Below are 288,358 nucleotides of genomic sequence, written 5' to 3' on the forward strand. Positions count from 1 at the left end.
ATCTGCCGCATGTATTTTGTGGTTCCCAGAGTGTTAAAAAGTAGGTTGGGGGCTAGAGCTTTCAGTTATCGGGCTCCTCTTTTGTGGAATCAGCTTCCACTTTCAGTTTGGGGGGTAGGCACGGTCACCTCATTTAAGAGTAGACTTAAGACTTTCCTCTTTGATGGCGCTTATAATTAGGGCTGTTTCAGGCTTATAGTTAGGGCTGGCTCAGGTTTGCCCTGGTACAGCCCCTAGATATGCTGCTATAGGCCTAGACTGCTGGGGGACATCTTAGGATACACTGAGCTCCTCCTTTCCTTCTCTTCCTCTTTCGCTCCTCCTCTCCTCCTTTCCTCTTCACCTCTTCTTTCTCTCCTAAATGATTGTCTCTTCAATGCATATTACTAACTCTACTTTCTTTTTCCATGGATTCGTGGCTGCCTGGATGCTCTGCTGATACAACCATGGCCCTGCTGATGCAACTGGCCTGGAGCCGGTCCTGCCAGCTGACATGGCCCTGCTTTCTCCTCCCACTGCCCCTGGGATGCCCCTCCTCTCTACCTCCTTCTGCTTAATGGATCGTGGCTATCTGGATCATGGACCATGCATACTACTCATTATGTGAATAATTTCTGTCACATTCATTGAATGTGCTGTAACTCCGTTACGTTATTCATTCTGGCCACATGACATATATTGCTTCTGTCCATCCGGGGAGAGGGATCCTCCTCTGTTGCTCTCCCTCAGGTTTCTTCTCCTTTTTTTTCCTGTGAAAGGATTTTTACTATCTTTATTTGGGGAGTTTTTCCTGATCCGATGTGAGGTCCCGGGATAGGGATGTCATGTGTACAGATTGTAAAGCCCTCCGAGGCAAACTTGTATTTGTGATGTTGGGCTATATAAAATAAACTGAATGTATTTATTTTTGTAACTTAGGAGAAACCTGCATGCTATTGCATGTGGTTGTGGTTGTCCGTATAACTTACAGGAGGAACCTGCATGCCTTGCAAGGCTGCATCTACTGCATGTGGTTCTCTTTGTAACTTACAGGAGGAACCTGCATGCCAAGGCTGCATCTACTGCATGTGGTTGACCACATGGGGGAGCTGTCGTGATGCCATGCAGTCAGAGTCTCTGAGAAATCCTGCCAGAGACCAACTACTGAAGCTGGAGTAGAAGACCAAGCTAACAGCCTGATTCATCTGAAAACACACCCTTGTAAAAGATGATCCACTGACTCATTCTGCAATTGTTTGTTTTACTAAAAGCAGACAGTTTAGTCTGGCTGCAGTGAAAGGTCTTCTTGTGCTGCCTATGCGTTTTTACACGTTTACCTGGCTTTTGTTTTGTTTTAGTGAGTCAGTATTCTTTACTGGGTACTTCTAAAGAAATGTTTCAGACAAACATTAATTACCATAAGGTTAAAAATAAATGTTGAGTGACTTTTATAATAAAAAAATAGATCCGATCTGCAGTCAATTTGATTAAACTGCTCTCCATGTTGCTCAATGTCCATGAGGTGATAGATAGGCTTTGAATTCTTTTTCGATCATCTCCAAAACCTTCAGAAGGCAATGGCAAATATTGCAGCTGCTATGTGATCAAACTCACAAATGTATTTAGTTATGTGATCACATTCTTGGAGAGAATAATAAAGAGGAGTGAAGCCTTTACCGTATAGTATATCTGTCCGTATGGACACACACTGCACAATCCACTGTTTGTTTGTTAAACACAACAAATGGATCACTCACTACGACAGGTGAGTCCCCCAGCTTTCAGTGTTTCTCGCTGCTTGCCATCCTCTCTGGACTGACCTTTTCCACCCACGGGTCAGCTGCAGCAGTGGAACAAGTAAAGATTTCACAGTCCTAGTCCTGCTGTAAGCTGATATGAATAGACTCTTGGGCTTGATAATATAAATCGTTATATTCTGTAGATATTCTGCATTTCATTATTCTTATGAGTTCAGGTTGTGCGAGGTCAGTTTAACAAATCCTTTCTGTGAGAAGTTTCTGTGAGAACAGTCCGGTTGTCTGTTCCTCACGGTTCCACGCTTTGCACCACAACACTCACACCTGTTTATCAGTGTGTTGACATTAGAGAAGCAGACTGGTTGTTGCACGTTCCAGCCTTGTGAGAAAAGATGAGAACACGATTCTCCTCCTCTTAGACAAGTTAGAGCCAATAGAAATGTTAGATGTTCATGACGGAAAACGGTGTATTAAAGAGCCGAACTTCCGGCTGTTCGGGGTGTTTTTGGACGGTCAACCTGCGTGTTGACTGGACGACTCCCTGCTATCGCGATTGCAGCACTTGTTACTTCACTTGTGATCAAGGAAAATAAATTCCGAGAACCAGAGAAGTTGTTTGACTAAGTTCTTCCGGACGCTACACCAGGCATCCAATAATTTGTACGCATTAACAGGCTGCAGACTGGTCTCAAAGCAGAGAGAGAAACATATTTCATTGTACATAAGCTCACCTCCAAAGGCACCTGTGGGGGAAAAACAAACCAATACTTTCAACCAGAAACATACATGGTCCAGTCAGACAGGTCCAAATCAGAAGACAGTGTTGCTCTTCTTCAGCTCAAAATGTAGCTCTGTATGGGTAACAAATACATATTAGTATATATAATAATATAAGTGCAGTGTGATAATCAACGCCATCAACCTACTGTTCATTGGAGATCTGCTTTGAACACAGTCAGCCTTTGAAACCAATAAAACACAATTTAAAAAAACGGTTAATTATGTGGCTTTGTGAGTGATAATTATGTTGCTATGCTATAAATATGTAACCCTCATAAACACAACTGACTTTCAAAGCAGTATACTGCATATTGTGTTGTCCATCATACTGATGCCTGAACTAATGGCTGAAGCAGCCCAGCTGTTCTCCCACAGGACACATTCTCACACCCCCATGGGCATAGTCAGTACTTACAGGGACCAATCACAGTGCGCCTCTAACAGAGATGCGCCATGCAGTCCAAGCGCACTGATCTCAGCTCTGACTGGACAACTGTGCAGCTGCGATGCAACCACGCGCAAGTCCAAATGCGACACACAACTCGCACTTGGAGTCGGACTGGAACTGACTGGTGATCAGATGCAGATCAACTTTTTGGGATGAATGTTTTGGAAATCTGCGTCATCTAGAGATCAATGTAGCCTTGTAACTGGGATTCCGGGAAAAATAAATGGGACAACAAAAATCGTGAGAATTTGAATCGCTCCAGTTGCGCGCACGGTTCAGTTTAGCCAACTTTGTGCAGTAGCCCGTCCGATCTTCCTCAGTCCGCGCGGGCGCAGCAGCAGCAGCAGAGGAGGAGAAGGCTGGATGTGGCAGGAGACGGGTCACTGAGCTGCAGCCAGACGTCCCAACAGAGTCCCCAACTCTCCAATGTCACCGGACAGGATGATGATCATTGGACTCCTGCTCAATGTCTTCTCTTGTGGTAAGCAGCACATCTCTCATTTCTACCTCTGTTGGAGATGTATAATTAATCAGCCACCTTTGAGATTGTATCATCCATAGTCTGATAAATGTATAGTGTGGGTTCCCTTTGTCTTGTCTTCCAGTATCCAAAACTTGAACACTCATTAATTCCATTTCCCCAAATGCAAATGGTTGATGAATTTAGCAACAATTACGCTACAGCTACAGATTGTGCATCCAGCCCGGATGCACTAGGAAACCGGATTTCTGTTTGTATTGCTAATGATAATGTGATATTATTATTCAGATAATCCACACAGTAACTTAATCATGAAAATGGTAACTTTTGTAATTTTGTAAAAATATTTTATGTGAATATTTGCACATAGTTAGCTCATTACATCTTACAAAGGGCAGCTTGGCTCATTATTTAAAGATGAAAAGGGACGGAGTAGAGAAAGAGTTTGTCTTTAAGCATAATATTTACTATTCCATGTTTGATGGAACTTTTGAGAAGCCCCTCCAAAAAACATTAAGAAATAAATATAATCTGTTTCATTGTATAGCAATAGCCTTACATGTTTACATCTGGATGACATCATGGGTTCAGCAGGTCTGTTATTTCTGCCTTGGACTCTTTCCAAAAAGAGCCGTTCATCTTCCCAAATATTGATTAGACTGTCTCGGGTCATATAAATATCATGCATGAATTGTTAAACTAAATGATGTCCTCCTTTCCATGAAAGCATTGGGCTGCCACGTCTGTAAATCATTGACATTTTACATAAGTTGTGCATTAGAAGTTGAAAGGATGTAAGTTTCAATGTGGAAGAAAAAAATGCATTACTACATGGCAGCATCATAATGTATCAGTTTCAAGTGTCATGGCTTTATAAGTCTTTGTCTGGTGATCGAATAAATGGAAGAAGGGGATATTTGACATTACAGAGCTGCTTCTGAATTCCTCTGCTACCACACACGCACAAGCTCCAGCACAATTACTTATAATCATTAAAGTCAATAACGTGACTGTGGCTGGATAAGACATCTCCCAGTGGAGCATAAAGCATGTTGATCTGTGGTTATTGTTATTGATTTGTGTCATTTTGGATCATACGTTTTCCAGTGCTCAAGGAGGAGCAGGAGTTTTTTTTCATTATTTGAATGCGGCTGTCTATAATTCATGTATCCTGATCCATTGGTAACAAACTCCATATGAAACATAGCTCCCCCTCACCTTTGTGCTCCGAACTGCAGAATACAATACAAATACTGATATTAGAATTATTTCAGTAGAGGAGGTGCAGGCTCCACTGCAGGAGATTTCCGATGCTGCTCATTAGACATTAATCGTAAGATGATGAATGCTATCTTGTGAATGTCAAACCTCTCAGGCACCCAGTTTATCATCCAATGTGTCAAACCCACCTGCCAGGCACTTAAGTGGAATCCCACCAAGAAAAACAGTTACTTTCAACCGTTATTTAATTGAGATCGGAGTAATTTCAGATACAAATTAGACGTCACCATGTTGATTTCTATCATTATATGTAATTGCAACATAAATTATTGGATTTACATTTTTTTAATTGATATCATTAAAGAATGGTGCAATCCGGACAGACCTCCCGAGACTTTATAAATCTTGTAGAGCTGCTTTGTTGCTACATGGCAGTTTTGGTCAAACAAATGGACTGTCTCTGTCTATGTATAAATAGCCCCTCTGAACGGTATTCCATTTCATATTTTGCTATTTGTACTTTGTAATATATCTGGCCTTGTGCAGCCTAAACAATGGCAGTGGGAACTTTAGAGCTGGACAACAGCCTTTCCAAAATGTCTGTCACTACTGATGCTCCGCAGAGTTCAGGGCTAACCAACGCCATTATTAATGTATCTTCACAAGACTGAAACATCCAAAATGAAAGAGGAGAATTGCACCTGTTTTTGTAGAGATTACAGTTTTCATTTTCTGAGTCCCACATCGGCTTTATGACTTCATACTTTGCAACTAAGAAAACACTAGACGAATCCTGTGTGTCAAAAATAGATTTAATAACTGTTGTTTTCTCCGTTATGTGTCACTGATTTCACCTAATCCTCAAATGGCTCTCTCTATGGTAATTGTTTGCATGCATTGTTGCATTCATCCGTGTCTTTTTCCAAATGAATAACATTGGAACATGGCAAGGCATCTGACAAATAATGCATGAGATCACTTTGAATGAGGCCATACAGTACCTTTGTCAGATAAATCAATGGAAAGTTGCCTATTGTTGAATGACATTAAACCCGACTTTGACCCTTTGCTGCCAGTCCTCTGTGGATTATTGCTTAAATCCCAGTACAGACTGCAACTGATGATTGAGTGCTGCTATTTTTGTACTTCATTTGGTGGACGCAATTGAGCCGTAACACGGTTGTCATACATTTGTTAGAGCTCATTTTCCGGCTGTGTAAAGTTACACAGTTCTTAGGTGGACTAATATCCACATGCTTGAGTTGTGTCTGTTCAGGGTTTGACTATTTGATGTACAGACTGTGGAGGGGGTTGAGCGACCTCATGCACACAGGTTTATCCAAACCTCGGCTTCTTTATCTTTCCCACTGTAGCGTAGACTCTTCTTTTTTCTTTTTTTCTCTCTTTCTGCTGAGGCATTGTCTTTATGCACTCTGTGCCTGTAATTCAGTTTCGTTTAGGACGACAGCGCACAGAGATTAAATTGGCTACGTGCCCAGTGGATAGATAAAAAACATAAAATACACTTTCTGATTATGTAATTATTGAACTTTTATTATTATTTTACTTTAAAGAATAATAAAAATTAATGATAACTTAAACATTAAAATGTGGTTTTCTGAGTGACACCTGATTTCTACTGAACTCTCACAATCATGAACATGAATTTGTATAATTCCTGTGTCATTGCCTGCTATACTTAATTTATTTGCATGTGCTTGAGTGTCACATGCACACACTGCATGGCACCAACAAAAACCCACAGCCCACTTGTCGATATGCGGGTCACTCTCTGGATATCTTTTGGTACTTGGTAATGTAGGACTGCACCAGATAGCGAGAGGCAGAAGCCTGAAATATTCACACAGCCTGACTGGCTGACGCAAGTATGTATTTTACCTGGAGTACAGAGAAGGGATGTTGCCTGCGTGATGTGGTTGCACAATCCAGCTGTGCAGCTCGTTAAGCGAGGCCTCGTCCGTGTACTGGGCACACTGGGAGACAGTTGATTCAGAACATAGAACAAAGTACGCACTAGTGGCGTTGTCACCTTCGGATGCTCGGACCTCATGCTGTCAGAACACCTAGATTATGCTAAATTCATTTTATCATCTTTTTTTTTAGCTATCATTCCTTGCAACCTACTTTGCTATAACAAAAAAAACATGTGTGTTGTGTTTTTAGAATGATTCTTATTTTATTGAACTGTCCCTATCTCTGCTTTACGCCATAATAATGAGTCACACAGTCGGCGAGCACAGAAGTACGGATGGGACCCAAATTCTGCCAGATGAGGAGGCAGCAGGACGTATTCCGTGGTTTATTGTTCCAGAGTTCAGATGAAGCTGTGGGTCCAGTCGGCAGTGAACGAGCAACAGAACACAGCATTGTGTTGGTAATGATGAACTGACAGAGGAACAAAGGATCATGGGCCAACAGGAGCTAGATTGAATCAGAAGTGGTGATTTGGTGGTGCAAGTGAGGAGGTATAGGTGACGAAGGCCAGGTCAAGCAGACGATGGAAGTGGGAATAGGTATGTACTGTAGATAGGTGTGGCAAAAAAGAGGCCTTGGTGGTAGTCTCTAAGGAAGTGGGAATGTGGCTGAAAAGGGAACAGAGGCAGAATGTGACAGGGAAAAGTCTCATCTTGAGTGCCTTATTTCTCACTGCAAGTGTGCCTCTTGTGGCTATACACATATTTGATGTATTATTCTTTTAGATATGGAAGTGCATAACATGGTGCACTTTGCATGTAATGGGATGGGTTAACGTTGGCGAAGTGATATGATGATGTAGTGTTTTATCAATATTGTTGTCAGTGTTCAGATAAACATCAAAGTAGACCAAGACATCCTGGAGACGCCGTCTATGTGCGTTTATTTCTCCTAACCGTGGCCTGCTAAAGGCTAAAGGCTAAACTAGTGATTCAGTCAGTGTACTGGTGAAATGAATCTGACTCTGTTGGTCATTTAATCACCAAGATATACAAAGGACAGCATATGTGAGTAACAGAGACGGGCAAAGCGGACATATAGTGGACAATAACGTTACCAACTTTACCGCTAAGCGAACCTTTCTAACTCAACAAAGTTAAGACATCTAAGTTTTGGAAGCTCATTTTAAACTTTCAATGTACTTTTAAATGTACCTTCCTCGTGCTTTCATGGGAGATGGAAAATTTGACTAATGGTGCTTAGTGGGCCTAACACGATAATGACTTTTGTTAGACGATATATCTTCCCAAATATAATTGCAATAAAAAATATTATTGTCATTTTAGGACCATTTTATACCACTAACATAATTATAATACAAAAGCATAATAAGGCAAGTACACACGACAATAAACTTTAAATTCATAATAATATTTCAGACGTTGGAATGTGAAAAATATAATAAAATATCCTCGATAAATACAACATAAAAAAAAACCACACCAAAATAATACATAAAACAGACTTGAGTGAAACTGTAGCCAGTTTTATGTATTCTATATATATATATATATATATATATATATATATATATATATATATATATATATATATATATATATATAAGTTATGTCAATGCGCACATTTGCCTGCCTGCCGAGGCCCTCCCTGTTTTTGCTGATGATATTGAAGAAACCTTCTACAGCATATGGACACAATTCTAAATCTGGAGACAAATTCAGATGCTTCATTGCTGGAATTGAGCCATATTTGCAGCCATGTTTCTCTCAGACACCCGCCTCTCCTGCTGTCCCTCCCTTGGTACCCTCCCACCTTCCTGCATCTTCCACTTCTCCCTGTGTCCACTCTGCCGATCAGATGATCTCCGAAAAATGCAAAGAACACGGGAGACACTTTCAAAAAGGGTTGAGCAGTATCAGCTAGAGGCGCAGTGGAGAGACACACAACGTGGCTCATCGTCGCTCTACTTACCTCTAAGAGGACAGACATCCCTGATGCACAGATCCATTCTACTGACACCAGCTCTAACAAGGTCAACTAAAACTCCTACGTAGTTGACTCAGACTTAACAACTGTTTCATTCTACCTTATAAGTTTTATTATTAATGAACTATTTTTTATATGTGAGTGAACTTGCATCACTTCATCAACTCACTCTGGTCCACCCTGGAAGTTCTGATAGTTCTTGTGATGCTGCTTGTGAAGTATGTTTAAATATGAGTGCTATAAATTCCTCATCATCATCATCATCATCATCATCATCATCATCATCATCATCGTCATCATCATCCCTCTGATATTTAATAATGATGCCTGTGGTTATAGTATAAAGAATCTATGAACTACAAGTGTCGCTTGAGTTTCTTTTAACTTTTTCCCTTTTCTCCACTGACAGTAGAGATGTTTTATCTGAGGTGGATGTGACAAAAAATATATGTTTCAGTTGTGATTGAGGACACTGTTGTGCATGCTTTGGTGGCACCGGAGTAGACATTTCAGTTATTAGTGAGCATTTCACAATGACAGAGTTTCACACACCTTAATCCCAAAAAGCCAAATGTAAAACAGTTTGTCCCACTCATGGTGTCACAGGTGGGACTCTGGAGGCAGTTGGCTCAATCTCAGTCAATTAAGGGATTACCCACAAGTCAATGTCACATACTCTTCAAGTTGTCAGAAACTGTACAACACTACTGATTTTGGGCTTGCGTTTTCTGCTTGCTATCAGCTTTTCTGAGAAATCTGAGTTAGTTTGTGCTTGTCATTTGTACTACTGTCTAATCGTGTATCACAATATCTCAATATATGATTCCATCACGATATGATTCCATTGAAAGAAAATACATGACATTGAATTATTGCCCAGCCCTATGTCGCACTCAGATAGGTCCCTTTCATGCGACGCCTAAGCAGAAAAGACAAGTACACTGCAATTGAAAGCTTTATCTATATTGTCAACATTCAGAAGCCTGTGATGTTCAAGCCAACTGTGTTCACAGGACAGACCTGGTCACTAGCTGTGACTCCCTCTCTTTCTATGAAAAGAGAAATCCACATACAATCTGATTGAAGATGGTATAAGCCCCAGGCCCAGCCCAGTGGTCATGGTGCAATAGAAAGATGGTACATACAGATTTTGTTTATTTCCGGAAACTGAACTCAGTCACCATCACTCCCACGTCCTCTCCTGTGGCTCCATGATAGTTTGGATGCACTGCCTGGCTGTCAGTTTTTCTCCACCGTGTCCATGTCAAGCGAACACTGACAGGTTGACATGGATTCCCCAGACAGACTCAAAACAGCATTCACAACAGGTCACAGTCTCTACAAAGTGATGTCAACGGTTAACCGCTAATCTGTTACCACATGCCGGTCTATAGGTATATTTACAATGAATCTATATATGCTAATAACTAGGTGGTTACGACGGGTGTGTGCTGTCTGAACAGCTTAACTGCTTTAGTAACCAGTTAAGCTGTTCAGACAGCACACACCCGTCGTTGCAGAGCGGTTGTGTCTGTGTGTGTGTATGTGTGTGTGTGTGTGTGTGTGTGAGAGAGAGTGTGTGTGTGAGAGTATGTGTGCGTGTGTCCAGCAGTGTCATTCTAAGTGAGAATTAAGCAGCAGAGCACGTGACAAATAACAAATTACCAATCCAACTATTTAACACGGAAATTGATATATATATATATATAGTATAAAGGCAAATACATTTACAAACAAAAACCTTAAAATTGGAAAGATATAGTGCTATGAAATGTTTTGCCAAAGATCATTGAGTCAATGGAGTGCCAGAGTAAAAGGAAAGTGCTACTGGATACTCACCTTATTTTCCCGCTTATGGTAGAGCCTGGATAGGCTCTGGGCCTCTTCTGCCTCAACCTTCTGGACGGGTCTCACGAGTGGAGCCTCAACAGAACCAACGGATTGCTCACTGCTCCTGCAGCGCCTGTTTGTACACCTTCTGCAGGCCCACCACAAACTTGTATGGAAACCACATCACGTTTGTTATTAGTGTTCAGTTGTCCGAGTGTGGACATAAGCATTAGTTAACCAAGCTTCTCCTGTGCTCTTGCTTTACCCACATCCCAAAAGTAGTTTTAACTGAGTAACAACATGTTCAGAGGCAAATTTAAGTGTGAGCAGTGTTACTTTAGCTTGCACAAATTGAGGAGCATTTTGGGATTAGGGTGTGTGAAACTCTGTTACATTTACAGCCTTTGGATGGAAAGCAGCTTGGCATCTTTCTCAGCCGGTGTTGCACAATTAAATTAAATTGCACCTTTATGGGAAGACATGGTATGAAGTTGTTCTTTGAAGTGGACTTCGTGCAGAAGGTGTATCTTTATTGTGCTTGACCTGGTTATTGAGCGAGACTGTGCAGTCGGTGTGCTCTTCACTTAGGCGTGACATGTTATTGCTGCCATCAGTGCGGCCCTAATGTGAAGAAGGCTGTGGGAATCGCTAGTGGAAAGATGTGGAATAGACGCATGAAGTGTGAAGAGACTGGATGATTTGGGGAAAAATTGGAATCAGAGAATCATGAAATCCGGGAGGTGCAGCAGAACAGAGTGGTTGGGGAGGAAGGAAATTTGCTAAAAATGAGATTAAAATAGGCTCCTCCCTTGGTAATCCTTGGTATGCGGAAGTAGGCATGGAAATTGAGGGTTCAGTCAAAATACACGTTGGGTTAAAAAATTAGCTCAGGGGTAATTACACCCAGAAAAACATTTAAGTACAATTAAAGTTTTTATGACAAGAGAAAGAAGGTACATTTGGTTAATAACAATGTGCAATATATATGACATTGACTGTTGAGGTAATTGGAGGTTGTTTTGTACAATAAATAGCTGCTGTAACAATCTATTAACTATACAATGCTGAACAGGTCTGAAGAGAATGTAATTTGCCTTGAAACAACATGTAAAGAAGAGGGAACTCACGGGTATTCAGAAAATAAGTTCGTTGTTATAAATTAAACAGAACCAGATTCTGTTTTTTTTTTTTTCAAGAGCTGCCTAGGGCAGTGCCTGCAATTTTCCATAACAAAGAGAATATGTGCAAACTGTTAAGCATATGTTTGATATTAATAGAAAGTTTAATGTGAGAAGACGACGAGCCAATTGGTGCAAAGTGACAAATCTAGAGCTCAGCAGAAATGACTGTCAGTAAGGCCCCACACAAGCTTTAATCTTCACAGCCGTGTCTGTCCTGAGGAAAACCCTCCGTCCAGCTCGGTCCAATACACATTACGATTCAATCAACACCAGGAAACTGAAATCGCTTTACAAATACTGAATCAGTGCAGAGATCCTCTCAACACTAATGGCACAAGATGGTGCAGTGTTTTTAATTAAACTGTGAGAAATGAAGGCATTTAAATGTTTAAAACGATATGGGTGTCAATCACTTTTTGAGTTTTGTGTTTTGTTTATTTTTGGACTTGGACCTAATCTACTACTTGCTGTTGCAAATGTTTAAATAGACCCCCCTTTCATTTGCCATCTGCTCTCTCCAATTTTTTATAAATATTTATTGAATGTAGTAGCTTAAATAAAAAAAGGCAATTCTGCAGGACAATCATTGTTTTGACTTACAAACATGTGCTCTATTGTCCTGCCTCTTACTTGTTCCCATTGTTTTTGTCCAATGCTTTCCAGTGTAGCCTTGTAAGGTGCATTAGCTTTCACTTTAGCACTCCTTTAACTGCACAGTTTGGGATAGTCATAGACATGCATTTACACCAACCAGGATAAGACTATATATATTAGAGCTCAAATATACTGAATTTAGGTCAATTTTTTGGTATGCAAACGCTGTATCTCATGATCATGTTATTGCATCATCAAAATAATCTGCCACGGAGGAATTCAACCCAGGGTTCAAATAAATTCAAAGTTTGTTATTCCAGCCATAAAAATACATTTAAATGTAAGGCTTCATCTTCATCAATCAATATGCTGAATATTTTCTTGATTCATTGATTGATAGTTTGGTCCGTAAATTGTCTGAAAATCGCAATTTCTCAAAATCAAGTTGACGCCTGGAAACTCCTTCTGATTCAGAAGCTGATTCATTTTCTGCCTTATCAATTTTAGCCCCTGATTGTCACCATATTCCACTTGAGACCGTTGCCGGCCTTTATGTAGAACATCAATGTGCACAGTATTTTTTATGCAGTCCACTTAGGAATCCCACCGGTTTGACTGCAGGGCAGATGAATAAATGCAAATAACAAGTGGCGGCAGCCATGGGCATGTTTCTCCAGTCTCACTTTTTTTGTTGCCTTGCTGCTGTTTCCTCCCTTGAGCCTACGACTTCCTTCCAAGATGTCTCTTCTGTCACAGTCCCCGTGAACACATTTCACATCAGAGTCTCCCATCGCGTAAAATTTCTGCCCAACAATGTGGATGCTCTGCTACCTATCTCATATGTACGGAAGGATGGGAGAGAAATTTTGTCAAATCAGTTCATTTCCTGTGAATGTTGACCGTGGCGCAGTGGTGAGCAGGGTCGCCCTCCAATCAGAGGATCGGCGGTTCGATCCCCAGCTCTGCTAGCCTGTGTCTATGTGTCCTTGAGCAAGACACTTAACCCTAAGTTGTGCCTATGGTGTATGAATGTTAGATAGTCCTGATGTGGTGATCTTCTTATCAGTGGTTGAATGATTCCTATGTAAAGCATCTTTGAGTATTCAGAAAAAAGCTATATAAAATCAAAGAATTATTATTGTATGGCGGTAACCTTCATCAGTTTTGCCTCACAAATTCTATTAATCACCCCAGTGAGAAATCAATAGGGTGTACTATGGCGTACACATCACAGTAAATCATCTTGCTTCTCTCTACTTTTCTTTTCTCTTTGAAACACACAGTCCATGCTCGGACCAACAATTCCCTGAACCCAGTTTTTTACTCTTTTTCTTAAGACTGGGTTAACCCAGTCTCTTACTTTAGGGACCAAGACAGAGAAGGCTCATTTGGTTAATAACAATCTGTAATATATATGACATTTTTTCACTTAATGTGTTGCATCTCCAACATTATAATGTGAGCACTCTGCCACTTAATCATCATGGCGTTAAATAATGTTCAAGTTATTAAAATAATTCTGACCTGTCTACTAGATTTAACAGAGCTCCTCTGTACTCTATAAAGGTTTTGGTTATCAGATTGTGCGTGTGTGTGTGTGTGTGTGTGTGTGTGTGTGTGTGTGTGTGTGTGTGTGTGTGTGTGTGTGTGTGTGTGTGTGTGTGTCGCTTACAAAAACAAGCTCTTGGATTATTGCTGATAGACTCTCTTTCTCGATGGTAAACCAGGGGGAGCAAACATTGAGAAGGAATAATGAATACACCATTTACTATCTAAACCGATTACATGAAGCTTGCTTAAATTAATCTAAACATGCCAGAAGTTAATATTATACTATAATTATCAAGGTACCATGATACATCGTAGGCAGGTAATCACACCTTTACACACCTTGGGGATCTGTGACTGTGAATATGACTCATTGCCTTGTGGTGTTAGTGGTATTTTTACTTCCCCACCTCTCCCTGTGGAGTCACTGCTGTAGCCTTGGCAGGTTTCCTGCAGTGGTGATGAGGCGTAGCCTCTGTTTATGATATGTCCCATGCCAAAGTGAGACATGGACCTCATGTGGCGTCTGAGATTACAAAACATGCAGCAGCGGAATTGGATTGCAGCCACACTTTCTGCCGCCAGTCAGCAGGAGTTTAATCGAAGTGTGTGACCGATCTCACACAATGTGTCTGTGTGTGTGTGATGTATATGTTAATGTACTGAAGCATTCGTCCATGGGAGGGTAAAAATTGGTGCAGATATTTGTTCACAAAGTTAAAACATACCTCTATTTATTTCTAGTTGGACAACATATTAAATGTATTCTTTTTTGCAGAAGTGACAGTATATAGCAAATTAGCAAAATACAGCTAAGAAATGTGTCCATATTGCTTCCATTTCTAGAATCGCTGTGTATAAAGTGTAATTTGCGTGGACAAGTATGTCACAATTGAGAAATTAATTTCCTGAATTTCTCCATCAGAATGCATTTTTATGAAGAGGGCTTTCTTTTTTTCCTCTCGTCTCTCTCGGGCTGCCGCTGGCCTTCCGGCATTGTGCTTCTCTTGCAGCAACAATCACTATTATGAATTGATTCATAATTTTTCACTTTCAGTCATTCGAGACAGAACATTGCCAATCATAACACTCCTAATGCTTAATCACTGCGGGTTAACATGGTTGTTATTCTACTGAATGACATATTTGTTTTAGAGGAAATGTGGTTGGTGATATGCAACACATTTGTACTTAACGGCACTTGTATAACTTAATGCTATGAACCCTTAAAATACATATACTAGTACAACCATACGAACTTCAGGGGGGAAACATCCTCATCATGGACATTTTTAGTTAAGTCACTGACTTAATGTGATATCCAGATGGTGTCTTCATTGTAAGCAGAATCTAAAACAAAAGTATCAGTTTGGTGGGAAATATATGAACTGTGTTGGAGAAGCCGTCTCACACTGGTGAAACGCGTGTTCCAAGTGAAGTGGCACCCTGCTGCAGAAGGTTTGGTCCCCAGCTGTTCATGTGTCCTCTTAATAACAGCAGTGCTTTTCTACAAGCTCTGAAGATACCAAATATGTCACATGTAAAATGCCCAAGCACCACCAATGCTGATTTAGATACATTTTATGACGAGAGGAGAGCATTTATCTTAGTTTCATATCATTAAAATGAAAAGTTAGGCTTTGCTAACGCTTCAATTCAAAAGTTTTTGGGGATTCTTTCACTGCGGTTACATTCTAAGCACAAATACATAACGATCAAGCGCTCGTGCATCAATAAATATTATAAAGTAGTATACTGAACTGCAGCTCTCGTCCCATGTCATGTCGTTTTTAGATATGTCAGTGGACTAATTTGCCTAATCTTAGCAGGTCTTGTTTACCTCTACGGAAATGCAGACAAAAATGACTAACATTGTAGTTCCTTGTAAAGTAGTCCCAGGACTAAAATGATCAAGAACTTATTTGTGGAAACATGGCATATCAATGGGGATATTTTGGAAATTAACCCGTTTTGGTGGTCCGAGTACTTTGAGGTAGATCCAAAAAGCACTCAAGACTTGAGAAATCCACTGTTTACAACATCCCCGTTGGGTCGTTTAGTTTTCTGAATAGCTTTTAAATGTAATGCTGTTTGGCAGCTCACCCTCAAATTTTGGATGCACAAGCTTTTCGGAAGCACTTGAACAGACCAAACTATAGATTGCCAAATTCCTCATCTGAGCTCATTTGTTACATTGTTATCAAACAATCGTTTACGAGAGTTTTAGGAGATGGCATGGAATGAATGAAAGAAAGGAAGGAGAATAGATAGAGCAGGTTTGAAACTTGACAGGGGAGCACCATAGACTTATAAAATCTCTCAAAATGTATGGTTGCATGTGTTAGCTCACTGATCCAGGAGCATTGGGACATAAGCTAAGAAAGATGAGGCTGACACACAGCACCACAATGTGAGGAGACCAGCATTTGGAGAATATCCAGAAGCTTTATTGGCATATGACTCTCATCAGTACTAGTATCGAGACACTGTGCTGAAAAACACATTGCATTAATATAAAGGCAAAGGTGTACTGTAAGAATGTACATAAACACATTCGAAGAAAAATTAAAGTCCCAATGAGAAGATGAAGAAACAATTATGAAACAATTACAACCATACCATAACCCTATAGTGTTAAAATATCCAAGAGAGTCCTATTTTATTTTATGAGAAAAACTAAGCTTAACTAAACTTTTGCCCAAGTTGCTACTCTTGTTACACTTGTGTGCTTTCAATTTAATCCTCTTCCTCAGATATTATTGTAAGCTGTACTGCAGTGAAGGGACTATGGAGTGCACTCACCTTGCTCTGTTGTCTTAATTACAGCCTATTTAGCGTAAGGACTATGGATAATGTGACTATAAACCCAGCCACTTTGCACAATACAGCAGAGCACATATTGATGGTAACTCTGGGGACCGGCACTGACGATATCAACCTCTCCTACAGGTAGTGTGCCAGTATCTGCATCCTTCGACTGTCTGGTGGCGGAGCAGGGATGCATCCAGGAGCAGTCCTGCCTGGTGCTCTACCGGCTGCTGGAGTACTGTGCGGCTGAGGAGGCCGTGTCGCCCCTCGGCCGAGATGCCCGCTTGGAGTGCCTTGAGGCCCAAAACTCTTTGCAGCATCACCGCCCTCTTCAAGTCTGCAAATGTCAGCGTGGCTCTCGCAGAGAGGAACACTGTCTCAGGGTCTACTGGACTGTAAGATTTGCAGGTGGGTTTAAGCACTGGCATCTGCATGCTTGAATTCTCAGCTGCATAATCCATGTGATAATACTCTTCACTGTTGTTTCAGCATATGATGAGTATGAAGTTTCTCCATATGAAGAACTGGAGTTAAATCTGGTGAGAAATATTGAGATGTCACGTATGGCCTCCATCATGTCAGGTACTGTTCTTATCACAAATTATTAAATTAGTGACACTCAAATCAGTGTAGGTCAAGATTTGTATTTCCTGTTATATGTTTAATTGTTCTCCTATTGTTGACCTCCAGCTTCCTCTCTTTCTGTGGATGGTCAAAACCAGTGTCTGAAGGCAGCGCAGGACTGTGGCCTGTATGAGAAATGTGGCTCCCTGCGGTCAGAATACGTTGTAGCCTGCACCAAGCGGTCAACAGCGTCTGACAACGCTTGTAACCGCCAGAAATGCCACAAAGCCCTGCGGCGCTTCCTGGAGCGTGTGCCAGAGGAGTACAGCTTCGCTCTGCTCTTCTGTCCTTGCTCTGACACACTGTGTGGGGAGCGCCGGAGGAAAACCATCGTCCCGTCATGTTCCTATGAGGAGAACGGGAGAGGGGAGGAGAGAGTGGGAAAGCCAAACTGCCTGAGCCTGCAGAACTACTGCTCCAGAGACGAGCTGTGTAGGTAAGACAGTTGTTTGAGTCTGACAATACAGTACATTAAGTGCCCTCAATAAGGTTTTAGCATGAAACCACACAGATCAGAAGAAAGGAAGGTTTCACAATGTGTACTACAAAGCACTAAGATACAAAGGATCAGAAAATATACCACAAACGGGTGTCACAACAAATTCATGTCTTGCGGTTTGTGTGCGCTTGCAAAGGGGGCCCTGCCCGGAGTTTATAAACAATGTGAGCACATAGCCTCTTAACCTGCTCATAATTTACCATATTGACCTTGATTATGAGATTGAGATGATATTTTTCATTTTCCAGGCACCTTTTAAATTTTTTTTTTATTGAGGATCATATCTTGTTTTTATAAAGAAAGTAATTAAATTTGACTACGATGTAACAGTAACACATTCAAAATTCTTCATATCCTTCAAATTTGGAACAAACATCTTACCTGGAATCAATGTTTTGGAGATCAGACGTCAGTGTGACCTTACAAAACACGTTTTTGACCATAATTCAAGAATTCATACTCTGATTATGACAATTTTCACACAAATGTCCAATAAATAATTAGGTGATGACATAAGGAAAGACAAGGATGTAAAATGCTGCTTGACTGGTTTGTGGGGAAGTACAAGCACAAGGCAGTAGTGGGTGGTGTTACTGGGCGACTGAAAGTTTTTACTAAAACCATTTTGCACTCTTACACTATGTTGTTGTTTGTGTTGATTTTCTTAGCTTGACTCCGAATCCAAAAATGTAATTGACAAATTGTTGTATTTGTGTGTGGGTGTTTCAGATCCCGATTCGCTGATTTCCAACACAACTGCCAGCCCTCCCCTCCGTCTGCCTCTGGCTGTATGCGAGACAGCAGAGCCATGTGCCTGAAGGCTTACGCTGGACTCATTGGTGAGATAGAAAAAATAACTCACAAAGGTAGAAGAGGCTGAAAGAGGGAATAGTTTGTAAAAAATATACCAAAAGCTGCTTAAAGGACTTGTTACTGGAAATCCTCAGTAGGTGTCTAACAGTGATATTTGGCTTATATTATATAAATGTTGTTGCACAAAATAACTCTACAGAGGTTCATAAAGGGTCAACTGCAAAGAGCTGCTGCTCTGGTGATCCATCAGCATGCTTTTGAAAAACTTGTTTTAAAAATTGCATTTCCAGCAGCTCTACACAATTATCCAGGCAATATTATTTCCTTCTGTTTCTCACTATTTATCAAAAAGTAATTTTGTTGACCTGCAATTACCAATATCAAGAGCTGGAAAACTAGCGACACCGGGTCCCCAGGGCACTAATAGTGTTGTTAGACTGCACCTTACCTCCATGGAGGCGTGTGCTGAAAAATGAAAATCCTGAAAATTCCTGTTTCTTCAACCAGGCACCATCATGACTCCCAACTATGTGAGCAACAGCAGCACAGAAGTTTCTCAGTGGTGCACATGTGACGGCAGCGGGAACGAATGGCAGGGCTGTCAGCGCATCCTGCACTTGTTCAGCAGCAATACATGTCTGCGTGAGTAAAATGTGACAATGCTTACGGCATGCAGTACAATATACCTGCAGGGCTGCATGTCCATAGTGAGACAAAAAGACTTACGTAATAATACGAAATAAATTAAAGCTCTGAGGGTTTCTTACATAAGATACGTGCAGCCTCCAGGATAGAAACTGTATGTGACCATGTAGATGCACAGGTGTGTTTCAAGCTAAAATGAATACCTTTCTCTTTGAACTACAGCAAATATGATCGCATCTTTCACGCTCCAATCTTCAGACCGTCTACAAAAATAATACATTAAAAAAGAAATGTATTTTGTGCTGCTGGAGAAGTTAAAATAATGATGTAAAAAACCTAGTAAAAAAAAATCTTATTTCTCACATGAATTTTGGTCAGTTCAGTAATATGACTTGATTCTTTAAGTTATCTTTAGTTAAAGAACCAATCTTGGCACATATGCGTTTTGAGTAGAAGCAGCAACATATGATTATTATTTCAACTTAATCCCAGTAATTTAAAGTCAAATGTTTCCAAACTGAACTCTATAATAACTGTAAGTTATTTCTGTGCCAAGACAATGACAGAGGGAATGTTACCTAATAGCTGTCAAATCTGAGTATAAAATAAATTAATCTTGAGATGCTGCTCAAATTGAGTGTTGTATGATGTGCTTACACATAAAAAAAAAACATCATAGGAGCCTACTCAAGAAACTCTGTTTAAGTATAAAAGTAACTGTTTCTGTAAAATATGCTCACAGTAACAAGAATAGGCATGTAAAGACTAAGGGTCAGAGGAAAGTCTGGACAATGGATTGGCTGTAAAACCCACCAAAATTACTTATTATTATTATCAGAATTTGATTTATTGAGTCCAGTAACATTTGAAAGGTCTAGAAAAGCCGTATGATTACATGTATTTCGCCCAATCGTGCACAGTATTTACTGATTTGGTGTGGTGATGCTTCAGGGAGGAATAACAATGTGAACTTAATGAAGATGGCCCCTGCTGATTGTGTTACAGGCAGTGGTATCAGCTCCATGGGAATCTCTGCTCCTCCTGTGGAAAACACTCCTGTGCCAGCTTCTCAGCCCTCCCCACGCGTCTACCAGGAGAGGGTCCACGCTAACACTCTCCCTGAATTTAACAGTGTAAGCACTGTACTTATTTGCTGTCTCAACATATGCGAGTGAATTGAAATAGTTGATGGTGTATCAGGTGGTAACACCTAAGTATCAACAGCAGACTGTTGGGCCCAGCAGCTCCCTCCTCCCTCATTCACCCTTCTCATTGTGGCGGAGGATTAGCTGTAGGTGTTTGCAGTATTAGACTCAATCCTTACTGTTGATATTCATGTATGCACACCCATCTGTTCCATATTTTCCATTTCCTCACCATTTTAATCCTCCTCAATCCGCATTTCCTCTTCCTCCTCCCCTGTCTTCCTCCCCCCTTGCACCAACACCCTCCATATTATCCAGATATACAGTTTATTTAAAGATGATGTATATGAGTTTCCTAATTTTTATGTAGCACTGAAGTTGAGATGATGCAACGAAGGGAATGTATCTTGTAATATATTAGTTATTTGAGCTATGACCTTATGAAGAATATAATTTGATTTAAGAAAAAACTAACTTCACAGAAATGTGAAACAACAAGTGCACTCCTCACGTTTTGATGCCAGTTGAATAAAGTTGTAAAAACTAAATTTGAAAGTTGAGAAAAAGATTCAGTCGGTTTTCACCATCCTCTCTGTCTGTGTTGAGGCCTATCTCAAAGCAGTTAGTAGGACGAATATGTGGACTATCACTGAATTGTGATACCTAAGTCAAAGTGCAGACACCAAGGAAAGAAAGAAAGAAAGACACAGACACATACCAGAGAGCATGAACTTAAGGGTTTATATTTCTATACTTTCTAACCTAACCACAAAACCTCTCCGCCCCGTTGCCCAAAGATACGTGCGCGCGCACACAGGTGAGCACTGAGCACACAGCAGCGGACAGAGAGCGTAGAAAAATATGTTGCGTGAAAAGCAGACCGCTATATCTGCGTTTTAAACGCTCCCAGGGTGAAGATGGCAACAGCAGCTCTCCTGTGAGGAGCAACCAGAGTTCTCCTTGCACCGGAGCAGCTCTCTGAACCCGGAGCAGGAGGTGAAACGAGCCAAAGTGCTCGTGTCTTCTACCAACAATGAGCTGCTGGCTTCACATATTACAAAAGTACAAATTACACGGATATAAAACTAAGTCATTAATAAATACATGGACAAATGCCTGTACTTTCGGGTAAATGGTTACGGTACGCCGTTAACAGGTTACGCTTGCGCATGCGCGATTTGACGCGACGCCGTGAGCTCCGTGAGTTCGTCTTTTCCTGCTGTTGCGTTTCTCAAAATAAAAAAACAGATCTAAGCTCAATATTGAGCATGAATTGAGAGAGGCCGTATCAAATCTACAACCCCGTTTATAACATATGTGTCGAGCAAAGCAGCTCACTGCAGCCACTAATACTGATACAACGTGATGGCTCACATATCTGCACTCATTCTATTTTGTTTGGCAAAAAAAATTAAAAGCTTATTGTTTTCCACAATGAGCTATTCAGTAGTAACTAAATACGAGTAATTTTTTGCACAGATAGAACTTACACAAAACATTGTCTGATGGGGCAATCTGATTTACTTGAAAGTGATTGCAATTTTCTTTATTCTGTTATTTATAAAAGCACAAATGAGTCACACAATTATGTTATTTACAGAAAAAGTTTGAGAACCACAGCTTTAAGTGTTTGTGTCGGAGTCGCCGCCACCGCCGCCTATTTTGCACTATTACAATACTTATAGGCAACTAGTTGTCATGTCTTCCGCTCCATGAAACGCATGTTTCTACATGGTACTTTAATGTATTTGCATTGTAATACAATGTGATCATTTTAAATGGGCATATATGCAGCTGAAATGGGTAGCCTAGTGCATCCCACATTTTTCAACATAACATTTTAAAACATTATAGTCATTATGGCCTTTATAAAAATGATTGTTTTGGGGGGAGGTGGGGTAGTGCACTATAGGCCTCTGAGACGCGGCTTAAGAGTTTGTCCTTAATGGAAAAAAAACATTCCCCTTACATTACTTTTACTTTTATACTTTTAAGTAGTTTTCAAACCAGTACTTTTACACTTTTACTTAAGTAAAAAGCTTGAGTTGATACTTCAACTTTTACAGAAGTATTTTTAAACCCTATTATCTATACTTCTACTTGGGTAATGCATGTGAATACCTCTGGTTGTAACAACAATCTGGCCTAGAGTGGATGAAGGACCAAGGTAGATATACTGTTGAGTGATGAGTTGGGTTGCCTGAGGGGAATCATAATCAGGAGGAAGCCGGGAGGAGACCAATTTGTGGGCCACACACACACGCACACACACACACACACACACACACACACACACACACACACACACACACACACACACACACACACACACACACACACACACAGCCTAGCTGTGACAGTGAGAGTTGAGGAGCAACTGCTCTAAGTGTATCCTGAGGACAAATTCTACAATTATTGAAATGTCTTACAGAAATTGGCGATAAGCTTGCTACAAGTGTGTTTGTTTCTAATGTTAATATGTTTTGCATTTGCATTGTTCAAACCCTATTTTGTCAATGTAGACTACACCAAATCAGATGGCAAAGGCCAGTCCTGTTAGATGCACACGGAAAATGTTTTTATATTGTGTTCTGCCAGGTGCCAAACCTCAGACACTTATTTTGCTGGACAGATTGGATTTGAGCCAAGTAATCATCAGATATACTTTGGTGTTGATGTAGATCTGGGATTTCTGCCAATAGAGGATTATTGTTTTCTTAGCCACTATGATACATGATTGCCTTTATAGAGGCCTCCAAATCAGGCTTACTGTATGATACACAAAAAGAAATGTAAGTAAGGCATCATCTTGCTGCACTTGCACATATATTAGCAACTCTTACTGTTATAAACAGGTGGCCCATTGTGAGTGTGTTAACGAGTGTCTTGTTGTCTCTGTTTACATCGTTAAAATAATGCTGTGGTTTTGGACAGCAAAGCCCAATCATTACTGGATACATGATTCTATTCTATCATGATTCTATTATCACACAGAGAAAACGCAGAGGGTGGACACAATAAAAACAACACCTGAAAAACATATTTCAAAACAAACATAGTTATCAAAGTGCTGAATCAGCACTTCTCTTACAGTGAAAAAATGTAAAACAAGTGGGATATGTTTCCTTTGTCAATTGGTCTGCTTGTTCAAACTCTCAACATAATAGCTTCCTGGTTGTTTTGGCTGCAGCTGAAGTATATTTTTCTATAGAGTTTAAAATTCTGCGTTGATGTGGACTTCCCCTTCCCTCCACGCTCCACCACTTCTGTTAATTGGAAGAATCACTCTTCCCCCCCCCCCCCCCCCCCTTTTTTTTTTTTACAGATGGAGGACAGTGAGGAGGAGGAGGAAAACGGCGAGAAATTCAACATCATCCCACCGTTTTCTGAGAAGGACTCTAACACTGAATCAGGGACTAGGGGGAGTAGAAGTGGAGCAGCCAGCCGAGCAGTACCGGTGATAATATTACTGCTGCTGCCGACGCTCATCCTGGACCGAGAGTGTTGGAGCTACTGAGGCCTCCATCTCATTCCCCGCTCAAATTCTACACTCACTACCACTTTCAAATCCATCACAGCACTCCAAATGAGCCGCAAAGGACATTTGTGAGGAGGAAATGCTACATTTTTTATTTTATTTTTTCATTTTCTAAATACCCTGACTTTTTGTTATAATTCTGTTTCTGATATCACTGCCTCCCCAAGAGTTAAACGATATCAGCAGTCCTGCAGTAACTGCCACGTCTTTGCTCAAGTCCTCTCCTATTAAATGCAGGGAACAACGTGAGCAGATGTATGAGTGCATGGGTGAATTTAGAAATGCTGTCTGGGCAAATACTATCTAGAGCCTGCTTCACACTCAAAGTACATCCCCTCTTTTAACAAGAAGCACATCGCCCAAGGCCACCTCCACTATACAAAACCATAACCAGTCTACTCCACTGCAACCAGGCTGCAGCACGGCTTTTGATTTCTATTTCATGACTCGTGTCACATCCGTTTCTCTGTCAGCCCCTTTGGCTCTTCCTCTCAGCTTCCTACTATGGTTGAGTAAGATAATCCACTTTATAACAAGCTAATCAGAAACTGCACCACACTTAAACTGCTTTGTACCACTGAAGAAGAAAGAAAACTTAAAAAAAAAAATGCAGCACTCAAAAAAAGATGAGACACGAACCAAATGTGTTGTCACATTATGTATGACACATCTTATGCCGCCTTCTCACTTTGTGCGCCAAAAAGCAGAGTGCAACAGTCGTTCTGCTCTGCTTCTTTTGTTAACATGCCACTTAGTATTATTCCTGCCAGGGTGAGTGACTGAGAATTCAACCATGGACAAAAGTAATGAGATCAAATTCTATTGTAGAAATGACGAGCATGAGAAAAGCAACATGAACAATTACAGCACAATTCAAATTGCTCAGCATGCAGGGAAAGTCTGGAGTAAGGCTCAGGGGAGGAAATAGCCAATTTACCGCTGTCATACCCTCTCGCTTTTTTCTTATCCTTAGGAAGTGTGTTTTAGTGCCCCTCGCCCATCATGTGCTTTAGATGTTGTGAGAGCAAGACGCGGGGAAAGGGATGGACACAGGAGGCTGTAAAGCCTGCTGGCTGCTCCGATCATTGAGCAGCACATTGAGCCATTCTCTCTGCCTGAAATAGCTTTTGCTGATGTTAATGATTTTCTTTCTCTTTATGGCTCATTTTCTTGTGAAATTATGCAGCTGCAGGATGTAGGTGAAGAGAAGTATAGTGAAGTTTTTGTAGAGGAATAAACTCATTTAATTTGAGGATGAGCTTCAAGAAATAATCCGAGTGCTGCAAGGGAAGTTTCTTATATCGCCATATCTGCTCATGACACAAAGTACTAAAACCATGAGATCGTCGTGTGTGAGGGCGTCTGAGTGACTGTCCAGCAGCTAATTTCACAAACTGCTTCACCAAACTGCACAATATTTTGGGTGCTCATTTATAGCTGTATGCTCAAGAACTTGTCCTGGTTGCAGTGACTCACATAATGAAAACACCTGTTATTGCCTGTTTGATACCGCCATGGATTGACTTCCCACTCTTTCACTGTTCTTAACTGCCCCCCTAGCTGGTGGTAGGGGCCACAAGTGATCACACAGTTGAGTGTATCGACATGGCTCTGCAGTGAGAGTCATCGTGGGTGAAGACTTCGCTCAGTAGACTTGAAGCCTAAATAAATGTGCTCTTACGCCCGTCAGACGGAGCGGAGACGTGCGTCTACACAGAGCCGGTGCAGGCATGAATTCAAATGACAGCGTATTTTTTGTGTGATGCACTTGCAGTATAGATGGGAATTTGCCACTTTTTGCCCCTACTACTGGACATGTTTATACGAGGGCTTTTAATAAAAATAGACAGTATACAGGCAGAAATGCACATGAAGCGCATGAGCTATGCTTTTGTCAATTCTGGTCCATGACAACTTCAAACTTGGGTTTGATGTTGAAAAGTCAAAGTAGGACTTACATTTATGTTGTAAGGTTAGCAGACCTGTAGTGGTGTTACCCATCTCCGGAGAAAATGACATCATGCAGGTTTTGTGGAGAGGCTACAGGGAGCTAAAAAGTGGATGAGGAAAAGGCCAGTTAACAAAGCTCTTAAGTGTGACTGCAAGCCTAGTGGGTAAATTTGTTTTACATATTTGGACAGAATATTTGAAAAAAAGAAAAGTCTGGTTGGACAACTAGCTGGTATCCACATATATGAAGCGGAAGCAGACCATAGAAGAGACGTGTTAGGAGATGAACATGCTAGATAAACATATCACTGTCAACTGCATCCAGAGCGCTCTGGCCTTAATGACAAAATATGAGTTTACATGTAATTCCACATTTCAATTGGTTTGTTTATATTTGTAAAGTATGTAAAGTAAACATTTTCATTAAACATGGCTCGCACTTTTTAAGAGTTGAGTTTCAAAGTTAAAAAGAGCTTATTCTCATCCATAAATTGTTTAATTCTTCATAATTCTTTTGAAAAAATATGTGAATATTCCACCAATTAGACCATTTTTAGATTGTATCAGTTGAGAGACTATGTACAGCGCTATGTTTCACATGCTAATCTTCTTTTAAAGACATATCAAACATGCCAAATAATTCTGACTGTCAAGTGTAATAACTGTGATTTTTGTGACATAGCAGAACAGTGTGGCAATTTGGTAAAAGAAGATAAAAAGTCACATTGGAAATGTCCACGTCTGACAAAAAAAATTGCCTTTCAATGACCAAGAAATGACTGTTGTGTATGAACATCTATCGTTTGAGCATTTTCTTCTTCTGAACACTTTTTTTTACAAGTGATACAGGACAAAACTGATGCTATCTAATGGAATAGTGTTGCTGCTAATGTAATGTTAATTACAGTGCAAATTGGTGAGTCAATAACCTTTGTCATGTTTTTAAATACATGCTGAAATATACAGCTGGACTTTAATTTGCTTTAATTAAAAGCTGAATGGTGTAAAAACTGTAAATAAATGATAAGTCAGTGGTTTTCTCTCACCCACAGCTACTTTGGACAAACTGAGCCAATGACTCACATGTTTATACTTGACCTCCGACTGATGGAGGTGATTACAGGGTCTTGGGGCTTCTACATCCATAATCATACTATTGTGGCAGGAACAAGAACAAGCTAGAGTTGAATGATTTTGAGAAAAAAAAGAAGCTGTAATGGAAACTGGCATCAGACTTAATTTTAATTATTCAAAGAAATACAGCATGAAGGCACTGGGCCTTTTTCATGTCCAAATTTAGCCAACTGTCTACAAAGCTAAGTTCAATTATCTTAGGCATTTATTCATACTAACTATTCAGGAGCAGTGGGACGAAGTTCTGAGAGCAGAGGAACTATATCAGTTGTCTTTTGGATCGATGATGACTGATGTCTCCAATCTGACTGCTTGTGAGTCGCCACAGGGACTCACTCACGGGACCTCAGTAATCGAACACTCACAGAACAGAGAGTTTGGATCAAAGTGTAATTCACGTAGATTTATTTGTAACAAACAGTTTCACAAATAAATCTGAGTTAGGTCCGGTATCAAAGACAATAACCTCCTTCCACATCTGTCTTTCCCAACTCCCGAACAAACAAACAGACACATTATTTATACCATAGCACTCAGCTCAGGTACAGCCCCCGTCCACGCCCTAATTCCATATTCCTTGTCACTCACTCTTCTCATGTACACCAGTTCAAGCCTTACTTTAAGGAATGTGGCTGGAGTCTTCACAACCTGGTTCCTAATCGTTGTTTTGTCTGGGCCCTCCCGGTCCTGGTTTATTTGGCACCTATACAGCTCGCTTTCTATCGGTTAATACTGGAACAGAACAAGGTCACTGCGGCTATCTACGCCTGATGTTCCCTTTTAATCAGTGAACTCTCACATTAACCATATCTTCTGCTGACTACCCACTTTGTATTACGGGCCTGCTCTCCTGTCCATATGAACATGTCTCACAACGACATGTAATGTTAAATGTGCTCTTATGGGATTTTTGCAGTTGTACTTTACGTATAATATAAAACTAAACACAATACTTAATATTACGCATTATTATAAAACATTTTCCTCCCACACAGTGGTTTCCATTTCCTACTAATTATATACAGGCTATTTTAAATGCCATCTTAACATTCAGCAAACAAAAGGGCTACTATCAGAAATAGCTTGTATCTATACCTTCATGTATCTTTGGTTTCTATTCTCTGTGTGGAAATCATGGGCAGGACCCTGAAACTGAAGCAGCTAAATGTAATTCAAAATGTCAAAATGTCCTCAGAGAAAAACACCTATTGACTTATTCATTGCAGAACTCAAGCAAGTTTCCAAAGCTAAATGATATCCCTGATTACGCGGTGTGGTTTTAGGGCAGTGATGCCAAACGGCATAAAGCTTCAGGTATTTGTTTGCTTTGTCTCGAGATCTGTTGTGAAACTATTGAGCACCATTGCTGCACTGACAGTGTTTCCAGCAATTGATGCATTCAGGTGTGAGACAGATATATATATATATATATATATATATATATATATATATATATATATATTTTTCCATGAATCCAAATGGTTTTTGGCATTTAGTCTAATTTTAGACCGTGTGGTGACTCTGGGTTGAGGCCAAGCTTTTTGAGCTTTGTTTACAGTAACACATCTTTCCATCGCTTCTGGGACAGTCATTAGTTCTGGCTGCTGATTTTTTGTCAAAATCAAATTATTGTAATTAATGCGGTTTCAAGACTAATTGAATTTCAAACTACTGACTGAAATGAATGGAAATCACCAGCTGTCTGGAACAGCAAATGCTTAAATATATACAATATATACATTTCATGAATTTGAAATCAGCAAAAATATAAAGTACAGACGATTCATTTTTTGGATGGGATAAAACTTGCAAACACACTGATATGATCCCCTAACGGCAATAGCAGCAGAAGTCTACAACTGCCTGACCATTTTAAATTTTTGGGGAGAAGAAAAAATGAGCAAACGCAGGAGAAAAACTGCTGCACTCAAGTACAACTCTGTTTGGGTTCAAACTCAGGACCTTCTTTCCGTGAGGCGACAGTAATCACAACTGAGCCACTGTGCCGCCCCAGGAGGCTCTTGAGCTGCCTAATATCCCTGCACCATCCTCATATTATATATAAAAGATAAGCAGTTATGTTAATGTAGTTATTAATTAAGTAAATCAGTGCATTCATTTGCAGATAATCCCATGTCAACATACAGTACTTGTCTTCACATATAACATGGACAGCATTAATGAACTCAGCCATGAACTCAGAATCTTAAGCACTGAGGTAAATTAGGTTTTCTTATTAATATGATAATTTGTGCAGCAGGAAACTCCACAGTCTATTCAGATCACCCTCCTTAGTTTCTCTTCAGTTTCTAATGTTGTGTGCTGTTGTTTTTGTGTTTTCCCAAGAATTTCTCCCCACACAGACATGCAGGTGTGTGTGTGTGTGTGTGTGTCACTGAATAAACATAAAACAGATTTATATAAAAAGTTAACAAAAGCACACATTTTAAAGACATCTGTTGATGATATTATAACAAATAATTGTAATCCTGCTCACTAAAATGATGCTGTGAAAACAGGAAGACACACAAGCAGCTCAACAGTGAATTGCTGATGATGATAATAATCTCAAAGCATCTGATGGGGACGTCCCAAAACATAAGGTAAACCAAAAAATATAAGGGTGATACATTAACTGTGATTGTGCTGCCTCATTGATTCTGTTATAGAGTTCACACCTAGGTAAAACAAGACTCAAGTTCCCAGATGGTAACATTGTGAAGCTGTTATGATGTCCTTTAGGCATGTTGGAATTCTCTAAACATTTTTACTAATGTTATGTTTTGGTCTTTGGGACAGTGCTGTGTACAGTTAGAGACATGTCTGTCCTGTGGCCATGCCAGGGTGGTCTACATTCTGAAAATTTCAAATTGTGTGTAATGTGTTTTGAGAAATACTTGTCAAAGTATGAATACCTACTGTGGCAACGACCAACGTTGTGATCTGTGTTCTGTCTTTGTTTGTTTTATTGTGGCGTACGGTACAATTTGGAGCTCAGTGGTAAAACAGAAAGTCGCTGTGTGGCAGACTCGCATTACGGACAGCAATCACACGGCCATTGGAAATCTCTTGTAGCGGAAAATGTTTCCAATGCTGAAGTGAGTATAATCAGAGAAAAATCAATTTTACAGTGAGAGATCACAACTTTTTAAGTACTACATATAAAATGTAGTATTGTGGTTAACTGACCATGTCCTTCCCCTTACAAGATGTCCTGAATTGTCTGAGAAAGAAAGGTTGTCAGACGTTGTGTCTCAGTTTCTTGATGCAGGCTGGAGGCAAGAGGCATTGCGTTGCTTGGACTAAGAAGAGGCGCAAACACTCATCTTGTTTCTCGGGTATAGTTGAAGCTTGAAAGTTTGTTTCTTGAAGCAAACTCCATGCAACCTCTGTTTCCTGGTACCAATACATTCATTAATTGCAAGCTAGCGGAGACAAAAGAGAGGGTTTTTTACTCACCAAAATAGAGAATGACCTGAAAGAACCATTTTCATTCATCACTTGGAATAAGAAATATTTCTCAACTAACTGGACAAATTTCAAACATGGTCTTTAGTATAAAATAAAAATGACTGATGCATATAGATAAAGCAGGGTCGACACCAATGTGCCCTGTGCTGATCGTCTACTGGCTTTCATCATCATAAAACACAACAGAGGATGATTTCACTGATTAGAACACCTCGAACCAGAAAGGGTAAACTAATCATCAACATGTTTAAAACTGAATTTGTTGGAAAAAAAAAACAACTCATCTCAGCTCAGCTTTTGTTGCAATCGTATTGCTGGATGTTTTAGCTGTGATAGAACAGACTGCACTTTAAACGTTGTGGATGTTCCTTTGTGTGCATGATGGACATTTTCTGTTTCCATGATGTGCTGCAAATGGACTTCAGAGTGGGGTTTTCCACAGGGGTATTGCATTGCTTTTACATTGAGGTGCATATCGTGATGGTGGTCTGAGGGCAACCACTGAATTCAGTTTTTTCTTTCCCTTTTGAAAGTGCCTCCAAGGTTATGTAAAACCTCTTGAACCGGCCTAGGCCTCTGCAGGTCTTTGCATGCCATGCAAATAAGAAAAGAAAGCTGGAATTGTTAAACATTTGGGAAAATATGCTTTCTGGCTCTCTTGAGCAGCTGCTTAGCTTAGCATGGTTTTTGTTGGTCCATCATTATTTTATCTTCTAGATTCCCACTAGTTCACATATCAACAAAGCTGCTGATACAATACAATGGAATTCAACTCCTCTTTGGTGATTCAGGAAAATTAAATATGTGAGGAAAACTTGTTAACATTACTAGGATTAGCATACATTATGATGATTGATTTGTCTAATTATTCACGATTGCATCCTCAAAACTTTCTGCAGAAATAACAACAGTCTTGACATCTGTAGGCTACATACAATACCTGTGAAGTCAGACAAATAAAGAAAGACGGCGTGCAATTACTTTCATCCGTGGGAGACCTTGATGTGCTCTGACATTGTTCAGAGGAAGTAGGCCTATAATACTTTATGGGGACTGTATGTGAAAGAGGGAATGTTCTGCTGATGAAAATCTGTAGCTAGATAAAAAACATACATAACTGTTATGTGAGAAATAAGCATTACTAATCAATAAAAGTGTTCATTTAAAGAACCTGCAGGTTTCTGATCCCTGTAGTTATCTAAATGCTTTGAGCTTTAAATACTGTATTGTTTGATTCTCTGTGGTCTATCTATAAAAACAATAGACTGTACAGTGTTGCATAATAAGAACTTAATGTTTCAGTTTGATGTTTAATTACGGTTATTTTAACTCTCACATGGAAAAGCGTGCGCTTATGAGTGGTTCAACTGCTGAGTTATCCCTTATTTTAGTGAATTATGTTCTATCAGAGTTAAATATACAATCTAAATGTAGCTGCTGAAACAAACTAAAAAAGTACCACACAAAGTATGAAGTCTCGTATCTTAGTCACTGAGTAAATAAATGATGCTTTCAAAATAATTTTAAGTATTTATGGTAAGTCAAATTGTTTTGGAATAAGAACCTCCCATTCAACCAAAACATATTTTTACTGTCCTTGACTGCCTGCTATAAAATATATCTTAAAAATATACCAATTTTAATTATCTGCAATTTTTTGTTTCTTTTGAAGGCTTCTCTTCAGACATATGCCAAGGATTTATACTGCCATGGTTCTGTTAAATACATTATTCAATAAAGCATTTTAAAAACTGCAGTAAAATGAAAAGCAATTATGTAGAGGAAACAAAGCAAACCAACTTTGTATTGTTACGTGTTTTGAAAAGAGCTTAATTTGTTTCTTACTACAAGTCCAGATCTAATTTTTCATCAGATGTAACAACTAGAAAAATATATTCTTCTACCTATCTTAATGTTTCAGCTGCACACAGTCCACACAGTCTCTGTCAACAAAATGTGGTTATCTCATCGTTTCTTTTCATTATCCAGGCGTCTACCAAGTCTCACTGGCTGAATTGCTACGGAGAATTTTATCTTATTACACCAGGGAATGAAGCTGCAGAAACAGCGGTGGAACAGGGCCGTTATGGCAGCCTTGTAATGTTAAATCATGAATCTAAGGCTTTTGTTGTATGATGATTTTAGGCTGATGAGCTCAATAAAATATTGTTTGTTGTTTGACATTAACAGTTCACTCCTTCGTTCATAGTGTCTTGATACGATAACGTCTGGTGCTAGTCTGGTGAAGGAACAAAAGTCTTACATGTCACGGTTTCCTTTTTGAGTTGTGCATAAGTCTCTCTGTGGGTGTGGTGTTTGATAAAGCAGAAATGTCCTCCAAACTATTATGTTGGGGCTCAGACTTCGTTTTAGGTTACAATGATGATCAGGTGAAGGGTTGGGGTCAGGGATGAAATAATGAGGATTCGGGGTAAAACAGTAAGCGTCGCAAGATTGAATATAAGTCAATAGAATCTCAACATCTGTGTGTGTTTTCAGAGGTCAAAGCTTGTATTTCCCCTGGGTTTTCAGAACGGGTCCAATGCCTGGCCTGCGGTGGTGTTGCTTGCCGCTTTCTCAAGAAAAAACAACTTCACACTTGACACTGTGCACCCCTGAGCCATACGCCTGCCATGACATCGTTACATCCCCTGAGCAATGCTAAAGTAAACGAGAGGATGGAGAGCGAGCTGTACCCAGCATGTCCTTAGTAGAGGCTCCCTCTCAATACACAACACGGTGTACATAACGCACTACTAATAAATACGTAGATCTCAAGAGCTTGCACTCAACACTGTACTTCATTGGGTTCTCAGCAACGCACCCGCCATGAGTGAAGTCAATTGAATGAGCAGTTGTCGACAAAATCGAATGACAGACATACAGACAGAGAATCCTTCCATTTAAGTTGGATGGATGAATAGCATTATCACATATGTAACTTGTTTTTAGCTTAATTTAGTAAAACAACAAGTTTTTCTTTTTACATTTTGTTGTGAACAAAAATAATATTGGGAAAACATTTCATCCAAGTGTGTCTTTGCAGTTCATTTTATGGAAAATGTAATTAGCGACTATAGCTGACTATAGAGCTGTTATTTGTGCCTGGACCGATATTCATTTGACAAACAAAGCCTCACCAATTGCCACTGTTGGCAAAGATGAACATAATTCTCTGCAAACACAAACATAAAACTCACAATGGCTCATGGAATGCACCTCAGACTGCTGATTGCCAGAATCTTTGAAAAGGTAACAATTTGCACAATTTCCTCCATATGGACAACTGTAGCCCTCACTGTAGTGGCTATGCATATAAACACTGCCCTACAGTGCTAAATATCCAGTAAAGCTATTCTGCAGCTCTAGGCTTGCCATGCTGCATGTACACTGCTGCTAAAGTCAACACATTTTGTAATATTAGTTTTCCTGAGAACTCTGAAAAGCACATCTTGTTTTGTTCACACAAATTTATGTGAACATTATGTTCAGCGACCATGGAAGGATTATGTGACGATGTCATAAATCGGACGTTGTGATAATAGTACGTTTATAAGCTGAGCGCCAATCTAATTTTATTAACCATATAGCCTATAGCTGCAATGACACGGGTCATTGAATCTGTGCTGTACCGGATAGGTTTCAGTGATGTCAGCATGAAATTGGCTGCTGTGAGTGGAAGGATTTGGCAAGGGATCCAGGATTTTTTGATATCTCTCTATGGGAAATAACAGGGTGACTATTAGGTCTTAAGAGCAGATTTAAAGAGCTGATCATGAACACATGTGTTGAATTAAGTGCTTTCAGGAAGATGTTGTTGCAAATTCTAAAAGGGACGACCTGAGAAGAGGTTTAGTTTCATCCAGATGCATCATTCTCCACAGCTCTATCCAGCTGAGTTTCTTTGTGTCCTCACAGTTCAGCCTCTAACCCTGCTTTGCTTAGGAGTTTTCCTTGATAAGCCTCGCTGCCTCCTCCTGTATTTGTTCCATAACCATTTATTTTCCCCCGATAGCCCTGTGGTCCATGTTGCACCTGCCCGACAATGCCCCATCATGTCTGAGCTCTGACTCTGGCTGTTGGCTGTGTCTCTTCGGTTACATTTGCATCCTGCTGAAACAGTCCTGCAGCTTTTAAATCTCAAGACTCACAAATCTTTACATTTTACCTTCGTACATTAAAATGTTTTAATAAGTTTGGATTGGTTTATCTCCCCTGTCCTTACAAAGCTACTAGGAAGGCTCTAACTTCTGAATCTGCTGTTTGGCGTTTTAACTTTAGAATCTCCCTAAACTCTTGCTGGGCTTCAGAAGAGAAGTGATGCCAGATAGTGACAATCTAAATCTATTTAGGACTCCTAGGATAGACACTTCATTTATATACTGAGTGAGCATGCAGTAAAACCTCCATTTGATTGCATTATTGATTTTGAATTTACAATTAGTTCCCTCTGTGCTGAGTAGGACTGCTATCAGAAAACCGGACTATAATGATCATACCCGGTATTGAACAACTTTGCAGACAGCGTTCCCAAGTTTCGGAGCTATACGGTAATTGTGCGTCACTCCAATGCACTGGCTGGCTAGATTAGAAATTACAAAAATAAAATGTCATATCTGACCCTATTAGGATCAAATCTGTCACATCTATCAAACCTGATATATCAGGTGACAATTCAGACGCCACTTCTTTTGATGAGGGATGACGCTTGATTTTATTCTGTTGCGTCCTTGTCAGCCCACTATAATTAAGGGAACTGGCCTTCTACCCTACGATACACTCAGACGGACAGACACACACACACACACACACACACACTCACACATGGAGCACACACTCACACACCTACACACACGCACACACTCAACCCTGAATAACCAGTTCGTTCTGATCGCGCCCCTTATTCTCTTTTGTTGTTTTTAAGTGAGAAGCTTTTCACTGAATTCTGCTGCAATAATGAACATAAATGCTCTACAACAACAAAATTACATTATTATCAAATTTTCTTTGAAAATGTGGAGGTCTTGCTCCTACAAAAGTGGTTTTGAATAATGCAGTAGAACAGAATCTTGATCTAAAAATACAAAGGAGAAAAAAAAATCAAATTATCTGAAGGTTGGTCAAATGTTTTTGGGAGCCTGAAGAAAACTAAATGATGTTGAAATGAAAGAGTTTTTGCAACGTTATAACATTTTCAATGAGGTATACGTTTGAAACCATTTAAATTGTCAAAGCAGGAATGTTACAAATCTATTGTAATACTGATTATACTATTACACATTTCAAAACTCAATATGCATTATATACTTTGTATTGTTCATTTATACTTCCATACATTACATACTGTGTGGAAGTATAGGTTGAAAAAACAATTTGTCATAGTATAAAAACAAAATAACTTAAACAACATTAAAAACAGCCAAGAATGATAAGACGTTAAAAGTATAGCTAGTCTGCATGCTTTGAAAGAAGTTTGCATGTTTGAATGGTTGTCAAAAGTTGAAAACATGTTTAAGAATAACTTGATGGAAAAACAGAAGAATTATTTGTTTGTTTTGTTTTCTATATTTTTTCAATTTGTCAAATACTATTACTATTCAAATGCACTTTTTCCATATTGCAATATTGACACAGAAGTTTCAGGTTGTTTATCATTACATTATACAGTCGAAACAATTCCAAGTTAGAACCTATATTTTCTTATTCTGAAATATATTCTCATTTTATTAGTATAGGGAATCACAAAATGTTCTCAGAAAAGACTTGTGAAGCACATATTATCGCTCAATTATGTTTTGCACGTTACAAAACTAGTGCAAATAATTGGTCGAAGAAAGTAAACTAAGCTTTGAATATTGATCCAGCTGCATTGACCACATACAAATGTTTGGATGCAGATATAACAGAAAGTAGCATGAAGCTCAGGAAAAAACACAGTCAGAGAGAGAAAGGCAGCGAGGGGGAGATGAGCCTCAGCCAAAACACAGCTGCTGGCTGAATAAGTAAAGCCACCTAGAGGAAGAGCATAATCATGAGAGGAAGCAATTCCCAGACACATGAAAAACAGAAGCATGGGAGAATGTGTGAAAGCCGCAGACACTTTTTTTTTGCATAAGTGAGAAGCAATTGCATGCACACAAATCTGTAAGGAACTGTGTGTACAGTGAGAGTAAAAATGACTAATGCCTTTGTTTATTTTCTACAAATGCAGGTCAGAAATCTGGATTTTGTAGCAGGCAAAAAGGCAGGAAGGAGAGGCCTTTCGGAGGGGGTGGTGGTGGAGTAATTGTTTTCGTGAGAGAGCACATAGTGAGAGACACGAGGAAACAGATGGAGAGAAGAGGTCCAGAGAGAGAAGGCGGAGGGGGGTGAAGTCCTGCATCCACTGAATAACTGAATATCAGAACCTTATTGATAATTAATAATGGGCTTCAATATGTGCCCTGAGACAATGTATTGATGTGTAGAAATACTATATTAAGCTTGAGGTGGTGATTTTGCATGTGTGCTGATAAAAAGAAATGCCAATTTAGGTTTCATAATTAAACAGTAATGGTTATTCTTTACCTGTGAATTCATGTGCATGTAGTGCTGAACAACTCTATGCCATTATGCCTTATAATGTGTGCCAAATTGCACACTCCACAACAATTTACAGCCGTAATGTGTCCACTTGAAAAGAGGGGAGATGGAAAGGGGGAGGGTGGGGGAGGAGGAAAATGAAGACGGAGTGTTTGATATATGTCTTGAGAACAAGAATGGCCTTAATGATAAAACACTGCCAATGAATAAGAATGCCAGTGGACAGGGCAGGCCTGTCAGCGTAAGCATAAAAGGTGATGAGTGAAAGCTTTGCACTGTTAAACCTTCATGCTCCAGGATGCACAGTGTTGAAGCCACAGAGGAGGCAAGGGGATATAAAACACGCCATAATTAAGTGCTGGCATAAAAGTGGCAGCAGCCACTCTGTTTAGCGAGAAGAAGAAAAAACGTGAATTGGTCATGAATCAGAAAACTCAATTTCAGTGAAGTATTTGCAGCAGGCAGAATGTGATCAGAATTAAAGCTTTGTTTACAATTTCATCCAATGACGCGTGTTTAATCTCCTGTTCATTATTTCACCAAATGTATGAAATAACAATTATTTTTGTCTCAAGTCTAACAAAAATAATAAAGTTGTAAATGAGCCACTTAGCTGTATGAAAACTGCTGGTTTATTCAGCGTACATGTCGGGTCTTCAACTTTATATAACAGGCCTTAATAAATCAAAAGCAGAGGTGGCTGATGTGAAGTGGTTTGTGTGTGTGTGTATGTGTGTATGTGTGTGTGTGTGTGTGTGTGTGTGTGTGTGTGTGTGTGTGTGTGTGTGTGTGTGTTTTATGCATTAACTACATTATGGGGACAAAAGCCTCTTCACACTAGAATCCCCGCTGAGGATTGCTTTCTGTTCCATTATACAAACCGCTTATCCTATTCAGGGTCCCGGGGCGCTGGCACCGATCCAAACTGACATTGGGCAAAGGCAGGGTTCGCCCTGCACAGATTGGCAGTTTATCGCAGTGCACACAGAGACAGACAACCACTCACGCTCACGTTCACAACTATGGGCAATTTAAAGTCTCCAATTAACCCGATTAACAGTCTTTGGACTGTGGGAGGACGCCGGAGAACCCGTAGGGAACCCATGCCGCCACGGAGAGAACGCATGTGTACAGATTGTAAAGACAAGGAACAAAAGTGCACGGTAAAGACAAGACAAGGTTTCGCTGGATCTATTTTAGATCAGTGATTCTCAACTGGTGGTTCGCGACCCGTTTTCAGTGGGTCCACTGAACTTTTGTATGCAGTGGAGTGTCGTTTTTTTGCCGGCTATGGTTTCAACTTATTTTGCACTTGTCCCTCCATGTTGTAAGCAGCGTGTGTCAGGTTGGGTCAAACCATCCTGATATGGGGGAGACTCTGGGTTTTTAGGATAATTAAATTAAACAGCCTACTGAATATAAAATCTACAACTGATGGCGCTGCCTGCATGACAGGAAAAAACTCGGGGGTCTGAGGAGAATTGAGCTTCATTTTCTGTAAAGCACAATGCTTTTCAGTATTTACTGATGAGGTTATCACAAGATAAGTTCATTTTGTATATATGAATCCTTTTGAATTTACTTTTTGTTTAATTTATTTTGAATTTGTGGAAAAGCTGCTCCTCAAGACAGTGACTTTTTCCATAGTAAAGTGTTAGTCATAGATTCAGTGAGTGTGTATTCTCAGTTAAAGGTAGGTCATTTGAAACTTTTTGAAACTACTTCTTAGTTGTTGAACTTTGTTTGTGCATGAAAGCTGTTGAGTCTGTTTAAAAATGGTTAAAGATTCTGAATTATTATGTATGTTGTAATACCTTGTGTCCTGAAGATGCACTTTTTGTTTTTTAATTAAAATGCAGCTAATTGAGAGTAAAAGGAAATAGTTCCCTCTCTAGCATCGCCACCAGCTGGTCCTTTTGGTTTATCATTAAACTTGTTTTTGTGTTGGCATACATGTTCTGTACTCTCTCAGGTTCAAACTGTACCATCTTTTCATTAAATACATTTGAGAAGTTGAGAATGTTCCTCGATTTGGGTCACGGCTTGTCATTCAGGGGTGATGGATGGGTCCCGGAGCCACACCAGTTGAGAACCACTGTTTTAGATCCTTTTTTTAAACTGTCCATCATGAGTCGAACAATGCGATAGGAATGTAGTTCTAAATGGTCGTAATCTTAACTAAACATGAATTAGGTAAGATTAGCTGTTAGCAGCCAGATGGCAGCTTTTCTAAATAACAAATGTTTAAATATAAATACAATCATTTATTTCCTAATGATTTGAATTGTGTTCTCATGAAAATATCCACAATATATGAAAATAAATAAGTAAAACCATTTAGAATTTTCCAAATTGCCGTTGATTTTACTTTATTATTAAAATACAATACAGGTTCGGGTAGGCCTTCAGGGAATTATTTTGGCTGGTATGATCAGTAATCTACAATTTAAATCTACGATTGACACTTGTCATTGAAACTACTACAATTTTCATATTCATTTTCACTACCACAGTCCAATCAACATCAGCCACTGTGAATATTGCTTCAAACTACAATGTCATAAACTCTTAAAATCAGGAGCTGAACTACTAACGGTGAATAAGAAGCTCTGTCCAGTACATTTGTAGGCCAACAGAATTGTATTCTGCACCACTGTTGCGATATCTGCAAGTTAAATAAGCAAGTCCCAGCTTTAGCCAACAGCTACTCTTATCAGATAGAACACCTGCTCTGAATAGATAAGCATGCAAGATGAAGTAGTTGTTTAAAATCCTTGTTTAGCATTTGGTCTTGAATTTATTTTCACTGCCTCGTAAACACCTCTTTGCTAAGAAACTCGAGAAAAAAAAAAACGAGGAAATTATATATTTTTCATATATTGCTCATGTGTACTTTCAAATGTAACGACCAATGAGCTTTTTGAAGGGTTTTTTTTGTAAACGTATTAAAAAACTTGTGTTTTTAGCTATGCTAGCTTCGTGGCATCCTCAACGTTGAACACTGCTGTTTTAGTGATCCTCTGACTTTTCCTCTCCCACCACCATGAGGTTTACATTTGTAGTTTTGAGTGAAATGACAACAATTGGCCGGATCGCCATGAATTTGTCACATTCATGCTCGGCCAGTATTAACTGAAATCACTTTGGTAATCTCTGACCAGGCGCTGGTTGCAGAGGGTAGATTGGGGAAAATGATACAATGAATACAATGATGCCAGATGGCAGCTTGTCTAAATAACAAATGTTTAAATCTAAATACAATAATTTATAATGATTTGAATTGTGTTTTCATGAAAATATCCATATATGAAAAGAAATAAGTAAAACCATTTAGAATTTTTGAGGTTTATTTTTTCTCCAATTTTCCAAATCGCCGTTGATTTTATTTTTAAAATAAGGCCTACATTTACAATTTTTGTAGTTTTGCTTTCGGAGAAGTAAAATATCAAGTATAGCTGAAAAAGCTTAACAAACCCTGATGGAACAGCATGATGAGAGAGTGCCAGATCACTGATAAGTCTGTTTGCTCCTGAGATCCAAATGAACAGAGCCAGCATCTTGCTGGTCTGAGGATGGCCTAAAGCCAGAGAGAGTGAAGAAAGCAAGAACTAAGGACGATGAAAAAAGTTAAACAAATCAAAAAGAATTTAACAAATATGAGAAAGTGAGAATAAATTACAAATGTATATATGAATAGATAAATAAACTCTGTCCTGAGCCAGCTGTGCTGACCCATCCAGGTCCCATCCCTCCTCTTCCTCAGGGCCCCGACAGAGATACCTCCTTGAAGCTCCTTTTCTTCTCTCTCTCTCTCTTGCCGTCTATCCTTACGCACACAAAGCCCAAAGACACACAGTACAATAAGAAAGTCAAAAGGTATCTATTACATTTTCGTCAGGTACCTTTTTGTTAATAACTTAAGCTTATCTGTGTATGTGTTTCTATGTATTTGTTGTTGTTTGTCTCTCTTGCCTTGGTATGTCTCATGTGTCACCCTGTTAATCACTTGTCTCACACTATTAATTATAAAATAAAATAAAAGGAAATATCTCTTCCAGAGATTCCCCCTGTCAACGCTCTCTCTGTCAAACAAAAGTGAAAATGCACCAAAAAAGAATCACAAAAAATAAATGACAAATCTCTGACATTTAGCGCCAGCATAATGACCAAATACAAAACTATGTCACTGTTAGGCTTAGGTGACAGACATTTGTACTTACAAACAGTACTTAAAAACATATTGACACACACACACACACACCGAGAGATTCACAGTATTATACCGTAAATAACCAGAATCAAGACACTTACCTACACACCCAAAATAAACTCTTACCAGGAAGGTATATTGTGAAGCTTGGATGCATTTTCATGTGTAGCTGGCAAAAGTAATCTCAGAGCAGATTCTTAACTGGCATTTTAGCCCTTTTGAGTACACCAGGACCAGTGGTCAGACCTTAAAAGCCTAAAGTCTGGTAGGGTGAGGTTTACATAAAAGCTCTTCCTCTCCATTGAAACACGCACAATGGACGAGGCTTTTGGTTTGCGGGTAAATTATGCAACTTAATGGATTCATCTCTGCTCCTCTCTGCTCGGATAGATAGGCTGGAGAGAACACAGTGAAATGTCTGGAAATGTGGAGAATTACGGAGGATGAAGGGATATAAGAATGGGAGTGATGGAGAAGGCGAGATGAGATATCTCAGAGGTAAAGATACCGCCAAGGGCTTTAAAGCTGTAAATCCTCCTTTCTTGAAGAGAAAGGTTTTTTTCCCTTGTCTTGCTCTCCTCCCTCTCCCCTCCCGATTACAGAAATGCACAAACACTCTAAAGACGTTCTGCTGCCCTATCCATAACATGCAGCCATCTATAAGTAATAGCCTGACGTATAAGAAGATAAGTAAATATGCTTCCATGCTGACAAGTGAACGGTGTATAGGGAACTCAGCTTTAATACCAAGACATTATCATTGGAATTACCTGTATACATTAATGCCTTTCAGCTTCATTTAATTCAACTTTGATCTCCTACAAGAAAACACATTAGTCTCCTATAACTTGCACACTCTTCTGTACCAATGTAGCTCAGATATTCTTTTTAATCTCACTTGAAAAATAAAATGTTCATAGTTTGACTGCTGAAACAACCCTGTGTAGTGTCAAGATGTGTGAGGCATTTGAACTTTATAAATATGTTTTATTATTGTAATTTGTTAATATTTAGGAGTCCTGGTTTGTAGACTTTTCAGTTGCTTGTGTCTCAGTTTATACAGACGAAAAAGTTGTTTTGAAGTCATATTATCATCTTGAGTCTGAAACCAAAAAAATACCACCTAGGGAGTTTTGACATCATGCCATATGTAAAATTCATGTGAAAGCGTAGTTCAAGTAGTCAGAAGAATCGTGCACAGAATTTGGGGTGTTTTACATAAAAAAGCGAATAATAAAGTGATAAATCAAGAAGCAATATGATAAAGCGTCACAAAAACAAAAGCATTCTTTCCTGTACGGTAAAGTTCCCTCTCTCTTAAATGTGATAATGTGTGGTTGGCAGCCAATAGCTTACTGATGATGACAGCTGACAACTCTGTATATAATAGTCGTCTCGACAGTCGAGATGAACATACAAATCTCTTGGCAGAGGCGATAACTTGTATAGAAATAAAACGGTTAATTAAGACGAGACAGGGAATCGAATTTAATGGCGGTGGTCGACTAATTGATGTGGAGTTTGGTTTATGTATCTGTACTATCAACATTTATTATGAGCACTTCTAGTGTGTAAAGAATATGTTGGTGGCAATGTGGGAGGTTCCAGATATATTTACTAGTTGTATCACAGGAAAACATTTCAAGGTAAAAATGACCAGAAAGTCACAGCAAAAGTGAGACTGATGTAAAAATATAGTGGTGTAATGGCGTCATGAGCAGAGAATAATGCTGAGTGGTCATCTTCTGTTTTATTAAATGAAACTGGCATTGAATCAAGAAACGAAGAATAGTTAGTGAGAGCAGATTTGGAGAGGAGTGTGTGCAAATTAAAGCCTGATTCATTCTTGACGCATACGAGAGGGTCGTGAGTGTCCAAGCGGCTACTGTGACATCACATCACCGGACGCAGTGTTTTGCAGGGTTTCCATGTGGCAGGTTTTTGCCTGTGCATGCACATTCAACATTTTTTAACTACATGGACGCATCGGCGACCGTCCTTGCAGAAAGTATAACCGAGGCTTAAGAGTGGTATTAATTCTGACCCGTAATCTCTCTGCCTCTGTAATTGAGGTCGCACACCAGGGGAGGCTGAGTTTGAAGAGAGACTGGCTTTCTGCTCTTTAAGCTCTAAGGAGCATGCAAACAGACACAGAAATGAACTGAGGGGATGCAATCCTCCCCGGACCTTCTGTCTGTAGAGTTTGTGTTTAGAGACAAAGTGAAGGCAGACCGTCGGGGACACACAGAGGACGACCTCATTAAAGTTCTACAGACATAATGTCTAGTTACAAATAAACACGAGACTAAAGGGAGGTTTGGTCAGAGTGAACTGTTCTGAAAACGTGATGGTCATGGAACATTTTCAAAATCAAGAACAGAAAGATCAATAGTCAAATTGCTATTTTGAGTAGCCTAACGTGAGATGAACACAACACTGTGTGTGAGCTGCCAGTGTCTCAACAGGTTTCAGTAATGAATTAAAAGTAGGCTACATCTAGTGGGAATCAGTGCTAACGTTGGCGGACTAGCTTCACTAGCTTCCACTTACTTTCTGAGTGGAGGACAACCATCATAGCATTGAATGTTGTAACTGGACTGAAGCTTCATAACCAATGCTATGTGTGTTTGTTGAAAGTGTGTGACTCTTTAGGTCGGTGACATGGTTGTAGTGCACCACAAAAGTTGACGGCTCAAATGTCAGTCAACCGCCCCCATTAAAAAAACGCCAACCGAGAGGGCTGAAACCTGAATGCTGTTTCCTCAAATATGTGGGGGAAAAAGGTGTTATCCTATTTTGAAAATTGAAAAATGTGGACAATAGGAGCAGTACTGACAGTCCCTGGACCAAAAAGAACAGTAGATTTCAGTTTGACTTTATCAAAGACCAAAATGTATAAACATCAACGTAAAAATCAAATTCAGCAGCAAAAACATTTCAGTCCAGGAGCTCTTGCTTGTCTTGTGAAAATATCTGAGACCCAGAGGCTACAAACTTAAAAATGCACTTCTCTTGAGACTTTGCAGTAACTCTTCTTTGTGTGTCATCTCCCATAATAAAGACTTCACCCCCCATCACATCTCAGGATACATAAACTGTCCACCTCTCTTACAGCAATACCAAACTCAGCTTAGTGTGCCTACACGGGGTCCCATTCCATCGATTCTCCTCACTTCCTCTGCTCTTAGTTTCTCAGCCGCTGAAACTTCACTCCTCTACTCACTCAGTTCTTCTGCATCTGTCTGAGATCAATATTGTAATAACTAGAGAGGAGAAAGCCTCATCATAATCAATAAGGGCAACGTATAGCTAGGCAGAGGTAGATGGAGAGAAATCATTCTGCCCAACAGCAGAGCTGAATGTTTCTGACGCCTCATTCATTACACTATTGAATAATCCATCGGCTCTGTCACAGCCACAGAAGAACAGAATAAGCTCCAGTGCGAGCTCATCTGCTGGCGCTCGCAGCGGGAGGAAGACCTAGAGAGCGTCATATTTCCTTTGATTACACAGATGATTCACATGAGTTTAAGAACATATTAATATATCCACAGGAGTCAAGTCTCGAGACTGTCAGACCAAAGTCACAAGTCTAAACTGTTTTTCACGTTGCATTGCTCTGCTAACGTTAATTGGCCTTCCACCGCTGTTTATAATGTTTATATACATAAATTAAACAGATTACATCTGTCTGAGGTCAACACAATATAACAATGATATTTTCAGTACAGCACTCCAGCTGACACATCTTTGAGGTATCTGATTCTAATGAAAACAAGATGGTGCATCTTATGGGGTTTATCCTTAAATTGAACATTTTAAAGTAAGCAATATGCTTCTACAAAAATATCCCACAACATCTCTGGAGATATTTGCTGTAGTTCATAATTTCCGTCACCTCTCAAAGCTTGCGATGGCGACAACATGCATGAGTTTAAACTTTTGTGGGTTTATATTCTTTACGAGTTAATCCATTGACAACAATCTCGGTTTACTACACCCTGAGGGATGAAAAATAAATCAATGATCTTTAGTGTCTTATAACTGAAAAAACCTGAAATCTGGTTCATGTTTCTGGGGACACGTACTGATGATGAAATGCTATCAAAGTGACATTTTACTTGATCTTAACATTGGCTTTGCTTGCATCAAATCTTTTGCAGCTGCTATACACGCAGCTGACTCCCACCTGCGTTGAAATCATCACACCCTGAACGCAGCCGCCGAGGTGGGAGGAGAAAGACTCAGACATGAGATGCAAAATCAGCTCAGATCCACATGTGTCTGACAGACAGAATGAAACACTTCTTTAGAATTGCTCTTGCAGGGTCTGGAGGGCCTGTCAGTTGACTTTGGTGCGTTTTAGACTCAGGGCTAATAAGGATGTGCTTTTGGGAATTTGTGTGCATGACAGCGAAGCAGAAAGAGAGGCTTTCATTAGCTACGGGACCCGTGCAACGGGAAGCAGAGCACAGAGACCAGTTGTGAACTTGAACCAAAAAAGGTTAAAATACTGCAGAGTTTCGCAACGGTTAAGGGAAATTAAAGCAAATAAGCACCATCTTCTCTGACTAGATGCAGTACATTAGAAGATCAAATGGGCAAACAGTCTCAAGGTCGAATACATCCTGCCACTGACAAAAACAACAGAAATGTTTTGGTTGACCATCAATCATTCTGAGATAATACAGACATTACTCATGCGTGGCTAACGCAGCAAACGCGTCAGAAGTGCGATCATATCAAACTGCTCTTGGCCTTTGTGGCGTTTCAGCCAATCACAACGTGTGAAATTGAAGATCATCATGCAAAACAAAGAGCAAGGGTAACGAAGTCCCAATCCCAATGTCCTCAAAGTGGCCTGGCATCTTACATGTAGACAGAAACATTAACATTAAGGATGAAAGACGGTAATGTAAAATAATTTTGACAAAAATTAGGAAATAGATTATTTTACAATTACCTCTCATCTCATAAGGCAAGATCCTGAAGGATGTTCAAAGCAAGGTATACAAAATATATAATACACAAGATAAATACTATATCGGGCCATAGAGTCAGCTTGTACCTCCGATGTAACCGAGCTTTGACTGTACAGAGAACGTCCTCTCTTAGAAACGACTATAACACATGGATTGTGACAGAGAATGATTCAAAAACATCAGGAGTCTCGTTAAGTGCCCCGGTCTTGTTTGGGGAGATGTTGTTTTCAGTCTATTTTGCACTATGAGAGACTCATTAAGTGGTTCAGAATCATTTAAATTGAGGGTTTGGAAAAATTATACTGTGACCACTTTGGGAAATAAGAAGAAAATGTCAAAACAGTAGCAATAACAGCTTCTACCAGTAATCCATTCAGGCCTGCACCCCATTGGTTTGAGACACAACATTGATACATTGACAACATACATCTTTCAGCCTATAGCCTATCAGCTTATTATTGATCAGTTGATGTCATTGTAATCTATTTTATGCTAATAGGACAACACTCATAATTCAGAGTGATATAAACACACAGGAGAAACCAAACGTTTTTTTAAATGGGTCTATATATAGTGTTAGAGAAACATGGTTATACCTGAGACTGAAGTCACGTGACTCTGTTGTCATCCAGCTGAACTTCCTCTTCAACAGGGTCAACAGGATTGACCTCAAGGGAGACTGGCCTTACACTCACAGCAGAGAAGCAGAGGATGGTCTCCATCGTATCACACTCACTGGCCCGGGGTCTCGGGGAATGTAAGTGTTGACTCAGCCCCTCCAGCTGTTTTGAGACCATACTTCATAGTGACACAGGGATCCTGAAAAGCCTTTTTTCTTCAAACAGCTTCTTATGAACGACGGCGTCCGACTTGAACATGAAAACATATTTTGCCAACTTTTACAAAGTCTAATATTTCTCCATGGCATTAGTGAATAAATTAGCAACGATCAAACTTAAAGTAACTTCTTCAAAATGACAGAATAGGATGTTGAACAAGCAACATCATAACATTCAGCTTCTAATGCAGAAGCCAATGCCAAATCCTACACAGGAACTTCACGTCTTGTTTTCTGGATTCTGAATTTCCAGACACCAAAAACATATATTAATGAATAGCTATAGTTGTTAGAATTTTATGTTAATATGTATATAGCCTCCTAAATGTACATATATATATATATATATATATATATATATATATATATATATATATATATATATATATATATATATATATATATATATATATATATATATATATATGACTTGCATTGAATCCTACAGCAAAATAAGATGCAGCTCCAAAATGAGGATGCAGCTTGTATGCCTTATTAGAGTAGGGAGGAAAGAGTGAAGACATGTGGGAGAGAATCGGGTAGGATGTGCTGCAAAGGTCATGTTTTGGATCTAAATTAATAGTTTACACCTGGTTGATTTCTTCTTCTTCTTCTTCTTCTTCTTCTTCTTCTTCTTCTTCTTCTTCTTCTTCTTCTTCTTCTTCCACACATCTGTGTCAATTACTCTTACTCAAAAAAAAGGTCATTTCTTTTTCCATGCTTCCATGCTAGCGTGACTTAAAAGCTCCTGACAGAGCCAGTGACAAAATGACAGCGTGTGGAAAGAGTGGAAAAGCAGTGAGAGATTCTTGTGGACAGCTTCATGTTACTTGTTATTCGTTTTAATGCATAATTATTCCGAAGCTGTTTACTCCCTGAAGTTTAATTGGCACAGCTCATGTAGATGTGCAATGATTTACAATAAGCATCAAGAATGCAAATAAAGTCAAATGGGGCATGTTTGCCAGAGCCAATGTGTTCCCCTGACTCCCCGTCACAGCACAACGCTGAAATTTCATTACTACTAAAAGCCTAGCATGCAATTTTCAGTTTCATAACACTGCTTTTCTCACATAGCTGTAATGCATAACTGTCTCTATTGACATGGGAGAAATAATATTTTCAAGCAGCAGTCAATCTAAACTTCTTTCAGGTATTTAGAGACGCCGTGCTGGCGCAAGTCTGTTAACTTAAAAAAAACTGTTGAAAAACCTCAACGTCCTACAGAAACTAAAATAAGTCTGAGGAAAGAGAAAATTACAGAGAGCAGCTGTGATTTAACCCAACAAAATGGGAAGAAGACGTTAAAGAAGATGTGCAAATAATACAGCAGTCAGGCCAGCAAGTGCAGACAGATGGCAACATCTCAAGGCAAAGCCAAATGAGAGGAGGAAATATGAGTGCAAGTACACCAAAAATAGATGATGCAATAACGCTCTGACACTACAGAGAAAGATGGAAGCTGAAGAAAGAGACGAATGGACGGAGGGTAAAATATACTAGAAATCCATGGAAACATTTTTTTTGAAAAATAATGCTGGATGGCAAACAGCCGTTCACATTTACAGAAGATAGAGACATGGAGCAATAGAAGAAGAGAGGTTGAAGCAGAGAAGTGGGCGGGTGGCCGTTCAGTGCACAAGCCTGAAGGAATGAAACATTACGCCCGGATAATGAAGATGGTTCTGCTCGGTCACACTCCACATTAGCCCGGAGTCAGGCCGACCCCAAAGTCTCAGCAAGTTAATAGACTGGGTATCAGTGACTCTTTCACACTGCTGCTCTCGCACCAAAAACAGCAATATTTAGTGGAATTTTTTAGATAAATACACACAGACACCTCCACATGGAAATTAATAACAGGGCCACAGCTTGATGTACAGCCAAGAGTGAGATCATTTAATGAGTGTGTAGATTGTATGGCCACCGGCATGACGAGCATGTTAGTGTTTAATGGTGTTTTTGTGTAGGTGAAAGACGTGTCAGCTGCGGATTTTAGTGCTTCTTTGTCAGAGGTCCTTTGTTTTCTATGGACAGGAAATCCAACTTTTTCCGGTATGACGCATCAAATAAAAAAATGAAATAGCACGTTGTTATCTTGCTCAATACCTTTTTGTCATTGTCTTTTGATAGAGTATGTTGTAGCAGGGAATAATGTGGAGAGTGTTTATTCAAAAATGAATATCAGTGGTGTGTCATGTTGTGGCGGGATAGAGAAGTAATGAAACTGTCTGATAGAGATTAGATGTTAAAAGAAGCAGGTACGATGGTGGCTAACTTGTAAAATTGCTAAATACTACATCTTCTATAAAGCAACTAGGTGGATAATAAATAACTATCTCTGTCTCAGTCTACGGCCATCAGTGCTTTGAGTTTAATGCTAAGCAAGTAATGTGCACAGTCTTAGTTTAGCATGCTGGTATGTTAACCATTTCTAACGTAAAGTAAACCTGAGGCTGATGGGAATGTAATTCATTTGTGAGGTATTTGGTCATAAACCAAAGTATTGGACAAAGTGAAATTCTGATCTGGGCTGAATGAAAAGTCAGTAAATCAAACGTCTTTAAAATGTGCTAATTTGAATAGCTGGAGCAATTTTCTTGCCAATTAATTCAATCACTGTCAAGACATTTTACTTCAAACCATAACTGCATGTTCTCATTCCCAAAGTCAGGAGGATTTCTCTTCTGGCAACCTTGAATGACCTTATAAAATGTCACAGAAAACAATCTACTGGTTGCTGAGATACACAAAACATCAAGTATGCATTCTGAATCCCAGTATTAAGGTGTTCACAATGTCCTCCGTTAGAAGTCTTTATGCTTTTTGCCACTGACAAATCTCCCAAGATTTGAGTGTGATACATTTTAATAACATTATGAAGACTAGCAGCTCTGTTCTCTATGGCATATTCAACCCAAAGCCCTGATTTTTAATTCAAATCACTGATGAAATACCATTATTTTGGCCTGAACACTTTAGACGCCACTCAACAAACACATGAACGATTTGGGATCTTGTATAGAGTTGAGAACTGTGCAACAGCCACATGGCACGTAAATCCCAAATTGATCCTTATGTTGGTTCAGAAAGTGTTTCTTCAATATTTAAGTTGCGTTTGCCAATTGTGAAATAAGGTCTGTCAGCTTATGATATCAAGATCAAATCCTTCTTAAACTGCAAGTGCAAGATGTACAAGTGACTATAAATCTCTTCGTTTATTTTGATTCTACTGCAGTAAACATTTGAAGGAGGCAGCCATAAACAAAACAAGCATCTCCAAGTTTTATTTGAACAAAATTGAATCGAGGGGGAGCTCTTTTAGACAATTTGCAACCCTTCATCTCAAGCAATTAGGTGAAGATGGGATTGACAGCAGCAGGGATCAGATGCAGAGATGTGACAGGCAGCCAGACGCTCTCCTGTGTGCTACACCCAGTGCTCTTAATGCTTTGGCTTGTAGATGATACTTTACAGATCAGCTATGATTATGTTTGCTTTTTAATTCAATCAGTCAGCTTCGGCTGGCTGATCTTTTATTAGTGCAGTCTTTAACTAATTCACTCCACAAAGGCAGATCTGAGTGATGCAAGCAAAGAGAGAGCAAAAGAGGGAGACACACTGGGAGAGAAGACAGAGAAGACCTTTGGCAAACTCTGCAGTAATTGCCTCGAGTCTTTAAAATAGGGGTTTGAGGATGAAAAATTGATCCATAGATCTATTTAATCAAAAGCTGACTCAAGAGTTGTCCTTTAGTACCTTTGACTGCAGACAAGACTGAAATGAAAATGGTAGACTACGTCTTATAGTTTACTTTTTTGACATTCATGCTGGTGTCACATTAATTGAGCACAGAGGCCTCGACAGCTATATAAAGATTCAACATCACTGTGTCATGAACAGACCAACCATGTCCTCTGAAAGCCATCTGAGGCTATCGGAGTATTCTTTTTCTTTCGGTATACGAGAATGTGGTAAGAATCTGCCTCAATGATTTACAATATTGCACTTAAAGGTGCTTAATACAAAATTCAAAGCATATCTAGTGCCTCCACACAGCTCTCAACAAGGTGACGGCTGATCAGATGGCGTGCAGCTAACTAGCTAGCCCATATGGTGTATGCTCACATGCGCTAACATGCACTAAAAGCATGCTTGGCCGGCCCGGCTAAGTTGACAAAGAACAAAAAAGGGAAAGTAACGTAATTATTTACTCAGTCAATAGTTTTTTGATGCAATTAATGTTCAGAGTGCCACATAGAGAACATGTAAAGTCATGCTAGGCTTAAACACATAATTAAATCATAATTATATCACATGATTAGGTTTCATGTTATATTGAGTGTGGTTCAAGGCTTTTAAGAAGATCAATGTAGAGGGTTGTATATTTATTTTTCTTTTGACACATCAGAAAGACACTTGATGTCAAGATGTAAGTGTGTGTGTGTGTGTGTGTGTGTGTGTGTGTGTGTGTGTGTGTGTGTGTGTGTGTGTGTGTGTGCGTGTGTGTGTGTGTGTGTGTGTGTGTGTGTGTGTGTGTGTGTGTGTGTGTATCCATTTGTAATGTAAGGCACTGCTGTGCAAATTTATTTGTGTTTTCATTTTGCAATTGTAAAACCAAATCATGAAATTTGCAATCACTTCCCAGTGTTGACACAAGACTGTCTGTCTCTCTGTCTGTCTGTCTGTCTCTCTGTCTGTCTGTCTGTCTGTCTCTCTCTCTCTCTCTCTCTCTCTCTCTCTCTCTCTCTCTCTCTCTCTCTCTCTCTCTCTCTCTCTCTTTTTCTCTCTTTCTCTGCGTGTGTGCACATGTAAAGCCCTGGATCGTATTCAAGAATACATCATATCAACTAAAGCATAATGGCTTATGATGTTCTGATGTAAGAGTCAAGACATAAAATGCACTCACACTTAAAGAATATATGAGGCCAAAAGACTTTGGATCATTTGGACATTTTCTCACACGTTTACGTTTTATATCAATTCATATGACTTCCATTAAATATTGGGAAGAAGCTTTTTGTTTTTGCTCAAGTGAGTACATTTGTAATCAGTTCTATACATTGTGCTGCTAGACTGGAGGAAATTCAGATATGCTGCTCCATACTCATGAAACAATTTACAACAGATACTGAAGCTCAAAACTCTGGTGTCTCCAAATAGTTTCAGAGACCTCATTAAACTGGGCTCCACACTAACAAAACCTCAAACAACATCATTTTCTTCGCCATTGTCTCTGTTCTTTTTAGATTCATTTATTTAACAGTTAGTCTTCCAGAATAGTCCCACTGAGATGTCAAATCTCTTTTCTGAGGGAGTCCTGGCCAGGACGGCAGCAAAACGTGAAAAGCAACATTTCCACAACACAAGACATTTCACATAAACAAGACAAGTTACAACAAAAGCTAATTGGGTCAACCAATGAATTAACAGTGACATTCAGTTACTGGACATTTACGTTTAATACTCCAGTCCTTAATTCTGTTTTTAAAATGCAGATGCATCTACAGTCCTGCAGAGTTGTCATGCGCAGTGTTGCCTGGTTTTGGTTCTGACTGTACCATTAATATATATATATATATATATATATATATTATGCTTATATATGCTTATATATATGTATATATATATATATACATTATTTTTTAATTATTATTTAATTTGGGGTGCACATTTGCTCTTTTTTAGTCGCTCACTTATTTGAATGACAGCTGCTATAAAAAACTAAACTAACAATTGTATTTGACACGTCTCTCTCTGCACACCAGGATCTGTAATTAATGTAAAATAATTAAATCAGAGTTTAAAACAAAAGCTCAGTCACATGCTATCAATTGTGCTTATTTAACAAAACCATATCACAACCATAGAAAATATGTAAAACCCCATAATTATTAGAAAATTAGCTAGAGTTAGATATGTCTAATATATATTTATAAACGTCACTCAAAATAAAAAATTTGACTTGATATGCAGGAGATCAAACTCTTTCTGCAAATAAAAGAACACAAAGTACAGATTTTTTCAAATCAGGTGTCAAGACATTTGAAAGATTCTTTTGTCCTTAATCAAATCAGTTGTTAATTGTTATGCTCAGTTTTTAATTAATTTAATTTCAAGGCCACTGTATGTATTTAAGAGTAAGAAATGAAGAGTAAGACAGAAAGAGAGAGAGAGAGAGGAAGGAAGGAAGGATTTTTTTTTTGCTTTCCAAATTGACTGAGCTTCCTCAGCTTTTAAAAGCTCAAAGTGTTTCCACAATGTACGCCCATGAATACCACAAAAAGATGAATCGGAGGGATAAAATAGTGGCATAATGGGAACTCAGTGATGTTTCGGCTTTCTTCGAGCCTTGATGAGGTCTATCTGACATGCTGCTTCTTCTGGGCCTTGATCTAAAAAAAAGAGCAGCTCCCTGTCAGCGGTTGCAATTGTGCACAGATCTTCACCAATAGCGATGCTCTGTGTGATGTCCTCATGTCTGCAAGTTCATCAAAAGTGTCCCAAGCTGCAGTGAACATAACCCAGTTTGTACACTTGAAACACTCCCTGAGAGGAGCAGCGTGACATGGTCAGACAGCAGGGCCCGTAGGAGCAGACGGTAAGCATCAGTGTTTGACATGTAACTCAAGTGTTGTGTTGTGTCCACAGGGGCATGTCTTCTGTTGCTTATCGTTAGGCAGCTCAAAAGTCAGCTCGGTGCGGTTAATCTTACCAAACGTGATAACAGCTCTTAGCGTGGGAACCTTCCATTGAGGAGAGGAGCTGAGTCCGCTCACAAAAGAAGACAAGGGCTTCCAGCGGGATGTAAACATTGGTTACAACAATGGAAATGAAGCGTTCACGGAGGGAGAATGGGCTGTGTGAGTTTCCAGGGAGGTGAACACAACTGTTAATGGTTGTTACAGTGTGTGGAGATGTGGCACCAGCAGTGCATAACCTCAAAGCAAATAACCTCACCTTTAAATGTAAAGGGTATTTCTGTCATCATGAAAAAATAGTGTGGCCTGAAAGGATTATTTCATGCTCTGGTACAGATTAGAGTTTTTGGGTTAAATAGTTTTTAAGAGTTAATTTTATACCTGAATAGTTGGACTGCTTTGCTGTTTTTGGTTCACTCTCGCTGAAATGTAAAAGCCAACTGTTCAGTAACTGCTGTCAGCACCAAACAGCAGACAGACACAGTTAGTGACAGGCTGGTAAACTTAGTGGAGCACTTAGCAGCTAAAGAGCCAAACATTTCCCTCAGGAGTTGGTAGAAATCAAAAACACAGCTAACAGAAAGTGAATATTGCACTATTGAAAATTAATGATAATGTTGTTACATCATTTCTGAAAGTGTGCAGTTTGCTTTAACAACTTATAAAGTGATGCTAAGTTAACTTGTTTTAGCTGTATCTAACTGGCCAAATGCTGAAGGTTATTAGTATTTCATATGTGTGTGTGTGTGTGTGTGTGTGTGTGTGTGTGTGTGTGTGTGTGTGTGCGTGTGTGTGTGTGTGTGTGTGTGTGTGTGTGTATATATATATATATATATATATATATATATATATATATATATATATATATATATATATATATATATATATATATACATTATTAGGTTCATCCATTTTCTATGATGTTTACACACAAACTGGCTGTGTGAAGCTTTTTTGCATAGAATATATATATTCTAAATATCTTGTGCATCAACTTTGGGATCTCCACTAGAATGTAAAATACAGTTGTGTGAGTTTAAACAAAGTTTGGCTACACGGCGTGGGTTTGTAACGACGGGTCTACTGGGAGGTCAGCCAGGTTTAAGGGTCAAAGTTGCCATTTGCAGAAGCCAGAAAGGTCAAATGTTTAACCTCGGTGTTGATTTCTAGAGTTCCAGGCATCTTGGAGGATAGTCTAAAAATTGGTTGTTACATGACATCAACCTTGATCTTGGATGCCATCATCATCATATGTTTCTGTTCCAGCAGTGGCCAAAAAACACTTTGTCTTCTAATCCTGATAAAATGTTTTTCACTTTACATTTTTTGGGACCACCCCGTGAAAAATGAGCTATCTTACAACAGAAGACAAGCTGGTAAAAGTGTAACAGCAATAGACATTGTATTAATTACCTGAGAGTATTGCACCATTTGATAAAGAGAACATGTGTAGTTCTGCTATGAATATGTCTCTTCTGGGTTTTATGGAAGAAAGAGAATAGATATCAGAATTCATGTAAAAAGTCTTGAATCATAAAACATTTAATCACGTATTTACATAGCTTTGTGTGCAGCAACCCATCGTGCCCATCCCCGCTCTGTGCTGCCTTTCTGACCTGAATTACGTCTGTTGATAATTAGGTCTGACTGGCTTATTACCAACGTTGAGTCTTAGTGTGTGTCGTCATGCAAGATGTGGTCCTGGAGACACTTACTGGAATCAGAACTGCCACAGAAGCAGTTTTGAGTACTTTTCCAGGTGTTTACTAAATTTGTAGACAGATTCTGTCAAGAGACACAGTCACAAAACTTTGAAGATGGCTGTGCGCAGGAGGAACCGGTACTCTTGTTTTTGTGTCCTTTCTTTCAGTTAAAATCTGACACAATGGCTGGTATAAATCAAGGGTAACTCGGATTGACTTGGTATCAGTTGTTTGTCACCAACTGGCTAAATGAGTGCAACCAACCAAAATCCATATTGTTCAAAGAAGACCAAGAGTAAAAGGGGTAGTATCGCATTACAGGAACAAATAGCTCTGCTGTAAAAGCATATCGCTGACAGATATTTTCCATATGAATTAGTCGGTTACATGTTCCCAATGTCCTGTGAAGTTGGATGGGGAGGGGCATGTAACATTAGATTTATTGTGTCTGCACCCGCTCAACTCAGCACCTGTCCCTAAAGGCAAATTAATCCCATACCCCAAACATATCCTTCTCTCCCCCCCTCTGTGCACAGACATGACACATCTGTCTCAGCCATTATCCGCGGCCTGACATGTTTCTGGGACATGTCTCACGCCACCTTGATATGAAGGTTACTGCAGCACTCTGCCTTTCTGACAGAGACAACAACGGAGTTTTTGTTTTTTTCTTTTTGAAGATTCTGTCTTCCACTCTTCTCTCCTCATATAACCTCAATCTAAACACTTCATTCATGGTAAAGAATAGACAACAGACATGAGCTCCAAAGGGAAGCGACTTAAGATCTTACAATTGCTTCACGATCATGTATTGAACAGCTTTCCTGCCTTTTAGGTGGGATTTATGTATTTTTGATTGCTGGAAAGCAAGTTTACTCAAGTACTGTACCCAACTAAAATAATAACTATGCCTCAATGTAGTACTTATTTGAATGAATGACTTTGACTTGAAATGGATTATTTTTACATTGTAAAATTAGTACTTTTACTTATAACACATATGTTTACTTCATCATAAACCCCACTAAGGCCATGAATCTGATCTGGTGCAGACCAGTGTGTGACTGTGTCCCTGTGAAGGCTGAGTAGTGCAGTGCCCTGATGAGACATGGCTGTTGGCTGTTCTCAGTCCAACTACACAACATCATCAACGGCCAATCACAGGGCCCTGAACTAAGCCCTGAAGATCAAAACCACAGGGACGGGGCATGTGTGTATAGCCGCTTTTTCACGCTTACTTACACAAATGTAACAGATGTACATAAATATATTTTGCTTTAAGAGGGAAATATTGCTGTTTTAGTTTTTAGCTTCGAAATATATTTTCTTTTGCCTTGACACTTTGCGGATATTATTTTTAAGTATCTTGTGACTTTCTCCGCCTAGTCACATCAGTGGAAGCAATATACTTCATCTATATCTTTGACTTATAGCTGCAAAGAGAAATAAGAGAAGAAAACAACACAACTTAGCAGTATCCTGGCTTCTTTTAATGAGGATAAGTACACACCTTTTGGGTTTGGAACAGATAAAAAAAAACATTGATTTGAACTCATCTGAACATTTGATCTCTGCCTTTGAAGAGCAGTATTTGCTTTTATTATCTCCACACGTTAAGGATTAAAAAAAAAGTGGTCTTAAAAGTAACCCAGCAAATTAAAACAACATATACTAGGTTAAATAATTATACATTGTATAGATTTTTCAAACAGCTTTGGGGTCCCAAGGTGAAAGTGTACCAACACAAACAAACACACACACACACACACACACACACACACACACACACACACACACACACACACACACACACACACACAAAACAATCAAGCACATTGTTGGCATATTTTCCCTTTCAATTACACGGCTGTCTCAAAATTCTGTCTCAGCAGCTCTGTCATGCACTCCACTGCCTCATACCTGAAGGATATGTGTGTGTGCAGGATGTTTAAGTGAACAAAAAAAATTAGAAATGTGTGTGTGCGTGAGAGGGAGAGATGAAAACAAAGAAGTGAGGAAGGGCTGAGTGAAAGGCGGGGACTATATATGGCCCGTCTCTGCCCCTCTTTCGACCTGCTCAGTGAGCCATGTGCTCGGCCTTGTAAACTGCAGTGCTACTTGATTACTTTGTCAGTCTTCTAAAGTGGCTTTTTCTCTGTTGAGAAATAGGGAGACTTGTCTGACAGAGGATGTCCAACAGAGAGAAGGAAGTGCAGGGAGCCGAGAGGAGACACTGCATCCAAATGAAGGGAAATTATATTTTTGCTGTCTTGTGAGAGAATAATTTATCATTAGAATCATCAGATAGGTCACATTTTTTCAAACCAAACAAGCAGAACCTCAGTATCATGCAGCTTTTCTGTGTAGTACCAACTCTACTTCTGCTGTGTATATATTAAAAAAAATATGATGTTATTCTGATGTATCCTTAAGGAGACCTGAGGGAGGAGACACAACCATGATGTATTATTCAAAATACCAATTTCAGTTTTTTGGATAATAATTTATTTAATTATTAATTAAAAATATTTAATGTTTTACATTTCATTTATTAAAATAAAGTTCAGGAATTAATGAAGACATTCTAAACTCACTTCTCCCTGGGTACCTTTTAAGGAGAGCATAAGAAGGATGTGGATGTTCAACTTTGCTGTCAGGTTTGGAGACAAATGATGAGGATACTGCCACATTATTTTAGCCCAGCACTTTAAAGGAATACACATTATAAATGACACATTTAAAAGTTCATAGAAATTATAGATTTTATGGTTATACACAATGGGTGTTTTATTCCTCCAGTTAGACAGTGCCATCCCTTGGCAATATTAGGTACTCAATACTTCAATCACCCCATGTGCCAAATGTCTGCTCACTGCATATTCCTTCTTCTCACTAGAATGTTAACACATAACCAATGCCCATTGGCACAACACAGTTGCAAAGTATGTGTTCAACAGATAACTTCTGCCACCTGCTGTGGAAAAATACAATAAATAACTATTAACTTAAGTTATACTATTTATACCTGAGTGAAGCATTGTACTTACATAGAGTTTTGCACCACTGAAACAAATGTGATAGGAGGTATATTCTTAATAACAATGCAACTTTGTAAGGTTACATTCGACACTTCTACATGAAGGAGTGCGTCCATAATTATTGGAACTAATAGGACAGTATACCAATTTGTTTAATCCTATTACTGTATCCAAAGCGTGTTTCCTCTCCAGTGCATTGCATGTTTTTTCTCCTCAAATGGTACGAAGCTCATGTTTCAAAGCTTTATGCTACATTACTTTCACTGAATAGCCAAACTCAAATAATTTGCCTATTCACGCGTTATGTTGCAGAGGAGAGAATGAGAGTTTAACGATCCTGCGTCGCCCACTTGAATTTATTTTGCTCTTCGCCATTACTGGATAAGGCAACTGTGGAGATCAACCTGTATGAGGTCTGTGATAAAAAAAATAAAACAATTAGTCACTGTGTGCATGAAAGAGATGGATGTTTCTCGTCCAAACTTTACAAGAGAAAAATGCCTTCGACAAACAATACTTGGAGAACAAGCCTTCTCTATGATCAAAGTGCTGTTAGCAGTTGTCATGTGGGTTTTAGTGGCAGCTCAGTGGGTGAACACCTGTTGTTCTACTGTTTCAAGGGAGCATGCTGTGCCTTTGAGCCTTTGAAAGGGTTGGATTTAGAATTTCTCTCACTTACAACTTTTGAACTTTTGCATCAGCTGCAGATCTTAGTGGTCAGATCTGCCTTTGTGTCATTGAGCTTAAGGTTGAAAACTACACTGGTTAATGTTACTTAATTTAATATGTGATATAAATCATTATATTATACCAAGGCAAAAAGTGACATTTTTAACATTATATATAAGGATGCTTGTACTTGTGGAAATCCTGAAGCCGGCGATTCTGCTGATTTTGACGGACAAGAACATGATGAGCTATGTCAGCTCTGCACCAGTGAAGCGTGGCCGAGCTTAGGGGCCAGTGATGAGGGCTGGGCAGGCAATCAAATAAGACACATTATTGGCAAAAGAAAGAGTGATAATATTGCTGTTCTTTCAAAACTCACTACTGAGTTAGATATTGATTAAATTAGTAGCTGTTTCTATGAGAGCAGATTGTACTGATGGAATAGAAGCGGGGTTCAGCGGAGCATAAGAGTCTCTCTAAAGACGGAAATAAAGATTGAACCCTTTGACAGCAGTTAATGTATTGCAGGCTCACATTATCAGCAAGTTTTTTATTACATTCAGAAGGTTGGATAGTTATGGAATACTTGAACCAGCATGGGTATTGGTTGGGGTGGCTGCGGCTCTGCCTTTAATCACTCCCCAGCTCCCTACTGTCTGCATGTCAAAGTGTCCTTGAGCGAGACACATATACAGAGGTAAAATGTGACGTATGTACCTCTATGTGATGGTTGAAATAAAGTATATTCTGTTATATTTCCTGGTTAAAAAGTATAATCGATGTATATTTGAATGTCAGTGGATGTCTAAATGACATGTGGTATAGCAGAAATGTTATATTTTCATATTAAAGTTATTCTATGTAATGTGTTATACCTCAATTCCTCACCCCCAGCCTTTCCTTTAAAGAACCATGGAGGTACATTTGTTGTATAAACTATTCAGCAGCACAAGATTGACAGAGAGACATGCAGAGAGGAAATTGCAGGTTAGGATTTTTGTGACTGTAAATAGTTACATTATAGGGATCATTAGCAAGCATGTGCAAACTGTAAGTCATACATAATGAATATACCTGCAAATCCACAGTCCATATCTTCAGAATACTTTAAAGCTCTCAATTTGGCGAATGGTTACTGTTGTGTGTGTGCTTGATTGTGTTGATGTTTTTGTGTGTACTACTGTATTCTTATCTTTATGTTGAGTATGCTGATATGTTCTTATTCTTGTATCTATATTCTTATATCTTGTCCTTGAATGTACCGGTAAAGCACTTTGAGTTTTACTGTATAAAATGTGCTATATGAATACAATTGCCATTGGTTTGTAGTCAAATCATAATAATTTGATTGGACAATTAAAATCATCTTGCTTTGATCGAACTTTTGTTCAAATCAGTTATTTTAAACCTGATCCTTTGTGTTCCTCAGAAAGTCAGGGATCACCCTGCTCTGAAGCAGGGTTGAGCCCTGGGCTCAGAGTAAGGATATCCCACAATTGAAGTTTTGAGTGTGAAATTACTATAAGCTCAGGGCAAACAGAGCTGTAAGCCATGAGCTAAAGAAGGTCGCAGCCTAAGGCTAAATATAGAGTAAAAAGTCCTTATGATGTTGTGATGTCTTTATCCAGTTTGTAATTGCAGGTGAAGTAAACAAAGCAGAACTCTTTGTCTAAATTTATATCATTTATTAGAGTCAAATACATAAATGCCTTCTCATATAGTTTAATAAGCTCTCGAGTCCATAGAGAAAAAGAAGTGTAATGGGATTGGATGAGCGTTGTTAAACAGCGGCCTCGCCGTGCCATGCAGCAGGCTGAAGGCTGAAGGCCGAAGGCAAGGCAACAGAGGAGTTGTGCAATGAGAAAATAAGCTAATAGGGAAAAATAATTATAATACATGTAGTGCATTTGTGAAAAACAATTCAACTATAAAATAGCTATAACCTTTAATTATAAAAAAAAAAATATATAAACAATATAAACAATGTAAATTAAACTTTGTGATTCTGTTTAGGCCAGCAAAAAAGGCTTAGCAGGCCCTGACGGCCCACCACTGGTGTGCATATACTTACTGTATTGAACAAAAGATGTTCAAAACAAACTTGTTGTTGGACCCCTTTTAACTTCAGTACATTACTTGTGATATTGCAGCATGTGTCCCAGTGACATTAAACTGTCAGGGAGAGAAATCACTGAAGAGACATTAACGTTTAAGAACCAAAACTGAAGCAAAACAATGAAATTAAAGCACTCATCACTACATCTGCAACATAGGTGCAAAGCTTTGTATAAGAGGTGGTAGATGTTATCAGAGGCTATACTGACAGTGCTGATATATCTACTCCTATAAAAAAATACATCATGCTTACTTGTAGACTGGATTTTATTGTCGTGTTCACCTCGTGTGTGATTCATCCTATCGTCAAACCTCTTTAGTGTCGAGGAGAAACCACTATGATTCCATGCACATGTTGGTAACCTTCACATTCATTGTATGTTATAAAATGTTATTTATTAAGCGGCTGAAGAGATGTAAACTGGTGCATGCCTTAAGGACTTAATGACGCACAACATCTGACTAGAATAGTATATTCTAGTCAGTTACTTTTGTTGTTTTTAGGTGTCATTGTTTATGTACAAATCTGCATAACTATGCTGCCCTTAATCTTGTACTTAATTCTAGCCTTTGCTTGCTAATGTTTAATGGTTAGATATATATGAAAATTATACAACTTGTGTTGAGTATTATCAGTGCAGTATTAGAAGGTTTGCATTTGCAGGAAAGCAGAAAAACAGTGATACAAAAAAAGATAAATGGCTGAAAAGATGTGGTCAGAATTGCAAATGCTTTTATTTTGAAAGCGACGGGAGAGCGGAAGTGACGCCATTCTTGATGGGCGGGAGTACCTCTTGTAACTTCCACCAATAGCATACTTGCTTGGTAAAATATGAAAATGGCGGCTCTCTGTAGTGAGTTTGGGGACCTGGTACAAATCAAGAAACAGCTAATATCGGTGATATCGCTTTGTAAAGAAAGAGGACTTTTACACAGCGCCAAGTGGTGAGACGGACTGTGGCCAGTCTGCTATTAACTGCCTGTCTTTCTACTCTGGTGCTATAATAACTGACTGTTAACGCTTGTTACCAATCAGTTAACGTGAGCTAACGTTGTGTTAGCAGAGCTGTTGACAAGTCTCATTATATCAGTTTAACTGATCAATACAGCAGCTAATCATACGCTACTATTAATGCCACATGAGTTAAGAGCGTCGTTAAACGATGCTGTTAATGTTATTTATGAATCATTGCTGGCCTTATTTTGTAGATGTTGTTAATCGCTGCCGATTAGCAAATATGTAACGTGAACGCTGCTGCACACAGTTTGATTATATAGAAAGTGACGTGGTGTTTTTGTTTGCTTGCTTACTTTCTGTGTTCTCATTTCAGGGCATCCGAATTGGCCTTTGCATTGGACCGTCTTCCCAAGGATGAATTACCGCCTTCGCATCCTTTTACTGAGGTGTGTGCACCGCCAGGGCTGAGGGTTTGTTTGGGGATTAGTTAGTTTTCATTATATCATTTTAACTACATACCGTCCAGTTTCCCCGTGAAGAAGCTTTGGGGTTTAAGAATCATTATATGTCGTGCTGTCTGTCAGTATCACAGATGTACAATCTATGATGATTCCACTTGTTCCAGCTCTTTATTCAAGCTGTATGATATTGATACTGAGTGAAATATTAAAACCAAAGTATCAGTATTGAGTGACTTATGTTATCATTCCATCAAATAGAAATACACTAGATTTTTTTGTGCACAATATTATACACATTACGTCAAAATTCAGCCTAACACCCACCAATGATCCCCATATTTCCTGAACAGCTGTTGGCTGTAGTTTTTAGTAGAGGTCACTAAAACAGGAGTAAATAGTGCCTTTTTTTGTAGTCTATGTGGGATATAATCAAAATGAACTCCTGTGTACATGTTCATCGTAAGGTGTGATCTGATTATTTATGTTTTTCTAGTACCAATGATGGTCTGCGGTGCAAAAGAATACGCTAAATCAGGTTTCGATCTTTTCAGGTGATTTGTATACAACAAGAAAAATAAAGAAACAAACAAGCAAAGACACACTATTGAAGCATTAAAAAGTTAGTCAACTGTATTACACAGGTAGGAAATAAATGATCTGTGGCGGAAAGCTGCAGCTCTTCATTCTTAGGTTTGGTTAGGCCAGGGGCCCGCAACCTTTCGTTTCCAAAGAGCCATTTTGACCTTTTTCCACCAAAAATAAATTGTCTGTAGCCGCAAAAATTATTTGATATCACAGCTTCTGAAGTTTTAAATATAGTCATATTATATATACAAAAAACTATAGTTTGTTGTATTTCTGAAATTATGGAACAAGAATAAAGACATTTTTTTACATTGTATTGCTTTTTTACCTGTTTATAACTATCAAACAAAATGTTTATTTAAAAAAAAAAAAAAAGGTCTTTCTTTTTTTCTTTTCTTTTTTTGTCGCAACAGACGGGCTAAAGAGCAACATGCGGCTCTGGAGCCGCAGGTTGCCGACCCCTGGGTTAGGCATTTAATGTTATGGTAATTGCTTGAGTCATCTCTCTGCTAGGGAAAAGTTATACTGCCCCCTGGTGACAGTTTGTTTTATGTAAAAAGCTAAATTGTTAATCATGTGTTCAGAAGTGGCCCCTACAATTACTACTATATGAAATAACTTTTGTTTTTCACTGAGATCCTTTTATTTAATTAATGAAATTGACTTTATAAAGATGATTAGAATTACTTTTATCATTGTCTTTCACAAATACAGGAAGATGCACAGGACCTGGATGCACTTACACTGGCCAAATCCTACTTTGACCTGAAAGAGTATGACCGTGCTGCGTTCTTTCTGAAGGGCTGCTGCAGTCAGAAGGCTTACTTCCTCTATATGTATTCTCGCTATCTGGTAAGATTCTGAAGATATTTGGCATGCTCACATCCTTTGAGTCTTGATTTCATGTCATGACAAGACTGCTTGTGAAACATTTTGAACGTGTCCTTCTCTGTCTTAAGTCAGGCGAGAAAAAGAAGGATGATGAGACCGTGGACAGTTTGGGTGAGGACTTGTCTGTTTGAACATTTCAACAGAACTGGAAGTATTTTTGTTACCCTTCACACTAACTTTTTTGTGTTTTTCCTCTTGTTACTAGGTCCTTTGGAGAAGGGTCAGGTGCGCAATGAGGCGCTGCGAGAACTGAGGGTTGAGCTCAGTAAGAAACACAATGCAGGAGAGTTGGATGGGTTCACCTTGTACCTGTAAGAACTTGCCCTCCAGTGTGTCCACACTTTCCTCAGATTATGCAGAGCAATCCAATGGACTGTTAATAAACTGCATATGTGTGTGTTTGTGGGAATGCAGGTATGGGGTGGTGCTACGAAAGCTTGATCTGCTGAAGGAGTCGGTGGAGGTGTTTGTTGAGGCAATTCACGCACTTCCTCTTCACTGGGGAGCATGGCTGGAGCTCAGTAACCTTGTCACCAACATTGAAATGGTAACTTAGTGTTTACATGTACACATCACAGCCTCATGACCATTAAACTATACATTACAATGTCACTTAAAAAAGCCATCTCAGGTAATTATATGGACAGAAATGATTTCATCGACCTCAATCTCTTGGTCTTTCCCCCCCAGCTGAAGTCACTGTCTCTCCCAGACTGCTGGATTAAAGACTTCTTCATGGCCCACATGTACACAGAGCTGCAGATGATCAAAGAAGCGCTGCAGAAATACCAGAAGCTCATTGAAGCCGGCTTTTCTAAGAGCACCTACATCATCTCACAGATTGCCGTCGCCTACCACAACATCAGAGGTAATTCTACTTTTTCAACAAGACTTTTGTCTCTCAGAAGAATATGATGGGGACAGGTTAATTTGAACAGCCTCCATTCATTTCAGATATTGACCAAGCTTTGGCTCTCTTTAACGAGTTAAGGGAGCAGGATCCGTATCGCATCGACAACATGGACACATTCTCCAACCTACTCTATGTCAAAGTGAGTTCACCTCACTATTGTATCTTCTTGTTTTTTATTTGACCCATGTAAGTCAACTTTTGAAAAAACAAGTGGGACCAGAACATATTTGTGTTCTTGCAAAGACCAATAATGAAACCAAAATATGTGTGATTTTTGTATTTATTATTTTCTGTTGCTTCCACAGACCATGAAGCCAGAGTTGAGTTACTTGGCCCACAACCTGGTGGAGATCGACAAGTACAGAGTGGAGACGTGCTGTGTTATTGGTAAGAAGAGACAATCTGATTAACACAAATGGTGCTGTTTAATTTGTCCACTGATGGGACAATTGGTTGAAGGATACATAAAATACATTTAGCTGTCATATATTGTTTTATATTTTTGACTGGTTACAACTTCACAGGTGTATTGGCTCGACCATTTTCATTTATAGTCTAGATTTGTCTGCTTGTTAAATTTTAAAGTTATTGTCCCAAATTACAGTATTGTGAGTAATAAGTTATGTGTCTCATCCACAGGTAACTATTATAGTTTGCGCTCTCAGCATGAGAAGGCAGCGCTGTACTTCCAGCGAGCCCTCAAACTGAACCCTCGATGCCTCGGTGCCTGGACCCTCATGGGCCATGAGTACATGGAAATGAAGAACACTTCAGCTGCCATCCAGGCCTACAGGTCAGACTGAAGATGCCGTAGAATAGAGTAGATCATTATTTTCATTGTGATCAGAACAGTGAAAGTCTGTTTGGTGGTTATTCAGCAGTGTGTGACTTTAAAAGTAAAGCTGAATCTCGTGGTTTAGGCTTTTTCATAATTGTTCATTATTCGTCCTACTATGGTGGTGTTCTTGCCCGACCTTCCACAGCAGTGTGGATGATTCATAACAGCTGTATTGCGGCTGTGGGTTGTTTCCTTGTTTTTATGTGTATTCTATCCATCAGGCATGCCATTGAAGTGAACAAGCGGGACTACCGTGCCTGGTATGGCCTCGGTCAGACGTACGAGATCCTCAAGATGCCCTTTTACTGTTTGTACTATTATCGAAAGGCTCACCAGCTCAGGTAGGGATTTTGACAGCAAAAAAAATATTTTTTAGGTGTTACTAAGAATTAAAATATTTGAAAGAAAAAGTTTTAAAATATTCATGCTCATAAACCAAATGCTCAATAGTCATTTTTTCATACAATGATTCTTGTAGGCCCAATGACTCGCGTATGTTGGTCGCACTGGGCGAAAGCTACGAAAAACTGTCGCAGCAAGTGGAAGCCAAGAAGGTACACGTTGGTGTGATTCCTAGTTTGTGTAATGCAGTCATTCAGCATTCTGGCTTGTTTTTTATGTATGTTTTTTTTGTCTAGTGTTACTGGAGAGCATACTCTGTTGGCGATGTAGAGAAAATGGCTCTCCTGAAGTTGGCAAAGTAAGTGTCTATTACTGTATCCTGAGGAAATACAAGTGAAGAAAATCAATAACAGATATTGGGGTCTAAAAACTAATTTAGTTACTAGTAAAAAGTAGTTTATGTCACATTTACTTTAACATTAAAGCATAAGTTGAAGATTCGATCAGCAGTTTTTCCCCCATTGTCATATGTCACCATGTTGATTATATCACCCAGAAATGGTGGCTAAATGTGAACGTGCTCATTCCCTTTACAGGCTCCATGAACAGCTGACTGAGTCGGACGATGCTGCCCAGTCTTACATGCTTTACATCCAAGACATTTTCTCTTGTGGGGTAAGCATTTTGAAGTATCAGAATACATATGCAGATTTCTGTCCATACACTTATGTGTAGTTTTAATGTGGGGACTCTTAGTAACTATAATTACATTTTGAATGGCATATATGGTAGCCCTTTCTATTATCAACATGACAATTCCCTCTTGCAGAAAGCAACGGTTTTGCTTTGTGTGGAAGAACTCGACTGGCCTGAATGGAGCCCTGACCTCAACTCCATCTCAGACCTTTAGGTCAAACTGGAAAGACCCAAGATCATCCTCGTGTTGTCTTAGGGTCAAAATGACCCATCAACACACATACATATACACCCCTACACGGGTCATTTTGACCCCAAGACAACACAAGGGTCTTCCCAGAGCTGGAGACTGTTATAGCAGCATAGTAATGCCTGTGGTTTGGAAATGAGATGTTCAACAAGCAAAAAATAATATATTATTCATGTGTCCACATGCTTGTATTGTATTTGTTTGGGAAAATCCATATCTGATCAAAACTTGATATCACAGGAACAACTGGAGCATGCAGAGGTGAGCACAGCCCTGCGGTACCTGGGTCAGTACTATTTCAAGAACAAGCTCTATGATGAGGCGTCCCTCTGCGCTCAGCGCTGTTGCGACCACAATGACGTAAGTGTGGCTGCGTAATGTTAGCACTGTGTTCTAGTTCCTGTAGTAGAGCGTAAGTAGAAGTAACACACTAACTGGTGTCTGTGGTCACTCTGCTCGTAGGCTCGCGAAGAGGGAAAGGCTCTATTGAGGCAGATTTCACAGGTCAGAGATCAGACTGAGACGCCATCGGCAGATCTGTTCGCTCCGCTCTCAAACAACAACACGCCCGTCAGGAGGGTGTCTCCACTCAACCTCATCTCCTTTACACCCTGACACTCGCCCTCCTATTCGCTGGCTTTGAAATGGACAATTTGTGTATCCAACTATTTGAGGGGAGACTGTGTTGGGAGGATTTTCTTGTTGATGCATAGATTTGTTAATGACATTAAAATATAATTTGTTTGTAAAAATGTTCAATCCTGATCATTTTTGTCCAGGATAAAACGGGTTCTATGTTGCCTGAGGTAAAACTGCCCAGTGAACCTAATAAGGTTTTTGAGTATATGTTTTAATACACGTGACGCTTTTGTATAATCCAAAACTAGCTCAGCAATGTAAAAAATCCTTCAGAGCACAGACACGAAAAAGCAGCTTCTTTGCAGTGTATATACACACACACAACATGTAGACCAAAGACAGCATCATATTTTGACTTGCAGTCATGCGTTATCATTACTGTACATGTAAATAGTTTAAATAAAGCATATCGACTAGGCCAGTCTGTTTTTCTCTATAATTGATGTCCTGAAAATATAGCTAATATCGTTTTAGCTACCCAAAACAATGCTTTTATAGAGGTTATTGTAAAAAATATTAAAAAAATACTTGCAGCAAAGTCAGATTAATTACTCATGTACTATTCTTAACATAGTCCATCTATTAGCCACTGAACAGCTCTACTGATCATGAGCACATCCCCTTAGTAGTGTACTGAAACCCTATTTAAAGCATGTTTGAACTGTTCTTCTACGATGAACATAACGGTATTTGGTATGATATTTAATTAAAATTCAACGAGGTACAGTTAGAATTTCCTCATGCAATAATGTCTAATTTAGTCCTACATGTGTTGAAGTATTTTAACATGTCATTTCAAATTTAGAAGGTTCAATGAAGCAATATCTCCACAATATTTAGTGTCAGATTTCCAATTTAACTGGATGAACTATAAATAATACTTACTCTAATAATAAAATTACGATAATGATCCCTCCTTTCAAGTAAAATATGGACTGGATTAAAAAATAAAATATATAACAAAAAGCTTTTTATTTAATGTACATCTTAAAATAAGTTAAAAAAAAATAACTGAATAGTCCTGCAGCTTTAAATTCTCTTTATTCAGGTGTAAAGTGATGTTACCCAAAAAAAGCCACAATATTATATTTTCAACCTCTAAAAAGAGAAATTTGTGGTGATGTAAACCAATTGTTTCAGCTCTCTTCTCTCAGTTTACATCATTCTTGGACGGTGAATTACTTAATTAGGACTGATTATATTTTTCTGAGCCTACATTCCAGATGCGAGTCAGTACGTTTGATCTAAAGGTGTGCTTTGTCTCGTAGTGGCGCTTCACATCGCCGCTTTTAAAAATCCACGATCACGTTCCTTTTATTAGTGAGCTCCGGTATAATATGTCATAAAAACATACATAAAAATGTAGTGGGACAAAAAGTCATAGTGTACTATGACTTTTTGTCATAGGTCAGTGTATTATATCATGTTAGTGTTGCCATAAAAAATAAACTCAGTTTAGTTTAAAAACATAGTAATGTATGCCATGAGAAAATAAAAATAGGTGAAGTCTATCAATTTAAAAAAAGGTATCAAAAACTATTTGCCCACTGTTGACTACATACATATTCTTTTACGAAATAAGGACCCATTCATAGTAAGTCATAATCGTAGACATGTCAAGAATATAACAAAAGTTATAGTTTAGTAAGTCAACAAAACATTTCAAAAAGTCATGATAGAAAAGTAATATAGTATGTCATAGTATAATACAGTTATACTACAACATTTTATGATTATAAGCTATTAAGGCTCTTTTACACTACTTTTTATTCAAAGAAATATTGAAACTAAACTACACTGGCTAATTTTAGGAATATGGCACCTTTTCATTTATTGTACAGTATTGGAATAAAATGCTTTAGTGTTGACGTCACCGAAGACCACATCTCCATAGATTTTATTTCTATGAAAACAGAAACGTAGTCACAGCAAAGGGGAGAAGGCTGATTACACACACATGCACTATTCTCAACATACAGTCTCTTACATATACAACCATTAGCCAGTGTGATCAAAAGCACCTCCATTACTACTTTGTAGTGTCCTGAAACCCTTTTTAAAGCATGTTGCAACCGTTTTACTGGCATGAACAGTGAGTTAACTGCAATGCAAAAAGTGAATATATAAAATACAATATAAAATACTAAAAAGTTGCAAGCAAATGAAAACTTAAACCTATTTTTTTGCATAACATCAAAGAGGACGAACGCCAACTGACGCTCCAAAGCCAAAGAGCTCAGTACTTCCCCCTGAGACTACGAGGGGTTGGGGCAGGGCTGCGAGGAGGCGACTGCTGGCGAGAGCGCAGGATCCGCGAGTAAGGGGTAACGTTTGCTTCCTCAACAGCACGAGTGTTGTATTTACGGGTCGGGGTACGCGTCGGGAAGAGAGACTGGAAAAAGGGCCTTTTTTCTGGCAGCCGGTTCTCAGTGTCTTTTGCTGCGGCGACCGCACAGCCTCTCTTCTTGCAGGAAGCTGGCGTGGTGGAGGCAGCGTAGCCCGAGGAGAGCAGCGGGGGCAGGACGGCCTGCGTCTGGGCCAGGCTCTCTGCTTTCCGCCTCAAGTCAGCCTTTACAAGCATCATGCCATTCTGGAGGTCCAAAAGGATCTGGTCCTAAGAAGAAGTCAGTCATCAGGGTTAGACAAGACCACAGAGGGGGAAGTGAAGGATAAGGTGGGCAGTTAAGAGAGATGGTAAAGTAAGCCAAAACGAAACTCGTGAACATGCTTTCGCACAGTAATCACTTGGTGCAGAAGTTAGACACCTAGATTTAGTTTAAAAGCTGGTTGTGCATCAAGATTGTTAAAGAAGAGAGTAGGGGGAGAGAAAAACAAAGTGTTTTAAATTGAGGATTGCACTTATACAGATCCTGCTGAGAGACACAGATAATGAGTGTCTCCAGTTAGAGCAGCCTCAAAGTGAGAGAAGACGTAATTACTGTCAAAGCTCTACTGGAACTGACATTGTACATGAAGAGATAGCAGTATTTTGGAGTCTTTATATGGTTAAATACTTTACTTTCAGCTCCTTTTACTTTACGTCCACAGCACAAATTTTTTTTTCAGTTAGAAAATTGTCCAATTAAAAATCATAAATGAAAACGTTGATACATCTGGTTGAAGTCGGCAATAACTACACAAAATAACTTCAGAGCTGCAGTATTTAAGTGAGCTTTCTATAGCCCACCATGACATTTGTTTTTGCACACTTTCCCACGATTAACAGAAAAGCTCAGTTTATAGAAAACCATACGAAATACATAACATTGTACATATCTGGGGTTCTACCTGTTTGGCCAGTGTCTCATCTGCAGCTGTTAGTGCCTGTCGCAGCTTCTCCCCTCCTGTGTTGCGACAGCAGGCTCGTTCACCTGACTGTAAATCCAGCCCGAGCCTCTGCAGATCCAGGCGCAACTGATGCAGGTTCTGTTGGAAATACCTGAATGTTAGTCTTTCTGAGGGTTAAGAGACTCACATACGGCAAAAAGCAATGTACGGTAACTGACCCGTTGACCGTCCTCCAGCTTGCGGTCAGCAGCATTGGTGAGGGTGCCTGTTGAACCTGGGACTTCCAGCTGCACCTTCAGCTTTGTCAGCTCTGCACCGGCAAGCAGAACAAGACGGTCAAAACCATGTAAAACATCCCGACATTAACACATCGTCAGGCCAGTGTTTCACTCACCTTGCGTCTTCGTGAGCAGCTCCGCGCGACACTGGTCGAGTTCAACGTGCAGTCTGCCGTTTTCTGTCTGACTAGTGAGGCGCTGAGAGCGTCGAGGCCCCTCAGAGTCTCCATGCGGGTCAGCCGCCTTGTTTTTATCCAGAGCTGCAGACAGAGCTTCAATCTCCTGATCACGCTCCTAAAAGAAAACAATTTGTGAAATATATCTCAGCATGGGCACAACAACAGAATTACACATATAACTACAGTGTGGATACACATTGCATTTGGGGAAAAATATAATTTGACTGAAGAGCAGATTTTAACAGATTATGAGAGTAGTAACTGCCTGAAATGATGACAATTTACGGCTGATGATTTTGCGCTCACCGTCAACTCCTGACTGTAGAATTTCTTCAAATGTTTTTGGACGTTAGTTATCTTGTCCTCGTACCTCTCTTCGATTAGAGTCCTCTCTGCCTCCAAGGTCTCACTGTAGGGCAAGAAGACAACTGCATTCATTTCAAATACCGACATTTATCATAGTTTTAATGTTTCAGCTGTTATGGGGTATCTTTTTGAGGAAAAATAAAAAAGGAATGGAAATGATTTATGTTTCTAGAATTACAAGCAAATTTGGTTCTAAGAGGATTAGATTGTAGATTGCATCCAAAGTCAATGCACAGACACAAATTTCAGCCGAGCAGCGCGAATGGAACGTTGCAAATAATTCACGTGACGCTGAGTTGTGAAAACCAATCAACGTTAAGATGCTCCGCCCGTCATCGCCGCCGTCGCTGAATCCAACTGCTGCTGGTCCGCCTGAAGTAGCGTCAAACTTTTTGTCACACCCCACTTTGGAAGAAAAATGTTCATGCCCCACCACAAAAAACGTGCCTATTGTGGCAGCAATTAACCGGTTTTGGACGGAATATCTTTTTAAGATAATAAAAATAACATGCAACCTGTGCAAAACAAAATGAGTGCAGATATGTGAGCCATCGCGTTGTATCAGTATTAGTGGCTGCAGTGAGCTGCTTTCCTCTACAAATCTTTTTAAAACCGGGTTGTAGATTGGATATGGCCACTCAATTCATGCTGTATTCAACTGTATTCTGTTTTGAGAGACGCAACAGCAGAAAAGCCGATCTCACGAAGACCGGCTTTTGGAAAAACGGCAAGAATCGGCGGATCGCGCAAGCGTAACCCGTTAAAGGCGTAACAACGTTTTATGTCTGCGTACTTCGTAAAGTTCTCGTGTAGCGGTCGTCCTGAAACCACAAGGTAGCCGGTTCGATCCCTGCTCTCCATAGTTTGCATGTCGAAGTGTCCTTGAGCAAGACACTGAAGCCCCAGTGCTTCACAGCAGCACACTGCTCCTTAATTACAAAGGATGGGTAAAATGCAGAGAATAATTTCTCCACTGTGGGATTAATAAAGGGTTATTTACAGTGACCTTGACCACCAAAATATAATCAGTCCATCCTTGAGTCCAAGTGGATGTGTGTGCTCAATTTTAAAAAATTAAAATAAATCATATAGTATGGTCTAAAAAGTAGCAGTATGCCATAAATGTCACAAAAAAAGTCCATGCATAGTATGCCATAAACAAAGTCTTTGTAACGTTTGCAATAACATGTCAATGTCATGCTATAGTATGTCATAAATAGATTTATTTAAAAATGTAAGCATAGCAGGTCATGAATGCTGCCTCGTTAGTATTAAATAGACCACTTAAACAAAGCAAACACACACCTGAAGCCATCTTGCATCCCAGAAATGACCTCCATCATCTCAGAGACCACCTGCTCTCTCACATTTGCCTCAAGAACATCTTTCTCGTCCCGCTGGCGCTGCACTTCTCTCTTCAGCACATCGATGGCCTGCAGCAAAGCCTTAATAAAGCACAGTCAGCTATTAGGAACATTGGACAAGTGGCTGTTAAAATTTTTTACTGGTTTTAGTTGATCTTTAAGATATAATCTAGACAAAACACAACCGTTGAAAGCCTTGATGGCAACATTTTATGACTACAAAACTATAATTATAAATATATTAAGCAAGGTAAAGAAAACTGGGTATGAGAGTAGAATAAATATCTAACCATCACATATGTGTCAGAGGCGCTTACCTCAGTATTTAACATGGTGATATCTCCGTCTTCAACGTCACTCTCATCTCCTTCCTCCTCCATCACTGAGCTGTCATTACCATTTGCTGTTGGCTCACGCAGAAGGGACAGGATGTAGGCCACTCTGGTCTTTGTGGACGGGCCATGCACCAGCTGAAATGATACAAGGGATCCCTTATTTCTCCTTTTTCTTTGGTCTCACATGGAAGACTTATATCAGTCACGAAGTTGTACGAAACAAGATGTTTTTGTTTTTTACTTGAGTAGCAATAGCAGAGAATTTGAGGGCTTGGAGAGTCTCGTCGTAGATGGAGGCACATGGGTTGATGTTGACCACCATGCTGGACGTTCCTCTGCCACAGAAGAAACCCTGCAGGACTCGGGTCATTTTACTGTCCCTGAAGGGCACCACTTGAGGGGGTCGCGATCTGGCGAGGTCATATAAAGTTTTTAAAATAAAGCTCTGTCTCAAACAGATCGTTCCAATATCTTATGAGAAAATACATGTGTTGTATATGAAGCACTTGGCAATACTGCCTCACATGATATTAAACAATATTATCATTGGATTGTGAATTGCAGAAATTAATATTAGAAAAGCTGAGTACTTTTTTTTTTTTAACTTGGGAACAGAACAAAATTATAGGAAAAAAAAAGAGTTATGTACATTTTCATTATTTACTACTACTAACGCATCAAGAGAGTTCACCGGTGGTGTACGGTCTCTCCAAGTTATGGTTAAACACGTACTTGTTGTTCTGGTTGTGCCTCAGAGCAGCAATACAGCGTCCCAGTGTTAAAAGGGAGGTGTTGATATTGTTGGCCTCTTTCATCCGCTCACCATTACGCTGCTCTTTACAGCGTTCAGACCCAGCCAGATCACAAACCGTCAATCTGAAGAGGAGAGAGTGCAAGATGATGTTTTATTGCAAACTCAATATACCAAAATCAACCGAAGTTCAAATTTAAAGTCGGTAACTAAAGGTTAACTCACTCGCTGATGTGCGTGGCCTGGGCTGAATCCGTCTCTGGACGGACGTGCAGGACACGAATGGAGAAAACGCTGTGGCTGAGTAGGCGATACATTTATTATAAGAGATGAAACAAGTGTGCACCAAACAGATTTTTTTTAAATATGGCAAAAGTTGAATGTGCTCTTACCTACCTACGGCTGGAGTTTTGGTTGAGGTGAGTGCTGGCAAAGCTCTGGTTACGACGTCCAGCCTTCAGAATCCTCCAAGCTTCCTCAGCACTGCGGACCTGGATCCAGGCAAGGTCTGGTATAACAAGTGGAAAAAGCAAAAGAAATGTACACTGGAAAATCGGCAGCAGCAACAATAAAACACGTTTGATGTGCTACTATACAGATAGCAATAGTAAAAAAGCAAACACACCGTTTAAAGTATTTTATCATCTATAGGGGTGCTTTTATCTAGTGTTTCACTTTCACCCAAAGAAGCAGTCTACAGTTTATAATGTAATTTCCAGCTTAATTAACTTTAACATGCATCAGATGTGAGAAGCTGCATACTGGGATTGAGCTTCAGGAAGGTTCCACACATACACACCATACTAATTAAACAGATTTAGAGAAACATCCTTTCTGTGAATGAGTAAGTGTTACCTTTCACATAAGGGTTGCCCTGCTTGTCGTCACTGAGTCGCAGCGTGATCCTTTTTCTGGGCTGCAGGGAGGGTGAAGCGTCCAGTAGGTCGTACAGGAACTCATTGTAGATCTCGTAGAAGGCCACCCAGATAGAAAACTGCACCCCTTCCGCCAGATCATCTGCTCCACTGTGTGAAAGGCTGTCAGGCTCCAGACAAACACTGTCAGTGTCTGTAAAAGCAATGTATGATGTTCTTTTAAAAGAAAAGGCTTTTACAAAAGGCAACAATGATTTGAATTAGAGATGTCAACAGTTAACCACCACGAGCATTTGTCAGTCAACAGGTTGATTAACGGTCAATATATAAATTGAACATGTTGACTATTTGAGCTATACAGTCAAGACGCACCACGCCAAGCTGTGTGGCACAGAGTCTGGCGTGTGTACCAAACATCTGGACACACACCAGATGTGTGTATCAGTCTGTTTCGCTCACAGGACAAATTAAAGAGCAGGTGAGAAAGCAGAAACATTTGTATTTAAATGTTTCAATTCAGAATCAATACGTAATCTGATGAGTCTTTATAAAGACTGCCGATCAGACAATTTAGAACAAATATTGGCTGATAATGATCGTTGACCAATCGACCAGAGCACCTGATCAAAATGCGGCAATAAACTTAAAAAAAGAAAATACAAGACATTTACAACAGAAAACATTCAAATTGGATGAATATAGCTTTTTCAAATGCAGCCCCAAAGCTCACTCAGTCAATGGCGCACCAGAGTAAGAAAAGCAACTTTTGTATGTCTCATCATTTCGCGTTTTATTTCTTAAAGATTAACTCGTTACTGCTACTGACTAATGGAGGCAGGGTTCTCTTTATTAAGTCTGAACTGGATGTATACTACAAATGAAATGCATTAGGCACGAGTAATATAGCAATCTTGTTGCCATAATTGCGTTGTCTCGTACTATCTGTAGCTGGTCAGCAATACCATATAAAGTTGTCCTACACTATCCACCCATCAGAAGTGCAACTGGTATTCAACTAAACAATATGTGTTGTGTATGCCGTTTAACATACTTCAACTCTCAGTAAAAGTACTTGCATTTGCTCAAGAGCATATTGGAAAAATGTGTGACAGACTTTAAAATGTCTCAAATGTGTCTCCATTTGTAATTTACTGGTGCCCTCCTCACCTTCAAGCTGGGTGGCAATGTTACTTGTAGAGGAGAGTCCTCCAACGCCGCTGTCCCAGATTGAAGTGTTACCACCTCGACGAGAAGTCAGATTCTCATTCTGCAACAACAACAAAAGGACGTCAGCTCATATCTGTGTGCAAGAAGACGTTCTAATATTTATAATTCTTTAGATGTAAACCAAGACTGCACAATAGACAAAACAGTTAAAAAAATAAAAGTAAGTTAACTAGTCATCTCAGCTCACTTGTCTCCTAAATCACAATTACCTAGAGAGACACATGACCGTCTTTTCCATTAATAAGACATAAACAAACTATTTTGTACACTACTTCCTTGGTTGTTAGTGTCATTTGCTTTCCATAGAGAGGTACACAGACATATTTGGAGATCGAAAGCATTTTATATCTGGAGCACACTGATGGTGAGTCATGTAAATTTAGCTGGACATTTTTCGGTCTTAAAATGTTTACCTCTTTAAGCAGAGAGTTTCTGCGGATTTCCTCTACCCTGATCTCTCCGGAGTTGAGCTGTCTCACATCCTGATTCATGACAGGCTTCAGGTCCATGGCACCATAGAGGCGACCTTGCAGTTTCCTGAACAGAGATACCAAAGCCCGGGGCAGGAGGCCGGCCTCTAGACCGCTGCCTGCAGGTCAAAGTTTGAGAATTTACATTTGCATTCTAGGCATTTAACTGGCCACACAAGCATTGAGAATGTTATATCTGTATCTCCAATCATTCCACAGAGCTTAAACACAACATCACAACCAAACCAGAGCTGTATACTGATGTGTTCAAGGTGTTTTACCTTGTATAGTGTAAGTCTTTCCAGAATTGGTGACACCATAAGTGTAGAGGAGCCGGTTTTCTCCTTGAAGCACATCTTTCACCATCTTCTTCATTGTGCACTCATAAAACTGTTGCTGTGTAGTCTCTGGCCCAAAAATCTATGAAAGATGGGTGATAATAAAAGCATGAGTATTTGGCTTTATTTACTTCAGGATACTCCTTGTTGTTGTTGTTGTTGTTGTTGTTTATTACTGACATTGGTTGTATGTCCTTGACTAGCAATACTTTAGTATTTAACTAAATGCACAAGCGTGACTCTACCTTTGAGAAACTAAACTTGTGCATGCTCTGGGTGATGCCCCTCTCTGCAGTCCTCATGTTCTGAGATTCTTTCGGAGCTTTGAGCAAGAGTGTCTCTTCATCTTGGACAGTCACACAACCCTAAAAGAGTGAACCGTGAGTACAAATGTGTACTAAAAACAATAAATGCATGTAATCAACCCACAGAATCAAAGTCTTACCTGTTCTTCTTCCCTCTGACTCTCGGTCTCAGTAAGCGGCCGGATGCGCAGAAAGACCTTAACCCTCTCTCTGTCCCCTTCGTCACAACTACCTTGTCTCACCACTGCAGGTTTCACTGCTAGTTTCTAGAGACACAAATTTAAAAACATCTTTATGTTTCGTTGCCTATATTGAATAATCTAAAACCGTAAGAAGAAGTCAGCAAGTCAATGTTACAAATATAAGTTTCAAAACATTTAATAAAAGGCTTTGTATGCATTTTTGTTACACCTTACTCACTGGGTCTGTAATGGAAGGACGGGTGTCCAGGCCAGGGGAAATGACAGAGAGCTCAGATAGACATAGTCTCGACAGGCCTCCATGCTCTGCTGCCGTTGACTGAAACACAGCCATTTCCTCGTCCTCATCAAAGGTGTATCCACACGGGGAGGACAAAGTCAGCGCCATGCTTACCTGTTGCAAGAGGAAAACTTGTAATGAATGGGAAGTTGGAATGAAGAAATTACAACTCGGCTTAAAACCTGACATGTAATGTCCATCTGCATATATTCTCAGGATCTGACTGTATCAGGATACAATATATATATATATATATATATATATATATATATATATATATATATATATATATATATATAAATAAATAGATTATAATACTCAATAAGACTTGTCTCAATTCCTCTCACACACACACACAAATGTGAGTGTGCCCCACACCTCTTATTAATTAAAATAAGGGTGTGTCATGAAACAACACGAGTAAACACACAGAAACTGGTTGAATCCACTTTGCCAAACAGTCAAAATGTAAGACTAGTCAAACAAGAAAATTATTTCACAGGCAATAACCTGTCTTGACAAGTTTAGTACGGGTGCAGAAGAATGACATAATTTGTATCAATAAAAAAAAGCAAAGAAGCACTGGGCTTCTTTGCGGTTTAATTAGCCTTCGTATAAACCCCAAACCAGATGTTCAACAGTGACAGTAAACACAACGAAAGGCTTTTTACTGTGCTCTATTCAGAGTTAACGTAAACAAGACATAGGGTCTAACAACAGTATGAATGGCTACGTCTATGTCCTGGCTGTCCCTCGCAGAAACGAACACCAGAGAGCACGATAAATATAACGCTATCTATTTATTTTAGAAAAAGAAACAAAGAATTATATTTCGATGAATGGCATGTAACGTAATATTTTGTATATATTATGTAAGACAATGCAACATTTTGGGATTAACGTTCACTGGTATGCGTACGAGTAACATACTAACGCTAAATACAGAGAATACTTAGAGTTAACAGCTAGCTTAACCTAACGTTGCATTAATTTAACTTACCTCGAAAGTGCGACGAGCGGCTGGATTCGAGTAAGGTATATTATTATAACGTTAAATGTTCTTCCGTTTCTGAGTATATCACCAAAAGTCAAGTTAGTTACTTGACAAAGAACCGGGGATACATTTGTATCAAAAACACGTGAAATAGCCTATTGCTTCTTCTCGCTATCGAAACACTCAGAGCCTCAGCTGACTTATTTTTACCCGAATGCGTTTGGTTTTTGAACAATGCGCTTCCCCTCCGGAGCGAGTCGCTGATTGGCTAAAGCCGGCGACGTCGCGCTCAACGCATCTGACGCAACGCACCGTCAACCGTGACGTCGACAAAGCGGAAGTATCGCGTTAAGATGGTTCTACTCACTCCCTTCAACAAAACGTTACGTGATCATTCGTTTTTAGACAAGTTCTCGATGGTTCTGAAAACGGGACGTTGTTGTCAGTCTGCCTTTTACTGCTTTTATGATATGAAAGCAGTAAAAGGCAGACTGAAAACCACGTGTATTCTGACTAATTATGACTTTCATCATAGTCTCAGATTCAATCCAGCCATACAAATGCAACACCAAGAGTTTGGCCAGCAGATGTCGCTTTCAAATCAAAAACACCCTTTGAAATTTAAATGAATCCAAATTGTGAACAATCAGTGCTTCAGGAGGCTATGCTTACCAAAGTATAAGCTAAGCGCCCCACTGAAACTGTAATTTATTTAACTAATACCTCCTTCAGGAGCTCCTATTACCCGTTTAAAATAAATGTGGCATGAGGGAGGGAGGAGAAAGTCATTGTATGTATAGAAAGTAGAAGTAAAGACGAGGACGACAGAGAAGTGAAGACCCCAAAATTAAAATGTCATATTTATTTCACATGCACACCACACAAATTGCTAGCCTACATTTTACATGATAATCTAATTGATACAAATTTGTTAAACACTGGATGGGGAACACAGGCTACATTAGGAATCCTGCAGTTGACAAACAGTTGAGGTGCTCAACAATATAAATCCGTGCCACTAGCAATATAATATGGCACACATGAAACAGCAAAAGGCATATATGTGAAGTAATTCTAAGTAATATGACCATGTTACCTCTAAAGAAACTGCAGGGAAGTGAAACACTGGATTTTCTCTGAACAAACGTGGTTTATTGATAACAAAATAATGAATTACACATGGCAAGAGCCGTATTTAATAACATCATCTACCTCGGAGGTATGAGCTGCATGTTGTGATTTGACACTTAGACAAAGTACTTCAATAGTTGCTCTTAAACCTCGAACATTGCTCTGTTCTTTGCAAAATTGAACAGCCTGTAATGTATCAATATCAATAACTGAAACAGTTCAATGAAAACACAATATTGCATGGAGCCTCATTCAGGGATACGGTCAGTGTGAATTATACACAAGTGTGTGACTGCAATTTTTATTAGCTATAAAAGTAAAAATAAACAAAATAAAACGAACGAACAAACTTTTTAACATATTTAACTTTCTGAATCCATGAACAAACACCATTCGGACATTACTGGCCATTTTTAAAATATATGAATGAAAGCATTTAGCTTTTCTTGATGATTCGCCCACCTGTATCAGTAAACCTGCATTTCACATTGTTTAGCCATTAAAGTCTTCTCCTGGTTCAAAGTGTTGCTCCATAGTGGTGGCGATGCTGTGAATACTAACGTGGTTGTGTGAATTTTGGAGCCTTTGTTTCTGCACACTGTGCTGAACACCATAACAGAAGTAGATGATTAAACCTGTTTGAAGACAAATGACATCTCCTTTGATCATGTTTGTTATTTTGATGCCTGTACACATTTTGCTTCAATGAAAATGTGTATTTTATAGTGATGTTGATTCAGTTACCTATTGCCATCCACACGGCATAGCGGATCCATGTGTCCGATCCAAGTTGAACCATAAGATAGACATTGACAAAGGTGCTGAAAACAGGAAGCAATGGCACAAAAGGAACCTGGCCATATGAAAGAGCAGAATTATCATGACAATAATATCAAAGCAATGAAAAGAAGTACACAGTTTCAAGAAATCTGTGAAATGTTACTGGTTGGGTATTTTTTTCTGTTGGGACTGATTTCCTACATTTAGTAATTATGATTTCAGTCATGTTCAATGTATATCTTTAAATGTGCACTTTAAGATAGATGAGGCATACCATGAAAGCAGCTTTGGTTGTGTTCTGTGGTTGTCTCCAGATGATTAAAGTAATGAGGACCAGCATCAGCGCGATGATAGAGACACAGAGTAAACTCCACCACTCCAGGGCCTGCAGGGAGTCCACACCCTGAGATATGACGAGGCTTAAGATGATCGCTAAAAAGACTGAGGAGAACAATGTAAGTCCCAATGATTGTTAACAATTGTCTATGCTGTATAATATTCAAGGATGGGGCTGAGATCACTTACTAATACAAACAGTCAAAAGAGACACATTCTTTGATGTCCGTGAGGTGACTTGTGAAGGAGGAAATACGACTCCATTAACTGTAAAGGGTTCTGGTTTGCTGAAGCTTGAATCCTCGCTGAGGTCTCCTTGGTACCTGTGAAAGTGAGGAAATATGAATAAATACACCCAAACATAATGTATTTCCATATTTTGATTTAGCTGTGACTTAAACGTGGAATCCGTGGGTTTTATTCCTGTTTCTTTGTTTTTCCTGGTTCACAACAATGAATTGCATCCATATGTATAATACAGACAATGCCATCTTATTTAATGATCTTTTGTCATCACCAGTAAAGGCAGTTAAATGGAAGAAAAATGCATTCTTAATTAAGGTAGAAGCTCCAAAGTATCTGCCAGCTGTTATAAAGGAACAAAGTCTACTATTCGCTCATGAACCATTTTCCACCAACGACACCAACATCACTCATAAACATCACAAACAAACATGGTAGCTATTAAGATTAGAGTAATAATACCACACATATGTTCATGATCATGAATCTTACCTTAATATGAGGATACATATGGCAACAAGTGTGTAGGCAAAAAGGGTCCCAATCGACATCATGTCAACGAGCGCTTTCAGGTCAAACAATAACGCCATGATAGCTGAAAAGACATGAATAATAATGATAATAGTAATCCACATGAATTTAAATAGTTTATCTTGTGTTAATTTCAGGTCATCATATTTCAACTCCAGCGCTCTGTTCGATACTGCTTTAAAAGGAAAACATTATCTTCTCACCAAATACAGTATTTCCCCTCAAATAAAAAAAGACATTTAGATGTTTAGAATAAGTGTAGTTTACATAAACCTTTGAACTCCTGAGGTCAAAACAGGAAGGTGTTTTAAAACAAAGCTTTAAAACGATCATAGCGTGTGTTGGCAGTCTTACCTGCTACAACCCCTGAAGCCAGGGTCGCTATAACAGGACTTTGTCTTTCACTCAATTTACTGAGAGGTCTGAAGAGAAGTCCGTCCCTGGCCATGGCAAAAAGCACACGGGGCATTGGAAACATCGATCCTAGTAGGCTGTGGGAAAAGTTATTCATGTTATTTGCTTTTGTTTTAATTCACAATAGGGATTACAGTTAATTTACAGGATGTATGTTAGCCAAGGACAAGGATAATTAAATAATCTAATTGAAATAGAAATAGAAAATAAGGTAAATCCAAGGAATGATTGGTTTGCAAAGTTTAATTGCTTTTCATACCTTGTTGACAGTGCACAAAGGGATCCCACAGACACTAGATACTTTGCAGGGCCCCAACCGATGTATGTAAAGGCCACGGGCAACGGGCTGTGAACATTGAGCAAATAGTACGGCATCATAAGAGTCAGGGCGGCAGACACACCAAAGTAAGCCAGAAAGCAGATGAGGAGGGATGCCACGATGCCGAGTGGGATCGACTTCTGAGGGTTTTGAACCTCCTCTCCTGAAGAAAATAACAGATCATTACTATATAGTGTAGTAACTTATTGTTCTAACTCACACAGGCTCCGCAAAATTTCCTGATTTGCTGGCTACGCTTATGAACATTTCAAGTGGGCGAATACCTGCTTGTGATTGGAGAAGATTATTACCCATAGATGCCAGAGGACTCTGCCTGTGCTTATAGACCGAGGGTCATCTTACAACATTGTAACCATTTATATCATGCTATGCCCCTGTATCCTCTCTCAGTCTTGCATTGTACTGCATCCATGTTAGTTTACCTGTTGTGGCAATGCAGTCAAATCCAACAAATGCATAAAAGCATGTGGCAGCTCCTGCTAATGTTCCCTCAAAGCCAAATGGGAAAAATCCGCCACTGCCATATATGCTTGTGTCATTCAGTGACGTGTAATTTCTGCAAAGAGAAGACATGTTGATGCTTGGTGCAACAATCATTCATGCAACAATAATCGACCAACTGAATGATACATATTACAAGCTTACACTGAGCAAGAAAGGTCAACAATAGAACCCTGAATATTACTGTACAAAAAGTGAGACGTTACATGTGGATGTGGCACAGTAGGGGGTGGAAACACTTTTATTTTTCTTCATTGTATAAAAAATAAAAGAACCCATACTCAAATCCATCTAGGAGAGATTCTTCCCCGATGTACCAGTTGTTGATGTCCCCCTTAATGACTCCAGAGAGGATAACAAACAGCAACACCAGAACATTAACTGCTGTAAAAACCTTATTTACAATAGCAGACTCTTTAACACCAAATGCAAGAATCCCTAGAAAGGAAACAGACAGAAAATATAACGTTGGTCATGAATACAATGGAACCTTGTTCATAAAAAAGATACTCAACATGCGTTAAAAATATATTATAAAATGTTATTATAATCTACTATAATTTCCTCCAGAGTCCACACATACATCACAATACAAAATGCTTACACTTGGTTACAAGTCACAGGGGTTTGGATTATGAAACTTGCCTGCCAGGAGCATTATGAGGCCAGCTGCAAAGAAGTCTGGGTAGGGAGCCAATCCAGGTAAGTTCATCGCAGCTTGTTTTCCCAGAGAGTTGGCAATGACATTTCCAATGAGATCGTCAAAGGTCCCACTCCATGCTCTGGCAACACTTGACGTCCCTTAAAAACAATTTGTTTTAGATTTGAGGCTCATTTGAAAGTGTAAGAGGACAGAAGTATTTACAAGATACTTTCCCAAGATGACTATTAAACATCCACCACATGGATTAAATATATTTCAGAGTGTGCCACTATCTTTACCAATGACATAAGACAGCAACAAGTTCCAGCCAGTGATAAAAGCCCATATCTCTCCCACAGTCACGTAGCTGTAGAGGTATGCAGAGCCGGTCTTGGGAACACGAGCTCCAAATTCAGCATAGCAAAGTCCAGCAAAGACAGAGGCCACCGCTGCAATCAGGAAGGCGATTATGATACTGGGCCCGGCCACGGCTCTGGCCACTTCTCCCGACAACACGTACACACCGGCCCCCAGCGTGCTGCCGACCCCCAGGGCCACCAGGTCGAGGGTCGTCAGGCATCGCTTGAAGTTGGACACCTCTCCTTCAGGCTCCAGAGGTTTCGTCCGTGACAGGCTCTGCAGAAATAGCAGTATCTTTGCACCAGACATCCTATTAATCAAGACATCGTGTTTCATTGATCGCTCGAGATAAAGCCACACAAAAATGGCTAGGCAATTGCTTGAAAATAGCACAGATTGGGATTTTACATAAACATTTAGTTTACAGCTATTCAACATAGCACACAAAACAGACTCAATTACATTTTCTCAAGAAAATGTTAAATGTACCGGTAAGCACTTTTCCAAATCAAACGTTAGACACAAATGAAACCATGTGTAACTTAAATATTATACTAATCCTCCGCATTACAGTCAATTTTATCAGAATACAAGTTCAGCTATTGATTAAAACAAATATTGCAATTGGATCAAAGTGATGCCATTTACATGATTACATTTTCACAATGTCATCACATGATTTTACCTGTTTGTGCTGTAAAATTGCTGTAATGTCTTTCAGCCAAGAAATTGCTATGAGATCACATTCAGTAAGCTGCAAGCACAAACACACACTAGCACCCACAATAAGCAATTAACGGTCCTTGTTTATGAAAAAGGAAGACATTAAAGTAGGTAGTCATTAGTGTACATTTTATAATTTACTATTTACATGATGTATCCATTATTCATCACTAACTACATGTAGAGTCATTTGATAACATTTAATTAGATGTTTAGAGCAAAACAAATTGATTATATTATATAAAAAAAGCTGAGATCATTGCCAAAAGATTGTATGCCGATTCTTATCAGAAAGACATTCTTACCTTTCCAGCTGAATACCGCAGTAGTGTGACCACACACTACCTGTGAGGATAAATCCATTCACTGTGAACTCTTTGCTGCTCAACATTTTTGACACATTATGTTACATTTCAGACATACGTGCCATTTCTGAAAAATACAGGGTACGAATGATTTTTTTTAGGCCACGTCTGCAATGTCAAACAATAACACACATTTCAGAAACCATGGAGGCCTTTACGACAAATTTTACTTGAATTGTTTTAATGAAAAAATTAAACAGACTCATTTTGTATTCATATTTGTACAATAAAACACAATAATAATAATAATAATAATAATAATAATAATAAAACCATGATTGGCATTAAAACATGAATTATACATGTCTTGATTGACACAACAAAATTGACACTGTTGAGAACTAAGTGATGCTGTGACTTTGCTTTTATGAATTAAACTAATTCAAACATTACAAACATTACACAACAAAAGGGTAACCCTTAGCATATTAATGTATTACTCATTATAATTCATTTAAACTCAAAGTTTAAATGATTTATACATTTTCAGATGACTGATTTTATTTTATTTTATTCTAGACAAAGAACAACAACAATGCTGGGTGAAAACATCACACAGTTGAACAAATGGTTGATTTTCCTTTTCAACAGTGTTTCAGTGAATTTAACTTTCTGATTCAAGATCCTGAAACCTGTTGAGTCTATAAGTCCTCAGTCCTCTTTCACCATGTCCAACGACACCTTTTGTTGCTATTTTTGGACGAAACAACTCTTTACTATACTTAGAGACTTAAATCATTATCTTTAGAAGGTGATTAGTTTCAGTTTGAATCATAGTAACTTTACAAATAATGGTGATATGACAGCTACAAATTCTGGGTATCCCTTAGCTTAGTACTTTTTAACACCCAACTAATACTTTGACTGAATCTTTATAATTGTGTTTGTATTAGATCATCCACATGAGGACAGTGTTTCCAGCTCTGCTAATGCATGTTCCGGAAACATTTGAGTATTTCTGAATCTCCTGCTGTTGTTCAAACACCTCTCACATGTTGTGGTCCAACTGTGCTTTTCTTTATCCAGTTAAACTCTATCACTGATGGAGAGGTGGATGACTTTCTTCCGGCTGTGACAAATAAGAAACTTTGATTAACGTTAGAGTGCATACTTTGTATCACATATGCCCGATGTCTCGAGGACACACAGCTTTGGGTCGTGCCAGAGATAAGTCAACATGTTGTAAAGTAAAATTGTTTTCACAGGAGACATCTGCTCAGCAACAAATTGAAGACCCGTTCATCAGAGCATAAGGAGGCAGCAAATTGTTTGAGGAACATAATGGTGCGATCCACTGCTTCCAGGGCTTCCTGGCATCATGCTGCAGCTCTTCTGGCAAAATGCAATACAAGTTTAAACCTGCCTGGAAAAAAAAGACTGTCATGAGGATCAAATCTAAATGTGTAGGTGACAAGAATACTGAGAAATGTGTTATTCATTCATACAAACATAAATAAAAATAGCACTGAGGCAATTTTTACTTAATTTGAGTAATGCAAACATAAACATCCAGTTAGGCCTACACAACTTAAAATACACATCTATGAAAGCCATAGACAAAGATAACTTTTACCTTTAGTCTCTTTTTTTCTCATATTCTAAGCTAGCATGCATGATTGTGTTCGTTGTAATTATGTGGTAATAGTTGACCATTTCTAAAACCTCTCCCACTTTAGATTGCGATGACTTTAGTTCAGGCGGAGTGAACTGGGTAGACTTCATTAGCTGAAGGAAATTGACTATCCCTCTCCCTGTTAATGATTCATCTGCAGAAAGAGGTTCAGAGGCTCACACTATTGTTCAGTGAATTCATTCAACACCCTGGATATTTTAGGAAAAAGACCTTAAAATCGGCGTATGCCTGCAGATGAACTTTTTCATTTAAATCAGGTGGTAAGTTTGATTCTGTACTATTTTACATGCTTGATGTTTTATTGTTTTTATTTTGGAGTTAAAAAGCACTGAATAACTGTTAAAGAGTTAGAATTCAGCCATCGTCAGCTTACTTTTTGATTAAGGTTTGACTAAGAATGAATCTGTTATTTAAAACAGATGGTAATATTACGGTCAATTACTATGCGGATTTAGCTTTTTAAACATTTGTATGTTTGTATCTATTTTTTATAATTTCAGAACAGGTAAAAAGTGTTTGAGTGGTAATTTGGGTGTTTTAATCATTGTAATTTATGAAGAATACATGGGGGAAATTGGATACTAAATTTGATACTGGATGATTATTTGATTATACTCTATAATTTTTTTTTTTTTTTTAATGCAAAATATGCTTTCCATCCAAAATGATGTCATGAAGAAAATGAAATATATTTTATAAGGCTGTACATAGACCTCAATAATGTTTAATATGGCAAACAGTGGCTCTTTCAGCCGTTAGTCACTTCATTATCACAGCTCTGCCCCAGCATTTTTCCAGCAGTATTAGCCAGATGCAGCAGGCTTCTCTCCATGGTGACTGGCTTCACTGGCCACAGCATGAGACCGAGCACTTAAAAGAAGGAGGGTCATTAGAATGTGACTTCACTCATGTATGTCCACAATCTATTTCAGTTCAGATGGATATTTCAAGCAGCATGACTGCAGCGTTACTGAGGTGTGAAAAGCTAAAATGAATCTTCTTCGAAACATTACCAGGTCAGCCAGCTCTTAAAACACTTTTCCAAACTCTTAAAAAAAAACATGTGTAACTGCGTAGCCCTGTTCGAGAATAATAGCCTCGGGTCATGTTGGTTTATAACACCATTTTGCCCTCTCTCCATGTTTATATGGGAAAGTGAGCTCAGTGCTTGGGGTTTATTGGGTGGCGTCCACAGAGATTGCATAATTAAGAAAAAGAAAAGCATCTCAAGCTAAAATATAGTTTTCTTTTCTCCATGTATTTTTATTTTTTATTGGAATATATTGAATATCCCATTTAGAGCCCATTTGACGACAAAAGTATGATATGTTTTTCCTGTTTTCTCTACAGTCAGACAATCTCATCAGTGCAAACATGAACAACACAAAACAGTGCAGCAAGCAGATTGATGGGAGAAGATAATACTGAGAATACACCTTCACTCAGGGGAGTTGTAGAGAATAATCCTACGCAATAGAAAGAAAACAAAGATGAGACTGGTTCTGTATTACCTGATAGTGTTGGGGTCCAGTTATGTGATTTCAACCTATGGGCCCCATCAGAGAGCACAGATGACTGGTGATATTTTGCTCGGGGGTCTTTTCCCCATACACTTTGGAGTTGCATCCAAAGACCAAGACCTCGCAGCTCGGCCCGAGTCCACACAGTGTGTCAGGTAACATTTTGAGACCCGTTTACATGATTTGACTGAATGAGTTTGCTCAACTTGTTTAAATCCAATGGCTTTTTTTTTTGCTCTTACAGGTTCAATTTCCGTGGTTTCCGTTGGCTCCAGGCCATGATTTTTGCAATTGATGAGATAAACAACAGCAGTACTCTCTTGCCCAACATCACCCTCGGCTACAGGATCTTTGACACGTGCAACACAGTGTCAAAAGCCCTGGAAGCTACGCTTAGTTTTGTGGCTCAAAATAAGATTGACTCCCTGAATTTAGACGAATTTTGCAACTGCACTGATCACATCCCAGCAACCATTGCAGTAGTCGGAGCAGCTGGATCTGCAGTCTCCACAGCAGTCGCAAACCTACTGGGTCTATTTTATATTCCTCAGGTGAGTAACCGATCCATAACGGTACCACATCAATGGAAATGTCACAAGGCAACACTGTCCTAAAAACTATGCAAACATAGTTTACTTGCAGTGGATAATACATTCTACAGGAATGTAATGCCTCCTAGATGATGTGTTGTATCAACAATTTGACAAAACCTTTATATTAAACAATGATAATAAAGGAGATTACCTGAAATCTTTACCGTTTCAGATCAGCTATGGCTCTTCTAGTCGCCTACTGAGCAACAAGAATCAGTACAAGTCCTTCATGAGAACCATTCCTACCGATGAGTACCAGGCCACAGCCATGGCAGACGTCATTGAATACTTTGAGTGGAACTGGGTCATTGCTGTGGCCTCTGATGACGACTATGGACGCCCAGGGATTGAAAAGTTTGAGAAGGAGATGGAGGAGCGAGACATCTGCATTCACCTTAATGAACTTATTTCTCAGTATTTCGAGGATCATGAAATCCAAGCGCTGGCTGACAGGATTGAGAACTCCACAGCTAAAGTCATCGTAGTGTTTGCCAGCGGCCCAGATACCGAGCCTTTAATCAAAGAGATGGTGAAGAGAAACATCACAGATCGTATCTGGTTAGCTAGTGAAGCGTGGGCTAGCTCCTCTCTTATAGCTAAACCAGAGTATCTGGATGTTGTGGCTGGGACTATCGGCTTTGCTCTCAAGGCAGGGCATATTCCTGGCTTAAGAGAGTTCTTACAGAAAGTGCAACCAAAGAGAGACAGTCATAATGAATTTGTCAGGGAGTTTTGGGAAGAAACCTTCAACTGTTATCTGGAAGACAGCAAGAGACAGCAGGAAAGTGAGAATGACAGCACAAGTTTCAGGCCTTTGTGTACTGGTGAGGAAGACATCACAAGTGTTGAGACGCCGTACCTGGACTACACACACTTTCGTATCTCCTATAACGTGTATGTTGCAGTTTATTCCATTGCACAGGCCCTGCAGGACATACTCACCTGCACACCTGGACATGGACTCTTTGCCAACAATTCCTGTGCCGATATAAAGACAATGGAAGCATGGCAGGTAAAATGCAAATCAAAGCCATTAATTACAAAATCATATTATTTTAGCCAGTTTGAAGCATCTAAATGTGTGGTTCTGCCCCGCAGGCCCTGAAGCAGCTTAGACATTTGAACTACACCAACAGCATGGGGGAAAAGATGCACTTTGATGAGAACGCAGACATGGCTGCAAACTACACTATTATAAACTGGCACAGGTCTGCTGAGGATGGCTCTGTGGTGTTTGAGGAGGTGGGATACTACAACATGCACGTCAAGAGAGGAGCCAAACTGTTCATTGACAAGACAAAGATTTTGTGGAATGGATACAGTTCTGAGGTCAGTGTTAAACAGTGTCATTGTTTTGTCGAGGATGTGCACATTAATGTATGTTTTGGTGTGTTTTCCTTTTCCTGGCATGATCTACTTTGATCTACTCTAAATTTGCATTGTTACAATTGTTGCAGGGTCACTTAAAGCTACAGCAACTGGATTTGTTTGTCCACATGTGGGCAGCATAAATCACTATAAATACAACATTGACACCTCATGAAATTGTTACGGCAAACATGTTGACAAATACTTTCTCATTGGCTCGTCGCAAACATTGGCCGTCTGGGCAAGAAGCATTCAGTGGCTTTACAAGTGCTGGAGACAAGTTGATAAGAGCAGTGAGAGTGAACTAAACAGTAAGCGTGAGGTATATAAAACCAAAACAATGAAATTAGAAATATTAAAACATTACTACATTACTGCTTAAACATTACACATGGTCATTTGATCTATTGTTCATAAAAACATATTAGTGCAGCTTTAAGTTACTATTGGGAATTGGGGACCTGGTTTATTCCTTTAAAAAAAAATATATAATAATAATTCTTAATCCTCTTGAAATCCGTTGGATTCTTCTTCTTACTATTTTGATTATCATTATGTAATAACAACAAAAATAATAATAATGATACTAATGCATTCATTAATACATTTAGAGGTTATGATTTACGGTCATGTCCTTGTAGGTAAAAAAAGTGTCAAAAATCACCAGGTCATTCAAGACTTTTATAATTTTTTTAAAAGTTGTATAATAAATTCACTCTAAACGAATACTACCAACATTTATTCACAGATTATTTAGTTTCTGGAGATGAAATGGACTTGTATTTATAATTTAGCCTGCAAAACAAAAGACTATCTGAAGGGATTTCTTTGAATATAACTACCCATATTGCTCCTGATTTCTTGTTTTACAGTTTCTCTCGTGTTGACTTGATGAAATGATGAAACTTGATGAAATGTTCTGCTTTTTTTTTCATGCAATTTTTCTGTCCATTTACATCCTGTAGGTGCCATTCTCTAATTGCAGTGAGGACTGTGAACCTGGTACAAGGAAGGGGATCATTGACAGTATGCCCACATGTTGCTTTGAGTGCACTGAGTGCTCAGATGGAGAGTACAGTAATCATAAAGGTATTGAGATGCCGAACATTCACAATCTCATATCCACGAACGTTACACCTGGCTAGTGTTGCACTTATAACACAGATGATTTTTTGTATCTCTGCAGATGCTAGTGTTTGCACCAAGTGTCCATATAACTCTTGGTCCAATGGGAATCACACATTCTGCTTCCTGAAGGAAATCGAGTTTCTCTCCTGGATAGAACCATTCGGGATAGCTCTGGCCATATGTGCAGTACTGGGTGTGCTCTTGACAGCCTTTGTGATGGGAGTCTTTGTCAGATACCGCAACACCCCAATAGTGAAAGCCACAAACCGAGAACTGTCCTACGTTCTCCTGTTCTCACTCATCTGTTGCTTCTCAAGCTCCCTCATCTTCATCGGAGAGCCAGAGGATTGGACATGCCGTTTACGGCAACCCGCCTTTGGGATCAGTTTTGTTCTCTGTATATCTTGCATCCTTGTGAAAACTAACAGAGTACTTCTAGTATTTGAAGCCAAGATCCCGACAAGTCTCCATCGTAAATGGTGGGGATTAAACCTGCAGTTTCTTTTGGTGTTTCTGTGCACATTTGTTCAAGTCATGATATGTGTGGTATGGCTTTACAATGCCCCTCCCTCCAGCTACAGGAATCACGACATTGATGAGATCATTTTTATCACCTGCAATGAGGGATCTGTGATGGCTCTTGGATTTCTTATTGGCTACACATGTCTCCTGGCAGCTATATGCTTCTTTTTTGCATTCAAGTCACGGAAACTTCCAGAAAACTTTACAGAGGCGAAGTTTATCACTTTCAGCATGCTCATATTCTTTATTGTTTGGATCTCTTTTATCCCTGCATACTTTAGTACTTATGGCAAGTTTGTTTCAGCTGTGGAGGTCATTGCTATACTGGCATCCAGTTTTGGGATGCTGGCCTGTATCTTCTTCAACAAGGTCTACATCATCCTCTTCAAACCCTCCAGGAACACCATCGAAGAAGTCCGATGCAGCACTGCAGCTCACGCTTTTAAAGTGGCTGCAAAAGCTACACTGAAACATAATACAGCTGCGAGAAAAAAGTCAGGCAGCATCGGCGGATCTTCTGCCTCGTCTCCGTCCTCATCCATCAGCCTCAAGACCAATGGCAATGACTGCGACGCGACTTCAGTAAAGCATAAGCCAAGGGTGAGCTTTGGCAGTGGAACAGTTACTCTGTCCTTGAGCTATGAGGAGTCGAGGAGGAGCTCTCTGATTTGATAGCATTGGGTGGAAACATCAGCATCATCTAACCCATTAATGGGGTGGGACTTTATTTGGAAATGCATTTACATGTAGACCTTTTTATCTTCCCATTTCCTTAACAATTTGTCTGAAAGATGGCCAGTCCAAATGATATACTGTACTTTACCTGAATCCTGTGACTCTTATTATTTTCAGCATTACCCTGATGTACACAAAGCTAATAGCAACCATTTTGTACAATTAAAAAAACATGCAATTAAATCTTGAAGTCGTTTTTTTCAATAATAGTCGACTTTCAATAATATTTAATGTAAACTTTGTGTCTGTCTATATCTATCTATCTATCTATCGTTACACACATATTGTAAACATTAAGACTAAGAGTAAACATATAGTCAGAACAAGTTTAAGTTAACTGACAAAATAATCCTCCATGCATTGGCAGCACAAAGACATGCCTATTGTGCCAATATTTGACCAGAGGACAACCCAAGCTCTTTAAAGCGGGGCAGGGGGATGTATGACTCACATTGTAAATACACAATTGCAGGATGTCGACTCAACGTGTCATACTTCGTAGGTTCTATTGTGATCAATCATAACTTAACAAAAGAAACGGATGAAGTCTGTCAACATGACATTGCCAAATCCATTCCGCCTTATTTCGGGTGTATTTGGGTAGAACAGCGTGTGAAACAAATTCGAAATATTTGTTTGGCTTAATATAAGAAGCATCACCGCTGTCATCAGTCAGACTAAACCACAACATCAAAAGATTCCCCTTTCCAATTTAGACTCTTTTGTAATAAATCATTTGGGATTTCTTTGGGATATTCTGTACTTCTCCGTTTCCCTCCAGACAAAGTCTCCTTTTTGCATTATGTCTAATGTAGAAAAATTACAAATGTTGTCTTCCAGCTAACACAACTGTAATAACTTGAATTACTTTGAAGTACAACCACAATCTAATATGCTTGTATAAATAACTCAAATTCTCTCAGAAATATAGATCTGAATAAAAGAAAAAAACTGATCAAAACAATGAACATGCTGATGGGACATTTTGGTGTAGATCTCTCAAAGAACTTTCTCTGCTTCAAGCTATCACAAGTCTCTGACAACTGCAAACAGTACAGGCCTATCTCACATGCTAATGCCATTCTCACAATAGGACTACACATGACCTAACAGTTTGGAGGAGGTACAGAGAAGAGGGAGGAGCGGCTCGGCTCTGATCCACTCAGAACTCAGTTACTAAGCTGTAACTATTTCCTGAGTAGAAAAGACTATAGATTATAATATAACTATTTTTACAACAATATGAAATGGGCCATTATACATACATTAAGTGTATTTTGATGTATACTGAAATTAAGTTCTAATTTTAAACACAACTTTTACTTGTTATGTCTATTTTTTACTTGTATTTATTGTAAGAAAAGGATTTGAGTACTTATTTTTTCACATATTTAACTAGTGAAGGCTCCTGCAATGTGTGTTGAGAAGAGAAATACATTGTGTTTATCCGTGCTCAAAATAAATATTCCCTAAGGTCTCTGGGGACGTGTATGTTGAATCCTGAAGCAGCTGGACACAACCACCATGGTCCTCTGGCCAGAGGACAAGACCTTTATCCTCAAATCCAGTGTAGAGAGACCAGCTGTTGTATGTTTGATCTGCAGGATGGGTCTTGCCAGATGGGAATGCTTGTCAGTCGTAGTCCTGGGCTCAAGAGGAGTTTGTATAATGTATCCAAATAATTTACAATCATCAGTTATCAGTTAATGAAACAAAAGTAAGTCAAAGTTAGAACAATTGTCACCAACGACGAGCTTTACTTTGAAAATTCCTTAACGGAAGTGTCTATACGAAACATATGCATCAAGCAAACCACCTAAAAGACTATAATGACTTCCTCTTTGTTGATGCAAACTTAAAAATGCAGAATAAAATACATAGATATTTTGAGGTATCTGCTGAATACGGAGCACATTTTCGCATAGTATTAGAGGATGTTACCCTTCAGAGTATCACCAATCATAGTAGTCAGCTAAAATGAGGCTACAAATCTAAACCCTCTATATATAAACGGGGAAACATGTATGAACTCATGGGAAGAAATTGCTTTACCCCCCAATATGTGTCTGTATTTTTTTATTTTTTTTACAAGCTTTTAGTATGAAATACACCCACCAGAAGTATTGTGTACTTATATCGACTTGACACTGGGTGGTAACATGGAATAACACTTGTGTCACAGGTGAGATGCACCAACCAAACGATAACGGTTTCAACCGTTAACCCAGATGTCGTGCTTGATTGCGTAAGACGTGTTCGGGTTCCACGAGCTGCGACAGTTAGCTCAGAGCTTCGTGCTAACGGGTAACTTTATCAGTGCGTTACGTTAACATCCGCATTCGTCAGCTAGCAAAAAGCTCCGTTATCTGAGCTCACCTGGGCACAGCTGCTGCCAGGTCGCTCTGTGATAAAAACATGGACAGTAGACGTTAATCGGGAAAAGACGGAGCTGCCGACCGATGTAAAAAGGTAGAGTCCTGGTGAGGGTGTTTATATATTATATAACTTTAAATTTAGCTTTATATAACGGTGTATTAGGGTCGTTCGGAGCTAGTCAACGTTAGCTTGTCACTGTTTGGTCCCCAACTGAGAGGTTGTGTGAGAAAACTAGCTAGAAATAACAGAGAAGACTTGGCAGTAAACGGAAATAACGTGTATTATTGTGTCAGGTATTCATGGGGACAGTGTGTGTTTGCTTGGCAGCGTAACATCCGCATTCACGTCTCTCTCATTTTGTTGTGTTATAGTAGTTATATTTGTTGTTTTTGACGTAACGCTAGTGTTGAAATTAATGAAATACAATTTCCAATTTAGTTTTATCACTGTTAACTGAACATACTGCGTTTGAGCTAGATACGAGTTAAAACAAGTCATTTGGTAAGGTCGCAATTTTGCTAGACATTTTATCTGGCATTTTTAGAAGAATGATTAATTGGTCCGTCGATGACTTAATTGACAGATTAATCATTAACTAGGTCAAGTGAAAAGAAAGATGAGACTCTGCAATGTAAGCTAATAGTACACTTTGTCTAGGGTAATAGAAAAAGACAGGTGTATAGCTACTGGGTGTTAAATTACCCTTCTGAGAGCGTTTTCACTGATGTGTAGCACAATAAATGGCTCTGAATACAAAGGTAAAGGAACAATGAGGAACCTCAACACTTGTTTTTAATTGTTTTCAAAGATAACATTGCGGGTGTTTTGGTTGTTGTATGAAAGGTAATGGGGATATCTCCTTAAAACTAGCACCTGCCTTGTCAGGGTGCAGTTTTACATGATGCTGTGTGGCAACAGAGGACCATGCATGTCACTAACTTCATTTCTCTCACAATCAATCAACAGTTTTTGGAGATCTGGAGTCCTCCCTCACCTCCTGAAACTGGATTTTGAAGGTTCAGCGATGGATTTTCACCAATAGCTTTTCCTTAATTCCCAGTGACCATATATTTGATACACTGTTAAGGTCGGCATCATGTTTCATCGCCATGAGATGACCGGTTATTGAAACTGTGGCTGTCGTTATATTTGCTTCAATGTCCTGCGGAGAGGAAACATCCTAAACTAGAACCAGCATCTACAGTTGACACTTTTACTGTTTCACATCAGTGCAGTCACACAGCTATGGGCTTCTGTTTGCCTGTGTGCAAGACTTTGCGGAGGGGGAAATATTTTCTGCTACTCTTTATCTCTCTGTCAGTGCTGGCATGGATCACAACTTTTTCAGGCGAAACTGTGAAATACGCTCTGGTTTTCTCCGCCTCACCACAAACTCTTGTCCAAGCCGACAGTCTGAGGGATCCACCTAACACTGAGACAGCAGCACCCAAACGATTAGAAACTCCACCACCAAAGGTCGAATGCCCTCAGGAGTCTCCATTGCTCCGTAAGTATTATTTTAGATTTAGCTGCTGTGTTTTTCCACAAGTAATTTAAATCTATCAGCTTCTGGTGCCCTCTTAATAATAGGAATGGTATTGTGCTCCGTTTTACATTTCTTTCTGTAAGTTCTCCACCTTTTTAAAGTGACAACATGACAGTGTAGATAACTTACTATAATAAACTATATAAGGGTCTGTGCCAATCATTCATCTGTGATGTCACCTTGAACATAACGACTACAGCAGAGTGTGTAGTTTATCAAACCAAAATGAATGGTTGATAATAATAATTAATGTGCATGATAGATGATTTTATATTTTGGTTTGTACGTACATGTTTGCCAATATTGTTGTCAGCGTTGTCAACACAAAACACTTGTAAATTGCATTTGTAAATGCTACATGTTGTTTGTCCAGTACAGGTTCGAAAAGGGAGCAAAAATAAATAGATTAAATTTGATATTTACTGCACTATAAAGCATCTATAACAGTATAGTCACCAATGTTTCTGGTTGAATTTGCTAACTTCCACAGAGGGAGCCGTGAAGCTGTCCTTTGAATCCTCTCTGACACTAAAGGACGTGGAGAGTAAAAACAAAGGAGTGACTGAAGGCGAGTACGAGCCCTCGGACTGCACGGCGAGGCAGAGCGTGGCGGTCCTCATCCCTCATCGCAGCAGAGAGAGACACCTCCTCTACCTCTTGAACCACCTGCACCCCTTTCTGCAGAGGCAGCAGCTACACTACGCCATTTACGTCATCCAGCAGGTATACAGGCTCCACGTCACGTTCTCTATCACATAGGTTTCACATAAAACCAATTCATTTTTAGGTTTCGTGCTTATAGATCTGAGAGTATTGATTTATGATATCAGAGAACTTATGTTGTAAGAATACTTTATTATTAGTATTAGCAATAATTACTTAGTTGAAGTTGTTTTTATTCAAGCTCACCACTGTTACAATTGTACTTGTTTTACTAATATCCATCTGATTTTCTCAACCAAAAATGTTAAACTTGGCATAATTGTATATCAGTTCATATAGCTCAGTCAATCAGTTTGCTTTCTTGCAATCAAAAAGAAAAAATATATACTGTTATTTTGACAAATATGTTGTGACTGCACCCAACTTTAGAGGAAGAAATGTGAAGAAATATGTTCGTAAAATGTATTGCATCACTATATCTATATATATATATATATATATATATATATATATATATATATATATATATATATATATATATATATATATATATATATATATATATATATATATATATATATTTGTTTTATTACAAAATGTCCTGCAGGTAAAACATAGAACTTGCCAGAAAAACCTAACAACTGGCAAGTTGAATTATTTTTCTCAAAATAAGTGAAAAATCTGTTTCGGCCAGTAGTTTTTGTCAGTGCATTCATGCAAAAACTTGTAGACTTAAAGACTTCATGAAAGCAACAACTCATGTCCAGCCATGCACAAAAGCACGCTGCTGAAAACAAAGAAACTAGTGAAGCTAAACATTCTCTAAAGCCAAAGGCAAATCATCTGCAACCAAACAATGTTCCTTGTACTTGTACTTGTTCCTTGTATTTGTAACTAGAAGGTTATAAATAGAGACATGCAAATGAACAGTTTGTCAGCACTGGTTATATTATTACTTTGAATGCATTTTTTAGCTATGATGGTCTAGCAAATAATTAAACAGCCAGAACAGTCTGGTATCTTCAGATAATTACATCACTTTACTGTAATGCACCCTTTAAAACAGGGGTGCCCAATACGTTGATCGCGATCTACCAGTCGATCGCGGAGGTAGTGCGGGTAGATCGCATGCCATTTAAAAAATAACAATAATTAAAAAAATTAAAAAAAACTTTAGAGACAAAACCCAGCTCCCAGTGTGCAAATTAATGTCAATCACTACGGAAGCTGCGCCCGCAATGGTTGGGCGCTTGAATGGATGTTTTGCCAAGTACAGGGAGATGTTTTCCCCGACTTCCTTAATTACCACTGCATAATACACCAACAAGCATTATGCGCTGCAACGCTAAACATGAAAGAGAACAAAGATCGTCTAATCGAGCGAGAGCTCATCAAAGACGGATGTTCTGTGCGCATCTGGAGAAGGACTGCAGCCACTCTGACTTCCTGCTGCACACTGATGTGAGATGGCTTATAGAGCTCTGTCCGGAGATACAGGAGTTTCTCCATGTTGTTAAACATGCAGAATACAACCAACTAAGAGTATGTCAATATGCTCACGTTTCTGAATTACAATTTAAAACGTGTGTCAATTGTGTGTTCCCCTGAAGGAGGGAGCAGCAAGACGTGGGACTGTAATGAGTCATTTTGATTTACTTTTAAACCCTTGCGCTTTAATTATCGGGTAGGATGGACAATTTTTTTTAACTTTTGGACTTTGAATGGCATTTGCAGCCCAGTGATTCTTTAGTTATTTTGCACTTTCAGAGGCTTGATTGCTATGTTGAGTTACCTTTAAAGCTTTATTTGTACTTTTTCTTTACTTTTAAAGCATATTTGCACTTTAATTTGTATTACTATTTAATTTATTTGTTATGATGATGTTCTGATGTTCAGATCTTGTTACTCAAATACATTTGAAGTTCAAATTCCAACATTTTGAGTTACTATTCTTAATTTGCTATAGTAAATTAATAGTCGATAGATTAGTCGTTTATGAAAATAATCGTTAGTTGCAGCCCTAGAGTCAGCCTTTTCCCACATGAAAAAGATTAAGTCCAAACGCCGTTCCACCATGACTGATGACCATTTGGTCTGCCTGACGCTGACTACCAGCAGCTACTGTCCGGACTATGCAACCCTGCTGGTTCCATGCAGTGAAGTCATCAGAGCAAAATGTAATGACCAAAAATGTACAGAATTGTATTGTGTCATAAGGGTTCATGCAGCTATGCAAGGTGCGCCAATATTGTAAATATAAAGTATACTCTGTATATTTATACATTAATAATGCCTTTATTTATTTATATATATATATATATATATATATATATATATATATATTATTAATGTAGGTAGATCTTTTTGACTTGGTCATTTTAAAAGTAGCTCGTGAGCCAAAAAAGTGTGGGCACCCCTGCTTTAAAACAAGGAAAAGACAACACAAAGTCTAAGCCAATATCTAGTCTCATATCACATCGATATATTGCACAGCCCTAGTACAGCCACATTTATCCAGAGTAGTTTATTTTATGCCTTGTATGAATTGCTTCATAATATTTTGGTTCCATGTGGTTCCATCCTGAAGCTGTCACCGGCTTTCATGGTGATTACTTGTAAAAATCAACCACCAAAAAGTACATTAAATGCCTTCATATTCACTTGTTATGCAGTTTATTCTCCTACAATAGTCTGAATGAGATTCAATAACTGGCCCACACAAGTAGCATTAAATCACTTTCTGAGCTGCGGCTGTTCTGTAGATGACCCTATACTCCGATCCTCCTACCTGTTAATAATCTTCTTTTTTTATTGATCAAGCATAATGACACATCAGATACAACAAAAGAACACAGGCATCTACTCTAAACTTTGAACTGTACAACAGCAGATCGTGAATTTGTATTGTGTCTTCTGTTGTTTTAAAGGCTGGTGATGCAACTTTTAACCGTGCCAAGTTACTCAATGTCGGGTATTTGGAGGCACTGAAGGACTACAGTTGGGAGTGCTTCGTCTTCCATGATGTGGACCTGGTTCCTGAAAATGATCACAATTTATACATCTGTGACAATCAGCCCAAACATCTGGTGGTTGGCAGGAACGCCACAGGATACAAGTAAGTATGTGATTAAAAGTAATTTACTGCAAGCCATGAGTCAGCAGTCACAATTTATATTACCCATATGAATAAACAACACAATGTTAATCGATGACAATCTCCTCTGGCCTGATATTATCTTGAATGCTCTGAGATCAAATATGAACAAAGAACTGTGCTTTTTCTTCATATTCTTCCTCTCAGGCTGCGTTACAAAGGCTACTTTGGAGGAGTCACAGCTATGACCAAAGACCAGTTTCATCAAGTGAATGGATTCTCAAACACTTACTGGGGTTGGGGAGGAGAAGATGATGACCTTCGCATCAGGTGAGACGGAAACAAGGGAAAACAGGATTAATTTTTTCTTTTGATCACATCTAGAACAGATGTCGTACTGTCCTTCAATAATTGGTCTGCTTTCTCAAACAGGGTGGAGCTCCAGAAAATGAAGATTGTGCGGCCGCCCGCTGATGTCGCTCGCTACACCATGGTGTTTCACAAACGGGACAGTGGCAATGAAATAAACAAAGACAGGTCAGTAAATGTAGAGATGGGGATAATGTGTTCTGCCTGTCTCGGCACATTATTATTTGTCAATTAAATGGGCTTTTGGGCTGCAAATGGAATCTCTTTATTGATTATTTTATTTTGCTTCCTAGGATGAGGTTGTTGGGACAAACACCTCTGGTGTGGAAAAAGGACGGACTGAACAGCTGCTCATATGAGACTATGTTGCTCGAGAGGCAGCCTCTTTATGTCAACGTTACTGTGGACATTGGTAAGCCATAGAATTGAGATAACAAATGGGAAGCTCTACTGTGACCAAAAAATATGTTATGGTACATGTCTTTCAAGACTGAGCAATATTACTAACTATAGTGACACATTTGGTAACCATTTTACTTGAACCACTCCTCTTCATATAAGCTTCATTATATCTACATGTTGCTCTAAATTTCACTGTTGATGAACTGAATAACTGTTCATAAGTCGACAGAATGCTGCAGCCATTAGGGAGATCTTGAATAAGAGTTACATTGGTTTTAGATATACATTTCAAAAGCCAAGGCACAGGTTTTCTTGGTTGTTGGTGGACGGTCTTTCATGTTCACAACTCATACATATATGATTGTTTTAGGGTGGATCTTCGTCTGAGAATGGACAACTTTTACATGTAAACATATTGTTAAACTACAAATTCTCAAAAACATTTTGTAAAATTATCACAACCAAGAAAATTGTGGTAATATTGCGGCATCAAGTGTTTGACTGACTTTTTTTGTTTAAATGTGGACTTAATATGAATCAATGTATGCAATTCCAAGTGATGCCATATTAACTCTTTGAGAATGTTATTTGTTGGATTCATTTTTAAATGTTTGCAGATTGATTTGGGATGATTTGTCATGTTTTGTTTGTGTTGATGGGATAGTCCAGATCAGCACCTCCTAATAGGATGTTTTTCTCTTTAGAACACATATATAATAAATAGTATTTTCTTATGAACTGTCTTCTGGTATTTATGCAGGGTCAAGAATCTACAGTTTTGGCACTACAATGTTGGTTTATTTGATAAAATATGCACTTAAATATATCTAAAAATGTATATATTTCTGACTGGATGGTTTTAGGATAAAACAAACCAACTCTAAAAAGCTTCTCCCTATATTGGAATACCATAAATAATTGTATTTCTACTATTTTATGGAATTAATGTTACTGTGTGACTAGTAGTTTGCATATAACGGGCACAGAGATGGTAACAACCTGCAGTACATTGATCTGACCAGTAGGGGCCCTGAGAGCACAACATCTACCATTGGGAAAACCCTCTTGAGTGAGGCCTCTGCCCCTTGTTAACTATGAAAAGAGTGCTTTTATTGCCTGACAATTTGCACAGTAGTAGCCTTAATTCACCGTGGTAACAATAACAACCTATTCAAGTCTTATTTGGTTGAAATGTGCGAAAACGTCACACAGCACAAGCGTGGACCAAATTGTAAGCTAAAAATCACAGGTTATGTATATTTTTGTTTTCATAAATGACAAATCAGAAGAAAACTGAGTTACTAAAATATTGTACGCCACGATTTTTAATATGCACAAATATGGACGGTCTAGATTAAGTGGAACTGGGTCAATCAAATCAGCTACTCGCATTCCCATAGAAAGAAGTGTAGTCCCTTATTGTTAATGAGAGGAGAGATACATTTTTAATATCGATCATGGCATCCACAACATCAACTTTCTACCACCATATCCAGACTAGCTGAGGGCAACTGGAATCAGTTTTACAATTATATTTCTTCACATCAACAAAAGTGTTGTAATTTCTTCTCTCTGGCATTTAGCCGAAGCTAAACTATGCTGCAGATATAGCACTGCATCCCTCTGAGGACATAAAGGACATGTAGTAAAAGTGAGAACAAGAATAAGCCCTTATTAGTAATTCAGATACAATGAACTGACCTCTTATCACAGACAGCATAGCTTTTCTTTTTTTTTTTTAACCAGTGCAAAGAAAGAGCGGGGTGTCTGACGCTTTGTATGGACAGAATGATGTCATCTCCTCTTCCTATAGTGCAGAAAGAAAGCTTTGTCTTGTTTGGGCCGAGCCTGGTCATCTAGATCACATGTGACATTCACAAAATACTTCTAGCACACAAAATATCAACTCTGCAAGTCAACACTACAAACTAGTCCATTCCGATATGTTCAGTGGTGCCTGTAATGTGTACTTTTTCGTTCCTGCTTGCAAATATAGGAACACTTGTACTAGTAGAGCATGTGTAAGTAGGATGTTCTTATTTGTATTTGGAATAACAAGGAGAGCAATACTTTATGGAAACCCAAGGCATCTGTGCTTTAGATAGAATAGAAATATCTTGGTTTAGTTCACGCTTTCTCAAAAGATGATTATTGGATGGAAACTAAGCTGTTCAATTATTTCATTACAGTATTTGTGCAGATTTCTGCTGAGTGCTCCACTTTTCTCCCAGAGCTCAAAGTCATCCAGAAAACATGCGAACAAACTACTTGAGCATACTTAAAGCTGCGATGTATTTTTAGATGAACAAAGGAAAGAATAACTACTTGTGTGTGAAATAGGTCACTTTTAGGGAAGAATCTATAAAAATCTCACCAGAGACTGTAGTTTTTCTCAGCTCTCCTGAGAGTTTTTGTTCTGTTAGCACGTTGTTTTTGTTTTCTGGCCTGCAACTTTACCAATTTGGCTCAGCGCTTTTCATCTGTGTCGTTTTTGGCCTCAGCAGGCAGCTAATTTTTGCAAAATATCTCTGATAAACACCCTTACACTACCTTGGTGGCATTAAATGTCAGACAGACCATTTTAGCGACTAGCTGGTGAACATAGTCGAGCATTTAGCAGCTAAAGAGACAGATATTTCCCTCAGGAATGGTGGAAACCAAAACCAGAGCTAAAAAAGTGTGAATATTAGACTTACATTCATCAGGTGGCAAGAAACATGATTTAAAATAAAGTTACGTGTCTGCTGGATGTCTACATGGGCAAATGTAGCAAAGAAGTTTGTTAGATCAACTTAAAAGGTGATCATTTGTCGGGGTTGTTTCACCGCTTGTTTAGCCACCAGGTTATTGCAGTATGCTAAGCTTTCATATATTTTTAAGGGAGAACATTTACTTGTAAAACATAATTGTGGTGCAGTTATGAGGCTAGTAAGACTAGACTCTGTGTATGCCAATAAACCAAACCAAGTTTCCAAACATAGAATAGCTTTACGGTCTCCAGTGTCAAAACTGAATTAGTGATTAGGTTTTAAAATATCACCCCAGGGAAAGTTACAGCAAAAAAAATTCATACCTCAATTTATGGAATTTGGGTTTTAGGATCTGTAACAAACTGTGAAACTGTTAAAAGGCTACAAATATGAGGAACATGCCATCACTACAGGGGAATGTTTCATGATCTTTCTCAGTTTAGGTCGGGAATGTAACTGAATTACATTTAGTAAAGACAGGAAGTAATAAAGACATTGTAGTACATGGATAACATGTAAAAGCTATACATTTAATGCAATCATTGATTACGACTTTGTGATAACGTTGCAGTCTGCTTTGAAAAAGAAAAACATGACATGCGTAGCAGTTAGTAACGAGAACCATGTGTCGTCCATCGCCTCACCCTCACCCCTCCAACCCTCTTCCCCCCACCCCACCCCACCCCCCATTTCCCATCTGTGCCCTTCAGGCCCTCACTTCAGTCACCTCCCACTTCCCTCTTCCTTCTGAACCCGTCTGTTTTTGTTTTCGAGCCCGGGCTCTTTGCACAGGAAATTGTATACATTGGGAGCATTCAGGAAGGCAGAGAGCAGCTTTCCCGTCAGCTCCAAGTTTGGACACATGAAAAAAAAATGGGTAAAAGAGGTCAGTAATTCCTAAACCAGGAGAGGAACAGAAGTCAGCTGTTCTCCTCCCCTCACTTGACTTCCCTCCTCTTTACACAGTCTCAACATTTCAAAAAGCTCTGCCACGAGTTCATCTCTAAATATAGAATATTCTAAAAATCACAACGTGGAAATGTGATTAAAAATAAAGACTAATGTTCCAGAGGGGATTTGCCTATGTTCATTTGCTTCCTCGGGTACAGAGGAGCTAGTGAACAGGGGAGACTGTGGAATGAAGGAAAAGAGGAGGAGATAAAAAAAAGGAGCAGAGGGAGACTGGCTGGGGGTAACAAAAAACAACAGGAAACCGACCGATTCTAACGCTGTTTCTGCAAATCCTTCAGAGATAAAGCAACAGACTGCCACGTCCCGGCCAAGCAACAGTCACACCAGGAATTTTTATTGATCATCACTTCAATTTATGACAATCTAAAGGACTTGAAGTTCAAAATGTGACGTCACTTCTGCTCTCAGCCTCCAACAATGTGGTTAATCAGAATGTGAGCGGATGCAGAGTTTTCGGGGCTGTTCGCTGGGATTTCTCTGTGGCTGCTTTTCTGACCTACAAACTCAACCTCTGTCGAGGTCATATGGATCGATCGCTGTGCTTCAAAGGATCTGTTTGTTTCAATCATCGGGACTACTAACTGGAGCCACATGAAGAATAAAGGGACGAAGCAGAAATCCAAAAAGAAAGGAAGTGAAAATGCGTTCGGCTGTGACCTGATAGAACATCTCCAGAGCTCAGGACAAGATGGTAAACTATTTATTTGACTTTATTTTACAACTAACACTCCTTTACAAGCAGCTTTCATCACACTGTACGTGATTCTTTTCATTAGTTACTTGACTCATATGTAGAAGATCATATTTATACTGAATATTAAGGTTTATTAGTATTTCTGTGGATTATTATAGCTATGATAACCTTTTACATCCATACAATGTGGCTAAATTAGGACAAATAAGACAAACAGTATGTTTATGTAACACATAGGCTTTGTTGAAAGGTTACATATATGAATAGTAGGTCTAGATGTGTTCTACATTTACTGTAGTAAGGCCATTCATTCACACATTGGCTGTTAAATGGTCAGTTGTGACTTTGGGTGTGGCTCTTACATTTTTTGTGTCAATTTGGTAAAGTGACTAGAGTTCCTATGACTGGTTTTATAACTGACAAAAGACTGGGCGGTGCTGCTGCTTATGGATGAGAGAAAATCACGAGTTACGATAAACACAGAAGAAAAACTAAATGTACCATCACATATTAAAAGATCAGGTTTGTTTGGGAGAATATGTCATCTGATCTGTTTCCTGTCTTCTGAGCTTGTGTTCCTTTGTTACAACCATCCTCTGTGATTTTTTTTTGGGAGGGGAGAACCATGATATTTCCAAAAAAGAGATGTATCCCACGTGTAAAGGCATATGAATAGCTGTGTTGAGGATAACTTTAAGGAAGACCAGTAAGAGTGGACACTGTGAGGCGGTGCATTTAGTGCAGGAAGTGAGGGAGGACCTCTGCGTCATAGATGTCCAGCAGACATATTCTGTATATAGAGTGGTTAGTGCATTCATTTGTAACTGCTGTTGGATATTACTGCAAGCTAACAGACACAAAGTAGATGCTTAGTTCAGAAGACCATCAAAAACCTGTTTACGTTACGATACATCTGTAAGCAATTAAAGTCCACCTGATGCCCAGGTGTACCGTGCATAGCTCTACTTTTGTGTGTAAAGTTAAGTGTTGAAATAGAGTATGCATCACGACTGCACAAAAAAGTGTAATGATAATTTATCTTTTTATACCCCACTTGCACAAATGACAATGCGTGAGGGAAGTCTTTTAAAGAGAGAAAATAGTATTGACCGTTGACGTTTTTATGATTAAACATTGAAACATCTCAAATAATAATGAGCAATAGAAAGTGAGCAATAAAAGTGTATGGTCCTAACACTCCTGTCTCACACAGACAAAATGAATCATGATTCATGATCATTATAAAACTACAATATGTTCAGACAAAACTAACTTCAAATCATCAGATATACAAACATGAATCATTGAGAGGAGGAAATACACACATTTAATTATTTCACTTCACCAATTTTATGACAAGGTTTTGTTATTCTAGCCTCGCACCTTTAAAGTCCAACAACATACCATAAAATAAGTTTAATAAACCTGACCAAAAGAAAGACTACAGGGGCTGTTAGGAGTTTTTTCTAAAGCCAGCCACTGAGCGGCATCTGCAGTTTCAACGTTTAATGGAACATTTATGATTTTTATTTTTTAACAAACAAGGAACAAAAACATCTATAGACTCTGTTTTGAGATTGACTCCAATTGTATCTTAAAATGTCCCTCTCAACACATCATTAAATGATTTGACGTGTCATCATAAAGTATCTTTAGAAATCTGTCCAAACTGTATTTTTGTTGCCAGTCTACAAGAAGCAGAGATCTTAGACTGAGAGGCGCTAAATGAAGGCTCCAGAGTTAAATTTGACCACAGGCATGTCGCTGAAAGTCCAATTAAGGCAAAGAGATGAGAATGTAAATGACAGATTGTTGGTGTCTCCGGCAATTTCTGAGAAATGAACCATTGCCGAAACTATTCTTTCATTTTGTGGATGATATATTTTGTTTGTTTTTTATTCAACAACAAGAGACATGGAAGTAAGAGTGTAGTTCAAATGGAAACATCTACAAAAGTAACTACTGTAAAAAGCATAACTACGAGGACATAATGGAATAAAATAGCATTCCTTCATATAGACAAAATTATTAGAAATGTAAGGCAGTTTATGGAACTAAAACTCTCAAAAGACTTGAACATTTCTGTTTTAATATACAATGTTTTTCTGTGAAAGAAAGTTATGCCATATTAACTATTGATGTTCAAATGTAAATATAAATTATCTTCTTTAAACCTGCACCGACACATTACTCAATACTACTTAAAATCATACTGTTTGAGGTAAATACACAAAAAAGACTTTGAAAATGCTATGAAAAGCAAAGCAAAACCAAATTGAAAGTTAGTCTTTATATCTAAGAAGAGTTGCACTTAATATGGAGTCAGGACCCTCATCTCTACATGTCTGTTCCTTCAGCCACACTTTACACAGAACTGTAGGTAAAATACAGCTGGCCTTAAATGTCTTTGTTTTAAAAAGAAATCCAAATGCAATCCAAACTCAAAATCAATCAAGTATGCTGATTTGCATTCAATTACTTTCAGTATTAGCTAACGTTGTGGTCAGACTGAAGCAGAGCTTGTGAATTAGCTGTCAATTTGTTTTTGTCAAACTGCAGGCAAGCACACACTTGTGTACAGAAGGTGATGTAGTGTACTTCAGAAATCTGTGTAGGTCAGTGGTAACATTTCAAAAGTCGTTTTCTATTAGAGGAAATGTCGTAAGTAATACTAGCTACAAGGACTGGGTGTGTCAACCTTCCTCTGAAACAAACAAACCATTTTTAACTTCCTGTCAAAGTCCACCTACAATCAGCGGCCCTAAGGAATAGAAAACAGACCTAGTGGAACAAACTCCTATATAGCATGAAGTGTGCATTGTTACTGCCGAAACATTAGATTCACAGTTCCGTCTCCTGCTTTTAAGATTTGTGTGTGACCATCAAGTCCAGTATATGACTAAAAGTATATGGCTAACACAGTTTCTTAACTTCAGTTCCTCAGGTTCTTAAGAAATGTGCAGAGTTTATCGAGGAGCATGGGATTGTGGACGGGATCTACAGACTGTCGGGGGTCACCTCAAATATCCAGCGTCTCAGGTAGTCATGCAACATGTACAGTAATGTCATACAAGAATTATGATTTCATTATAAAGGAGCAGTGTTTTAACCTTACATTCTTGATAATTACTTGTGTATACATGGTAAGAAAATGATTCTATCTTAAATCAAATAGTCCAGCTCCTTTTTTGTATTCATATGGGCTGTATAAAGTCATGATTATCTTTCATTTACATAATATTCTTTTCTCAGATTAGTATTGAGCTTGTTTAGCATTACTTGTTTTTTCCCCACAACAATGTTAGTCGACTGCATAGAACTCACTCTATTATGCCACGTACTGCAACAGTTCGCAGGGGCAGTAACAATCAAAGCATTCAGCTAACTGTGTTTGTTTGTGTGTGTGTGTGTGTGTGTGTGTGTGTGTGTGTGTGTGTGTGTGTGTGTGTGTGTGTGTGTGTGTGTGTGTGTGTGTGTGTGTGTGTGTGTATGCGTGTGTGCGTGCGTGTGCGTGCGTGCAGGCAGGAATTCAGCTCCGAGGCGTGCCCTGACCTTACAAAGGAAGTGTACCTCCAGGACATCCACTGTGTGGGTTCCTTATGTAAGCTGTTCTTCAGGGAGCTACCCAATCCTCTGCTCACATATGAGCTATACAGCAAATTCACTGTGAGTACATTCACATTTACACTTTTGCTGTGAAAAAAAATCCTGTGTGGCCTAGGCGTGGTTTTACGCCAGATTCACGCTTCACAAACAGTAATTAGTAACAGATATTCCCGGAGTATATTTGTTGCAGCACTATAAAGACCTTATTTATTACAATCTACATGAATGTGGCCTCATCTCTTTGGCCCACTATTGATCATCTGTTTTCATCTCTTTAATTGGAGGATACAGAATCATTAGCAAATTTCAAAGTGCAAAGAACATACAATATGAAGTAATTAAACTAAACTATGATTTAATATCATTCGTCATCTTTGTGATTAAGAGTAGGTTTGCTGCCTATAATCACAAAAATATGTCCCTGCATATACTGTATGAAAAAGTAAGAGACTGACTTATTATCTGTTTTATCTTTTATGTGTGTGTGTGTGTGTTTTGTGGGCTAAACTGTTGCCAAGCAGTTCTGGCAAGTAACAATGTATTAATAATGCAATATTTAAAGATTAAAACGTTTTGTTGCTGTCCCTTTAGGATCACAGGGGGTTTAAGGTTTGTAAGGAAGCGAGAGCAAAAACATTCAAATTTACATTTCCAAACTCATCTGGTAACCTGTGGGGCCTAAGTTGGTGTGACAGTATCTACATTTAGCATTTTCTGGATGAACTGCAGATGTGAAAGAGACTTTAGAGAGGAGCAGGAGAGAAGGAATCCCAAACTGTGTGACCAGTTCATGCTTTCTGTGAAGCTGTCTGTGTACCCTGACGGCTATTAGCATACCTTGGCATTAATGCATCTGGTGCTGCTTGTGCCTGAAAGACTGCAGCACTGCAGTGCTTTAGGAAAAGGCAGTTCCTCACATGGCATAGTAAAGAAAACACACCCAAACCCAGTTTAGTCTTTCCAGCCAAGTTGCCTTGGAAGGAATGAACTCTTAACAACATAGTCATTGAGCAGGATGTGTGCATTAGTGTAGTATTGATTTAAACTCCTATTTGACCTGGCATTGTGTTTACTAATGCTTAATGTCATTTAGAAGTTCATCTTCGGCTTTAACTATGAGACAGGCTGCGCAGGAGCATGTTTTAACAACTACTAATCCTGACGACCTCACACGTGACGAACAAATGCAGCTAGCATGCTCAGCTGTTCGAGCCTCAATCAGATTAGTTTGACTGCACGCACTCCAGCAGGTCTGTTTACCTTAGTTGAGCAAGGGAAACTGTTGGGAGGCTTGATGGAAGGACATGGCATGCATTGGGATCACAGCTTTACCCTTTTAAACACGGACAAGAATATGTATGCAGACAAATTAGTAAGTCTGAATCAGTTTATGGTTTTCTACACCATAATGAACTGAAAATAAAGAATGACTGCCATGCTGGTTAATCTCCGGGATCAAGCATCCAAATCTTTAATTTTTACCGACATTTAAAGTGAATTATTTTGACATGGACATCTTTCTGTTTTGCGTGCAGGAAGTGGTCTCGGTCCAGGGGGATCATGAGAGACTTTTACACATTCAGGGGGTCATCAAAGAACTGCCGACGCCTCACTACAGGTGAACTTCGGCCCTTTACACTCATTTCACAGCAGTAAAGACAACTGACGGTCCAGATGTTATGAATAATATTGTAAAATATGTGACAAGAAGTGTTTGTCAACTCTCCACAGGACTCTGGAGTACCTTACTAAACACTTGGCCCGCCTTGCCACCTTAAGCACCCAGACAAACATGCATACCCGTAACCTGGCCCTGGTTTGGGCTCCAAATCTATTACGGTGAGTTTAGCTTCAGGTACCTGCTTCACTTGACCCATGAAAAAAAAAAATCAATAAAGTAGGTAATGTAGAGATACTTTACAGTCTAACAAATTTGTTATTTTTTTGCTCCTCCTAACTTTGTATTCATACTATAAAGGTTTGGAAAGTATGCATACATAACACATTTCTTTATTTTATTCAAAGGATTCTAATATTTCATATTTGACCTTTCATTTTCTTAGATCTAAAGATATCGAGGCGTCATGTAATAATGGAGACATGGCTTTCCAGGAGGTGCGGATACAACAGTCAGTGGTTGAGTATATTCTAAACCACACAGAGGAGATCTTCAGTGATTCTGTGCAAATCAAACCCAAAGAAGGTATTCAAAAAATGCATACAAACTCTTTTGTGGGAGAAATATTTGGGCCTAAGGATTTGCTAATTGACAATGAAAAACAACAACAACGATGTATTATATTCCTCCAGGACCGAGTTTGATGTGTGGGGAGAAGTACGCCACACTCCCGATCAGTGGCCAGTGTGAACCCATGAAACTGATGAGCCTGGAAGAAGCCCAGGCCCGTTCCTTAAGTCCAAATCATCCTGTGCATAAAGAACGTCAGCGAGAGAACAGTCTGCCCAATACCAGCACTGCCACGCTCTACCACACTGTCATAGACATATCAGACAGCAAGTACGACAGATTTGGATTCAGTCCATTGAAAATGTTTGATTCATGCACAATGACTGCATTTATGTAGGCTACTACTGTCAGGACGCTGTTTGACAGCACTGGACTTAATATTCTCTGTTGGTCTTTTAGGAGAAAGTTTTCTGGGAAATCAAAGAAGTGGAAGTCTATCTTCAATCTGGGACGGTCTGTGGACTCGAAGGGAAAACTGAGCCGGAACGGCAGTGTGTTCATAAGAGCACAGGGGCCAGGTAAAGAGTTAACAATGGCCTAACCATGTCAACAAATAATTAATTTTCCCACTGTTTTTTTAAACATGTTTACAGCTTCCTGACACTTAAAATATGTTGTCAAAGTGTGATAATGTTTTTCAAACAGAAAAGACAGCTCTTCGTCCATCCAGAAGCATGGAGTCGTTGTGCTCCTTACCAACAGGTGGGGATAAAACCTAGATACTTTCATTTAAACCCAGGGCAATATTAATATGATGGTGAAACACTTATTTTTACCACGCAGATGATGACAGAACAGGAAACAAAAGTCCAGCCAGTGGATCCGGCAGCATTTTTGTTCCGGACGTAAAGTCCAGAACGCTGGACTCACTCTTTGATCAGAGCGAACACGATGCAAACTGGGAGTATAAAGGGACAAAAGCTGGAGGGGCAACATGTGGCTGGAGCTCTAGCATGGACCAGAAGTGTTCAGCAGGTGCTTCTGCAGCCCAACAAAAAACTCTGCCAGAGCAACTGAAGGTGTTCAAAGGTGATGACCTCAGCGGCTACAAGCCCACCTCTCCGAAAAGCAGGAGGATGTTGTACTCAGGCTCCTCCAACAACAGCTCCTCTCGGCCCTCTTTCCCAGGAAGCTTCTTCCCGCTGGAATCCTCACCGAGGCATCAGCGCAGGGCTGTCAACATATCGGAGCCTTTTGCTGTGTCCGTACCCCTGCGTGTGTCAGCCGTTATTAGCTCCAACAGCACACCATGCAGGGTGCACATCAAGGACAAAGCTGCTGCTCTGAAACCTTGCAAAGAGAGCTCGGAGCAGAGCGGCAACAGTGGAAAGAGCAACACTTTCCCCCAACTGCAACCCAAGAAGCAGGAAGGAACGGAGAAGAAAAACACAGAGGAGCCGACCTCGAGAGTCCTGCCAGAGGGTGAGGACATATCATCACATGCTAAAGTGGCTGTTTACGTTTCTTATTAAAGTCATACATGTGTTATAGGATGACATGAAAAAACATTTTTTTATTTAGATCAAGGTCAAGGAGGGGTGAGTACTTCTGAACTGGAACCAGCGTGCCATGCAAATGCTAGAGAAGGCAGAGATGCAGCGCCATCTCCTGGGAAAGAACTGCACAACCAGCAGATAACTATGCAACTGGTAAGTCATGGAGCAAAGGCTTCCACTTGAGCAGAATTACAGATGCTATCTTCGATTAGGGCTTTAGTTTTCTGTTTATTTTATCGTCAAATTAAGTTTTTCAATATAAAAGGATAAAAATATTTAAATAAAAAGTATTAGTCAGTAAATCAAACACCATGGTATCAGTATTATTAGTTCTTAGTGCCCTCAGATTCTCTGGCCCATCCAATTAAAATAAAGTCAGATACTTGGGATTTACAGGTAAAAAACAGTAGCACTGTAATCTGAATCCCAATATAACTGCAGAGAGCAAACATTTGTTTGCACTGAGTTACAGCTTTCTTTTTTCCAACTCTCCTATGATGATGAGGAGTGGTGAGCGGTGATTAAGAATAATTATGTTTGCCTGGTTTATAAATGAGTGGTGGAATCATGGGTTGTATTTCATCCTTCCATTTATTTTTTTATTGTTTCTCATTTATACTTTCTCAGGATAAGGGATCTTCTACTGGGAGAGAACTGTGGTCTGACCTCCACCAAGAGCTGAAGATAACTGAACCTGAAATCGACTTGCTGGATGAGACTTTCAACCCCTTATTCAGCACCAAGGGCACCTGTGAGGGCATGAAGTTAACGATGGACATCAAGTCAAAATGGAGCCGCAGCTCTCCGTCTCTGTCGTTGCTATTCAGGGATCAGCCTTCGTCCTCGTCTCTGAGTGATCATGTGATCCCCACTGGATCAGACTCTGCAAAGAAACAGCCCTCAGAGTCCGACATCTTATTTTCTCTGCACAATAAAACAGAAAGCGTTCACGCTGTTACGGTGGGGGAAAAACAGAAGAAGCTGCATCTAAAACTCAAACCCTTCAACAAAGATGACACAAAACAGTGCCAACTTCCTTTAAAAGAACGATGTTTAGATAAAGTTATGAATACTTTGACGATAGAGGACACTCCAAAGGTTGTAGGCTTCTCAGGAGCAGGTGATATCGACAAAACAATGGAGAAGCTTGAAATTCCCCAAGGAGACAAAAATGACTCTGGTGATGCCGCAAAGAAGAATGTGATTTCTGCGGTGGAGGTTATCCAGAGGCTGTCAGTGTGTTTGGAGGAGAGACGTCGCACCTTGGAGCTGCCAAACCTCGACAACTATGAAAGCTGTGGAGGAAACCCAGAGGAGCAGGACTTGGTGGAGCCCTGGGAGGACTTTTGCTCCACCACCAAGCAGTGGGTTACCAGTCCGCTCCATTCACCTGACGTAGAGGAGTTGTTCAAGCAGCTGTCACCCTTCGGCTCTTGCGGGGAAACTCTGATTTCATCTCCTTCAGTTGATAATAACAAACAGTGTCACATTAAGAGCACTGAACACGTTCCTCAGACTACCGGGAGCAAACCAGAGACTAAATGGACGTGTTTGCCGTCAGGGATCAGTGTGAACAGCAGTAGCACAACACAACCTTACACAGGGAAATGCAGCACAACAAAACAGAAGAATACAGCATCATCTCAGAGGTTTTACAGACAGATGTCTTATGAGGTAGAGAAAAGAGAGGAAAATGGCTTTTCTAAACACAGACCATATTCACTTAATTTGGACCTGGGGCATCGATGCATCAGAGACATTTCAAATCAGCAAAACCGTAATTCCTCCGAGTTTTCCTCTTGTCAGAGAGGATTGCTAACCTCCTCCGAGTCTGTAAGTAACCGTCTTCCCTCAGAGTTGGAGTTGTTTCTGAGTGATCGGCAGGCGCCTCTACGCCGAAATTCAGCCCCGGTCAGCGTGTCATCGGTGCGAACAGCCTTCATGATCAAAACATGCCAGGCCAAAGCCGTGCCAGTCGTCCCTCCGAAGGTGCAGTACAGCCAGATACCTCCCTCCAGACGCGACAAGGATTTAGATGCAGCGAAGGGACCAGAAAAGGAACATCCTAAAATGACTGCAGAGAAAAGCAATGCTGCACCTCCTCCAGGGATGTCCAATCTAAAGGAGGAGCTGGAGAATAAAGAGCCTGAACCCAAACACCAAAAACACCCACATGGTGCCGAGTCTGCGAAGACCACATCTATTCCAGAGCTGCCAGTCATCCCGAGAAGACACGCACCCAGCCTGGAAGTGTTTGTGGACTGTCCCAGACCCACTAGAGTCTTACAAAGACCGTCCTTTAGGAACAGGCAGAGACCTCAAAGTCTCATCCTGCTCAGCCCTCCTTTTCCCATCATGGACTATCCTCCGTCAGGAGACGACGGCAAGCTCCTTTCATCCATCAAGAGCCTGAACGACACCTCGGCAGTGAATGTCTTTTCGAAAGAGATGGCGGAGAATTTAAGGACGCCGGAACAAAACAAAATGACAATTCCAAAAAGTGGACAGAGACTGGAAACGTCAACCAGCTGCTTCTACCAGCCGCAGAGGAGGTCGATGATATTTGACAGCAGGAGCCACAGACAGATTGAGTGACTGCTGCCACTGACTATGAGACTGGCCGTGTGTTTAACGATAGTATACGAGGAAAGTGAAAGGAGAATGATATGATAAACTGATGTGAATCATAGCAATGTGTTTGATATGATTCACACATTTCTTGAGGGAGGAAGCTTTGTACAATTTCAGATTTTGAAGTATTTGAGAAAGTGGTGAGGACGCCACGATGTAAGTGAAAGCCATTTAAGCTTGACTGAGATCTATGGCTGCAACTAATGATTTTTTATTTTTATTAAAATTTTAAAGGACATATAAAGGTCACCAGGTGAGCACCAAATAGTTTGTGGGGGTCAAATGTGGACCACAACTTGGTCATGACAATTCAGGGTCTTCATTTTTGTTATGTCTTTTTACTACAGAAGCCACAGTTTTAGAATAATCTGAATTAAAACCAACATGTTATGACATATAGTTGGATTATTTTAATGAACTGACTGATGAACAGCCAGAGTTCAATCTGAATTAGATTGTGAACTTTTCACATACATATTCTGAACTAAATGTACCTTTGAACATTCTGATCTGATCTATCCCATAACCCCGGAGGGTCGTTGGGGCACCACAGACGATCTGTTGACCAGCTCTCTCCATCCCTCTCTGTCCTCGGCAGCTCTCAATGCCTCACTGAGTTTCAAGTGAGTTCATTCTCCGATGTTATCTTCCCATCTTTTCTTTTGTCTCCCTCGTCTCCTTCCACCTTGTACGGTTCCTTGTAAGATGGTCTTTGCAAGGCCTGAGGATCTGGTGATGTGTCCGTACCACCTCAGTTTCCGCTTTATAACAGTGGTAAGCAGGTCATCATGTGGGCCAATGGCTTGGCTGATCTTTTGCCGGACATCCTCGTTTGTGACATGTTGGGTATAGGAGATACCCATGAGTCTTCTGTAGCATCTCATCTCCATGCTCTGTATTATTTTCTGTAGCTCAGCTGTAAGGGTTGAGGTTTCACAGGCATATAGAAAGATTGATGTGAAAGTGAGCGCAGTAGTCTCACCTTTGATGCCAGACTGATGTTTTTGTCTTTCCATATGGGCTTGAGTTTTGCCAGAGCAGCAGTTGTTTGGGCTATTCTGGCAAGGACTTCCTGTTTAGATCCTTCGTCGGACACGATTGCTCCAAGATATTTGAAGCTGGACACCGTTTCCAGTGCTTGTCCGTTGACTTTGATGTCTGAGAGGATGCCCCTGTAGTTGTTGGGCATGATTTTAGTTTTCTCCGCATGGATTTCCATTCCAAAGGCTCGGGAAGTGGTGTCAAGCCTTTCAACTAGGCTGGCAAGTTACTTTTCTTCTCCAGCTAGCCCATCAATGTCATCCGCAAAACGGAGGTTGGTAATTAGTCTGCCTCCTATGCTGACAGTTCTTTCATAGTCTGCCAGGGCATCCGTCATGATACGCTCCAGAAAAATGTTGAAGAGAATGGGGGAGAGAGGGCATCCTTGGCGCACTCCAGTTGTTGTCCTGAACCAGTCTGCGATAGCTCCCTTGTAGAGAACTGCGCTGGAAGCTTTGTTGTACAGGTTTTTAATGACTCTGACAAGGTTAGGCCTGATGTTGTATTTCCTCATGGTCGCCCACAGCGCTGCATGCCATACCCGGTCAAAGGCTTTCTTGAAGTCTACAAACACATGGCAAAGGTGTTGTTGATGCTGCAGGTATCTTTCACAGATAATTCTTAAGTTGAATATCTGTTCTGTGATGCTCCGCCCTGCCCTGAATCCAGCCTGTTCTTCAGCTATGAATACAGGAAGTGTGCAGTAAAAGTGAACAAAAAATGACAAAGAAACTGTTGAACAACCACAAATGTGTTCACATAGATGAAGATGTGTTTATTTATTCATTTATTAACATACACATGATATGAAGTAAATGATACCTATATGCTGTATGTATTAATTGGCTCTGTGATAAGCTGATGTCAACGAGATTTTTTGTCACTATTTACAAGGAAATTCATTTTTCTGATTTAAATACATCAAACTAGATTGATAGTATTTACCCACAGAGGAATTTTAATTCAAATGTATCTTTTTTCTTTAATAATTATTGATATTTTATGGCCATTTTTTGTTGTTGTTTGGTTTTTGACATTAATGAGAACCAGTATTTCCAGAAAGATTAAAGAGTATGTGATGTTATCAAAAGTAAAGCCCTGGCGCTGCTCCGCTGACAGTGAACTGGAGGTTGATTTTGTGCACGCTGACTGTATTTCATGTGTTTGAGTCAAAGTCAGATGACGGCATCGTCAGGTTTTTGTCTATTTTCTTTGCATTAAACGAACAAAGAATCTGATGTATTTCGCTTTATCACCCATGAACATAACATAGTTTGGATGTTTCAGGAGTCTACAGTGTATTTTATAAAGATGAGGATGTTATTGAGGTGACAGTATTTTTTATACTGAAGTTTGTATGGACTGGATGAATGATGGCAGTGTTTTATAAAAATAAAAAAAGTTTGAGAAATGAGAATTGTTTTTTTTAAATTAGTTTTGTAACGTTGGTATACTTGATACTGAAAAGGATTGACTGAAGTGTCTGTATTCATATGAAAAACAACTGAAATTGCTTTTTCTTTAAGTATCTGATGGCGGCACCTGAAGTAATGTAAAAAAAAGACACTTGATGAGTTTTGTTGAAACTGAAAGTCATGAGAATAAAAAGTTCGGTAAACTAGTCAGTTAAAAAAACATTATTTGGTCTCAACTTCGACAAGCAGACCTTTAGCAGTTTTCTTTACTACCCTGGGTATTTTTTTGTATTTTTATTCACCAACTATCACATCAAAGACCAGCTTTGTTATTGACTGCAGTGTTTGACATTGAAGCACACTTTTAGCAATTTTGTAAAACAGGCTTCATGCTAAAGAAAGGACTCAAAGTTTTAACTTTTCTTCTTCCTTCATCTCCCTCTCTTTATCTCTGCTTAAGCACTCCTTTAAGGTATGACATGTTGCTTCTCTCTGTCTTTTTTAAATATTTTAGCCAATGCATATGGAAACAGTCAGACAAATTATACATGTTCACATGTTGTCGAATTAGTGCCTAAATGACTGTCTGGTTTGTTTATCCAACTGTCTAACAATGTATAATAGCACATGATAAATGTCACATCATCATTTTAAATGCCTCTATTTTTTCAAGGGAACTTCATAACGTTCATACAGTCCCACTGGCAGCTTCTCACATTTGAGCAATGTGAAAGAGGTCATAGTGCTGCTGTGTGAATGAGGAGTATTCAAGTGCCCACGTGTTGTGTGGGGCCCTTTGGAGATCAGATGGGATTCTGCAGTCTATTGTGATGTGGTTGGGACCTATACGCTTTTGTGTCCCAATGATTGTTTCTAATAATCTAGGCTACAGTGACCTTGTTGGTTGAACTGTGCATCAAAATACTTGTTTGTCAACATAATCCAAAGTATAGGTTGTGCAGCTCCATGTTAATCAGCTCTGGTCTGTGCCACCAGATGACGCTCCTGCTCCACACTGCCTTTCTAAACGAGCCACTAAACTGCGGGATAAACAGACACACGGTGAAAGTCCGCGCGCTTCAATACATTAAGTGCTACAACTCCTCAACACATGCTGGGGCCGGGAGGGGGACCGTTATCCCGTCTTTAGAGCCGAGAACAACGTCGCCCTTTGAACCATGCCCCATTTTGGGTCTATGCGTTTACGCGTGTACGCGTGGCTTGTGCGCGCGGAGATCGTGCGTTCGGCTTCCCTTCACCAAAGAACCTGCACTTGCCTCTCCGTCGTCCTTTAAGCAACACAAGTGTTATTTTTAACTACGTGATGCCAGAATGAAAATCCAAACAGTGTTAAATGCAGAGTAGTATTATATTTACGAGTGCTGATACACAACAAGTGTTTGTTTTAAATAATACAGACCACTATAGTGGAATACATGGTGCAATAAATAACTATTTTTTTTACCACGTACCTTATTTTTTACTGGCTACAGTCATAAGAAATGTATTTTAAATGTTGTTTTTATATACCTCATTTACCCGGTAGGCTTCTAATTTCGGCTCATGTCCATGTTGACACGTGGACTAAGTGAAGAGGGTAACCGATGGTGAAAAAAAGTCCACTGTAATTCCACTGTAATTTTATCCAAATGTCAAATCAAATATTTTGGCCCAAACCCCATACAGCAGCATTCAGTTTGGAGCAGTGGTGCTGCTGGCAGAGGTTACATCCATGTCTGCGCAGTTCATTATTTCTCGACCTTTGACACTGCTCGTGTATGGGCTGAGAATTAGAAAGGCGCATTCTCAAGCTCACTGAAAAAGGCAGAGCATGGTGCGCGCGTTGAATATTCAATGAGAGGGGGGGAAGTAAGGGAAAGTGACGCTGCGTGCCAGTCCTTCATCTTACGTTACTGATTAGCTGTTAAACAGATTATATACAGCTGAATGGGTTCAAATGTGGCTGAAGAAAACAGCCGGAGTTCAATGCAATGCGGTTTCCTTCCCAGCCACTTGAGCAGGATGAACACACGTTGTCGCCACTAACAGCTCGATAATGAAACATGTGGCTGTTCAAATTGTCTCACTTTAACCACAGTGCTTAAAAAAACAAAAACAAAAAACATGGAGAGCAACTGCAACTGTAGTTTGAGTTGTTTGGATGAAGCAGTATCAAAATATAGATATTAATATATTGTATAGATATATGAACACCATTCATATTTAGCTGAATTTCGGATGTAAATCCAAAGTTAACACTTTTGGTATTTTCAATTCATACACAAACGTACTCATATTTCCATATCAGTTGTCTAATTCCCTTCAATGTATTGAGGAAACAGCTGCAGACTAAATAAAAAGATGCCACCAAACGCTTCCATTTCATACAATATGAAGATAAAAGTGCACTAAACTATAAAATACTTGTTTTTGAAAAAAATCCTCCTGAAAATAGCCTCCCCTCTGCTAACAATGATTCAGTTCTCAACATTTACAAGCGAGGTTGGAAGCCTGGAGCAGCAGGCGTTTTTCTTCTAAAAAGTAGTAAACATACACTTTATATATGTACTAAAGTGTTAAAAAGTTGCTAAACTATTTCGTTAAAGTTTGTATTTTAACATATTAGATTTAGTATACACATTTAGTAAGCTGGATAAGTTTAAAGTAGTTGAATGTGCAGTGCCACAGCAAGCCACGCGGGTCCAAAAGAGCTCTCATTGAGAAGCCACGTGTCCGTTTCCAAAGCCTCTCCAACTTAACCACCTCCTTTGTACGACTAACCCACATCGGCAGCGTCCCTCCACATAAAGGGATTTGCAATTTCAAGATATTTCAGCTTAAATGTTTTTGACAGTTCCCTCGCTTTTACTTCGGCTTGGTTATTTTAACTGTGCCAAATGGGTCACCTTGGGTTGCTGTCTGCGCGCAAAGGGCTTTTGCGCGCATTCAGTCTGAATTTTTTCCAACTTTCCTTGACGGGGAAACCAGCTGCTGGTCGTGAAAAGACGGCTTATTAATTGTCCTTTGTCATGCAGAATTGCTTGATTTCTAAAGAAACGTACAAAGGCTCTTTTTCAGGATTCAAGTATTTTGTTTCGTGCGTATTTTCAAACCATCGAATCAGCTGCAGCGCCGCGCCGTCTACCAGACTCTCAGGTACTGACTGCCTGCTCCCTTTGTCCCCTTTTAATGCTGTTGTAAATCGTGCAGACTGATTTGTTACAAGCTGTTCTTTTAATCTGATAGATAAGAGACATGTCAAAGAAAAGCCGTAAATAAAAAATTAGCCGGAATAAAGACAAGGGCGAGTCTGCTAGATGGGCGCCTGTTGACTCAAGCGGCTCTCCAGCGTCAGGGGAGCCCTCTCCTCAGCTCCGTCAAGGTTACGTCCACAATTCCCTTTTCTTCTTTTTAAAAAGACACCGTAGTCCTTTTTGCTTCAATGAATTGATCGGCACAAAATTAAGAATAAATAAATTGAGCATTTGGAGCACCGAGCGTATAAGCTCCCCCAGGGCGCATACCCCCGGGCTATTGAATGGATAAAGGGCGCTTTGCAGAGGACGTTGTGAGCAAAATGGGGCTCTATGGTGCAATTAACAAAATAGTCTAATCCCATATCTTAACAAATGCAAATATTTGAGTTTGGTTAAAATGGTTAAGTGAACAATTAAATGAAAGTTTACAAGTGAAACTTCACATCCAAAAAGGCACATTGATGCAGATAATGTGCTGTACGCAATTCAAGAGTTTTTACTCCCTTTAAAAGGTATAGGGATACGTTCCCAATGAAGCAAATACAAATTAAAGCGTATTCAACATAATAAATAAACATTTGAGAGCCAACGCTTCAGTCAGAGAGCAGCTGTAGCGGTGCGTAAAATAGGCGAACAAAACTGGAACAACTCTTGGCTTGGCCATTATGGAGATGTTTTAGTGATCAGATGACATATTATTTTTCTTGAATAAAACAATATACACATATATACTCTTTTTAGACATATTTTACCAGAATAGCCACATAAGTATTTTGCCTTCCAGACTAAATGTATCTTTGAGGATGCTGCGTACTTTTTTACTTGGCCCATTTTTTCATTTTGTGGATCTAACGATTTGCCACGAAAATCACAGTACATAGTAATTACCGATGCTATGTTTTATTTAAACATAATGTTGGCTGAGCCATAGAGGCTTATATTAAGTGTTAAACACACCTGGAGTTAATAAAACCGACAGTGAACATGACCCCACTGGTGCGTAAGAACAATAAGAAGAATATGGGTCATGGACACCAAACTGTGTCTTTTCCTCATTTATGTTCATGTCAGATCGATATCTTAAGATATGCACACTCCTGATTATACACTCACCGTGATTATTAACTCAGGCACACGAGACGGATCATTTCAGCTGGGGCTAAACTTGAAATAAGCTCCAAAGGACCAGGCAGTGATATTTGCGTTGAGTGTCCCCCAGGGAAAGCATATAAAGGACCCCAAAACAACGTCTTTATCGCCTCTTAGTGATAAAGATTATTAAGCATTTGATTTACTCGTTTAGGGTGGAGTTCAGTTCATGTTGCCTAATACGCTTATTCTAGATACACAAGTACATTTTGCTTGTCTGCAGTGCAGCTGGGTAAATTCTTGTCTTCCCCAATTTATTTTTGTCTTGCTGAGAAAACATTGTGAACCTTGTCAAGCACCCTTTCAGTCGTCTTCTCATACACCAAACACACCGTACACATAGCAGCTGTACCTCATGTAAGAGAAGATGGAAGTATATATTTAAAATTGCAAAGAAATTGGGTCTTGCGTCTAAAATAAGGCACTGCACATGTTGCAGATGCAGCGCAGCCCGAAAGAGATTATATGTGTGGATATGTAATTCATAATACCATTTTGACCAAAGACTATCATTCTGTATTTTACATGTATTGTCTCCTCGCGGCTTCTTGTTTATTATAATTGAATGCCCAAACTGTTCATATCAACCTGAGGTTACGCGCCCAGTGTGCGCGCTCAGTGGTGCGTAAAGACCAAAACATTTAACTCACACCACAACAGTCTGCCGCTCAGAAATATTTTTATTTAAGTATCAACATTTTTAAATAAATAAATATTTGTTTCAATTACACTGAAGATATAATTTCAGAGTCATTTCAGCAATGTGACATTGAGGGAATTTCTCTCCAGCTTTCCATATTTAAGTCACAGTTCCATCCACAGAATGAATCTAACCAGTAGCCACCATGTATACAAAATACTGCCTCCCCCAAAATACTAATAAACAATGATGCTATTGTTTTTTTTTGGGGCTTTATCTTTACAAATATGCCTACCATATTCATTGGCAACAACAAATGGACCGTTTTCAGAAAAAACTACATACAAAACATACAACATGTATACAGCTATACAATAATTCAGGACAAATCCCTGATTAAATATTCTCTTTCTATGTACAGACGACTGAACACAAGTGGAACAGTCTCTTTTTTTTTGGCTGTATTCAAAATCAAGAGGACCAAAATGTTTTAGAGGGGAGAACGCGGGAGAGTTCATGGGGAGACGGAGAGGTCCACGTCCTCCTTTTCGGACGAGGAGGGAGATATGGGAATGTCATCCTCCTCTTCCTCCGAGCATCTCGCGGTCGATAGGGACGAGCATTTGCAGTTGTGTGATCCAGTCCTTTGGCCGCTGCTCTTGCCCTCCTTTTTGTGCTTCACTCTGCGGTTCTGGAACCAGATTTTCACCTGTTTCTCGGACAAGTTCAGGTATGTGGCGATCTCGATGCGCCTCAGTCTGGAGAGGTACATGTTGGAGGTGAACTCTCGCTCCAGCTCCAAAAGTTGTGTGCTGGTGAAGGCCGTGCGCATGCGCTTACTGCTCTGAAGTTTGCTGTTGCTGTTTTCTGTGAAACAAATAAATAAAGAGAAATCGTCAGCTACGGTGATAGTTTTGGCAACACGTTAAAAGTGGCTTTTCCCACACAATGAAACGCTACAAGAGCCCGTTACTTACCGATGGAGATGCAGTGGAACTGTCGCGGGTCTGGGACCGAGTACGCAGCTTGGTATATCCCCGGTCCGTGGCTGAGGTTGGAAGCGTGTTGCCTCGACAGAGCCGAGTGACAGTACTGTGAGCTGAAGGGAGAAAAGGACGCCTTGAGAAGCGGCAGTGTCGGCGGAGACTGGTGGAGCTGGGTCGCGGTCATGCACAGCGGGCAGAAGCACAGCAGCCCGGCTTTCCTGGAGTGGCAGGAGCCCGGCAGCCCTTGGGGGTGGTGCGGCGAGTGCACGGCGTACGGGAATAAGGGCGGGTGGTTCTCGTTCCCCTTATCGTTGGCCTCCCGTAAAATCAAGGAATCCACAAGAAAAGACCTCGGCATGTTTGCAAACGTGTTGCTGTGCAGCGTGGTTGAAGTTGAAGCCTGCGCGTGGTTGTGTCAGCGTGCTCTCCTCAGGGCGGTGGACAGCGAAGTGGTGCTGAAGCCGCAGCACTGCCCCTTAAATAGCCGCCGTGGACTCGGTTCGGCCATGTGACGGTTACGCTGTAAGCGGCCAAGAGCTCTCAATAGGGTTTTGTGCCTTTCTCTCGGCATTCCCACTGCACGCTTCCCCATTATTTCACTTGTTAACTAAATGAACTGCATAATGTAGTCTATTCTTGTCAGCCCCACCCACGCCGCAAGAGGCGGCACTGCCCATTCTCCCTTTTATCATCACTCTCATTTTATCATAGAGCACAGCTTAAATTTGAGAGAGAAAACGTCCCTGTCACATTTGGAAAGCCGGTATATGTATTCAAGTTTTGTCTTAGACATTGAGCAGCCTATTAGGTATGTATGTAGTCTTAATTATGTCTGTATAACCAGGGCGAGAAGGAGAAGCTTTCAGAAATGTTTACAACTGCTAATGTACATTTAGCCTATTAACAGTAAGTAAATTACTGAATAATTTCCCATCGTTGATTTAAGATGAAAGGGTCACTGTGCCTGTATGGTGAGATTACGAAAAGGTATTTATTATCAGATACATTATAGGCCTTACATGTATCTACTTTTCGCTAGGTTATTTTTCTGGTTAATTATTTATGTGACAGATCTTCTGCACTTGTGTGGCTACTTAACTGAGTGTTGAGCGCAAACATAAATGCAACAGCTGAATGTAAAGTTTATGCATATCCATTTTAGGGTTAATGTGTCATTTCTGGGCACAAAAAAGGGACAAGTCATCGCCTGAAGGCAGTGCTGTTAAAGAGCAGTGATTAATTCCTTTGCTCGGGCCCCTGCCGAGTCGGGGGAAAGAATATGTAAAAATAACCAGGTTTTCACTCTGCGGCCCTTATTGAATGTCATTGTGGAGGGTTTTCAATGAGAGAGAAAGAGAGTCGAATTAAAGTGTGTGACAGCGGCGGATAGACGCAACAAAGGCGACTCTGTCATAGAGGAGCCCAATGCGCGGCGCGTGAAGCCCCCGCCTCGCGCACTGATTGAATTAAGTAATAGGAAAACATTTTCTTTCACTTTAAGGCTCTCTGAACAAGACCTTCAAAGGGACGGGACCCGTAATGTGTGAGTAAATAGTGGAATGTGATGTATCTGCCTCCAAGTAAACAGTTTGTTTATATCTTACATTAAAGATAAATATGAGATCGTAAACAGATCCGAGTTATAGCCGCAATGCCTCGGGACGTTACATTTGATGGGTAGGGGCAATGATAATGTCAAATGCATTTACGTTATTGCACCGCTGCATCCTAGTGGTAGTTTAACCTGCTTTCTGCTTTATTATTCGTTCTGAGAGGTTCCCCTATTTCATTATTTTGATATTGTCGTCTGTTAGGGTTTATGTTGTCTGTTTTAGGCATATTTCCTATAAATTGTCACGTCCAGCGTAATGGCTCTTCAGCTCCAAAACACACCCACATGAGGGTGTGATGCTATCTGTTTTCTCCTCATTAAAGAGGCCTAATGTGCTTCACACCGCTAATCTTCCATAAAGGCTAGACCTGTAATTAGGCTGCTGCGCCATTAAAGTAGGTACAAATTAGGAGCAGTTAAACCCTTTAACGAGACAAAATATCTGTCCTTTCATTTCCTGCCAGGAATTAGCCATTAACTCGTCTGTCAATCTTGTTGCACTCTATGGAACCTGTAAATACAAATCTATCGCTTTTATTCCGATTTTTAATGAGGTAATAAGTTAAAGACATGTTTTCATCATATGTTAAAAAGCACCATTATTCCCATGAAGAGTGTGCCAGTGTATGTGCTCAAGCAGAAAATTAAATAGGTAAACTGTGTATTTGGTTCAGCCCTGGGCTAAACACTGCAGATTTTAAAAGTATCGTGTCTCAAATCCTGCTTTTTACAGCGGCAGATAAGCTGCATGTGGTGGCTGCTTGATGTATTGCTTAACATAAAGATGTTATCAAAGGCCCTAATTTTCAAATTATGTACAGCAGTCACCCTGTGGATAGGAATAGAGGTTTCATGGGTCGTCACGCAGGGAGGCTCATCCTAATTTGCAAACCCAACTGGAGACTGACAAATAGTTTTGACCTCCCTCTGGAGGCGCGGGCCAGAAGTGCAAAGAATCTCATTCTCCATAATCACTTGTTACTGAGATAAATAATCGAGGGAAATAGCCCACTCGCATTATTTCAACTCTATTACTTTTTTTTTGCTCTAGTCCCTACCTAAAAAAAGACATACATTCATAGCCACTTATGATAAGAGTGATGCATCATCACATCCATATCTGTGTGTTCCCTACAAACCAATGAGCTCCATGTGTTCAGTAACTAGCATACAGCTGTGGGTTGGTAAAGCTTCTTAACGTTTATGTTTGATATGTGGAAAGCAATGCCCCTGAAATAGTAAATTATTTATAAGATATTAAGTTGGAACAATTGCCATCACTCAAGTTCATCCCTGATGATAACACTGACCAGTGCCTGCTGTGCCGTTGAAGAAGCATTTACAAGGGCTTTTATGCAATTATACCCAAAGATCTCGTGCCTGATGACATAAAGAGAGCAGTCTGTTTATGGAGATGTAGTCAATATCTCCTTTTCTTTTTGGTATGAATAATTCATAGTTTAAGACACTATCCCCCCTCACTTAATATGTACACACACTTAAACACCCACACATCTCTAATACAAATGATGGTTTTAGCTGACAGTGTAACAGGATTTAAGGTCCCAGTGGGGTTTGGCCCAGCCGTGGATGGGCGCTGTGACTGTCGACGTGACACAGAGGGCCGGCTGCCCCTCCTAATCTCCCCCTGAGGCAACATCACAGACTGCAGATCCTGCTGCACCTCTATGGACGCACAAAGGCCTGATTATCATTCATATGCTTACCAGAAAAACCAGTCCAATAGATAACAGATGACACATAAGTACCAGCTGAATGGTGCAATATGTTGAGGCTGCAGAGTCTATGGGGACTAATGAATCCTTAAGAGAGAGGGAGACTGACAAAGAGACGCAGTCATTTGAGGTATCGTGATGTGTCAGATATAAGACTCTACAGGTGAACATGGACCTGAGAGAAACTGAGAAGACTAACTGCTTACAATGTGTTTATTTGCAAGGAATAAATAACCAACTATCTATGTGTTTTAGCGTAATGAACAGTGTCTGATCATATTTAGAAAGTCGAGCCGTTTCAGAGATTATTAGGATGATGATCTTCAAGTGTCCATTTTAAAATACTAATTGAAAATGTACTGTTTTACTCAGCATTGCCTCACAATCCAACAGATCAAATATAATTTTTACTTTAACTTAAGAGAGGAGAAACATCCAGCAAATCAACATTAGATGCACTACTTAATTATTTTCAGATGCTTAGTTTTTGTCTTGTTTTTTCTATAGTTATTTGAAGTATTTTGTTTAAAAATGTGTTTTTTATTTGCTCATAAATGTTTCCTATCAGAAACTTTTCTTTCACATGTTCCTACTAAATTCTTATACTTCACAAGAAGCAGCCCAAATGTGAGCCCAGAGAGGGACTTGCACTGTGTTGGCTGACATCTGATTGATCCTTCATTTTACTTTTACAAACGTTGTTCGAAAGCACAAAGTAAAGCCTAAAATACTTACTGCTTGTGTGCCCTTGTAAATATGGTTCACTCACTGGTAGATACATTCTGAGTAAATAATAAAATAAAACAAAATGTAAAAAAAAGATATACTGTTGAAGGACTTTTTTTTCACTTCTTTTTAAATTTCTGACAACACATCTTAGGCACTGATGGCTCCTCAACAAGTGTCAGTCAAATTGAAAGTAAAGATATAAAATATTGTTGTATATTAGGTTATAATACAACTTTCACAAACCTTCCTTCATATATTCCTTCATATTATTTTTTCTGTGTTTATTTCTGTTTTTCTGATGATTTGAAAAGGCTATTTACAAGCTGCAAAGAGAACACCAATAATAAGAAAAGACCAACTAATAACCCAGTCTAACTATCAGTGACCTGAGCAGTATCACAAACTCCTTTACACATTTAATATTAAAAGTCCATATCTTAAAATACTACTAGATAAAAGATTAGATTAGATGAGTATGTTTGTGTTTATATATCCACACGTAGGTTTCAGTACATTTCATATGTGGGATATATTCTGCTATGAATGTTAATTTACAAATGCACACCTTGATACATCACTGAAAGGCAAGAGGTCATGCTGCACAATGACACATCTCCACATGTGTGAATATGACAAATGACGCACCATACGTCATGCTGACAAAAGTTTGAGCTGCGGTTCATTGAGGAGCTTCGTAAAAATCTCCTAGCAACCTCCGTCATGGAGGTCCATTAGAGAGTTATAATCAAAGTTCAACAATGTAGAAGGATCATAGTCGTGTTTACGAAAAGTCACTTCTGCAGACAGTAGCATTGGAAAAGTCCCCTTTGACAAAATGGAAAGACAAACATCATACTCATTATTTGTCTACAAAATTGTGTTCCATATTTGGTCGAGTTGTCTGAATTATCCCAAATGATTCCAACAACTTTCAAACCAAGAGAAATACGTTTTAAATCCCTTATTAGTCCCACAAGATGAAATGTATTCTCTGCATTTCATCCTATCCTTAGTAATTAAGGAGCAGTGGGCAGCCTCGTGAAGCACCCGGGGTTCAGTGCTTTGCTCAAGGACACTTTGACATGCAAACTATAGGGAGACCAGGGATCGAACCGGATACCTTGTGGTTTCAGAACCCCATGAGCTACAGCCTTTTTTAAACAAGGCACCATGTCATTTGGTCTCTGTCAATGTCATATCCCCTTTGCGCATACATCAGCATTATAGTTGTCTGCCAGAAGCTGTAATAAATATACTTTATATCTATTGTTAAGCCACGTTATTTTGATACCCTTTTAAGATCTTGGTCTTTTTAACCTATATATTTTAACCAGATGAAAGATTTTAGTCATCAGACATCAGACTGGATCTTAAGTTATCAGAGAAACAAGCTGAACAAATGTTAGCAGCAGCTTGGCTCACAGCCCCTCCTGCAACCCTGTGTACGACGAACAGCATCAGAGAAGCTGTGATTTTTAACTCCACATTTAGGAGGTTTACTGATTTTAATCTCTGGGTCCGTTTGCTTTGCAGAGAATGAGTCCTGCAATCAAAACAAGTCAAACTTTATTTGAATAGGGAAATGTAAAAACAAGCGCTGTTGACCAAAGTGCTGAACAGGCACAAAACACAAATGAATAAACAACAACAGGAACAGAAGAAAAACAATAAACATAATGTGCACATAATAGTATTACATTCTGTAAAATTGCTACAACAAAGGATGAAGTCAACTTCAAATCACTCAAACGACAAGGAGACATCACGGCAATTGTTGTGAAGGCAAAAACTATGAGCTCATGCTTCACATTACAAAGCTTTGTCTTTTGTTGTTCTTTTGATGAGGAGACACCTGGCAGAACATTGCATATTGTGCCTTTAAAGTTAATGTTTAAATTGAAAATATTTTAGAAAAACAAAAGAAAATGCTTAATTTATTTACACTGATGAGTTTGAGTTTTGAGTGCTGTTGCTAGGTGCGTCCTCAGAGCTACACGCCGGCCACACTGACTGAATGACTGAACTTAGTTAATGAATAACTAATTCACAGAATTAAACAGTGGTCTGACAAAGAGCTACTTTGTTGATGGAGGTCCAATCAGTGATGTTGAACATGACTACTCTCAGTTGGTTTGGGTTTTCAAGATAGTGCTTGTTTGGTGTTGGTCGTTACAACAAACCCTCTGAATTTAGTTCTGTAGTTTTAGCAAGCTTATTTTTTTGTTTACCATTAGTTGTTGTCCAGGGAGCAAATGTAGCAAAATACTAAATGTTGAGCTGCTATGCAGATATGATGATATGAGTTTTCTGTTCTCCAAACCAAGTTATAACTGCTCAACAATCAAGGTCACCCCCAACATCGAACAAGTTTAGACATATAAAAAGCATATAATGTATATGTTATATAACATATATATTAACATATCTTCAGCAATATCTTGTTCAATCCTATTTCCTCCCTGGAGTTTTGGGCCTTTATGAATTGTCAGAATGCGGAATGGCTGTTATCTTGATATAAACAATATAAACACTATTATAGTATAAATAATAATATACCTAGTAGCTTTCTTTATTCATAGAGAAAGTTACAAAGTGATTGGGTTTTTAAATAGACTGAGAACCATCATGGTGTGTCTTCCCTTGGGTGGTGCCTTGGTGTAGCATCCACGATTGATGTGTTGACTTTCTGTTCAGTAAATCCCACAAGATCATGGAGCAGCCAAAATAAAAAATGCATATGATCTCTGTCTACAGTCTTAAAACATTTATGAACACAACAAAAGGCCAAGAACAAGCTAAATCCCAAAAATATAAGACTAATGCTGCTTTCACATGGAATCAGGTCGTCGGTAGACAGCGGAAGGCGACTTTAGAAAAACACAGGAGAAAAGAAAGTCAGATGTGTCAAAACGTCAAAATGAAGACGTATGACGATATTTTGTTACAGTGATTCTATTGTTTTATAAAGAATGGAATCAAATATATGAACTACAATTATGTTGTGATTCTATTATGTAAATATTCTGGTAATGCATGTAGTTATAAAAACAGCGTTCTCTATATTCTGTTCCAAAGTAAAAGGAAAAGAAAATACATTGTGGAGGCCAGCAAAAAGTGATGGCTAAAAAATAAAATACAAATATTTTTGGATAATTTGCACACGATTGTCATCCATTCTGACACTTTTTTTTCTACGAGAACAGAGAGTGGTTTAAAATAAGTTAATATTCCTACTTCAGCAGGGCCATAGCCTGTTTTTGACGAGAATAAATGGGAAATAGATGCAAACCTGACAGTCTGACCTCTCTAATGAGTCCATTTACATTTAAATGTGATGATTTTCTGGGAACTGAAATGGTCGACATCGTACCATGAACGTTTTCAACTTCAGAATAAAACAAATGGTACAAAGCAATGCTGTTTGCCATCCAATGTCCGTCATACTAAGACACAAAGCATTTGTTAACTCCTGAAATCTCCAACTGTGTTCTCTGACATGCAGGACTCATCCATCCTCACACCTTCCTCATCAATGAAAAATAATTAGAAATTGAATTTTGCTCAAAAATATGGTTAGAAAAACTCCACACAGCCATTAGAGGTCTAACTATCTTGGGATGATTTCCAAATCCCTTTTGATGTAAATCCATTGGTTCTGCTATAGATATGTCTCAAACTTCCCCTTTGACCCTTTTCATATAAAAGCCTTGAAATTCTCTTCAAAAGGGTTTGTTACCCTGCGGAGGTCAGTAGGCTATTACGTATGGCTGACTCACATTTTTCCAAATCAGCCAACTTTTGGCCAAGAAATAACAGGTCAAACCAATGAATTTAATGAACTCTCCCAGACACAATGAATGCCTCTTGCCATTTGAACCCCAATAAAGGGATATGGGCAGGTCAGCCAGCCCTTTCAAGGGGTTTGTACACAAATGTGACAGAATGCAGTTGCTTCAGTGTCTGCGCTGACAAGTTGTTCAAAGTGCTGGGGATGTCAGTGATAGTGCCTCCATCCACACTGCCCCCTTTGTTCCCTATTTTGTGTCTGTTGCTCTTTCATCAACAGTCCCACACGTACAAAAGCGAAAGAATGCAAAGCGTCTTTTGCAATGTTCAATGTTTGCCTCATTTCTCTATGCCGAATTTTATGCTGTAGGCCAACATGCAGGAGACTTTATTGTCGGGAAAACAAAGCCGAATTATGGCGCAGAACAACTTCTGATGGTGACTCGCTACTCCTCCCTCCTTTTCACCGCTTTACTTCTCTGATCCTCCCCTCTTGCCTCCCCTCATTCACTTTCTCCTTCATTCATTGTCTTTTTTTCTTTCTGAGTCTTCATTTTTGATGCTCTGATGTTTCCAGTAGGTTTAATTTGAAAATCAAAAGATGAGAGAACAGAAAAACAAAAGGAAAATAGCTAAATCTCCTTTTATTTCAACTTTTAGCTGAAACTTTTATCAGCATCAAATATGTTTAATTGATGCAGCTGCCAAGCTGCTTTGTGCTTGGCCGAGAAAAAAACATCTTTAAACATATGGTATGTGTGTGTTCATTTAATTGAATCAATTCGAGGCCATGGGAAACCACCAAGGGGGGTAAGGGTTCGGGAAAAGGGAGGTCAAAGAGTTAGAGCAGGAGGGAGGGGGGATAAACACTCCAAAAACTACTCATGTAACCATTACTTACCAATTTTCAGCTCAGGAGTTCATTATTACCTCATTCTTAGTGTGTTTCTCCCAACAACAGGATGAGAATGAGCTTCAGGGAAAACTCTTAAAGGAAGCTGACTCAAAGACCACTGTGATTCCTTTAAGTTTATGGTTTTCTCATTAATGACCTCCTGTGGTTTGGCCTGTTTCCTCTCCATTCATCTCACATTAGCCCCCTTTCAGAGGTCACTATTGTTTTGGGATTGTTTTCATTTTTTAGGATACAAATGTTCAAATGTCCACACAAACTTTAAAACATTTTAACATTTTAAATACAACTGAACCACTGTCACTCTGCCTAGCCACATGATCTAAAGAAATCTGGGGATGCATTTTATTTTTTCAGTAGTTTCTGAAGTTTTTGTTGAACACATCAGTTGCTTGGTCGGTGATAGGCTACATTTTCCAAACATCAAGTCGTACCCACGCTTCAAAGGATGGATTTGAGTCGTTTTTGAGCATCACTTTCAGGACAATGAATAAGAAATGTAGGGACATTTGCATAAGAGTCGACACCCTGTATGATTTTCATAACTTTTCTTCTCAAATTTCTATTGCAGGCATTGTGATTTGAAGTCAGCTTTTGTTCGTTTTTTTTCCCCACACTTTTTGGTTGTTTCATTTTACTTCTCTACCCCCTCCCTCAATCCTAATGACCTCTGTGACGGCTTTTTACTCCGTCTCACACACTGCTTTTGACTAAACGGGGAATATATGGCTCAGACTCAAGAGTTATGACGTAAGCAGTGTGAAGAAGCGGTTTAGGCTAATTCAATGTCTATATATGACCATATATGTGAGAGTCTGCGTTATGATGGGTCACTGCCCATCTCACAGGGTCCCCTAGTTTTCTGCAGATGCGCTCTATTCAGGAGGCGACACGCGGCGGGACGCTGCTGGGAGGTAGTTACTATTTCTCCATTACCATAGAAACTAACACACTAGCTTTCAGCTGGACTAGGCCAGGGGTCCACTGACACCAACTTTCACACTACTCTAAGCCCTGACAACACCCCAAATAGATCTCAGTGCAGTGAATAATACCCATTTGTACCCAGTTCAATGACAGAATGAGCTGCAAGCAAAACTCTCAATGCTATGACACCAAAAAATAAGAGGCCTCCTTTTTGCGACACCTTTTATAATGAACACAATGGTGATGGGATGAACTCTTGGGCACTGATATGGAGAGAAGCCGTCAAGTAAAAACTACATTTATATGAAAAATACAAGCAACAGGTTATATCTAGTCTAGATCCATGTTTATCTGGTCCAATAGCAATGTAGGGGGTTGTCAATTTAAGCGGTTTCTCTCGCTGCGGAAAGTGTTTATAGGCAATGCCAGAAAATTCACAATTTACAATTTAGTCCAAACTTAATAGAATAGTTTGACGTTTTGTGAAATATGCCTGTTTGCATTCTTGCCAAGGGCTAAATGAGCAGAGTGATACTGCTCTCATGTCTGTACGGTAAATATGAAGCTACAGCGAGCAGCCGGTTAGCATAAAGACTATAAACAGGGGGGTGAAAACGCTAATCTTGATTTGTCCAATGGTACTAAGAGCCACTTACCAGACCCGAAAGGCTAAGGTTGTCTGTTTAATTAGTACAAAGACTGAAATCTAAAAATGACAAGGGGCTTTTGCCAGACGTACACTTACTACTTAATTGGCAAAGTAACTGTTTCTCGTCTCTGTGCTTTGCTAAGCTAACTGGTTGCAGGTAATAGCTACTTATTTATCGTACAGTCAATATCTTGATTAGTGTTTTATAGGTCCTTGCTCGATACAACTATGTGACTTTAAACAAGCAATATACAACATCCAGTGTCTTAATATAGCAGCAAATCCCTCAGGTAAACACTGATAGCTCTGTCAGCATTTTCGTTGTAGTTTGTATTTTTAGCTACAGTTGGTGGTGCAGACGTCCCCATGTACATATACAATATATATATATATATATATATATATATATATATATATATATATATATATATATATACATATATATATATATATATATATATATATATATATATATTATATATATATATATATATATATATATATATATATATATATATTATATATGATATGGGTACAGTACAAGTCCACTGAAAAAACTAACACTTGGGCACTGATGGGGAGTGAAGCAGTCAAGTAAAAAATACAGAAGTTTACATTTTATGATGACGAATACTAGCAAAAGCAGGTTCGCAATATGTAAATCAGTGTTCTTTTGTATAGTGTAGGTTGGAGTTAGTTTAATATCTTTCCTGTTTACATCATATTTGCTCTACACTTCTGAAAATAGCTTCTGCAGCTGCACAACTCCCTGGTTTTAATGTCAGAAATTAAATTTTCCTAATGTATGATGTATATATTACATGGTAAGGGTAATAATTGGGCATTGTGGAAGGTACGAGGTCAAAGTTCACAATTGATCCTCTCACCCCTGGCAGGTGCAGCTCACAGGAGTGAGAGGAGGCGGCCCCTCGTCTCCCGCACCTCTTCACGCTGCTCAGCGAGAGAAAGGGAGGAGTGTAAATGAGTGCACTCCAGAAAGCCATCACCTGCTCCCTCCACCCTAAAATCCCCACTAACTCCGCCAGACAGAGATATCCAACAACTCCAGCTCAAATTTCTCCAACTCCGGTTAATGAGAGAGACAGAGAAAGCGAGACTGACAGAGAGGGAGGGAAAGGGAGGGAGGAAGAGAAGAGGAATCAAGAATTTTAACTATTAGCATCCATGCAGTGATTTGGTTTTTTCGCCTGTTTTGTTGTTCTGAGTATGAATGCATTCATCTGCAGCAAAATGTACATTTGTCATGCCTATAGAGGGAACTGAATTGGACTGGAAGGGGCATTGAGTTTGTGCGCAGAGAGAGCCCACGGGTGATATTGATGGGTGCCCCTCCCAGCTTCTCCCAGATTCCCCCTCTATTGTGACTTTGAGTGAATGTATCCTCTTGCTAAGGGCACTGGAATGTGTCTTCTCAACTCGTGTGATGGATGGGGCCTTGTTTTCTACTCCTCCGCCCCTCCCTCTGAATCCCTCTTTCTCTCCCTCAGCCTTTGACTCTTTCATTACATCCTTTTATTCGGCACCAATAAAAGTCAGTGATTCTTCATCAGCCGTTGTGCAGATCTGAGGGCCGCTGTTATTTTTCATCAGGAGTGTGTCACACATCACCATTCAGCCCCTCCGTCACACAAATTCAGACACTGGCACAGAGTCTGAAGCAGGTGGAGATACACCATCAATGAATTATTCAAATGAGACACTGGGCATATCCTTTAAATTTAATTTAAATACTTGGTTAATGTTGTTTAGTGGGTCTCTATTGCCATTTACGCATGAGGGTGATATACTGTTTTAGCATATAGTAGCAGTAGTAGAAGTAGTACAAAATCTTCTCTTCTCTTCTGCTATAAATAATTAGGATAATAAAATAATAATACACAAAATAAAAGTATTACAATGAATACAGATAACAGAAAAGACATTGGTAATACATGCTCTTTGTTTTGGCTGCATGGTCTCACATTTGAACAGAAATTGTAAAACCTTTCTAACCTTCAGGGTAATGAGAGAAGTAAAACATGAAATACAAACACAAACGGTGTAGTGAAGTTTCTAAAAGAAGTCCTTCAGGGAAATCTCAGTGGTGTGCAAATAAACCAACATAAACCAACATGAGCGACCAGTGCATCGCGCTCAATCAGTTCCATCGTTCGCCATGAAGGGCTGACTGAAGATGTGCCCGAAATCAGTGACAAATGATATTAATAAGGATATCACAAAGTGACAAATGTCTCCAGAATTACACATACAATAATCAAACGATATATTCCACTGTATTACAAGGCAACAAACTAAATATAATAAGGTTAAAAGTATATTAACTGCAAAAAAAACTAAAACGTATGAAAGTAAAAGTTGGGCATAATGTGCTCTTTTACAGTTATATTATTGCAATATTATTACTGACTCTTTCACACATAAGCAGCACATTAATGGTACAGCTGGTGGAGGTGGAGCACATTTAAACTACTTTATATGCTGTTGGATAGTTTAAGTACCTAAAATTGTACTTAAGTACAGTACTTGAGTAAACGTACTACTTCCCACCACTGTGCCAGGTCATTTGAATGGATGACATCACCCCGACTACTGTGTAATAAATCACATCAGAATATCTACCTGAAGAAAATACCATCAAAGAAAGTTACTTCAGACCGTTTTGAAAGGATTTATTTGAACATTCTGTTTAAAATTGCACATCCTAAAAAAAAAACCTGACAGCATTCAAATCATTTCCATTTAGCTTTATGCATTACAACCCAGCGCAGCACTTCCTGTTTGATCATGGCATATTTATTCCCTCTGCCATTCACCATAAAAGTTGAAAGCACCAAATATTTGTCATATACTTATACTTAAGTATTTTGTATCTTTCACTCTCATTATTTTCTACTATTTGTTTCCCTTGTTGCGTATCATCCCAAGATACCTCACACTCAGACATGTTTCCTATTGGTGGCCTTGTGGAAAGTGAGTGTGTCTCTATTTAAAAAGTATTATTCAACCGAGTGTTGCATAAGAAGCTCCAAACAGGAGTCAGGCCTCGCAAATGAATCATCAGCTCAGTCATCGTGTCAAACAACGATCCTCTGGTACTTATAGCACTTTATGACATTTTACACAATCTAAAAAGACTCATACACAACTAAATACAAGCAGAAGTATCACTTAAACAAATTATAACACATTTTACTGTTCGCTTTATGCGTGGACATGCATAAATGTCAATACAGCAGTAGACGTAAGTAAAGTAAAAGAAAATGTATCAGGTTTTGATTCAGTTATGTTACTCTGAGCACAATTATTATATATAATATTGTGTCATAGATATTATGATAATTTTGCAATCACATACCTATCGTTAGTTGGCATAACGTATTGGCAAAATGTAACATGTACATTAATTAAGCTTATAAATTTCAGAAAAGAAAATGTATGTGATTTCTTACAGATATTGAAATGTTATTTAAATATTAATCTAACAGATATATATTTTTGTGTTTAACCGGTGAATGTAGACAGCTGATTGGCTATGAGAGATATGTCTCAAGATGTTTCTCCATTGTCTGACTCGTTAGGCCTGAATCACCTTATCTTTAGAGTCCTTTGTATTGTAAGATGCTTCTAATATATTGTTCACCATCATACATTATTTCGGGGGCACAGATTCAAACACATCTCATGAAGTTCAACACAATATAATGAAGGCATCACTGGAAGTCCAGTTGATATCAGAGAAAAATAAGTCTGGCTCGGCAAAAGACTTATTTATTTAGTATTTATTTATTTTGTGTTTATTTATTTTGTGTTTATTTATTTTTGTATATTCATTTATTTTATTCATTTACCAGGGACAGTGCACAATAATCAACATTTCAGTTTCCACCTCAATGTAAATCTGCCAGAGTTAGCTCGAGAGCAAATTGTTTCCTGCAGTCCCTGGGCAGGTTATTACAATTTAATGACCCAATATTATCAGTACAATATAACAGCAAACACTACAGTACAACACTGTATATAACAGCAGTGGTAGAGATGAGGTACAATTACTCGTGATTGCAGGTTTGCTTTGTTTAAAGCCATTTCTTGTTTTTGTTAAAAGGTTAGGTAATTAGTGCTTTGTCTTAACTCAATAGAAACACCGTTCCAGTAATGGGGGGCTCTGACTGGGAAGACTCTGGTCTTTGCCCTTCTTACCTTGCCACCACTAACTGAACCATTAACTGATTCAGTGTGGGCGGTACAAACCATGTAGAACCTTACAGACGAGGCCACGATCTGCTAAATGTTTAAAACTAACGAATCTAAATAGATTGTGTATTTCAACGATATAGCAATAATTAGCGATTGGCCTTTCGGTTAAGTGTTTTTACTATTTATTTGTGAAGGGACTCAATAGGTTTCAGAGTTTTCAAGCCTGCTTGTGATCAACTATAAAACAGTGTATAATGTGGGAAAAGAACACAGCATGCATAATAAATCAAGAGTTTGACTGCTTTTGTTGTTAGGTATGATCTTATACATCTAACATTAGCCAGGTTGAATTATACCAGCAACTTTTTTAGCGTGCTTTTTAAATGACAGATTTGATTCCAATACATTTTACCACCTTGAGATTTTCTCCTTTAACACGCACAGCAGGTCGTGAGTCTCCGTGTCCCCTTGTAAAGGATCAATCTGTCATTTGAAACTAACGTGAATATGATTGGATGACTGCAAAGTCTGCAAGATGTGTGATGATGACAGATAATTCAACAATAAAAGAGAGACTTTAAAATCTATTATTATTTTTAAACAAATGTTTATCACATCAATTATGTCTCTTCCTGCTTCTGTGACAAGTTTGGGAGGATATGTTGAGATGAAATAGACCACAGGTGTAATGTGGGCTTTTATTATTACAGCACTTTAAAACAAACATGTAGGCACGCAGCTTTAAAACACCAGTTACAAATTAAGTTTTGGCATTATTATATAAAAAAGTCAAAAAAGCAACTGCAAAGGAAAAACATACACACACCAAGGAAGAAAAATAAAATGAGACAATTCCATTTGGTGTGAGGGATGATGAAGTGAGGTGCAAATGAATGTGTAGCCTGCATCAAATTATTAAGATTTCAAAGAATTACAAATGAACCCATTTGTAATTGATAAACTTTCAAGTAATGTATAATTACATTTTGTTGCTCATCTAATAATTGTATTGTAGGCTATAACCTTATTAGAAAATGTAGTGTTTTTTGAGTTCCACACAAACTGATTTTACGGATCTTTAGTTGTCTGCTTTGAATGGAGGAAATGCACAACAACAACATGGAAGAGGCCTTTCAACATTGTGATGCAATATAGATATTTTTCAATGGAGAATTATATTAATTGTTAACCTTGGAAGTATTATAACATTTTACCATCACATTTATTTTGTTTATATGTTGTGTGTCAATGTAAAAACAAATATATGTATGTTTTAATTTTCTGATATGAAAGCACAACATAGCCTACTTAAAGTACACTGAGCACAAATAATTAACTTTCACTAGTATCTCATTGTATTTTTACTAGTGCCCTCTGCAGGCCAGCCACGAACACCCACACTCAGCAATGTGGACTAAAAAGTGTCTCGCTATTTTTTGGCCTCAATTTAATCTATTTAAATCTTCAGAATAAGAGTATAAATTCTAGAGCAAAATTATTTTTAAAAGAATCCCTAAAACCAAAATGTAATTCGCATGAAATTAATCCCCTAATTTAAATGTAGCCACAATCAGCTTATGTGCATTATTTTAATTCCTAAAATACAATTTCTTAGAATAAAGCTACATGTTGCATTATGTCCTAGTGAGCTCAGTTACAGTTCAGCATTTTATGTTGTAACTGCTTTGTTGAGTCCATGTCTTTTCTTTATTGGTGTTGAAAGCCCCCGGCAGCATTAAATCTGCACAATGGACTCATATTAGTTTTATTGTGCCGTCATCCTCCTCTTGCTCCCACTTCACATCATTTTGCTAATGGTTGGAGGAACGATGGAGGAAAGGGATGAGAGATCACTCATCTTGCCTTCTCCGCTTCAGGCGCAAAGGATTTTAACTGTGTGCACAAGTTCAGGATATTTGGTGTTGTTTGGTCACTTGGAGGCAGGGAGCCATCATCAGAGGCAGATTTAGTGTTGCCTCCCAGCAGCTGCCTCTGTTGCCTCCGGCTAGAACGGTGGCTCTCTCATCCAAATGGAAAGGGTTGTTTGTTTTATTTTTGGCATCAAAAACTTTGAATGTCTAAAAAAAACTATCAGGATTTATCACATTTTATTTCAAATAGTCTTTTTTCTGTCAAATTTTAGGGGTTTGAACAGGAAAACCCCATTTGACTTATTCAAATTCAATTTAGATTTATTTCTTCCAGCTTTTAAATTGTTCACCTGTTCTTTCATTTGCATAATCTTCACTGACATTATTGCCAGATGGTTTGTACATTGTACACTGTTCTTTTTTTATACCTCACCTAAAAAGTATACTATGCTGTACTATTCTTAACTCTTTAACATCATTAAAGATTCATCACTTTGTGGATGATTTATCCTTGGTCTGCAATTTAATATTTTCAGCAATGTGAATAATCAGAAAACATATATATATATATATATATATATATATATATATATATATATATATATATATATATATATATATATATATATATACATATATTCGTAAATGTGTTATTTTTATATTATCTTCCATTTAATCTCCGAAAGGTTAGAGGTTGTGATTGTGAACATTTACATTTATATTTCTAGAGATGCTATTTTGAAAAGTATTAAACAAATGGCATTAAAGTATCTAAATAATATAAAGATGAAATCAGCATTTGTTATAGAGGAATATTGAAATTAAATGTAATTTCTCACGTTTACACAGCACAAATGAGCACAAATTCAAATTCTTAAATAAAATAAAAAGAATCATCTTGGTGTCAATCATAGTAATGTTAAATTATCCATGCTTATTTACAATTTTGTCATTTAAAGCTGATATTGTCAAAATTATTGTTTGAACGTAACCTTTTTCTAACTGACTGAATTAATATTTTGGGTGTAACACTTCACTTCACACTTCAGTTGTTTTCGGAAGATGACTGACGGCAGGCATATCTTACAGATGTTATAAATTACACTGTGTGTGTGTGTGTGTGTGTGTGTGTGTGTGTGTGTGTGTGTGTGTGTGTGTGTGTGTGTGTGTGTGTGTGTGTGTGTGTGTGTGTGTGTGTGTGTGTGTGCGTGTGAGGGAAACATCTTAATGTGCATGTTTTTAATCAGTCCTGGTATAACCTCTTGAAGCGCGGAAAAATGGCAGAGGCATTAAACACATAAAAGGGAAAAAGGGCAGTAATGAATTTAGAGGAAATGGACATTAATGGTATTAGCATTACTCATGTTCCATATAACAAATTATTGGAAATTTGACAAGCACACCAAATTATCTCCTCATGCCTGTCGGGAGTGTGGTGAAGTCCTCTCTACCTGCTGAGGAAAGACAATTTCTGCTCATTTTACTATTTTTAACAATAGAACCAACCCATTAAGACAAATTAATGTCATTATCAAGTCTCTATGAAAATGACAAATACCACCGTTTCGAGCAGCTTTAGAGGCTATTGACAATAATGAAATTCGCTGTACAGGTACTGAAAAGAAACACTCCAAGTAATTATTTTCTAGTAGCTTGTTTGTCTGCCATCCGTTCATTTGCTTTCAGCTCAATTATCTGACTCTGTGAGCATGTGGAGGCGCATAGTGCTCTGCGGCCCACAGAGCGAGGGCCCTAATTGGGCAATTACCGTTCTGTTTCGGGGCTTTTAGCTCCAGTGGAGAGTGGAGGGAGACCGCGGTGTGTAAAACCATGAGGACCTTACATGCACAAAACCACACATATACACTGTTTAAACAAAAACAAAACCCCACGTCCTCTATACACATAACACAGAGCTATACGGTGCAGCTTTAGCGCAGCTCATGCAACAAACACTAAAAACATAAAAGTGACACAAGCTGCATTCCAAAACACAGTCCTTTCAGTGACACATAATGCAGGTGCAACACAGAATTATGTGTAACTTTTCAAAAACCTCGTGTACATATATGCATTCTTTCAGGTTTCCCTTTAAACAACATCTCATCTGAGCAATCACCAGCTAGCTGAGAGTGCTTACGTGCTGAGTATTTGTTGGGGGGTAGGGGGGGGCTCAACAGTGGGTACCACTTTAAAGTGTAGTGCATCATCAGCAAGCTGGGAACTACAATACTCATTTCAGAGCTTAATAATCAGGTTTCAGCAATGTTTTGGCTAATTTCAATAACTTCAAATGCAAGTAAAAAAAGTCAAGAAACTTTGTGGTGCAGTCCTCTGTCACCACATCAAACCGGCCCAATGTTTTGGACACCAGAGAAGCCCAGAGAGGGACACAAGTAAAGGAAAGACCTGACTGGATGAGTGCAGAGACATAACAAATGCAGACGGTTCCACAGAGGATACGAGGGGTCAGGAATCATATGCTGTTACCTTCCCGATCCCCAGATCTCAACCCAACTGAACACCTGTGTGTTAGTTAGCCCTCTCCGAAACACCAAATTACATGAATATCTTTTCCCACAGACTTCAAGAATGATTATGGTGGCTGAACACGTTTAGAATACATGTTTTCTTTACCATCAGCTCATGGATCTTTGATTACGTGAGATATTTGCAGGAACATTCACAGGTTTCTTTCAGTGATTTCATAATTCCGGTGTTGTGCTCGTTTCCTCTATTTCCAAAGCAACCGAGTCAATCAAAGCATTTTAGAGTGGATTAAAAATAAACTGAAAATTGATAGGGCTAACATAAAAGTCTGATTTAAACAAAATGTTAATCCAGATTATCAGACCGAGATTAGCAGAGATTCTGCAGTTTAGTTCAGAATCTGCATTTCTCTCAAATTCTAAAATAAACAGCTGGAAACGTCATCAGTGGCTCCAGGGCCAGATTCTGACTTGATTTCACCTTCTCATCTAATGAGTTATTATTATAGGTACTATCAATATGCAGTTTGATATGATCAAATCACATTCTGGCCGTAGCTGGCTTGTTTTGCGACGCTCAGCTGTAGTAATGTGCAAAAACAGGAGCAAATTCTAGACTTTAAACCTGTGAGATAAAAGTTGGCACCCTGACCCCCCTTCCCTCCCCATCTCACCCTCCTCCTCACTAATTTTCATATTATCCCTGTGCTGTGCGCTCTCCCCCTCACTTTAACATTCTGTCACGCGCTCCCTGGATCATGTAGCTTGTGTTAATTAAACCCTCTTTCAGATCATTTTCTTGCTCAAGTGGCCTCAGCGCAGCACCCATTAGGCAGAAAGCTCTGTTATCTGAATTTCCAAATGTAGCTCAACATTTATTAAAGTGAAATTCATCCAGTAATTGCCCGCCTCGGTATGCCCCATGTCTCCCTCTTACCTCCAGGGCCACCTGCTCAGAGACACCTCCAACTATTTACCAGCATGACGCAGGGTAATTAGACCTCTCTGACCCCGTCCACTAAGAGCCCGGTAATTGCATTAATAAAAAAAATTAACAGCAGCAGCATGAGGATCATTCGGTAAAAATACCCGGTAATGAAGCATTAGCCTTTATTTTATTTGGATTAAAAACAGCTATAGGCATTTAAAGGTTACAATGTCTACTAAAACAATATCTAAGGAGAAAGTTATTTTTTTTCCATTAAATATCTGTGGCAGAGAAAATTACATTTTAGCACAAATATTTAGGATTTCCTCTGCAATGATTTGACTTCTTCATGTTGAAAAAATGTGTTTTAGACATATAAATGTTATTTTACTGCACCCTGCAAAGCTTCATGTTACATAGCAGCAGCAAGTTAGTAGCAAACAACAACAACACAAAATGTATTGAGGATGTGAGTTTGAACTTGGCATCAACACAGTTTGGTTATCAATCCTGCACTTTATTTTCTTGAAGAAATGTGTCCTGTCCAGCTTCACATTATCTAATGTTCAAAGAACCTCATACAATTTCATCGGCCCACTTTTTATAATGACTAAATAAAATCACTATTATAACAGCATGTATCTACAGTAACAGCTTGATATGCACTCACACCAGTTTCACCATTTAACAGAAGGTGTTTCATAAACACATAGATGCAACAAGGTATATTTGTTTTTGCACTGTATTATGACAGAAATGTGTATTATCTGCGACTGATGCAACTGGTTAGTGGTTATGTATGTAACTAATTGGTATGTATTCAACTTATTATCAGTAAACTTGTAGCAAAGATACAGGGTCTGTTGTAATGTCTCTTTCACTGCAGTTTGATGGATGATGACCAGTTGTTTGCTCACATTTTTGAGTAATATAACACAATTCTCTTACAATGCCACAAAGACAATATGGTGCTTAGTCATAGGCTATACGTTATTTGGATTATTTTCCTTTGTGCGATAGTCAAAACCAGATTGGGTCATGAAGCATTGGAAATAAGTAAATGTAAATAAGTTAATCACGAGTTGAATTAGGCTAAACAAATGTATGAATGAGAAACTACTAAGTTTGATGAGCACTACATAAACTTGACAGACTGTGTGCCAAGAGATGTTTAAAGATAATCATCTATATAGTGACATCCGATGGACAAATAGTGCAACTGCAGATACTCTGTGACAAACCTGATCACCGACAGAATATGCCGTCAGTCTGTGAAACTATGAAGCTAATAACTCCATACTGACACACGTGATATGTTGCCTGAGTTGCTTTTGAATGAACCCCCCAATCTGTTGCTGTTATTGCAAAATTGCAGCAACAAACAGCAAGGCAGGATTTTGCCAAACCTATTGATTGCACTGTAGCATTTAAAGAAAAATATGAATTATAGCCAACTCTCTCAGAATCAGCTCTGGTCATTTACAAATCTGGTATCACTAACCCATCGTGGTAGAAATCTCCTCTTTGAATGTGATCTCGCCACGTTAAGCTCGGTCTTAAGACTAAGCTGCATGTCCTCCTGGTTAAATCCTGTTCTCTGCATGAGCATCTAAGGTCTCTGAGAGTTCAGCTGGGACACGACTAACTTTAAGTTACATTTTCTTTAAATACCTGCTAATGAAGAACAAACTATAGAAGGTTTTTAAACTCAGATAAAACCACCTGCCTCATTAGCATATGAAGGTATGTGGACATAATGATCCTCACACTTGATTTAACATCAGTCCTGCAGCTCTCGACAGGCTGCCTGTGGTTTCTCACATCGAACTGAATCCCCCAGTGCTCACTTATCAATGCTCCACACAGAGCTGTTTCTTTTCACCTAAACCAGACAGTCATAAACTTTCCTCTGTCATATCCCAGGAATGTGTTACAGTTTCAAGAGACAGGAAAGGCAGAGGGAGAAAGAACTGGGGGATTAATACGAGACAAAAGGTCACTAGTCATGCACAGCTGACTTTTTCTTCAAGTACGCTGTTGTTGTAAAACAAGGAACAATCATGTTGTTGCCCCCTTTTTGCTCCGAAATTTCTCTCATACAGCCATCATGGTGGATAGAATACAGACATCCATTTTAAAGTCAATTGTTCCCAGTCTTCATTCAGTTTTCATATTGATATTAAATGTGTTTCATTAGTTTATAAAGCTTAATGGTCTTGCACCGCATCTAGTCCTCTGACTTACGAGGTATGAACCAAGACATATAGTCGTTTAGATGTTCCTGAAAGGAGCAGAACAAAAGGTTTTAGATGAGCCAGCTTTTAGATTTCATGCTCTAAATGCCTGAGGACCTGAGATTATCTGAAAGTGATATTTAATATGCCACTACGGTGACAGCCGTGGCCGGAGGCATTCTGGGTTGTCCGTCTAGTGAACGCAGTATCTCTAGAACACCTTGAAGGAATTTCCTTAAATTTGTCATACATGTCTACTTGGACGCAAAGATGAACTGATTAGATTTTGGAGGTCAAAGGTCAAGGCCACTGTGACATCACGAAACACGTTTTTGACCATAACTCATGAGCCAATTATGACATTTTCACAAAAATGTCCAATAGGATAAAAATGATGACTGCTCACCATTGAACTGTCTAATTATCAGCTTGTCAATACCTGCAAATAACTTTTAATTGTACTAGTATGTATGAAAGGTGCTATATAAATAGCATTTTTTTATTTATGTTTTGTTCAGTCCATCTCCAGGACACAGTGGCTCTGACAGTGCACGTTTTTTGGTTCTGTTGGTGGCTCTGGATAATTTATCAGGTAACCAAACTGTAGCGTCTTATTAAAGATGTGGTGATGACCAAATGTATAATTAATCTCAACATCAGAGTTGTAATGTACCAGCTGTGAACAATTCCCCGATTTATGTATTCTTTATCTTGAAAATGTCTTCTGCTTGTCATGGTCTCTTTATCATAAACATCTTTAAAAAGTTACAGACACGATTAATGCGAGATCAATGACACTTAGATTCTCATTTTGTCTGTGGGAAATGTATCTCTTTTTCTGTGTATCTTTGTGCAGGAACAGCACTGTCCATTCAGTTTCTTTGGTTAAATGGTTGAATGGAGAGCCGGGCCTTGGCCTCACTCATTACCAACTGGCCCTGTTAGTATTTACAGCATCATGGCAGGTTGACCTCCCAGCATTCATAGCTTCACACCTCACACCCATTCACTGATAGAAAACAAACACAGGCTGCATTGGCCCCCAATAAAGAACCACTTCCTCTGAAAAGATACAGAAGGTTTTGTGGCTTGACTCAACTTTTTCTGTTGGTGTGTTGCAACAATGTGGGATGGAGAAGAATCCAAACGCTAATTGGGAAATGAGGAACATCGCCTTTCCCATCTTGAATGCTCTTTCGGGCATCTTTTTATTTCGGATCAGTCAACCATACACAATCATCCACCTGCTACCTCTAAACGATGGACTTTTTAAAGGTTCTTATTAAGAGAATTCAAATGGGTTTTCAAAGATGTGCACATTGTGCCCCACAGTACAGAAAGCACTACCAGGCCACTGGGGTGCTGGATTGTTGTGTTTGGCAGCCAATAAAAACTGTAAAACACTTTAGTGTATGCTTTACAATACAAAGTTGCTTTGATAATAAAATTATTACAATTAAAATAAGTCTAGACAATTGAGAATTGATACAGCACATTAAACAAATGCAAAATGATGCTCCACGTCTAACATTTAAAAGTAGCTATGTGATCTTGTTTCTAAATAATCCCCAAAATGGAATTCAACAAATTAAATACTAATCTGAATCTAAAAATAGTCACAATATAGCAAGCTACAACTTTTCATAATGGTAATATTGCAGTTGATTTACGGCTGTACTAAGAACAATAAATAATCTGATGATCTCTGAGTCTCAAACCAAACTTCTCCACAAGCGTCAACCTTCATTTTATACAAACTATGAAGCACAATAGAGGAAAAACTAAGTGACACCTGTGTGATGAGCAGGTGATGGCGCTTTATTTAAAACAGTTGTTAACGCACTTCACTCCACTGCTTGAAGCTGAGGTTAAAGCCAAAGAAGAAAGCAAAGATTAGACTACCTTTGTGTCGAGCAGCATTAAACATTTGTATCTTTTGCTGTTCATTTGACTGTGAAATCTTTGGAATCACTGTTTCTAAAGACCAACGAGTGAGGCTTATCATTCAGCCCGCCTCGTGGAAGGTTTATAGACATTTGGAGTTCCGAAAAAGGGGCATAATCGCAACCCGGTGTTTTACAATCAACTGTAAATGATAAAATAAGATAAAGTAATTAAATGTTTGTATTTCAAAACATCTAAGTTCAATTAACAACAATAGCCTCTTCATTCAAGCCTCTAAAAGGGGTTTTCCTTTGAAGAACAGGCTGAGAGAAACAATTCTGTCAGACCCCCAGCCTCAGCAAAGGCCTACAAAGGCCCATTTCTGAAAGGACGCGGAGTTCTGAGAAATAATAGAAAAGCAAATGTTGAGAAATGAGAGCTTAGAAGAGTAGAAATTGTTATAGAAACTGTAGGGATAGTATTAAATGCAATTCCCAGGAGAGAACATGAAAACAAAAGGCCAGCGGAGAGGGGCATCGGCTGAGGTCAAATTGTGTCAACCTGAGTTACGTTCAGATGAGCGCACTGAAGTTGACCTGTGTACCAAGTGTAAGCCTGCGCTGGCCTGTCTAAAAAGCCTGCTTTCATTCCAGTCCCTTGATGTCATTATATCTCCAGTGGGCCATGTGCCTTTAGTTGACAGCCTCCTGGTTTGACGACATTATTTTTTTCACAGCCACCCATCGGTGAAAGCGTCCCCAAATTGGCTGCATTTGTGAAATGGCACATTTGTGATCTGGCAACAAATTAGACCATTCATAAATCTGGAACAATGACAAGAATTCCCGTGGTTGGACTCTGACTTTCAATGGCCTGTTTCAGTGAAAGGGCGCAGACATAAATGACTGTGTATGAAATAGTTTAGATTACTATTACAATGTGTATGTGAACCAAAAACAAATCGTGTTACCAGTCTGCATTCATAGCCAATGCAACAACATTTTAGTATTAGAAGCATTCTGGTTTCCAAGTTGTATTGACCAATTGGAGCCGGCTTTGGTTGAATGCAGGTAAACAGTCGGTGTGAAGAGCAAAAGAAGCAGAAGTAAATGTAATCTGAACCCACCAGTATTGTCAGCTATTTATCCTCTTATTGGTTTGAGATGTAAACTGGCACTTTTTAAACAATCCGGTCGTACACGTCGTCTCTCAACTCCAACTCTAGTCTTGCAAGTTGCTAATTGGACTGTAAACAATAAGCAGCACACAGAAACGGTACAATAACTGTGTGTCTGACTCCAGTCTATCAGATCAACCCCCCTGATTGACCGCTGTTGCGCCTCATCAAAACAATTTATTGTTTAGTTATTGCTACCTTGGCCGAAATAGGAGAAGGCAGACGCTTCAGAGACAAAGAGAAATAACTTGCCGAAGTGATAAGACATTATGATGGCATGTATTGTGTGGAGAAAATCATCTCAAATTACAAATATACTGTATGTTACTTCATACAGTTAAAAAGGCATACACATATCACATCTGCAGCCCTGGATCAGCTGAGCCTGAGTAAACCTGACCTCAGAGTTTACTCTCAGGCCAAAATAAGTCACAGAACGACTGCAGTGGATGTATATCCATAACTCCAGTAGAGGTTTACATACACTGACGGATTATCTTAAATACCAAAGATTCAAGAAAGAGCTTTGATTGCATAAAGATAAGTACAGTATTCTACTCAAAATGCAGTGTGACTCTTAAATATGATATATTCTACAGTCAACAGAATAATTATTGCTACAAAAATTATTAATTAATTAAAGAGACTACATTTCCAAAGAGTCTAAAAAATTATATGAATGTATTATAAAAGTACAAAGAAGAACTGGGTTGACTCAGAATATTATTAATATATTTTTCTGACTAAACATATATTACAAGAAGACAGGAAGTGATTGTATAATAAAGGAACATGTCCACCTGATAATGATGCCCAATTTATTTAGTTAGATATCCATCTTGTGGTTAGAAAGTAGTACTACACTATTCACTGTTTCTTTTTTTTAGGCTGCATGTCAGTATGTGGATATATTTTTGCATAACTTTATCACTCCAACAAACTGAGTTCTTGGTGAATATTGCCAACAAAATATAATCAACATAATAGTGGCTGCCATCTTGTATTAGTCAATGGATCTAAATACTCAATTCAACAAGGAAGATATACAATTATTACTGTATAAATGTATACTGTTAAAGCAGATCAGCAAAAATCTGTTATTTTGCAACACTGATTTATTCTGCTGGTGGGCAAGAAACTGGAAATCATCTCAAGTCTGTATGTCTCTCATATTAATGGGACAACAGAGGCATGAAATGCTAATGAAGTGTATACATTAAGATGTGGCTCCTGCTCTTTGGTTAAATGTAATGTTTTGTACCACTTCTAAATTGGTTAATGAATGTTCAAATGTACACCGTGAGCAGTGACACATGCAGCACTCAAAGCAATTGTTGCCACTAGAGGGGGAAAAAAGCATTTAATGTGTTCGTCCTTAGAGACAGGATTAGGGTGAGATGTGTTCTTGGGCTCAGGAAACCCAGGATTTCACATTTAACTCTGAAAACATGACGGCTGTTCCAGATTTCTTAAATTGACATTTCAAACGTACAAAGTCTTGTTTGTTTCATGACTGTGTGAATACAAAAGTTACTTAAGTTTACCTGCCTATACACTAATCTAAATTGGGCATTAAATAAAGCCGGCTACTCATTCTCCCCTCTTTATATCTCTATTAGAATTGAAGTGCTTGAAACTCTCAGAGGCCTCGCGTGGCTGCACTTCATGGCCTCGTCTACTTTGCAGAGATACTATCCTTTCTTCCTGCCACCCAACACACACGATGAGATTCCTCGGCGCATACAGTCACACAGGCTTTTAGACACTCATTAGCCCCTACTAATACAATAAGTGTCACCTTCTATTACATGGTGCTGGGTTGGATATCAGGATTGGAAACCCACCAAATCTCCACACAAGGGGCGCTACCCCCTCATGCACGCTATTGTCTTTCAGCCACAATGTTGAATTGTTTTCTCCTCGCTCTTTCAAGTCTGAAATGTAAATATGGAAACTGAATATAGAAATATGCACAAACTGAAAATGTCATACATATAAACAATATTGTAGACTATCTTTGAGGGTGAAAGTATGCACATTCCTTCGTCGTGTGGATCTTCATGTTAACTTTGGGTTTGTTTCAGAGCAGGCAGCTGTTTAAGGATCCACCGCACCCCACCCTATTCAAGCCCTTTGTCTCGCAAATGAACAGCACATGCAGAGTTGTAAAAAATCTTAATTAAGACTCCTAATTCTCTGTGCCATCGCCAGACCAAGGCTGTGCGCTCACGTGAAGCGCTGCTGAACACAGCATGACGGTCCATGTCGTTGGACAGGGACCGGCAGTTTTCTTGGCTTTCACAAAACATTCTGCAAGGGACATTTGCCCACAAAATTCAAGAACAAAAAGGGGTTTAAAATCAGTTAAGCTGATATTGTATTTGCTGTAAAACATCTATTTGCTGTAAAAAAAATTAAAAAATGTAAAAAAAATTAAAAAAAACGCTTTCTACAGTAATTGTGCTGCAAATATGGTGTAAAATTGGGTTGGTTTCTGAAAATGCTACATTTAAATAGCCATTTGAGTATATTTAAACAATGTTTTCCTTCGAGAAAACATTTGAGTAAACATGATAATTGTAATTCAATAGTTAAAAATGTTTCATTGGTGGTGTTGGATCTCTCTCAATAACAAACACATTTTTTTTTACTTTTCCAGTCTAGGCGAGTCAGATAGTTTTCATGCACATGTTAATGAACGTTCCTCATTATACCGAGAAGCTGCAGTGTGCTGTACATCACCGCACATATAAAAATGTGAAGTGACAAGTGTTTGCCACTGTAAAGGTGATTCCAGCTCTGGGTTTTGTGCTGAGCCCTTTGCTTCGGAGGCCTCTCCCTCTGAGCGGTGGCAAAGGGCATGTGGTCCTCTGCGTGCAGCAGATGCCCTGAAAAAGTCTTGCGACAGATGAGTCGAAAATAAGCGTGACATGTGTTAAACAGGCGAAGCCCCACAACACTGACATTTGACAAGATGATGGGCGTAGGTAATCATTATTGTCTCCGCTTAAGCAAGCAGTAAATATTCAGGGCTGATTTCTGTGAAAGCAAAAGCCATAATACAAATCAGCCTGAACAGATTTTCATTAATGATTGAAGTGTTTGAATAGATTGTGATCAGACTCTAACACGGCGGGCTGGTAAAGTGAGATCTAGTGAATAAAGGTGCAAATAGCCGTGTGGATCCATAATAAAGATTGGAAAAACAACCAGTAGTGTAATTTTAAAATGATTTTGATAATAACTTTCTAGATGAAGGTGTCTGAGTTCATTGATTCTTTCCTCAGCCACTTGTACTCGTCTCCACACCCGAACAGACCTTCGACCCTGGTCCTTCCTGCCTCACAAAGGTGCCAACGATGGCGAGTTAGGCATGGGGAGGAACATGCCAAGGAGGTGCCCCTCCTCCCCTCCCCCTCTACCCACCCTCCAGAACCATTTGGACCACAGGGAATGGGTTAATCACATTAGAGGCCCAGAAGAGAGATGGGAAGTAGACAGTACCGTGACAGCCGGGGTAGCACTGGCACGACTAATCCCGTTAGGCCGAGGAAAAAGGGGGACGCCATCGCGCCTACAAGGCTGAGAAAGAAAAAAACATTTTCCCAGGAATGAGTTCACCTGTATGGTAACACAGCGAAGTTGGCCTGTTGATGCCTATTAGAAGAAACAATTGCACTTGGCACATACAAATGTTTTTTTCATGCTGGGCACCACTTTATTGTCAGTGCGTGAAAAAAGATCCGCAGCAGACAGTGGCATCGCATGAGATCCTCTTTCATGCCATGGTGAAGCAGCCCCTTTCAACCCAGTGCTATCAGTCTCCCAAACAGTGAGAAGATGGGGAGGGGTGCTGTAAGAAGGATAGGGCTTACTTCATCTGCCATTGTAAGTGCACCCGAGTTCAACCTTAATGTAAACCTTTGCAGGCAGGATATGAATAGGATGCTCTCTATAAAAATATATCCTGCTGGTTAATCCGGCAGATGGCCACAGCAGCGGACACTACAAGCGCGGCTGGCCACTGCAGGGGTAACGGGGAACGTCCGATCAGCAGCCACTCTTCAGCCTGGGAGATGTGGAATCAAGATTCTTAACTCCCCTTAGCAACGCTGGGAAACAGAGCCGTCAGTTTAGATCCATCAAGTTTCTACTTAATCTCGCCCACCACTTTTTTCTCTCCATTTTCTCTTTTTTGTATCTTCCCCTTTTGTTGTGGGGATTAAGCCAAGTGGTAAAACAGTGATTTAATGATCTTTCCATGGCTATGTGCACCACTTAAACCATGAGACAAACAAGCTGAGGCATTCTAAGAGTCACCCCCTCTAAAGGCGGCTGCTAAGGAACTGTGAGGCTTTTGATACGGCCTTAAGCTCTGGCTGATTATTTTTCCCACTGTCGTGGGATGTGCTGCACTCTGCTATGGGAAAATTTAAGGTTTTGTGTTTTGTAAAGGCCCATTGTAAACAAGATGAGAAAAAAACAGTTGGAAAATTACTTGATGATGGCTTTGGAATAACAAGGTATGGTGAATTTGAATGATTTGTTAATGCAGAAGAGAAGCGGTTCTACTTCATTATCACATGCGAACATTATTAGAACATTAGATACATATAACTATTTTTACAAACAAAGTTTTGGTTAGTTATTTTTACTTTAACTTTATTGATTACACTTTAGTGATAAACAAACCCCCAAACAATACATGTGATACAGTCGAAGGCCCCCCCAAAAAAGCTAGGAAGTGGACATTGAGATTGACATTAAAATCATTATTGCGGGAAAGTTTAAGAATTAACTTTGAGGCTTATCTTTAATGCCACAAGGATGAGAAGTTCTAAAACTATGAGTGCAATGGTTGAAATAATAACCGCTATTGATATATCATGAAAGAGCAAACTCCCTTTGCTTATGAAGATGGTTCAATGTTCTTAAAAAAGCTCCCCAAACACCACAGGAAAATGTGTTAAAATGGAATTATATTTACATAAAATCTTATGATTCATAAATGTTTTCATGAAAGTGTTTATGGATTATTCGGTTCTTTCAAAAGTTCATCTCTCACCTGGGATGTCTGTTTGTTTGAGGTGAAGAGAAAGACTCAAAGGCTGCTCCTTAACGTTATCGCTCACATAGCTGATCAGCAGCGGGATCTATTCAATGAAGAAACATATTTATTAAACTTCTATGTGAAAGCCTCAAATCAATGAAATGAACACATTATATAGATCGAGGGAGCAGCAAATATGCTTGACATCTCAAAATGTAAAACATATTTATAGAGATATGATCCTATTGGGCTGCTTACAACTGTCTTTAATGGCATATTTAGTCATGTATACAATCATCTAAAAGGACATACAGTATATAACCCCAGATAAACTGCTCATTCATTTGTGCGATACCAAAAATAACCAAAAGATGTCACCAAGTGAAAAGCAAAGGTAGAGCTGCAGATGACTAATACTGTAAGTGTGACACCTAATGACAAGGTAAATACTACAGCTAATACTAAACTTGTGTAAAGAAGTTCTCAAATGATTTAGTATTTCCATGAAGTTGGGAGACTCACAAAAGACAGATAAAAAAGAAATGGCAATGTAAAAAAAGAGGAGGCTGAGATGTCCTGACTTGTAGTGCTTAGTATGGATCGAGCACAAATAATGCACCAAACTACACTTCCCATATTGCAATTTATACTGTCAACAATAATTAAATTATGTGCCGACACCTCCAGAGCATCCAAGTACTCTTTGTGACAAGTAAACTAAACTTGAACTGAACTTTAATAAAATGCAAGGCTGTCATGGAGTCCTGACTCCAAAGACTAAAGTTTTCAACACACTGAATGAAGCATTTCAATGTTTCATGACTCTGCCAGACATGGATACCTCAAGTAAAGTGATCCGGAATCACTTCTTCCCATGTGGGCGCTTGTCTGATTACTCCCACTCTGCCAATGCATCTCTTTAAAAGTTACTCATGATTTCAACAGAGAAACTACACAATACTTTCTTTTGATACGGTCAGACAGCTCTGAATGAGATTATAACTCTCACCGTAAAGCTAAACATGAGTGTGAAGGATGCACACCGGTGCTCATGACACAGCTCAGGGTGTATAAGTGAGCATGTGGCTCACTCACTGGGTAATAACTGATAGGGCATTGGCAGTGATCCGTATGGAGTAGGACTAGAAAGCCGTAATAGGAGGACAAATATCAGAGGAGAGGCAGTCTGGGCGTCGGTGTGTAATGGATGATAGAGGTGTTAGTGTTTGGGCCGGTGCGCAGTAAGTGGGTAAACTGGTGGTGTGATACCAGCAAGGTCAATGATGTTGATAATGGGGAGGGTAAGTACTGTATTGGGGTTAATACTTCTGAGCTGGCCAAGAGATTATGGCACTGTATAAAATATGGAAGACCCCCCAGGGAAATGCTTTGTTCCCATTGCTTAACAGCAAACTGACGTCATCAAGAGTGCATGTACAAAAAAGCATGAGAATAGAGAATATCGGAAGTGTTTTGTGTGTAATTGGTTGACCATGACACTAACATTCTGTTATACGTGTTGTCCTGCTACATATACTGTATGTACGTTCAAATTAAGCTTTGGAGATATAATCCAATGGTAGGCTGCTCCTCTATTTATTAATTTCACTGCATATAGGATGGGACAAATATGCAACTGATTTTCTGCATCCTGATTAAAGTCACAAGATCAAAACGGCAAGAGAAAGTCATCAAAAGCTTTTTTGTCACTCCAGTTGAAGATTGTCTTCATGGATCTCACGGATATCACAGATTGTTAGAAATACATCATTTTGCAGAGAGTTAGACAAATAGATGCAACTCCCACGCCTCTACCCTGAAGTTGAAACTGGAGCCGGTTTGTTTATCTTAATCAGCTACACTTCAGTGGACACAGAGACTAACAGCTAGTCTGGCTCTTCGACTCCAGAACAAAGTCACTGAGAATCTTTGATTTTAAGGGTTGTACACTTCTTGTTTTCATCCACTCTTCCACCCCTCTCCCCCCCTTCTCCCCCCCCCCCCCTTTCTTCTTGTAATGCACTTTTCTAATTTATGTGAAAAGTGTTAAATAAATTAAGTTTTCTTCCTCACATAAAATGCCCTCTGACCACTAATGCAAAAATAAGTTCACTTATACGACTAAAACCCATCACCAATGGATATGACTCTGTGAAAAGCTCTCTGTGAAAAGAGCAATACTCCCGTAACACTATGTTTTGTAATATCAGGGCGTATTTACTAAGATTTAAGCCCTCATATCTGGGTTACATTAGTCCCTCCTGCAATCCAGATGATGCCATCTGTGAGAAATCAAATGCAAATCAAATGCTGAGAGTCTCTTTTCACGATTAATCCAAGTTGCCCCAGCTGCGAGTGACTATACTGATGTAGTGTTAAAGAATCAATTTTTTTTCAGTTTGGGATCCTTAGTCAGACAAAATAAGGAATTTTAAAACTTCATGTTAGGGTGTGGGAAAATTGTGATGGGCATTTTCACTATTTAGAGACTTTTGCAGATTGTAATTGATGAGTTGTTACTACAGTTAGACACAACCAACCATGTTCATATCCAATTCATAGAAGGCCGCAAGTTATTTATATTCATAAAAACATAGGAATAATCCATCCAGAAATAAAACACTGGATGTCAAACGACTGGCATGATGACTGTGATTGGATGGCAGGAGTAAATCTGCTCACTAAATCCCTTAAGGCTCAAGCTGTGATTTGGACCAGAGAGATTTGTTTTCAGAGTGAACTCCGCCCTGCAGAGATGACTACAGTCAATGTCCAGCACACGACTGCAGCAGGCCAGCAAAGGGTTCACTTAATTTGGATAAAACAGCTTGGACCAGACTGTTACTGCTCCTTTCCGGCGTGCTGACGTGAAAATAAACGTCTGTTGAGTCGATAACAAGCTCACCCAACGGCAACTCTATGGTAGGATACCCTGAGATACATTTGTGTGTGTTTTTTCACTTATTAGATATCCAATGTTTCGTGTCCGTGTTGTCTGCTGTTGGAGCAGGGACGACTGTCGTCTCAGCATCTCCGTAGTAGCAAAGTGCGGTTAACACTTACGCAGTGAATTATGGGAAATCAACGCTCGCGTGCCACACTGAAAGCACTAACTTTAAATTGGATGACAATTTAGCATTATTCATAAATTCCATTTATGGGTGTGATTGGAGAGGAGTATAACACATTTAAGTAATTTTAACAAAGTCATTTAACTTTTTGGGGGAATAATCACATAATTCTTTTGTGGGATCTTTAATTTGTCAATTGTGTAGATAACACCTTCACATAGTTAGCAGTGAAAGCAGGTGTTGGCTGTATGTAGCTATTAAGCACTTGATTTGCTTGTAAAAATGTATTTTGTATTTCTGCCATTGCTACATCAATGGGCAACAATCTGCTTATAGGCTTCAATTGATAGGTTGAAACGATCTGTTGAAACTGATGAGATCGAAACCAAGAAAATTACCCCACATTAATGAGTTTATATTAGGCTTAATATTTGTTAAAATGCTAGAATGTTTGTGTTAATGGCTCCAAGCTCTCACTGCCAATGCTGCAGCTCCATATGTGGTCGAACATTCAGGGGTTCTGTCTGACTTGTTTGGTGCACAGAATATGAAAATGGTGGTAATTATGGTAAGTTTATGTCATAGTGTGCTGGTTGTTCTCAACCTGTAATTACTGCCAATCGCGTAATCTCTTGTTTCAAGTTCATTTAATACAGGAGTGTAAAGTGACTTGCAAATTAAATTTAAAAAACTGCCACATCATAGTCTTCACACTTCTTTTATCCCAAACCCCCAATCAACATATCTGTGATGAGCATGTATAATCTTTAAAAAATATACAATAGGTGTACCACTTTGATAGGTGGTGATACATTGTGACATTCAAAATGTAACAACAATCAGGAAAAGTTTCATTTTGATACTGTCCATTACACTTTATCAAAACAAAAAAGATAACAGTGCTGATAACAGTGCTGACAATTACAACAGTTTAACAAAATATATACTATTTAAATATATTTTCATTTGTACAGATATAGTGAAAATCATCAGTATTCCATGCATTAACCTGGATGCAATGCTTAATGCATAGGTCAGTTTAACATCTTGTTTGACACCGTGTTTGATACACTTGATGTAGCATTATGAATATGGTTTAATGTGTCCATAGTAGCAGGTAGTACTGTAGTAGACAATGAGCTGTCCTCTGTCCCCCAGCAGGTGCCGTGGCCGAGATGTGAGAGTAGGTCATGCCTTTGCTCAAGAGAAACATTCAGCCTCGGCACCTGTGCCACGGTGCAGTGCCTGATGGGATTGGCAACGAGCTGGAATGTGTAACCAACAACACGCTGTCCGCCATCATCCGCCAGCTCAGTAGTCTGAGTAAGATCACAGTTACTCATATTTAGTTTGTATCACAGCATGTTCAGATGCTTCTGTAATGTGAGATCATTGCAGGAGGGAAGCTGCTTTTGAACCAATCAACCTAAATGAGCATACAATAAGTTGTTCACTGCATTAGGAGTGCTTAGATGTCCCTGATCCTTGGAAGGTGATTATTGGAAGAAGAAAATACAGTATAACAGTGTTTAACTTTAACTTTTAGCTGTTAACAAGCCCAAAATAAAACATCAAATCATGTATCATCTGTTTCAGTTCATGTACATTATGATGCAACACTAGACACTACTGACATCTACTGTACACTCAAATCAGCCAATTTGAACCGAAGCAGAGTGGTTAAAAGTGTTAATGATGTATGGTAATGCTATGGATGCATTGGTATACCTGTGTTAAGTAACACAATGTGTGCACTGAAATATGTGATACAGAGAGTAAAATAATAAAAAGACCATTTTGGGAAGCACATTTACCCCTGGACATCTGGCCCATGAATGCTCTGATTAGTGTGTGTGTGTGTGGATTTAGTGAAGTTACAGGAGCTTAGAGCTTACAGTAAAGCTTTGTCACAGGCAGATAAGATGGGAGTGGGTGGGCGGAGACACAAACAAAGGCAGTCTAATGATAGCTTCGACATTAGGTGGATCAGAGCTGTGTGACGTGTGCTATTAATGTTGTTGTGGGCAGGGACCAAACACTTAACATATATAATCCAAAGAAATAGAGAGGATCCAGAAATGTGCAAACATAATAAGATGTATTTTCCTGTCTCATGCAATATGCTGCACTTATTGCTGCACTTATTTTTCAATTCAGAAGTTTGAAACACCGTTCTATGTATTGACAGCTTCCTTACCTTCCCTGCTGGTTCTTTGACCTTTTTGCAGGTAAACATGCCGAAAATGTTTTCGGGGAGCTTTTTAGCGAGGCCAACACCTTTTATGTGCGCGCCAACTCCCTCCAGGACCGCATCGACCGCTTGGCCGTCAAGGTCACCCAGCTGGACTCCAGCGTGGAGGAGGGTTAGTTCTCTGAAAAGCATCTGTCTGTTGATTTAATTACTTATTTCCACTGTCACGTGCTTTGTATTCAACTTTAAATGCCTGTCTTACTGTTTCGTAGTCTCTCTCCAGGACATTAACCTGAGGAAGGCATTCAAAAGCTCGACTGTCCAGGACCAGCAGGTTTTGTCCAAAGAAAGCACTCCGGACTCAGTGGCTGAGATGCACGACAGCAGCGACAGGCCTCCTCCCCTCAGCGACCTCACGACCTACAGGTGCAGCATGCGTTGTAAAAATTACAACATCTCAATGAGGAACATGTTCAGTCGTCTCATTGTTTTTTTACTTAAATACAGAGAGGATTCCACCGATGCCATGAAATTCTATTCCGACCCGTCGTACTTTTTTGACTTGTGGAAGGAGAAAATGCTTCAGGACACGGAGGAGAAGAGGAAAGAAAAGAGGAGACAAAGGGTGAGAGCTCCCCCTTACCCACTGCTTTTTTTTGTATATATATATTTGCCAAGTGTGTTTTCATCTCTTTTGCTGTCCCTTCATCCATCTTTCTCAGGAACAGAAGAGGTGTGTGGAAAGCAGCACCCTTCAGCGTGAGGTGAAGAAGGTGAGAAAGGCTCGAAACCGCAGGCAGGAGTGGAACATGATGGCCTTCGACAAAGAGCTTCGTCCAGATCACCGCCATCCGAAGAGTCTTCGTCGAGGAGCATCATCTGAGGGCTCGCTCTCCCCAGACGGCAGGTTAGTGCTTATTTTATATGATACAAAGTAGCGATGCAACCTAGGGAATTTATGTTTTGAAATGTCACAAACTGCACAGCTTTGGAGACATTTTTCCACGGTTTTTGCATCTACTCTTTCTGATACAGTCTATTAAATGTTTTAGTTTTATATTAAAATTCATGCACAACGCACAACACAATGAAAATGATTTGGGTCATACTCTAAAAATTTAAATAATTAAATATGATAAAGATTTTCCTGATGACATCAAATGTTCTCTACACGGGAAAAACGAGGGAGTAATTTTTCTGGAGTTACTACTATTTTCCTCTAAAGGAGTAATAGTTCATCATTTTGGAGCGTATTACTAGCCGCAGTAGAGTCGGAGCGAATATTCAGAATAAAATCTATCGGAGTAAAACAGCATGACCACGCCCACCACGGTTCCTAAAGTTCTGTTTCCGCTGCCATGAAACCTCTTGCTACGCTGAAGGGAGTTGAATCCAATCCTAGATAGAATTGAATACAATTATAGTAAATATATCATCATGTAGAGTTAAAAAATACTTTGAATTATTAACTCTGAGGCAAGAGTAGATTTTAGCCTGGGACCAAATGTTATATTATTATTATTATTATTATTATTATTATTATTATTATTATTATTATGAGTACATTTTTTTCTCAATTTGAGTAAAATGTACTTTGACAAATTAACTGTGTATCTCTGTCCCTATGTTACCTGTGAATCTTCAGTTTAAAATATTTAAAGAAAAGTCAAAAGTATCTTGAAAACCGACCTTTGAAAAGATGTGATATATATGCAGAAATGTGATAATCAAAACAAAACGTAGAACACTGGAAATTGTAGCGAAGATTAAAGACAAAGATTGTGGAATGAAATATACAATGTATTTTAGTCGTATGGCTTGATCCTATGACCTTGTGGCTCAAAGAGCAATGCCTCTGTCGTGTAAAGCTTGAATTTTTATTTCATAACAACAAATCCACCATCTGGACATGTGAAGCTCTCTGTTTTTCTTTGTTTATCCAGGCCTGACCTCCTGGGATACCCTGTCCCTCCAGTGCCTGCTCAGGCTGCTTGTAATCATGCTCAGTCACGTGATCACGTGCCTGGGAACGGTCATCCCTCACCACCTGTGGAGCATGAATACCACAGCATTGATGTCAACTACAAGAGAGTAACCTATGCCACAGCAGCAGAGCCTCTTGCTGCGGACCGAATGAACGGTTCAACACGTCCACCTGCAGATTACAAGTATGTTTTTGTTGCATAATCAGAGAAACAATTAAATATAAAATCTTCTTTCCACTGCAACATAATCCTTTCTTTCACTGTCCACCAGCTCTCTCCCCGCTCCACCTGCCCCGGGTCCACCCATCCCATCAGCCAAGACAGCTTTTGGTTTTCCTCTGGGTATACCACCAACATCACATAATGGAGTTATAGGCCCAGGATACGCGCTCCCACCTGTACCTCCTCCAGGATCACACATGTTCCCTCCTCCCCCTGGGCCCCCACCTCCACCTCTCCCTCCCCCAGCTGAGACTAAACCTGTGAGAGATGGGAGAAGTGACCTGCTGTCCGCCATCCGCATGGGTGAGTATTGCCATTGTTTCTGACTGTATATGTTCTGTGTGTGGCAGGTGAATAATGTGTGATCTTGTGTGGTCTTATCAGGCATCCAGCTGAAGAAAGTGCAAGAACAGCAGGAACAGCAGAACAAGCGGGAGCCGGTGGGAAACGACGTGGCCACCATCCTGTCTCGGCGCATTGCGGTGGAGTACAGTGACTCTGATGACGACTCTGATCTGGACGAGAACGAGTGGTCAGACTGACGAAGCACAACGTGTAGTACCTAGCTGGAGTTTTGTTTCATTGGATCTTCAATGCAATTAAAGCAAAACTGTGAATTACTCTCTTTGGCTCCACCTAGTGAACTCTGCATACCAACCCACTGTTGCCAGTTACTTCATCTCGCATTATTCATGTAATGCCACATTAGTTTTTCATGAGGAAGTTGCCTGAGGAGGCAATTTGTACCATTCTTCAGAAACAGGTGGATTTTCAGGTTCACATTCAGAAGTTGTGACGTTTAGTTTTCTGTCACTGATTAAATGTAAGGCCATTAGTTTTCTCACTTTGCAAATCTAAACTGTGTGTTCTAATAAAATGTCCTCTTCTGGTAAAGTGACACCTTGAACACATCATACTCGTTGATGAAATGTGCAGTAGACCATGAAACTGATGTCCCCATTCTAGGCCTTTGTCACTGAAGACATTCTGAGCTTGCAGTAGATAATAATAAATAATGTATTGATTGGCTGCATTCCATTAGGCTGCATCAGGTTCAAGATCCTGGTAATGTGCACACCGACTCATTGTCACAGTTGACTGTCAGTTGATTGGGACACTTGGGAAGAACAGACACAGAGAAGTTATAGCACCTGTACTTTTAAGGAAAAGGCCTATTATTTATAAATAAATGCAGCAATATATGAAGTAAACCTTTGAAGGATTTCAATGTATTTTCATCATTTTATCTGTGAAAATATTTTGGACTAAATGTACACCTCCCTATATTGTGTAATTCCATGCAACATTTTGTAATTGCTACCTCAATCTGTGACCATTCCACTACCACGGTGTGTGGGGTATCATGGCCAGTCTGAATACAGTTTTGTTCTGCCATTAAATTATTATTTATTGTGATGTGTCTTTGAAAATGTTGACTGACTGCAAAATTCAGTATTTGCTAGAAAATCATGTCGTGATTTTCTCCTCCTTTACTATTTTCTTCTTCCTCCTCCTCTTCCTCTCTTTTACGGCTTAAACTGTTTCTGGGCACCATAATCTTATAGTAGCTATATTTATAGTATAACCTATCAGTGGTTCTCAAATGGGGGTACGTGAAGGCAAATATTCAATAAAATATATGTGTAAGATCATACACATATATTCTATATTAAATAAGACACTGATTTCAACCAAAAATGCTTTACGCCCGTTTAGGGTAAAAAACAATTCCACCTAGCTGAAAAAAGGTTGAGAACCACTTACCTAGTATAACAAATCATAATGTTGTTTCATAACCAGATATGCAGAAGCTTTATTATTTTTGCAATATGGACATATGTGTCTGAAATGAAGTTGAATTGAATTAAAAATTAACATTGTGTGAGTATTTTTCCAAAAAGCTAAAAATATAAACGAAGTTGTAAATATATTGTTGTTGTACCTTGGTTCATTTATTTATTAAATAATTATCTTATATCCAGCAGAGGTCAGTAACGCGCCTGATGGAGGTTTAGACCGGCGGAACTTATCGGCCGACTGGGAAACTGTTGAGCGTTGGACGCCATCTTGGCTCCACGGACAGACAGCGAGCTAGCACCGGGGAAACCAGCGGAGCCACAATGGAGATGTTTTCCTCCCGTGACAGTCCTGTGCCTGGCAGGTGATTAACACAGTGAAGCTCCTCCTAAGCCTGCTACGTTATAGACAAACCTACACATTGAGACAAGGTAAGATATTTATATATTATGAGCTTTAAACAGTTTGACGTGTCCTGACCATTTTGGACCAAATGTTACGCGAGTTATCGTCAATGTAGCGTAACCTTTCCGTGGCGATGGTGAGGACAGCTTGTGTTTGCTAGCGAGTAGCCAGATAAATCAGCTTTGGTCTCAATGGTACGTGTCTGAAGGAAGACACATTATTACGCCATCTGGATGGCTATGAACAGTGGAGACTAACTCAACCTTGTCTTTAACCCTGTCTGAAGGAAAAGGACTTAACTCGGTTAGCATTTGACCTTCCACTGACGTGGTCATTTATTCTGTACAGAGCACTGTGCTGCAACTGTGAAGTGGGATGGTACAGCTCGTATTAATATCCATGGCATTGTAAAAGTATGAAGTAGGCTGACATATTTTGCACTGTGACTAACGTTATCATTGGCTTAGGTGCGATGCAAATGCATACTGTGTGTGTCAAACGATGTTGTGTGTCTGCTGAGTGTATTCAGTTTGAATTAGCAGCATCTGTGTCTCATACTAGTTCCTCATTGTTTTTGTTGCAGGACAGAAACTATCAAGATGGATACCTCAAAGCTTCCCAAGATCCAGGACGAGGAGCGAGAAAGCCAGTTTGGATATGTCCATGGAGTTTCTGGACCAGGTCTGCTTTAAGGCCCTTTTTCTTTGCATGGCTAGATTGATGGTTGAGTTTCAGCATAATTCACTTTCCAACAGTTTTGTTCATTGTATTTTTTGTATTTATTCTTTATTTCGAGGATAGCCTAGCTAGCACTAGAATTCAGCAGTAAATGGAAAACATATCTTAAATCCCTTCCCATTTAAACAATACATATCCAATAACATTTTTCAATAACTATATAGATTCTGAAAGAGGGATTTATTGTAACAACATGTACATTTACATGTTGGGAGACAATCCAATAGATTGTCTTATTTCAACACAACAACTAAGGATCTATACATGTGTTAACTCCATAAAGTGTCATTGTATAAGTGTCTGTATTTCTTTCACAGTGGTGACCGCTACTGCGATGGCCGGAGCAGCCATGTACGAGCTGGTTCGCGTTGGTCACAGTGAGCTGGTGGGAGAAATCATCCGTTTAGAGGGAGATATGGCGACTATCCAGGTTTACGAGGAGACTTGTATCCTTTCTGCTGCCACATTACCCACCTCTGTCGTGCATGTGACCATGAGCTTAAAACTAGATTCACATAATAAACGTTACAAAAGACACAAAAGCTACTTTACTCGAAAATAATTGGGTGTCTGTATTTGAAGGTGAGACTGGGGTGTCAAAGTGGTTGCGTTTTGTGTGGTTTACCTTAACTTCATACCACAGCCGGTGTGTCTGTCGGGGACCCTGTCCTTCGGACGGGAAAACCTCTCTCTGTGGAGCTGGGACCAGGAATCATGGGCTCCATCTTTGACGGTATCCAGCGTCCACTAAAGGACATCAATGACCTCACTCAAAGTATCTACATCCCAAGAGGAGTAAACATTGGTGCTCTTAACAGAGACCTGAAATGGGAATTCACCCCTGGCCAGAGTCTTCGGGTAAGAACAAAAAGGCTGAGTGTGGTGTGAATTTCTCTCCTCTGTAAATGTTCTGACTAATTGCACATAATCTCCTGTCTAGGTCGGCAGTCACGTGACAGGTGGCGATATCTACGGCGTGGTGTTTGAGAACTCTCTAATAAAGCACAAGCTGATGCTTCCACCTCGCAACAGAGGCACCGTCACCTACCTGGCCCCACCTGGAAACTACGACATTTCTGTGAGTGTTTGTCCAGAGGCTAATCGCTTGTTTGTTGGATAAACATTTCTGTGGGACTGATTTTCTGACGCCATTGCATCCAGGATGTGGTTCTGGAGCTTGAATTTGAAAGTGTGAAGGAGAAGTTCACCATGATGCAGGTGTGGCCGGTACGACAGATTCGCCCAGTCACTGAGAAGCTACCTGCGAATCATCCGCTGTTGACGGGCCAGAGAGTTCTGGACGCACTTTTCCCGTGAGTAGTAGATTTTTAGCGACTTCAGCCTCTATTTTGAGTCTTCACTTTTGTGGAGCTACATATTTTATATTGTGGGACTAAAATCTGTTAAACTGCATGCCCGTTGTGCTGTACAGATGCGTGCAGGGCGGCACCACCGCTATACCTGGAGCCTTTGGATGCGGCAAGACAGTGATCTCGCAGTCGCTTTCCAAGTATTCCAACAGTGACGTCATTGTCTACGTTGGCTGCGGAGAGCGTGGAAATGAAATGTCTGAAGTGCTGCGAGATTTCCCCGAGGTAGGTGGAAGAAATCAAAATATCCAATTAGCCATGTCTGTTATTTTTACTTTACTGGGTAATTTTAAGCTTAAATAAGAATAAACCAGTAAAGAGAAATTAGAATGATTTTAATATTTGTTTCGAGCAAAATGCCAGTGTTCCTATTGTATTGTGTTAACACTGCTCATGCCCAACAGCTTACTATGGAGGTTGATGGCAAGACTGAGAGCATCATGAAGAGAACAGCACTGGTTGCTAATACATCCAACATGCCTGTGGCTGCCAGAGAGGCCTCCATTTATACAGGTACTAATCGTTCACTTTATAGGGAACAGTCTCATTGGTTGAGCTTGAGTACCGGTGGAGGTTTGTGTCAAATTTAAGAATGTTGCTCAATGTGTTCCTGAGATATGCATTCACGAGAATGGACCGGACAGGCAACTCTAAATCCTAATGCCTGCGTTCACGACTGTCGCTGGCACAAAGGCATAAATACAGAGTGAATGTTCCCTTCCCTTTCACTTTATAAGCAGTGGGAAAACACTTCTCTCTGGTTTGTAATTGTCGGGAGAATCCAATTTGTAAATTTGATGTATCTCTGCAGGGATCACGTTGTCCGAATACTTCAGAGATATGGGCTATCATGTGAGCATGATGGCCGACTCGACATCTCGATGGGCCGAAGCTCTGAGAGAAATCTCTGGAAGATTAGCTGAAATGCCTGCTGGTAAGTTCATGATGGATGTGATTGATTTGATGTATTTGTAAGGACAGTGTGAGACAGTTTGTGTCCATCGTTGTCTGTAGACAGTGGGTATCCTGCTTACCTGGGCGCCAGGCTGGCCTCCTTCTATGAGCGCGCTGGGCGTGTGAAGTGCCTGGGAAATCCAGAGAGAGAAGGCAGCGTCAGCATCGTAGGAGCGTGAGTTGACTTTGATATAAGCAATGAAAATTAGGTCATACTTTGTTATAATTTCTGTAACACAATTTTAAACACATTTGCAGTTGGTGCATTACAATCACAGATAAAGGATAACAAATTATTGTAATTGCATTATTATTGAGAGCTATTGCTCTCAGTAACAATGAAAATAACCATCCCCAAGTTTTCCATTTTGTATGATTGTTCAATTTGTGCAAGATATTGGGTGTTGAAAATGTCTTTGACAGCTAAGTTTTATGATGAGCTTTACATATTATTTAGTTCCGTTTTCATGAAAGTAAGAGAAGAAGGCAACCTAACAAAAACAAACCTAGGCATGCAAGATGCATTATTAATTATTAGACTGACTTTTCCTTCAATACTGTGCATTCCTGTTAGTGTGTCGCCCCCTGGTGGAGATTTCTCAGACCCTGTCACTTCAGCCACATTAGGCATTGTTCAGGTAAGCAATGAGTATTGGCTTGTCAGCTCTTACATTTAATCTCATAGTCAATATATCTTTTTTGCACACCATTCTTGGTATGTGTCAATCTTCTTTTTTTCTTTTTCTTTTTTTAGGTGTTCTGGGGATTGGACAAGAAGCTAGCTCAGAGAAAGCATTTCCCTTCAGTAAACTGGCTGATTAGCTACAGCAAGTACACACGAGCTCTCGATGAATATTATGACAAACATTTCCCCGAGTTTGTTCCTCTTCGTACGAAAGCCAAAGAGATTCTCCAGGAAGAGGAGGACCTGGCTGAAATTGTGCAGCTTGTAGGCAAGGTGAGGTTTCAGATTTTATATTAGATTTTATTTCTAACATTTGCTCCAAATGCACACATTTTTACAGCCTCTCACATCAAATAATTTCTGCATTTGATGTGTGAGATCTGTGTTTTATAGAAGAGGCTTCTATAGAGTTAATGATGCATGTTGTTCGCGTGATGACCTGGTTAATCAACAACTGTGAAAGAATACATTTGACTGATCCTCGTGACCTTGTTTTGCTCACAGGCTTCTCTTGCTGAAACCGATAAGATCACGCTAGAAGTTGCAAAGCTCATTAAGGATGACTTCCTGCAGCAGAACGGTTACACCCCCTATGACAGGTGAAGACCAAACATCTCATTAACCACAAAGCACATTTTTTTATTCAGTGGGATTGAAATGGCTCTCCCACCGTTTTGTATACAATGAACAAACTGAATGTTGTACACATTGAAATAGCTTCTCTTTTTGCTCCACAACAACTGAAGACCTAAAGAAATGTTCATATTTAAGCTCTTTGTAGAAGTTAGCAACATGAGAAAATATAGCCATGAGATACAGCAACTACACAGCTTTGAAATAAATGTGTTTTATTCTAAGACATCCAAGTGATTTCCGTGGGAACAATGAATAACAAATTGGACACAAAATATGTTCCCATCTCTTGATGATTACATAATCTGTGAGCTTCACACATTCTCCTGTCCCCACACACAGGTTCTGCCCCTTCTATAAAACTGTTGGCATCCTCTCAAACATGATCTCCTTTTACGACATGGCCCGACACGCGGTGGAGTCCACATCACAGAGCGACAACAAAATCACCTGGGCTATGATAAAGGAGCACATGGGAGAGATCCTGTACAAAATCAGCACCATGAAGTTCAAGGTACGACTGCGCCTCATTCCGTGAAGAGTTTTATATGTCTGCGTCTAGTTTTTAATCAGTCAAGTTAAATAACTTGTTCTTTGCTCAATGGATTCTTTAGGACCCCGTTAAGGATGGCGAAGTTAAGATCAAAGCAGAATTCGCCCAGCTGGTGGAGGACATGCAGAACGCCTTCAGGACTCTGGAGGAATGAGTTTCCTATCGTCAGTTCCTCTCCCAAATATCCAAACCCCAGTGCAGTGCAACCTAGTGCAGATTGAATGGCCCGTGTTCTTAATGTCTGCCTCAGTCATGTGAAATATTTTATTCCCTGGTGTTTACGTCCACTGAAACATTCCTGCCCAAATGTCCCTTTTAATTTAGTTGATTTTTGACTCATCTACTTCAAAAACATAGTTCTGGAATCTCCTAAGACACCTGAAAATACGGTTTGCTCAGTGAATGTAGCAACACGCCAACATGTTGTGGTTAAAATCAGTGTGCCCCAATCAATTACTTGCACTCAACCAGTGGCGGCATCAAAGAGATGACGGGGATGTTTCTTTTCCCCAGGTGTGACAGTGATCAATACATATTTAATTCAATCAAATGGGAACATGCACAAAGGTAAAGGGACAAACGCACGGGTGGTGAAAGGCATTCTTCCACCTCTTACCTCTTAAGTGTGATAGTAATATTGTGGACAATATACTTGATATTATTTGCAAAAATGTGAATGAATGAGTCTGTTAAGAGTTGTGTTGTATCAGATGTCTCACTATTATATTTGTGGTACGTTGCTGTCTCCTGAAATAGATGTTTAAGAAAAAGATTAAAGTTAATTGTGTCGGTAAGATTTGTTCATCATGTTCTTGGGACGTTTGAGAAGCTTTTGTTTGTGTAAATTATATTAAGCAATGACGATTACTTTGTGGTCTCTCTAGAAATGTGAAATCTTTCATTTACAAAGCAAACTCCTCTGTTTAGCCAAACTCAAACTGATGGGAACGGGAAAGCGATATAAAGGTACTTTTACCATTTGAAGCTGCTGAACAAGAGTGGGAATCAACCTTTGACTGCTGCAACTCATGACCACACAGATGTTCAGTGAAAGACTCTGGCCTCTAGGTGGCAGACATGTTTGAATGACTTCAAACAGACTGTTCGGAACTCTTGCATAATCTACACTGTAGTAAGTATGCGTAGATTGAGAGAAATATTCCGTATGCCTTCTGTCACATAATCTGTTTAATTTTGTACGTATTCCCCTAAAATTCAGCTTTACATATGGGTGTCCTAAAAATAGCTATTTTTTCACATTTAGTGCCTAACTTTGATGTTACTAAAAATAATGAATCCATCTGAAAACATATCAAATCTTAAGTATTTTTTGAAAACATTGAATATTCATAACTAAATGTGCAACAATCAAAGTTAAAGTTTTGAAAAATACGATTCTTATTTACTATTTATATGCTTTTCTGCTTCATCGGGATTGGATGCATGGATCAAAATTGATTGACAGTGAGTGGGGAAAATGAACAAACAACCCCTCACTTTCAGAATACTTTGATTAAAATGTTGCTAAATTCTGGTTGGTGCACAGAAGTGCATGACATCACCTTTTCAACAAGGTGCCAACCTCCAGGTCTGAAAAGTGAAGAGCCACACCTGCGTTCCTTCTGGCCTTCCCGGGCAACTCCTGTCTGATGGAGGTCTAGTAGAAAATGTCTCAGTAGCAGTTTCAAGTCTTCTTCAATACAGCATGATGTTCATTTAGTAGATGATAGTCCTATTTAGAGTAAAGTAGAACATAAAGCAGGATATGCTTAGGTCAGAGCTACCTTGTGATTGACAGGTCGCTACCAGAGCCGTCTCTATGTCACTCCTTCGCAAGCCAAACACTTCCGTTCACTATTACATCCATTTCTTATGTACAGTCTATGTTTTTAACAAGTCCCGTCCCTTTGAAATCAAAACAAAAAATATAACAATCTATTTTGAAATAACCCAAACTGCTTGAAGTTAGGTGGAAAGTTGGGTGTTCATGTAAGAGCCAATCACTCAAAAGAAGCTCAGTGAGAAGGCCTTTAACTTGGAAAACTCTAATAAACTTACTTTACTGTGGAGGAAAGAGCAGAGACAAGAAACAGTTTCATCAAACATGACAGCAAGATATATTTTCCCTTGTTTACTGCATCCAGTCGTCGTGCTCTGCTCGCTGCCAGTACGACATCTGTTTTCATTTGCTGATGTGTAATCTCCAACACATACTCTCAGTTCAGCCTGACTCCCAGCATTAATTCCTCCAAAATAGATTATAGCCGTTATCTCGGGTTCCGGGCTCCATCAAGACTAATGGATGCATTACCCACAGGAGCAAGAGCTGCATCTTTTTTTCTGCATTGATTCAGCCCATCCAGACTTACACCGGTGGACATTAAGAGACTTCTGTGGTCTCAGGATTCATCCGCCTCTAGCTTACAATGCACCCTCCTTTTTTTCTCTCTTTGTTCAGCTCGTAGAGACTGACCGACGGGCAGTGTGTGTGTGTGTGTGTGTGTGTGTGTGTGTGTGTGTGTGTAAATAATAACAGAACTGAAAGTTAAATAAGACAATTGTCTTATTCTCTGTGTAATTAATGACTATAATGTCTCTATTATGAGCAAACTGACTATTGCAACCTCCTGCATGTCTCTGACTATTTCTTGAACTTCTGGGTATTTGCAAAGTGCTCATCATCCAGGCGGCAGTATGCTTTCCCAATTCTTTGAAATCATGGGTAATTTAAAAAAAGCTGCATTTTTCTCCCCATTTTGCTTCGATTTTTTTACGGGCCTCCCTATCATCCGCTAACTAACTGTTGCGTGTAATGAAAAGAAGCTCTCTGTTAAAGTGTTCAGGAGCAAGAATTTAAATCCAAATTCCTGACACTTGCTGAGTTGTGCTCTAAACTTCTGCCAAGTGATCAAGGGTCAAGTAAAAAAAACACTTCCCTGCAGACATCACTTATCACATTGTCACTGTTAGTATCCAGTGTTGTCACAAATATCACACGTAGTGTAATGTATAGAAACCCCTCTATTCACAAACACACACACACACACACACACACACACACACACACACACACACACACACACACACACACACACACACTCTCCTTTCTAGAGTTTTCTGTGTGTGAGCAGCAAGGTCAGGTTGCTAGTGGAAGGAAATGTGATCCCAGAGGGTGGGGCTGCCCTCTGGATCATCACCCACTCTCTCGTCTATGAATGCCTGTCATGTTTCTCATATACGCCCAACGGTCCAGCTCAGTGTGGATTGTTGTTACAGCTTCTGAACACCTCAACATAGCCCTTCAGCTGTGGAGAGAGGCATGAAAGGCTGCTGGCTCTCTGCCTTCCTCAGCCAATAGCACCTACCAAGCATGCCAGTATTCAAACTTCTAATAGAAGCTGAAGCTGTGAAGAAGGCGACGCCAAAGGACAACTGGTGAACTATGTAATGACATGCGAGGAAGATAGTCTTGGGAAAACTGAGCTTGTCAGGAGGAGTCCAAGTTGCCTTCTGTTGGGATATTTCCACCGAGGGAATCCAATCCAAGAGATGAAAACCATCTCAGTGCACTGATACGTTGTCGCCGCAGCACCGCCACAGCAGAAACATGCCCATTTCCTTTTTCAACACAAATGACTGATGAGAAAGTAGGCTGCTGTTTCTCCCTCTCAGTCATTTACTGAAGGAGCTTCGTGACAAGGGGTCATCTTCTAATCATTTCCCTCTTCATCGTTTGCAGAAGATCCCATGACTTTTACCCGGAGAGAGTAAATCTGACTTTTCAGCCCACGTGTGTTGATGGTTTGGTGTTTTTGTGGCAGAAATTTAAGGTAAGTTAAGGGAGAAAATATTTAATCTTGGTTTTGTAAAAGGGGATGGTTTTATTAAACACAACATTAAATAAGTCATCGTGTTCATTACTAGATAATGCAGTTTGATTACTACTCATATAAAAACTGTTATATTAGGAAATTAGAATAAGACAAACAATCAAAAGTTGATTGAAATATTTATTTTGTCTTCCTATTTGTAATGTTTATTCAGTTTATTGTATAGATCCAAATCAGGCTCTGTATGACAAAATTAAATAATAACTCACACAGACAATAACTCAAGTACATCTCTGAGTGTTGAGAACTTGGGTTCGCTGACCCAGATAGTTTGTCTCTGTGGACACTGTGGCCTTGTTTCAACAAATTACTTTCGAAGCTCTTGGGGACTGAGCATCGTCTGATTTTGGACATCATTAATTTCTACAAAAAACAGAAGATCTTGCAATTAGTAACAGGTTGAGTCCAGTAAAAGTTGCTTTAACCTGTATGATCTAGGGTAAGATGTGTGTGTGTGTGTGTATGCGTGTGCGTGTGTGTGTATGTGCGTGCGTGTGTCTGTGTGTATGTGCGTCCGTGTGTCTGTGTGTGCGTGTGTGTGTGCGTATGTCTGTGGTTGTGTTGTGTGTGATTGATAATTTACGAATATTAAAAAAAAGAAATTATAGTCCTGAGGATTGTTATTGGTTGTGGTAGGATATACTTTTTCATATGCAGCAGTAAGTTACACATTTTTTATATTTCACCTGTAGTGCAAGAGTGTATACAGAGTTTAAATTGATGGCCTTTTTTGTTCAAATGACAGCTTATACACTATACGCAAGCCATTATGAAATGGGAGAAGTTAAAGCCTCCAGAGCCAGATGACCCTATGTGTTGCTGTGAGTGTGATATCGACCAGTACGGATGTTGCTGTGACTGTGAAGATCTGGATGAAGCCTTTAACAGGTATGAAGGGAGAAAGAAAAAGGGCCAGTACTAATAAGAATATACTGAAGTACTGTACTGGAAAATGAAGTAGGCCTAGAAGTTTGAAATGTTTTTCACACTCTTTTAAAGACTGCTCTAAGTAACATTGTCTTTATCATGTATGACCAAGAAAGATAAATACTGCAGTCAGCAGCTGGCTAGCTAGCTTAGCATAATGACTGGAAACAGGGGGAAACAGCTAGCCTGGCTTCACGGAGTTGTGTCCATGGTTACCCTACATTTAAAACATGCAAAAACATTTTGAAAACATAAAAACATGCAAAAGCTTTTGAAAACTCTTGTGAGGCTCGCTGCCCGCTGATGTAGCCTAACCTTAACGATGCTATATTGATCTTCAGTGCATTAGCAGCAAACCACTAGTTGTGTTGTTGTCCGAGCTTCACCTTACTGTCGGCCAAATGTATGCTTTTGGTGCATGCTGGTGAATGTGATGATGCTTGACTGGCTAACTCATGGCCGCCGCTCTGCACTGCTCTCATACAGATAAGAATGGCGTCCCAACGAACAGCCTTGTTGCAAAAGCATATAGCCCATCCTCCAGTAAACACTGCTAGCTCTGTCATCACTTTTTAAAATTGATTAAAGTTAACACTTTTAGCATCGCTAGCTGCCATCCGCCAGCTCAGCTGCACCAACAAGGATTCATTTTAAAACCAGATTAGATCATGGTTTGAATGTAAAACCTCAATAAACATGATCTTACAAACAGGAAAGATTCAATTTCAACATTTAATATGTGAAAATGAGTAATGTTTGGCCAATTAACTGACTTTTTGTTTTTTTTATTTATTTATTTGAATTTGGGTGATAGAGGATCTCCATACTGATTGCAATCATTTTCATTTTGATATAGTTTTGTGCAACAGAGCGCTGCTTCATTTAAAATCTTGCTAAACTCAGATTAGAAATAATCATAAAATTTAAAATAAATTTAAAAGATTAAATAAGACCTTGTTGATGCAATCCAGCCATAAAGTGTTAATTATCGAGCTTTAGTGGCGCTGGGAGGCAGATTGTGTGACCTTTCCAACAGAGCCAGAATAGCTATTTCCACCTGTTTCCTTCTTCTTCTTTTTTCTCCTGGCAGTAGCTTTTTCAATTTAAATTGAAGTCATCAGACTGGTATCAATCTTATACATCTAACTTTTGGAAATAAAGTAAACATGTGAATTTCACAAAGTGTTTATTAACTATTCCTTTCATATTACACCAATCGTGAGGTGCTGTCTCGTAGAGGGGCGCTGAGTTAAAATCTAGATTTCAAGCCAATAACGTTTTTAGTTTTTGTTGCACTTACATGTTGCATATTCCTTTATAAGCTTTTTCAAGTTACTATAGGGGGCCTCTCAGAACCTAAAGATTCTGACACCTGATATTTCCTCACAATATTTATAAAATCTGTATTATGCTTTTACAGCTATACACTGTAACTGAAAAAGCAGTGCATATCATGTGAAAGCAGCATGATGATTTGATTTTAGAGTGTATTGAAAAATGTATGTTGCACAAGCATAAGAAAAAACAATGCCTTTCTACCAATGAAAAGAGCAACTGTAAAGGCCACATTCATGATTATGAATGTTTGTATTTATGACTTGATGACCATTGTCTTCTATAGGTGGCTGAAAGACAGGCCCCCTAAAGGTGGATGTCAGTCCTCTGTATGTGGGGCCATCATTGACAGACTCGAGATCTCTATGATCCCGGTCCTGCTGCTGCTCCCTCTCCTGCTGCGGGTGGCAGCGCTGCACTACCTGCTGGGCATCATCATCCTGACAGCTCTGCCCGGCCTGGTGCTGTGGTACTACTACGCCACGCACAGAAAGAAGAGACCCACACTCTTCTTCCTCACCCTTGCTCTCTTCTCCCTGTTCTACATGTATTACCTCTTCATCACAGAGATTTTACCTCGAGGAGACGTCAGCCAGCTGGAGCAGTGTGCTGTGACCACGGGGGTGATTCTCACCGTAGTCTGTCTCATTCACACTAAGAGAGGCCCAGGGTTGGTGACCACTTCCCTACATGAAGCACACAGTCACTGTCAGGAGGCCGACAAGAACTCCACACAACGTAATGGATTTATCCAATCAGGAGCATCCTCAGAGATTGGAGCAGAGTTGCAGACAACAAAAGAGGCCCTGACAGCAAAATGGAGCACATGTCCTGTGTGCAAAATAATGCGACTCCCACGGACCGGACACTGCCGGACTTGTGGATCATGTGTCCAGCGTCTGGACCACCACTGTATCTGGTGGGTTGGACATAACAGATGTATTTATATGTATTGTGTGGCCAGTGAAGTAATTAATACGTTTATGTATCGTGCATTCAAGAAAATGAATATGGAAGGAAAGTCTTTCACATGTAAACTTTAAAATCTGCATCACTGTACATACACTAGGTGTAAATAGCCACAATATCAGGCAGCGTGTTGCTGCTTTAATCTCTAAACTGGTCCATTGTGTTGTGTCTCTGTGTTACGTCTGTATGTGTTGGGGCGTTGTAGGATAAACAGCTGTGTTGGACAGGCAAACCATCGGAGTTTCTTGCTGACCCTGTCAGTGTTCCTGTTGACCTCTCTATATGGCATCAGTGTGGTGCTCCGCACCCTCTGTCCTCGACAGTATCTAGTGACGGCTCTCCTCTACTGCCCCGGCGTCTACAGCCAGTCCAGGTACGGCCCTCATTCATGTTCTGTTGACTGCAAGCATCCCCTGCTGTACACGCTCAAACCAGTCCATATGTAGCTATGTGCCAACAAACTATGGAACACTCGTGCCACTGACGGGCATGGCCCCCCAGCACCATCATATTAATGTTCTTCATCACTTTGTGTTGTGTCTATTTCCCTTTTCTGTTGAGAATATAACTGAGACTTCTGCTAGCTTTGAGCCACTGCTTAAGCAGAAGTCTCAGTTACAGAACATACTTAACTATTACTTAACTAACGAGTAGTAACTACTGAATTAATGAGTAGTAACTACTGTATTCATCATGACATGTATTAATGCTTTGTAAAGCATAGATAGTCTACACTTTAGATTAGGTCACAGAACATGCTTAACTAATACTTAACGAAAGGTTAGTAACTACTGAATTAGTAGTAACGCGTACTTGAATTCATCATGAATTGAAGCATTTTTTTATCATTTATTAACACTTTACAAATGATCTTATTAATCATCTATGAGTCCTGAATACTTTATTGACAAATGGGGAATTCATCATTTATAGTATAAGTATGAAACCATAGCTTATTAATCAAGAATGAAACATTTATAACTGTGTTTATGAATGAGTTACTAATGAGTATTCATGCTGGAATAATGCTTTATAAATGATGAAATCAGTGCTTTACTAATACTAAAAAGTGTGTAGTTATTATAAAGTGCTACCGAAACACCTGCAGTTTGTACAGGATTTGCACTGTAGGCTACACCCAAAGGACAACCTCCAGACCTGCAGATATCTTCTATCATACAGAATTTACAACAATACTGGTGCATTCACAAAAACTGACTTCCAAAATTCACTCCATGTTTTTCATCTGACAAAATATTCTGCTTCAATTCGTTGTAATTCAGCATTTAAAAAAAAAAATGTTTCACTGCGGACAAAATTGTTTACTCTCGCACACCTGTATTACCACGGGGTCTAGCAGCAATCTAACAGCACCATGAAACAACATTTATATAACCACTATAGAGAGCTGGAGGAATCAGTCCTTAATCTGGTAATTAGTTCCTGGTTTCTTCATCTCAAAGTCAATGGATTTTTTTTATGTGTTTTTGGTTAGATGCCTAAACATCATCAGGCCGACTAGTTCATACTCACATACTTGTTGTTCATACTCGCACATTAACATTTACTTTTCACTTGTGGAGGTTGCATTCACGCATCGAAAATCACAAAATTGGCCTTTACTTCATTCATTTATTATAACTGCATGCATGTATTTTATTGTTGTTTAGCTGCGTCAGACTAACTTATATATTTTACATACTCTGCATGCATGTCTTTATGTGTTGTGCTTCTGACATGTATGTTTTTTGCATCTAACAATACAACATAATCTTGTGTTGTTTTATGAGCCTCTGTGGTGTATGTCTTAATAGTACTTGACAATGTAGTACAAGAGTGTCCTGAATGATGTTGTACTTATATTGATGCTATATATTCTTTTATTGTTTCTGCATGCTTTCTAAAGGGTAAATAATGAATACATTTGTAATTGTAATCTTATATTCTGTTTTTAAGGTGACTTTGTAACACCTCTCCAGGGACTTTACAGGATTTTTTTATTAATGTGCACTGTTCCTCCCAAATAAACTAATACAATAAAAAAAATGAATTTGTGAAGATTATCTTGCAACAAAACCGTACATGTTTTGTTTTTTTCACAAAGCAATTTTTTTATTATCTAAATTGCAATTGAGAAATACCATTGACAAAGGGAACCAGTGCGATGCTAAATTCTGGGTTGGCCTACAAAAATGTGTCATCCCCGCACCACTCAGTGACAAAGACAAACTGTAATTTATTCTACATTCTTTAGGGTGATAACGTCATAAAACATTATAAGTGTCATTTGAAATCCTCAACCAAAGCTTTGAATGTAAAAAATTATGGCCTTCGATGCAATAATGAATTCATACATGTATTATGATTAATTTTGTCTCAAGAAATTAGCATGAACAGCAGATATCTTTTTGCAAGGCGTGCATGCGTGTATAATCATTTTAAGCATGGCAACTTTCCCTCTTTTTTTCCTTGAATTGTGTCATATTTACCATAAATGAAGATTGGTGGACACTGATTATCGGATCAACCTGAACTATGTTCCTAAAATGAAACAATAGGTTTATAACAACGTGGCAGAATTACAAACATTCAGATAAAGTGATCAGCTGCCAGAGGAGCCAGTTTTTTAAAATACATTTCAAACCGTGGGCTGTAAATTATACTACTGTAAAGTTACATTCACTCTTGCTTTATCTCAACAGCATGGCCCTTTGCTTCACCTGTGCGTGGTACAGCAGCATTGTCACAGGTGGACTTCTTTATCTGTTGGTGGGACAAGTTCTGAATATCAGCTTCAATGTGACCGAGCGGGAGGCTCAGCTGGCTCTGAGGAACAAAACAGGCCAGAGACGCCTTTGGGGACTCGTCATCGACACGGGAGAGTATTCACGTGGCTTCTATCAAAACTGGGTTGAGTTCCTCACCATGGCAGATGCCTCGCTTTCTCCTCGCTCCAGCCTCACTGACTTGGTCTAGTTTCACTTTGTACTCTCTATTCACATCAAAGTAACATACTTTTTATACAGTTTGCTTGAAGAATTACATCTCATGTGTACAGTAACTTCGGAGATATCGACCGATGTCTCCCAATGCTTGTTGCATTCAAGTCTCTTCATAATACATACAAAATGTTTAACCCCAAGGTGCTAAAAAGTGTTTAAAAACTACACATTGATAATTGTTTTGGAAGTTGTTGCACAATTTATTCAAGGACATAACATACAGGCAGACATAAAGGCTGCAGGCTCTTTCATGGTATTGTATATTTTATCCACCTGCAGAATGTGATCATCATTTAAGCATCTTTTTTGTCCACATGCCAATTATCAATGAAAGAAAAATCAAGGACACGCAAAAGAAGAACGAAAGCACACTTGTGGCTGTGTCTCAGGTATCTGCCTTCGGATGCCTCCCTGTGGAGATCTTCTGAGTCAAACTGGGCCAAATGCTACATAATGCCCCCAGGACATTAATAAAACCTGTTTATTCAGCATTAGATCAAACTAAACAGGCATGTGAATCTGGCAGATAGAGCACTGCATCTGACCCCTGTGAGTCAGTGCTGGGTGTGCAGTCATAACTTCCTGGAGCAGCTTCAGTCATGGTATTACTGATGCAATCTGTATTAATGTAATAGTCTTCTCTGCATTGCTCTGTGTTATTGATTGTTTTCTAATGCAATGGTGTTTGTCCATTGCTGTGCCAGTGGTGCTCCTTTTAGACTGTCCGACCTACACATTTTAAGACATGCAGGGTTTGTTTCTGTAAATAATCCATTACATATATTATTTATTCATATTAATCTGAAGGCCACAGTCCATAATGTACATTAATTAACGAGTATAAGTAAATATATGAACTCTTCTAAATCATAATAAACAGCAAACTGAACAGTGTATGTACGCTCCTGTGTTTCACTCCATGCACTTCCGTTATTTCCCATGATCAATTCTCATAAAGTACATCTTGGGTGGAGCCATCGATTAAGCTGTTCAAATCAATACATTTCCTCCATTTAAATCACTCAGTTCATCAACTCCTTACATACCAGCGTCTGGTCTGGTGCCACCCTCTCAGGCCAGTCTGAGCATTTCCCCCGCCTAGTGCACTGACGATGTTAAGAACAGGGACGTGTCTCTCCGTTCCCCCCCCTCAGCCACAGCTGATTTCAGGAATGTACGAAGCGCTGCAGGATGCTTAGTGTCCATCTGTGTCTAGATGGACAACTGTTGGAAACAGGTAATTTCATAAACATTTCAGCAGTTTAAATATTTTACATTTCTATAACCTGCTTATAATATATATTATAATAATAATATATATTCATCTCTGTCAAGTCCACAAACATTTGACATCATGCAGCCCGTCCTGACTGCCAGGCCGATACGTAACAAGAGGATTTACTTCTGAATTAATTGTAGCAGTTTGATCGATCCAATACTTTTTCAATAAAACAAATCATTTGGTATATAGGTTTTGCTCTCTTTTTGTGGAACCATCTTCCTATTCAGTGCTTAATCTGTTCATTTATATCATGATATGGTATTCACAAGTTGAAGCCTATCCACTCGCATCACCATGACATTTTACACATGCTGCTCCAGACAAGACAAGGCCCAAAGGAAAAACTTCATTTTGGCCACTCTATGACCTTTCTTCTAGCGCCCTCCTCAGGTTACAAAGTTAATTTAATGTCAACGAAATGTAGTTTGTAGTTTGCTGCAACACACAAACACAAAAACGAAACTATATTATAGCATGAATTAAGGAGTATCACAGCCTGAGGAAAGAAGCTGATCTGACGTCTGGTGGTACGTTAGCTGATACTTCTATATCTCTTGCCAGATGGCAACAGGGGGCTGTGGCTGGAGTGGGTATTGTCTTTTAATATCCTTTAGGCTCTTTGTGGGGACCGCTTGTCACCAATAAAGCTGATAGTCAGTAGATACTGTTCTGGGTGGTTTTTACCACCTGCTGTAGAGCGCTCCTGTCTTGATGCTCATCCAGTTTGTAATTTCTCCAGTCAGGAAGCTTTTTATTGCTACTCTGTAAAGTTGACAAGAAGTTGGCACAGAAACATTGACTTCTTTCCAATTTTATCCAGAATAGATCTCATGATCTTAACAACAGATTCAGCACATTAACAATCTATTGCCTTTAATGAAACCCTGCCTTTTATACCTCTTTACCATTCTTTATTTGTTATGCCTTGATTCTTATCTTCCAATAATCTTCATTTCTGATCATTTCATTTTGTTTCTCTCTTGCCCTCAATGAACAGTGTTTACTGTTCTTGTGTATGTGAGCATGCATGCCTGCCTCGGAGCAGACAGGGCAGATGTATCCTGTGACAGAGACTGTGATTGCTTTGGGCAATGAGCTGTTAACAAAATATGCAGTCATATTTCTTCTGTGATGTTATGCACTTGTATTCATAGTTAAGGCAGTTAAAAGGAAAGTTATTTATTGAACGTCAGATGAAGTGTGTTCCCTTTTTCTGATCGCTGAACCAAAGAATTTGAAGAATAACGCCTGTTTCTGACAGCTTGGTGAAAAGAACTACAGTAGTATCTACAAACTGGTGTGATGGTTAACAAGCCACCTACATCACTGTCAGTTAATGACATAAAATCCCATAATATTTCTAATACAACCAATTTAGTTCATTAAGGCGTGGCTACATGGTCTCTGCTTTCACTTGTTAAGGAGCTGATATGAACACACATGTGTATGTGGGCTTGGTGTAAATGACTAGCAGTTGGGGTGCATTTTTGAAATAATGTGTGAATGCTCACACATTGGAATAACTGGAGAAATATCAAATTGTTCACATTTTGCCAACATGGCATGGACTCATTATCACCCTCTCACATTATCACTAAATATTGCAGATTGCAACCAACTGAATACCCCTCTGCTCACTCCTCCCTTTCCAAGACCGAGGTAGCATGAGCTGCAAAAGAGGCCATCCTACCGTACTTCATAACACTACTTTAAGGGCAATGGAAGTCAGACAGCAGCTGGCGATACCGCAGCAACGTACAAAAAAGCATGCAAGGATCTCACCGGAGCTGTTTAGTTGGTCAGTTCTGGGCTACTGAAGAAACGTGGCATTACTATTTCTTCTAATAAATAACCCTAAATATTACACGTTGTGCCTTTAATTTGAGCTTTTGTAAATCTGCAGGATGCATATATAATAAACCAAATTTAAATTCTAAATGTAAATGAATCTGCACAAGTTGTGACAATTTACAAATTACAGGTAAATGGACTGTATGTAGAGATTCCTGTAGCTGCCCTGGTTTGTATGAGCCCCTTTTTATGAAATGTGCAAATATAAAATACTCCTATGGCACAACATTACTTTAAATATTTGTTTTCTCGGGGCAAAAGGCATATCTGTTCAAACATGCAAGGTATGTTGGTCGGAGGACTCTTTGTACTGTGGCATGTATTGGCCTGCACCTGACTTCTGCAACTCATTGCACTAATAAATCTCTTCATCGTCACCACTGGAGTCGTATTTGCATCTGTGCAGCGAGAAACAATCCTGCAGGAAGTCGAGAGCTCACACACAAAAGTCACAGTAAGACATATATTGGAAAGATCTTCAATAAAGGGAAAATGTATTAGAATCAAAAGTAAAATTATACTCATTATGCAGAATGGCCTGTCTGCAGAATGGCCAGAATGGCCTGTTTCCGAATATAATGTATAATACTATATGTTTTAGTATATAGTTATATTATACTAAGTTTGTCATTGGCTACTCTTGAGGCAGTAGATGATAGGTTGGTTTTTACAAACAAATATCTGAAAAATAAAGCCTGACAGCGGTTGAAACCTTCATTTTCACAAAGTAGACAATGCTAGGATAAATGTAATAATAGTATGTTCGATCGTAGTTTGCAGTCGGGTAGAATTGAATAGAGGCATTTAAATCAACTTCCCTACCACAATTAGAAGGCTGTGTTTCTGTTTAAAAGGCTCACAAATTGAGTGTCTTTCTGAGATTTATTGTTGCACTTGCAAGCGGGCAGTCAACAGAGTTTCGGACTGAGCGAGAGTGTTGTCAGTCACTCACAGGGTGACTTTATCCTTCTCATCAAAACGTTCTCAGCATATTTTAATACATTGTGTCGTCTTCTGATATTATATAAAGAGTTATTGTATTTGCTGAATAAGACAGCTTCTTATACTGAAAGACTATGCAAAGGAATCCAGGTCAATTTTTTTGGAGAACAAGTCATTAGTTTTGTTCAGGTCATGAGAAGCAAAAGCTATTTACAGTATTTAACACTGTAGCTTACGAGATCAGAGAACCCTGAGGCCATAGGATAGAACCCTGAGATCAGAGCATAGAACCTTGAGGTCAGCGCATAGAACCTTGGGATCTGAGAACCCTGAGATCAGAGCATAGAACCTTGAGGCCTGAACATAGACCCCTGAGGTTAGAGCATAGAACGCTGAGGTCAGAGCATAGAATCTTGAGGTCAGAGCATAGAACCGTGAGATCAGAGAACCTTGAGGTCTAGCATAGAGCCCTGAGATCAGAGCATGGAACCTTAAGGCCAAAGCATAGACCCCTTGTATCAGATAACCCTGAGGTCAGAGCATAGAACCTTGGGGTCAGAGCATTGAACCCTGGGATCAGATCACCCTGAGATCAGAGCATAGAACCCTGAGATCAGAGAACCCTGATGGCATAGCACCTTGAGGTCAACGCATAGAACCCTGGGATCAGAGAACCCTGAGATCAGAGCATAGAACCCTGAGGTTAGAGCATAGAACCCTGAGATCAGAGCTTCCATATTTCTTCACTTTTTAGCTAATGATGGGCTTGTACATACACACACACACACACACACACACACAAACACACACACACACACACACACACACACACACACACGCACACACACGCACACACACATGGTCATTGAAAATGTGTTCTGATTTATGTTCTTTACAGAAAATGAGCCAAGGCCAATGAGTCTGAGTTTAAAAAACGGATTAATCGTATGATTTTTCTTTTGATAAAAAATGAAAACGGGTCCCATTGACCCGAACACCACACATGGGTTGACCTACAAAGGAGACACTAAAGTTTCCCAGGAAAACATGTCCATTCACCACGTGGTGATGCATGATTAGGAAACAAATCTGCAAGGGCATTTGTGTTGTCTCTGTGTTTCACTATCGCAACTGCTGACCGATGAATTTGATTCTGTGGTCTCTGCCACAGAAAGCACTAGAAGGGAGCCTCTGCTTTGTTGACCAGTTTTGGTTACTGTGTTCTTACAGCTTATGCTCACAAACAAGAGGCTGCAAACATGTAATTGCATTATCAAATACTGTACAACTCAGAAATGTGACAGGCGGGATATCATCTTGATCCAATTCTTATTCAGGTTATATAGTTTCTGCTGCCTGCTGTCTACTGTCATGCGTACACCTCTCGCACGGTTGAATGAATTCCGCACTGGCAAAGCTTACCTTGTGGCTGTGAAACTGGATGTGTGTTTTTCATAAGCTTCACTTGTTTGAACCCATCCCAGCTCTAGGGTTTCTGTAGGTGTGAATGTGTGTGTGTGCGTGTGCGTGCGTGTGTGCGTGCGTTTGCGTGTGTGTGTGTGTGTGTGTGTGTGTGTGTGTGTGTGTGTGTGTGTGTGCTGGCTGGGAGGGAGGGAGGGAGAGAGGGAGGGAGGGGAAAAGGTAATCTCGCTCTACACTATATAAAGGGTTGTCAGCAGAACTTCAACAACAGATCTTCATCCACTCTCTCATTGTTTCTGCGACTGCTCCCGCTCCTCAGAAGCTATGACTGTCCTGCTGACACTGCTGGGAGCTCTGCTCTGCTCCCTGACAGTGTTTTCTGAGGTCGTACCACAGGCAGACTTCAATTTACAGGGGGTAAGACTCGAAACTGGGTGACTATCATACTTTTTTATCTTTTTATTTATCTTAGTCACAATATTGATTCATGCTGCCTGTATGCATTTTGTTAGATTCCTGCTCACAACTGGCTCACATGATTATTTAATTGTCAAAAGAAAGTTATTTGATGGCAAGCACAAGATTAGCTAAAATAAGTATTTGACTTTCCCTGATGTTGTAAACTAGTATATACTTTGTGAACAGTTTGTATAATGCATTTAACAGCTGTGCACTTGAGTTTGTTGTGCATTTGTCACACGTTTGCAATAAGAAAGGTGACATTTAGGGGGAATAACGTGGCGCCAACTTTTCCAAACCTGCCATCACATTCTTGTTCACTAATGGACAATTGGGTGTAAAAAAACTGAAGTTGTTTGTAGTGATGGAGAATCACTTAAAAATACATTTGACGTTTGATGTGCCACTTGCTCCTAAATGCAGGCCACAGTGAGTGTTCCTTTAGATGGTGTTAACGTTGGCCTTGTGTGTCCACAGATGGCAGGGAAGTGGTATCTGATTGGATTTGCCACTAATGCCCAGTGGTTTGTGAGCCGCAGAGCCAGCATGAAGGTGGGCACCGCCATGTTGACTCCAACTGCTGATGGGGACCTGGACATATCCTACGCCAGTCTCAGGTGAGTGTGAGAGGATGGAGAGAAAAAAAATAGCTTCTTTTTTTAAAACTACAGTGTTTATCGTGTTTCAATGTGCTCTTTGCAGCTCTGATGGCTCTTGTTGGAGGATGAACAACCTGGCTAAGAAGGCTGATGTGCCAGGAAAGTTCACGTACACAAGTGAGCATGAGTGCACCCACACACAAACACACACTGAACACATAAAGGGATGCATGCAACATTCATTTCTACTATCACGTGATCTGTTTTGCCCTTCTCCCTTTGTCAGGCTGGGGGAAAGTGAACGACATGTGCATGGTCGAGGTGCAGTATGACGAGTACGCCCTGACTCACACCATGAAGAGCAAGGGGAGTAATCCCACCGTCGTCAACAAACTATATGGTAATGCTCTCATGAGCCATGATGCTACACTCTGTCCTGTGAATCTAATCTTCAATATATACATACTGCCAGTGTTAACGTAATGTGGTCCGACAGGCCGTTCCATGGACCTTAGTGCTGATCTGCTGGAGAAGTTCAGGCAGTTCTCCTTGGAGACTGGCATCCTGCCTGAAAATATTGCTTTCCTTCCCAAAAATGGTATGTTTCATATCAATGGAGAGGATTTTATGTTGACAATAACCTCTGATTAAGTGTGATGTGTTGCACTACTCTCCTTACTTAATGTTCTTTTCATCCCTCTTTAGCGGAGTGCCCAGCTGCTTAGTGTTCTGCAGCGGTCATTGTCACAATGCTGTGTGAAGACTTCAACGTTGATGAATATTTTACGTCAAGCGAGATCATTGCCATGAAGTCAACTCAGTTTATCTTCTGTGCTCTCTCATATGTTGAATAAAAGCTCCCAAGGCAACGGAACATGATAAAGTATAATTTCAATATGCAATACTTTTCCTTTGAAGAATCCCTTCAGACATGTTTTCTGACATTAAAATTTGATGTAGTGAGTAATGTGTCCGCTGTTTCTTCCACAAATCAGTTTAACACAAGATGTCTCCTGCTTCACTGAGATGCCCAGTCTCAGTGTATGTGGGTCCTGTTGGTTTTGTTTCCACATTACACAATTGGCTCTAAACTAGTATACTTTTTGTATACTGCTACTAGCGCTGTGGATTTGGGTTTTCCTCAAGTGGGTCCTCTCTTTGTTGGTAACACACTCCTCTACTAATGCGCCAACAAAGGCAGGGAAGACAGCAAGCTAGTTAACAACGAAGGTTTCAAACATTTAGACCTCAAGGACACATACCATGTGTTTTGATGAGTAACACTGACTGAAAACAACTTGTTTGTTTACAAGAAAAAACATCATCATTCTGCTGAGTAAACGGCAAATATCCAAGTGACGTAACAAGCAAACACATTTCTAGGCAGGAGGAAACCCTAAAAAAAAAAGAAAAAAAAAAAGGGGCAAATAGAAGACAAAACGGCTAAAATACTTTGCTTTTATTATCTTTAACAAATACGATGAAGTACATCCATAACAACACAGTTCAGATTTCTGTTTTATCAAGTGTTTACATCTACACGCTTTGTACAGATTTGTATACAAAACAATAATTTACGTCCCATAGAAGTCTAGTTACACTTAACTATACAACAACTTGTAAATGAAATAAATATAAAAACAGGAATAATCACAGGTGATAACAAAAATGTAAAAAGCCATAGTACAAGTACACCACCAGCACCTGTCTTCTGAAGTTGCATCTAGAAAGATATACATTTTCCCTTTCTACTGGCAAAAGTACATCGGAGGGCAAAACAAAGAGTTCAATCCGTATTTTCATAACAAAGGCCAGACAGTTATATCGGGATACTGATGTGAACCTTTTTTGTTTTAACCCAGCCTAATATCGGTATCATACAGACATTTGTAGATAATGATTTTTCTGTGACTTAACAGATATCATGTCAATTCATGAGAAACAACTTTATTAATGGAAAAAGAAGCCGGTTGTCACCCATAATAATGGTGAAAACATAGTTGTTTTTTTTCAAATTCATGGGATTTGCCTTTCCAGGTAGCATTAATGAATTAGAAATACTGTCAGTCAGGGCTTCATCTCTGCTGCAACAACTTACAGTACACTTACTGACATGAAACTGAAATATCATAGCTATATGATAATCAAGTGATGGGGTAATGATGATATACGGTAGGTGCATATGTGAACTTGTATTCACTACCATGACACATACACTATTTCACTGTGTATTTTGTGTTAATTGAATGATCGTGGACCGCTGTGCACAACGCTAAGGGTGATTGTTTCTTTTCTCCGAGTGCTGTACACAGCCGGCCTTGTGTTTTTACCAACACAACGAAAAGCACTACGTTACAGAGTGGTGGGGTTGGAGCACCAGGAAGCACAACAGATGTTTGTCATTCACTCTTCCGCTCCCTCTTTCATACACACGTGACTCGATTACTGCATTCATCATGATCTGTACCAAGATGGCAAGTGCTACTGGGAACAGGTTGCTAATTTTATTTAAGTACATTTTAACAAAATGATGCAAATGTTTTGCAACGCACACTTCAGTTTTGAGACAAATAATTAGGACCATTGTGACTGACAACTGATTGCTGCCTGCAAAATAAAAAATTAAAATGTATATCTACAGAGAGACATCTGCACAATCTGCCATGCACAGTCACCAGCAGAGGGACATGCAGTTAAAAGTGCAAGTCTACAGAGGGGTTCTGTTGCTATCTCAGACAAAGCATTAATGTTATGTACATGTGTATACATTTATGAACAAACATTAGGCTGAGGATTAAAAAAAAAAAGAGAAAAACAACAGAACAGACTAAGTGCAGCACGCACACGCTCCACATTATTCCAATGTGACTGGTGGCGTGCTGAGGGTGCAGAGATTGGGGTGTGATGGTTACTTCAACATTGTTTTTTGTTGTGGCACAGTATTTGGCTCAGTCAGAGTCACTCTGCCTGCACCACATCCTTGTGGTGGCGTATGATATGCTGGTTCTTCTCCGAGGGTCGTCGGAAGCCTTTCGAACAGATCTCGCAGCGGTGCGGATAGTCTTTTGTATGAATGGAAATCACATGTCGCTTGAAACCTGAAGCATCCCCAGTGCTGTAGTCGCAGTACTGGCACTGGTAGATTCTCCTTTCTTTTTGTCCTTTGCCAATAACTACAGTCACACTGCTGGCTAAGCTGGCTGCACTGACTCTGCCAGGCGGGCCAGCAGCGCTGGACGCGGCAGGTGCAGCAGGTGCAGCAGACTTTTTAGGCGTCACAACAGAAGTGTGCGTCTCTGTCCTCTTTGGCTCACTCTTTTCAGGAGAGGCCTGTTGCTCCTTTGTGTGGACAGACAAGATATGGCGACTGAGAATAAAAGGGTCTGCAATTTTGAAGTTGCAGTGCCGGCACTGATGGAGTTTCTTGGTACGATGGGATACCGAGTGCTTCTTCAGTTCAGACGGCCGGTGGAAGCCTTTACCACAGATGGCACATTTGTGTGGGTAGTCCTTGGTGTGAACAGATATGATATGGCGTTTTAGGTCACTGGAGTTGGAACTTTTGTGATCACAGTGGGCACAATGGTGGGTCTTATTCTCCTCATGCGTTAGTCCGTGCTGAATTAACTCCTCCTCCTCCGCAAACGTCTGGAAACAGCGCTCACATTTGTACGGCATCTCTTTGCTATGCTTCGTCTTGATGTGAGTCTTGAGATTAGAGGAATCGGCCGACTTGTAGTCGCAGTAAAGGCAGGAGTACGGCTTCTCGCCCGTGTGTGTGCGCATGTGTTTCTTCAATTCTGAAGGATGTCGAAAGCCTTTTCCACATTCCACACAGATGTGGGGGAAGCTTTTACTGTGAACTGCCAACAAGTGCCGATTGAGCAGTCCTTGCTCAGCCGTTTCATAGTCACAGAACTTGCATTTATGCATCTTGGTGGGCGTTGCAGGCGCCTGGCTCTTGGGCTCTCGATGGTGGTGCTGCAGTCTGTGAGAGAACAGCGCCGCCTGCTGGTGGAACTCCTTGCCACACATTTCACACTCGAAAGGGGCCTTGCTGCTCAGAGCGTGCACCTCCATATGGTTGTGGAGGCTAGCTTTCTTGTTGGTGGTGAACTCACAGTCTGTACATTGGTACTTTTTCCTCGTCAGAACCTCCTGGTGATGATTCTTGGTGTGGCGTTTCAGGAAGCCTCGTGACTTGAACTTTTTACCACAAAGCATGCAGGGGTAAACTGTCAGAGGCTGACCATATGGGCCGATGATGATGGCTGGAAAGAAAAATGACAAGAGGGAGACGGAAATGACAACATGCCCATAATCTTGTTGTTCAAGTAAACTGTCTAAATCCTTTTAAAACTATAACAAATAACCATCTATTTAAAAAGGGAATAAGAACCATATATTCCTTACCAATAACGATCCCCATAAAAGTAACTGATATCACTGACATGTTAAATGTAAAGAAAAAGAAAATGTATATAATTTAATGAAACAAGTAGCCAGACATTATTGGTGCACACATAATCATTATTTAAGGTTGTTCAAAGATTGTTCTGGGATTGCAGATATTTAAGATTGATACCATCTGGAATCAGGAAATGCATACAAATGTCAAATAAACAACGGAAAAATTAATAACTAGGAAGATTAAACCGGGTGCAGCAGCACATATCATTAACTACATTTAGAGTTTCTCAGTATTAGAAGTAGAGCAAATGGCTTGTTTCAAGTAATAAAAAAAGAGCATAGATGTAAATTATAATGTATAATAACCATCACCAAGGAACTCACAATCAACAGCTGATAAGCCTGCACAAAGAACATAACTATTTCAGCAGTTATACTAGTGCTGCAGGTCACAATACACAGTCTTGCTGATGGACCGCACGGTTACAAAAGTCGTATTGGATACAGTTTTTTGACTTGTATGTAGGGCAACTTATAAATGACAGTTTATTTATGTCCATGTTGTCACCGCCTGTCCATCTACGTCATAACCATTGCTTCTGTAAATATACTGATTCTCCAGTTCAGGGAAGGAGTTGCTATGGCATACAGCCATTAAAATGAATCCATTTGACTAATTAATATATTTTTATTATATCTTTTTGGCGAAAATGAAGTGTTATATTTAATTCAAAAAATGTACTTCTTGTTGAAATAAAAGAAATAAAACTTGAAAGTCTGGGTAAAGTAATGTGTTTGCAATCACATAATACATGCTAGAGAATAATTGCAGAGAAAAAAATACTGTACTGAATTGTGAAATTAGACAGTTTCACCATTTTTGTGTTCTGGATTTTCTTGGGCAAGCCTGAAATCATGACTCAATGGAGCCATCCCAAGTATGACCGTGCCTTAACACCATAACATATCTAGAGTCTGTAGCATCAGTGGTTCAGTCATCAGTTAAAGCAGTATGTACATAACACAGCCTAAAATTAGCTCGCTAATGCATCCTTTCTATAACTCCACAGCTCTGAACAGTTACACTGTATGTACGGTTATGAAGTTATGATCTCAGGGTCTTCTTTATGGTGCGACGAGAGATGCATTTTTGGAATGCATTTAAACTTCCAGATCATGAACTTTGAGTTGCTCTTACCTGTCTGTACCTGACGAGGCTCCGACCGTCTCTTGCTTTTGTTACGTTGTCTACCGATGTCATCAACCCCATCAGATTCATCGATGTGTAGCAGTGCACTGGCTGCACCGTTTCTGTTCTCACAACTCTCGCTATCCTCCGCACCTGTGAGACGAACAGAACGCCTTTAACACAAAAATAAACGAAACCAGCATCTGTAAAGCTTAAGGCGAGAAACTCAGAGACGTGGTTGATGCATGATGCACAGGCTTCCAGTGTTGTTTTTAAAGCAATTTAACAGGGTGCTGACCATAAGCAGCTGCCCAGGCCACAGGCATGAAGTCCTTGCTTAGAGACACGCTGTCATACAAGCGGTCGTGAGTTACTGATTCTTCACCTCCTACCACCATTTCCATATAAACCTCATCAGTCACCTTGGACCCACCTGTAGATGAGCCCAACATATACAAAACCAAAAAACTAGTACCGTTTAGTTTCATGACAGTCACACCCCCTCGATAGATCGACGGACTCACCATGGTTTCCTTGATTGTGATGAGAGTCCCCGACTGACATGTAAACCATCTTCTCTCTGAGAGTTTGGCCTGAAGACTCTGTTAACGCCACACTCTCCGTGTCTCCATCGCTGATGTCAACCGATTCTCCTGCAAAATTTAAACACCTTCTAAATGCTATAATTGCGCTATATTTTTGGCATATCCGTCACAAATGTATTTGTCATTCCTAATAGAGGTTTAAGCTTCACAGCTACTCACCCATGTCATCCTCCCCAGAATCAGCCTTGAAGATGTACACCTTTATCACTTCCTGCCCATCTTCATCCTTCTCCACTTCCTGGTCCTCCACAGCTCCCTCAACGGTTACCTCCGTTCCATCCTCGGATACCATTTTTCCAGCTTCGTCCACTAGCGAGGGGAACACACATCACATTGAAGACATGCAAGTATGTGAGCTCTGCCAGCCACGAGCTGGTGACAGTGTTAGTTTAACAACATGTGACAAGATAATGCTTGGATATAGTTTCACCATTTCAGTATATCAATGAACAATATGAAATATATCGCAATTTACATTTTATTTTTGAGCTAGCTTGTCTGAATACATATTACCTAGTCAAGTCTGAGATCAGGTACCATGAATTATCTCAAAAATAGTTGGTTTGGAACTATGTATGGTTTATTTATACCACAGAAAATCACAACGTTGCTTAAAGTTAACTATCTCTGTCATCTCATCTCTCTGCATGTCCACTAACCCACAGTTCAGAGCAAACTCTAAAACTAAATGGTAATGACTAGTGATGGCGAGATGAAGCTTCCTGAAGCATTGAAGATTTCCATCCAATTCGTTCGCTCATGTCCCGACGCTTCACGAAGCTTCATTTGCTCTACTGCGCGACCAAGTGGACAACACATGTAAAACAAGCGGAGTGATCATAACAACACCATGGCTTTGGTGTGTGAAGCTTTAAATTGAATAAATTATGTTTGTGACGCCAATACATCAATTATTAACTTATTAATATTGTGTCTATCTTTATGATATAATGGCAGGGTCAAAATCAAAACCAATTGGGAGAGGGTTGTGATGTGACTGTGGGTCAGTGGTTAGAATATCCGACTTTCAGTCAGAGGATCGGTGTTTCAAGCCTCAGCTCCGCTAGTCCATGTTGATGTGTCCAATTTTTTAAGTCAAAATAAGAACTTTTCCACAGTGCTGGGCTTTTTGAGACTATTTCGCCTGCTTTATGAAATACCCTTTCACAGGCACACATGAAGCTGGGTACAGAGAGGAAGGGGGAAATCCATTGAGTTTCGCTGCCCCTTATATTTCAAATCGCACGGCAAACCCACAAACCATTTTCTGAATCAGTCACGTGGTACGGCCGGCTCGCGAGGCTTCGAACGTCACCACATACGTCATCGACACAAGCCTCGATACGTGCTTCACCAAAATCTACCTGGAATACTCAAGACGTGCATTGAAGCCTCGACACGAAAGGACACATCACTAGTAATGACCCATCCTCAGACCAGGTCCCACTTAGGGTTTGCAATTATTGCAGAATATATAGAAACTGGCTGCTATGGGGCGACTGACTCAGTGGTAGAGCAGGAGGATCATTAATTTGATCCCCTGCTCTGCTAGTCCATGTCAATGTATCCTTGGGCCAGACACTTAACCCCAAATTGTGGCTGCGGTGTGTGAATGGTTGAATCATTAGCTAGGGGGGCACCGTGCATGGTAGCCCATGCCATCAGTGTATGAAGGATGTGAATGGGTGAATGGTGACATGGAACACACTCTGAGAAGTCAGAAGACTAGAAAAGCGCAAGTACAATGTTTAAGATTAGCATTTGTCTACCAACTCTGTAGCTGGACAGGTGTCAGCTGTAAAGAGAGTCAATATTTTGGACACCAAGTCAAACGTTCTTCTAACAACAAAAATAAACAGCATTCTTATGCGATTAGATACTTGACATCAATCTCCCAGGGATCTGCAAATAAGCATTTTCGCTACACTTGGCACATTAACATTATATTGATGTTAATGAATGAGTCCTGCCCTTATAAATAAAGAAACTTCCTGAAACAGCTCCTGTGTGAGAGTTGAACATTCAACAAAACTGACCACATTACAGCAACTTCAAAAGATGGTAGTTACACCGTTTTACCATCTGGCGAGAATGAGTGTCAAAGCACCCTCAAAGTTTTTTTAAGCAATTGCTTCTTGGATAGTTACATTTCGCTTTTTGAGATTCGAGCGCTATGTGACTATGTGTAAAACGTATGATTTCCAGTGGAACAATGGTACATTTAGATTCAATCCCACCACCACAGAGATAAACTTACAGGATATCATTAGGTAATCTCCACACTCATCTTGGTCGTCCTCCTGCTCTGGGTCCAGCCCATCTTCAGGGATGTCTCCCATGGCAACACCTTCCTCATCCCCGTCAAGAGCCATCACGCAGGTTTCAACTGCGACATCTTCATCGTCATCACAGTGCACATACTCAGAAACCACATCCTCAACAGCATCCTGGATGACAAGCTCGTCTGGGGCAAACCTGTGAACTGCCATTCCTTCCCCCTCGCCTTCGGACACCAACACAGTCTCTTGAAGCTCCACAACAAACTCCTGCCCGCCGGCACCACCCTCATCTGGAAGAAGCAGGATTACTCAGTCAATCAGATGATTATGTGTGGATGCTTTAAATGGAAAGTGTTATGTTACTGATTTTGTAATGACTCAATGGAACATACAAAACAACAATTTTCCCATTATCTGGCTAATCAAAGAGTTTTACTTCTGAAACACTACCATGCAGTGATACCGTGAACTCACACACATAACCTGCAAAACATACTTTGTGTGAATAAAAACAGATTCAATATAAGCATGGCTAATTACCCGATCCGTGTAATATTATTTTAGGCTCTTCAGAATGTATTGCAAGCCTGGTGACATCCTCATCCATTGTCCTCACACTGCATTTGTTACTGAACAGCTGAAAGCAGATGATAGAAAGGTTTAGATATTTGGTGACCAAAACTGTTGGAAACAAAGTTTAACAGAAGAACCATGCAAACCTCATCGATCACAAAAACCTCTATAGATACGTTTTTCATTATCATCATCATGTTTTTACTCACTGTTCAGTATGAGGATCATAAAAGCAGACTGAACAAATAAACTGCAGCAGGTCACCCAAATCAATTCACTGCATAATATCAAATATAGACTGACAACTGGCTTAAAAGGTTATTTTCCCCTTGTACTGTGTTTTAGAACTGTGAATCTTAAGCATTTTAATCTACATCCAAAACGCATGCAAGTTAATGGTCAATAATGTAGTTTTAAACTATTTTAAAGTGTACAACAGAAAAACAGGTACAGTTGATCAAACGCGATTCCAACATTGTAAATAAACCGTAAACTGAAAAAAGTAGTACATTTTACAGATGTGTCGAGTTATTTTGCAGTTTACGGCATATGTTGGTTTCTGTGGACTTGATAACTATTTCTAAAAGAAACAAACAAATACTTATTTGGCAGCAACTACTATGTATTGAAAACTGCCATAGAAGGATTGATTTTTTTGTATTTGCACTTATTACTTATTCATTGAATCATTAGTATTCAATATCCTTCCATAAGACATGTATGTGTATAATAAATATTGTATAAATATTAGGTAATTATCAGTTGAAGCCATAGTAACTGCTCTGTTTATTATTCCACTGTGGTTTGTTGTATCCTGCTGCTGCAACGAACAAGTTCCTCTGTATAGCACCCTCATTTGTTTTGGTATTTTATTCCACACAAACAAAAGATAGAAACCCAGATAAGGTCACTTGATATATAACAAAAAATGGCCCTGGAGATAAATCTGGCCTCACAGACCAATATATTTCATTTCTTGAGGGAAAACACTCGAATAAATTACTATTAAGATGATAGTTTTTTTAGTGTTAGCTTGTCTACGGAAAAGGACAGCAAGAAATGCACTGGCATAATTGTCACTACCGTAGCTACCAAAAGTAAAACACATATTGCAGCCCATTAGGCACCAACGTTGCCTTCATCATGGAGATAAAGGTGACATAACGTGTGACAAAAATATCTCCCCGTCACGCACACACGGGACGCAGAGATGTAAACAGTGGCGTGGACGCTGCAACCGGGGTGCCATTTAATTCACACTGAACGTACCATCCCCCACCTCCAGGTGGAAAATGATGACAAGGTTGTGAGGCGATGTGGCGCACAACTCAGTGCGCTGAAAGATGCCGCCGACACATTAAAACCTACTATTGTGATCTGACTAATTTAGCTACTCGTTCATGTCAGACTAAACCAACCCCCGACGAGGGGATTAACGTTCACGGCAATGTCTTCAACTGACCACTGGAGCAGCGTCGGCACTGAATACACACTTACGGTCCCGATTGACGCGGGCAAAACACACTTTTAAGAACATGAGATTGCACCGACGTGTATTTAAGAACATACAAATACAGAATAATAAGATATGTTACGTTAGTTCTCCACTGAAGCGGCTCTAGCCAGTAGTAGCCAGCTAGCGGGAGGATCGCTCCACACACACACACACACACACACACACACACACACACACACACACACACACACACACACACACACACACACACACACACACACACACACACACACACACACACTCGTTTTCCACAACAGATTTTCATTAGACGGCCGCTAGCGTCCGCCATTTTGTTAGCTTGATGTCTGGACGAATGCTAATTTTAACACCGATTGAAAACAATCCTTGGCGATGAGGAGTGATAATTGCGCTTCTTCTGGAGGTTGTAACGCGCATTGATGGTGAAATAAAATGTAAAAAAATAACGTTACCCAACGACGTCTGGCGGCTGCAAAGCTGCGCTCTTTTAAAGCGGGCGGACTAGCTAACCGGATAGGCCTTCACCAATTACGGCCTCTGTTAAGGCCCGGGCCTGAGAAGAAAAGGCCCAACCCTTTGCGGCCTCTCGGTGACAATGAAGAAATAAATTAAAAATACCACATGCATGCAAAAACAAAAGAGACGCGAACACGCACACATGCAAACATAACTCTGCAAACGGGAGCCCCAGGAGCAAACAAATAACCCGCGTACCAGATGTATGCTGCAGGGATGGCCTCCGTCCGCACCTCGGCTTCCCGGGCCGCCTGGTTCCCCCAGACTCGGGCTGGATTCAGTCGGGAATTTTGTGTTATTTGGGCGGGCCGGAGAGAATCAGAGAAGGAGGGGTTATGGGTTGTTTCTGGAGCTACGCTGAAAGCAAAGCAGGACGTCTGGAGCCAGATCTTGTCATGCTACAGCCCCCCGCTCCTCCAGCTCCGAGGCCGCCGTCAGCACACGTCACAGCCCGATAGCAGCAGGAAAATGCGGAAGGGTTGTGGTGGAAATCACACCGGCAGGCACCAAACAGGCCATAATCTGAGGACGGCTGGTCAAGCGGGGTTTGTCAAAACGTGCACTGTAGTGTTCATTTTAATTAGTTTATGCCCCGAGGTTGCTTTCGCTCGTGATGGGTTGAGGACTGCTTCGGTTAGTGCTGCTAAGGAGGTGGATAATAAAAAGTGATTAAACTATGACATCCAGACGGAGAGCATCCAACATTTAAACAAACCGCTGACTAGTTTTCCACCATGTCATAGTATCCGTTTCAGTAGTTTAAAACCCAATTGTTTCACACAAACAACCTCAACCTCCTGCTCAAAAATAAGAAATAGTTTTGGAATTATTATTATTTAGTAAAAAATACATGAAATTACAAATTAATGACTTTAATAGAGATAAGATTCCATTTTGACTTAACTACATTTATCTGACAGTTTATTTACAAATGAATATAGGCTATTGCATACACAGTTTGTATCCGCCTCTAACACATTAGTTTAAAATTAAACATTAAACAGTATGGGAATAGTTCAAATTAATCCCCAGTTAAAAGAAGTACTAATAAAATATCACTATATATAATTAATAGCACTACGAGGGACAATTCTGCTGCACAATAAGTACTTTTAATTGTGGTGTTTTAAATATATTTAGCTGATAATACTTACTTTATAAAAAAACACATTCAATACAGGATTTTTGCTTGTATTTATGTTTTTATGTTTTGGCACATGATGATATGGTATTTGTAATACTACAACCAAAGGTTCATTCCAAGGCTCCTCTTAATTTGGAAGTTATTACTTATATTATAAGTATGGATTCATTGGTAAGGGCAATACAACATATGATTGCTAAACAAAAACGTTGTGGCTTTTCACAAATCTTTATATAATTTTACCAATACAGGCCTCAAGTCCTTTTTCGGCTCTGGTGGCATCAGCCATCTTCTATGGAGTGGTCTAGTGGGGCAGCAGCATGTCGACTGCTGGCAGGAAGAGACTCAACAGGCTGGTTAAGGCCAGCTGTGTCCTGGGATGTCCTTCACTGGCAGTGTGGGAAGGAGAGATACCGCAGGTCCTTCCTTCCTCATGCTGTAAGACTGCACAATCAACATTGCTCCATATAAAACACACATGCCCAAAACAGGCAAATTATTCATTCGTGTGCACTATCATTATTAATGTCCACTATCCCCTTCTCCTGTTGAAAATTGCAAAATATCCCCACTGTTGGACTAATAAAGGATTCTCTTATTTAAAAAAAAATGTATCTTGGTAAAATATTAGGCTTTAAAATGTGGCTTACCTGTAAGAGTTGCTTCATATTGGAGACATTGTTGGTTTCAGCTTTCCGTATTATAGAACTGGTCATATTCTCCTTTTACCTTTGCTTACTTATCCTCTAAATAAAAGATTTGTTTCGTCATTCGCTCCTAAGTAGTTTAAAATCGTCTAGAGCTACATTGGCTGTGTCACACCAGTGGTACAGCAGCTTCAGTGACTTTACTTTGATACATCCCTGGTGTAGGACAAGTTCAATAGCCAATATTTGATCAAGCAGTTTATTTTCTTTTTGTGAGCTTATCTTTCTGTTCATCACTATGCTTAATTTGTATGTTGTTTAATAGGTAAATATATACCAGACAAGGATTAAAAAAAAAAAAGTCTCTAGAGATCAATAAAACATAATTCATTATGAAAAAGTAAGAGGGGAATATAAGCATTTAACAATAGAATTATTCTGTTGCCAAACAGTCAAATATACAGAAACACATTATTGATCTATTGATGGTCCCATTATTATATTGTATTGCTAATAAATTGTGCCTCCAATAAAAATGAAAATGAGTTGGGACATTTTAGGTTATCGCCAGACGGGTATAAGTATGTGACAGATTAACTCTGTATGGTCGCTCAGAGACAAGCTGTGATGTGGCGACATCTTTGGTGTGATGATTAATGAGGAAAGCATCTGAAAGTCAAATGTTTTGAGACTTTGTGTTGATACTCCAGTCGGCTCAGTGCCCTTTGGATGGACACATAATCAGAATTAAAAATGTGTTAGCTTCCCATAAAATTATATTATGGTGACTGTTTGGGGTGATCAAATGACAGCATGTCTTTTAGGGACAACGAATAGACTTAGTGTCTAGTTTGTCAATATCAGGCTTTATGCAATTGTTTGTCTGCTACTATGTACAAACCATAATACTCCCTCACAAACATGATATTTCAGTTGCAAGGCCTCAAATTAGTGTTCTGAACTTAGTGAACATCTAGAAATTATACAAACTCCACAACTTTTCTTTAACTTTGCAAAATACCACATTATGTTATTTTCTCCAGAGTTTCTCCCAGTCATTAGTCAGCTACATTTTCAGTTAATGTTCCCCACAGGCACCGTTTGATACGTTTCATTCCCTTTGTTTATAACAAAGCAGTAAAGTGATGGTTGTTTTATCATGTATTTAATCTTTTGAGTTGTCCTAACTGACAGAGCCTGTGCCTTTGAAACGTTCTGCAGAAATGAAAAAAATCTAAAAGCATAAACTGATCTTAAAACTGCCAGTTACCTGGTCAAATGAAACTAGCAGAGTAGACAGCATTTTATGAAAACACATTTTATTTGTACTTTCAATAAGTGATGGATTTCACAGACTTTGACGACAGGAACGCAGATCAGTTCAGTTTATCAAAATACTTCAGCTTGCCTGAAGGGTCGGGAATGATCTGTGGGAGAGAATTAATTAAATTACTGCACAATGAGAAATATACTTTGTGTATTCTCTGTATCAGGCTGTGACTAATGCAGATCCCTGACAACAAACTAGCCCCGCTTTCCACGTGTTTCCCAAATATTAGTTTGTTCTGCACTTCACAACAAAAAACTTCTTGTGAGGCCACAAACTAAATAGTCAGGCAACGCTCCCAGTGGCAGGGCGTTTCTCTGTGTAAATGCTTTTTGCCAAAAAATACACTATTTGTAAGCTGGACACAAAGAGACGGATTTGTAAATACACGGTTCTTGATCGGAGATTTGTCTTTGAACAACACTAGTTAAAGACCAAGGATCCAAATCAGTCAGATATACTCACTGTGTCACTGCCTGGCTTCCATCCGGCTGGACAAACTGTAAGAAAATTAACCAATTGCAGTCACCACAAGTAAAATAGCTCACAGAATCAATGATATACATTGAAAAACAGCTATTCATGTTACTGCTGTTTAAATGAGCTCCTTTTACCTTCTCCATGTTTGTCCGTGTACTGGAAGGCCTGCACGAGCCGCAGAGTCTCATCCACGGATCTTCCCACCGGAAGATCGTTCATGGTGATCTGCCTCAAGGTGCCTTTGTCATCAATGATGAAGAGTCCTCTAAAAGACAGACGGACAGATAAGCGTGAGTGACTTATGACTAGTGAGTTATGGAGCACATTGTAGAAGCATCAAATGTCATTCATATACATTTTTAAGTGTTTCATACCGATAACCTATCAACTTTTGTTGCCTATAAAACGTAGATAACGGCAATAACAGCAAATGTGGAACCGTACCTCAGTGTGTGTCCCTGGTCCTCCAGGTAGACTCCATAGTCTTTTGCGATCTGGTGAGTGAGGTCAGATAACAGAGGTATTCTCATTTTTCCAAGTCCACCCTGCTTTCTGGGTGTATTGATCCTGTTAATGACAAGAAAAATAAAGCTGTTGTGAGTGTACAATTTAGATAAATGAGTCACGCCTTAACATCATCTTGAACCCCTAAAATGTATTTATTGAAATTCCAAAGTATTTAGATCATTATTCGACTTAAGTCAGTCTACTTCAGAACGTCTGGTGTTGTTATTAGGTTTTGTCTGAGTGCATCTTGCGGGTGTAATGGGGACACAACCTTACCAGGCAAGGTGGGTGAACTGGGAGTCGACAGAGCAGGCGACCACCTCTGCATTGATGGCTTGAAACTCATGCATGCGATCACTGAATGCAATGATCTCGGTGGGGCAGACAAATGTGCTGCAAAAGAAAGAACAAACACACATTTACATGAGGAGGGCTCTGTTGTGCAACAACATAAATTAAGTGATTATGTCATGCGCTTCTCAGAAGTTACTCACAAGTCCAGAGGATAGAAGAAGAAGACGAGATATTTGCCCTTGTAGTCCGACAGCTTCGTCTCCTTGAATTCGCCATTAATGACGGCTGTTCCTTCCCAGTGTGGCGCAGGCTTTGAAACTTAGGTAGGAAAAAAAAAATACATGGATTAATAAAACCAGGAATTATTACTGTAATTGTGTGTTTTGATGCTGCAATGTTTTTTTTTTTCAGGAAAAATGGAAGATTACAGTAGTGTTAAGACTGATAATCTTCAGTATTTGTGCACTTTTAAACATGTCGATCTAAGTCTAATATAAGTATTCAACCCATAAGTATTTTAAGTGTACATATCGAAACTGAAATGATTGTCTTTATATTACTTTAAATGTTTAACTTTACCTCTATATTTGTTTGTATTCACATTTGAGATGGATCCTCCTCTGTTGCTCTCCCTCAGGTTTGAATTTTGATCTGCATTGTTATGCCCAATATGGCTCAGTATAACACACTTTTGCGCTTTGTTTTTTTTCTCATGTCTATATTTGAAATATTTCTGTTTTCTCTGAGGTTACATGTTTTCTCTATTCGGTTGTACATGCCAGTCCAATCACATTGCATATGCAACATTGCAATGGGCAACATAAAGCAAGTGAACAAGTGCATCTGTTGGCATGAATATAATGACTAACTGAAACAGTTGCATTTACTTACAAGACTGCATTTCATATAGACTCATACATTTGCACGTGAGTTTTATGGACGTGTCTGATGGTTTTCAAAGTAATCAGCAGTGTTGATCATGTGTTAAAGGGGCGGAAGGAGACGCAATCCCAATACATTTTATAGAATGACGTGTCCTAAAAAAACTCTCCTGACAAGTCAGGCCTCCTTTCTGAGTGACATTAACATCTTACAGCTGTCAACTAAGAAATACACAATAAGACACAGACAATCAAATACGAGCGCAATAAGTTATATTGTCCTGACAGCAGGACGGATCACCACGCTGCAGCTGCTGCTGTCTTTGTCAGGGAAAAAAAACAAACAATATCACTGCGCACTTTCATGATGCAAACACGAACTTTGCACCTCTGGATGAACTCAGGAGACACACTCACTCTTGGCTTTGCTGAGGTGCAGGGAATGGTCGGACACGGGCACGCGGAAAGCCTCTCCAGGATAGACGTGTCCTCCCGCGTAGTTGTGACACTGGGAGTTTTTCACATTTGCGCCTTCCTCTGCAGATGTGGCGAGGAGGAGGAGAGCGGCGCAGAGCGCACGGAAGAGCTGCTTCTTTATATTAGTGTGCAAGAGAGACTCCATCGCGTCGTTGCAACCACTGGCCACTGAATGGTATGTGTTTCAGCCTTTTGGCAGAATTTAATCAACCTTCTTCCTCCTCCTCCTCCTCTTCTTTCTCTTCTTCTTCTTGATGCAGGTTTTGCAGCAGCTCGCCAGCTGATTGTTGCATTACCGCCATCTCCTGGAGCTAATTAAATGGAGCATAAAATACAACTCCCTGGCCATATTTACACTAAGCCGTCCTTTACTTTTGAATTCTTGACATTCATCACAAACTTTAAGTGGTTTGACATTACTGTTCTTGCTTTCTCTAAGTATTTCTTTATCTAGTTTAATCTGAAATCGTATTATTGATTATCTTCACTCCATGTCTATATTGTATATGTATTCTTATGACTGTATATTAATATTAAACCCATCAGTAAACGCCCGTAGATTCTATATATTTAAGGCTCATGTAGTTGATGACCTACTTTATTTTATTTGTTTTCCTAACCTTACCTGAATAATTTCAAGTGGGCTTTTAATTGTACAATACAATGAATGGTATTTAATGTTCATGATTCATTTGCAACGTAGTTTTATACATCATGTATTTACTTGTTATATTGTGTCATTTTAGAAACAAACATTCCCACAAGGAAGAGTGAGTGTATTTATTGCCTCGTGTTGATCAGGAGGAAATAAATAATGACAATTAAAAAATAAAGATAAGTTTATTCTTACTGGTGCATCCCATTTTTACCTTCATTACTATATCATCACTGTTACTGTCATACTCATTCAACATCTAACCTGTTTTGTGCTAACCTGCTGTCAAAGTTTTCGCCCCCTGACTAAATTATTGTTGTTGTAGTTATTGTATAAGACTGAAACATGGAGAGCACAGCTACTCTCACATTTCGAAGATGTCTCACATGGTTTATAGACAAATGATGGTTCGGCGTTGTTGCCCGTTTTTAGCCGTATGTCTATTATCTGTGCATTTAGATACATCATATTCATTGTATGTGTACACACTTAACGCTGATTCTGATTATATAAATGACAATATATTAATAGAGGTACCTTGCTGTAAAACTGAGCAACAGGGCTATTGGGTCCACCAGGTTACATGTTGGTCACTAACACATTTACATCAGTAGGTCATGGCCGGTCAAAGAAAGGGACAATTTACCCAACATACATACAGGCAAAGAAGAGTACAACAACGCAGTATCTTACAGTCGGTTTATTACAGGGACACAGATAAGACCAATGTTTCAATGGAGTGTTTGCCTGCGTCGATGTAACAGTTTCCTTCAACAAATACTCCCACTGTGGTATTTTCAGTTGTACGAAGACAAGTACTGACATTAAACATTTTAGTCCATCTTCTTATTTGACGAAATCATTTTCACATTACAAAGAAAATACCCTTCCCTTCTGCTTCCCTTTAAAGGTTTAAAGCATTTTTGCAATGTTTAAGAATACTATTGACTAAGGAACACAGCAGCTTGCTGTTAGCAGTGTTGATATGAAGGTTTTTATTTTGCTACCCGAACTGTCAGCACAGTCATTTTTCTTTTAACAATGTTTTCAAGTACTTGACAAGAAAAAAAGAGACTGAAATAAAAAATGACTATGTATCCCTATACATTTGAGCCAATAATGTACCACGACTGATGTGGTAAAATAGAGCAAGACGTTAATGTAGCCCACAAAGCTACTGAACCAAACATCTCTTTGATTTAGAAACTTGATGTGAACAATGAAACTACTCCCATGAACGCAGTCGGACTAAAAGCCACCATGTTTACGTTCATCATTTTTTGCAGGCCATAGAGGTTTCAGCCTGTGGTAACGCGAGCGTGACTATTTACACACATGTACATCAGAAAATGAATACGATCTTCCCAGAGTGTATGAAAATGAGCGGTTTATGTTTGTGTCATGAACACAATGTGAACACCATCTGACTTTCAGATGCATGGAGTCAGCTGCTCGGCTTGGAGTGTGACGAACACGCGAAGACACATCTAAACACGAGATCTGCCAGGCACGTTTGGTTTGGCAAGACAAATTAAAATATTAAAAACCTTTACCTCTGTATTCACTACCCTCTCTTGCATACAGTATTTTGAAAGATAAATATATGGAGACATATTGAGAAAGTTGATAGTAACATTGGTCTTTGTAACAAGGGGTTGAATAAAATAAAGACAAGAACTAGTAAACTCAAACTGAATGATTTATCATGTACACTTCAGTATAACGAGTACAAAGCCAATTGTACAGGTCAGTCTCTTTATGAGATTAACAGTGATGGATGGGCATTTGCTTCACTACACCTCAAACGTGACCAGAGAAAACTATCAAACAAGCACATTTAGAATCTACTAAATATATTCACTTTCTGACTTGATGCTTAATTTTAAGAGACCTCGATATTCCTTAAAATAGCTTAAGTCATTTATTGAGCTTCCCTCTCAATTAAAAATAATTATTCACAGGTATTAATTCATATATTTTGGTGCATGTACGTCATACATGAGTGAAGACTTTAAATAATCCACTCACTCTCAGGGATGGTGATTGTAATTAATATACATAAAACGAAAGCTATACAATGTGGCAAGTTGGCAAATACCTTAATATTTTTACTAAAACTATAAATAAATAGGGGACATAATGTCATAAGACTATGGAACACTGACAAAGAAACTAACTTTAGGTTGTTTTGTACACTGAAACCTTTTGAAGATTATCCAGTTTAGTGTCTTTGTTTTATCGACTGTTAAACTGTACAGCATTGAAATAAATGTACTTGTTGATGGTTCAAGCTCTGGGTCCGAGGCACGAGTTTATGGGACATTGTATGATGTGCGTGTATACACGTGAAGAAAAGGGTGTTTAATATGTTGCTGGGTGAATGACGTGATGAAAAATGGGTGATAAAACTTTAGCTAACAGACTTCAGCTTGATCCACGGGTTCGTGCTGCGCACATCCATGGGTGGATCGTTTTTAAAAATATGGTTGCACAATTCTTCCAGTGGGGGTTCAGGATCCGTGGTGGCAAACTGAGCAGCATCTTCAATTTCCTTCCTCACCGACACATCGATCTCCTGCAGACACATTTAGAAGATTATAGTTATTTGCTGCTTGACTTTTAGTGAACAGCGAAGGAACAGCGAAGGAAATGTGGTTAAGCAGGTGTACTGTTCAATTAATACAGACCTGACTCTACTTCAAAACGTTTACTAACGGAGTCACAATAAAATATGCTTCTCTCGTCTTTTTAATACATTTTTGGAATTATTCCAACCAACAATCTTGTTGAATACAAATCGAAACACTCTTGGATTAAAAACGTTACACAATATAAAAAGGAAAACATATTTTTTTAAATCACTAAGGATGATACAGACATGTCAACTCTTTAGTGGACAACTTGCTCTAGCAGCATTTTCTTTTAAATATTTAACAGACAGATGTGTTACCTTGAGCTCCTCCACGCTGGCCATGTTGTTGCTGAGCATGCGGTCCTTCAGCAAGGAGATGGGGTCACTCTTACCACGGACCTCCTGGATCTCCTCACGCGTGCGGTAGCTGAGGGGAGAGATTGGTGCAGGGATGTTGTGGGGATGCACTAATACAACAATTCTTTTCAGGGCTGACGCCAAATGCAAGTGCTACAACATCATCACTTGACAATCTGGGTATTGCAAGTCCACTACAGCGGGAGGGAGGGTACATGAAGACTATGGTGGGACAGTGGCAGAAGCAAGGGGCAGCAGCACAGTGAAGCTAAAATTGGAAGGTCAGATTATCATCAATAAATAAATAAAATTATTAATGAATTTTAAAAAAGTGTTATAAAAATATTATACGTATAGTAATTAGTTACAGCAAATACCTATATTTAAACAAATACCAAATTACAAAAGGGGATCATTTACCTGACACCAGGATCACTCATACTGTGTCCATGATAGCGGTAGGTCTGAAGCTCCATGAGAATGGGACCCTGATGAAAGGTAGGACAAAAATAACTGACGATCTAGTTTACTGCTTAATAATAAAAATAATAATGTTTTTAACTCACTTTCCCAGCTCGGCAGTGATCCGCTGCAAACTTGGTTGCTTCCCGAACACACAGAACATCCATCCCATCCACCTACACACAAAAACGTTTTTTTTTTTAAAAATAAAATAGTGCGTGTACAAAGGGCACAGTGTCGTTTATGAAGTTGCGGACATTTGTTCTCACCAGATATCTTACAATATATCTCAAATTGACAAACATACCTGGCTGTGCAAAAGCATATAAATAACAAACTAATTATGTTGTCGGTTTTATGAATGCGGGAAAACATATAAAGAGAAAAACAGTACCCGGAGACCAGGAATGTAGTCTCCTCTCTTGTAGTAGTCTGTGCTGGCTGCAGATCTCTCCACTGGCGTGCCCATGCCATATCGGTTGTTCTCACAGATGAAGATGGCGGGCAGCTTCCAAAGTGCTGCCATATTGTAGGTTTCAAAAATCTGACCCTATGAAATACACAAAGTATGTCTTTGTTAATTTCTTTTGTTGACATTATTGAGTTTACATTAGAAATATACAGCAAAGTAGATCTTCTACAAATCTGTTTATACAGACAGCTTAGGAAGTGTTTTATTTTATCTTTTTGGAGAGTTGTACCATTTCACTCTTTATGACAAACTTTTTAATCAAAAAGGAAGAGAAACAGATAAATGTGTGAACTTAATTTCAATGTATTGGATTCATCAATAAACTTGCTAATCCAATTTTTTGAAGAAAGACTGTCTTCTACTATTGAAAGAAGCTGCTATCGAGGGCTATTGAGGGGGTAATTAAACATAGCGAGACTAAAACTCTGTTCTATACCTGGTTGGCAGCGCCGTCACCATAGAGACTGACAGACAGCTCATTCTTGCCCTGATACTTGCAGGCCAGAGCCACACCAGCACCCAGAGGAACCTGCGAAGAATCCAGAGATGTCCAAGGTTACATGATATAAATCTTAATGTATAAGGGCCTGTGTCAACACAGCATTTTTTTCTGAGCACCAGCGTCCCATTTCTGTGACATACCTGAGCTCCAACAATTCCATTTCCCCCGTAGAAGTTTTTAGTGTACATGTGCATAGAGCCTCCTTTGCCCTTCGCAATTCCGCTTCTTCTGCCTGTAAATTCAAAACAAAAATGTCTCAAAATCAACAGTGATTGGAGCTTGAAATCCTCTATGAATGTCAATGCCTCAGCATTGCAGACTGACCAGTGAGCTCAGCCATGATCTCCTTCACAGTCCCTCCTCTGGTGTAAGTGTAGCCGTGAGCGCGGTAAGCAGTGATCAGGTGGTCTGTCAAATTAATTCCTGCTTCGATACCAACTGCACAGGCTTCCTACAAGCAGAAACCAAACAAAAAACACTGAGAAAATTGGGATAGATTAAAACAATTTCTTACATTCATATTTTGAAATCATTTTACAGAATACTAAACGTCGGTTTTAAAATACATGATATCCGATTGCATTTATAAAAAAGACCTTTTTTATTCTTCCCAGAGCAGCAAACAAATAATTACTAGGGACTATATTTTCACTGCATCTAGTTTAGGAACAATTATAATGCAATCCAACCTGGCCGTCATACAAGTGGCAGAATCCTCTGATGATCTTCTGCTTATACAGCTGATCTGCTTTCAGCTCCATACGCCTGATGGTCTGCATGATGCGGTAGTACTTCAGACCCTCATCCCGAGTCATAACCACCTGAGTGGCCGGAGCCTCATCCAGCTTGTGGATGTCACATTTCTAGGAGGGAAGAAAATACCCATAAAACGCACAACCGGCCATGTGTATTGATCAGTTTAGCAGAAGAAAAAAACTAGGTGTTTAAAGCGTACCTTTATTTCAAAGCTAGCCTCGGTTGTGAAGTCAGCATATGTGCGTGCTGACACGACCGCTGCAGCTCCCTGCAGTGGGAAAAAGGAGTTTTATTATTCGTTTAAACAAAAGGTTTTAACATTTTCAATACGACACCTGAGTTTCAGTATTAACATAAAACAATACTCTATTTCTTACTTTAGAATATATGAACATGTTTTTCTGCAAAAATGTTTTTCCCATTTCACAAAATAAGTTAATATACATATATATATATTAATACATGTACTGAAAACAAGCAGCTGTAGTGGAACTTTAAATATAAATTATCAGCACCTTTATGACAGATCAGATTATGAGCCTGACCAGACAGATGGCAGCATTCAGTACTTCAGTCAGCAAATAACACATTTGGTTGGTACCAGAAGAGTACCAAGGTTTGATACCCTGACCTAAAATCTGCTACCAGCAGATAACCTTTGGGTAACCAGTAGAGCATAAATAGACACTGCTACACATAAAACACAAGCAAAGTCCCATAAAATATAACACATATTTAAAAATTAAACTTCTTAGACAATAGTGTATTAGACAATCGCAGAGCTCGACAGACAGATGCCAGTCAACCCTATATATATATATATATATATATATATATATATATATATATATATATATATAGTTACCTTTCGACACAATTAGTAAGGACAGGAAATCATCAAGGTTTTCCTGCTAATCTTCTGACAATTAAGTAAAATGTCTAATACAAGAGCTTTAAACTGACATAACTACTGATTCAGGTGGGCTATATCTCTCACAATGTACTAACGTTAAACGCATTGCATATTTCCGAATAGTCTTTATAAAGAAATGTATCTAATTCTGTTCAGCAGGACAGTTAAAAAGGTATCCGAGGTTTAACTTAAATGACAATAAAAACAAGGTACCAGCCTCTTTTTTTAAAGCAAGTTACTTGGTGTCAGTTCACATAAAACAACATAAAACCGTGAAAACACCGCGCCTGACAGTATAATGAGAACAAAGGAGTTAAACTAGCGTTACATGAAATCTGCATTATGGGAATAATACTACGTGACACAACCTTTACTACCCTAAAACACTGAAGCGATCACGTAGAGTTTGTATATGTATGTGCAGACTTTAGCTGAGTTAGCCAAACAAGCTATCGCTCGGCCTTACAAGGTCAGCACAGCGAGGGCAGTCTTTTCGGGGTAAACGCTGGAGGTCTTAGAGGGAGACTGTCGGGCAGGGCTTGGCTAACACCGTCCCTTGTTTAAATTGTATATACTCACATTTCTCTGAGCACAAGCCCTCAGCACGTGAGAGATATTGGTCAGCATCTTTCCTGAGCTCGCTCAATACAATCCCTACACGGCTACGTCCTTCTGTCAGGCTACGTCCTTCCGGTTCTTCTTCTTCGTCTTCATCTTTGTGGGTTTTATGGCAGACTAGGTGCCTACAGCGCACTGCCTCCTCGCTCTGGACGGAATAGTCACTACATCTCCCTTATGGCATACATCTTTGGATACAGGGAGTATAGTCTGAAGAAAACAAATTATATATATTTTTTAAAGAAATGTAGCTTCTATATTCACATTCCCCTAGCAGAGTCTTAAAAAGTAAGTAGGGAGGCAAAGAAGTACAGTATATGAACTGAGTGGGGCAGACTCAGTTCACATACTATCGCAATAAAATCTTTCGAAAGGGAATATGGTCCATGGACTGGCAAAATCAAAAGTCTTGAAGGGAGCCCAAGCTGACCATTTTAAATGAACACTTGTAACTGTTATCCTTAGATCTGCAAAGTACACTTTATTTGAGCTTTCGAGCCTACATAATCGGTTGTGAAAATTCTGCTCAGAGAGATACTCAGGGAGAATATCACAATTATAACAGATGTTAGTGTCAGATTCTGTGACCTGATTTGAGATTTCAGAAATGTGCCTTCAGGTCACAGCTGCTTTATTATCCTGTCAAATTAATTGTAAATACCTCACCTTAGTGCATATTCTTAAATTTATGTATTATCTGGCTCACAGTAATTCTGTGATGTACTTCAACACAGAATTACAAGTTGTTTTTTGGACTACAGACAAAATAATGCTAACATGTGCAGTTTGCAATGCACTTTAGTTGATGAGCACTTAAAGACAATATTACATTCACTCAGTACAGAGAGATGGAATAATGGGGAGGATTTGGGGGCCCGCAGCTAATTTCTGCCCTGCGGGGACCCAAATCAACTGTGGCCTCTGCAAAGGCTTTTATTATGGTCAGATATCATCAAAACAGCTCCTTTTCAAAAAGGTGATTACAAGAGACTTTATCTAAATGAATGGTTCACAAAGTCATGATATCAGAATGGTGTGTGCAATGGTGTGCAATGCTAACTCTTAGCTGTCAATATTTGTTCGATCAATGCAGCTTTTTTATTCATGGCTCCACCAGATTGATCTTTAAAAAAAAACACAAATATAAAATGCAATTGTACTAATAATAATAACAATGATGGTAATAATTATAATAGTTATTATTTACAGTATGTTTTCAATTTACGAGGTATCTACAAGTGAGGGGGGGCTAATCAAAACTTGAATCTATTTTCAAGGTATCGATGGTTAACTTCTTATTTATTGTGATAAGATCAAGTTAGGAAACAGTTAATTGTTGCATTAATACACGTGCAAACTGGACCTATAGGCGAGCACGCACTGATTCTGCGTGTGCCCCCCCTGCCTGCTACATTTGGTTTGAGCTGCGTGCACAGAGGAAGTCTCCCCCATCCACCCGTGAAGCGACAGCTCGTGTATTAGGACGGGCTCGATTGTGTGCGCATCATCCTCTCCAGCTCCATCCTCTGCATCCTCTGCATCCCTCTCCTCCATTCACACACAAGACTCTCGTGTCCTGGTCCGTCATCTCCAGCCTGCGCAATGACCTTCAGGCCATCTAGGTGAATGGTGTGATTGTTTCTGCCCGCTGTGGCTTCGCGTCTCGCTGCTGCCGCTGAGGGAAACTGATACCTGCGCTGCATTGCCTTCACTGCGGACTGTTTTGGTTGACCGCGCGTCCATTCATTGGAGTGTATTGTTCCTGTGACAGCTGCTATGGCAAAGATAGCCACATCGTCCAGTGAAATAACAGGTAAGCTTGATGTAACGTTAGGTTTGGTATCATCATGCTATCGGGTTGTTGTTGTTTGCTACGCGATTAAAGCAGACTCATGAATGACGCAATTGACAAATCCACTGCTTTTGTGCATGATGCGGGCTGTGCGGTCATGATCCGGCATCACTCTTCTGTTTATTCGCTAAAGTCTCACTGTGCAGGTTGTTTTCAATGCAAGGAGCTCTAAAAGGTGCATGTTTTCATTTCCTTTCAAATGAACATAAAACACCAGACCTGACGTTTTTTTTTTTTTTTATCACGAGTGAAAGTGATCTTTTGTATGATTCTGTCTTCTGTCATATAGTTTCATATTTTCTCATGAGGGGATATCAGCATTACAGATTCAAGTAACTTTAAAGCAAAACCAGGCTATGTGTGTAGCCGCTTTTTGGTGATGACGCAACTCAATCGGATAAAAGGGTTCAAATGGGCGGAGAGAGGACGGCTGGTTTGTTGCCTATTACACAGACAGATGGATTAAACTGTGTTTTTTGTTTGAGCATTAAAACATTTTGGGATGACTTTGTGGGTTGAAGGACTGGGTCACTGTCTCAAAATGTATTTACCCTCTACGCCCTGAAAGAAGGGAAATCTCCCTGCAGAATGATAAGCACATTTGGCATAATTATGAGTAACTCTATTCTATTCCAGACAGGAGGAAATACTTTCCTACGCCACATTAGCTGCTTCATTGAAGAAGAGAACAGATGCAAGGTGACCACTGGAGGCATTTTATGTTGGAACTCTTTGGGAAAAGAATCATTTAACTTTCATGCCTGTGGAAGTGTATTTTGTTTCTGCAGCTTGTATTTTCACAAGAACAAGGTTAATGTTGAAGAATAATATCTGTACAGCTTTATAAGATAAAGACATAACAGAAGGATATTCCCCTCATAAGCTGTACAAACTATTACAAGTAAAGTCAGTAGAGCATACAAGTTTTGGTGAAAAAACAGCTCTTCTGTCTGACACCAACTAAACCACACTTAAAAGGCCAGTGTGTTGGATTTAGAGGTATTTATTAGCGGAAATAACTGCGCTTTCATTGATGCATAATCACCTGCAACTAAGAATCATGTTTTTGCTTAGAATGAGCCTGCATATCTCCATAAGGAGCAGGTCATCTTCAGGGAGTCACACTGGTCCTTAAGAGGGCCTCAGTGTTGTCTACTGGGTTTCAATACAATAAAAGCCCTCACTGAAAAGCGAGAAATTCACTGGATCAAGTGAGGCGACAGATTACGGTAGTCACACATTGATTCAGTGCATTTTAAACTTCTGTAGTTCACGTGGCAATTTAGAGGCACATCCAAGATTTTGATTTTCATTATTTGGAGACTGTTATCAACTCCCAATATCCACAATACATAATAGAGATATCTAATCATTTATTTAAACTATACTGGTTGTATACAACATTTGTTCAACTATATCTGCTTCATATTAGTATAAAAGTAACAGATTCTGAATATTTACAATTTAGATCTCATTCCTTCATCCTTCATTTTCCATATTCAACCATTTACAACCATTGTGATATATTGATGTGAGAATTGGAGCTTGCTGTTTCGAACAAAGCTCTTTGTATTTTTCTATTTGTTTTGTGCATTAGGTGAAAAGATGGCACCACCGTCAATCACTCTACTTCCTGACAAGAGATCTCCAACCAACGGTCACAGCTCTCCAGCCCGAACTGGAAAAACTAGTGAGTAATCCTCTACAGCTTTTGTCACACGGTGCAGTCTTTCCTTCCAACTGGTTTCATCTGGAAGAAAATCACTGACTACACAATTATTTGGATTATTGCACAATTAGAAACATCATAGAACACATTATGTCGACTCAGTAGGTCTATACAACAATCCAGGCTGCTCTGTTGTCAGCTGCACAGCAGCAACAATAACTAGATGCATTCAGCATGTGTGGAGTGACTATCACATCCAGGACAGCGTCCTCCCCTCTCCTGCATATTGCTGCAGTTTGCCCTTGGCGTAGGGCTTCTTGGCTTTTTGCAACACAATGCATTTAACACAGAGAAAGCAGCCCCACACAGAGCTGACAAAATGTTTCCCTCTGCTGGTATCAAAGCAGCAGTGCAGGTCAGTACTCTGGCGCTGATGTCATTCCTCTTTAGACCAAGCTGACTGTGCTCTCTCTCCCTTCCGTCATGGTGATCCCAGCTCCATCTAACACAGAGAAGAAGCCACAAATCAATGGGCATGCGTCGCCTTCACACATCAATAACAACCATGCAGGTAAACAAAGTAAGTCTATGTTATATCTTTTTCTTTCTCTCCTTTCAATGTTTTGTTTTTTGTTCTCTGACATCATTATTTGTCTTTCAGTTGTGGAGGGTTATATGAAGACAGACGACAGGATGCGATTAGCCAAAGAGAGACGCGAGGAGAGGGAGAGAAGCCTTGGTAGGTTATGTCCTTCTCTTGTGCAAATAAAGAGTAAAGAGTTTGAACTGTGAAGCTCTGAAATGCCTTTAAGTTCCTGTTCCTGTTGGGATTATTTTTTCAGTGCAGTTTGTCTGCAACGTTTTTTCTATCCACAGTTTAATTGGTTGTGGAAGGGCTTTGAGAGCCAGTAGAAGTTGAGTTCACTGGCTTTTTGATAGGATGAGGTATGTCACTTGAGACAATGAGACAGTAACATAGAAAAGTCCACAAAAGTAGGTCATGTAATCATGCAGCTCCAGCAGTTGTCTCATGATGACAAGGGTTTCTATCTACTTGATAGTCTCTGGTGGGTATTGACAGATAAAAACTCTCTACAACACGGAGAATGTCCGGTAATACTGAAAGATTTTGTGAGTGTTTAGTTACATGACAAATACACTGAAAAGTATTTTGAAGAAAGATTGATCAAAGAGAACAAAAAATTATGAAATTGTTGTTGCAAAATAGTAAAACATGTTATACTTGCATTTCTTCTGTGGCATATATTCTGAACTCTACACGACCAGCCGAATAGTAAAAAGACACCGGCAACAACACTGGCACATTAACTCTGATTTTTGTCCATGGAACCTGTCTCTTTCAGTGGCTAGGGAGCAGTTGATCAGGGAGAAGGAGCGCAGAGCCCGGCTGCAGTACGAACGCACCGTGGAGGAACGCTGGAGGCGGCTGGATGAGCAGAGGCAGAAAGAGGAGCTCCGCAGAGTTGCAGTGGAGGAGAAGAGGAGGCAGCAGCTCGAGGAGGACAGGGTTAGCTGATTTAACAACAACAAAAATCATAATGAATCCATCTAATTTCTCATTTGTGATTGTGTCTGTGGTAGATACATGGAAAGATACTTCATGTGACTTATCCATGGCAGTGTGTATAACCCCCCCTCCCCCCAAAAACACACACAATTACAGTGCTCAAATTAAGATGGGCTCTGCTGTGTTGTGCTCAGGAGCGCCTGGAAGCCCTGATGAAACGCTCTCTGGAGCGCAGCCTTCAGCTGGAGCAGAGGACTAAACGCTGGAGCAGAGGCTGCCCTGCAGGAGGAGGTATAAAAGAGCTTACAGCTGCAAACAGATGTGGTTGTGGAGACAAGATGCATGGATGCAAGATGTGAATGATCTGAAAGTGAGAAGCAGCAGGATATGGAAGTACTTTTTTTTCCAGAGGGATTGCATTTTGCTGTATTTCCGTGAGACACCATGACACAGTATAAATGTAAATGTATGCTGTAGGTGTGTATGTGTAAAGGAGAACCTTTTCTCATGGCCTGATCTTTGCTGATAGCCTGGCTGCTGAAGTACGCATGAGCAGAAATGTGTTCCTGGTTTCCCACAGAGACGGGATGGCGTTACATATCTGCACTGGTGTCCATGTAGCTCTAAATCACACCTTTTAAACTTTGGTGGATGATTGAAATAATGGAAGTGGGATAATAATACAGAAATGATCTGTGCACAAGACTGTCTGCCACAGTGACATTTATGATAACCGCCGGGGAGTCACCACAGTCAGAGATTTTCAAAACTCACTGTAGCTTTAAATCAGACCAACAAAAGAATCAAAACATCCCTGCTGGTATGTTAACTCCCATCCAGGTCTCGACAGCTGGATGAGGAATTGCCCAGATAAACTGTTCATAACGCTCTCTCTGCTCTGCTCTGCTCCGCCCGCTGCCTATAGGTGACAGTGAGAATGTCCCACTCCCTTTCTCTGCTGCCTCCGCCTTTTCCCATGGCATTGCCTCCCCCCTTCCTGCTGTCAGCGAATCTGGTAAAGTTAAGCCCCCCTTGCCCTCCCAAATATATCACCCATCCTGTTGAACCAACGTTACCATGTTTGTGTTTGTCTGCCTTTTGGACCAAAGGCAAACATGTTCTCCCTGTGATGCATGCATGTTACGTTGTGGAGCCTTTGTGCAAGCGAGGTACAATGTGCTTCTGCAAAGTGCTCTCTACTTAGGTTCTGGTATGTTTGCTATGTGTGTGCTCTGCTGGCTTTGTTTTTGAGTCATTGTGGCAAAATGGAATAGCAACACTGTGGAGACCGGCTTCAGTGATGCAAATTAACAGGTACATGCTATCGGTGCAGGAGCATTTACTGGCACGTATCCAAACTGTTCTTATTATAATGTAACCTCATTTTCAGGCTAAAACAAGTGGAAACATTTCCATCTTCTTAATGTTCTGGAGGGACTTTCATTCTTCCTTCTCTTGAGAGGACAACTCTGCATTATGTCTGCAAATGGACCACCATGCAGGAGAAAAAAGGACAATATGAATATGCAACAGCATCGGCTGAATCTTTTCATGTTTTCCTAGTTTGTCTCTTTCAGCCTATAGTTTTCCCATATGGTTGCTTAAGTAAGAACACATGTTCCGTACATATGAGTCTCTTTCAAATTTCCCTAGAAGTCAAACTGCGGATTAGTTTCCCCAGATTAGTAACCTCTCAGTAATTACAAACAGGCTGAAGGATCAGAATGACTTGAAAATATGATGATCTTAAACACGAGAGGTATTATTTTCAGCTTGTAGATGACGTATTTATTTTATTTTAGTTTTGGTACCATGTATTTAAAAATAAAAGAAGCTGAGTGGTGCTGACCCCGGAGCAGACGGTTTGGGGGATTAATCGCACATGACCTAGAATAGAAAAAAATAGACACAGATACAGCCATCTCACTGAGAGGTCTGCAGTCTTTGGAGATTACTCTTTACAGATGGTGACAGATGGATGAGAAGTTAAAAGAGACGGCAAGAAGACTGCTTCTGGTGTTGTACGATGTGTTGTGTGTGTAGGGCTTTTGCTTTTGTGATTGTGAGTTGGAAAAAGGTCTGTGTGTGTGTGTGGTTTTTCATTTGCTGTCATTGTTTTTGGTGTGGCAAGGAAAACTATTTTGGGAAATGAGTTTGGGATTATTATGTGTGTGCTTGCATCAGACGGTATAGTCTCATAGACTCTGGATTAATTCCTAAAATATAGCAGTGGTATTAATACACCCTATTATGTCTGACTGTTGGCTGCATCGATGAAACGTATTGGCAGTTAAAAGACAAATATGTGTTCAATAGCCTACCCACAGTCAGGTCTAATCCAATTCTGGCAAATCAATGGCCTCTTTTTGGCAGATCAGAACTGTCCCTCCACGTTGGTCCAATAGGACAGAGATGCTGACTGGGTGTTGACCTGGACAACCTTCAGGTTTAATACCCCAAAAGCTGATTAGCACAACTTCAACCAAAGAAGATAGATCGTCTCACTCAGTGAAACATGGATGCCTGTATCCCTTATATACATGTATACCTTCTGGCTTAAAATTCCACAGACCTGCCAACTGACTTGGGCTGTAAAACATGAGTCTGTAAGCTTCGGCTGGGTGCAGCACACACTGTCCAGTCAATTACTACCCTGGCTACTGAATTACCCCTGTCACTGTGAGATTTGATAAGAATGGTGTTTGTCATCATGTAGCGCCATGCAGCCCTCACAGGTCACCTTTCCGCGGCTCCCTGAACCCTGCAGATCACAACAGAGCTGGACTTCAGGGAGGCTCTCAGTCCACTCCCAATACCCCAAAGGTCAGACCTCATATATGTGCTCTACCTTAACATGCATACAAAACATCTGTAGGAATCAAACACTAATGGATACAAGCTGCAAGATCTTTTGCATTAAATCCACTTACACTTACAGAAAGAGCGGCTGCGCAGAGAGCGAAGAACTGCATCTCCAGGTTGTGGATCCCCTTTGAGAAGATCTGAATCCCCTGCAAGTGTCACCAGGCACTTGGCATCTCCTGCTACCTCAAAGTAAGATTATTTGTTAGGTAAAAGGTGGGCAAACGTTGCTGCCAGCAGGGAGCATTACCTTGTTCACACAGCATTATTTTAACATATCTCTCCTGTCATTAAACACTTCAAACTCCAAACATGTATCTGTGTGCAGGCTGGCATCTAAAATGCGTTCCCATTCTCCGAGCAATGCACATCAGTACCATTACTCTCCTACAAGACAACGTTCAACCCTGTCGCCAGATGATAGGAAGCCAGATGATAAGACGCTGGAGAGACACAGTGAACAATCCAAAGCAGTGAGAAAGAATACCGACATCAACAGCACAAATCCGTCTTCACAAGATGTGAAGAATGTGGTCAATGCTGAAATCACTAAATCCAGACCATGTCAAGCAGAAACCTTGGATAAGCATCTCAGAGGTGACACATCTGAAAGAAATCAGTCCCCTGACCGAAAGGAGCACATGTCTCCCAGTGTGGACTTCTCAGAGAAGAAGATGCTAAGCAACGCTCAGGATGGAGACAAGAAAAAAGGTGGACTTCCTTAAAATGGCCGCAGAGTATTTGTAACCTTACATTGCATTAAGATTTAGTAGTACACTTGGATGATCTTTACCCAGTCTCTCTTTGTTTTCAACAGAATCAGCACCATGTGCATCTACGGGGAAAGTGGCAGCTGGCACGACAAACGCAGAGGAGGCCACCAGGTTGCTGGCAGAGCGTAGGCGTCAGGCTCGAGCTCAGAAAGAACTGGAAGAGAAAAAGCGTGAGCAAGAGGAAGAGGAGCGGTGAGTTCATTGAAGAAATGATGAGTAACACGCTGCAATGATTTGTCTGTGGGATTGGAATATTTGAATGTTTTGAATAAGCATATGTACCAACACCATCCGATACAGGGAAGAGCAGCTGAAGAAGCAACTCACAGAGGAGCGGCAACAGCAGGAGGCAAAGACTCAACAACTGAAGGAAAAGGGGAAACAGGAGGAAAATCTAAACAGGCTGAAACAAGAAGAGGACAAACGAAAGAAGGAGCAGCAGGAGAAGGAGCTGCAGAGCCAGATGGACAAAGAGGTGAGAGATCATTTAAGGCCGTTTCTTTTTGCCCTGTTGCTGTATGCATTGGATTTAGAGTTTTGTAGTTTCTTTGGCATTTTGTGTAAATTGTGCTCTGTCTTAACAGAAAGTCCAAGCTCAGGAGGATGCAGATCGTCAGCGTCAAGACAGAGAACTACAGGCACAACAAGAAGAGGAAGAGAGGCAACTAAGAAAAAAGGTAATTTTAAAAAGAAACATCCGAAGGACAGTCAAAGCACTCATTGCATGCTGGCTGCATGTTGCACGATAAATATTTGTAACTCTAGTTCTGGTAAGCTCTCGCAGTGATTGAATGTTAATATATGTTTTGCAGCGAATTGAGGAGATCATGAAGAGAACTAGGAAGGGTGAAGCTGACCTGAAGGTACTGTAAGAGACGCCCCCTGTTCTCGTACAGTAGTCCCGCTGCCTTTAAGCACCTGCTGACCATGTGATTTTTCAACCATGTGATTGACCATGTGATTTTTCAACTTTAATTCATTAAGACTCTGACTTTCTGTTGTTATCATCTTTATTAAATTATTTTGTTGGTGATACATTTGGTTTTGTGTCCTGATTACCACAAACATTGACTTGATCGTCTCTGTTCTGCATTGAATCAGAAGGAGGAGCAGGTGGAGACGAAGCCTGTCTCACCACCAGGTTAGTATGGTACTCAGTCGCCCGGCCAATACTTACGTTTGCTTGCTGCCCCTGCTTTCTCTACCCCTCTCTGTATGCCTTGCAGCTGTAAAAATGCAAACAGGGCATGTATAGGTTATGATGTGATTTATTTATTGGCTTATTTAGAGCATGCACAGCAATAATCCCCGTTTTATGAGTTGGTTTGTGTGAAATCTCAGCAGAGGATTTACGCCAATATTTTTCCAGCATTCTTGTTATTTTCTTGTTATGCAATAATTCTATTGCATTGGCAAAAGAATGAACAGCTATGATCCTTGTCTACATCAACCAAGCAACTTGTTTATTATTTGGGCCATTCATTTAAAATAATGTGTTGGAGGTTATACTATATTTTGTGTAATATGGAGCAGCAGCCAAGGACTTTCCTCTCGGTGCTGATAGGGCACCTTTTACAGCAGAGCAGTGTCCTGGGACCTGACTGTAAAATGATGCGCTCTTGAAAACACCCTTGGAAGATTCATTCAGGGACTGCTCTGCGAAATGTGAGCCACACGCTTTATTTGGAGAGTCCAGTGTTAAATCTCAACTCATGTTGGTTTGACAAATGAGCCAAATTCAATATTTAGCATGAGCTTGTCCAGTAATACTGTTAATATGTGACATGTTGGGTAGCGTGGTCGTCCTGAAACCACAAGGTAGCCGGTTCGATCCCTGGTCTCCCCATAGTTTGTGTGTCAAAGTGTCCTTGAGCAAGACACTGAACCCCCACTTGCTCCCCGGGCGCTTCTCGGCTGCCCACTGCTCCTTAATTAATAAGGATCGGTTATAATGCATTTTCCCTTGTGGGACTAAGAGAAGGGATTTCAAATTAAATTCCAATATTACTGCTGGAATAGACTTGGCTCGACTCAAATTAAATCCAGTTGATTTTAAATGGACAGTCCAAATAAAGTGAAGCCCACTGTGATGTTTTTCATTCTCCGCAGGTGAAGTAAAGACTGTTCAAACTAATGCTCAGGTGAATGAGCAAACGATCAAAAAGGTTGAGTTTCAGGTTAAAGAGCAGGTCAACATGAAGGAAAGTGCCCTGGTGAAGAGAGAAGCAGCAGCACAGATGGACAATCAGAAGAGTTTGCAAGTTAAAAACCACACTCATGAAGCGACACCAACACACAGTGTTCCTGAGAAGAGATCGGACACCAAACACACCAGCGAAGAGCACGGCGGCCAATTTAACAGAGAGGCCAACGCCTGTGTTCTCAAGCAGCAGGAAAGGGTGGTGGCGATGAATGTAAACAGGCCGCATAGACCACACGTTAAAGCCGCAGAGCAAACAAATACAAAGCCGACAGCAGATGCTAAAGTCGAGGGTGGTATGATGAATGGAGCAGTGAAGGCTGAAGGAAGTGCCTTGAAGAGAAGCCATCTAACTGCTGAGGTAAGCAAACGGCAAAGCCTGCATGTGTCGTCAGCTGCTAAAGGAGAATCCAAGCTGGCGCCCGTTAGACCCTCTGTGTCGGGCCTGTCACTGGGACACCTACCACCGCCAATCATCAAGCTGGAGCCACTACATGGGAAGAGAATGGGGTCTTGTGATGAGGTGCAGTCATTGGAAGTCAGGTGAGTCATCAGGTAACCATGTTATAATATTATTATTATTATAAAGGTACTACCACATTACACACGTGGTCTTCGAGGACACAGATGTTACATGTAATTGCTTTATTTATTATGATATTCCAGCCCGGCTACAAAGGAGGAACTGATTTCAATCCCAGCGTTCTCGCCAGTCAACGAAGTCCAGCACAGCAGCGTGAGCAACACCCGGGCTCTCGAAGACCTGATCGACCTGACAGGCAGCGGCACCTTCCCCAAAATGTCTTCTGAAGCCAACTTTGGCGACTGCAACAAGAACCTCATTGAGGGTGTTGTTAGTCCCATGGCGGACTCAAAGCTCATTGGGATGTCGTCTCCATCCTCAAATAAACTTAGCATCCAGTAGTCTGTTAATAAACTCTCTCTGTTTCTCTCTCTCTCTCTCTCTCTCTCTCTCTCTCTCTCTCTCTCTCTCTCTCTCTCTCTCTCTCTCTCTCTATCTCTCGCTTGCTTTCTCTCTTTTCCTTATTTTTTCTCTCTGTCACACAATTACACTCACGGGACTTTGCATTTTGAGTGTGTGCCCTGTCTTATACATTTACGGGAATAGAGCCATAGAGATTGACTTAAAATAAACTGTAAACAATGACTTGCAATATAAAGAAAACACATATTATATATTCTAATCACATAGCAGCTGACAAATTTTGTTTAATCGACACAAGTGCGTTTGCTGGATGAGCACATGAGGGTCAGGGAGAGAAGGTGTGTCTGGACTTGTGAACTAATGACAAACAAAAGACAGGGTTTTGAATATTCTCGACATTTAGAAAATACACTATAGCTAATGTTTGATAAGAGTCTCTAATGTTGTCTGCACAGATTCCTCACTGGGTCCCAGTTCAGTCCCAGTTCAGGAGTAACAAAGCTCAGAGCAGTGATGACAGTGTTTGCACCTCTGCCTTTCCACATGCCCCCTTAAGCCTTTAAATCTAATGCAGTGTTACTGGGAAAGGCATGGCTATTTCATTTTCCGGTTAGCCTCATTTTTAATTCTTAAAAAAAAGTTTCTCCACAGCTATGTTGTTTTTGCATTTGTTGATGATTGATTTGGCTGGAATTTAAAGGATTTATCTGGCTATCTAGACTCCAGCAGGACTCATTTACTCTTCCTAACCCAGCAAGGTCTGACTGGTATTATGAGAGGATTTATCCTTTTTTAAATCTTTAACTGGGACTTTTCAAACTGCACGTGAGTGAGGAGGACGATTCCAAAGCTGTCGACTTGAATATTCAAGCATTGAGAAAATCAGGCATCAACGCAAATGATGGCACATACCTATACTACATGTTTGCTGCAGACTAGAGTGAACACTTAGACTCTATTGTGAATCTACAGTAATTGCATTCATATAAGCTCATTTAACTTCAGTGATCCCATGGATTTCCAGTGATGAAAGTAGAGCCAGCTGAGCAGTTTCCTGTCATTTAAAACGCTGTCTGTCAGTGTGCCTTGCTATGTAAATGGTTTCTAAGGCACAGGGCTAATAGATGCATTCATCTTTTACATATACAGTAAAGTACATAGATTGCAATCAATAGATATCTGACTGTTGATGTGTAAGATTGAAGCGCACTGTGGCAGGAATGTTTCTCTAACAATCAACTTGTAAGTGTACCCTGTAGCTAAAATGCTCTTAAAGCTTTTTCTACCTCCATCATCGGTTCTGTGTAGGAATTATCCAGCGGGCTCCTTTAACTTCTGGAGAGATTCATAAAATGACTGATCATTTTTCATTTGCTATGTCTAAATGTAAATTATGAGGGTCCGATTAGTTGCTGTTTTTTGGTGCAAACCATTTTACAGTCTTCTGTGTATCTTTTCTGTTTAAGCTACTGGGATTGTTGTGTGTGACCTTTAATTAATACTTGAACCTGGTTTGAAACGCTTCTTCTGTGCCATGCTGCAAAAAAACAATAAAAATAGCGTACATACACATTATTATGTCATTATAAAGTGGCATTTAGATTTGTGTTCCTCAAACAATACATCATCTAACAACAGAGGCTTTTTAATCTTCTTAGATGAAGTAGCGTTATGTTGCATACTTGAACATGAGGATTGGCTGTATATTTGCATTTTCAAACACTGCTGTTTCACAATGACTTAAGTTATGCTTTTTTAATTTAAAAGGGGACTGATTTGAAAGAAAAGCAAACGAGTATAAAGAACAATACAGTATACAACCACCTCAAAATGTATTCAAGTTTGCTTATATTTCAGAACAGTCTTTCACATTTAGCGTAACTCTTTAAATTATGTAATTACTGTAGAATTTATGCATGGTCAGCATGGTCATAACAATGTTATCTGAAACAATAAAATGTAAAATTGGGAAGTCTGTGTTTTTGTTAATGTATTTGTTTGTTATTAAGCAATTAACAAGGGAATACTATGGCATCGGGACACAGAAGTGAGATGAAGAAAAACGACTTCAGAGACAGAGAATGAGATAAAGAAAATAAATCAAACCAACAGCTTTATTGTTCTCCTTCAACACAATAAGCTAAAACTAAAGTTGTCGGATACAACAGCCTGCAGTATAGCCTCATAAAGCTTTTGTTTAACGGTTGTAAGGGGTTGTTTCAATTGTATTCTCATTTAGGACTGAAGCTGTTGAATCTTATGAGTTAAAAAAAAAGAAGTGTGCCTAAACTAGTCTACCCTTGCTTATACAAACGGGGTAGATCAAATATAATAAGATACATCCTCTACTCCCCACAGAAGCTGAATATTATTACCCTACATTTTAAAACCTTCGCGAAAGCGTGTGGACCATGCTGTTCCCACTCCAAACCAATAGGTGGCGCTTCAGTTTGAATGACGCACGCTGACGCCGTGTTGATGAAGGGCGAGGTAGGTGCGACGACGAAGAGCAGCTGAACTGTGTCGCAGTCGCACGTAGCTCTCAATCAGTCGACGATTTTTCTTTGGTAAGTTAGCGAGCAAAATTATCGAATTTACACGCCGTGAAGGTGACTGTATTGTATGGTTATCGCTGTTTTCCGACGTGTATCTGAGACGTTGCAATGTCTCGCGACGTGACTCGGAGCTCTCGGTAGAAAACATTAACGTCAGCGAAACTCACAGGCGAGCTAGCTGGCGGCTAGCTAGCGGTTAGCTCGACCTGTGAGTTATTTGTTTAGTCGCTGAATCTAAACAAGCCCCAACACATTGAGGTAACGTTGCTCCAGTCACGTCTCTGTTACACCCACTACTGTAACCAAGGCCCCTATTCGCATCCTCTGAACAAACACATCGACTGCGTTGTGTTATTTTCTGAGCACAGTTGCCAGGTAGCGTAGTTAGCTCGCGTTAGAACCAAAAATGGAAGCAGTGTCTGCCCCAGGACTGAAACTGACCCCGCTGCGGCCAGAGGAACATACTCAAGCGAAACCAACGCTAAGCTCCCGTTCTGTCTGTTTTTGTTACAATGCCTACTGGGATCTTGTCCTCGTTTGTTGAAATTCTTACGATGTTGTTCATTTTCCACTGAGATCTCGCGTCTTATAACGACGAGACTGAAATGTGGGTCAAGCCTGGTTCACATTTGTGTATCTGGGACACGAATAAGAGCAAGTAGAATAATATGTTTTCGTGTGTTTTTATTTAGTTCTCTCTACTGTGGATTTCAGGTCCACTAGTTCAATCTTCGCGTTGGCATACTACCAGTACAACGAGTAGTATCTGTGTATCTGTACTGATTAGGTTTGTTTGATCATGAAGTGAACTTCTACCTCTGATAGTTTACATATTGCTGTGGGTCGTCTTTAGCAATTTTAAACCATGAAAAACCGTTGGAGAAAAATGGACTATTGCTTTGGAATGGTTTGATTTACATTTAATGCAGCTTGAATAACATTAATAGTTTAAACATATACACTACAATTTATATTATATGTAATGCATTGTTTCTGACATTACGAATATAATTTAAATGATTGTTTTGCTTATTTTATACCATCAAATTTAAGTACTTGTGGGTATTAATAATTAATAGTGCAATGTAGTTTTTGTTACTTAACTTTATTTTACAAACATTGGATTGCTGTTTCATATTTATGTTTAAATAACTTTTACTAGCTACCCAGCTTGTTTTAAAATGTGAATGAAATCAAGAGAACAATAATTAGAAGGGGAATGAAATAAACGTAGATAAAAATGAACTAACACCTACATAACTGACTCGGCTTCAGACTATGGAGTCAGGGTGGCTCAAAGATTGTGGTTTTTAGGAATCTAACATTTCTGCTGAAGGCTGCTAAGACTTTAAATGTTTCCCTTTTTGTTCATAGATTATCCACTCACTTCCAAAGATGGTTCGACCACATTTTGGACCACCGCGCTTGAAGCCCAGGTAATGTCTTTTGATTATTTCAAGTTGCAAGTTGCTAAATCTTTATACAAAATCATGTATTGTAAAACCCCAAAATGTTTGTTTTGCTTGTGTCTTAACAGATCGTATGGAGATGGTCACGGTAATGGACCTAATGAAGGGAATTACAACCCCCACTCCAAAAGCCGAAGAGATGTCCAGGGCTACCCAGCAAAGGCCCCTTTTCCTTTTCGAGATTCCAGAGGTAGAGGACGTCCCCCAGTTGTAAAAAGAGCCCCCCTGATGGGAGAGCAAAGGGAGCCGCGTTTCAATCACTGGAGGTCCCAGAATCAGGATTCCTTTCAATCATACCCTCCCAAAATGGAACCACACCACAGCCAGAGGAGGACTTCTCCATCCAGGCAGAATCGCTCCCCTCATGACCAGCATCACTCATCCTCTCGCAGTCCTGCACAAGGATCCCAGAGCCAAAGGGGCCCACCTTTCCATGGCCACCCCTCAGGTCACAGGTCACCCTCCCCAAGACATTTTCGCAACCACCCAGCTGATAGGAGACCGGGCTCTGCACCAACCTTCCAGGGGTCTTTCAGGGGCTTCAAAAGGCAGTCAGGTTTTCAGCATCAGGAGCAACGGGGTCGAGACCCTCGTGGGAATTACAGTCCCAGAGAAAGGCCCTATGAGCACTCAGGTCATGGCATGAAGCGCTGGAACGAGGCTGGAGCGTTCTCTCATCCACACAATGGAGAACACGGGCCCTCTGGTTCACAGAGGAACCCCAGAGAGATGCATGGGAGAGGCTCCTGTCCAGAGAGGTACAGGAGTGAAGCAACACCCCCAGCTGGGTAAAAATATTAAAGAGGAGGCCTGAAGCTGGCCCAGTCCTCCCAGTCACTGGGGTCGTAATGATTACCTCTACTCTACCCCAACTCATAATTATTAGAGGGGATTAATGGGGGTCTGATGTAAATTTGGTTTCACCTGCCATTGAGAGGAGTGTTACATCGTAATTGCCCTTTGAAAATGTACTTCCCCTTCCTGTTTCATTCTGTCATGGCATTATGAAGGGGCTGCATTAAGATAGAAGTTAAAAGTTCCGCCTCCCACTAAACATGGCAATGGATCTATCGTTGTAATGATTTCTCTATTGTTTGATGGATGTGCAGGTGGTCATCTGAGCAAGACTCCAGGCGGCAGCGTGGTCCAGTGGAGAGGCAGGGCAGCAGATCCCACAGTAGAGAGAGGGCACAGGATGTCCCTCACCTGCCGCCTTTCAGAGCCCCCTCATGGAAAGGGGGTCCGTCGCCATCATCCTCCTACCACAGGAACCCTCAGGAGAGGCCAGTGGCAGGACCCCGCAAGAGGAGGATATCAGACATCAGCATGCCCTCATCAGACCCGGCACTGGAGCATGGCGATCAAAAACAACCCAGGAGAGAGAGGCCTCAGCTGCTCAGTATTCCCAGGCCGTTTGGTGGTAAACCTTTGTCTCTTAGGGATAGAAGTTACCTGGTTAAGAACAGACAAGTCAGAGCAGAATCTCTCATGAGGCTCAGAATACCAACATCTGTGAGACCTAGGCCCCGTCTGGATGACCCGGCCTCACAGGAAAATGTCAGCTCTGTTCTTGCTATCAGGAAGAGACGTTTCCAGTCAAATGCAGTTCCCCTGAAAAAGCTGGAGCCAAGGAAAGGCAAACCACCACAGTCACCCCCCAGAGAAGAAAGCAATGCCAGCAAGTCCTCAAGAGACTCGGATACAGGCAAAGAACAGGTGGAGTCTCGCCGGCCCGTGAACACACACAGGTACGGTATTTTCCTTCTAGCACAGTTCGCAGGGGCTTGATGATGATTAGAAGGTCAAGAAAGAATGTCTCTATGTGAAGGGGGTGCCAGCTGTGGAGAATGGAGATATCGGGATGAGCTATATGGGCAACACTGATTCAGTTGATGAAATACTGCAGAGGTTTTCAAATGCCTCCCTCTCTGCGTGCCGCCTCGTGTGTCACAATATATCCTATGAAGTGGGCTGAAGAGAAAGGGCTATGTTGCGCACCATATCGATAAAACCTGACAAATGTTTAATAACCTTGATGAAGAGTTTGGAAAAATTGTTGATCTGTGCGGTTGAAGGATTCCTCAGTTTGTCAGCATTAAGCTTGAAAGAAACGCTCTTGAGTATGTTGTGAAGACTCCTTCATCCTCGTTAGAGAACAAACACACATTGAAGCTGAAGTTACAACGCTTAGTGTAAAACTATATCTGTGTGTGGAAAATGAGGACAGGAAAAGGACTCCACATAAACGGCTTAAGCTGAAATTGCCGTGCTACCCCCCCCTCCCGAAACCATTGGCAATCGTGGACAATGGAAAAAGAGATTCATCAAATGAACAAATCAACGTTAAGTGGTGACTGTTCACAGCACTGACTAAAACACAAGTCAAATGGCATGTTTGATCAGGAGATTTCCGAAAACAAAGCTGGTCTGAGTATCATTACAATATCAAGATGGATGAAGTGATTGACGACAACAAAAGCCAGATGCCGATGAAGGCGGATTTCTATTTGAAGGACAAAACTAGCCACCACAGGAGTTAAATGACAACGTTTTTTTTTACTGATAAGTTAATAGATGGTTGATACATTACTCCATAACCATTGTTTATGCACATAAAGTTGCCAAAATGAAACATCATTTTTGAATAGACTAATTAAAAGGTCCCACTCTAAAGCCAAGAAAAATAAGTTTGCAAACACTTGATCTTTTTTATTTAATACAGTACATAATCACCATATTCAGGAATTTTTATCCTCACACATTTATCAAATGTGTACCTACATTTACACATGCTTCCCAGGCTCTTGAGCAATGCCAAATGTTTGTCACACAAAAGAATTGAAGACAATCCTGTACCACCTGACGTTTGAATCCATGGAAACGTCCAACATTCCCATTCAGCAGAACGAAGAGAAGCTTAACTGCTACTTGCACTACTTCATACCGTGCACCCAAATACTGGAATATTTTACTTCTCTGAATTCATGAATACGTCATGGAAACATTCAGACAACTGTGTCAAAGCTGGAACATTTTGATGGAATGCGGATTGGGCCCGCCAACTTTCGCAAAAGTCAAACCTGCGACACTAAAGCAGTTATTTAACCGCCTATGTCGAAATAATATCAACAATGCCTGCAGTGAAACGACGTGATCTTTAAAAAAATATATACTATGACGGGGCTGAGAACAAAAGATCACATCAAGCACTTAAAAAAACTGCAAGACGAAGCCAAGAGAACGGATTTAGCATAGACGAGAACAAGTTGAAGCAGAATACCTTCTTGATGAGAGGTGTACCGAAGCAAGACCCAATTAATACCCCCATGATCTCAATGAGAATGCATTCGGTCTGGACCCACATGTCGGCATGTGCTGTTGTCAGTTCCTATGTCTAATCTGACGTGGCCTAGATGTAATATTCAGATGTGCGCCATCATCAGCCTGAAATCAGAATATTCAGTCGCCGCTTTACAGGGCTAATGCTGCCAAAATCCACAGCACCGACGGTCTCTCACCCAAACCTTCATTTGTCAACCTGCGAAGACATTGATGGACAAAAGGTGTTCTCAGTCAATTCTCTGCTCTAACCCCCACTGTAACCTGAAACTACTGCATGAAGAGGACAGTGCCAGCTCCTTGACTGATTTCACAACAGAACCAAGTCAGATGATCGTCTTTATTAAACCCCTCCCGTTCCTAAACCATGTCCCCAAACGTAAGATGAATAGGAGATATAAAGGACGAGAAGTCTCACTTGAGGGCAATACAACGCCTTTTGCCGGTTGCTTTGAAACCTGGACTTGTTTGTGAGCAGGCAAACACTGGATCATCTCTTAAAACCACCGCACAACTAGGACAAAGAAGATGTTGATCTGACCCGATCAGCCGCCTGGATACGTTCAGCCATTCACTTTGGAGCATCAGGTGTCAAGTCTTCAAATCTCGTGAAACCCTTTTGGATGACAAAGGTTGAAGACAGCTAAACTAACTCGGAATGACCCAACGACAAAGTTCAGAAAAACAAAGTTCGGTCTGACTGAAAACAAAGCATTGTCCTCCTGTGCTTCTGAGAGAGGGATGATAGAAGATGTGATCTAGACCGATATCTAAAAGTTGTCTCCAAGATTTGCCTGCTCTAACGATCACTGAGTAAATGAAGAGAGCTCAGATTGATTCAGGGTACAAAAATAGGAGTAAAGAAGCATGGACAATCCATGGTTTTTGTAAGTACCCATGTGATGCGTGGCTTTATGATAATTTATCTGCCTGCAAAACAGTGCTGTTCATTACTGGTTTAAATTGCATTACTCCTAAGAATTGAGCTGATTTAATTGTTTACTTGCAATCTGTTTCTTTTATCACTTTGATAACTTGAATGTTGTGATGTTATTGAACCCAGGCCACATTTAAGATCTTCATTCACTGACATATGCCTCACTTGATACTGTTTTAGGAATGCTGATGTCATTAACACGTCCTTCGCTAATCTCCCCTCAGATCTTCTTCTCCCATAGAGAAACGCGACCTTGTGGTTTTATCCCACTGGCCACCCGGACCGATCTCCTCTACCAAGGACGACTCGCCTACGAAAGATCGCAGCCCAAAGAATGGCAAGTCGTTTCTGTTTTCATGTATTTGAAGGGCAATCCAGAGGCCAGTGTTTGTGGTATATATTGTTTTGATATCATGACTACAATCACTTTTCTTTCCATATATTACTTCATTCTGTAAGTTTTATTGTTTTAAGCTTCAGATGCATGTTTTTTTTTAGTATCAGATTGTTTTTTGTTTTTTTTTACTGTTTATTGCCATGTTTTTTGCACATGGAAGGGATTTGGTGATTTGACTAATGTTGGCGATTAGTACATAACAGTAAACAGTACAATAATATAAAGACATAATGAAAATCTACAATAGAATATTAAAACAAAGTCTGTTTTATTAAGTGTATTTATTTGGTCGTCTTTTTTTATTTCTATTTTCTTCTTGTAGAGCGCAGTTCAGATCAAGATGTCACACCGAACAGCCGACTCTCAAAGGCGGATGATTCCAGATCATCACCTGAAGACCGAAGACAGGGCTATATGGATAAGAGGGTGTTCAGGTGCATTTCATACAACCGCGTTTTCTCCCTGTTTGAAACCAGTTTATAATTAATTAAGAAGTCCAGTGGGTGAAATGCAAGCTTTATGCAGCACATGTCCCGTTTCTGATGTTGCTTTACATTTTTGCAGGCCATTTAATATGATGCAGGACAGCTACAGACCCGGGAGGCCCTTCAGGAGACCAGGACAGGGGCCCATGCAGGTGAGACAATTATTGCATAAATCTGTGCAGAACTTGTGCCTCTATCTGATAATTTACAAAAAATAACAGCAGTGAATGTGGTCACAGGCAAAACCTTTTATGGTTAGATATATTTATATAGTTTTAGTCTATCACTCTTGAAATGTTTCATTATATTCAAGTGTTTTGCAAGAGCCAATATGGCTTGATGTACTTGAGAGATTTGCAACTAAATTGTGTAATATAATACATTCAGTTATTCTCAGCAACTTTAATTTAGCTTCCTGGCTGTGTAGACCTCAATAATTGGAGCTGTACAATTACTGTAAACCATTAAAAAAGTATTTCAGTTGGCTTGTTTTGGCAGTTAAAACATTCAACATTGTATCATTTTGTTTTACAGAGACCAAGATTCCCTGGTGGTCCGAGGAAGATGGGCCCTGAAATGTCTGGAAATATTAGAAGACCGCTCATGGTATGCTCAGAGACCACTCTGTTCTTTTTGGAAATGTGAAATGGCTTATGGACTTTGCTTTCTAAATATCTAATATTAAAATTTCTTGTGTTATTTATTTTTAAAGGAGAGCTTGGTGACACGTCCCTTCCCAAATCAGAGGCCAGTGTTCAGAAAAAGTTACAGCATCATGTCCAAATACCGCAGCATGAGAGTGACGCGTCAGCAGCGTGCGCCGTACAACCGAGGGCCCAACCAACAGCGCTGGTGATAACCTCTGGTACGTTTCCATCATGTGTTGCAGTTTACCATGCAAACAATGGACAAATGTCCACCTTCAGACCTTAAGTAGGTCTATTGTCATTTATTGACTGATCTATCACAACAAAACCATCTATAATTTAAAAGATCGTCTAGAAATGCTGTATTCAAATTGTTTTTTTTCTTCCCACAGTCTGCAAACATGATACTGGATAAAGTTATAAAACTCATCAATATCTTCTCTGCTGGCTGGACTGCACAAACCTGTCTCGCACTACAACCCCCACCTGCTTGTATATTGTGGAAGTGTTGTCGCTTACATTTGTTTTCTGATAAAAGTGTTTCAGTTGCATCTTTGAGGTACTGCAGTATTTTTGTTTTAGGGTATTTGTAACATATGCCATTGCATATATTGTCCTGCTTTCTTTCTTGTGTAAAATTATTTAGGAGTGCCTGCCATCTGTGATTTTGGCAGTCTTCATTTTACTGAGATAGTTGTAGCCTTTTCTTTGTTTACCAGCAGGAATGGATTTCAGGTTTGAAGTCCAAGAAACGTTTACTTTGGAACCTCACCTTTACTGTAAAAGACTAATCACATTATGTCCGGTTTGATTAATCATGGGGGTTTTGATAGGACTCAGCAGCTTGTCGAATGACACTTAGCTACTACTTGTACAACTTGTATAATCACATGTTTGGTTTATGGTTCGAACTTGAAATAAACCAAATTTAACAAGCTCTTTTTGAGATTTAATTTTGTTTGCTTGTATGTATATTTTGACAAAGGACTGATTATACAGTTTTTACAAATGAAGCTGGCTGGATCCTGCAGTTCTCATAATGCAGTTTATCTAACTCAGCCGTTCTGTCTACTCTTGAGTTTAAAATGAGAACCCTGCTGACAGGCAGGTAATTTAAACAACATTGCAATCTCCCTCCAGATCCACAGAAGACACAATAGATAAGGCTGAGCAAACTGGAGCAAAAAAATATATTTACATTTAGGAAGCTGGAATCAGAACATGTTTACTTATTTATATATATCAAAACAATACTCCCATCAGCCTTTTTTTACTGCTTTTTCAGAAATGAGAAAGTGAGTTTAAAAAAACCCTCAAACGCTTCTAGATCATCATCCAGAGGTCCGATCTAATATATTTAAACGGCTAAAGTACTGGAAACCCTTGTGAGAGGAGAAACGATGGACTACATAAAAAAAAAGATCGTTATATTTTTATAATTCCGTAAACTCCTCAACTCAGTGATTATAACGTTTCACTATTTAACTAATTTATTACCCCTAACAACGGCGGATTTCGCTCAAAGTACCACGGTTGTAACCGTAGAGACTGTACAAATCTTCTTTTTGATCAGTATTGACGAAACAGCAACGGGACTTTTTTTAATTTTTCCTTCCGTGTTTTTCTATTTCTGAACCAAAAAACATGATTTTTGGACTGGAAAGGCTTGAAAAAATGTCATTGCTTGTATTTATTGTGATTATTATTGCATATTTGGATAATTAGTCGTTCTAAAGAGGTGCAGTATTACTCTGTGGCATGATGGGAAGGCACTGAAAATACAATTATAAAAACCCGGGGAGCGATCGAGGAGTCATTTTTTGATCAGACTCTTGACTTTTGATCATATTAATGCAGAAAATAAATAATAAATATGATTTTTTTTTTTTTTAAAGGCAAGGAGTTGCAGATTCTTTAGAGATCAAGGACAATAGGGGCTGGTATTCATATCAAGGTCATATGAGCTGTAGAACACATCGGGGGCTGATGAGGAATCTGTCAAAATAGTTGGTGTTTAATAGTTGACTATTCCTGCTGCCATGGCCCTGCTGATGGAACCGGTCCTGCCAGCTGCCATGGCCCTGCTGATTATATATTTTTTTAATAATAGTTTTTTTTACGTTATTCATTCTGGCCACATGACATCTATTGCTTCTGTCCATCCGTGGTGAGGGATCCTCCTCTGTTGCTCTCCCTCAGGTTTCTTCCCCTTTTTTTTTTCCCTGTGAAAGGGTTTTTACAATCTTTATTGGGGGAGTTTTTCCTGATCCGATGTGAGGTCCCGGGACAGGGATGTTATGTGTACAGATTGTAAAGCCCTCCGAGACAAATTTGTATTTGTGACGTTACATAAAATAAACTGAATTGAATTGAATTGAACTATAAATTAAACTAATAAATTCAGTGGAGTGTTCCTCTTAAGAAGCCATTCAAAACACTTCTAGAGATTTCACGATAAATGCAAATCATCACCCTTTCTGCTTTTTTTAAAAAATGTATATATTTTTCTCTGTCACCCTTCTTGTACAACTGCTCTGGTGCTTGTCCCTTTAAACACGCCCTTCAGCCCGTGACACCCTTCGCTCTGCCCCAGTGATATTTGTTCACACAGCGGATCTAAACTTAGCCCTGACAGCAGGCTTCCACTCCTCATCACAACATACCCTGCAGAACACAGTGGGTTACAATGGACAGTGTCGCGTTACCACAGATGCTGCTGTATCTCACCGGTGTTGCCGGCCAAACAAGGTGAGTGTGTGCCCTAGATCCTTGAATGTAACTGACAATAATATGGTTATTTGTGAACTAAAGATTGAACAGTATGATCTGTGTCTGTGCTCCTGTCTTTGCATTGGTCCCAGCATGTGTCGCACATGTATTTCCTCTGCTGTGGCATGAGAGAAACAGCTGCCTCTAGAGTACCACCCACATGTGGTGAATCTCAGGTTAATGAACACATGTCATGTTTCTATTTACATTTTTTATTTTTATTAATTTAAACTTTTTAAAGGTGTGGTATGATGTGAGACTACGCATCTGTTGATTTCTGCTCCACTGACTTGCTCCAATTTTTTTCATTTTGTAGATGTAGACTTAAAGACTGCAAGTTTTTCTCTTTCACTCTCGACACTTGTATTCGCCTCTGTCACGATGGGCAGCTATAGCTCAGCCCTCATTCCTGGTAAGCCTCGCAACTATTATTGTTCCAACTATCTGTTGCAACATACTTTGAATGCTAATGTTAAAAAGGCCTCGGAATCACAAAGATGTAGGTTTACTGCTGTGAAAATGGCCGATATTCTCCACAGTGATTGAAATACATTCTGGCTTCTGCAAGTTGTGCTTTAATGTTCATTCTCTGTTTCTCTCAAAGACACTGAAGAGTTTAATTCAGTTGTATCGATCGCGGAGAAGCTAAATGAGCAGGTAGCTCATGCTGCAGACGAGAGGTTACAGTCAGAGCTTCAGACTCTGGGAAGTATACACTTTTAATAATAGATTTATATCCAGAAGAATACTACTATCACAACTTGGCTCACTGTATGGAAGTGTGTGGTCTGGTGTGTTTGTGTCCCATCTGTCCTTGGGATAAATTTAACTTTTATGAGCTGCCTCAGACACACAGCAGTGAAAGACATTGACTGTAACTCCTTACTCAAAACAGGGTTAAAAAGTACTGACCTCAGGGTTCTATACTTTCACCTCAGGGTTTCTGCTCTGACCTCAAGGTTATATGCTCTGACCTCAGGGTTCTATACTATAACATCAGGCTTCTCTGATCTCAGAGTGCTATGATCTGACCTCAGGGTTCTATACTATGACCTCAGGGTTATCTGAACTCAAGGTTCTATGCTGTGACCTTATGGTTCTATGCTCTGACCTCAAGGTTCTATGCTCTGACCCAGGGTTCTTTGATCCCAGGGTCCTTTTGCTCTGACATCAAGGTTCTATGCTCTGATCTCAGGGTTCTATGCTATGACTTTAAGGTTCTCTGATCTCAGGGTTTCATGCTCTAACCTCAGGGTTCTATGCTCTAACCTCAAGGTTCTATTCTCTGACCTCAGGGTTCTACGCTCTGACCCAGGATTCTATGCTCTAACCTCAGGGTTCTATGCTCTGACCTCAATGCTCTATGCTCTGATATAAGGGTTCTATGCTATGACCTCAGGGTTCTCTTATCCCAGGGTTCTATGCTCTGACCTCAGGCTTCTCTGATCCCAGGGTGCTATGCTCTGACCTCAAGGTTCAATGCTCTGACCTCAAGGTTATATGCTCTGACCTCAGGGTTCTATGCTATGACGTCAGGGTTCTCTGATCTCAGGGTTCTTTCCTCTAGCCTCAGGGTTCTATGCTTTGAACTCAAGGTTCTATGCTCTGACATCAAGGTTATATGCTCTGACCTCAAGGTTCAATGCTCAGACCTCAGGGTTCTATGCTCTAACCTCATGGTTCTATGCTCTGAACTCATGCTCTGATCTCAGGGTTCTATCCTATGACCTCATGGTTCTCTGACCTCAGGGTTATATTCTCTAACCTCAAGGTTATATGCTCTGACCTCAAGTTTCTATGCTCTGACCTCAGAGTGTTATGCTCTGATATCAGGGTTCTATGCTCTGACTTCAGGGATCTCTTATCCCAGGGTTCTAATGCTCTGATCTCAGGGTTCTATGCTCTGTCCTCAGGGTTCTATGCTCTGACCTCAGCTAGTTCCAAAATGAAGACAAGCCCCAGGTACAGCCCGTCTGTAGCCAGCAAGTTCAGAAATATGGATATAAAAAATGTGCAATTGGATGATCTTCTTGAATAAAGATCTGGGCTGCCTGTGATGCCACTTCCTCGTATGCTTGGAACTTACACGTCTACACAGGGAAGTCTGATGGAGGAGCCACTCACAAAAATCAAGGAATGGAAGTTGTTCTAGATAGGACTCAGGGACAGTGAACACAACATCCATCCATCCATTTTCATCCGCTTATCCGGGGTCGGGTCACGGTGGCAGCAGGCCGACCCAGGCTTCTCTCTCACCCGTTACATTTCCCAGCTCATTCTGGGGGATCCTGAGGCGTTCCCCGGCCAGCTAGGAGATCTAATCCTCGGGGCCTCCTACCAGTTGGACGTGCCTGGAAAATCTTTAATGGGAGGCGTCCAGGAGGCATCCGAATAAGATGCCCAAACCACCTCAGCTGACTCCTTTCGACACGAAGGAGTACCGGCTCAACTCCAAGCTTCCTCCTGATGTCCGAGCTCCTTACCCTATCTCTAAGGCTGAGCCCGGCCACCCTATGGAGGAAACTCATTTCAGCTGCTTGTATCCGAGACATTGCATGACCATTTGTTTCCCTCACAAAAGCTGGGACAGAAGCTCCTAAAGAGGAAGCTGACGGTGGTGGGAACGTTACGGAAAAACATGTTTGAGCACCCCAACTGCTGACTACACAGAACAGGCCGGTCAACTCTTCCAAGTTTGTGTATCATATGTGCCAAAGAAAGGCCAGAATGTGGTACTCATGAATATACCACAGGGATGGGAGAATCTGCGGCCAGAGCATCACTCATATCTTGATTACATTTTATTACATTTTATAAATAAAATTAAAAAAAGCGAGTAGCATATTAATTCATAGATGTGATCAAAGAAAGGTAAAGGACACATATTAACCATATATGCTGTTTATATTGCTTGCAATTGGGCTGAATCTGTTCAGTATTTTAACATAAAATTGTGTGATTGTGTTGAATTAAAACCCCCAAAATGCAGCGGGTCCACCATCAATTGGATTGAAACTAAAAAAATGTTTTAACACATTGGGTGAAGTACCCATTAAATGTCTTTTACTTATCAGGTTACTTCACTTACAGGTGACACTTATGATGGAGGAGGAGAGAAAAGAAAACCGGAGTGAAGAGCCAGATTCTGTAACACCTCAAGAAAACGCTCAGGAAACACGACAACATGGGTCTGCCATGCCTGTTAGTGTAAAAGAAAATGTTCAGTCTTTACGCACTTTAAAATACAACTTAATATTTCGGCCTTTTGTTATGTAGCAGTAATGCATCAGTAATGTTGGGTTATTCTCCACAGGCAGCAGCACCCAAAGGTGTGGCCATGCAGTCCTTCAGCTCCCTGCTGCCAAAGGCTCTCTCTGCTGTGCTACATCTGGCGGCTCCTCCAGGCCTCACATCCGACCCCCAGCCAAGCAGAAATACACCGAACCTGCAACAACTGCAGACGGAGCTGAGGGACCTGAGGGACCAGTTTGAGCTGATGAAGAGTCAGCACAAGTATGTTTATAAAAAAAATGTAATCTCTGTTTTATTACCTGCCCAGCCTTCAATGCATCGCTGCCTTCTGCACTAATCTGACTAAATCTTGTGCTCCAGTAAAGAAATCCATCTGCTGATGAATGAGCTCGATGAGGAGAAACGGATTCGCTTGACTCTGCAGGTACTGCGAGAAGAAACTAAGGAATTCAAGAGAATGTTATTTTGTTCTTCAATGCTCCCTTTGTTATTTTACATCATATATTTAAAACAGTGTAGCTGTTGGCACCTTTAAAGGTGACAGTATTAGACTTGTTTTTGTTGCCATTGTACTCATTGTTTGGTATTTGTTGTTTTGTTTTAGATGGAGATTCAACGTATGAAGAAGCATATGTCTAAATGAGTGGAGTGGAGAACTTCCCCGTTATCAAATACACGTTTAAAGGTCCTGTTGTAAACTTATCTGAACAATTATATTTTTCTAAGTTTTAGAAAAATCATCCGTGCTCCTTTTTGATTGTATTTTTTTAGACATTTTTGCCTGGGTGGTAATTTTCTGGAGTGGTGAATGGGTCGGCCAACAGGGCTGAATGTTTTAATGACAGTGGGAGCAGACGAGAGTATCTGTTGGCTGCTATCTCTGGAAATGAGCCATAGATTGTCCTGTTTTCTCTGATATCTCTGAAGATGGACTCTTAATAACTAGCATCTGAAGAATCCTGGAGTGGGGGAAATATTGTCTAAATTGTCTTGATGTTTAATGAAGAGAAAAATGTGATGTTTTTTTTGTCTCCTGTGACTGTTGGAATTAATATATATCATACATTATCACGGTTTAATTGGTTTTCAATCGTTTGTCCGTTATCCAACTGTGTGGAAACCATTTGACAGTGAAACGGAGAGGAGGATATAACATCGAGAGTCAGCAGTTGATCAGCTGTCATTAGTATATAATAATGTGATGTGGAAGCACAAGCATTAAGCTTCTTTCGTGTTTCAGGTGCATTTCATTTCCAAAAATGTAAATTTTTAGAATTTGTAGAAAAAATATGTATTGACCAAGCTGTCAGTGAATTCATCAGTTGTCACTCTGTAGGAGGACGGTGAATCCATTAAACATGTCCCGCTATCGACTTGAGATTTTATTAATGATCAAGAATGCTCCATTTACACAAATACATATTAGTAATGATGTTATATGGGATTGAGGAAACGTCCTCGAGAAGTGAAGTACAGTTTATGGAAAGAAAGTCAGGGATCAACTGTTTGATGGCAATAATTGTTCATACTTGTAATGTTTTCACTCTTAATGAGAAATGTGTGATTCTACAAAATAATCTGCAATTTGTTTGTTTCTCTCAGTCTTACTAAATTACACCCTGATCATAAATTACATTGCTGGTGTGATTTCCAGAATCAAACTGGAGACTCAGTATAACTTAAAAATAACTTCATTAATCAGTATTAGTTAAGTAATGTATTTTAAAACCAGGGTCGCTTTAGTTATTGCAGTCACAAGGTCCATTACTGAGATAACGTGTCATCATAAATCACAAGTCAAAAGTCCAATTCGCCCTACAGATGAAATGCAAATAAATAACCTTCTTTGGGCAAAATGTTTCTTAAAAATAAACATATATTTTCTCTTAAAAACAAATGTACATAATATAGTAAATCACATTTAATTCATAGATCCAAAAAGAGTGCAGCTAGGTTAGTTTCTTGGATACGCTGTCGTTGCAGTCCTTATGGTTTTCCTCTACAGTCCTGGAGGGACTGAACAGTCAGCTGAATCTCCACCAGTACGAGCAAAGTTTGACATGTTTGACGTAGTGTTGAATTTTGTCTCAGAAGTTGGACTCTTCACAGTGAATTGGCTTAACGGTGACCTCTTTGCCCTGCTGCAGGAGGATGTCATATCGACAGAGAGGCCTATGAAGGACAGAGTCAACATTAGTGAAAACACTTAAAATTCACTTTCCAATGGATAATATTTCTGAAAAATATTACACATTTTTAATAAGCCTTGTGTTGCATACCTCTCCTCGCGTTCCAGATGTCTGAGACGGATCCGGAGAACACGGAGCTTATATTTGGCCTTCAATACATTCCCAGTGGAGAATTTGAGAGACACTTTTTTCACTGACTGAATGTCTTTGTCAAACTGGGCCAACAACTTGGTCTCTGTGTACTTCTTGAACTCTGATGCTTTACTGAAGGAAAGAAAAGAAAGAGATATTACTAAGAGAAAGCAGTAACAGGAAGTCATGCCGGATTATTTTCTACAGAATTAATGATAAATAAAGTGAAGACTTACTGGTCAATGGTCGCCTCTGCTTCTTTATCGTTACCGTGAAGTTTAACTGTGATGTATCCGAAACGTACATCCTCGTTCCAAATCATCACCTCCATCCTGTAGTTTGTCCCTGAGAGATTCACAAATTAAAAAATAAGATATCCACCATTTTAAAACATTTTGTATACATTAAAAAATATCTTTAAAAAGCATAATGTACTACTGTAGTGTATATATATATATACACATATATATATATATATATATATATATATATATATATATATATATATACACATATATATATATATATATATATATATATATATATATATATATATATGTATATACACACACACACATATATACACATACATACACTTCGCAGATCGCAGAACATTTATGACCTTTTTGGCTCAAATCACGCATGAATTAAATATATTGTCAGATGAAATTGTAATAATAATAATTGTAATATAATTGTAATGTAATAATTTATTTTATACTCATTAACATGTAGCCACGAGTGGTTGCAGGCGCAGCTGTTCAAATAGAGTTGAATGCCATTAACGTGGGACATATTTGCTTTCATTTAAGGAAAAGAAGTTTTTTGATTATGTCTGAACTGAACTGATGCTGCATTTCCAATGTGAAGAGACGATGAAGTACATACAAGTGTGTGTGTGCGTGTGTGTGTGTGTGTGTGTGTGTGTGTGTGTGTGTGTGTGTGTGTGTGTGTGTGTGTGCATGTGCGTGTGTTAAAGCAATAGTCAGGGGCCCACGTGAACATTTGAAACATCATTCATTCTCTAAGGCCACGAATAGATCCCTTTCTAATGAAATTATCTGAAGTTAATTTGAGGCATTTGCAGTGTGAGCTTCCAAAACTACCTCACTTCCCAGAGATGCTTTTATTTTAGACTTGAACTTTTCAAAATACCGGCTAGATTTGATGAACTCTTTTTAGTGACGAAGGGATCTCAGACAGAACAGATGTATGTTAGCTTGCCTTTTATTGCATTTTATTTACTTTTTTCTTTAAATCCCTGACCAGGTTCTGCTTTTAGAGAAGTCTTCAACATTTCCAACTTTAACCATTTGAATCACCTAAACATTAATACTATATATGGATATACTGAAGTGAATTTTTGAAGTTGCAGCATTATGATTATGATTATTTGTGTTCTGTTACTTACTGCAGAACGGAGACTCTGTATTTGTGGTGAAGAAGGTTTTGGTTTGGCCCAGCCTCACCAAGACATCTCTCCACTCTGTCACATCGTAACCTGGATGTGAGTGAAACAGCTGCATCAGGTCACATCCATTTAGAAAGACCATCACATTCATTTGTTTTTATGTCTCATTGAATTATTCAACTAACAGTGTTGTTCATGTGTAGAGACAATTAAAGCACCAACCAAAGACAGGACATCCAGCAGCACCAAAGCGGTCACAGCTCAAGCAGTCACCATCCAGAAAGGCCTTGTAGGAGGCGCAGGGGTAGGCTGTGCTGACACACGTCTCGTTCAGAGAGTCGAGGAAGAGCAACACTGATCTCTGGTGGTCACATTTAAAATAGGATCCTCCTGCATAAGGGTAAGTCAGAGTTGTTACCGTACAGCATTGTTCAATTTAATATGCTACACATCCTTGTGTGTCTGATTATAAATCCAACTTTAACCATTATTTCACAGACCTTACCAGAAAAGATGGTCTTCGGGCAGCCGGGTTGGTCCGCTCCGCCATTAGCATAGAAATCAATGTGACCCAGAGGTTCTCTGAAGCCCAGGGCTGTGTAAGTCATGACAATATTAATAGTATTGATTATATTACAAATTCAAAACGATTGCAAAGAACTGAGTGAACATATGATACAGTATTTCAGTTTAATTGACCATCCATATCTGTGTGCAGGACATCTACAAACTGGGCGTCTGTGGGGTCCAGGCGGTCCTCTGGAGGAGTGCCAGTGAACTGAGGCCCAGCTGGATCCAGAGCTGCAAACATCACAACAGCAGATCTCAGCATTCACGTTTATTCTCAATCCCAGCATTCCCATCCCAGTTGATGGGATCTAGAAAAAGCATGCGTGGGCCTTAATGTACTAATTTAAGCAACACTTAGATTAAGGCCCTTTACTTCTGACAAATGAGTATTGCTCTTTTACAAACACCTTTTATTACTTTTCCCACACAGAAGTAATTTTATACCATCATATCTGATTTATGGCTATATGACTGAACTCCAGACGTGGTGACGTGGATATCTGTGGTCACTGACACTGTAGAGAGGATAATCTCCCCACAGGGATTTCTGTTGGATTCATCAAAACTGTGGAGAGTTTTTCACGGTGACCCCTGCCCAGATGGACAGAATCTGATCGATGATATATAGATGGAACTCAACATCTCAAACTTCATATACTCCCCAACATCTGGCAAACTCTTTGTCAGCAAGGACTTTGCCACTCTGTGTTCCTAGTTGTTATGTTAGCAATTTAAGAATTAAAGTTCATTTGAGTGTCACAATTATAAGGAAATACCCTTGATAAGCGCCTCAGCCAAGTCCCCACAATTATAATGTTTATTACCTGATGCAGAAGATAACTTAAGTTTTGTGGTGGCAATATGTGCAGTAATTATTCTAGTGATGTAGATGTCAACTATGATAAATGCAAAATCTTACCAAGTATATTTGTCCAATTACTATTTGTCTAAATATTATTGTAAGACACAATCACCGCAAGTATTTCCAGTGAGATATAGAGACATGTCTTTAGACAATACATCTGAATATCTTGTTAAGTTAAACCTTTAAGCACTACAGGCTGATTATGACACAAATCACTTCCTAATAGTGACATATAGCTCAGAATGAGTTTTCACAGTTAATTTCAAGATCTCTTGAAATTTGAATTATTATCACTATCATTATTGTGCTGTTTGACAATGAACTATGGCACATTTTCCCTTTCCTATATCGGAGGGGTTGGTTTGAGGATTGTCGTGAGAGAGAAATCTCAGTTTGAAAGGGCAAAGTCTGACCTGTAATTCTTCCAATTGACCCATTCAGGTTGGCGCCTACGAAGCCAGATATATGAGCCCCGAGGCTGACTCCGATCATGTGGATGGAGCTCAGAGAGGCGCCGTGCTCCTAAAAAGATTGGCCATTAGTCTTGTGACACACAGCACATCAGATGGTCGCAGAGGATGTCAAATCAAATACCTGCATCATTTTAATGAACGCGGTGAGATTGTCGGCTGCCTTGTGCGTGTTCTCCACTGTCTTGAAATAATTGACATTAGCAGCTCCGCGGTTCCAGTCCACCACTATGACGTTGATGTCTGTCCTGGCCAGCAGCAGCTTTGTGATCTTCACCAGCCATATTGGTGGAGATCCAGTAGGCCGATACCCATGAATGACGAAGGTGGTCGGTCTGGACCAGTTAAGGTGGGGATTTGCGGACAGGTTGGTGTGGGACACCAGTGTGCCACAGGTGTCATTATCCCTCGTGTATGCCAACAACCTGATCTTGAGGCTGGTTCCAATGATCGCATGACTGAGATCTAGATCTGTATATTCTTCACATATTTGAGCTAGAAGTGATGGTGAGAAAAACAGAAGGGGCAGAGAAAGGTGTAGTTGGTTAGGGGAGGATGACAACAAAAAAGAATACATGAGAAATGATCATTTTGACCTTTACCCGAAACCTTTTACATTTTTAGGGACTTATCATCCAAAGTTCCTGGCATTATCACTGACATAGTCCCATATATGACTCAGGGCGTGAGTGTTAAATGTGGCACACGGTTGCAACTGAAGGCAGCTTCGCCCACCAGACAGACACGTCAGGAACAAGTTCAACTGGGAAGCAACACTGAGATGTATGTGTGGAACTGACACACTTGTAAAACATCTTGTTAGGTTTTTGGGACCCATACGCAAAATGCAGACAATTGAAATCAAGGAGATCACTGACACATCTCGTCATAGAGCCTTGGAATAGCACAAGATGTGGTTATGACAAACCGTATGATTAACCTCATTCAATCACATGGCGTAGTGGTTTGTAGTTAGCACTAGACTGTGCTCAAATTCTCACAATTAAGTATAACAAACCAACTAAAATATAGTGAAAAGCAGTGGCTTCGTTCAGTGGCGTTACACAATCTGATAACAATTATCAAACTGATAACTGAACAAAACAACCAATGTTAAAAAAAAGCAATCTAAGTAGATGAAATAATGAAGTGTGTTTAAACAGGATGTGTTTTTGGTTTACAGTATGTATGTATATATTGTTTCTTTTCTTGCTTAAACATTTGAATATTTAATCAAAAACAGCACTCAAATGTATTTTCTACTGAGATGGAAGAAGCTTCACCTTTAAGAAAAGCCATCAGCTGTTCTCAGCAACTGTTACAAAATAGATGTGGCTTTCCATGTGCACTTAAATCGTCATGGCATGGCTGCACGTGGATCAGCTGAGAGACATGTTTATGTTTGTACAGTGCCATTGGCCTCGGCAAACCACAGTAGCGGCCATTTGCTCAAATGTGTTGTTTTTTCTAAGCAATTTTCGTTCCTCAAGTGTTACTTATGGAGTACAGTTTCTTTACAATTATTGACAGAAGCAGCTGTGTGTTTGTGCACATACATTTACATTTCAAAGTGTTAGCTTTGGGCTTTACCTTTGCATATTTGAACAGTTATCGGCAGGAGCAGGGTCAGATATTGCCACAGGAACATGCTTTAGACCAACACATGTAAATGATCTGTAGACAGAGTTCTCAGTCAGACCATAAAAATACATAACAATCCACCGGTCAGACATTATTTGGCCCATAGTATAAGCAACAGAAAATACATACCAGGCACCAGCACAGGGAGAACACTGTCCAACCCCTTCAGGTGGCTCTCTGTATTTTTCACCACAGAAAGTAGTTTTATTTTTTTTTTCTCTGAATGCCAATCTTACTCTAGGAAAGAGGTTAGATGTGGTTAGTTGATCATCTACTTACCGCCCAATGGTATGATTGAGTGAAAAAAATATATATATATTGTTAGTGCCATAAAATAAAAAATAAAAATCAGATGTTCTAGTCCCACCTACAGTGATTAATCTCAACCAATGATATTGTGAGCGGAACTGAAATCAGGTCTTTCTTCTGCCACAGTAAAGCCTCATGTTTACTGAGTATTCAGTGCCAGCCTTAGATTCAACTCAACAAATTTGACAACAACCTTAAAGCATAACATGTCATTCTTATCAGCGTCTTACCTTTGCCGTAGGATAATATTTCCTGTTCTGGTTAAAGGTTCAGGACATTACAGGTCCTCCTCTGTTTGTACCTCCACATATTTGGGCAGTGTTCACTTCAGGAAGTGAGAGGAGGTATAGCAGAGCAATACTCCCGCCCTGCATGCTCTCACGAGTATAACCACACCCCTTGCCCTAGGTCATTGTGTTCACAGGTGAAAGATTCCTGTGAAGTCACTCCTGGTCCTGTGTACTCAAACCGGTTATGAGACGGTTTCATGTGTCTCTGTTGATCATTTGAATCTGTAAAAACAACTTAATCTCAGTTTATTGTGTCCATCCTTGTCCATGAGCAAGGAATTAGATGGCAAGTGAAACATATTGTGGGCATTTTCTTCAGAAACTCCAGAATTACCAGTCAGGCTTTCTCTGGAGACAGGAGAAACTCCACTGACAGACAACAAATCCTACTCTGTAATTTGATCTCAAAATGTTACCACATTCCACTGCAAAGAAATTCTTACACAATTTATTGTCCCGGTCATGAACATTTTAGAGGTTTGGATTTTGGAATAGCATTTCTATCCGTCATTATTCAATGTGTATCTTGCCGTGACTTTTTAGAAGTCATATAAGCTATATTTAAGCTTCCCACCTCTGCTGCTCAATCTTTTCTTTTCTTTACTTGAAATGAATGCATGTCTATTTATATGTCTTATGTGTGTATGTGTGTATGTCATATGTTTTTTAATATTCTTTTAACTTTACAAACAAATTGGTAGAAACAAAAGTGAGGATTTATGGTATCTCTTGTTCCTTGGGTCTTTGATGTTGACTAAATCTTTATTTTCTCTCTGGAACTACCAACTTTCTCCAACGTAAAAGGGACTTGAAAAAAGTGAAGGCTATGTACTTTTTTCTTGCTGAAGAAAACTTCTACTACTTCTAGAGGACAGGTCCTAATCCCCCAAAATGTTTTTGTCAAATTTATAATAGTTTATCTTGAGAGGGAGATGAAGCCACAAATGTCAGAAGGTGCCAGCGGAAAACAGAATCTCAACTAAAGAAGTGAACTAACTGACTAAAGTGTTTTTATTCATATCTAGTGTTTTTATATCATAATGTACAGGGCAGCATGTCATGGATTTCAAGATGTAGCTAAACTGTATTTGTCCTTCTGTGTTTGGTCCCAAAGGCTGCCAACGTTAAAGCTCTGGGCTCATACCCACAGTTATAGTTAACTTGCATTCCTCTGCACGAAACGTTACATTTTTAGCAGCCTCTATTCTCTAAACGTGTCACAACCTGGAAGAAAATTTGAGAAATATTCCACAACACGAGCATTCGTCACATCCACCTCCAGCTGAACAGTTTATATATTTTACTAATAGTGTCACATTGCGTACACTATCCTGTTGCTACAAACCTCCGTTATAGTGCCATCAAGAAAGAGAAGTGCAATCTGCCTTTCTGAATACGTTTACCAGAGTGGCTTGAACTTTGCTCTCCACATTCTCCCGTCATTAGGGAGGCCGATGGGAAGTATACATGAAACCACACACATGCTTAGACATCCCGTGTGCACTAGTCAGGCCAGCAGAGAGGAGCGGCAGGTGGGTGCATTGGTGGCGTGGTTAGAAGTCAAGGAAGCAGAACATCCGGGATGGCTGGAAGGAGACGAGGCCGAGGCAGCAACGTGCAGCAGCAACAAGCCCCACAGAGGCAGAGAGGAGGCCCTCACAAGGTAAATCCTGTCCTGTCAATATGACATGTTTATTCATACACTTCAAATAATAATCAAATGAGAACTTTAAGTCCTGGAAAGGAGATTCTGTTTGTGTTAAATGTTTGGACGTTACTTGGCGAAGACACAATTAGAACATAGGTTTAAGTGCATGTATCAGTCAGGTTTGTATCGTTCATGTGAGAGTCTTTAAATATTACACTAGCAAACTTTTCCTCTGTGCTTATTTCACTTGTGCCTGTGAGTGGAGAGTTAACTGATTAGCTGGGTGGGACAATGTCGCCATGACTCATGTTTATGTCGTTAATATAGTGCAGCAATACATGATTATTCTCAAATTATATTAAGTAAGCACTTGTTTGGTAAGATTAAAATAAAATAAAAAAATCGTAAAATCATATATTATGATTCATATAATCAGTTTTCATTGCTGTAAGTATATCACAAATTGGGACTCATAGAATATAAGTACATACGGTGCACATTAATATCTAATTTTTGTGGAAACCTGCATGTATGTTTATGTCTTACTTGAGGGAGTAAAATGGGAAATGAGGGCTAAATATAGGGACTAAGGGACAAATATACACAAAGAATGGAGGGCTAAAATTATTAAGTTTAATAAGATGATAATTTCAAAGGTTTTAAGCAGGTAAAATAAACAATTGTATAGGTAAACACAGGAAGGAGTAGCATTTGAGCAGAATCAGAGTTCAAAGTACCTAACACGGCAGATAAAGAAAGCTGAGTATATTGAATGTATCTACGCACAACACAAAGTCCATGCCATATGGAGACACTTAAGAGTTACTTAAGAGTGATTATTCACATCTTTCTGGAAGCTATCATCAAAGCTTATCTGGCATTGATGATATATTTTTAAAACAGATCTATGGTGGAAAACCTGCAAAGTTATAGTACTTAGTTTTATTGAAATAAACCAAAACAGCACTGTTAATATTGAAGTGCTTGGATTCTAAATTCAGCAGTAACACTGTTGCTGGACACTGTTTACCTGCACTGTTTTGTTTTTGAATGGTAGACTCCCAGTTACACCTGTTTCCTCTCACTCTCTAAATACATGACAAACTGGAAACTTTCCGAACACTCTGAGAAGTGAATACAAATATGAATATGCATATGTGTATATAATGGCAGCTTGTTTAGACTGTACTTTTTCTGTCAGTTAATTCACGATGAGATCAGTAGAACAGGATAAGTGGCGTAGAAGAGGGATGAATTGGAAAAATATAGCATTAAATCTAATTTCCCGTATTTTGTTCCCCCTCTGTATTCAGGCTCTGCGGGAGCCAGCTGCTTTTGCAAAGGCTACAGGTTGTGAATCAGAGATCCCCCATGAAAAGTTAAGCATTGCCCAAGCGCGAAGAGGCACACCAGGTAACATTTCTCAATAGTTTTTGCTTCCTTTGCTAATTAATGCCATGAAACTGCCAGTCAGTCCCACACATTAATACGAGAAGACTAGTTGGAAAATGACTCACTGCAGATGTTTCAACATGTTGGTATCAGCTGATATCAGCTGTAAAAAGTGATTTAAGCCTCAGTATAATATTGTTTTGCTGCCAATTATTTGGCTGATTAGAGTTGGTTTCATTACGCTATTCGACTAAACAGATTAAAAGTGTTTAGGTATTTTATGGCTGATCCCTTTCTGGCATCAGCTTTAAAATGCCACATCAGTAAATCTCTAAGTATTACATTATGTTTTCATATTTCTTATCTTGTAGCTCATCGTCCGGTGAGAGTCTATGCTGATGGTATCTTTGATCTTTTTCATTCTGGGCATGCTCGAGCCTTGATGCAGGCCAAAAATGTGTTCCCAAACACGTACCTGATAGTAGGAGGTAAAGTATGGATCTCACACCCTCTGATGCAGGGGAAAGTTAGACTTGAATATGAATCGTACTACAAGATGCCCTGTAAAGTGTCTAAATCTCCCAGTTGAGGGATTCAAGATTAGTCCTCACTTCCGACTTATACTTAGTCTCAGACTCTGTCTGTGTCTCTAGTCTGCAGTGACGAACTCACCCACAAGTTCAAGGGCTACACGGTGATGACCGAGGATGAACGCTACGATGCCCTGAGGCACTGTCGTTACGTAGACGAGGTGGTGCGCAACGCTCCCTGGTCCCTTTCCACAGAGTTCCTCAAGAAGCATAAGGTCAAAGGTCACGCAGTCACAGGCAACTCAGCCTCTCACAGTGTCACACAGTGACAACAAACACAACAGTATCTGGAGTTCAATCAATCTGAACACATGTTACACTCACAGATTGACTTTGTGGCCCATGATGACATCCCTTATACCTCTGCTGGATCAGAGGATGTTTATAAACACATCAAGGAAGCAGGTAAAGACATGCACATTTATGTAATGGTTTTTAGTCCTGTTATTCCTCTTATCAAATGAATTAATGACAATCATTTATGTTTTAATGTAAGGGATGTTTGTGGCCACTGAGAGGACAGAAGGCATCTCCACATCTGATCTGATCACTCGTATTGTCCGAGACTATGACATCTATGTTCGACGCAACCTGCAAAGAGGCTACACAGCACGAGAACTGAATGTTGGATACATAAATGTCAGTGAAATTCTATTTACCGTAATTGAATAAAAAGCTGAATATGGATATTTTTTTAACAAACAATACAGAACAAACTTACAAATGTACTGTTGGTCACTTGCGTTGTCTTTCACTGACAGGAGAAGAAATACCTGCTCCAGGAACAGGTGGACAAGATGAAAGAGACGGTCCGTACGGTGGAGGAAAAGTCCAAACACTTTGTCTACAGAGTGGAAGAGAAGAGCCAAGACCTCATCCACAAGTGGGAAGAGAAGTCGCGAGAATTCATCGGCAACTTCTTGGAGCTTTTTGGACCAGATGGGGCCTGGGCACGTTCACTTTTACATGAATCCACATTAACATTAAATTAAGTTTGTTTTTTAGGGGGACATTTATTGTGTTTTGATAGATAATTATATAAAAGTGATATAATTTTCTTAAATCTTGTCATCACCTTGTTGTTGGCAGGAGAGAGAAAAAAGTTCTGCACGTAACCATGAAACCACAAATTGTCCTTTAATATGGGCAACAAAGGTGATATTTCTGATGGTGTCTCCATCTCCATTGCAAATCCATAAATTCACTTAAAAATCCTAGAAAAAAAAGGATACTTTCCAATTTGGCTTATAATCATCATGGACAGATGTTTTCTTCAATATCAAAAATCTGATATTGTCCATTCAACCATTGTTTCAGTGCAATCAGAAACTGTTCATAGAAGGATAATCTGCAGAGGACACCAACACAGGCAGAAAATAAGAATGCAAATTAGCCTTGTTCATGACAAAACTTAACATGTTGGGCTTTCTGTTGGCAGTGATAAAAGGCACTCTGGGTAATGTGGGGAATAACTGAAGTTTAATTAAAAGTGAGTACAAAAACAACAAATCACAATACTACAACACTTTGAAACTTTCTTCTGTCCTTGTTTAGCATGCCATTCAGGAGCGCAGTGGCCGTATGATCCAGGCCCTGTCCCCTTACTCGTCGCCCCGAGGCTCCCCCAGCAGCAGTCCCACCAGAAGACGCTCAGTTTCTCCCGGCTCCTCACCTGCCTCTGCATCCCCCTCCTCTCTCTCCCCTCCCTCCTCCCCCTCCTCAACGAAAAAGGCCACACGATCCTCTATCAAAGCGACCTCAACGTACAATGGGAAATGAGCTCGTCATGATTTGTTCATCTTTGTTGGTCTTCAAACAGGCTATTGGTCTGGTGGATATTGTGTCTAAGAAGGCTGCTAATTGAAACAAACAAATAAAAAGGAAATACTATACACTTTTATTGTACAATATATTATAATTAAAATCTAGCATTCAAATGTTGCTTGCTTCATCTTCTGTAATTTGTTAATATTTGATATGTCTAGTAGCTTAATAGATAACACATACTATGTATGACATAGGAGTCTGTAATTGAGCAATAATAATAATAATAATAATAATAATAATAATAATAATAATAATAATCATGATGTGATAATCATTCCAAATGTCCCTGTCATTTAATGTCTTACATGGTTACACGCTTATAAACATATATTAGGGATGTTTCGGGTTTCTCTGAAATTATATGATAAAACTTGTATAAACGTGTACATTTTATGATCATAGATCTGAACACAAATGGATCCTTTATTTAATTATAATTTAAGGGAAAAATGTTGTTAAATCAATAATAAAATCACAACATTCTCACACAATTTAAATCTGTTAAATACATTTAAAATACTTTGTTAACATATTTTGACTAACACTATTTTTTATCAAACATTTTACGTTTAATGGCAACATTCACAAATATGTTGATTTATTGAACAAACAATTATGTTGACATTGTATTACGACATTTAATTACACATGTATTGTGTTGTTCTAGAAAAGACAATAACATAAAGATCTAGAAATGTTCATCTGAGACGGTCTTGTGTTGTATTCACAGCATAATAAATTAATCTTGCAACGGAATGGAAATTGTCATAATTTAGTGCCCTTTTATAACCAGTTTACTAAAATGATTTTGTAACGCGAGATAACAGCCCTGTTGTGTCCGCATATATCAGACCCAATACTGTCTCTAATATAATATGTATAGCATTTCATTTAAAAAATATAAATTAAAGTATATGCATATGCATGCAGCACGTAAAACTACACACTTCCCCTGCACAGTCTCTGTCTCCATCTAGTGCCAAACTAGAGTACTTCAGGAGGCAAGAGCCACAGGTTTGTAAAGTAGTGGTTGCAATCCCTGTCTTGGTCCCGCACCTTTTTCTTTTACAGCCAGTAACAGCTCAGTAACAAAAAAAAGGAATTGGAAAGTTGCCAGATTTAGAGACAAAGTTGCCAAGTTGGCAACACTGTGTGTAAAATAGGCTATTTTTAGTTTACTGACTAACAGTTTATTGACACAGCCAAACAAAAATAGTTAAACACAAGAGGTCTGACTGTGTTGTATCGTCCCTGTCGTCAAGTCAGAGCAGACTGATGAGCGCAGCGCATGCGCATCACCTCAGCTAGTCAAACTACACGCGGCTTGAGAAATATACAAACACATCTGCGCATGCTCCACAGCGCCTCGGTCTCAGTGTCAAGTGTCTCGCGCTTGCAGCGTGTTTGGCTCGAGCATATATAATCCACGGCCGTGACGTCACTACAAGCTAATGTCCCACACGGATTAAAGATGGCGCCCTCTCATGCGCTGAGGTGCTGTCAGCGGGCTCTGAACTGGGTACCTGTGCTGTTTATAAACCTGGTTGTCGGCTGGTCTTATTACGCGTATGTTGTGGAGCTCTGCGTCTGTAAGTACAATCACTTTTTTTCTTTTCTTTTTTTAAGTATTTAGCGTTTGCGAGGCGGATATCTGCTTGTTTGGACAGTTTCAGGGTTGCCAACTTTAATAAGCTCCGTTAGTTGAAGTGAGATTTAACGCTAAAGTCCCCACCAGGCTGCATACTGTCTACATGTGTCCATGTTATATCGCATCGTTTCGTTTCACCATTGACATGCATGCTATTCTTCGTGACGGCGTACCGGTAATGTCATCGGACAACTTTTTATTAATGAATAATTAATAACTTCTTCATGATAACTGTAATGCCCTTTCGATATAAAAGTCAGTGGACTGGAATGAGATCAATAACACTTTCTCAGATGTTTTTTTTAATCTTTCCGTTTAAATATGCACTGTGTTGTAAATGAATGGGAAAAACTAGCTCTCTGTTTGAAAAGCCAATTTAAACAATGTACATTATTTTCACGGGTTTAAACCTATTTCAATTATAATTTCCTGTTGTTGTTTCCTACGTTTCTATATGCTATGCCACCTTAATAGCACGCATTTATTTTGAGTTTTTATTTATATGTTTATAAATATCTCAATTGACAACAAATTGCCATTTTACGAATGACAATGATGGTAAATTATTATTTTGAATGGTTGTTTTAGCAATAACCATAAACTAGGCTTTATGTTAATGCTTAATGTGTAAACCTTGGAAGCCAGCTGTAAAATCGTTGGCTATAATTTACCCAAATTATGCATCATAGGTTATGCACTCTCTATGAGAGGATCTTTCGTTGAACTGTTTAGAAACCAGCTACCAAACCACCTTGACCTAAACATTTGTAATAGAATAGAATAGTAGTAGATGCAGCCAAAAACATAGAGGCAGTGTAATGTTTCAGATGAAGAGATTTCAAATGACATTCAACTATAAATAGACTAATCATTCAGCAGAAGATATTATTTCCTACTTCTATCTCTTGAACAAATGTGACTATTGAACAGGTCTGAAATCAGCTTATATGAATATCGATGGTATTTTTCCACACATGTTCATAAATTGTACGTGGTGTGATGTGCACTGCCTCCCCACACACACACACACACACACACACACACACACACACACACACACACACACACACACACACACACACACACACACACACACAACCCACAGTAGGTTTTATCTCAGCCTGGAACTGAGGATACCATTATCAGCATTATCAGCGGTACTGTAGTTATGTCTGTAACTCAGCGGCTGTGGTCAGGACAGGGACATCCCTGCTGCTTAAACAAAGCTCTCTGTTACGAGTGGGCCACTGCTGGCCGTGCCAGGCTGCTGCCACATGGTGTGAGAAAGGGGTGGTGTGTTGGGGGATGTGTAGTCATGCATTCTTAGGACTTTCATTACTGCTCACTAATATATATTTTGTTTGCTTTATGCAGATACAATACCAAATAATGCAGAACGAAGTACGTGATCATCATTCAATCATTCATAGCAAAGACTATGTCAGAGATGCCGTTGTAAATGCAAATCTAACTATTTTCCTTCTCTCAACAGTCAGCTATTTGATCATCTTTCACATTTTCTTCGGCATGTTTATATGGTCCTACTGGAAAACTATTGGGTCCAAACCAGCCGAACCCTCAAAAGCAGTAAGCCAAGAAAAGAAAAAAAGATATATATTTTTTTCAATCCCATGAACATGATTTATTTTCATGTTTTGGATTTGGTAAATATACATTTACAGAAAACTGTCTGGTACAGAATAGTATTTGTTGGGCTCTCTCTGATTCCAGTATTTTTCCTCCTGATAGTTCAGTCTGCCCAGAGCAGAGAAGGAACTGTACGAGAGAGAGGAGCGAGCCGAGATGCAACAAGAGATTCTTAAGAAGGTGGCGAGGAATTTACCCGTGTATACACGCACGGCAGGAGGAGGTGAGGCTTTGACTGCAGCTGCAGAACTGACTGTGTTTGACTTCCTATTTTAACTCCCATCAGATGCTTCAAAGTCACCGGGGAAAACTCTGTTATGTAACTATGTTACTGTTGTCACCATTGCTTTAAATTGAATTGCATAAATGTGTTGCCACATTGTGTCTTCCCCTTTTGAATGAAAGTGCAACACTGTTTGTATCTTTATACAAGTAAGTACTCCATGATATTTCCCCGCTGATGCTGATGAGGCTCGTCTGTCTTGTGTTTACGGAGCTGCATGTATCAGGAGGGTTAATTTGACTCCGGTGCACCTCGTTGTTGCTACAGGCCACACCTCGCTCATCTACCTAACAACCATCATGACCTCATCTCCTCAGTTTCACAGTTGCAATTGAAAAGACACTATAACACTATCAACCTTTAGTCAACTTATAGGATTAATGAGATGTAGATAGTCATTTTGTAGTGGAACCGTCTAAAAGGGCAGGACATTTCTAAACAAAGGAAAAGTGAATGTAGAAAAATACACCTGTAATATTTTGTTTAAATATCGGCTAGCTCACATACACCATGATGGTACTGCCTTTCATATAACAGTAATAGTGTTACAGCAGTATTATTATAATTCTGATTACATTTTCTCTACACAGCTGTCCGATACTGCGACCACTGCCAGATTATCAAACCTGACCGCTGCCATCACTGCTCGACCTGTGAGATGTGAGTGTTTTCTAATTGTAGATGCTTTATAATTAAGGCACAACCCTTTTTTTCCACAGCTTCCCCTGAAGGAGCAGATGTGTTTGAACTGATTCTCACTTTGATTTTATGTTCCCAAAAGAAAGTGAAAAGAAAACATGTTGCTGTTGAGACATAAGTCAATACAATGTGTTGCTGTTTTTTAATACAACATAAACACAGACAAACTCACATTTATTTTTAAAATATTGCACACCGTGCCTTTTCTGACATCTACATTTGCTCATGCATTGTAAGTCCTTCTGGGTACTTGGGTCATCAACATGTCTACTATTTGTACTTATAGGATCTATGTCTTCCTTTTTTTTCATTCTTCAAGGTGTGTGCTGAAAATGGACCATCATTGCCCCTGGTAGGCTTTTCTCATTTAACCTGTTTTTATTCCATCATGTTCTGTCAGCAAATTATCATTTTTCTTTGACAGAAAATGTAGATCAATCCGCATATTTCACTTTGTATCACGTTTCTGTCATGCTTGCATTCAGGGTGAATAACTGTGTTGGATTCTCAAACTACAAGTACTTTGTGCTGTTCTTGGCCTACGCCTCACTCTACTGTGTCGTCATATGTTCTACAGTCATCCAGTATTTCATCAAATTCTGGACAGTGAGTACAGAAACTTCATCTTATTTAAAAAAAATAAAATGTTTTAAGTGCCATGCTGTTGTGCATGAACGCTTGCTGTGTACGCTGTTTATTAGATGTGGTTGACAGATCTTTTGAAGCCAATTTTACTTATAAGTAGCATTCAGCTAACCTCACCTGTCAGATGGTTTGTTACACAGAAGCCATCTGAGAAGCCATCATTGGAAACTGTAAAAAAGAAAGGAAAAAAAAGGCAGGCACAAAAAATAGTTTGTGGGTGTTTGGATGAACCATCTGTCAATCAAACTTTTCCTACATGTTGGTTAGATTTGTGTCCGACTTGGTCCTGACTTGCTCTGACGTCATGCACACGTGGTCAACAATAATCCCACGAGAGCAAGCCGGCCGTTGATTTTTGAGCTAGGCGCCGCAGTAGCTCTCCCCGACTGCCTGGCCCAGTGCATGTTGGGAAACGCCTGGCTGTCACCACATCAGAGAGCTGATGGCTCTTAGATCTGACAGCAAACACCACGTTTTGTAGAAAATCCTTATTTTATGTGTAGTTGTAATACTTAACGCTGGATTGTTGACTATTCGTCTCATGTTTAATCTTAAAACACATCTTGTGTGGTTGTTAATACAAAATCGTATTTATATAACACATATCAAAACCAGTAGTAATGTATTTCACAGGCAGACATAAAAAGAACAAAGGATGCAGCTACCCACACATTTCCACATAAATATATATTTACAAACACATATGAATAAATCAAAACGTGATCTGTAAACTACAAGTAGACAAAAGTTCGGAACTAACAGGAAGTCATTTTTTCTGTGACTTCCTCTGTATACTTTAAAGGCAGCCTAAAACTGCCCGACTTGAGTTTATTGACAACGCGTCATGCAACGGCCGCCTGCTCTCGTCTGGATTCCAGTTGAGGCGCAGCTCTAACGAACGAGCCTAATGTGATCCTGCAATTCTCGTGTGATCTTGCAAGATACGCATTCAGCAGCGTTGGGTTTAAAATACATGAACTTTATTTCAAACTTAGTAATGTTGCCATTTAAAAATATTTAAATAACTTACATTTTCTTAATGACAACATTGTTAATTATTGAATAAAATTAAAACATCTCACACACAGCACAGTCAGGCTGTGGTGAGGCATGGGATGATTGCATTTTAAGATTTTGACCTGTTTACTGTTTGTCATTGTGGTCCACAAGTGTGTCATGTGATCATTTATCAGGAGATCCTCTTCAGCATACTGCTTTGCATGAGACAATGGCTCTTGTCATGTAGTCCAACCGTGAAGGAGTATATTGTATTATAACAAAAAATACTTGGTGATACTAAGATAGATATTGTAGTGAGGCAACAACATTATATTACAATATTATGTTCTCTTTCACTGCAGACAGTTGTTAAGATGACTTGACATGGGAACAGGAAATGTTCGTGCAGACTGAAAAAAACTAACATTTTTGTTCTTTTACATTTTTTTTCCCTGAAGAAAAAGCTGCCTGACACGCACGCCAAATTCCACATCTTGTTTCTGTTTTTCGTGGCTGCCCTGTTCTTTATCAGCATCCTGTCACTTCTCAGCTACCATCTGTGGCTTGTGGGAAAGAACAGGACCACTATAGGTAGCTATAAATGAATACGCAATTTAACTTTTGATTACATTATTTTAAAAGTCACCACTGACTGACTGTATTTTTACATACATTTTTAGAAGCTTTTCGGGCTCCCATCTTCACAAATGGTCGAGAGAAGAACGGCTTTTCTCTCGGCTTTAGCCGAAATGCAGCTGAGGTGTTTGGAGACCAAGCAAAGTACTGGATGTTTCCTGTTTTCTCAAGGTGAGTGTATTTTTAACTGATATACCTGCAGCTATCAATCACTTCAGCAGTTAAAATGATGCACATAAACAGGCAGTGCTACTGTATGTCTACACTCTGCTTAAGTTTGGCTCTGTAGTTGTGGATGTATAAATCATCAGTATAAAAACGTTATGGTGTAAATACCTAAAAGTACAATTCACCCTGAATCCATCCAATGCTAACATGTTTACTAATTCAGTTATTCTCTCTTTTTTTAAATGTAGTCTAGGAGATGGACATTCCTTTGTAACCAGATTGGTACACATAGATCCTGAACAAGCAAAGAGTGTTCTCCAGCAAAATGGCAAAAGGCTAGTATAGTTTTTTTTACTTAAAGTATTGAATCTGTTTCCTGGGTTTTAACCTGTAATGCAAATTTAATTACAGCCCTGCTGATGGGAAGGCCGACCCCTGTGTGCTTGGGAACAATATTCAACACACGGCGGACGACAGCAAAGAGAAAAATGGTTTGTTGTTGATGCCTTTTCTAACGTTTTCATTTGTTATATATATATATATATATATATATATATATATATATATATATATATATATATATATATATATAGTTAAAACATAAATGTCACCATTTGATGCACTGTACCAGATTTAAGCTACAGCTAATTTGCATCTGTAGTCCCTTGACAGACCATAACAAACATAAAACAGAGCAAACAGTACAGGATAAAAGACACATTATAACATTATATGTGGGGAGAAGGGAACACAAAACAAAGCTACAGTACATTAAAAATAAGTAATAAAAACCGTTAAAAGTAAGTAATACAAACCATTGTTGCAGTTAATACAAGGAACTTTGAACTGGTTATGAAATAGTCTCAATTTAATACTGATGCCTCCGTATGAGCTACATTTATAAACGAGACCATCAGCAAGAATATTGGCTATTTCTTTATATAGTTATTCCTAATGCTTGTCATCGGGTCAGATTCCCCACAGACTCAAACGAAGCAATTTACAAAATTCAGGCTCACCAGAAATTCCTTCAGCTCCGGCTCCAGCGGTGGCGACCAGACACGGGAACCATGACTGGCCCCGCTACAGTAAAACCATGACTGACCCCGTGGTGTTTTCTTAAGGGAGTGTGGCAGAAGCTGATCTTTATTAAGACATAAGACACAAAATCAACACAAAATGAAAGTTCCTTGTAGTTACTTCAAACGTTTTGTTTTTACTTTCCTGCTAAAAAATCAACTGAAACATCTCTCATGTCCTCACTTATTACTTTCAGACGGAGACCGGATAGTCTCTGTGACAATGGAGAGTGAGCCATAGCAGGTATGTGAACATGATGCTGCAGAGTTTTGCTGGTTTGTTCTCCTATGTTTATCTGTACTTTGGCTGCTGCAGGTCGCAGGTACATCAGTAGACTATGATGCCTTAAACTGGGAGCATCAGCACCTCGACAGGAGCCATCCTCCACCCTCATTTTGAGCATGTTTTCTTTGTACTTTAAATGGACCATCCTTCATCCAGCGTGCTCTAAAACGGCACCAAAACAAGACTGTTGTCACGTCAACAGGGACTATACAGCGGCCTCGCAGACTGCACCAGTCTGAGGGGATTCACAGTTTTCGTCTTTTTTTTTTAGCCATAGACATTCAAATTATGTTTTGTTATTATTGCATCTGAAAAACTCTGGAACTGCTTTTTCCATCTTGAACCAATGCATGTCAATACATTGTGTGTGTTTTATAAACATGAATTAATCACATTATACATTCCTAATAGAGAAACAGCCGTTGTCAGTATTAATTCAGCATTAATAACTAAAAGAGAGCGGTGGTAGCCACTAAAGTGAGATGTGTATAACTAACTCACAGTATAATACTGTCAACAGTGTGAGCCATACGTCTCATCTGTTTTAAACTCCAAGCACAGTGCAATTATTAAGAGCAACAGTCAGTTATCAAATGGTCTCATTTAGTTTAGATGGTTAGTTTACATAGTTGAAAATATTTAAAAGGCTTTGTGTTAACAATTTTAAGATATTAATTTTTTACATTTCAAGTTTTCTACTGTGGTCTAATAAAATGTAAGAACCACATTTTTTTCAAACTTCATTGAAAATGGTTTCATTCCATTTAAAACGATTTGAAACACAGTCATTATTAATGAAGTTGCTGTTTTCATTGCACTATACGATGTGTAAGTTAGTTATTTTTTTTTAAATGAAATGTCTTTCAGTGATATTGATTTTATTGTAATGAGTGATTTGTTGTTTTAATATATTTAATTAGTTGTTTTAATGTGTATTGTGCTCTTCCAAAGATTTTTTTCACTTTCATAATCAATCCTTTGCAACCGTGTGTATTTGTTTTTAACTTAAATTAATCAATCTTGTGTATTAATGCCAATGATTAAGTTTGTCTTCATAAAAAATTAGATTAATTTGAAGGTTGGAAAGTAGGAGCACAAAATGAAACCACAATAAAACTCAAGGATGTTTGATACTGTGTCCTTGTGCCTGATAAGCAGATAGATAAGGTAGACTTTATAGGGCAGTAATGAAATAGTAGGTTGCTGTCATCACACATGCTCATATCTGTGCTCCTAGCAGCCGCTTTGTGTTAAATTGATTTTAGTGGAGATGATACAACGCACAGTGTTAGTTTGTGAGTGACCAGTAGACAACAGTAATAATGTGTAGATGTTACACGTTACTAACTGAACTTGGCTTAATGGATCTCAAGCAAATAGTGCTGCTAATAGTTAGGCTTGTAAAGAGCGTTTATTTTTCATTGAGACAAAACTGTTCACGCCGGGTGACCTTCATTGTCGTGTAACAATAAATATTTAAGAAACTATAAATATGTGATTCTTCATTTTAAACACTGATGCACTGTCTTACTTGACAGTGAAACAGCGTTGCAGAGGACTGACTGGATTACAGTGTAATCAGTGTGGATTTGTCAAGATGTGTTTTTGACATGATTCTGCCTGAGAAATGCAGGCTCCTCAAAATCTTGAAAATAAGTCATCAAATTGGGGTTATATTAGATTTCTTTTTTTGTGGGAATCATGTCAGGGATGCAAATATGACGATTGATTATGTGTGATCAAATGCTGAATATATTACAACTGTATTTATACTCTGAACATAAAAGTCATGCACAATATACAGAAGTTTCTTGTGCCGTCTTTATTTGTTTTTTAGCCACCTGATGTGGGCCGCATCTTTGATTCACTGAAATAGCTCAACAACTATTGGATAGACTTCCATGACATTTCTTGCAGACATTCACGATCCCCAGAAGATGACTCCTTCTGACTTTGCTGATCCCATGACTTTTCCTCTAGCGCCACAGCTGGATTATATATTTTTTAATATATTTCCACATAATTTAGAACAAATATTTGTATATTAGGATGGAGGATATTTGAATTTGTCCTGCCAAGGTGATGCCATTATCATTTTAGCTGTAGTTTGTCTTTCGGGCTAATTATCAAATGTTAGCATTCTAATATGCTCAACATTAAGCCTCCCAAACATGCTGACGTCATCAGTTAGCTCAAAGCTCTGCTGTGCCTCAGCACCGTCTCAGAGAGCTGCTAACATGGCTGCAGACCCTCTGGTCTTGTTAAATCTTCTGTCACTGAATCTACTGTCACCACCAATAAAAATATGACATTTGCTTTGGAAAAGAAATGATTGGTGGATATTGCTCAAACATTTGTAAAAGAGATGAATGAACAACTAGTATGGATCCATTATAAAGAGATTGTCCAGAGATAGTTGGAGCACTAGTACAATGCTGGCATGTTCAGAGTATAACGTTATGCATCTTGACTTTTTCCGGTGCAGGAACATGATGAGTGACCACAAGCCAGTAAAAGGTGAATGACCTCAGTGCCGTTCACCTCTCACTCGTGTTTTACTTAAGAGAAAGTAAACCCTCTCAGCCTGTAATAGCTTTCTTAGAAAATATTTGTTCTAATTATCATTCGCAATCTTTCTATTTTAAACTTTTGTCCATTCCTTTATTTATGTTTAGTGTCCCACTTTGATTTTTAATAGATAGCAAACATTCAATCTAGAGGTGTAAAAAGGAACATTTCTGCAACGATGAAGGCCATTTATTTTGCCTCTCCAACTGACATTTCGTGATTATTCCTGTGGAAAAGGCAAATCTTTCAAAATCATGGAATACAAATTTAAATAAGCAGGTTTATTTTAGTCCAACCTGACTAAATAACCCTTATTTCCCAAGATGTGTTCTACCTGCATTATGGTGATGCCCCCAACACATTATTAATACTAATAATTTTTACATAGTTCAGTAGTCTTCAGAAGTAGATTTGGGGAGGGAACTCACAAATAATAACAAACTAATGTAAAGAATGTAATGTAATGAATGTTGGACCTGAAACATAATTATAATTGACATACATTTCACACCCCTTAAAGGACATTCCTTAATCTTTTTTATATCCTATATTTACCAGGAAGGAAACAACACACCCTGTCAAAGTTCATGTATCCTGACACACTTGATGTGTCTCACCCTTTTAACTAAAGCGTTGACCTTTGTGTTTATTTTAACTACTGTGACTTAAGTCTGTGAATGAATGAGCGATGGTAAATTACGGAGGTGTTCTCATAAACGTGTAAGAAGTCATCATACCTTCACTCTTTCAAAGTCACCTCTTGGGTAAAGTACGCTCACTGTTGAACCTGCGACTAGAATCAACCAGAAGACACAGCAAAGTAAAGGGAGACCAATCCTTTAAGTGGATCTTGTAATCTTTCAAGTCATTTCTGCAAGGAGAGAAAGTGGAGTTCAATTAAAAGACATTTCTGTTTAAACGTGTATTTCTCAAGAGGAATATCTGCTTGCGATGGAGGAAATCCTCAACAGCACCATTGATCCGGCTTGTTTGCAAGAGCCCCCGCTAGCCATGGACGTGATAAAGCGTAAGTGACCCTTGTTACCACATCCTGCTTGCTGATAATGTTTCCTTATCAACCAGTCTGAGCTAATGACATAAACAGCTCACTAGCAGTGTCATGCGTGCAGCTGTGTGTCTTGAATGAAGCATATGATATTGAGTTCTTCTACTCTTATTTGCCTCTGTTCAAAATATAACTATATAATATATAAATCAAGCTAAATATGTTTGGGGCTGCTATTTATTTAACAAATTGTCAAATATATATATATATATATATATATATAATGCATGTCTCCCCTGCTTCCCGTTTCCAACCAGAGCTAGATGTGTTTGGGTGGTGCCTGTACTCCGTGCTCACCTTCATGTCCTGCGTCTCCCTGCTGCTGTACTTGGAGCAGTGCGCCTATATTTATAAAAAACTGTCCTACCCCAAGAAGACGACCCTCATCTGGATAAGTGGTGCAGCACCAGTAAGCATCGGGGCCTGTTTTGATTTAATAATAAACCGTCTGATTCTAATAATCAATCTAATATCAACCACTTTAGTTGTGAAATAAGTGTCAAGCTTTCGGGTGCGATGCCTTTTGAAAAACAAGATGAGATCTAAATTCATGCACATGATGTATTGCTCTGTTTCAGGTCATTGCCACCATGTCTTGTTTTGGGATGTGGATCCCGAGGGCCGTCATGTTCACTGACATGACGTCTAACTGGTATGTTTTCTCTCAACTACACCTAAATTAGTACACAGGGGGAAGTATTTTTTAACATACAGTAGAGTCTTCCTTTCACTGATATTTCTAAAAAGTTTTCTTGGTGGTGACAAAAGACAAAAAGAAATGTATTTCTAAAAAGCTGAATCTGTACTTTTTGATGTTCACTCTTATCTGTACTTGCTTCCTCTTCTATCTGTCAAGGTCTTTTTCAAGTCTGTTATCTAATAGTTGTGACCGATAGCTCCCCCTCCCTCTCCCCCTGTTGAATCATTTATTCATCTCCAACCAGCATGTGCTCAACTCTTTATCTGAGTTTTTCCGCCTGCAGTGATACATTATATGTGCTTTTTGATTTGAGCACAGTACATACCATACAGCATGTTTACCAGTTCGGTCAAAATCCATTAACAAGGGCTGTTGTTGATTTGTCCTCTCGTGTCAAAGAGTTTATTCCTGTGTTTTTATGTAATGAATAAATAAATAAATAAAAATGTAACGTGTGTTTTGGCTCCCTTGCTGAAAAAGCTTCAGTATAACATCACACACTGTGAAAGTAAAGCTCAGTACTCCATGAGTCCATCGGATGTATTACCTGCTCTCTATAAACAGGCCTAAATCTCTTCTCCTTCTCTGTGTAGTTATTTTGCAGTCGTGGTGTATAAGGTCTTGGTTCTGATTATCGAAGAGTTTGGGGGCACCAATGCTTTCCTGAAGCGGTTTTCCGGTAAACCATTTAAAATCCAAACAGGACCGTGCTGCTGCTGCTGCCTCTGTTTACCCCGTGTGCCCATGTCACGGTATGTATACCTGTTTATTTAAATACAGTCTGTGTGTCACTGCTCTGGTTCTAATACCTGAATCCTTTGTTATGTACTGCACATTTCTATCGCTATTTAATCCTGCTCTTATTTACATGCATTATATACTCTTCCCATGTTGAATGTACATTGTCTTATGATTGTGTATGTTTCTTATCTTTCAGGCGATTGTTGTTCTTCCTGAAGTTGGGTGTTCTTCAGTATGCAATCCTAAAGACGGTGCTCTCTATCCTCTCCATAGTGTTGTGGACAAACGGAAACTTTGATCTCGCTGATGTAAGTGTTGAAATGCTTCTCTGATTGCACTGAACATGTTATTAACATGACATGCAATTTTTATATCCCTTTGCTTCTTTTTCAGCTAGAGATCACTGGTACAGCCATTTGGATTAACCCATTCATTGGCGTTCTCACAATCATCTCCCTTTGGCCTGTTGCCATCATCTTTATGAACACCAACAGCTTTCTACGCGACATCAAAATTGTACCCAAGTATGCCCTCTACCAGGTGAGTCAATACAACCAATATCATATGTTGCAATTTCAAAAGACACTTTAATACTTTTAGTACATTTCACAGGAAAAGTGCCTTCTAGTGTCCTCCTCCTATTCAACGAAGAGGAGTACACTGAAAGAGCAACAGGGTTTGTCCCTGGTGTGACATAGAGTTTCAACACCAATCCCCTTGGCTGCAGTTGCATTTGTTTTGTGCCATAAAACCAAACTCCTGCTGATAAATACAAATACTGCATCTTGAACTGCATGTACATTGTATGTACAGTATGCAACTGATCAAGTATTGGTTTTCTCCTCAGCTAATACTTGTCCTGAGTCAGCTGCAGACATCAATCATTAACATTCTGGCCCTGGATGGGACCATCGCATGCGCCCCTCCCTTCTCGTCTCTGGCCCGTGGCTCCAGTAAGAAACATCCCTGAATGTCCGATGCCCAAGTGTGAGGTGAAACAATCTGTAACTTTGATTTGCTCTCTCTCTCTCTCTCTCTCTCTCTCTCTCTCTCTCTCTCTATGTCTCTCTTTGTGCTGCAGTGCTAAGTCAGCAGATGATGATCATAGAGATGTTCATCATCACTGTGGTTAATCAGCGTTTGTACCGTCGAACATATGACGAACTTCCAACTGAGGCTCATGACAATGGCAAGAACGCTGAAGTCGCCCAGAAGATTACCCTCGTGGAGCATGACGTCTAAAAAAGAAGACAGTGATGAAAGAGTGCTCTTTTATGGCGTACCATATCATTAAAGAGATCATCAAATAGCCATGTTAATTAATTCTGCAAAGGGAGAGAACATCCCCCCTTTTTTATTTGTACTTTGTGAGTGGATGTTGAAGTGAAGCCTACATTGACATCTGATGTATTATTTTGAACGTAGCCCTTTATCATGCAACCATATATGGTAATTTTCCTCATAACGTATTTCAATGAGTGCCCTATGGGCAGTAAATACTGATACAATATTGAGTTGTTATGCATGTAGTCATTATAGTGTCCAGGCTATGTATTAAACTGAGGTTTCAAGCACCAAAAGATAAATAGATGTTTTGTTCACTGCGGCATGATGCATGTAGAGGGAAGTATTTATGCTCACTGTAAAAACCGGCTATTACTAAAATTGATTAAGGAAACTTAATCCCCATTCTTTGTCCTCTAGGACTCCATCCTGCTGTGTGGAAAACAGCCAGATCTGTTCCAAGACTGCTGACCCACTTACTCAGATTTATTTGGGACAGGAAACACATGCAGATGAGACAGCAGCTTTATTTTCAGACTCAGTGTCATTTTACAGCCATCTCCAACGGTACCACATGTTGTTTATTTAGCAACCACAAGAGGCCGGGCTTGTTCCACCCCAAACCAGTGACACAACTTAACTCGTGATTCAATTATATTGATTATTTGATTTCAGTTCAACAAAAACTTCACATTTTAAATACAACATATTTCAGTTGTACAGTTTCTCATTTTAAAAGGAATAAACAACGTAATTTATAAATGCTTGTGCCAACATTACACCAACATGACTTATAGGATTTAAATTTAGATTAACTTGATTAATCTGTATTTGGTATTTACAGACAAAGATTCTTACCAATGTTTTGTCACATCAATCATCTGAAAAGGAGAAAATGGCATGAGCACTGTATCGATTAGAGGATTGCATTTAATCACCTTTTATTGAATGTTTTAATATAAACATTGCTCAAATGACAATGTACACATAATATTATTGGTAAGACCATATTAACACTGGCATACTCTATATAGCTGAATGACATATTTTCCTTAAATAGATTTACTTTTCTTGAATCTACCCATTCATTTACAATTATCTAATCTTTCTCAAAGGCTTGGTTGTCTTCAGGACTGTTGTTGACTCTGTTAAGGTTGTTAAAAGGTCACGCACTCCCACAAGATTGATCACTTTTATCAAAAATATAATAGAAATAGCAACAGTTGAGTTTCACAGGACATTTTTGTTTTGTAGTTCTCTCTGTTGAAATTGTGTTTTGTTTTTTAAGTAATAGCATCATACAGTAGCATATTGGATAGACTATAAAGAGAAAAGTAAAGTATTGTTCAGAGGCATAAAGGTCGCAGTTTACCGTAATAAATATATATGAAATTGCAATATTCTAATATTTCATACATTTTTTAACAGGTTGCTGCGACACACTTGATGTGAATAAAAGCAAATATATTCCATAAACCGATTATTAGGCTGCACATGAAGGTACACCGCATTCATCTGGATTAGATATTTATGTAAAGCCAGATCATTCATAATTCATAATTTGGCCCTATTAATGGAGTATTTGTCTCCGCTGTTATGTAAACAGTCATCAGACAGAGCGGACGGGAGCGAAGGAAGGGAAAGCTTGTTTTTTTCGGGTGGGCTGATGACACCCCCTGGCTCCGCATTGCTGACGAAAGCTGCTTAGCCCCTCAGTTGCTATGGCAACCAGGGAGAGCAGCCAGGCAAAAAGCGAGGCAAAGGGGAGGGGCTTCCAAGAGAGAAGTAGAGGAGAAAGGGCTGGATGGGAGAGATAGACAGAAGGAGGGATACAGAGGACCGATAAAGAAACGCACCGAGAGCAACAGAGGTAAAGCAAGGCTACGCACAACGATAGAGATAAGAGCTGGATGCAAACGCTCACTACACTGGCTGGGGAAGGATAACTGCAGCGAGAAACTGGAGGATACAGAGAAAAGGGGAAACGGAGAGAAGATGGATGTACAAACGGAGAATGTGGACCCCCCGCCTTGTGAATCCCAGTCGAAGGGAAAAAGCAGAAAAGGATTCAAGCTATTTGGCAAACGCAAGCCAGGTAACATATTTTCTCTACGAAGCAAAGGGGACGGCAACAACAAGTCACTTGTTATCAGGAGCAGCACCACAGATGGATTATCACCAGATTCAGAGCAGGAGCCAGACAAGGAAAACGGACAGGAGGTGAGTCAAGAATCGAGGGAGCAGGCAGAGGAGGAGCCTCTCGATGAAGATGGCGTGCTGGCTGCCGCTGCTTCTCGAGCCTCCATTTCTTCCTCCAGCTCTGCCAAGTCCCTCAGCTTCCTGTCGTTGCTGAGGGGCGGCCGGAGAGGAACGGGGGACCGCAGAGTCCGCACGGTGTCCCAGCCCGCTGGTCGGCAACGTCGTGGGCTGAAGGGTCTCTTCAGCAGTGTTAAGTTCCGATCAAAAGATAAAGAGGAGGAAACCCCTCCGAGCCCACTTCTCATGTCCTCACGCGCCAACAGTGTGGAAATCATCAAAGAGGACCTCACCCTCACCCCCAAATCCCATCCTCGCTCTCTGGACAGCCTCGAGACTGAGAGTTGTGAGCCTGACATGAGCTTCACAACACCGGACAGTGTAGCCATGTCCCCATCAGATACCCTAAGTCCCCAGGTGACAGCAGGCAATGTGAGTAGAACTAATGAGCATGTGCCGCCTTTACCCACATCCGAACCACCCTTGATACCCGGTGATAACAGCCTGAGCTGCTTGCTGGCAGACATCTCCTCTCTGTTGACCTTTGACTCAATCACAGGGGGTGGAGACATCATGGCTGATGTGGAGGCAGAGTGGGGGAAAGCCAGCAGTCCCGTCAGTGGTGTGGTGACTGACTTCACATCATCATCCACATCTGTCTTCCCCAAACCATCCACCATCTCAACTCCACTGACCTCTTTCTCTATCAGCACTGCCACTACGGCAAAGCCCTCTCCTGTAGCCGTCCCCACAACAAGCTCGACCCAATCATTTACACCTCTGACCAGGACAACGACGACCTCATCTCCCATTGCCAAGCCGAGCGCCATCATTACGACTTTCACTAAATCTTCCACTTTGACCACTCACTCAGTCAAAGTGAGCTCGGACTCTACTCAGCTCACAGACTCTAAGCCTTCTGCTAGCATTACAATTAAATCGACTCCTATCGCATCAAAAGCCTCAACTACCCCTTTAACATCGACAAACTTTTCGGCTCCAATAATATATCTCCCTTCGGTGACAATTAAATCCACAGTGAGCTCCACCTCTACTGCTACCACAGCTCCACCCAACACACCGGCCACTGTAGTCAAGGCTCCTTCCATTAGTCCAACTCTTACCTGTACGGCTAAACTGGCTTCAGAGGTTGTAGCACCTCCTCAAGTTATTACCTTAGTAAGTAAACCTATCTCTGTAGCTCCTCCAACCCCAGTATCAGCTAAAGCTCCACCATTAACCCATAGCGCCCCCACCGCTGTTGCTTTTACTCAACCTCTGTCTGCTAAATTGGATTCAGCAAGCTGTTTGAACCTGCAACCTTCCACTTCCTACAAACCTTCCCTAAGTTCAGCTGCAGGAGAATCTAAACCCCCAGTGATCGTATCACCACCCTCTGTTTCAACCAAACCCTCCTTTTCCACACCGGTTCCCCCCGCCAAGGTGACAACGATTCCCACATCAACTACGACCTCAGGCTCAGTATCTGCGGCCCTCTCCAAACCTACATTCACCTCGAGCCCAATGGACTTGAATACTACCCCGAGTGCCACAACTAGAACCCAATCCTGCTCTGCATCTGTCCCGACTCCATCTTATATTTTATTAGATAAGATTCCTCCCATGACTAAACATATTCCTGCACCAGTCTCTTTAGATAAGATGCCCTCTGTTCCCACACCGGCCCCATCCCCCACCACTCATGCTGTTGTTATTCCAGCATTCCCAACACTTCCTCCTCCGGCTCAGATCACAGTCTCTCAATCTAAAGCCTCTCCTGCGCCTGTTCAAATCCCAATTTCTGTATCTAAAGATCCACCTGCTCAAATGCAAGTTTCTCAGTCTAAAGTCCCTCCTGTCACTGCTCAGATACCAGCTCATGTGTCTAATGATCCGCCTGCTCCTCTTAAAATGCAAGTTTCTCAGTCTAAAGTCCCTCCTGTCACTGCTCAGATACCAGCTCATGTGTCTAATGATCCGCCTGCTCCTGTTAAAATGCAAAATTCTCAATCTAAAGCCCCTCCTGTCACTGCTCAGATCCCAATTTCTGTTTCTAAAGCCCCTCCTGCTCCTGTTCACCTCCCAGTTTCTATGTCTACTGGCCTTCCTGCCCCTGCTCATATTCCATATACTGTATCTAAAGACCCTCCTACTCAGATCACAGTATCTCAATCTAAAGCCCCTCCTGGACCATCCCCTGCCCCTTGCCCCGCCACTTCTCCTCCTTCTACTCCTGCAGCCTGGTTGAGTGAGGCCCCAACCTCTGCTAAAATGAGAGGAAGTGGACAGGCATCAGTTGATGAGCAACTGATTAGTCCAAGTAGCACAGGTGCCCCGGGGGCCCAGACCATGCTGTCAAAAACAGAAGAACTGCATAATGAGTCACGAACAAGCCTCCAGGGCGCCTCCAGAGAAAGTAGGATACCACTAGTAAAAGCATCAGGACTAAGCAAAATACCTGTCGTTGGAGGGGGCAGAGCAGGCAAGCCACCTGTCCGGGACAGTCAACATGTTGACGACGAAGCGAGCCGGGACCCACCTACTCCTGTGCTAGAAGAAAATAGGCCCCGTTTCCACTCACATGATGCAGGGAGCAAAGATAACATCAGTGATGTTGAGGCTTTTGTGCCCACCTCAAAACACACCCAGGAGGAGAGTCAGCAGCTTCCTCAGCCGAAAGTCCTCACCAGTTTACCGCGTGACTCAAAGATCCCTGTGAAGCACGGCGCCTCCCATATCCCTCAAGCTAAAGAGCCCTCTCGCACCAAGATACCCGTGTCCAAGGTTCCTGTCCGCAGGGCCGGGAACAAACCTGCAGCTGCAGGTGGTAGCTCTCAGATAAGAAAGTAAATAAGTGGACTTCAATCATTCAATGGTACAGATTATGGCTTTGTAACTTTTTTTTTCTCTCAAATATAACTTTATGACAACACTTTTTCTAGACTGTATTATTCTTGGCTTCACAACACCATAAGCAACCGTAACAGAGTCAAGGAGGTTGAGAGCACTCAAGCACAAAACATCTCCACAAGGAGCAGAAGCAACACGCCTGGCTCTTTGGTGCTGAGGCCACTGGACATGCACTCAGGAAAGGTTCGGGGTCACACCTGAACACACAGCAGCATCGGGGACTAAGGATAAGCAAGAAAAGAGGTCTTCTGGGAACACAGTCACACACACAACATGTGCGAGTGCCTTTTTAAAAGGTGCTTTTTCGGACAGACTCTCAGAATCTTTTCTACAGTACTTTTAACTTTTGTTACTCCCACTTTTTGTAGGAACCTACGAATCTTTTGATTTTTCTTTCCAGCAAATCTCTTTGATAATAACCAGTCCCTTTACTTTTTATTTATGTCTGGAGAAGAACAGCAGGAGCTCTATAAATTAATGCAACAACCAAATTTACATTCCACACCTATCTTTGGATGTACAGTATGTAGCAAAAAAAACGTGCCATTCATTTTTGCACAAGATGTTGAACTATCCGCCTGCTCATATGTAACATGATTAGATCTCATTGTGAACTCTGGGAGAGACTGGTTTTGAGAGAGGAGTGGAATATATCCTGCCAGTGAAGTGGACAGTGAACAGCAGCCATTATGAATGGCTCTGTGGACTTTGTGAGCGAGACAGAGAGGATGCTGAGATGAGAGCTCTCGTACACTGGTACGCCCTTATCCCACTTATACTCAGATGAGAACAATATCTCTGTGTATAGTCTCATCAATGTTGTTCTGTTTCTTATTTAATCAATAAAACAATATGAGTATTCGCAAGATGAGATCTTTGTATATTGTGAATTATATCCTGCATGTTTTTGTTATTGTGGACGGACAACATGTGAGCACATATGAAAGGATTTACATCACCTCTTTAAATAATTAAATAAGGAAGGAGATGGCATAAGGGAAAAGGGAAAGTAAAGAGATGTGACAAACATGTTATATCTTCACTAATCGTATACAGCTTTGCTCAGAGTGTCCTCAGAGGAGCATCGTTTCAACATCATCCACACTCAAAGCCCACTGACCTGAAAAGCGAGCACATGAATGTCAGCAGAGCCTGGTCCAATCAGCTACAAGGGAAAACGCTTAACATGCATACCTTATTTTCAGGAAAAGGGTTAGGGAATGTGTGTCATTGCTATTCTTAGCATGAAATGCACCCGATGGATGCGCTTGCATAATGACTGAGTGGGTAATTTGATTTGGGCATTTAGTATCAGTTTGATATCATTGCAGTGAAGAACAACATGCTGATAGTTACTTGAACAGAAACAGGGATAGTACACAAAAAGACTACCTATAATGTTTGCACAAAGGCATACAATGCAGGAAAAGCAGTGTCAACAGCTACTCGTGTTGAGAGTCAAACCTCAGGTTACAGACGGGACACTGATCTGAGTCATGCGGTGCTGATATAAGGAGTCTGGTGTTAGGAATAAGGCGTAAGAACAAAGGGTGTGGAGGTGACACAAAAGACCTCTGTGTACTTCAGGAAGCCAGAGGCTGCAAGCTGAGAAAAAAAGGACCATCATTTGAATCAAGAAGAACACGAGGATTTCACCCCGTCAGGTGCCGACACAGACTACAGAGGGTGAAACCGTCACCCTGAGAAGAGAACAGTTTCCTCCTGAAGGTCAAACACAACACAGATTTCCCTCTTGGTAACATCTGGGATTTGGGATTAAAACGTTTAAAAATGTTATGAAACATAAATTAGATTTATAATCACGCCTGACGTTTGGTAATGAGGGCTCACATTGTGACACAGCATGGTAAATCAAATCATTCTCACCATTTCAGAAAAACTGCTGGTTTGAATCTTGTAGTTTTGAAGAGATATCTGAAACAAGCATAATCAGTGAATGCTGCCTTTGTCAACATTCGTTCACATGATTTTTCCAGCAATCTGTCTTTCGTGCTTATAAGTGACAACAGCCTTAAGTGAAGTACAACAAAGGAACATGTTGGAATAATCGACTTTTGAACATTATTACATAAGATGCCTCAGAGTACATCTGTTTAAAGGTGGTTTGTGTGTCTTGGAGTCCAGCCCCCCCCAAATATGTTATATAAAGTACAGAATCATAGAGCACTCAGGCCACCCTGGCTTTCTATGGTCTGCATGTGTTTGTCTGCTTCTGCCTCTGGAGAGTAGATGCGCCTTTTTAGAACCTAATTTAGCATGCTTCATTCTGTGTTTCCATGCCAACCCCACTAGGTCAACCAATGAGAGGCTGCGAGTGTCGAGAGGAGGGGTTAACAAACATGAGTGCCTTAATGAGCACTCTCACAGTATACATGTTAATAGGACCAATTATTACTTCATGCATCATTTCATATGGAATTAATAACAATGATGCTCTGTAATGTTGAGACTTATTCTATAAAGATAATCCATTTGTTTCTGAACTGTTTTTGCAATGAGCCAATGACCGTAGCTGAACCAACCCCATGAAAAAAAACGAAGACACACATCCTACACACCTATGAATATGAAGGCTTAAAGAGATGCATTTAAATATATTGGAAAAAAAAGGCTGTGTCACACTGCAGATAATATTAAGTTCCCAGAAAATCTGAGACATTTTTGAAGCTGTTGGATTAGCAAAAGAATGCCACAGTAATGCTGGAATTGACTCTAATCATGGCTAATATAAGATAAATACAATGACTACTCCTTTAAAAGGTCTGAGGATATGATAAGGCCTTCAATTACCTTGGTGATACATGACAACAGTATACAAATACAAATGTGGTACTCAATACACAAAGTAAAACTTCAGCAAAGGAAGAGCCAATTCATCCATGAATCATAAAGTCATTATACTGTAAGTGTTCAACAGGCAAAGTAATCAAATCACCAATATGATTCATAATCAAATATTTTTATTCATATTGAAATATGACAAATGTCAATATAAAAAAACTGTAGCAAACACTTGATTACAATTGTTTATATACAAAAATATTAAATATTAAATGCATTAAAAATATATATAAATGCAATAATTTGTTTGGCTTCAAGGCTTGTGTGTCCTACAGTGGACGACAGTTTACAGGTCAGATGTTAACATGTCAGATACCTCCGCTCAGTGAGAAGCATCCAGAAAAAGGCAACAACTCATCTAACACTGTCCGCTCTGCAGCCTCCTCTCTCTGCACTCTGTCAACCAGCAGCTGCTCACGTGCTGTTCAAGTGATCTTTCTTTATCAAATACAGACTGCTGAAAAGAGTCAAAGAACGTACAGTTCAAACATATGGATTTTACAAAACATTTCTGTTTTGCTTCCAAAAAGTAAATATTATATTGATATGCATGTGTTTGTAAATGCATATATTTGATATGTAAGCATTATATGGATCATTGAATAGCTACTGCCCTGGGCATTACGTCATTTCAGTGCATCGACTCTGCTCTGAGGACCTCTGCTGGTGGAAAAACATCATGAAACGCTTAAGAGTAACGTGCGGGTGATGCAGTGCACACAGACAGCATCGCTGCTGCACAACATGGCCTCGTCCTCTCAGACCTGCAGTCTCCACTATAGAGGGGGCCGGCTGCACAGTGGTAGGCACAAAGCACAGTACCATTGTGATTTGGGCAGATTGTCTACTTTTATGCGAAGAATATTTCTCAAGAACTACTAATAATTCATAACAATAACAACTTGAAAAGTGACTGTAATCATTTCTCCTACATGACTGAAGTTTGCATATGTGAAGAAAAGCCCATCTTAGGACTCAGGAATAAAAATGACACAAAGGGACATGTATGTGGTTTTAAGAAACACGGATGGTGGACATTCAGCCCTGTATTAAAAAAGCAGACAAGATCAGCTAATGCCGCCAGTCTGGCAGCAGCAATGAAATGCTTGAGTTAAAAATGTAAAATAATAATTAATTATAGAAATAATATTTGAAACATAAACCCAAATACAGATGGGATGATCTTAGCTGGGAAGATATTGTCAAGAAGTTGTGACCCACTGATACAGCCTGATGTCCAACAAGAAGTAGAGGAGGAAGAAGTAGAACATGTTGGACATGTACATTATAAGATGCAAGATTATAGAAAGGTGTTTGGCAGATCTGCAGCTGTCATAAACAAGCCGCATCGGTATGTAAAGCAGTTTAGAAGTGGAGCAGATGTTGCGTTTCTGATCATTTAGAAGTTTTAACTGAAGAAAAAAGACAACATAAAAGGGAGTATGATACAAGCAGAGATTTTGTTTAAAACAAACTACTAAATTAATGCATATTTTCTGATGCTTCAGCCTCTCTTGATACAAAAAGAACAACTAAATAGCTTATTTATGAAACCTGTATCGCAATTGTTTCGATATTAAACATGATTACATTATAAAGTGTGCTTTTAAACACGAGTTGTAGGCTGAAAATAATACAAGTGTAAACAAAAGTTAATTTGTTTGTTGACCAGAGTAGAGCACCACAACGTTTAATAAAATGTAGCGCCGTGGACCCTGGTCTGCTGAGATCTGCTACACCATGAAATGCATGTGTCCTTCGGCACCCGTAACCATGACATCCATCCAGATACGCATGGCCTCAGGTGACGGAGCCACCATGTAGTACACCCGATCGTGGGTCTTCACACTGAACGTCAGCGAGGGGTTGGGGCTCTTGGGTGCAAAAGTGAATGTAATGTTCATAAAAAAAAAAGTGAAATGAGAATAGAGCGGGGAGATGATGTATGTGTGGGAGGGAGAGAGATAAATGGAGGGAGGAAAGCAGAGGATAAACAGATGTCAACATTGCTCAAAGAAAATGAGGCGTGGAGATAATCCCACATACTGAAACACATAAACTGACTTACTTTGTGTGCATTCTTCAAATGGTCATAGTACACCTCCTCTATGGCTTGGAAGTAAATTACTCCTTTCACCTTGGTCTCGTGTTTGTCTGCAGCGGATAATATAAACAGAGTCCTGTGAACATTGTGATCAAAGCTTGCTCTCAGCTTCCAAAGTATCCCGGCAAAGCTTAAAAGTGGCATCACTGTTGTGGAAACTTTGTCTCATATCTTAAACTGCATATTTCCAACAGAGAACTGAAAGCAAGAGTTGCTCACCTGCATAGTAAGTGAGTGTCCTGCGATTCTGGTCGAAGACAAACCAGCGCTTCTTCCAGGTCTTAATCTTGCCTCCCATTTTGACCAGGAAGCCTCGACAGGTTTTATCAGTGATGGCCAGATGGAAGCAGGCATCTGGGCTGTGTCCCGCTGCCTCGATATGGCCGTGAAGATCAAAGTCATCTTTCCTTACAGGGAGGTAGCGAGTCAACAGCCGCGACTACGGAGAAAGCAATTAAATCACAGATTGATCAAGAAGTCTTCACACAAAGCTTATGGTGAAAAACAACACATCAGATTTCAACCTCCTCTCATCAGTTATTCTAAATACCTGTGATCTTTGTTTCTCCCTGAGCTTCACTTCTCTCTCGACAAGTTTTTGTCTCCTACTAGTCTCCTCCTGCAGGCGTTTCTCCAGGTCCTCCCTTCTTCGTCGCTCCTCCTCTAGAGCATGCCTGCGCATCTCCATCTCACGCTCCTGCACTCGCCACACAGTGGAAATGACATCCATCATCAAACACACACATCCACATCCACAGGAAGTCTTGGTTGGGTTTGGCTCATTACCCGATGCTCGAGGAGTCTTTGCTTCTCAACCTGGGCCTCTCGGAGTAAACGCTCCATCTCCTCGAGCTTTGCCATATTGGTCGTACTGGCGCTGATGAAAAATGGAAAACACAAGTGGTCAAACACGAGAATGGGAGAATACGCTCCTGTTTGTGGGACTTACTGTATATCATAAACTGAAACAACAAAAAACATTGAGGTGATACAATACTCTGCAACAACCAAAAAGACAAAAATAAGGCCGCACAAACAAACTAATTTGTATTAATACCTGGTGTAAAGTGAGTATATGTAATTCAGTTTTTAGGTTTTTGATTATTTTTGCAAGAAACAAGCTTGTAAGCTCCCCCATTAAACACAACAAATGGCCACTAACACCATTACAAAGGCTGTGGCTGAATGCACTAATGGTGATGTAAGTGTTCATGAGACAGCATAAGGACAGCCAGATATCATGTGGATGTGTTTGCCTCTCATCTCACACAAACACAGAGTATCACAGCCTCTTCAAAAACCAAAAGCATTTCCTCTTTCTGTTTTATCTCCTGATATTCTGCAGCCTTCATGCTCCAACTTCTTTTCTAAAAAGACACCTCTTCTTCTTCTCACTCCGTCTCTATTTTTCAAAGTAACCTTTCATCATCGTGCTTTCTCTCTGACCTGGAGATGTTGTCTGGGGAGCAGGCGGAGAAGCTGGTCTCCAGGCTGTCAGAGCTGTCCACACTGACAGTATCTGAGGCCTGGCTGTGGTCCGGGTACGTAAAGGAGTCTAAGAACACGCTGGTCTCAGACACCATCCTGCTGCAATAATCGCTTTTTCTCTGTCTGTCTTCATTCATGTGTATATGGCTGTTGCCTGCTGACAGATGGAAATATTACAGTAAAAAAGTAGAAATAACCCCAGCATGCATGATCTAATATTACAATGTTCTTTCACTATACTTTGATAAAGATCTGTCATTGATAAAACTGGATGGAGAAGGATTAAGGCTTTTGGGATGTGAAAACAGAGTTAATGCAGAATTGCTGTTTAGCTTAAAACACTCTCAATCTTCAAGAGCAAGCTGTGCAAACAAGTCATTTGCCTAAAGATCACACATTCCTATCTGGTATAATGTGCAGTTGTTCTGTCTTTGATATCAGATGTGGACTAAATATGGCTCCCTTTGTGCTGTGCCACAGATTATTGCAGCAACATCTCTTGCCCTACATGTAAAACGCCTGAGGTTTAAAGCTGGCCACATAGTAGAGATTTGATGCAGACAAACTGCGACAGCCTAGCACACTGACTCACTCTTGGGAAGGCGGCGGGTGCTCAGGTCCCTGGGGGAGAAGCTGAAGCCTTGTGGGATGACGCTGCCACAGCTGGAGCTTTGGGACAAAGGCAAGTGGGCCTGGGGAGGAAACATCAGCACACACGCTGTTCAGGATCAGGCTCGGCAACTTTCACATCGTTACAAACTTTGTGAGCTGGATGGGTGTTGTAAGCCAGACTGAAACAGAGAATTCCTGTTTGGGTGGATCATTCTCGAGAGACAAACAGTTAAAATAGTTCTGGATACAAGTAATGAGGGCAGTAAAATCCCCTTTTCTGTAGTCCACAATCCCAACGAGCACCATTTTTTAAAAACTCTTATGTTTTGTATCATCACCTATGCATCTCTGTGTCCATAGGTTGAGTGGCCAGTTATGGCTACATGCTCGAGGACCTCTAGTGGTTGCAGTGACATTTTTGCCCCCTCGTTTTACACTGCCATTTACTGCCTGCTGACTCCTCACACACCACAGGCCCCCAGCCAGTAGGGGCCACTAATGATAACACAGCTGAGTGCATGGCCGATCCCCAGCTGCTACTCTGTGCCAAGAGACACAGTTGGGGGAAAATAGTTCACGTTTGATGTTTTGGACTTCATGTTTTGCTAACAGCTAACAGAGCTACCCGTGCGCCCACTGCTGTACGTCATCCCATACTCGGCCGCTGCTACGCGTGCAGACAGCTTAGTGCAATTTGTTTCTAAAAGTTTGTATGAGATGTCTTTTACACAACTTCAATCCGATTGCTTGGGTACATTGGCACTTGTTTTTGAGTTTGACTGAAGTGTGTTTTATGACTTCTTACAGCCCATTAGGGTTGGGGGGTTAGCCAATTATGGGTTGTATTCATTCAACCGCATAGTACAGCATTAGTCGTTTGGAGACACCTGGAAGAGATCTGCACTCTACTGAATGCACCTTTCTAGTTCTTGTTAAGGTGTCTTCCAGGTGTCTTCCAGGTGGAGACACCTGGAAGAGATCTGCACTCTACTGAATGCACCTTTCTAGTTCTTGTTAAGGATTTAAATAAGATAAATACTAATAGTTCATTCAAGCAACCAGTTTGATCCTACTACCTTCAATGCTAGGATTATTTTTGACCAAAAGGTAAATGACCTTGGGAGGAAGCGTGCGTCCCAAGGATCTGCCATAAGAGCTGAGGAGCTGCTGGCTTCTCTTATGAGGTAGGCTGTCACTCGGGTGGCAGGAGTTTTCTTTGTTGCTTCTTCTTCTTTCCTTCAGAGAGTGCTGCTGTGAGGACACAAGTCAGAGGGATCATAAAGGGTAAGAAAGATGAAACATAACGGGACATCTCATTAGAGACATTGACACGTTGGTCATTCACTGTGTGACAGAGAAAGAGGAGCACTCGGCTGGTGGAAATATAAAGTGCATTATAGCTGTAGCTTACACCTACCTCTCTCATGGCTACAGAGTTGTTAGTGAAGGTATGCCCCTCAGACAACTCTGCATACTTTCCTTCTATGGACGCCAGCTTCTCTCTCTCCTGTAGACATCGGGATAAGATACTCAAGTAAATTCAATCAAACATTTAAAGATTTATATCAAAGATTTTTATTTTTTTTTTACCTTCTGAAGCATGACGAGCAAATTGTTTTTCTCTCTCTGGAAGTTTTCTCTTTCTTGTTGAGTCTGTAAGGTAATCTGTGAGGACTGTTTCTTCAGCGTCATGAGTCTTTCCTGTGAAAAAAACCCAGCACAATATCAATACACAATATTCTGCAGTGTTATAAAACAAGTAATGTTGTTTATTATGAAGCAGCAGCAAAAAGAACACATTATATTTCTGCCCCCTCTCTGTGAAATTGCTTTTAATTGAAAAATCAATCAATTCTTTCTTTATTAGTGTAACTGACCCTGAAGAGGTTTTTTTGATAGGGTGATTATTTTCTGCAAGCTTTTATTTTGTAAGTGTCTTTGTATGTTTTGGGTCCTTTTATTTTGAAGGACTTTCGGCGAGAAAGTATATGTCAATTTAGTAACTTGACTCCGTTTTAGAAGCAGGTCAAAATGACGGTGTATAATGAAGGTAACGGTGTCTGACGTAGAAAAGACAATGTAGGAACGGCCAAGCACCTAGCTGGAACGGGAACAAGGTGCTTTGTGTTTTATTGTGTTTTATTATATGTTTTGTGACTTTGTTTTAGTTAACCTGTCAATGTGTAATTGCATGTATGTAATAAGGTGCTAATGTTAGCTAACTTTTTCACACTCATAATAGCTCATTTTTATTTTATGTGTTCCATAGCTCTTACGTTGATTTTGGGACATATGGATTGAGAATAAAGGAGGAAGGAATAAACTTATGTTCATCAATCAAGCTGACTCTGAAAACATCAGTACGCTTTTACCATCGTCCGGCTGGGGTCTGCTACAATTAGTACGCAAATAGTAATACATGCTTACCAGTGTTGGTATTGCTGTTTCTTGTAATTAGTTCATGCTTTGTGCTGCATATCTCACAATTTTGCAGCCTTATTTTCATGCACAACCTGTAGTAAGATTGACGACAACAAACCACAATGTAGTAATTGAAAAAAAGCCAATATTTAAAATGATCACCACAAAAACTGTTTTCCAGAGTCCCTTTTTAACCCCAGTCAAACCCCGACCATTTTTCTCAAAGATTCCGATGGTTTGCATACCCATACTAAATATAGAATATCTCCTCAACCACAAGGGCTATTTGAATAATTAAAAAAGGTATAATAATAATCAGAAAGCACTTGTGAGACTAGTTCAGAGGTTAATATAGCAGTATATGTGTCACTGGTGTATTGGTTGATGATAGAACGCAGGAAAGAAAAGAAAAAAAGAAAAAAAACTTCCAGGTCGTAATTCCTCTTTTTACTTATGCATATCATCGCTCATATCATCGCTTTTTCTACGATAAAATAGCATCATGTGTTAACAGTATCTCTGCAAAGTTTGACTTTGATTAAGGGAAGTTATTAATTAATTTAGTGCACATTTCGTGAACCGTAGATTTAAGTTCCGCTGTAAACAAAATGCCCTCACTTTCTTCCTGGACCTTGGACGCTTCTGGTTCCACAACAGAGGGGCTCTGCTCAAGCAGATGCACCAATACATACCAAGCAATGTCGTGTGGAATATCCCTTCATCCTTAAGTAAGTCACATTTCAGTTTTTTGGCTGGAATCTGGTTGATATCTTGCTGAGGCTTTGTCTCACAAGGGCTTTGGTATTGGTGGATTCCGGAGGTCGTAAGCTTTACAGAAAGGTGCGCCAATCATACATGGCATCAAGCTCGGAATATGAAAATGTATATTTCCGTAACTTGGGGAGCTCTCTCGAGTCACTGTTGAGTCCTCTCAAGTCATATTTATGGTTTATGTTAATATTTATGGTTGAATTGTGTTATAAACATGTCAAATGGACTTAGATGCTCTTGTAAGGCCAGGCTGTGCAGTTGTTTTTGCTATGTCACATCAGTGGCTCTGGTATCGATTCATGGGAGTATGTGCAGTGTTGCCAACTCCTCAGCAAGAAAAATAGCTATTGGCTGTCTTAAAAGTTGCTAGAAGTCGCTAAATGACGTCATCGCCTAATTTGCATAATTGTAATGGAAGCTGTAGGAGACAGGAATATAGTGATATAGCAATTGTTTTACTCATTAATGACAGCTTGCTTTGGGTGGAACTGTTATAAGGCTGCTTTGCCTAGTTGCCATGTTTTTATTTATAACACAAAGTTTGACATAAATCTGCTTCACAGTACAGGCAGTATGGCCGTGTATCATCTCCAATAAATGGCTACAGCCAGTCTTTGAATTCAGGGTTTGATTCCCACTCCTGTATTTTTGAGCGTACAGTTAGACTGAGACATAATGACTATATGTTTAGCTGATGTCACAGAGAGGCACACACAGTGGACAAGGTGACTGAGGTCATTTATTTTAGTGTAACAGTGAAGAAATATTTACATCCCGCTCTGTAAGCCGGGGCGGGATCAGTGGCGCCTTTGAGCATGCGCGATTAATTTTTAGTCTGGACGCGGAGACGTGTGGGTCTCTCCTCTGCCGTTACTGCTGCGCGACTCGCTCGGCTCCTGTGAGGCTGCTTTGGGACGGCGGAGGGGGCGGGGCTCACTGCGGAGGGGGCGGGGCTCACCCGCTGCTCGCTGAGGACAGTAACTGCAGAACGATACGTGCCGCGCTTTCTCGTCAGTCTCCAAGACACCAGGAAGTCTCCAATAACACACAAAAAAGTCTCTAGATTTGTCGCTAAGAGGGTTTGGAAAGTCGCCAGATATAGCGAGAAAGTCTCCAAGTTGGCAACACTGAGTACGAGGACTTGGAGAGTGAGGAAGAGCTCCTCAAGAAGAATTCAGGGGCGCTGGGGCTCATCAAGTGCTTCAAAAGATCTTTTATTTTATATGATTTGGCAGATTAAGGTCAGATGAAGCACCGAATAAATGCACTTTATCTGATAAGAAACTTAGAACATAGATCCGCACTTTGGTTTTTCAATGACTATTGACGAGACTTCAACCTCTTAAATGAGAACAGGGCTATTTCTGTGGGCCGGTTACCGAAATCTGAGAGCAAGACTTACTTTAAGGAAAATGAGTTGTGCTCTGTCATCATGTTCCAAAAATACAGTCGTTTTTATACTGTATATATGCCTGACTGGATGTTAAACATTTAAAAGGGATGCAGTGCCAGTATTACCTCAGATGTTAAACATGCAACACATGCTACATGCTACATGCACTCTCATAGAACTTCACTCTCCGTACCTTGCGTGTGACTGCAATACGCTGACACTCTGCGATCTCTCGCAGCAGCTCTTGGCTCCGACTGTCTTTTTCTTCGCTCTGATTAATTTCTCTTTCCAGCTTCTGAAACTCCAAATCCTCCAAACTTTTAGTCTGCTCTCCAGCGTCCTGAGAAACAGCACAGACGTACACACAATAGCCCAATACAATAAATAACATAAATAGATGAGAATACACTGTTTAAGAATCAGATCTACTTTGGACACAAGGAATGAACTATAACTTTGGATAAATTGTGCATGCCTGTATGGAAATGGAACCCGTTTTAGTGTTTTTAGCACTATTTAACGCTCATTAAAATGTAAGCATTTCACTTATTTTTGGCAACATAATAAGTGTTAAATCGGGTGTCCTTCCAAGTATTCAGGGGATTTAGTTTTCCACCAAATTGGAGTCAGATGCGCTGACAGTCTTTTTTTTTTTACACATGGTAGCTATTTGGGGCCCTTACAGGGCAAAAAATAAAGTTGTGAAAAATAATGTGAGAGTGTGTTGAAAATGTGAGACAGGTAGGTAAAAGGTAGGTCTCCAGGATTACAAAGGACAAGGTCAAGACGGATAATAAAGATTAAAAAAGGAACAAATGAGGAATAAAAGAAAAAACTGACCGCACAGGTGAAATGAATGAGATCCGAGGTATTCGTTTTTTCCTGTGAGTCTTGGTGCTCATTGCTAACATGAACTAATTCTTGGGAATACAGAACAAATGATTTGTCCAGTTGAGTTAGTCTAGGTGTTCTGCCCAGTCGATTATAAGAAAACTACTGCTGCAGAGAAAGTCAGCTAACAGGTCTACATGCAAAACACTTTTTTCTTTAAACTATGTTTGGAGATGCCTTTACGTTTGAGCTCTTTGTTCTCTCTTGCACATTTGTGTCAACAGTTCTTGTTGAGGGTCTTAAAACAACTTTCCAAGCTGCTTTCCAGATCCCATTTGTGATGATCCCCCCCCCCCCCTTGATCTGGTGTTTTAAGCATTTCCTCTTGGAAACATGATTTGTTTGTTTAGATTGAAAGGAAATGTAACTGAACACCTGTTAGAGGAAGCTGTGGTTGAACTGAACTAATCCCCTAGAGTTTGCTTGGGCTGTTGCTTTAGTGCCTGCAAACCTGTGTCCACGTACTACGTCTGACATGGCTTGATCATGGTATATTTTTTTACCTGGGATTTCTCAGTGTGGCTCAGCTTCTCAATACGATGAATCTTTTTCTTAAGTTGGTCCAGAAGCTCCTTTTCCCTCTGCAGCTGTGTCATCTCCGACTCCTGTTCCCCCTCTAGCAGAGCACACTCCACCTCCATCTGCAGGAAAACAGCCCCACAGAGTAAAACATCTGTATTGGATGCTTAAAGTAAAACCAACTTGATTAAATAGATAATCAGACAGCATGAGACAAACAAAAGACCAAATGCATGATTTCTGCATCTCATTTTATCAGCTTTACTGTGATGAGCTTGAGTGATACACTTCTGCAAAATGCTCTTAGGTTATCAACAAGTCGTCAGTTTATCTCCCACTAGATGAGAAGCAACAATATCAAGCTGTTCAAGTGTCAGGTTATATACTGCACTCTGCTGTATACCTCTCGGACAGACTCCTCCATCTGGTTGTCCAGGTCTTTGATCTTCTGCTCCAACTCTTCTATGTTGTTCACAACTTGAATCCTCTCTTCCTCTATGTGCGTCACTTCCTGTTTCAGCTGCATGCTCTCCAAGGCCTGTAGTAACATCAGGAATGCAAATGCATGCTTGGCTAGAAAGGATACTTCATATTTTGTGAAAAATCTCCATCATAAGCATCTCGTGTTTGATAAAAAAGAACATTTTTTAAAACTGGGCAACTTTTTTTCCATTCATACTGTACAATAGGTTGTAAAATTATTCGCCAGCCTGTAGAATCAGTTATTTGGAATTAGACGGCAGCAGCTGCTGTTTTAACTCATCCAGAGCTGGATCGAAGACAACTGGGGCAGCATTCTTTTCTACGTGGTGTAATGGAAATCTCTATCAGTGCACTCCACTTCCAATCACGGCAAAATACTCCCACGTATTCCATCGTCTACCAACATCCTACAAACATCCGTTCATACTTATATGTGGGTACATTTAAGAGATCCTGTATTATCAGGTATATCTTCCTTTTAGGACGATTGTTTTTGTGGTCGTGGCGTCTGTGGTCAGCAGCTCTAGGATTTATAGTTCCCCCAGCGGGTTGTGAGTGCTCTTTCTTCCTGCACATACTGCTCTGAGGAATGCAGATGGTGGAAGAAAGGGTATTTGGAGTCTGTAAACCTCTGTCACGATTGACACATTGCAGAAGGGGTGGTCTTAACTTGGAAATCTAATTTCTGCAAACTCAGGGTGTGTTTGAAAGTTGTATCTTTCACATAAAAAAACATTGATTGATAACCTGTGTTGATGTGTTCACTACATTCTGGTCTTCATATTCATTCAGCCTTAGCATAACATTTCAAAACATCTGGAAAAACGCATGTCTTTGCCATGCATATACACTTGCATTCTTCCACTCCCACACACCCGCACACAGTTGTGCATGCACACACACACCCATGCACACACTAATTCTCCTTGGGATAAGGTCATTTCCTGTTCCCTCAAGTTGAGTGCAGAAACAAAACGTGGACTTCTTCATTAAAACCAGACCAAGCCATTAGGTTGTTACTGCTCTCGAGTGGAAAAGAAACTGCACTTTTACAGAAACAGTAACTCAGCAGCACTAGGACTGTGACAGTGGAGGAGGGGGGTCTGCATGGGAGCAGTAAGCGGGAGGAGCCTGGTTTGATAAGAGACAATATATAGGGTATTGTGTTCAGGTATTACCTGCAGCAGTGCCCTTGGCTCTGCTGGCAACAATTGGTAGTACATTTATGCTTGCAGTACCTTGATGATTTAGTTATTTATGTTAATTTAAAATGATGTACATTCTGTAAATTGTTGTCAGTTATAGAGTAGCCAGATATTTGCTCCCCATGTATTACATTGTGTGTATCGTGATAACGAGCGGCATGGATTTTCTTCTTCACCAGCATTGATTGTGCCAGACTCACCTGCCCTACTACCTCTACATGTCGACAATAAAACACAATGGAAGTGGACTCTTCCAGTGTCTCATTGTGCGTGATCATCTATCACAGCACCTGGTCATCAGCTTGGTAAATGGACTGCACTTGTATAGTGCTTTTCTTGTCTTCCGACCACTCATGTCATCAACACCTATTCACATCCATTCATACACTGATGGCAGGGGTACCGTGCAAGGTGCCCACTCAACTATTTGGGGTTCTTGCCCAAGGACACATCAACATGGACTAGCAGACCGCCGATCTGATTGAAGGACCACCCTGCTCACCACGGAGCCACAATCGCCACAGCTCACCCTCATGCAGTCCTGAATATTCTACAGGAGGTCTTGTGCAACTTTGATTTTCCTGTTTGTGTCTAAACATAAACAGGAAATGTCCAAACTGCACACCATAAACTGTAGAAAACTTCAGACTACAAGCCAAATGATTTTGAGGAATTTGTGTTGAACCAGAGAGATTGTGTTGAATACTATTGAGGAAGACGCACACTAAATCCAACTACGATGGATGTGCTGTTAGCATATGACTCGGGGCCTGCACAATAACTGCATGGCACACTTGGACCACATTACTCCCTTCAACCTTGCTGGTTGTTTCTTAAAAGTTAGGAATAAAATATTCCTAGATAGAATTCTAGATGTTTTGAACATCATTGTGTACACTTCCCCACAAAGTTCACACACACACATCATGACACACACACACACACCAGATTTTGAAATGGTGTTTTGGGAAAAGGGAAGTGGAAAGCATTTACCCAGATATTTCAAAAGGTAAACAAAAATCAACAAGCTATCAGCATTCCACATTATGCAGGTATTAAATGGGTTTTTCAAAGTAGACATTTTGACTTGTCATAGTAGGAAAAGCAGAGGCGTTAATAATAATAAAAGCTTGGTTCAGTTTAAGTGTCCTAGTAAGCCTTGACAGTGTGAAAGTGAACCAGTTACATGCAATTATTCCCTGCTGAGAATTGATGAGCACCTCTGTTGGTTTTTTTCACCTCATTATTTTGGTGCAAAAATTCACTGGTTTATTCTAGGCTTTGTCTCTGTCAACCTCATTTCTAGCTGGATCTGTTTTCAGCACAAAAAAATTGCACCAAGATTAGCAAAGCCAACTGTTCTTCTGTCCCAAAGTGTATCCAAGAAAATCAATGATCGCAACTCTAGCCATTCTATCACAAAATGTATAAGCCACCATATACTGTAGCTGTGTGGTATAACATGTCCTTGTATTTGTGATAACCTGTGGCTGTTTTTAATTAATGAAATGTATTCAAGGTTTAAATACGAATCAATTAAATCCTATGTAGTCCTTGAAATGAACATCATCCCATCTGTATGGTCCCTGGAGTTAATTCAGTTTACAATTAATTTAATTAAAATGCAAAAAAAGTTTTTTCCTTTAATTGTCTGTTGTAAAGCATGTTTTTATTGCCTTTTTTTTTTTTACATTTCTTAGAAGTATAACTGGGATTTAATTGAATTATTACTTCCTCATAATTAGTCAATGTCATCCTCCTGACCTGATGTTTATGATAACCGGTCAATAGGCATGACTTTGGATAACCTTACTTTAGCTCTGTGGTGGGTGGAGGGTGAAGGGGCACTGCTGTTCAGGCTAATAGCCGGTGAGTGGGACCTGGCCTCTCTGTAGCCGCTCTGCTGACGCTGGCTAACCTGCTGCTCTTCAGCGTGTTGGAAGTCTTTGGCTTTGGCTGCAAAGCAGCTCTCTGGAGCGGTGCTGCCCGGAGAGTCGGAGAACACTGACTCATCGTCTGACACCTGCAGCTTCTCCAGCTCCTTATTGATCTTCTGCAGGTCAGAAACAGCTGAGCCTGCCGGCTCTCTCTCCACATGGCCAAACTCAGTGCACAGGTTTAAGATGGTCTCTAGACGCTGGCACTCCTGTAGGCAGGTGATACAAACTTAATTATCTCACAATGTTTTAATTGTTACTGTTAACTCCTATGCTTTAAAACAAGGTGTTAAGAAGTTGTGAAAGTAGTATACAAGTGAATCAGGGTCAAACAGAAACTCACCAATCTCTGCACTTTCTGCTCCCTGAGTCGTTCGTCTCTCTGGTGCAAGTGATAGTCTCTCAGCTCCTCTTTGCCATTCAGAGAGCTGATGCTGCCCACCCTTTGTCCTGGACCCAGCCCACCCTTCCCAAAGGACAGCCTCCCCTCTCCAAAGCCCAGATCTAAGCATGTCCCATCCATCTCTACACCTAGAGAGCTCAGAGAGGCCAGGCTGGCCCTTCTGGGAGTGCTGGGCATGCTGGCTGGTACTGTCACATCTGGTGGTTGCTCAAGGGAGGAGAGACTACGCCGCTGCCCTGCTGAGCCTCTGTGGGAACCCACTGAGTGTCGTGACGGTAGTGACAGAGCAGGTGGCTCTGCTGCGTTGTGAAGCCGTGGCAGAGAACGACTATGCAACCCCAGGCTGTTCAGGGAGCCAGTTGAGTATTTCCTCTGCCGGGAGTCTCCTCCAGTTTTGCACTGAGAGTAGAGCCTGCGGCTCATGCGAGGGCTGGACGGTACGCTGGCGGCTCCACTTTTGACCCTGGGAGAGCGAGGTAGGGGCTGTCCATAGGAGAGCAGAGAGCTCCCATCTGCTGTGTGAGTGAGGAGCAGACTGTCTTGTGACTGGTGGCGAGGGTGGGAATGACGAAGCAAGCCGTTAGGGCTCAGCTGGCGTTCACCTTGGCGAGGTGATGGAGGCACGCTGCTGCTGGTCATGTAGGTCAAAGTTCTGGAGGCAGACGGAGGCCGCTCCGTATTGCCGAGCATCGACAGTGGCCTGGTGGACTGGGATCC

General features: G+C 39.8%; 23 protein-coding genes across 23 annotated transcripts in view; 15 read left to right on the forward strand and 8 right to left on the reverse strand.

The window, feature by feature from the left end:
* Window positions 1-3,390: 3,390 nt before the first annotated feature.
* LOC306750652 (GDNF family receptor alpha-4-like) lies at window positions 3,391-23,812 on the forward strand (the record flags this gene model as incomplete). Its single annotated transcript, XM_079234115.1, has 8 exons — window positions 3,391-3,445; window positions 16,711-16,977; window positions 17,059-17,151; window positions 17,260-17,629; window positions 18,422-18,531; window positions 19,013-19,151; window positions 20,160-20,283; window positions 23,621-23,812. 8 exons carry the CDS (start codon window positions 3,391-3,393, stop codon window positions 23,810-23,812), a joined length of 1,350 nt encoding a protein of 449 aa, XP_079090241.1.
* Window positions 23,813-62,058: 38,246 nt separating this feature from the next.
* Window positions 62,059-67,859, forward strand: cdc23 (CDC23 (cell division cycle 23, yeast, homolog); the record flags this gene model as incomplete). The annotated part of the gene is made up of 16 exons (XM_079237414.1): window positions 62,059-62,171; window positions 62,558-62,630; window positions 63,945-64,082; window positions 64,190-64,232; window positions 64,327-64,432; window positions 64,536-64,668; window positions 64,812-64,989; window positions 65,076-65,173; window positions 65,340-65,421; window positions 65,674-65,827; window positions 66,094-66,213; window positions 66,351-66,426; window positions 66,511-66,572; window positions 66,811-66,889; window positions 67,401-67,520; window positions 67,623-67,859. 16 exons carry the CDS (start codon window positions 62,059-62,061, stop codon window positions 67,773-67,775), a joined length of 1,728 nt encoding a protein of 575 aa, XP_079093540.1. The 3' UTR covers window positions 67,776-67,859.
* A 1,068-nt stretch (window positions 67,860-68,927) lies between these two features.
* kif20a (kinesin family member 20A) lies at window positions 68,928-115,074 on the reverse strand (the record flags this gene model as incomplete). Its single annotated transcript, XM_079214485.1, has 19 exons — window positions 68,928-70,413; window positions 71,088-71,225; window positions 71,306-71,397; window positions 71,482-71,659; window positions 71,851-71,953; window positions 73,216-73,355; window positions 73,592-73,744; window positions 73,851-74,019; window positions 74,342-74,485; window positions 74,586-74,660; window positions 74,757-74,868; window positions 75,216-75,428; window positions 76,403-76,502; window positions 76,876-77,051; window positions 77,214-77,352; window positions 77,516-77,635; window positions 77,716-77,841; window positions 77,996-78,164; window positions 114,974-115,074. 19 exons carry the CDS (start codon window positions 115,072-115,074, stop codon window positions 70,036-70,038), a joined length of 2,826 nt encoding a protein of 941 aa, XP_079070611.1. The 3' UTR covers window positions 68,928-70,035.
* Window positions 80,673-84,637, reverse strand: LOC306752873 (cationic amino acid transporter 2; the record flags this gene model as incomplete). Its single annotated transcript, XM_079236701.1, has 11 exons — window positions 80,673-80,815; window positions 80,925-81,033; window positions 81,235-81,401; window positions 81,486-81,619; window positions 82,032-82,134; window positions 82,425-82,561; window positions 82,744-82,966; window positions 83,247-83,380; window positions 83,607-83,763; window positions 83,971-84,126; window positions 84,268-84,637. 11 exons carry the CDS (start codon window positions 84,635-84,637, stop codon window positions 80,673-80,675), a joined length of 1,833 nt encoding a protein of 610 aa, XP_079092827.1.
* Window positions 88,540-92,852, forward strand: casr (calcium-sensing receptor; the record flags this gene model as incomplete). The annotated part of the gene is made up of 6 exons (XM_079214071.1): window positions 88,540-88,724; window positions 88,814-89,120; window positions 89,335-90,174; window positions 90,261-90,491; window positions 91,496-91,619; window positions 91,717-92,852. The coding sequence occupies 6 exons, from the start codon at window positions 88,540-88,542 to the stop codon at window positions 92,850-92,852; spliced, it is 2,823 nt and encodes a 940-aa protein (XP_079070197.1).
* Window positions 96,531-102,090, forward strand: b4galt4 (UDP-Gal:betaGlcNAc beta 1,4- galactosyltransferase, polypeptide 4). Its single transcript, XM_079214316.1, has 6 exons — window positions 96,531-96,798; window positions 97,328-97,560; window positions 100,428-100,615; window positions 100,802-100,924; window positions 101,027-101,131; window positions 101,257-102,090. The coding sequence occupies exons 1-6, from the start codon at window positions 96,537-96,539 to the stop codon at window positions 101,384-101,386; spliced, it is 1,041 nt and encodes a 346-aa protein (XP_079070442.1). The 5' UTR covers window positions 96,531-96,536; the 3' UTR covers window positions 101,387-102,090.
* arhgap31 (Rho GTPase activating protein 31) lies at window positions 105,679-114,704 on the forward strand (the record flags this gene model as incomplete). The annotated part of the gene is given in 14 exon segments (XM_079236723.1): window positions 105,679-105,778; window positions 108,718-108,820; window positions 109,303-109,477; window positions 109,481-109,504; window positions 110,923-111,005; window positions 111,119-111,226; window positions 111,451-111,590; window positions 111,698-111,905; window positions 112,035-112,153; window positions 112,281-112,337; window positions 112,419-113,057; window positions 113,157-113,284; window positions 113,759-114,495; window positions 114,647-114,704. Coding segments are annotated over 14 exon segments (2,679 nt in total).
* An 8,704-nt stretch (window positions 115,075-123,778) lies between the features above and the next one.
* On the reverse strand, window positions 123,779-124,758 carry gsx1 (GS homeobox 1; the record flags this gene model as incomplete). The annotated part of the gene is given in 3 exon segments (XM_079214456.1): window positions 123,779-124,131; window positions 124,242-124,665; window positions 124,669-124,758. Coding segments are annotated over 3 exon segments (867 nt in total).
* Window positions 124,759-158,711: 33,953 nt separating this feature from the next.
* Window positions 158,712-162,461, forward strand: wasf3a (WASP family member 3a; the record flags this gene model as incomplete). Its single annotated transcript, XM_079234714.1, has 8 exons — window positions 158,712-158,844; window positions 159,750-159,884; window positions 159,985-160,138; window positions 160,220-160,337; window positions 160,435-160,619; window positions 161,656-161,880; window positions 161,969-162,222; window positions 162,304-162,461. The coding sequence occupies 8 exons, from the start codon at window positions 158,712-158,714 to the stop codon at window positions 162,459-162,461; spliced, it is 1,362 nt and encodes a 453-aa protein (XP_079090840.1).
* Window positions 162,462-164,708: 2,247 nt separating this feature from the next.
* On the forward strand, window positions 164,709-169,839 carry LOC306733353 (V-type proton ATPase catalytic subunit A-like). Its single transcript, XM_079214577.1, has 14 exons — window positions 164,709-164,802; window positions 165,177-165,305; window positions 165,503-165,717; window positions 165,800-165,937; window positions 166,021-166,172; window positions 166,292-166,454; window positions 166,634-166,742; window positions 167,041-167,163; window positions 167,244-167,358; window positions 167,758-167,821; window positions 167,938-168,141; window positions 168,373-168,467; window positions 168,844-169,015; window positions 169,116-169,839. The coding sequence occupies exons 1-14, from the start codon at window positions 164,721-164,723 to the stop codon at window positions 169,206-169,208; spliced, it is 1,854 nt and encodes a 617-aa protein (XP_079070703.1). The 5' UTR covers window positions 164,709-164,720; the 3' UTR covers window positions 169,209-169,839.
* A 3,874-nt stretch (window positions 169,840-173,713) lies between these two features.
* LOC306732958 (palmitoyltransferase ZDHHC23-A-like) lies at window positions 173,714-179,151 on the forward strand (the record flags this gene model as incomplete). Its single annotated transcript, XM_079214139.1, has 4 exons — window positions 173,714-173,832; window positions 175,493-176,125; window positions 176,381-176,548; window positions 178,878-179,151. The coding sequence occupies 4 exons, from the start codon at window positions 173,714-173,716 to the stop codon at window positions 179,149-179,151; spliced, it is 1,194 nt and encodes a 397-aa protein (XP_079070265.1).
* A 5,806-nt stretch (window positions 179,152-184,957) lies between these two features.
* Window positions 184,958-186,690, forward strand: LOC306753765 (lipocalin). Its single transcript, XM_079237683.1, has 6 exons — window positions 184,958-185,091; window positions 185,611-185,750; window positions 185,836-185,909; window positions 186,019-186,132; window positions 186,229-186,330; window positions 186,438-186,690. Exons 1-6 carry the CDS (start codon window positions 184,999-185,001, stop codon window positions 186,455-186,457), a joined length of 543 nt encoding a protein of 180 aa, XP_079093809.1. The 5' UTR covers window positions 184,958-184,998; the 3' UTR covers window positions 186,458-186,690.
* A 2,000-nt stretch (window positions 186,691-188,690) lies between these two features.
* On the reverse strand, window positions 188,691-194,822 carry LOC306753191 (zinc finger Y-chromosomal protein 1; the record flags this gene model as incomplete). Its single annotated transcript, XM_079237051.1, has 8 exons — window positions 188,691-188,905; window positions 189,047-190,003; window positions 191,341-191,484; window positions 191,630-191,764; window positions 191,856-191,984; window positions 192,096-192,245; window positions 194,194-194,505; window positions 194,756-194,822. The coding sequence occupies 8 exons, from the start codon at window positions 194,820-194,822 to the stop codon at window positions 188,691-188,693; spliced, it is 2,109 nt and encodes a 702-aa protein (XP_079093177.1).
* Window positions 194,823-199,897: 5,075 nt separating this feature from the next.
* On the reverse strand, window positions 199,898-202,778 carry prdx4 (peroxiredoxin 4). Its single transcript, XM_079214281.1, has 7 exons — window positions 202,497-202,778; window positions 201,399-201,516; window positions 201,181-201,297; window positions 200,842-200,964; window positions 200,532-200,662; window positions 200,383-200,417; window positions 199,898-200,017 (listed from the first exon to the last, which is right to left on the reverse strand). The coding sequence occupies exons 1-7, from the start codon at window positions 202,699-202,701 to the stop codon at window positions 199,967-199,969; spliced, it is 780 nt and encodes a 259-aa protein (XP_079070407.1). The 5' UTR covers window positions 202,702-202,778; the 3' UTR covers window positions 199,898-199,966.
* A 1,118-nt stretch (window positions 202,779-203,896) lies between these two features.
* pdha1a (pyruvate dehydrogenase E1 subunit alpha 1a) lies at window positions 203,897-209,979 on the reverse strand. The gene is made up of 11 exons (XM_079234772.1): window positions 209,885-209,979; window positions 208,592-208,660; window positions 208,326-208,499; window positions 207,961-208,087; window positions 207,777-207,868; window positions 207,571-207,663; window positions 207,057-207,212; window positions 206,767-206,838; window positions 206,621-206,688; window positions 206,162-206,270; window positions 203,897-205,786 (listed from the first exon to the last, which is right to left on the reverse strand). Exons 1-11 carry the CDS (start codon window positions 209,930-209,932, stop codon window positions 205,622-205,624), a joined length of 1,173 nt encoding a protein of 390 aa, XP_079090898.1. The 5' UTR covers window positions 209,933-209,979; the 3' UTR covers window positions 203,897-205,621.
* Window positions 209,980-211,699: 1,720 nt separating this feature from the next.
* Window positions 211,700-221,732, forward strand: map7d2a (MAP7 domain containing 2a; the record flags this gene model as incomplete). Its single annotated transcript, XM_079237823.1, has 17 exons — window positions 211,700-211,736; window positions 213,373-213,465; window positions 213,941-214,024; window positions 214,106-214,183; window positions 214,809-214,972; window positions 215,167-215,263; window positions 215,898-215,987; window positions 217,689-217,795; window positions 217,911-218,026; window positions 218,163-218,545; window positions 218,652-218,799; window positions 218,908-219,082; window positions 219,192-219,284; window positions 219,420-219,470; window positions 219,709-219,748; window positions 220,717-221,350; window positions 221,474-221,732. The coding sequence occupies 17 exons, from the start codon at window positions 211,700-211,702 to the stop codon at window positions 221,730-221,732; spliced, it is 2,649 nt and encodes an 882-aa protein (XP_079093949.1).
* Window positions 221,733-224,248: 2,516 nt separating this feature from the next.
* Window positions 224,249-232,519, forward strand: LOC306733059 (uncharacterized protein). The gene is made up of 10 exons (XM_079214246.1): window positions 224,249-224,320; window positions 225,683-225,744; window positions 225,846-226,535; window positions 226,887-227,525; window positions 230,278-230,390; window positions 230,773-230,884; window positions 231,015-231,087; window positions 231,470-231,541; window positions 231,648-231,800; window positions 231,975-232,519. Exons 2-9 carry the CDS (start codon window positions 225,704-225,706, stop codon window positions 231,789-231,791), a joined length of 1,884 nt encoding a protein of 627 aa, XP_079070372.1. The 5' UTR covers window positions 224,249-224,320; window positions 225,683-225,703; the 3' UTR covers window positions 231,792-231,800; window positions 231,975-232,519.
* A 4,950-nt stretch (window positions 232,520-237,469) lies between these two features.
* LOC306753396 (SH3 domain-containing kinase-binding protein 1) lies at window positions 237,470-238,983 on the forward strand. Its single transcript, XM_079237265.1, has 4 exons — window positions 237,470-237,552; window positions 237,665-237,864; window positions 237,964-238,027; window positions 238,208-238,983. The coding sequence occupies exons 1-4, from the start codon at window positions 237,547-237,549 to the stop codon at window positions 238,244-238,246; spliced, it is 309 nt and encodes a 102-aa protein (XP_079093391.1). The 5' UTR covers window positions 237,470-237,546; the 3' UTR covers window positions 238,247-238,983.
* lipia (lipase, member Ia) lies at window positions 238,984-245,502 on the reverse strand. Its single transcript, XM_079237259.1, has 12 exons — window positions 245,421-245,502; window positions 245,011-245,118; window positions 244,831-244,914; window positions 243,365-243,735; window positions 243,184-243,292; window positions 242,035-242,136; window positions 241,841-241,930; window positions 241,558-241,725; window positions 241,336-241,425; window positions 240,161-240,269; window positions 239,883-240,056; window positions 238,984-239,775 (listed from the first exon to the last, which is right to left on the reverse strand). The coding sequence occupies exons 3-12, from the start codon at window positions 244,886-244,888 to the stop codon at window positions 239,691-239,693; spliced, it is 1,356 nt and encodes a 451-aa protein (XP_079093385.1). The 5' UTR covers window positions 244,889-244,914; window positions 245,011-245,118; window positions 245,421-245,502; the 3' UTR covers window positions 238,984-239,690.
* A 1,560-nt stretch (window positions 245,503-247,062) lies between these two features.
* Window positions 247,063-250,889, forward strand: LOC306753910 (choline-phosphate cytidylyltransferase B-like; the record flags this gene model as incomplete). Its single annotated transcript, XM_079237824.1, has 8 exons — window positions 247,063-247,143; window positions 248,442-248,541; window positions 248,892-249,008; window positions 249,174-249,325; window positions 249,437-249,515; window positions 249,607-249,749; window positions 249,872-250,060; window positions 250,665-250,889. 8 exons carry the CDS (start codon window positions 247,063-247,065, stop codon window positions 250,887-250,889), a joined length of 1,086 nt encoding a protein of 361 aa, XP_079093950.1.
* Window positions 250,890-252,408: 1,519 nt separating this feature from the next.
* Window positions 252,409-258,982, forward strand: LOC306753911 (palmitoyltransferase ZDHHC20-A-like; the record flags this gene model as incomplete). The annotated part of the gene is made up of 12 exons (XM_079237825.1): window positions 252,409-252,526; window positions 253,960-253,986; window positions 254,078-254,172; window positions 254,335-254,455; window positions 255,106-255,175; window positions 255,534-255,566; window positions 255,700-255,820; window positions 257,317-257,449; window positions 257,539-257,665; window positions 257,911-257,997; window positions 258,074-258,153; window positions 258,939-258,982. The coding sequence occupies 12 exons, from the start codon at window positions 252,409-252,411 to the stop codon at window positions 258,980-258,982; spliced, it is 1,056 nt and encodes a 351-aa protein (XP_079093951.1).
* A 3,564-nt stretch (window positions 258,983-262,546) lies between these two features.
* On the forward strand, window positions 262,547-265,344 carry LOC306753395 (organic solute transporter subunit alpha-like; the record flags this gene model as incomplete). Its single annotated transcript, XM_079237264.1, has 8 exons — window positions 262,547-262,622; window positions 262,919-263,070; window positions 263,240-263,313; window positions 263,955-264,113; window positions 264,299-264,410; window positions 264,496-264,642; window positions 264,950-265,055; window positions 265,184-265,344. 8 exons carry the CDS (start codon window positions 262,547-262,549, stop codon window positions 265,342-265,344), a joined length of 987 nt encoding a protein of 328 aa, XP_079093390.1.
* Window positions 265,345-275,043: 9,699 nt separating this feature from the next.
* phldb2a (pleckstrin homology-like domain, family B, member 2a) overlaps window positions 275,044-288,358 on the reverse strand; it is a 14,140-nt gene continuing 825 nt past the window's right edge. Inside the window, exons 2-16 of the mRNA XM_079237258.1 lie at window positions 287,582-288,358; window positions 287,115-287,447; window positions 284,017-284,151; window positions 283,598-283,735; window positions 282,397-282,543; window positions 279,209-279,319; window positions 279,036-279,125; window positions 278,735-278,869; window positions 277,599-277,698; window positions 276,965-277,163; window positions 276,305-276,395; window positions 276,069-276,215; window positions 275,738-275,957; window positions 275,483-275,568; window positions 275,044-275,288 (exon numbers count right to left, since the gene is read on the reverse strand). The exon at window positions 287,582-288,358 is cut by the window's right edge and continues 182 nt beyond it. Coding sequence (XP_079093384.1) covers window positions 275,148-275,288; window positions 275,483-275,568; window positions 275,738-275,957; window positions 276,069-276,215; window positions 276,305-276,395; window positions 276,965-277,163; window positions 277,599-277,698; window positions 278,735-278,869; window positions 279,036-279,125; window positions 279,209-279,319; window positions 282,397-282,543; window positions 283,598-283,735; window positions 284,017-284,151; window positions 287,115-287,447; window positions 287,582-288,358 — 2,850 coding nt within the window. The 3' untranslated portion in view covers window positions 275,044-275,147. The remainder of the gene's footprint in view (window positions 275,289-275,482; window positions 275,569-275,737; window positions 275,958-276,068; window positions 276,216-276,304; window positions 276,396-276,964; window positions 277,164-277,598; window positions 277,699-278,734; window positions 278,870-279,035; window positions 279,126-279,208; window positions 279,320-282,396; window positions 282,544-283,597; window positions 283,736-284,016; window positions 284,152-287,114; window positions 287,448-287,581) is intronic.

The sequence above is a fragment of the Taurulus bubalis genome (assembly GCF_910589615.1).
Source record: "Taurulus bubalis genome assembly, chromosome: 2".
Classification (NCBI taxonomy): domain Eukaryota; kingdom Metazoa; phylum Chordata; class Actinopteri; order Perciformes; family Cottidae; genus Taurulus; species Taurulus bubalis.

Bases quoted from the DNA above. Each gene is read 5' to 3' on its own strand.
- b4galt4 (XM_079214316.1), top strand. From the start codon at position 96,537: ATGGGCTTCTGTTTGCCTGTGTGCAAGACTTTGCGGAGGGGGAAATAT. The intron at 96,799-97,327 runs GTAAGTATTATT...TAACTTCCACAG, and splicing joins TCAGGAGTCTCCATTGCTCC to AGGGAGCCGTGAAGCTGTCC. The intron at 101,132-101,256 runs GTCAGTAAATGT...TTTGCTTCCTAG, and splicing joins AATGAAATAAACAAAGACAG to GATGAGGTTGTTGGGACAAA.
- pdha1a (XM_079234772.1), bottom strand. From the start codon at position 209,932: ATGCTGACCAATATCTCTCACGTGCTGAGGGCTTGTGCTCAGAGAAAT. The intron at 208,500-208,591 runs GTACGCTTTAAA...CTTCCCTCCTAG, and splicing joins AGGCTAGCTTTGAAATAAAG to AAATGTGACATCCACAAGCT. The intron at 206,689-206,766 runs GTGAGTTAAAAA...ACCTTTCATCAG, and splicing joins ATCACTGCCGAGCTGGGAAA to GGTCCCATTCTCATGGAGCT.
- LOC306733059 (XM_079214246.1), top strand. From the start codon at position 225,704: ATGGTTCGACCACATTTTGGACCACCGCGCTTGAAGCCCAG. The intron at 227,526-230,277 runs GTACGGTATTTT...ATCTCCCCTCAG, and splicing joins CGGCCCGTGAACACACACAG to ATCTTCTTCTCCCATAGAGA. The intron at 230,391-230,772 runs GCAAGTCGTTTC...TTCTTCTTGTAG, and splicing joins AGATCGCAGCCCAAAGAATG to AGCGCAGTTCAGATCAAGAT.
- LOC306753765 (XM_079237683.1), top strand. From the start codon at position 184,999: ATGACTGTCCTGCTGACACTGCTGGGAGCTCTGCTCTGCTCCCTGACA. The intron at 185,751-185,835 runs GTGAGTGTGAGA...TGCTCTTTGCAG, and splicing joins ATATCCTACGCCAGTCTCAG to CTCTGATGGCTCTTGTTGGA. The intron at 185,910-186,018 runs GTGAGCATGAGT...TCCCTTTGTCAG, and splicing joins AGGAAAGTTCACGTACACAA to GCTGGGGGAAAGTGAACGAC.
- LOC306733353 (XM_079214577.1), top strand. From the start codon at position 164,721: ATGGATACCTCAAAGCTTCCCAAGATCCAGGACGAGGAGCGAGAAAGC. The intron at 165,938-166,020 runs GTGAGTGTTTGT...CATTGCATCCAG, and splicing joins CTGGAAACTACGACATTTCT to GATGTGGTTCTGGAGCTTGA. The intron at 166,743-167,040 runs GTACTAATCGTT...GTATCTCTGCAG, and splicing joins AGAGGCCTCCATTTATACAG to GGATCACGTTGTCCGAATAC.
- lipia (XM_079237259.1), bottom strand. From the start codon at position 244,888: ATGTTCCTGTGGCAATATCTGACCCTGCTCCTGCCGATAACTGTTCAA. The intron at 241,931-242,034 runs GTCAATTAAACT...TGACTTACACAG, and splicing joins CCTGCACACAGATATGGATG to CCCTGGGCTTCAGAGAACCT. The intron at 241,726-241,840 runs GTAAGGTCTGTG...ACCCTTATGCAG, and splicing joins CCCGAAGACCATCTTTTCTG to GAGGATCCTATTTTAAATGT.
- prdx4 (XM_079214281.1), bottom strand. From the start codon at position 202,701: ATGGAGTCTCTCTTGCACACTAATATAAAGAAGCAGCTCTTCCGTGCG. The intron at 201,517-202,496 runs GTGAGTGTGTCT...TTCCTACCTAAG, and splicing joins GCACCTCAGCAAAGCCAAGA to TTTCAAAGCCTGCGCCACAC. The intron at 201,298-201,398 runs GTGAGTAACTTC...TTTCTTTTGCAG, and splicing joins TTCTTCTATCCTCTGGACTT to CACATTTGTCTGCCCCACCG.
- LOC306753396 (XM_079237265.1), top strand. The intron at 237,865-237,963 runs GTATGTTTATAA...CTTGTGCTCCAG, and splicing joins CTGATGAAGAGTCAGCACAA to TAAAGAAATCCATCTGCTGA. The intron at 238,028-238,207 runs GTACTGCGAGAA...GTTTTGTTTTAG, and splicing joins GGATTCGCTTGACTCTGCAG to ATGGAGATTCAACGTATGAA.